Source organism: Plectropomus leopardus, chromosome 10 (genome assembly GCF_026936395.1).
Source record: "Plectropomus leopardus strain MGB_pleo_1.0 chromosome 10, ASM2693639v1, whole genome shotgun sequence".
Classification (NCBI taxonomy): domain Eukaryota; kingdom Metazoa; phylum Chordata; class Actinopteri; order Perciformes; family Serranidae; genus Plectropomus; species Plectropomus leopardus.
The window spans coordinates 14729847-14987782 of NC_142185.1; the positions used below are offsets into that span (position 1 = coordinate 14729847).

At 38.9% G+C, this 257936-nt stretch overlaps 5 protein-coding genes across 8 annotated transcripts; 4 read left to right on the top strand and 1 right to left on the bottom strand.

Moving 5' to 3' along the window:
- Positions 1–2209: 2209 nt before the first annotated feature.
- sh3rf3 (SH3 domain containing ring finger 3) lies at positions 2210–128015 on the top strand. 2 transcript variants are annotated; one of them, XM_042494762.2, is made up of 10 exons: positions 2210–2801; positions 80605–80880; positions 84696–84791; positions 94817–95125; positions 96243–96358; positions 100566–100736; positions 106411–106688; positions 111365–111690; positions 120293–120666; positions 121994–128015. In XM_042494762.2, exons 1-10 carry the CDS (start codon positions 2376–2378, stop codon positions 122160–122162), a joined length of 2541 nt encoding a protein of 846 aa, XP_042350696.2. In that variant the 5' UTR covers positions 2210–2375; the 3' UTR covers positions 122163–128015. The 2 variants fall into 2 exon arrangements, with proteins under 2 accessions (XP_042350696.2, XP_087939231.1); XM_088083105.1 differs by lacking the exon at positions 2210–2801 and adding an exon at positions 55358–55494.
- Positions 128016–148972: 20957 nt separating this feature from the next.
- Positions 148973–162171, bottom strand: septin10 (septin 10). 2 transcript variants are annotated; one of them, XM_088083106.1, is made up of 10 exons: positions 162007–162170; positions 160627–160741; positions 160024–160219; positions 159619–159805; positions 156197–156358; positions 155580–155676; positions 154849–155017; positions 154623–154755; positions 152434–152612; positions 148973–150921 (listed from the first exon to the last, which is right to left on the bottom strand). In XM_088083106.1, exons 1-10 carry the CDS (start codon positions 162034–162036, stop codon positions 150906–150908), a joined length of 1284 nt encoding a protein of 427 aa, XP_087939232.1. In that variant the 5' UTR covers positions 162037–162170; the 3' UTR covers positions 148973–150905. The 2 variants fall into 2 exon arrangements, with proteins under 2 accessions (XP_087939232.1, XP_087939234.1); XM_088083108.1 differs by lacking the exon at positions 148973–150921 and having other exon boundaries at positions 152430–152612; positions 162007–162171.
- A 976-nt stretch (positions 162172–163147) lies between these two features.
- Positions 163148–170881, top strand: sowahca (sosondowah ankyrin repeat domain family Ca). The gene is made up of 4 exons (XM_042494384.2): positions 163148–164145; positions 166252–166634; positions 167408–167797; positions 168212–170881. The coding sequence occupies exons 1-4, from the start codon at positions 163800–163802 to the stop codon at positions 168674–168676; spliced, it is 1584 nt and encodes a 527-aa protein (XP_042350318.2). The 5' UTR covers positions 163148–163799; the 3' UTR covers positions 168677–170881.
- Positions 170882–173335: 2454 nt separating this feature from the next.
- Positions 173336–181128, top strand: akap17a (A-kinase anchoring protein 17A). 2 transcript variants are annotated; one of them, XM_042495357.2, is made up of 7 exons: positions 173336–173476; positions 174204–174549; positions 174667–174885; positions 175418–175630; positions 177182–177330; positions 177533–177773; positions 178082–181128. In XM_042495357.2, exons 2-7 carry the CDS (start codon positions 174223–174225, stop codon positions 178988–178990), a joined length of 2058 nt encoding a protein of 685 aa, XP_042351291.2. In that variant the 5' UTR covers positions 173336–173476; positions 174204–174222; the 3' UTR covers positions 178991–181128. The 2 variants fall into 2 exon arrangements, with proteins under 2 accessions (XP_042351291.2, XP_087939235.1); XM_088083109.1 differs by having other exon boundaries at positions 173342–173545.
- Positions 181129–181729: 601 nt separating this feature from the next.
- asmt (acetylserotonin O-methyltransferase) lies at positions 181730–201944 on the top strand. The gene is made up of 8 exons (XM_042495270.2): positions 181730–181991; positions 183698–183872; positions 184279–184408; positions 185908–185976; positions 189312–189430; positions 197705–197845; positions 199264–199386; positions 201490–201944. Exons 1-8 carry the CDS (start codon positions 181890–181892, stop codon positions 201705–201707), a joined length of 1077 nt encoding a protein of 358 aa, XP_042351204.1. The 5' UTR covers positions 181730–181889; the 3' UTR covers positions 201708–201944.
- The last annotated feature ends 55992 nt before the right edge of the window (positions 201945–257936 follow it).

Here is a 257936-nt window from a genome sequence, read left to right on the forward strand (position 1 = left end):
GACTTTTAACACAACAGCATCGGCCTCTAGCGTGACATAAAACATACGCATCAGCAGCACTTTCTAAACAATAACGATGACCTATTGTCATAACAATCATTTACTGTCTATGTTACATGGCGTCTGATCTAATATAAAATATTTGATCAAATATTTATATACAGAATGAGTATTTGTGTCTAAATATAAAACTATTGTCATTTATGAATAAAATAACAAGACCTCTGCAATACGTGTACTCAGGGACTTTGTCATGAAATGAATTTCAGCCTACAACATTTTCAGGATCTGAGTAATCAATGTACATGCTGTAGGCTGCAGACACACACCCGCCCTCTTTCTCATCGTATGCCTAAACAGTCAACCCACTGCTTTTCATCGTGGGTGGTAAATAGTGGGCCCACCCCTCACCCAGGAAGGCGTCACTGTGTGACACACACACACACACACACACACACACACACACACACACACACACACACACACACAAAAACCCACACAAACATTTGGCTCAATCACTCCCTACGCCTTTAGGGCTGAATGTGAGAGCAGAGCAGGTCTGAACAGGTGGACAGGCAAAGCAAGCCTGCAGTCACGGCTGAGAAACAAAACACACACACACACACACACACACACACACCCTTATCCTTTAAGTGTGTGCATGGTCGTATTTATGCAGAGGTCTTTACCTTTATCTTAGAATAACTAACAGCCCCTTTGGTTAAATTGAAAATTGTCCTGCCTGTCATCTATATATATATTATCTACGCCTACTAATATTGTATGTGTAAACAGGATGTACAGTTTTTTGCAACCCACCACTGAAAGTAATTATTCAATAAAATCCCGAACCCATGTTACACTGTGCCTGATGATACTTTATAATGATACATTTTGTTTAATATGGTCTCACTTGACTCCAGTGATCCTATATAGTAGGGGTGTCCAACATATAGTATGTCCCACGGGAATGTCTTTATTCTTTGATTTTTTGGGGCTGCTGAAAAACAACAAAATCAAAGATAATTCCTGACATAAACTGGTACATTTCAGTTGATGATATCTCTGACTACAAACAGATACAAAAAAAACAAAAAACATTTTTTTGTAAACATTAAAAAAATATATCCCAAAGTAAAATCCTCACATTTATATCCTGAAATGACCTCATATCTAAAAATTCGAGGCACCGTGAAAAAACATTTCTCCATAATTGCTGACAATAACTGAAATATTTGCATTTAGGACATTTCATACTATTTTCAGAATGAAAATCAAGTATTTTACTATATCAAACTATGTTAAACTATAAAATATCTGATGTTTTACTGGTTGGCCCACCTGAATCAAATTGGGCTGTATGTGGCCCCTAAACTACAAGTTTGACATACCTGCGATATAGGAATACTAATTTTGTGCCTTTATGGTTTATATAATAGAAAGAGATAACTTTAATTAAAAATGCAAGACATATTTTTGGAGATTTAAATAGTTCCAAACCAGAAAAACAAAAGGAACAGTTGATGTCCACCAGGCGTCGCCAGAAATCATTTATCCCCCCCCAAGCCTTGTTTTTCAGTTGGATGTAGTTCTTGCGGTAGTGAAAGGGATGCGTAAGCCTGTCAAGTGGGTATCACACGTTAAGACACCACATAAATTCAGTTTAAGACAGTTTTAAGTTTGATATATGTCAATTAAAATCAAGCTACACAACCTTAAACATTTTTGGAAATTATGTCTAAAAATATTAAGCACAATTGTTTCATTTTGTTAAAACTTGGATTACACTGTCAAAAACGGTGTCTTCATATCGTCATATCGTCATTGAAAATACAGCACGCCTTAGCTAAGGATTTCATTAAGTTTATGACTGCAGCTTGTCTTTATGTGCAGGTGAGATGACAGAAAACCCTTCAGTGGCCTCTCAGGATTGTTACAAATGTGCGTTTCTTTTTTAACCAGTTTGTGTAACCTGGCTGGTAACAACCGAGCGGGTGCCTGTCTCTCTCTCCCTCTCGTCCTCTCTCTCTCTTTCTCCAAGTCTATAGTGCGTGAGCGCGCGCCGCAATTCTGATCGGCGCGCGGATGATGATGATGAGAGCGTGACCTCACCGCTTTCTGCACAGCTGCTGAAGAGAGGGGGAGACACAGGGAGAGGAAGCGAGAAACAGAAACACGTTGAGGGAGACAGAGAGAGGAGGTACGGTGAACAGTCACAACACAGAGGTAACTGTTCGGCACGCGGGGGACTCTGTCGCGGGGCGTCCGTTGGCTGCTTCCCGCCGGTCCGCCTCCCAGAATGTTCTGCGCCCCCGGTTCATTTCTACGGTACACGAACCAGTCGCCGCGGCGTCCCCACGGACACTGAAGCCCAGATGCTCACCCTCTCCGCCGACATGGACGAGTCTTCGTCTCTGCTGGATCTGCTGGAGTGCTCGGTGTGCCTGGAGCGCCTGGACACCACGGCCAAGGTGCTGCCGTGCCAGCACACCTTCTGCCGCCGCTGCCTGGAAAACATTGTCAGCTCCCGGAACGAGCTCCGCTGCCCGGAGTGCCGCATCCTGGTGGACTGCGGGGTGGACGACCTGCCGGCTAACATCCTTCTGGTTCGCCTCCTGGACGGCATTAAGCAGCGGCCCCAGCGAGGGAGCGGAGGTGGAGGAGGAGGAGGAGGAGGAGCAGGCGGCAGGCAGTCCCTACCCGGGGGCTCGCTGCAGGGGTACGCAGCCGGGATATCCGCTTCTCCCCCGGGCAGTGCGATCAGAGAGCTGCCAGTAGCCATCAGGAGCTCCCCTGTTAAGGTTGGTTACTCTCCCACCATCCATATGTGTCTGTCTTTTCAGAAACAAGCAAACAATGTGCAGATGTTTCCCTGTTTTATGAATCCTTGTTTATTCACAAAGCACACTTCTTTAAAAAAACGACTTTTGCAAACAGTTAGGATCCCCTTTTTAATTCATCAAACACAACAACTTTAATATTGCTCCCCACTGCACTGCTGCCCTGCTGCCCTGCAACCTATTGGCAGCAAATTTTGGTTGAAGAAGATTTTGGGGACAATTTCCAAATTCCCAAATGTTTATCTCTGATGTTTGCTGAAAATTGGGGACAGTGTGTTCAGCATGCTGCCTGCACAGATATTCAGCTGCACAGATATTCAGCTGCTGTACGGTTATATAGATACAAATCCATACACCATATGCTCTGAATATTCACACAGTGAGATTGATTGTTGCATAGATTGTTTGATAATTGGGGAGCAAACTTGAGAGACCATGTTATGGGACATGGAAATAGAGAATGAGAAAAGCTTTTCCCTAACAGCAGTCGCTGAAGCTGATGGCACTGATATCTATTGACATATTTATATTGTTGTCTATGGATTAGGGATGATAACAATTAATCGATGCTCGATTAATTGGTCTTTAAGATTTTAATCTAACATGTGAAATTTGATTGTTTCATGAATAGTGTTTGCAATGCTGCCAAAGTATATTCAGTACGTTGCTGTGAGCTTTGATTGAGCAATAACACGCATTTGGTATCGTTTGAAATGGAAATAATATTTTTTTCATATGATTAATTGATTAATCTGTTCTTAATTTTACCAACAATCAATTAAGGAAAGCGCTCACATTTTGTAACCCTGCTTTTGATTGTTTTGCTGAGTTATCACCAGTTGTGCCTGTGATATTCCCTGATATGACAATACGTTGGTATCATAATGAGGGTGTCTCTCCTGTGTTGCCACTGAGGTTAAATTAAACTGAGCGGGAGAGGAAGTGAGACAGCCTGAGAGGGTCACCTGTCTATTATACTGTGGCTGCTGTAGTCCTGGTGAAGCCCAGTTGCCCACAGGCTGCAGCAGTGTGAGGTTTCATAACCAGTGTGAGGTTTCATTGGACGGAGAGCTTTGTTTACTTGCTATGCGGTGCATCCTATGCATTGTCGCGTGGCTGTGATGTGAGACATGTTGAAGAATGTGGCTGGCAATTAGAATGAAAATGTGATAGCATCAGCACTGCACTGCGAGAGATGTTGGTTGTCATCTGCCTCCAATTGGAATCTAAGATCTTGCACACAAATCTTGAGAAACGTCAGGCTGTTGTCTTGAGATGGAAATATTTTATTGCAGATTCATTTCCTAGAAGCTTTGGTATTATGATGTGCAAAATTTAGGGCTGCAGTTAACTTTTATTTTGAAATTCTCAGTAAGATTCATTTTCAAATGTGTTTTTTTCAGTGCAATAACCCTTTTTAAACATGACGTGTAATCACATTTCTTGTGCTGCTTTCAGGTGCCTTTCAGAAGTATTTAAACCTTTGAGCCCTGGGTCCATTCTTTGCGAAGGAAAAATGACATTGAGCAACTTGTTAAGAAATGTTCCACAAATTGCAAGAAATTAGTCAATCTACAAAATTATTATTTTTAAAAGCCAGGGAAAAACTATATTATAATTATCATTATTACATAATTAAATTATGTTACACTGCATAGGCCTAGTTTGTCTTGTTTGGTTTTAACTTTCACTTACAAACATTCAGGAAATTTTCTCATACTTTTTGCTAATATTTGGATCTCCTCTTCCGTCGCTCATTGCCTCATTCCAGTGTTTATGTAAGAAATGAAGCCAGTTTGCTCAGGCTGTAATGTTAAACAGGCGTTGCTTATTTTACATCTAGTAGACAGGTGCATAGACAGATGGTTCATAAACATAGAGGGATATTCTGTTAAATGTCAAAATGGTATCTAATAGCAGCTAAGAAATCTCCAAATAATCAATACATAATCACATGAAACAAAAATATAAGCAGCAGTATAGATAAAGAAAAACTGGATTCATATGAAATAGAAAAGAAGAAACATTAGCTATGACTTCACTTCATGGCCTGCTTTTCCTCAAAGAAAGACATTATTTCCAACGTCAGTACTTCATGTTGTAACCTGTTGAAGTGGATATACTTTATTTGTCTAATGTGAGCTTGTGTTGTGTGCCTTCTCATAAACGTAGATCTCTCAGAGTTGGAGTGCACAAGGGTGGTCATAGGCAGGTGTATTCATGCTTGCCCTCAGCAGCTTTTCTCTCTGACTTCAGCGATGTCCCCAACTAGAGGGATGCAATGAACAGTCAGGCTAACAAAGGCTTTGCCGTCAGCTTTCACACACCCCCCTGCTCTGCGCGACAAGAATTATCAGGCAAAGCAAGCCATTGATTGAAGCAGTGGAGCGCTTTGGTGTGATGAAGTGCAGCAGCAGCGAGCAGTCACTCATTCATGGCGATGAACAGGAATCCAAACCCTCAGTGACATTTCCACTAAGACTTAACACTCCATTTCAATTCACTCAATAAACTTTAGCGGTCCCTACAGGGCAGTTTTGTACATGAAGAAAAGAAGCACATATATGAAAAGGACATGCTGCAATATAGGATTTGTCTTATTTTTAGACAAATGCGTATCATAAACGATAGAACAAGATACAAAATTAGCACTGTTCATAAGCCAAATGCTCCTAAAATATGTAAGTTGCTGGTAGATTTTCTCACCTTGCATTGATGTAGCGCTTTTCTAGTCTTGCCACCACTTAAAGAGCTTGACACTCCATGCTACATTCACCCTTTCACACACACATTTTTACACTGATAATTGAGGCTGCCTTGCAACGTACCAATCTGCTCATCAGGATCTAATCTAATTCTCATTCAGACACACATTCACACGCCGATGGCACAGCCTTCAGGAACAATTTGGGGTTCAGTGTCTTGTCCAAGGACACTTTGAAATGCAAACTAAAAGAGCTGAGGACGAACTATCTAGTTTCTGATTCGTAGACGACCCACTGTACCTCCCTGGCAAGCCATTTGACCAGTGGGCAAAAAAGTAAATTTTGCACCTTGCTATAGAACCTTAAACTGTTTTCCCACCTCTGAGTAGTAACCACCCTAACAACAGCCAACCTTTTGGGCGTCCCCCAAAAAGCTATGCATTTTTGAAAGCGTCTGCTGCTGCCAGGGTCCACAGCTGCAATGACAGGCAGGTGCATAGGTGAACAAGTGAAGTGCAAGCTAGCTTCTAGCTGTATGCTGTAGCAAGACAATTTGATTTCCACATAATTAGACAAGTTACCAGTTTAATAGAAACTAGAGCTTTACTGTGCTCAGAATTATGTCAGTCGAATGAGATTCGTCCATTAAATAGGAATATTCAGCGCTTCATTTGTTTTTTTTCTATATCAAATTTTACAGATTGAATGGAGCAGGATGTTCAGTGTGACAGTGGCATTCATGTAATACAGTTAAAAAGCTAATGGCGCTAATGACAGAATGGCAATATGCAACAATTTATTTTGCTGACACTAGATATCATACAAAAGCCAGAGAGTATATCATATTAAGTTGCTGTGAGCTGTAAATTATTCACTTCTAAGCAGAAGAGAAATGATAATGTTATCCTGGAGCCTTAAAGTGCAGAGTGTGTATTCCATATGTGCTGCTACATCGCTCTGGCTGCAGCCTCTAATAAAGAGTAGTGTGACAGTCAAGGGCACTCACTTCACAGCAAAGTCTGGGGACCAACTCGTCCCCAGAAACACACTGCACAGCACACTGACTGGCAAAAACACAGAGCAAAAATAACGACTACTTGACTTGAAGCTATCTCAGTCTACTGCTGTCTCAGACTGATGATTTGAATTTCTGACTCTCAGGGAGCAGCCCTGATAGAAATGTTATCCCAGGCCCAGTTTTTTGCCCTCATGAGTACCGTAATTGGTATTCAGACACCAACATTATCATCTCCTTCATCTTGTCTTCTTTCTGCTCTGTGGCACGCTATTTTATTGGCCAACAACCACCAGAAGTTTAACATGGTGAACTCAGTGCTGCAGAGCAAAATCTGTGCACTTGTACATTTGCAGCAACAATCTTCTGCCACTGTTGGAAACCACTTCTCCTCTGCAGCCATCCTCTCATTGAAATGACTGGAGGCAACAAGTTACCACGTGCCGGTGTGAAAGCAGTCTAAGAAATGTCTTTATTTCGACAAAGGTTCAAAATCCAAAAGGATTTACTTTACAGTGTCATCATGAAACAGAGAAAAGCAACCAGAACAGTTTTGATATTTGAATTTTATATAGCATAATAAAAAAATGAGACATTTCGGAAGTTGTGCGAACAGTGTGACCTGGGAGTTTTAACCTTACAGAGAGGAAATATGCACGTGACCACATGCGCAGTCACACACATACACACAAAATTATACACAGTGCACACTCATGTCTTAGTGGTGGCCAGTCTGTGTTTGTTTTAGGACCCAATGGGGAGACCACTTCACTGTGGACCTAGCCTTTATTGCCAGTGAGCACACACACACTCAAACACACTCACTCACTCAGAAACACACACACCTATAACCCATTACCCTCTGCAATCCCCTGCAGTCACTTTGCCCCAAGTTTCCTTGAGGCTCCCGCGGGACCAAGGCTTGGTGATGAAAGTGTGAATTAATCTCCTCTAACAGTGGGGTATTTGAGTGTGTGTGTGTATATGTGTGTGTGTGTGTGTGCGCACGCGCCTGTGTGTGTGTGCATTTAGAAGTGCATTCCCCTGCACACAAAGAGAAAAGCAGGGGTCTTGCAAAGGGAGTTAAATCTGACTTTGAGTAAGACACTAATGCAGTACAGCCACACACACACACACGCGCACACACACACGCACACGCACACACACACGCACACAAACGCAGAGTTCTTGAAGGAGCCGCACGGGTCAAACAGATGCTCTTCATCTGGTATTAAGGGTTGTAGATGAGAATGAATGTGTTGCTATGGAAATGAAGGAAGGGGCAGACATGCTGAGTCAGCTTTTATCCTTGCTGTTTGCATTCTTTGAGCTTCTGTTTCCGACTTTTTGCTTCAAACAATAAGAGTTAATCAAGGCTGACGGCTCTCCTTTTTTGTCAAGCATTGTGGGAAAGCAACTTCTCAGTAACAGCCATTTTGCTGGTCAAGCAAACTATCTGTCTAGAATGAATTTAACACTGCTTAATAGCTCGCAGGAATATGTCCCTTTAATAGTAATATTATCTGTGCTAAAACAGGCTCTAGGTCAAGTGTTCAAGTGCTTAGTGACTTGTATCATATGGCAGATTTTTTACCCCAAAGGAGAAATGTTGAGACTGTTAGCAGCTGATGACTCTGGCAACCCCTTAACTAGTCCCTCAGCTGCAGTCTCGTACGTCAGCTGTTGCAGAGATGACTCGCCACTTGTTCCCCCCTATTCACAGACAGCAGTGTGAGGACACATACAGTATGCAAACAGAAGAGGTGTTTTAACAATGTAACAGTGTCATGTAAACCGAATAATGGGACTGGAATACATTTGTGAGAACTCTAATGGTTTTCCGGAAATTAGGACAAGACGCTCATCAGAAACCAGTCTCAGTTTAGTCTCTCAATTAGTCAACCAAATGGTGCTGCTTGAACTCATGATGAGGCTCTGTCATGGCATATTTTGGTATAATTATACAGTTGTAATAGTATCTGTTATGATTGCACTGCTGCAGATCACTTCTGTTTTTTATCCAGTTCTCACTCTGATTCACTCAAAGAAAATAAAAGCAAAACACAGAGACTTACAACATTCATGCAGAAACTAAAACACTACTAGTCATTTATTGTACAGGAGAATTAATCAGTTTTTCCTAAAATTAGGTCTTTAGTAACATCACAACAGCTGATACTGCACACCCCCTGTAGCCATGGCTGTTGTTGTTACTGTTGTTGAAGGTTATTTTTTTCAGGTCTTTATCTATTTGTTGTTAGCTCTCCGTTTGCTGTGGTATATCGGTTTCAAGGTATACTGTTCTATGACATTTGACGGTTATCATACAGTGTACTTTTACTTAGCTACTGTATTGAAAAACAAAAAAAAAAACCAACCAAAAAATGCAACAGGACAGAGAATCTCCATTATTTGAGCTATTTTGAAAAGAGAGACTTTTTACACATACTTACATTTTAAAAAAATGGTTTCAGGTTTCAGTTATAGTAATAACTCATTTGTTCAGCAAAAAAAGCCCTTCTGTTTACGTTAATTTAAGGAGCGTCATAACTTATAATAATGAGCCTGTAATACTGTGATATCAGGAAACCGCCATATTTTGTGAGATGATTATTGTACCATGAAAAACTCATACTGTTGGAACCCTAGTTAACATAATATAAAACGTATTTCTCAACTTTGTATGATACATGGATTCTCTATTTTCTCATCAAGTGATGCACCAACATGAAAGACAGAAATGTGGCACATGTATGCCGTGATTGTTTTTCATTTGTTTTTTTCTTCTGCATCCATCCATCTGTTCGATTTAAAAAAAAAACAAAACATTATTGACTTCACAAATTTGGAGGATAATGCAGCCTTGGTAGAAGTAAGTTAGTGTTCTCCAGTGTGCTTATGAAAATAACAAAAGTGAGTGTTTCTGTTTTAATTGGGGCTCTGTCTTTGTGCCATATGTCATCCTGCACATTTCTTGCCAAATCATGGCCTTGGACAAATGGAGCAATACGTTTGTTTTTCTATAGGGGAGTATTGTTCTTGAGAGTGGGGAGTTGCGTATTATGTCATCTCTCTTTTACACCTCCGTGACTAACCCAGGCTCTTGCTTGGTATTCATAAAATGTGCCAATTTATCTATTCATCCATCTGTCAAGTAAAGATTTTTAGAAGTGTCTTGGAAAGGATTCTTTGCTCTGAACTGAAAGTATTAAACATCATATATTTTAAACTATTTAATGTTCAAATGGGAGCAAGAACCTGGAAAAAAATCCCCAGAATTATGTTCTTGTCAGATACAGACCACAATGATCAGACTCAGTTAGCTCTGACATTTAAATGCCACATCAGAATCCATTCTTGTTAGACACCCAATGTAGTACTAATCAATAATCATAACAAACTGCAACATATCATATCAGAAACTTGTGCTATACCCAACTGAGTATTTTGTCTATCAAATCAGATTTGGCTATTCAGTAAAAATATTTGAAGATTTCATTTTTTTTTTGCCAAACAGAGTTTTAAAGTTTGACTCAGATGTTCAGAGTTTAGGGTGGCATTCATGTAATGTAGCAAACAAGCTACTTGAGCTAATGATGTACCGAAAATGTGCAACAACATTTTTTTGCCAACACTAGATATCAAACAAAAGCAAGATACTTTATTGTTTTAAGGTCCCCGTGTTCACCAAAGCTATTTTTCCCAGCTGCAAATGCCAAGCACTCCGCAGGAAACGCCCAGTTGGGAACGTTTGAGAGCACTGTGGAAGTGCAGGGTTTTTGGCTGAGACGATTTGATCACGCCTGGTTGCTACGATACAGAATATCCGCGGAAGTAAACATGTCGGCCCAATGGTAGAATACCTGCTTAGCATAAGGGGAAGGCTGACGCATGCAAAGAGAGAGGACAGACTCGCCGGTCTCTGTGGGTTCATGAGAGGAAACATATATTTTAGAGTAGGCTATATTAACATATTTCTCTACCAGTGATGTTGTTCACAACACTTTTACATGTCAGATGTTATAGTTTGTCTTCAGGGTAGAATGTTTGTCCTTCCTCAACTGTGACTGAATGACTGAAGTTACAGTGACAAGTGCCGTATTTTTATCCAAAACTGAACATTTTTCAACTCTGGGTCCACCGAAAAAATAAAATGCCCAACTGTCAGTGTTTGGCGCATCTACACCCAGTGCCTCATCAGGTTGTGGCATAAATACACTTTATCAGAAGAGAAGATAACGTTATCTTGGAGTAGAGATGCATGATATTGGATATTTGATGATATATAAAAACTAATTTGGCAGATAACCAGTGCCGATATCCATATATTCCACTTTTTCCCCCACCTAATTTCCATTATCAGGCCTTTTCTGTAGTGGAATTAACATCATATTATGCATAATCTTATCATGATGGCGCACCAGCAGATGGAAACATGAATTACAATGCTTTTCAATGTATATAATATCAATTAATTGTGCTAAATAAAACAAAAATCTTCAACTTAGGGTTGATGTTTTGTACATGTTCACTTTGTAAATAAAAGAAAAAATATGGGTTTTTCATGTTAGCAGAAAAAAGCATGTTGGCCGTTTCAATTTAAAGCCAATATTTGCTGATACAGATGATGTGCCAATATTATCGTGCATCCCTATTTCGGAGCCTTATAGTGCAGAGTCTCTCCCCCTCCGTGCCACTGCATTGTATTTGCAGCTGTCTCTACCAAAGAGTAGCTTGTAGCTATCTCAGTTGACTGAGGGTTCTCCCACTGATGATTTCAATCTTCGTCTTTCATTGGGCAGCCCTGTGAGAATGCTGTTATAATTTGCTGTTAGACCCCACCTGTCCAGTTCCCATCAAAGCAGTGTGTCATTATGATCACAACCAGTGATCTTCTCCTTTACCTGTATTTACCTGGGGTTGCTGTGATGACACCTGAGGTTACCACAGCAACTCACAGTAGCAATGACGCCACCTGCTTTCATCTCCAGCGTGAATCGTTGCTTTACCCTGTCATTCCCACTTGTGTGTGTAAGGATTAGGAGGAGGGTTGCAAAAAGGAAATAGTCCTGTAGCAATCCATCTCTGTCTCTGTCTATTGGCCTAAGCGTAAGCTAAACCTAATTCTAACCTCAAGCCTAACAGTGCAGTGGATAACCACAATAATTGTGCACTTTTTGAGAAAAGCTTGACATTTTCAACATCTAAAATCATCTTTTTTACAATTGGAAAGTAATCTATCATGATTTACGGTTGGGTAATGTAAAAATAAAGGTATTATCTGCTATTATCCTTATGAGCCTGCATTATATCACCTGCTCTGTTCCTTTTTACCTCCTTTTACCTCTTGAAATACCTTTGAAGAGCCAATACAACACATAAAACCTGTCAAAAAGTGATTGCAGCTCCTTTCTTGTCACTAAAAGGTTTTTTCTGCCTCAAAATGACCTGATTTCATTCATAGTGATATATCTGACAGATTATAACTCACCCAGTTCTTTTTTACCTGTGTAAATACTTCATAGGGCCAATGCAATGCATAAAATGCGATTTTTTACTTGCCAAGAAGTCATTGCAGCTCCTATCATGCCACTGAAAGGCTGTTTCTGCCTGTGACTTCTGTATGTCTCCTGACCTACACTGTCAGATGGACCACACCATTTGAAAGTGCAGGGGTAGGGTTTCAGATGAAATGTTAAAGTTTAATTTAAAAATATATATAAATTTATCATGTAAATTCGTAAATTGTATTATCAGTGACATAAATCAGTAAACAAATTGCTGTACTTTAGCCTACTTAATGGTTAACCATAGACCTTTCATGCCCCCCTCAGGCTTTCATGGGCCCCTCCTTGGCCTTGGGGCGGAGTCATCTGTATCCTTTGATCCCCCTAACAGCAAGCCTGATGGTAGCCTCGGCAACCTGTGTATGAATATGTGTGTGAATGGGTGTATATGGCATGTAGTGTAAAGGCTCTTTGAGTGGACAGATGGCTAGAAAGTCCATTAAAAATCATCATCATTATTAATATAGTATTAAAATAGACTAGCACCAGGGGTCTGTTCTGTATTATTATCCCTATAGCGTAAAAATGGAAGCAAAGTTTCACAATACTACCTTTGTCCTATGCGGTCTCCAAACTAAAATCAATGTACTAGCAAAAGAATGCCCAAAATGTGTATTTTTTTTTTCACATATTTTGAACTTGAACCTTGACCTAAATGCTTTTTCTTTAATTCTGGTGATCTCAAAAGTGTCACCAAATGAATGGGATTTGACCTCTCACGGTCCTCGGAGGTCAAATCTGACCTCCCTCCACATCTGAAAATAAACATTATGGTACGCCCTGACTATGTGATAAATTTCATGCACAATTTTCACAATTGTAGGAGCTTATCCGCTGTACTATAAAGTCTTTTAAGAACAGTATCCCATTCTTGCTCTAAATTCATTCATAGTTGATATTGATATCTCCCATACCTTTACAGTAACACAGTGCAAGATAGCCTCGTTTTTCTGTGTTTCTCCTCACCCACAAACACACACACGCTCTCACACAGACGTGCATGCACATTCATTCACATTCATTACTGTTATAAACCGACGATCTATGGCGGTAAACAACAAGCTCTCAGTCATTACCTCCACATTACCCCCTCACTTCATAAATACTGAACGAAGGCCTGACACTGTACATGCACACACACACACACACATGCAAACACAATTTATCTTCAAGTCTGTGAATGTCTTTCTGGACACAATTCTCTCTCTTAGCATCTGTGTGTGTGTGTGTGTGTCAATGTGTGTGTAAACACACATGTGCACAAACATCTTTTTCCTCTGTCGCTCTTTACTCATTCTTTCTCATCTTCTGCTCACTTTTTCTCTGATGATCGTGTGGAGAAAACTTAATTTCAGTGTTACCACATAATGAAGCTTCCCTCCACACACACACACACACACACGCACGCGCTGCCATTTAAGGAGTAGTTAAAACTAGACGACTATGCTCTGCGCCTTCTGGGGCGTCTTGGGAATTGTGCTGTTTGTGCTCTTAGTGTGTGTGTGTGTGTGTGTTTGTGTTTGTGTGTGTGTGGATGAGATTGTGTAAACAGACTTATAGTGTGCATTCATCTATTTTCCATGCTTGTATTTTTGTTTACCAGTTACACATTTTCCCAGTAGACACAAGGCACAATTGGATTTTGAACAGTTTGCAATGAAGCTGCCCACAGCCAGTATTCAACATTTTGTAGTTTAATTCATTTCCATTCCAAAAATTTGCGGTGTTAATGTTTCCTCCAATTTTTTACTCTTATCTGCCTGAAAAGTCTGAAAAGAAAAAATAAATGCATTTATTTTCACTCCCCATTGAAATACAGCTGAAAAATTTAATGAATAGGAATAATTAAATAAAATTCTCAATAGATTCACTGGCAGCCGGTGTTTTTTATATAATAAAGAGAGGTAAAAAAAAGCAAAAAAATGTTTTTTCTTTTACTGATTTAAAAATCTGGTAATCTCTGTAGTGTAAATCTTGGACTAATTGGAATATAAAGACTAAAACAGTGCAGACACTTCCTGTTGCCTCTCTGTCAGCTCTGCTAAATTTGTGCTAAATTTAGGCTCTTATGTCAGTTTTGGTGGTGCGTTTTGTGCTTGGACAGTGGTGGCGTGTTGCTGACAGTCAGTTTTTGGGATAAGAAATCAACTCTGCAGTGTGTAAACTGTCCTCCTGCTACTTCTGCTAGCTAGCAAAGTCGAGGTTTTTAAATGTAAACATTGAGGAAAAGATGGAGAAGATGGGCATCAACTGAAAGCGCATCCATCTAACCATCACAACCATCCGTGTCTCATCAGGATATCACTGCAATATACTTTGATTTACTGAAACTTGGCTAAATCCTGGACAGCAGCATTCAGCTAGTTGACTGTTGACAGTGACTCTGGTGAGAGGAGAAGAGATGTGTGCTTCATGGTGAATAAGAACAGGTGTGATGGTGGCAATGAGAGGTGCTGTCCTGCTCCTGCTGTGGTCCAAAGCCGACTTCAGCGTGATGCTGCCTGGATTTGGGGGAGCAAGCATGCAGCCGTCTTTTTGGGGTCAGGATGTGTGATGAGTTTAAATCATTCCATAACCAGAAACCGTGGATTACTAGAACAATACAGAAACATGGACAATTATAAACCAACAGCCAACAATTTAAGAAGACACAAAAAAGGACTAAATTACACTGCACTAGTTAAAGCTGATGGGATCACATTTCACTGGAGCTGCACCTTGTAAATTTCCCTGTGATAGATAAATGACTGATTGACTGGTTGGCCAAGAAAGTTGCTTGCTAATCCTGCAGATCTTCAATCAGAATCAAAAGACAGCTTTGGCTCTCATGTTGATAATATAATGGATGCAGCAAAGCCAAAATAAGCCAAGAATAGCAGCAGATCAAACCTGTTCACTCATGTCAAAATCATACATTCATGATCGGACCAGCTAGTATGTTGCTTTTATGTACTTTTTAAAATGCTTAATTATAATGTAACAACATCACTCTAACTACTTGTGTCCATGTTGTCTTGAAACCGGGTGATGTCAACTCGCATCAGTCTCATCCTTGGCCCTGCTGTCATCCTGCTCGTACAGATCTGGAGATGGAAGGAGGTGGGTCAGATGATGGATTGATGGATGGAGGCAGGGTGGCAGTCGAGGGCAGTTTATAGCTCGAGTGAGGGTGTAATGAGATAGTGTGTGTGTGTTGTTTAGTTTGGGGGGGGTTGATGTGTAATGGGTGTTAAAGCCTAAACAAGCTTTGGAGCTTGACTGCAATTCCCACGGGTGTATGGGTGGAATCCCATCAATCCCATCCCCCAGTTGCACAAATACACACATGGGCACAAACACATTAGGTTAAGGGTTAACCCCCTCAGTCCTGGTGCTATTGTTACTATGGAGATGAGGGTTATATGTCACTTGTCACTGTTAAAGCCAACACATTTCAGACAGAGGAATGGTGGCATATTTTAAGGTTGAAATTGAGATGGCACCATTCAAAACTCAGTTTTGACTTGTGAACTTATTCAGTTAAAATTATAATAACCAAAAACGAACCATGTGTTTTGTTATTTTTCTGCAGTAATAGTGGCCCCTCCATTTATGTTCATTTTGTGTTATACATTTTTGTTACTAACATCGGCATCCAGTGTGGAATACAAACAGCACAATAGGTCTTCCCAAATGTCTAATTTATCCAAATGTGTGATGTTGAAAAAGGGGTAAAAACATCTTTTATCCATATCCATAGATTATAAAGGGCCATGACGTGCTCCACTCGATAACACACCATGGAGACAGCACGCCTCCTAATAATCATCACACAAACTCTGTTGTAGAAACTGCTCTTCTAGAAGACTTATCTCGATTATTCAGAAAAACAGAGCTCCATGCATTACACTTCTGTACAAAATAGCTGGAGTATCATTACGTGTACATTTGCTCACACTGAAGGAGACAAGAATTTAAATTCAAACAAGGCTTCATGTTAAAGAGATTTTATGTACAGCACTCCTCGTTTAAAGCGACTAGTTGAGGCTTAACAGAATTAGCTCCATGTTTAAGGTCACCATTGATACCGGCAAACATGAAATGTTTTTGAATTTGAATTTTTAATTTTTAAGTGCGAAGTTTCTCAGACAACAGAGGAAGCATAGTTTCACATTGTGTAAAGCAACAGCTTCATAATTAGTACCCCATCTAGAGTCCTGTCCGACGTGGGTGGGCGCTCATGTGCCACTTCCTGGTGGGAAAGTCACAGCTTCTGCACTGGCATCACATTACATGTTTTCTGGCTAATGAAACCAGCGCCATTCAGACTAAACCGGAGTTACCCCCTGCTGCCATCTGGGACTGTCAATGTGTAAAATTACCCCAAGCAGCTTTAAACAGCCTCCTACAATGCAGGGAAAGTGTTGCAATTCATAGTTTGGGACTCCAGGTAGTTTTACTTTGGTGCTGAGAGTCTGCTGACTCCTCCAGCAGCATGCAACGTAATGTGAATGTCTGTTGTAATAACAGATGAGGTTCCACTGGTGATGTGCTTGAAGAAGTGGAACGGTTCTCTTGGGGGAATAGATTCGTGGAAACACACACTGTGGTTTCTCCAGGTGTCAGCCAGTGCAGGTGTGTGTGTGTGTGTGTGTGTGTGTGTGTGTGTGTATGCCTGTGTGTTAATATGTTACAGTTCCTTCCTGTCTTGTTGCAGAAATGCCTCTTCAATCCTCCACCTCCACTCCTCCTCCTCATCTTTCTCTGTAATGGAGAGATGTTGAAATGCACCCACCACCCACTTTAGACTTGGCAGGAAACAGAGTCTTGGCTAGAGTAGAGAAGAGAGATCAGTGTACATACACACACACACACTCATAGACATATACACAGATACACACACACATCTGAAGAGAATTTGGAAACATGGCAGCAAATACAGGTCTTCCTCTTCATCGACCTGCTGTTCATTCTCACAGCTCTCAGCTTCAATTCATGACCGGCAGTGTTTATGGATCTTTGTGAAATCATTCTTTTCCTCTCTTTTTTACTTTGCCCATAGGACTAGATGAACTTTCTGAGGTAGTTCAGTCCCTCCTAAAGTTATTTTTTTTGTTTTCCCAATAAACTTAACAATAATTTGCTCTTTGATGTGTGTTAATTGCACTTTTCAGCAGTTTGAATGTCTTGGACTTTAACTACATTTATTAATGTGGAAAAGGGCATCAAAGACTCCATAAACAAAGTCCAAAAGCAAAGCTAGCTAATATTTTTTTTCACACAAAGAGGTATTGAATCATTTAAGTCCGAAGAAAAATAAAACAACTCTTTAAAGATGACAGTGTGTTGCCTATCGGTAGCCTGCAGCTTTACTTTTGAAGCAGAGGAGGTTCAGTCCTGATAGTAGTTAGCTTGCCATCCCCTGGCAGCGAGCCAAAAACTCAGTCGTTTGTAGTTTTACCCTCCAACAACTTTATCCTTCACTCTATAAATCCACTAGCAAGCCGCTCAGCTTTCAGGCTGTCCATCACTGGTAAATGACTGAAGCACACCTGCCAGATAATGAAGCTTTGCTCTGTCTATTATACCCCATTTTCCACCAAAATTAGCATGTGTTTGTGGGTTTTTTAAACGTGGGTAAACCTGCTAAATATGTCTTTTCCCATTGTCAGTAGAGCAGAGTTGTGTATATGGCTCAGTAGACTTAAAGCAAAAAGAAGTGTGTGTGTGTGTGTGTGTGTGTGTTTTCTTTTTTAGTGTGTCACACTTAACATCACAAACAAGCCGGAAAAAGGTGTTGTGTTTTCATTAATGCCGATCAGAGCCGGACATGAAATATACCTGCGGGTATAGAGTCATTTGACCCGGGTGTGAAGGGCGGTTATGACCTTTCCCATTACATTAAAAGGCCAGATGTTAGCAGGTATTTCCGTTGTTTGTTTGTTTGTTTGTTTTTTTTGTGCTGTGGGAAATGGGCTCAAGTCATAAGAGGCATCCCTCAGTTTTGTTTTTGTCGGCTGAATTTTGTGTTAAGTCCAAAAATAAGTAATATTGGCCTACTCCTGTAATGGTACTATAAATTTATATACAGTCTCTTCTATAACAGCTGTTAAATACGTTCTTTAAAAAGATGTTACATTTCAGTTCCAGAGTCTAAACATTCTAAATAATTAGAAGTTCATCCCTCTATGAAAAGTATAATTGTATTATTATGCTATCATATTATCATTACATCAGTGGCATAAAATGGTCGCAAAATAACACTGATATTGTTTATCACCATCATTTCTGATGGTGATAAACCAACAAAAGTAGTAAGCATGACAGACCTAAATGTGACACAACATAAAGATTTCAAAATTATTATATTGCTTCTGCCACAGTCGTTTGCTCAGAGCTGTGTGTATAGCAACAGTCTTTTAATTATAGTGACGTGCTATTCAAAAATAACAGATCTAAGAATGACGTAATTGACCAATCAGAATTCAGTATTCAACAAAGCCATGTAATGAGCATGTATAATATCTATAATACGGGCAGGAGCACGAATATTACAAGAAAGTTGCAGTATTAGCGGACTTCCATGTGGACACCATAAATTCAATAACGAGTATGACTCATAACAAATTGTGACCACAGGAATATTGTTGTGGAGTTATAATGTGTTTTTCCTCCCACTGAGGATAAATGTGATATTCTTTTGAAATGTGTGCTGCATGCATGCACATGAATTTTCGGGGGTCAGATAAGAACATTTCAGTTTATTTCGGGACACAGTCTGATCCACAGTGTTCATGGCTGCAGTACAACTGTGATCAGCTTTCCACTGTGACGTCTGTGTCCAAACATCCACTCCTGGCTCTCTCTCTCGCTCTCTGTGTGTGTGTGTGTGTGTGTGTGTGTGTGTCTGTGTGTATGTATGACTATTTTGCTTATGCATATGTGTGCATATTTTAATTGGCATATAGATGTTAGGGATGGTTTGTATGTGTGCTTAGTAATGAATGTGCTATGTGTTTCTTATATACCATGTGCATATAAATCATTGTGTGTGTTTTTTGGCTGCTGGATGTTTTAAGCAACAATTCTCAACCTTTATAGTTCTGGACTTGAGGTCTGAGAATGAGGTTGCTGTGTGTGTTTAAGGGGTGTGTAGCAGGTCATGGTTGTATGTTCGAAGGAAAGGGAGTGTGCAGAGAAAGTTAGAAGCAAAATGCAAAAGCCTAGAGGCAGTTATGTAGCACATGTTTGGCTTGAGGTCTCGTGTGTGTGTGTGTGTGTGTGTATGTATGTGTGTATAAGAGGGATCTGGCAGTTTTCTCCCTCCAGGACAGGGATTATGTAAGCAGAGCGAAGTGAGGTCAAATACCACCCTCTGTCCATCTGTGTGCTGTTTAGACTGGGAACAATGGAAACACTGGGACAGTCCTCCACTCTTAAGTGTGAAAAGCTAGACTCTGTCCAGAGACACTAAGCACACTGCTGTTTTCTCAGGTACTTGATATTGTACAACCACTAATCTCTGACCTATGACAATTTTTGTCTTGCTAATAAGAGTCACTTTAGGAAACAAAAAGAGAGAAGCAGTGAGGAAGAAAGTGAGAGAGAAGATGATGAGGCATGTCAACAGAGACCTGTTGTCATGGTAACATATACAGACCTGTCTGGAGCTCATATGTACATCATTACTACATCAATCTACTCCTTTTGTTAAAAAAAAAAAAAAAAAGAAAAAGAAAAGGATATAGGGGTTGTTTGGCAAAATGTTTCTGTTGTAGTGAAGCCCCCCTAACACCCTGATATTTCAGGTAATACAACCATGGAATTTGTTAAAATAATGCAGAAATTTTTGAAAAAATTAGTATAAATATAATTAATTAAGTATAGATATGCAGTATATAGTGCGAAGGCTGGTACAGGCTGCCAGTGTCCATCGCTATGGTCTTGTTTGTTTACAGTTATTGCAGTCAGATATCTCACCTGATGTGGTGATTTGAATGTGCTGCACAACAGAAGATTACAGTAGTTAGCAGAAATAACTGTAATCTTGGAAAATTCAACCACACGAACTAGAAGTAATACAAAGAAGGAGCCAAAAGGCAAAGAGGCTAGACATTAAGGTATACTATATAAACAATTTTTGCTTGAAGAAGGAATTCACTCTTGCTATGTAAGCAGCTAGTTTAGCCTGTTTTTTCTATTAAGTCCAGGGATGTTCAGAGACAGCCTGACATACTCCCAGGGAGCCTGTAAGTGCCTCTATATACCAGTATGTGGGAGCTTCTTAATGGCGAACTCTGAAAAGAAGCCCAGTGTGTGGAGAGAGTGTGTTTTGATGGCTGTTAGCATAAGGTGCTTATCACATCCACCTGCTAATAGCACTTCATAGTCAACTACGTTAAGTGTAGGCATTGCACGTACCTGTACAGTACAACTTTTTCCAATGGTGGGAAATGGCAGTATTTATGCAAACACTGTTGGCTGCAGGTGACTCAGTTTTCATCAGCGTGAAACTCTACTTCCAATATGGACTCAGATATGCCACAGAAAGGGACAAAAATTCAATATTATTCTGTCATGAATTTTAGTGAAATTGTCATATTGCTGTGATCATACCCACTTTGCTACCAACATTATTAGACGTTGATATTTGGTTTAAAAATTCAGTGTAAGGACAAAGTTAAATGCCGACAGATGTTGTGTTGTCAAATGCCAACATCACCTTGCAATACTATAACAACATTTAGTTATGATGTATGGAGACCAAACCTAAAGTATTTAAAATAGTGCCAAATTGAATTTCATTTTTACAGAATTTAACGTCTGTCCAACGTGCAAGTCCAATGTCTCTGTGTTGTCCAGTGGCAGACAGAAAATGCAAGATGCAGGATGCAGGATGTCAATACATATTAATTCACATATCAGGACCAAAAACATCAAAAGCAATACAACCACAAAATGAGAATAAATAAAATGTGTCAAATGCAAAAATACCTCATTCACAGTATAAAACAGATAACAGGCAGAGCATTTACAGGAATTTTGGACATTATAAGTGTGCTACCACATGACTAATATCAACAATTTGTTTCTCTTAGGTTGAATTGGTGAGCTGCTGTGGGTGACAAAATAGCCAAACTTTACAATACACTTAGAAAATAACATCTACAGCTTCACAGTTTGTCAGGGTGGGATAATTTGCAGAACCATTTAGTCATTCAACCTGAGGAAATGACTCTAGTAACACTGTTTACACTGCTTAATTATGTACTGTTGGTCAAGTAACTAATTTCAAGTTTGTATAAAGGGTACTGATGGAAATGAAACACAACACACAGCTTCATTAACTAATTTGGGAGCTTTAGTCTGGTAGTGTTTGTTTTTACGGGCTTTTTAGCATGGACTAAGTAGTGACTCATGTTCAGCTTGAGGCAGCTCTGACTAAAATGACCAAAACACATGAAATAACAGTCCTTTCTTATATAATGAGGAATTCTTTTGTTTGGGTTTATCTGTTTATGTGAAAATGTGTGTGTGTGTGTTTGGATTTGTGCGTGCAAATGACTCCATCCTGTGTGAGTCATATGCTTTGTACTAGTCTGTGTGTTTGTGCATGCCTACAGGTGTTTGTGGTGAAAGTTTCAGCCCATCATCATCCACTCCACACCTCATTTCCAGGGAGACAGATAGAGATGTCACAGTTATTATTCTATTGTAAATCCCAACTGGAATCAATCTCACATATTCTTCTCCCCTCTGTCATCTATCTTTCAACTTTTTTACTCTTTTGTCTCATAGCCTGACAACGAGAGGGACATGCCGACCAGAAGGCTGTGCTTAGCAATATCCTCAGTATAATGTATATTATATAGAGAGAGAATGTTATAGAATACTTTCCTCACAATAATGCTACAATACGCCATACAGGCAAGTGATATTGTGATACACAGTATTGCAAAACAGTGATACATCATGGCAAACGTGCAAGTGGAGAGGAAAGCATGTTCATTATATATATATATATATATGTGTGTGTGTGTGTGTGTGTGTGTGTATATATATATATATATGTGTGTGTGTGTGTATGTGTGTATATATATATATATATATATATATATATATATGTGTGTATATATCCTGATTTTAAAAAAAGCGTATCTTATGAACAGTGTGGAATGAGTGTGAATATTTGACACTGCACAAAAACTAATGTATAAAAATCAATGTTGCGAATCATTGATATATACTAGTCTGTGATAATATTTTTTTAAAAAAAATCTACATAGCATGTAGTGTATTGATAGTAATTATTTTTGTGTATGTGTGTGTGTGCTTTTTGGTTTTTTTTTTCATCTAAAAACATAGTAACATCATGACAAAAGCCTTGCATTTAAAGGGTTAAAATTCCAAAAATTAATGAATATTTAGATATTTTTGATTAGGAATGCTGATTAAAAAATAAAAAAAATAAAGTTAAAAAATAATAATGTATAATATATTTTAAAGCTTGATTTTGAAAAGTGTGTTTTTCACAGAGTGTATAAGTGTGTGTAATATTAATGTGGGCCCTGAGGGTTAAGTCACTTTAGCCATTGTTGGCATTAACAGTTGATGACAATGCATTAAGCATAAGAAAACCTGCAACATGCTCACAGATAGAAGTTGGAAAGGACTGTGTCTACAGATGTTTTGTGAGATACAAGTTAGACAGAAATGTTCATGAAAAGTGCATTAAGGTAGTCAGGTAGTGACGTGAATGACTCTTATGCAGATGAGACACTAAGGGAACGATTCAGCAGAAACACCTTGGTTGCACTGTTGTTGATGCGTGGAGCAGCCATATTGGATTTTGAGGTCAGGGTTGGTGAGGTTCCTTCAGCTTTTTGAGTCAGAAATCAAACTTGAGGTTCCAGTTTAAACATCTAACTGGGAACTTGGAACTTATGACTATGACCTGTGCAAATGAAATGCACCATAAGACCTTCCCAGCGAAGTATAAACTCCGGTCTTTCAAATTCCACACCCCCAGTACATAACACAGGCCCTCTACTGCAAGAATGTGATGTCTAAAGCCAATCCAAAATAACCCTGATGTCATCACCATTTTTCAGACTTTAGAAAGATTCTTCAGAACCACATAGATTACTCAACTATTTTTACCGGCTGAATTGTTAATCAAACTGAACTTGATGCATACAGTAAAACCAGTGTAGTGCCCACAGAACAGAAACTGCAAACTAGCACAACACTTTACAAAATAGCAAATTACAGTGTAAAATCTATAGCTGCCTGTATATTTACAATGAATCAACTTATTGAAGTGGCACAAAAAGTTAGTATTTTCTCTGAGTACTAAAGCTCTCAGTGTCTTGCTCTGCTGCTGTGCATCACTGTCATCTCTTTCATGTTTCATTTTCTCCTTTCTCTGCTCCTTCTCTTTCACTACTCTCATCTCTGTCTTTGAGTGATGTTTGTCCTCTTGGAGAGAGACTTCTAGGGAATGATTGTAGCCACTTCTCCACTCTGCTCTCCATTCATTCTCTTCATCTGTGCTCAGACAGCTGGCGGTGGTCCAGACTCATCTCGAGCTTCCTTTGCCCAGTCCTGCCAGCTCTATTAAAACACCATTGGTCATCATGCTGTTGTCTGGCACAAACTGCATATCGCTGCCATCGGGAAACCTCATAGTATGCTCAATATCAGTCTTTTGTCGAAACTGGGAAAAACAGCCTTGTAGCTTGAACATTTTCTATTTCTTAGGTTATGCAGTGGGGTTTGGAAGGTTTTAATATAGGCTTTCACACAGAGACATTGTGTAGTTAGTGATATTATTTTTAGGCCTTGCCATCTGCATCTATGGCAGCATTGTTTGCAAACTATTTACTGTCGTCATCATCTTTCATAATGGCAACGTAAGAAGATTTTGTCACAGCAGGATACATAAATTTCCTATTTTGTCACTATCACGATGACCACACTTACAATACATTCTAGTTCTCATTCTCTAAACATGTTCTTTTGACACTCACTCTCCTCACATTCATGTAAAAATTGTTTTTGTTTTCCAGTCTGCCTGTGCGCAGTTTGTCATGTGGTTTAAGTCTTGGAGTTTTTTCAGTGCCGCTTTTAGAGAAATTAGGAGTGCTTTGTTCGAATCTCCTTACTAAAACGAATATGGCAGAATAGTGTTCATATAAAATGTAGTTTATATACATACAGGTTGTTTTCCAGTACAGTCATGATATTATTATAAAGGAAGTTCCTGGTGTCTTTCTCTTGTATGAAACTTTATCCAAGCAGAGGGTATCTGAGACTGATAAGAAAAATCAATTAGCATCAAATCCCTGTACAGGCACAGATAACAACCAGACATAGAGGATCAGAAATAGTGTGTGTATGTGACTTGGTTGTTAAAATTTCTTTCATCTTGCAGTCAGAATTTTCATACAGCGGGAATTAAAATGCAATACTTAAACATCTGGTTTCCAACCTCATAGCCACATTGTAGTAAGGAAACTTGGGTTGTTAACTTTAAAAAAAAACAAACTGAAATTTGTTTTTTCCAGACTTTGTATCTGTTTGATAGAGGAATGTGACTTTAACTTCAGTTTTCAAGGCCATAGATAACCCCTTGAGCATTTTTACTATTGAAAGACATGTTTGAAATAATAATGCATGTGTTTCCAAATTGCAGTCTTTTTCAGAATGGATTCTATTCGAGTTAAGCTGTATATGCACTTTATAATTTTAGCCCCTTTTAGAAATGCTGTTGTTTATGTTCAACTCCTATACAAATGAAACATCTGTGATCTAAGGCCAAACCTTGTGATTTACGTGCTCACACTGTACAGTCCTATAGTTTTTTGCTAGTGTAGGTCTATAATGCTACATCAGCACTGTTCTCAATAATGCAGTATGTTTCTTAACTTATGTTACGATAGGAGGCGGAGGAAACATCAAAAATGCTCACGTGGTTTTGTCACAGCCTGACCATGCTGGCTTCCATTTTGTCCGTCATCATGACACATTGTGTTGCCGTTGTGCTTTCAGGTCTTCTGTTTTCCACATTGTGCAAGTGCATTGAAAAAAAGGGCAATGATTTTGTGAAATCGACATGTGTTTAAACTTCAATTGTACAAGCGCCTTATGTAGACCAACCAGAATTTCGGGATGAATTTCTGACAGCCAGTTAGAAGCAGCAGATCAATCTGCCTCATCGCTCTGATACATACTGAGCTGCAACAGAGAAAACTCCCATCAAGACAAATAGAAAAACAAAAAAAATCTTTATATTTGGGAGAAAGTATTATCTGCTCTTAAGAACTAATAAAAAATATATATGTTTGACAAAAAATTGATACCTTTGAAAAACATAAAACTTTCATTTTTAATAAACCAACATAAAGTGTAGTGACTTCAGCTTTTAAAAAAACAATTTTGTCCAACCATGAAGTGCATTGGTCACAGACCAACCTGAGCAGCAGTGGGCTGTCATGGCCTACTTCCACCATCACGCCATCATGTCCCAGAAATGTTTGTTTCCGGCAATCAAGACTAAAACTAGGCTAAACCTGATAGCAGTGTTGAACAGAAATTTTATATGGATCATCATAGTCCTTTTTTTACCCCCCTAGTCTTCAAAGAAGCTGGCGATGGTTGTGATGGCAGCATTAATCAACTGGGTGGAAATGTGCTGGAGAGCCACAGGAGATACTGGCACGGTAATAAAACTGGGACAGTGTTAGACCCTGCAGCCATGGCTTTCCCTTTTCCTCTCTGAAAACACATTCTTTCATACATTAACCCCATTTCTCTCTTCATCAACACACTCCGCCTCTCTATCTAGCCCTCCTTCATGCGTCCTCTTTCTCTTTTGTCCCAGTACTCCCAGTACCCCAACTCTGTTCAGTTCTATTGTGCTTCTTGGTAATGCCAAAAAAGTGTGTTGTTTAAGTGTTATATAATATCCAGTAATATTTAAAGCTATCAATCAATCAATACATGACTGTGCCATAACAGGAAAAACAAAGAACTATAACAGCAGAGGGTCATTGTGAAACCAGTTTACACAGTGGAACATAATTAACTATACTAAGTGGATACTGAAAAAACAGAGTATTTAATAAAACTAAAAGTGTCTTACAAAATACATATTTGAACAAATACTTAACAAAATGTAGGATATAATATGATATAATTGTTACAAGTGAGCTGTTATGCTATTGGGGTCTATATTAGTGCCTGAAGCATTTTTTTGATAATTGTTCTAGAGATACAGTGTACTTGTAGACTGAAAGCAAGAATTGCTTAATTAAAGTCCACTATTTTTGTAGCAACTCATGATCAACACAGAGTTGTTTGCATAAGCAGTCATGCAAACATACAAAGAGACTGTTGCTTTTTGTATTTTGGAAATACTGATATAATAATGCATGTAGATGAAGTCGTCATTAATTCTGAATTAATTCAAATAAAAGCTTTTATGTTGTATGACTTATTGTTTCAAATTAAATTGCTGATCATTACTGATGGAAATCATGGCGACCTTTAGTCTGTAAATGTGAGCAAAAAGAGATATCCTTTATCACTGGCAGCACAACTGCACTGCTCTGAGTTTTGCCTTGCAACACTGCACTTCCCGGACAAGTTTCCTCTCAAGAGAAGCTGTTCTCCACTCTCCATTACCAAACTGTCAGTGCATTGTGGTCTGGGAGCACTGCTTTTACAGGGAATGAGATGAGCCAATGTGGTTGTTACCATGATTACTTAACAGCAGCACCATACACACACATTGAGAATGTGTGATAATGCCACTCTGTTCTCACCCTGCACACCTGAACCCTCAATGATACCAGAAGTAGTCATCACCACCTTGCCTTCAGCTGGCATAGTTTCTTACCAAGATGACTGCATCACACCAGCAAACTTCTCAAAGCAATCCTCTGTTTCAGCATACAATAAATTTGACAAAAATAAACCCGGACATGATGCTTGCTTAATTGGCTGTAATGCACTGTTTTGCTTTGAAACTGCAACCCGATTGATGCTGCAAGCTCCTGTAAAAGCATGAAATAGTGTTTGTGAAAACTGTCGGGCCTACACAAACTTCTGGGCAGAAATTCAGCTTTTTTCTGCCTTCTCCAGACACCCCTAATAGATATTCTCAGCAAACACTTTGAAGAGTGACGACTGGGGCAAAGAAAAATGACAGTATTTTAGGGGATTTAACAATAGTACCAGACTCGGGTTCTCGGTACTCTCACACTGTGTTTACATATCTTTGTGAAGCTGGCAAGTTTTTAGTGTCTCACACTCAAGGGAAGAGACACTGCTTTGTCTCTCCGAGGCTTGTTTTTTTTTTTTTTTTTTTTGAGTGCAGGATGTTGTGCTGTGGTGCTCTATATTTAAGTTGTGATGCATCACTGCAGCAAAGTTTAAAGTATATGTGGAAAATATTCTTACCACCCATAGTGGCCAATAGGTTTAACAGCCTCTCTGCCACTCACAAAATATACCAGTAATAAGGTTGTCAAAAGTTTTGGTACTTAGATACATTAGATACCTCTCGGTCAAAATGATACAGTCTCTTATAACTGTACATTTGATGTTACTGAAAGTGCCAAAGCTATAAAAAAGATAAACAATCCCATTTTCAACCCAAGGCTAATGTATTACAAATGTGTTTTTATGTGTTAGGTTACATTTTCTGTACCAGCACTCTGCAAAGTAAGAATATATATATATATATATATATATATATATATATATATATATATATATATATATATATATATATATATATATATATATATATATATATATATATATATATATATATATATATATATATTGTGTGCCCAGGACTTTTTTCTTTTTTTGCCATGGTATTGAAAGGGTTATCAAGTATTGCATTTTTATCAAAGTTTTAAATTCTGGTATTGTGTCAATGTTAACCAGTAATTAGCCAGTGGTCCATGCTAATGACCCATTCTGACTTGAAAATGTAAATTCAGCCTAAGGTGTGGATCTTGGTGTCCAGATTTTCCCTCTAGAATAGGATTTAGACATCTGCGTTGAATTGAGGCCTTACCCATGGCGAAGACTCTGCATAGACCCGTACCCCATAGCATAGCCTGATTTGCACCAATCCAGAAATGTAACTAGACGTCACAGCAACACAGACTTACCATTTAGTTTGGTAAGCTGAAAACCATTTCCCTCAGTGAAAACTAAGCTTTTATTTATGTCTATTCCACAGATAAAACACACTGAATCGTGAAGACAATCAAGCCCCCACACAATGCCATTTTAAGAGCTTGTGTGTGATTTGTTTTGGCTTTTATGAGTAGAGAAAGACTCGCCACTGGGCTATTTTATGCAACATAATATGTCATAGGCCAAGTAATCATGGTAACAACCACATTTGCTTTTCCCATTCCCTGTAAAAGCAGTGATCTACCACCACAATGCACAGGTTGGTAATGGAGAATTTCTAATAATGAAGTTCTAATAAAGAATGTTGTTATTATTAGGAACACGTGTCTAGTATAAGACTGTTGTTTTGTCAGTTAACCTTGTGAGTTGCATTGAGAACATTTTTGTAGAGTTAAATGTTGCTATTGTTTCTGGCTTCATAGAAGAAAACTACAATACAATTTAAAATGCCATAGTATGTGCATGACAAGAAATTGTCCTACAAATAGCACTTGCGGTTGTGTCCCAAACAGGTGTTTTGCCTTGAATAGCTGATGGACAACACCCTTACTTATTGCTTTGACATTGGTGTGCAGTCAGAGGTGCAACATGCTTGAAAGTTTCACTCATTAGAGAGCAGTCCAGCAGCGGTTTTGGTGCTTTTTATGCTTCAGCACTGTGATGCAGGAGTTGAGGCAAACTTCAAGATGACTGCTGGGAGAAAACTAAATAAAAACATACCCTATAAGTGATGAAAAAGTAAACACTCCATACAATAGCAGCTACCCTCTTCAATTGACTAATGTCCACCCTCCAGTTCTGCTGTTGCCCCGTTGTTATATTTCCTCTTTGTTCTCTGCACTCTCTTCCTCCCCTTTTTCTCTCCCTCTGGTTTTGAGTGACACTACAGTGCTTCTTTATATCTGCTGAATTCAGCTGCTGCAGCTTTAGACACACACACACACACACACACACACACACACATTCTCACACACTTTTTAAGACATAAAACAATGTCAGCAGGAAGGCTTTTCCTGGCGGCCTGTTCTTCTGTGCATTGTATGATCTTGGCTGTATTAAAGGAAAACCTCTGCAGTCACACCTATTCAGTCACGCTCCCGCTCTCTCTTCTATCGCCACCAGAAAATTGAATTTCTACCGCTGTTGTTCCCTGTGATGTCCCTGTCCCAGATAAGTCACTCATGTCCCTCTGCGCATGCATATAGACACACACTCATTCGCACACATACACACAGCAGTACCCAGCTGATGTGGGATTTTTAAGGCCAACACTATTGTTGTGTTGACAATTGCTAAAGCTGTAGCTGGTGTTTCTGCTCATGTTTAATGACTTCCAGATTGTCTGTTTCCATGCCAAAATGAGAAGTAGTTAGTGTTTTCCCAGATTTGCATTCTTGTCAGGGTTGAAAACCATCTGAATAAAAGAATTAGATTTCGGGCATAAGACACTGAGAGTGAAATCCAGCATAATACTACCGCTACTACAACTTCTACACTTACAGCTAAATACATTCAAATTCTGACATTTATTTGTGCCATTTATGATTTTTTTTAATGATTGACAGTAGAAACAGAAGGGAAATGAAGGAACAGAGAGGTTTGGGGAATGATATGCAATAACAGTTACTAGCTGCTTTCCAACAGGGGACATTGCCAGTTCATGTCCAACACCTTAAACCCCTCGTTTACACATTCAATTTGACCAATAACAACATATAAAAACCAGCTGATACAAACAGATCGGAATAAACAACAATTTTGAAGATAATTAATGCAATTTTTGATTAGCACAAAGACTCCTTCAGAGCTTCATGACATTTACACCACTTTCTGTAAAAGGAAATCCTTAAACATCACTGAGGACACCAGCCATCCCACTCATGCTTTGCTCTTGCTCCTTACATTGAAAAAATGTTACCGGAGCATCAAATCAAACACTGCCCGTCTCAGTAACAGCTTCTTTCCTCAGGCAGTCAGGTTGCTGAACAGTTGATGCATCCATATGCACAGCTCATTGTTGCTTGTAGACTGTATGTAAAGAATTTTGTGGTTACTGTTTCTTGTTCTTTATTTCTCCTTTTTTCCTCCTTCCGTCTTTGGAAGTGTGCCCTCTGTGGAGGCAGAGTGCCACTGAGCACAAGCATGTCATTTTATTTTTTTTTACACATGACAATAAACTTCAACTTGATTTATCGAGTAAAAATCTAACTTTGAAATCATACAATCTCTCTCTATTTCTGAATATCTTTGCACTTTAGAATGTGACACAAAATAAGCAAATTGTAAACCTTGCTTTGGGCTCACAGAAATTGTGATTAATTGATGGTATTTTGAAGACCAGACTTAAGTGATTCATTTGAAAAACAGTTGATGGAGCTGAAACAATTACTCAGTTAATGAATAAGTCAATCAAGATAATCTACTTTCATAATCACTTGATTATTTCAGCCATTTTTCAGGCAAAAATGTCAAATATTCTCTGATTTGTAACTTTTAATATGCAGATTTGATCCTTTCCCAGCAGACAGTGACATTGTGTCCTTGGCTTAAAATAGGCCCAGACAAATGGCAAAAACGGCAATGTGGTTAAGAGGCAGGCTGTCAGATGGTGACGTTGTTTCCAAGTCCATAAATAGTCTATTCAGATCCTCTCTAGCAATCCAAGAAATAATGATTATATTATTACTATGAAAAAAGCAAATGCATGTAAATTATATTCCTGTCTCATTGTTTTAAGCCTGTGGCGTTTGTTAGAGCCAAAAGTCTTTATCCTAGCTGTCTCTAATTGCACAGTTAGCCTTTAGGTCTTCTTGCCAGAAAGTCAGGTGACTTAGTATCATGAATAATAAACTCCCTAAGATAAAAAGTCATGGTGGATGAACAGGTAAAGCACAGGGCTATCACACAGGAGTGTGGTGTTCAAATTCTGTGTAGATCAATGTAACTTTATCATTTCAATGTTGCCTGGACACTTGACGAGGACATCAAGCTGACGACCAAGTAATGATGCGAATGTCAGCACAACTTTTATGTGGAACTATTTTTTAACAGTTACACAGTGTCTTGATTGGGTGTTTAAACAACGGTCATTTAAGGTCTCAATCTTTGGTGGGTTCCTTTGTCGAATGTAGTGAATCATTGATCAGGTTTAGGTTTTGGACTGCCAGTCAGATAAAATAAGGAATTTTATTGTCAACTTGGGCTCTTGGAAATAATGACAGTGTTTAAGCACTAATATCTGATATATAATGAATAATGAATAAAGTAAACAACAGTGCCACAGCCCTAATTGATAGATTCATCAATAACTTGTGTGTGTTGCAGTCCCAATTCAGTTGTATCAAACAATCTGCATCAGATCTGAATGAGTGGCTGAATGAATCACCTCATGTAACACCATGCTTAAGCCAGCTAAACTGTGAATGATGTAAACGGTAGTACAGTGTGACTTTGCAGTGCCTCTAGCCTTGAGCTCTTAACACTGAGCATAAAGTTATTACATAATCTTGACTAGATGTCATATGTGAAATGTGGCCCGGCAAAAATGTGTCATTGGCCATCACATTCATCAAATAGAGAACAATACTGGATACAGTAACAGAATGGTTGAATGAGTGTGTGGGAAGGTAACACCATGAAGAGGGAGAATACAGATCCAATCGCCGCTGGGTTTTTGTGGATAGAGTTTCCATAGGTTGTGCTCTTGTTTAATGAAAAGTGTTACGACACACGTGCATTTTTTCAATTGGCCTTTTAAAACCTGAGCAGATCAGTTTGATTTCTTTCTAAATCGTGGGGTAGGCAACTACCAACTTAACAAGACATGGCTCAAAAATGAGCCAAAAAAAGTATATATAAAATATAAACAAACATAAAAAAAAGTCCTGATCCTAGAAAAAGTGCTGAAAATTGTATTTTATTTTATTTTATTTTATGAAACAACTTTAAATATAACATTGTTGTAATCATAAATACAGGTTTAAGGAGATTTTTTCCTTTTTTTAGGATAATTTTCTAATAATCCGTCCCTCTTTTTTAAACTAATCTTTAGGTAATTTACATGTCACCTTTTGTCAATTTTTTTCCAAGTTGGTCACTGCCTTTTTTTCCCTGTGTTTTCAAAGGAAATTAAACTTTCAAAGGGTCAAATGTCTTGTCAGAGGGTTAATGAATGACATAGAGATGTGTTGTTGTCATTTTAATACTTTGCTCCAGCTGCTCGTACTGTCAGTTCTGCGTTGCTAAATGAAATTTAGAAAAAAACACATTGATTTATGAGAAAATGACATCCATTATCACTCAGCTCCTTGCAGAGTTGAGATCTTTCCAGGAATCCTCCCATAACTGTCACAGCACATCTATTTTTTAGACAGCCTCTGGTTTAATGTTTCCCTCTTTCTACATACTTTTATATTTCCCCCCCATATGGTGGAGACAGTAATCAGCTTGATTGTGTGTGTTGGTATAGTTCTGCGTCTTCTCACTGTGATAAAGCAAAGAATTTCTGCTGACTGACATTCCTATTCGCAGACAGGCAACATTCCCAGCCACAAGCTGCACATACTCTCAGAAACCACACACTCTCTCTCTCTCTCACACACACACACACACACACACACACACACACACACACAAACATACACACATTCGGGGGACAATGGTTTATGTCTAACGGGAGGATATGTGGCATTCGCAACACACTCACACACACCGGGCTGACTGAGCAGCCTGTAACAACAGATGGCTCTGAAAGCTGCAGATGTTTGTGTGTGTCGCTGCTGTCAATGGTGAATAAAGATTTCTTGTTTCCCATAATTGAATCCTATGACTGGCGTGTGGCTCATGAGGCACACACACATGCAGATGATTGTTTTTGTTTTGATTGGTTTTCCTAATGTCTTATTTCGCTTTGGCACACACCAACAGACAATGTTTCTTTAGCCACTGATGTTCCGTAAGTGGACAGGTGGGGTAGTGTAGTGGTCAGACATCTCTGTGTGTGTGAGAGAGACATTTGGAGCCAGTCTGGTCTGTGCTCGCAGGGCTGAGGCTTCCCTGTATGTGGCATGTGAGCTGCCAGAGTTTAAGTGTGTGTTTGAGAGTGCTTGTGTCTCTTTGGCCGTGTCTGTTTGACCTGCCATCCAAATGAGGTATTTCACAGCACCATCCCAGAAAGAGCACAGTGAAATATAATGAACCAAACCAATTTAACATCAGATAATGATAAGCTCCTATACTGATCCCCGTAGGGAACTTTTTAGTCTTGTGAAGGTCAGGGACTGAGCAGGGATAAAATGCCCTGCACCAGGACACCTTGGTGTGTGTCTTTTTGAAGTTAGGGTTGGGCCATCGTCCATCACCAATGGCTGTCAGTCATCAACCACTGAGCCCAACACTGTGATTTAAAAGCCCCCGCCCCCACGTCCATACCCACACTGGGGCACAGATTAGTGGTGGAAGTAATGGCTTTGATTGCATGCATCAAAAGTAACAGTACTGATTTGTTTACCAGATGAACTGTAGGCTGCCAGATAGGCTAAGTCGTACCCCTTTGGGCGACCAAGTTTGATGTCAGCATCATGAAGATTTGCCACCGTTAATAATCAATAACAACTACTATTTTTTTTTTTATATATTTTTAATTCAGTGTATTGTGATATAAATATCACAAGTTCTGACAGATGGGTCAACAATTGACAGAGCAGCATTTCATATAACTTATTAATACTTACGCCTAAAGAGACATTGCATGCAATAGTTCACCTTACACCCTCTTTCTCTCTCTCTCTCTCTCTCTCTCTCTCTCTCTCTCTCTCTCTCTCTCTCTCTCTTTCTCTCTCTCTCTCTCTCTCTCTCTCTCTCTCTCTCTCTCTCTCTCTCTCTCTCTCTCTTTCTCTCTCACTCCTCAGGCCTGAGGTGCTACTGAACTGTATTTTATGGTTCAGGAGTGAGTTGTCACCTGCTAATTTGGTAGACATTGCCCAACCCTAGCAGAGACACTTCAGGGGAGGTGCCACACCTCTGCTCTAAATACAATGTGGGAAACCCAAAAGTCAATTTAAGTATATTTTCTTTCACGTCACTTCACATCTTCACTTGACCTCACTTTACTTCACTACAGTTTAGCAGACTAAATTTGGCTCGAGTAAAAGAGAACAAATTGGAACAGAAAGGACAGATGTATACTTGAGCTGATATGCCTCTCTTATACTAATTTGTTTCAACTCATTAAAATTCAATTACCAGTAGTTCCACTGAAATGCATGCCAGTGCAATAAAACTGGGCTCAATTCAGTCTTATCTCATTCAATCTACTTACATGCACTGCCATCTTTTCCCACTCGCCCCACTATAGTCTTAACATGTCTAGTATAATCCACTGATCAGTTTTAGACCCTCATGATCCACTTCAGTTTCGTGCAGTTCCATTTTAGTCCAGTATAATCTGGTTCAGACCAGATCAGTTCACATAGTGAGGATGTGAATGTGTTTTTGGTCCCAGTGGGGAGACAGATGCTCTCAGTCTCTTTCTTTCTCTGCATGAACGAGGTTATGATTGACCCGCTAAGTAGACAGATGGAGGAAGGTGTGTGTGTCCCCATGTGTCCGTCTGTAGCAGCAGTAGCTTCCCCTGGCTTTGTGGTTTTGGCCAGGCTACTCTGACACACACACACACACACACACACACACACACACACACCGTTTTCTTAGCTACACTCTTACTAAGATGTCTGGCTACAGTCTCTCCCAGCCGCTCTGTGCACATGTGCATATAGTAAATATACAGCATGTTGTATTATGAGTGTGCGAAAGAAAAAGAGTAAAAAAAAAAGTCACCCTTGTTGGTTGAGTGCACCTCAGACTGACAACCACAATTATGACAACAATCTACTCCCCACGCTGTATTTTTGGCAGCATGTGTGTAAGGCCCAGAGGAAAAAGGCAGCCCTTAACAACTCTACAGGCTTTTTACCTAACTCCAGTTTAAATACTTACAATATATATATATATATATATATATATATATATATATATATATATATATATATGTAGAGAGAGAGAGAGAGAGAGAGAGAGAGATAGTCCCAGGTGGTGGGAGAGAGAGGGGGTTGATGGGTAAAACAAAACTGGACTTAAACAAAACTACACTTTCACCCAAGAAACCACACTTTATTGTCTGTGTGAAACCAGTACTTAGTTGTTTTTTTTTTTTAACATTTAACGTTACCTAACTTGTGTTCAGTTATCATATGCTAACGTCACTCACGTGGTGTAACAAATATAATTTTAACCCAAAACATGATCTTTTTACAAAACCTAACCAAGTAGTTCTGTTCTCTAAACCTTATCGCAACTGTTTCGCAATGTGTATTCACTTCCTTGCATGTTTCAAAATATTTCCTTCGCTCAAGTGTACTTTTTTTATATTTAAATGAACTCCTCCTTTCTAAATATAAAAGATCAGGCTTAACTGATTTTTGTTTGAGTCACATATTCACATATTGCAAGGCCTATTTGAGAGTTTTAAAAAAAGTAATTGGAAAGAAGCACCTGTTCGCTTTAAGAATAAACACACAACATGTGCAATGTATGTGCAATATTTTGCATGTGTAATTAGGATTATGTGCAATTTATTGGGTGATTTGGCACAGCTAGTACTGTTTGTTCATGTGTGGTTGCTTTTATTGTGACTGTAAAGGCATTTATGGGCACAGAATCTGAGTCAAAGACAAAGTTCCCTACAGGGACAATAAAGTTTATCATATCGTATCGCATCGCATCGCATCGCATCGCATCGCATCGCATCGCATCGCATCGCATCGCATCGTATCGTATCGTATCGGACTGTATCATACCATATCGTACCGTATTGGCCATAATTCCTACTCCAGCAGTTAAAGCACTCAAATACTGGCATATTGTGATAAAAATTATATATATATATATATATATATATATATATATATATATATATATATATATATATATATTTTATATATATAATAATTGTATTTATAATATATTATTATTATAATATAATTATATATATAAATATATATATATATATAATGTGTGTGTGTGTGTATGTGTATATATATATATATATATTATATAATTTAAAAAATAAAAATGTGCTTTTTCACTGATGAGTGTGGTGTAACGCATTAAACACAAAGACAGTGAGACACTTCTCTGTAGCCGTATGTTGTCTCAATGGAATTAACAACATGTTTAAGTCTTTTAAAAATAACTTGATAAAATCTAAAACAAAATGAAGAGCCACATTGATGATGTGAATAAAAAAATAATTGAACACACAAGCTAGGAATAAAAGAAAACAAGGCGGTAATTATATAGTGCTCTTAAACACAGTGTCCTAAATAAAAAACATTGCACTCAAGATTACTTTGGCTATTACTGGCTGTTTGTCAACATGATGGTTTATGGTAAGAGTAGGGTGTACTGTTACCCTTTGGCCAGCCTGTAGTGAGGGTATGTGTGTGTGTTTTGATTGTAAGGATTTCTCTGGATTTAGTGTTTGAGGACTCACCCCTATCACCAGGCTGATTGGAAATGCATCCTCCGACCATCTGCCTGCTCCATCTGACATTACTGCCTGCTCCTTCCCTTCCCTTTCCTTTTTATACACTTTATTCCTCACTTGTGTATTTCCCTCCCCACCCTCCCACTCTCTCATCATGAAATCTTTCTCCTCTTTTGCTCCTGCAGAGTTCTCTATAGGATGTCTGCACATTATCCTGCAATTGGAAATACACTATATTAGGGCACTGTGCAATTTTCACTTCATCCCAGAATGAACATATGCTTGGTTTCCCACGGAGGAAAGGAAAAACATTTTCTCATTAGCACATTTTTGACCATTACTGAGGCAATGAAGAATGAAAAAGGTCCTGAACTGCAATGCATTCCCCTGTGTGAAATGGTTCAGTAGATAAACTACATCTACATTACCCACCATTGAAGTTACTGTGGCTCTAATGTGGTTGTTTTGTCTGTTAATATTACATGTTTGTGGAGTTCATTAAGACTCTTTCATAAACCAATGGATTGACTGGTGAATTCAGCATGGAAGTTACCCTCCATAAAGCTCATTACAAAACTTCATCAAAACTGGTGACAACCTCCAAAATCTGTAGTTTGTTTTCAATGTAAAGAAGAGAAAAACTTACACAAAATCCATGTTCATTTGGCCTTAATTAAAATGTTCTTTTGCTTACCAGAAAGGGATGAAACAAAGTTAAGTAAGTGTAGCAGGCAAAATAGATGCAAAAGCTTATTTTGTGTTCACAATATTAATTATTTGAGTTGCAGTATCATAATGAAAATGTGCAAAACTTCACTGAACCCGATTGAGCCATCTCTACTATTTGGTTTAATGTAAAAATCCACAAAATGATGCTTTGTCTTTAAATAATGTCTGCTTACAAAACAAATCACACATGAGAGCCCTGTGTGGTGGGATTTTCATAACTAGCCATGTTTATTTGATATGTTATAGTTTCAGAGGTCTCACTGAACTAAATTAATTTTATGAAATAAAAAGAGGATGAATATTCACTGTTGTTAATACCATATATTTAATGTTGACTCACTATGTTTTTGATGAAAGAAACTATACCTGTATGTTTTCTTTTACCATTTCTGAGATATTTAAGTATATATATATAAGTATTGTACTGGTAAATATCTAAAATATATGTGTTGATATAATACTAGTACTTGCAATGAGACTAATTCCATGGTCACAGTTTGAAATATATTGGCATACTACTAACATATTATAAGCAGTGTAACAGTAAGTTGTTTGTAATTTGGATTATTTATTCTTTTTGACATTAAAATGAATGGCCATTTCAACCTTTATTTTCAAAAATATGGGGCCTGTTATAAAAACAAAACGAAACAAAACAAAAAAAACATAGATTTTTGGTTTTATAGCCCCAGTGGGTAAAAATGCAAAGAAAAAAAAAAATCATGTTTTTGTTTTGTTTTTTATTTAGTTTGTTTTGTAGAAAGTACTTTAAAGGGTTAGGCAAACATCGAAAGAAGACAGCAATTCAGAAATGTTTTAACTCCATTCTCCGTAACGTGCACACATTTGCCATGAAACAAAGCAGTATTAAATTTCCAGATGTTTTAGTTTGCTTTGATCTTCACAGATGCCCTGTGTAGCATTCCCAAGTAACCCGTGGATCACAGCATCACCGCTTTAATCCTCTTGTTCTTTTATCATTCATGAATGCCCCTTATCTGGTTCCTTTTAAATTGTGACTCCCATCATTATTTTTTTCTTCTTTATAACTAATCATGTTCCTTTATTACAAACTCTTATCAAGTTTTTTCATTAACCGTGACTCTTATCAAGTTTCCTAGTCTAGTGGAGTGCTTCCAAGAAAATTGAAAGATACAGTACAGCTCAGATCTGCAGCCTTCAGCCCTTAAAGCTTGAGCCTTGCTATAATGGCCCTTCATGTGTGCTTCAGTCACTGTGTTGTGGCTGCCCTGTATAAAAGAGCACAGGCTGCAGTTGACCAGGAAGTATCCACTGCACCGGCAGACACTTTCACCACTGATAGCTGGACCTCCAGGGCTACTGAGAGCTTCTTAACTGTGTCAAATGTGAAAATAGAGTGAGTCTGGGCTGAGTATGGACATGTTGAACTGAATATGAAAAGCTTGAACTGCACTGCTGGGTCTAAATATCAATAGAAATTAATTACAATGTTTAGCCATGCTGGAAATGTCAGACGGTTGGTCAGTCTGCCACTTCTGTTCAGACTGAAACACTTTGACAGCTATTGGATGGATTGCCATGAATTTTGTAACTCACATCCATATTCCCCATGAGATGAATTATAAGAACCTCAGTGATCCTTCAGCTTTCCATCTCCATCTAGCGCCATCATCAGGTCAGAAAGTTTAGTTTGTCTGATATTTTGTTTTATGACTGTAATAAACCACTAGATTGACTGAGCTACTGGTGCCCCAAGGGAGCATCATTAAACATGAACATACTGATTGGCAAACACAGCCATCAATCATAATGTCAAACCCCTTCTAAAGCATCAAAAAACAAATTAAAACCAAACTTATCAGAGAAAAACAAGACCAAACATCAGGGTGATAAGAACAACCTAGAATGATAGACACCATCTTTGCAAAAAAATTACTTGATGCACTTTGAGTTTATTAGTTTGACCGATGTCCCATTCGCTAATGTGAGGGGGCGGGGTTAAGAGCTATACTGTTGGCAGCCGCCAGGGTACAATCAAAACTTTTGGGGAGTGTTATGTCGTCCATCTTTATAATTGTCCATGCATTAAACTAAGATGATGAACACATTGACATTATAGTTGTTAATCAGTTCATGCTAGCATTGTAATTGTGAGCTTGTTAACGTGCTGGCGTTAGTATTAACCTCAAACAGTTTTGTGCTGGAGCGACCTCGAGCTCACCTGGTAGAGCGTGCGCCTGTTTAGGCTGTTCCCTTGCTGTACCTCTCTCTCAGTCAGAGCTTAATTCTGCCCCATGGCCCTCTATATCATGTTCCCCTCTTGCTTTCCTCATTCCTCTACAACTGTCCTATCAATATAAAGCCCCCCCTCCCCTGGAAAATACCCCAAAAAACAAAACAATGCTGTGTCTTAAGTATAGCCTTTACAAAGTTGACGGCATGGCTGTAAGGCCTGTTTTTTATTGACCGAATACAGTATCAATGTTTGAGCATCTTATTTTTTTAAATTATATGGGCAATGATCCATAGCTTTTTTAAATAAATGAATAGCTTAAGTTTTTCTTTTTTATTCCTTTTTTCTACCTGCTGCACCGTGAACTTATCAAACCATGAATTTTGTGCACCATTACACCCCTAATATACAGTAGGATTTCTTGTTGATGGAGGGGTTGTGTGTTGCTTAGCTGCCATAGACAGACGGAGGGAGAGCTGCTGACAGCTGCATGCCTGACTGCAAGACTCAGTGGCTCCATGAGAGAGAGAGCTTGACACATACAGACAGACAGAAAGACAGAGAGAGAGAGGATCACATTTCTTTCTGTCTCTGTCTCCATCAGTGAAGCCTTATCTGACCCACTGTGGCCTGTTACAACTGTCCTACTTGCTTGCCTCCCTATCTTTCTATCTATGTTCAGTGTCTCTCTTGCTTTCTCTCTCTCTCTCTGTCTTCTTCATTTTCCTCTCTCCTCTACCCAGTAGGCGACTTCCCTCCATCTCTCTCATCTGGCCTGCGTCCCAATCACACAACGATCAGCGCATGTGTGTTGATGCGTGTGTGTGCATGTGTGTGTATGAAAGAAGGATCATTTCTGAGTAAGATGTTTGCCAAAATAAAGGTTTAATCTCCTTTAAAAAGAATTATAACCTATGCGTGCGCGCGCGCGCACACACACACACGCACACACGCACACACACACACACACACACACACACACACACACACACACACGCATACACAGAGTTAATCTTCTTCTTATCGTCACCAAATCCATCTATTTTGGGAGGAATAAATCCGCTATTCATTGGGGCAATTTCAACAGCGGTGGACAAAAAAACATGAACGTGTTATAGAATATTGTGATTATTCACAAAGGTTGTGTGTTTTTTCGGTCTGTTGGATTGGATTGAAATATTGTGTAATACTGTAGGTTCCCATTATTTCGCCCACCCGTCATTCTTGGCTGGAAATCCAGGGAGATCAAACTGATCTTTTTGTCTGACATAAAGTGGGCTTGGATGACAAATGTGTGCATATGTGTGTCTGCGTGTATATAGCAGCTTACAACAGTATAACCCTAGTTGGTAGCTCACTCATCCGCTTTGCACCGGATTTTAATTTGCTGTCAGTCTGCTCAGTGGTTTAAAGCTGTAAAGAGTTAAATATCTCAGGCAATGAACCCAAAATGTTTAGCTAAGACTGAATTCAGCGCTTGATATACACACAACCAAACCAACCAACAGTAATTAGTCTAAAAAGAAAGTCCAATGACACAGAATAAATTCATAAAGAAGGGATGTAAATGACGTGCAGGGATGTAAGTTCAAATGAATTAATGGAGAGAAGAGAAAAAAAGATCAAACTCAATCTCTGTTTTTCACCATCTTGTATTGTATCCCTGTGAAACCAAGATCCCATGTTACTTATCCTTTTTTCTTCCTCTCTGTCACATTGAGCCAATCCAGAGAAAACGTACATCTGGAGTTCTTGAAAAACGCAAATACTGTAAATATTTGATGATTGATATATATATAATTCAAATCCCTATGTGATGAATTATGCATAGTCTGGTGGGATTTGATGAATATTTGTCTTTGTTACTGATAGCTCTGTCTCCCATCTCCAGCCACGCAGTGACATCCTGTTAGTGTATATTTGGAGGGGAATGATAAAAAAAAAAACAAAAAAAACCCTCCAAATACAGACAGAATATGTGAGTTTATGTACTTGGTTCAAAAGTAATAGGATTACTTCCCTAGAGCAGAAATGTGTGCACTACATACACACCAAATATAAACAATACATAGATACACTTCTAATTATAGCAAAGCCATCTGTTTTATCTCCTAAAATCAGGATGTCTGTTTTCTCTCTAGTGGAACATCAGGAAATCAAACAAGTCTGATGTTGTTTTGTCCTTTTACGACAGACAATATTAGCACTGAGAACAAAAGAAAATAACAATGTCAACCGTTTTGCCATTTCTCATCTGTTCTACAGGGATAACAACCTCAGTTTCAGTCGGTTATTTACTGGAGGCGCTGACAAAAGTAATGGCCTCTACAGTGTTTACATCAGATGCTTTGTGCTTTTCCCTCAGAAAAGTGACATGCGATGGGACTGGTTAATTAACAGTTAAATAAAATGCAAGTGACAAAATGCCCTGTGGAGATGTGAAGTGACAGAGGCTCAGATAGAGCTGTGAAGACACTGTAGAGAAGTCAGCGCAGTCAAGCAGCTGAACACTGGGGAGGATTGAATGAGCTGAACAGCTGAGGGTATGAGTGCGCATACACACACACACACACACACACACGCACGCACGCACGCACACACACGTACAGCCTGCTAATGGGTAGGGGTTATAGCCAGGTCAAGATGAGTCAGGAGAAGGTCAGAAAGGAAACCACATTTTTGTTATGCAAGATAATCTGAACAGGCAATGTGTGTGTTCATGTCTGGTTGAATGGCTTGCATGTGTGTCGTCCTTCCTCTGTCAGTTGGTATACATTACTATATATCATATATCTGTGAATATTGTCTGTGTCATTTCTGTGTGTGTGGTTGGGTGTGTGAGATCACAGCAGAATAGTGATCCACCCACCCAATGTGCCACCTGATCCAGCCCACCCCTCGGCCCCTAAAGTCATTACATGCTGCTATCCAATCCTTCCACGACTCCCAGTCAGCTCCCTGGGGTCTCAGATACATGTGAAACACCACACACACACACATGCACGTCAGGAGTTTCTCTAGCCTAAATTAGCTGAAGTACCAGTAGTCTGTTACTAGTATAAGAGTATTAATAATGCTGTGGAGGTCGTAGTTTTTTATCGTTTTAAGAATAAAATTATTGATTATTACTATAAATATTTATGGTTGATCTATGTTCTGTATAGGGCTGTACCTGACTCAGAACTATGCCAGTCCTGTCAGATTTGGTTGTTTAATATGAATATTCAATGATTTGTTTATTGTACGTAAAAAGTTTTACAATTTGAACAGGGCTCAGCGGGACATTGACAGCAGCTTTCACGTGATATAGTAAACAAGCTAACGGGGCTAACAACAAGTTGCAAATGCACAACATTTTTTGCTGACATTAGATATCAAACAAAGACAGAAACTGGGTCATATTAAGTTGCTGTGAACTGTAAATTCACCACCTTTAAGCAGAAGAGAGAAGATTATGTCATTTCTGAGCCTTACAGTGCATTGTCGGCTGCAGCCTCTGCCAAAGAGTAGTGTGACAGTCAAGAGCACTCACTCCACAGCAACGTCTGGGGACCAAAGTATCCTCAGATGCACATTGAACAGCACACAAACTAGCAAGAAAAGCAAAAGGAAAAAAAAAAAAAAACGACTGCGTGACTTAAAGCTAACTCAGTCAACTGAGGGGTCTCCGACTGATGACTCGAATCTTCGACTTTCAGTAGGCAGCCCTAATGTTCTGTAGCTGCAAACTTACTATCTTTCAGGAAAATTAGGTGTTTTAAATGAAAAAAAAATGAGTAATGTAGATCTGAAGAGTTCTGTATTTGGATGAGTCTGCTTGACCTACACTGGACTTCACTGCTGCTTGATGTGTTCTTGACAAACAAAATTCAGTGTATTTTTTTGAGATACTCATTTCGTGTGAGGTGTTTCATCTTTGTAGGTGTTAAATATAATCTGATCAGGGTTTTACTTACCAAAAGATCAAGTACAGACAGCATTTCTCACACTTCACACTTCATTAGCTGCTTGCCATTTCGTGTCTAGTTTCTGAAACAAAGCAAACAAACACAGATTAGCTGAGATGTCTCTTCTGACAGGCTGTAATTATTAGAGTCATTTTTTTGTTTTGATGGAACTATTTCATTGCGCTCATTAAAACATCCCACTTTATTTTGCTACTTCACTGTTGGTGTAACCCATTGTTCATTGCGGCACACATGCTCCTGCCATATCTTTTCAAATTTTGACTGCTACCTTGGAAGTGGTGTACACATTTTTCAAACCTCCCTCTTTGTGCACATGCAGTGTTTTCAAATGAGCTCCCAGATGTATAATGTAGCAATTCTCATTGTTTGGAGCCCACATTTAGACTCATTACTTCAGTGCTGTTGCATTGCATTTCCCAAAGATCACTTGGCAATCAAATTTCATTTTGGCATTCGCACTATTTTTTGCCCCCAAGGACACACATTCTGTAGATAAACCACCATGTTTTCCCAAGTGCTACATCTATCCTTCCTCCCTTCTTTTGCTATTCACTGTCATCTCCTGTAGAGCTCTCCCTTCATCCGGCTGCAAAGAGAGATCCCTAACACACACACATATACACACACCCACACACAGTCTTGAATAGACAAGAAACCAAAAGTATACATAAAAAGTAATCCTGAACATAGTGAAGGAAGAATAGAAGTCACAGTGAGAGACAAAAAAACAGCATACCATCTACTGGTAATGGTTTAACCCTTAACAATAATTTAAACATTGAACCCAGAGAATATTGGTGGGATTGCTAATGGGTAGGGGTTATAGCTCCTACCATTGAACATTGAAACATTGAACCCAGAGAAAATTGGTGGGATTTCTTCTTAAAACAGGGGCAATGGGCAACTTGGTAATAAATATATTATAAATGCAAGTTATTTTAAAAAAATCTGTCTAAGATTAAAGATTAAAATGTCTAAGGAATAAAGATAGGGAAAAACTAAATTTGTTACTATTCTAATTATATATTTGATTATTTTGCACTTTTCCAGGTAATTTCCATGTTTTTGTTTTAACTGTGTCATTTGTGGATTGTTTTTACTTATTTTCAGGTAATTTTAAAGTTTCATATAAAATCTGAGCTAAATGCAGTTATTACACCTATCACTGCTTTATATTGCAGGTCCTAACTGGTCCCCCGCTCACTGCCCCGTTGCTTTCCAAAGGTCAATCTCCGCCCCTTGCAAAATGTGAAAGCACCAATCAGAGCAGTTTGTGTCGCATGATTAATGAACCCTACATAGGTCGTGACCTTTTCATAAGTAACTGCAGAGATAAAAGCAGTGTGGGTGTGTATGTGTGAGATGTATAGATGTAATAGCCTGGGAGGCGGCAGAGTGCATGACTTGATATATGAAGAGTAATGGCTAGTAGAGCGCTCGCCTTCCTAGGACATCAAGATAGATATGGAGCATTGCGTGACTCTGTGTTTGTACCTGTGTGTGTGTGTGTGTGTGTGTGTGTGTGTGTGTGTGTGTGTCTGTCTGTCTCTGTTAAAGAGAAAGAGAGAGAGAGGCTGTTTCCCAGAGATTATTCTGTGTGTGTGTGTGTGTGTGTGTGTGTGTGTGTGTGTGTGTGTGTGTGTGTGTGTGTGTGTGTGCATGTGTGTCTGCATGCATGTGTGCGTGTGACAAATGAGAGCAAATGGGACAGATGAGAGCTGAAGATGTCATTCAGTCAAGAGCAATGCTATACAAACCAGTCAGACTCTACCGCACATGCTCTCTCTCTTTCTCTCTCTCTCTTACACACACACATGTACACACACACACCCAGCAAGCATGAACCACAGCCATCATTAGCATTTCAAAGTAACAAGGTGCAAGGAGGCACAAAATTATGCATTTTGTGCACTTTGAAATGGAGATTTGCTTAAAGACTGGAAAAATACTGTTTACTTTTCCACAAGAGAGAGGATTTGAAATGGCCCCAATCATTCCCACTCTATCATCAATGCTGACAAACTCATGTGCTCACTCACTCACCCTCATTCACTCACTCTCTGTCAACGTCACTGGAGTCATTTGCTAATACACAATAGTTTTACTTCGTCATACACTAGTGTTTTGACTCTTTAGGCCCAAATTCACCGAACAAACCACTGCGATGAAGGCCAACTGTTGCGTTGTATTTGTCATGAAAAAAGGTACACCGGAAAACTGACAGGACAAATTTAAGACAATAGTCAGCCAGTTAGCAAATTAATAACATAACCTAGTGTTGAAAGAACAAAGCTTATTGACTGTGCACTCATGAACAGTAATACAACAATTACAAACTGAGTTTCTGCTCAGTCTCGATGGCTAAAAAAATAACATCTAACCTAATGTAACAAGTTTCTTTCTGTTGTTCCTCACTTCCATTTGTTCTCTTTGTGCACTGAGCTGAACTATCAATCAGAGTGATTTCATTCACCGATGGGCTCTGATGGCTCTGATGCAGAGTCAACATGCTGAATCAGCTGACAAAAGCCGTAAAGGACTGACAAGGGCCAGAGATGCAGAGAACATAAAATCTAAGACGACAGACATCCCAACATTGACTGACAGCTGACCATCAGCCTAGTGTGTCAGTGCCTTAATACCAAAACTGCCCAAGCTCAATCACCATCTTCCCAGGTTTTATATGAGTCTTGATTATCAAGTGTCTATTAAGTCAAAAAAACTGGAGAAAAAAAACAGATTTGGCTGTAAAATGGGGACAGATTCCATGTTGGTGGTGATCCAAGTTTTCTGTTTGATCATTTTTTATTTTTAGCCATAACTCATGTTGCATTAATTATTATTGTTGGAGGAGTACAACACCCAGGACTTCCGAGTCAGCTGCAAAACAGTCTCACACTCACATGCTACTTTGACAGAAATCAGGCCAGGAAAACAAACAAATAAATATAAACCGTTGCTGAGGCTGCAGCTGTTTGATTTGGAGAACTGCTTGTTATTGGTGGAAGTTGTCCTTCTTACAGACTGCTCTGTGAAAGAAGACACACTTCTCTCAGTTGTGTTTAGATGTGCTCACATTTGGCTTACTGGTGCTTTTGAAAGTCTGCATAATTAGCTCTAAGCAGTTCCTGTTTGCAGTGTGTCCATGGATTGACAACTATTTGCCAGATTGCCATATTCTTAACTCTGAGATACCAATAAAAGAGTGCACACACACACACACACACACACACACACACACACACACACACACACACACACACACACACACACAAAAGAAGATTTCAGTGTAAGTTTTGCCATTGAACTTATTTTCCCTTTCTCTGTCGCAGTCTTGTTACATTTGCCCTTCATTCTTTTGCTTTTCAGGAACTATGGGAATATTCAGAGAAAAAATGTTAGAACAGGTTTCATAATCACCTATTATAGAATGAGACTATTATGAAAGCGTCACCAAAGCCTGAACAAAACCAGCCTCTTCAAAAGTTCTTTGACGCAAGTAGTGTATTGTAATCTCAGTGACAGTACTTGTCCTTTCTAATATGAAAAAAATATATATAACAAAGAACTATTCTGGTTCTTAAAAGCTAACTTTATGCCGTTCAGTTTTCCATACATGAAGAAAGGTTTTGGCTCTATGGTAAGTTCAAATGACTCATTTGAGCATGATAGCAACAGCTTGTAAGTGGCTTCTCTTCTGTATTGCACAAAAAAAGAATCCACTGTGATCGTAAGAAAGAAAGATTTGTTGAGACATTTTCTCTCAGATATGACTCTCTGATGCACTCTCTTTCAACTATTTGCCTGGAACTAAAACTTGGTTAGTTTGTTTCTGTTTTGTTGTGGTTTTCTCTGTTTTTTGTTGTTTTTTTTGTGGATGGCGTCTTGGATTGCAATTTTTATTTTGATGTGGTCATTTAAAAAAATCCATCTCCTGAATTCATGCTATTAAATGCTCCTGCATAGTATCATTATAGGTGATGTGTGTAAGACTTAGTTGGATTTAATGGCGTTTAGCTGTGAGAATTGCAGATTGCAGCCAGTTAAAATTCCCTCCAGTTAGAATTCCCTCATTGTCTGTTGTTCAGCAGGTTTTCACTGGGAGCTGATTTATCTACAGAGGCCTCTCGATTTTTTTTTTTTTGGGGGGGGGGGCATTTTTTTCCTTTATTTATAGGACAGTTTGAAAGAGACAGGAAAGGTAGGAGAGAGAAGGGGAATGACATGCAGCAAAGGACAACAGGTCGGACTCGAACCTGATCTGCTGCAAAAGAGCACACTGTACCCGGTGTGCTCAAGGTCGCCCCTCCCTCACCAAATTAGAATGGACCTGGAGATTTAAACTGGTAAAACCACTGAATAAAGGAGTTTCACATCACAAATTAGTCTTTTTTCCAACGCTGATCATTGAAGATGAGCTACAGTTGCCAATGCAAAAATGTAAATGGCCCTCTCTGGAGCCAGTGTTTGGTTTTCCCACTCTGGGCTGCTGTAGAAACATTGCTGTGCAATATAGGGATCTCCATAAATGAGGACCCACTGTCTATGGCTCATTCTTTCAGTGATACTCAACTTACAGCCCACTGGTCAAATCTGGCTCCCGATAGGGTACGAGGTGGCCTCTCAACCATTTTCCATTTCACAATAAAAATTAATTGATTAACACTGGAAACTGTTTTTGTACTTTTAGTATACATTAGGTATAGTATACATAACAGCAAAATAGGGCTTGTTAATTAAAAAAAGCAGAGGATCCCCCACACCCCTGACAGAATTCCTAACTAAGCCTCTAATGTCCTTAAACCCCAGAAACATCCTAAAATCTGATAACTGTCCTAAAATTTTAGAAATGTCCTACAATCCGAAAAACCTGTATGGGTCTGCTGTGACTGCCCCCTTGCCTTTTGTCGTTTTTCAAAGGGGTCCCCCAGCAAAGCAAGTTCAGTATCCCTTCTGAGTTATTGAAGGCATTACAATTCTTAGATTCAAATGATTATATACCAAAGAAGACACACTTGATATATTTTATTACAGTTCTGCCAAAATATTCCCCTAAATCCTACACACTGGACCTTTAAACTCTGCCGCTATACAATAATGTGCAGTGCAATGCAACTAAACATTGTGCAAACAGTTCTATTTTAAAAAATCTCCTGGCATCAGTGCATCCACTTATATATCAGAGAAAAAAACTTACAAGGAAGCTACAAGGAAGGACTGTATTAATATCAACAAGATGTTCACATTACAAAAGAGATTACCAACAGCACAGATCAGTAGGCCATTGCATTTGAGTGACACCAGCATGCCTAAGTACCTCAGCTAGGAGTCTGTCTCTCTGCTCCATAAATGTTTTTCCACAGACCAATATCAGGGAATCTCTATATTATGTTAAGCTTTGCTTTCTAAAACACTTTACATCTCTGTTTTCATAGAAAAAAAATGGCGATAAAGCATTCCCATTGGCTGCATTAATTACCAGATTCTCTCAGCTGAGAGTTTTTCCCTGTAGTTCTAACGAGCTGTAATGAAGTGTTAAATTAATGACTTCAGGCAACCTATAAAGTACAAGTTATCAATTAATCACATATATAGTACATGGGAGGTGTTTCTCTTTGTGAGATGGAGAGAAATAGACCTTTCATGTGGCAGACATTTTGACTTGCAGGAGCAGCACAACTGCAGTTACATTAATAATGGCTCTGTTCCATGTAGGTGCCCCATATGCCGAGCCAGCGAGCCAGCATGCACGATAACAGGACCCTGCAACAGCTCTTTTTCACAGCAGGGATTTTAACTTGTCATTGTAGGAAAAGCACAGGTGGTACTAATTACATTACCAATGTTATTCTTCTGTTTGCACACCTAAATCAAATGCATTCATTAAACTAATTTCATTAGTTAAGCACGTGTTTGACAAATCAAAATTGTTCATAGAGGGGAAGTGAGGGCCACAAAAATCATGCTTTTGTTCTGATATGTGTTTTGTATGCAAGTGTATAGCAGCAAATAATGAACATGAATAATGTTAATAATAATAATAATAATACTGATTTTTTGTGGAACATTTGTCTGTGCGTTAAACTAAACCTCATAGAATCAGTCTTGTTAACTACTTTTAAAGTGTTATATCAGGATTTTTTTTTTTTTAACCAGTGGTGGCAACTTGTGGTCACATTCATTTTCGTAATACATATCCCAGAGTTTTCATTACAAATTAAATTTCTTGTTTGGATTTGGGGAGCAGCAATGTGTCTTGCAGCATTTGGGCTGCTGCTACTTTGTTGGAAGAACAAGCCAGCATGGTCTAATCATAGATGTGTAATAGTAACTAGATACCAGATGTCAAGATTGTGTCTATTCAGTCCTATGGAACTGCTTGTCTGGCACATATGCCAAAAAAGTTTATAGCCTCTGGGTTTATTTCCGGGGTATGCTGCCCATGACCCACTGAACATGCGCAGTGGCATTTATCTTGTTTTTTGTTTTGGCCTGAGGAAGGTTTTACAAATATTAAACCTCCATAAATTAAAAATTCACGATAGAAAGAGTCATAATTTACCTAGTTTGCAGTTCAAGGTGTTTTATCAACAGATTTTGAGGTGCTTATTAGGAAAATGCTTTTTGGGCTGCAGGGGATTTAGACACATTTTTAGATTTTAGACACATCAAATGTATAAAAACAACTGAAGAGAAAATGCCAAGTGTTATTTTCAAAGGTGGTATTTTTCAGATAAGTGAGATGGAGATGTTCCTGTCAGATTTGGCAGCGGATCATGAGTTGTGGGCTCTGGGAACAGTGGTTAGTTTGTGAGTGTTGCTGAGGATTCTTTCTCATTTCTAGATTTAAGAATGAGTGATGCATGAAATGCAGTTTTGATTGTCAGCTACAATTATCTGTTAGGATTGTTGGATTGGACTGTTGGATTATTCAGTTTAGAATTGTTGTGATATACCAGCACGAACAATAATAGTGATATTTAAAAATGAAATACTGACAGTAATATAGTGCAAGTAATCTTGAGCCTCTTAAATCATTTTCCTTTCTTTTCTTTCTCACCTTGTGTCCCTCCCCCAATGCCATTTAGCTGCCTTTTTACTATCCATTGAGTGTAGCTGCTCTTTCTTTAGAATTTTGTGCAGTTATGGTTACAGACACTCATCTGCAACCATATACACTCTTATCTTGAGTGTTATTTGCCTGAAAAAGAGACAAAACTGACAGTTAAAAAATAAAGTTAAAGGTGACTTTCACTGATTGTTTTTAATACAGGGTTCCTATAGTAATGAAAAATATGGAAACTCATGGAATTTCAAAAACATATTTTTTTTGAGGCCTGGAAAAGTAATGGAATTTTGTTGTATGTAATGACATTGCAACCTTCACTGGATAACCTTCTGCATATGTAACATAACAGCAAATTTATTTTCTGAAACTTCAGATGTAACTTAGCACCACTATGTGTCTTTGTTTGCCATCACATACATTTATTCAGTTTTTCCACACATTCTCTCCCTTCATGGATGTTGAAATCATGTTTGAATATAGTTTTAATCTGATTTATAAAAAAAAAAATCCCTGGGCAAGTAGGGCAGGAAAAAATATCATTATTTTGGGTCCTTGGAAAGTTATGGAAGTTTTGAAATTTTGTCCATGAAAATGTGTGGAAACCCTGCTATTATTATTATTATTTTAAATGTTCTATATATTAATGTTATTATTGTGAACTCTTTTGGCCATTATAATCATGTAGTAAAAACCTGACATGCCAGCCGTGATTCAATCCTATGTTGCTCATACCTTTGGGCCGTCCATGTGCGTGTCAATCTAGAGTTGTTTTCCTGAGGCATATGAGTAAGTGCATGGCGCTGAGTGAGGTTACGTTGTGGCACACATTTACATAAATGATCTCTTCCTTAGTGCATTTGACTGTATAACTGGGGTTTTCCCTAACCATAGTGTATTTAACTCACACAGTTACATAAGTTAGTGAGGTAATTACAGGTTTAAAAGTTTAAAGAGGTCTGGAAAACAAATGTGAAGAATCTGAGGTGAAATTACTGTAGAGGAGGAGTGTGTACACTGTACAGTAATGATACCAGGGGAGAAGTGAAACAAATTGTTACTCAGTGTCAAGCGTGTTTTAGGTCTCTCTTTTGTGTGTCTCTCTCTCTCTCTCTCCCTCTCTCTTGCTCGCTCGCTTGCTCTCCGTCTCTCTTGCTCTCTTCGCTGTGTTCAAGGTGATGTAAGACTCCCAAGTCTACAGTTAAATCTCAGTAAATGTCTGCCTCTGTGCTGCTGGGGTAAATTTACACCCCCCTGCATGGCCTTTCAGCACTTCACGACAACTAATCAGGCATGTTAGGGAGTTAAGTTTGAAAAAAACAAAAAGCAAAAAAACTTAGTTTAGCTTCACTTTCAGTAATTGGTCATTTATTCTAACACACCTGTTCTCATATGTAATCTGCTGTTAAGAGGAAGCAGACAGCTATTTCAAAAGTAAAAATTTTAGTACTCTATGGACTTGTTTGTACTTTGATCAGAAATTGCAGCCTGAGGGCTTTTCCGTGGCCAGCCAGTGTAGCACCGATTTGTTATAGAGTAACATAAAATGCATCGTATTAAAGGTTTTAATGACAAGCAATATACTGTATCAGTCATTACTGTATGATTATTATTTGAGCCAACATTAGTAGGTGGTGATTCTGGCTATACATTTGTTGCCATCCCAGTGGCCAGAACGACTGTTAGCAATGTACATTTTTGCAAACCAGGGCGAAACAAAAGGATATAAATATTTGTTTGAAAGTATATGTTGAAACATCATGTTTCTTTACATTTCAGTTTTCAATTTTACGTTGTGACAGCACTGTGGTTAACGTGTGGTTAGGTTTTGGCAAAAGAGTTAGGAAAATGTGATGTTTTAGCTTAAAATACCTCATTTTTTGTCTTTAAACACAGCTGAAAATGTCTCAAGCCCTCGTTAAAAAAACGTGTTGAATTGTGGTCAGCTGCTGTCTGCTTCTTGGCAGCCGTCTCGCCTCAGTGTCATACCATCCAATCAACTCAGCTCAAATACATGTAATCTGAACTCAGTCACTTTAAAAATGTCGACATAACACGTATGAAACACACAAATGTTACAAATTCGTGGTTCTCAGAAACCTGCAATTTCAACTTTTTATTCTGGTGACTGGCAGTTGATACATTTGCTGTCTTCATACATGCCTTTGTTTTGTTTCTGATTAAACAGGATTAAAATGAAGGGAAACTGAAGAAATTGAGAAACAACCAGAGAAAAAAACACCCCGGAGCAACAGGATGAGACAGAGCAGGAACGAAGGAAGATAGGCAGAGGAAGACAGAGAGAGGGACAGGAAGAGGAAGAGATGTGACTTGTGATACAGAGGGGAACATGCCAGGTGGAGTTGGAAGGAGGTGGTAGATGTAAAGATAGAGACATGCAGGGAGGAGGTGTTGGGGAGAGAAAAGAAGATAGACGAGATAGACACAGCCGTCATCACATGTCACTGTAAGCTGATTGGTCATGGTCAACAGCTTTCCTCCAATCATCTTTGTTGTCAATGTAAGTGTGTGTGTATGTGTGTGTGGGTGTGGGTGTACCACTGGGTGTACTGCAGCACTGACATCATGGTGGAGGAATCTCCTTTTCAACAAGTACTCAGTGGAGAGCCTCGGGGAAGAACCTCAGTTTGTGTTTCCTTTGATAACAGGGCTCATGCATGTGTGCGCATGCTTTTGAGTCTGTGTGTGTGTGTGTGTGTGTGTGCAGTGTGAGCCTCATGTTTAACGTCTTTCTCTCCGCAATACTGATCAGAGTAGAGTGGTGTAGAGGGTTAGAGTTTTACATTGTAGATTTCAGTATTCAGGATCAGGCCGCACTCATCTGTTCTGTCTGTCTGCGCACTTTTATTTTAAACCATCTCTGTCAGATGTCCAGACCGTTCTGCAGACAGAGAGTTCAATCCACTTTAACCTTATCTGAACGGTCGGAAATGTCACTATCACTTATGTCTCACTTTCCCTCCAGCCTAGCTCTGAGTTTTGGGGAAAGATAGTATCAGAAAGAGAGAAATTGCAGACGGGCTGCATACACACCCAATTCATGAGCAGGGTACAATATTCATAACATCCACATTCCAGCGCAGTGTATTTAGTTCACTCTGCATGAGTTAAAAGGTCAGAACATCATGGGTTTTAAGATTGCCTCAAGTCAAGTTGCAGTTACACATTACATCAATTTCTGTTCAGACTCTTATGTAGCCGTGACAGTTAACAGTGCTTCAGATATTGCTGAAAAGCTAGAAATTCTGCTTCACGCATATCTTCAAACTAATAGCACATAAGATCTATAAACTCTGCAAAGTGGACAAGGTGGACATCCAAGATTAGTGTCACCAATTCAGTTTCTGATCAAATGTCTCCCCTTCTGTTTTGACGCTAAGTAATGGCCCAGAAAGTGTTTTTGCACAGTGAAGTTGAACTTTGACCTTTTGGATATGTTATATCATCACTTCATTTTATCCTATTACACATTTGTCTGAAATGTTGTCATAAATAGCATAGAAATTATTGAGTTATGGCAAAAAACATGTTTTGTGAGGTCATAGCGGCCTTGACCTAATTCTAATCATTTCATCCTTGAGTTCAAGTGGACATTTGTGGCAAGTTTGAAAAAATTCCCTCAAGGTGTTCTTGAAATATTATGCTCACAAGAATGGGACAGACGGGCAGACGGACAACTCGAAAACATAAAGATACCCAGTAACAACTTACATTAATAATCCACAAAAATAATTTTCTAAGCTCATTTGAAGAATTGTAACAGTATCTAATGTACATTTGATGAATACTTCTTAATTTTAACTTGATCATCAGTAAATGTGTTTACTTTCCATTCTTTGAAAACACATTCGTTTATGGTGGATGCCGTCTCTCAGAAGCAAAAGAACCAAATACAAAAAATATTTAAAAGAATATCTCATTCTGTTATTATTTCAAAATACTGAAAAAAAGCAGCAGCTCATGTTGTTACTGTTTAACGGAGCGCTTGCCTCTCGACAGGAAGAATTAAACAAAAGTGTAATTAGTGCTCAGTTGCTAAATTATTCATTATTTATGCAGATCATGTTTAGGGTTGCAGGGTGCTGGAGCCAACCCAGCATGCACTAAGAAAGGTTGCACATGAGACAACTTCTTATGAAACGAGTTATTATATGAAACTTGCAAGGGACACAAATACCCTCTAATGAATCCCTTTTGCAGAGCATGTGATTTTTCTTTTTTTAGTTTCTCAAAAGCTGCAGAGTATTATCTAATGTATTTAGGTCTATATTCTAGCCTTAAACCCACTGTTTCTTTTGGTCATGTGTATACTGTAACCCAGGTCAAAGTCACAAAGAGTCACTATGTGCCTTTACCATGGATATATTACAGCGAAATCGGTCTTTACCTGTCTGATCTCGTGCGAAGAATATCGCGAGACTAGGGCGACCAATCAGAGCAGCCGCAGGGTTTAAACCGGCAGTAGCAAAAGCAGACTAGTGGACTTCCTTATAATACATCATGTAGTGGACGCCAGGCTGTGTCCAGATTTGTAATAGATCCATGGTGGACGCACGGACCGACTTTACTATAATACGTGGACGCGAAAGCAGCGAGAGCAGCGAGAGCAGCGCAGTGCGACTGTTACCGGTAAATAGTGAACCGTTTACCGACATTACTCACACTGGGTGCTTTCAAACATGCAATGCATAGGTTGTCTCTGGTTACCGATCTGTAGATGTGTCCCTGAACGTGGTGCCAATGCACAGAGAGAGCGAGAGAAAACCGAATCCTTTAAGCTCTTTATATCTGTGACTGTGATTGACACATTTATTGCTCTTAACAACCGCCGACACGCCTCAGCAACCATCTGTCACTCAAGGCCCCCTGTCGCCACAGTAACAGGGGTCTGAGGAGGGGAGGGGACCAATGGAAAGGGCACATCCATGACAACCTGTCACCCTTAGCAACTTCACCTGCCCCCTGCATCTCTTTCGCTCTCTCTCTCCTTATAGCTGTTTCTTCTCTATTACTCTTTCACAAGTGCCGAATTCACCTTGTTAGAAATCTAGAGACCTTGAGTCCTGTAGTATAGGCCTTCAGAAACTCATGCCTTTAAAGTTTCTAGCTGTGAATAATTGAGTCACTTCTCATGCACTGGCAGTATGTGGGCTGCGGTTACTTAAATCACAGCAAGAGGTTTCAGAAAAGTGAGGCCTCATGAAAGCACAGTTGGAGCCCTCGATGGTAATGACAGAGGAGGCTAACAAGGTTTCCTGCCACACCTCTGACCCTGAGAACTGAACACTGTTGTGTTGAACTGTCAGAGTTTGGCAGCAGCAGAGAGGACAAGGCGACATGTCAGGGACAAGAGGTGGAAGAACAAATAAATGAAATGTGATTGTCTGAGTTTACCACTGCCCCAAGTGTCTTGTTTTAAAGGGACTATCAGGCATAATCAGCAGCTTATTTTTAAACTCCCATCCCCATTTTTGCCTTCACTTTCTCTGAAGCCCCGTTAGATACAATGCGATGCTCCGAGAATGAGTCCTAGAAACCAGAAATGAGTTAGCATTTTTGCACTCCTCCCTTGTCTTAGTCAGTAGTTTTTTGTTTTTTTTTTTTGGTTAGATGCCTGAAAAAAGTCTATGGTTAACACAAGCTTAAGAGACTGTAGTGTAGTTTGTTTATAGCCTAACATTAGCTTTTTACTTAGAACAGTTGCATATCAGTTTCAGAAATCATGGATGCGTTGTTCCATATTAAGATTATCTTTTTGAACAAAAATTTGTAAGCATCATAAATGTTTTTTTGTTTGTTAGTTTGATTGTTTTGTTTTGCCACACAGCTTATTTTCTGCAATAATAAAATCAAATTCAAAAAACCTTTATGATTCTTGACAACTTCCATGTTGGCCTACAAAAAAAAAATAATGTAATTCCTGCAGCACTCTATGACGGGCCACCGCTAAGTACCTTCCATCGCTGTCCAAGCAGTGCTTGATTAATGTTTATAATTTAGTTGGCACCAAGTTTGAGAGAAAGACCTAATAAGTAAATACTAAAAAAAAAAAAAGAAGCCATAACAACTGCCATAACATTTTCACTGACGTCCCTCCAAAACAGACAAACAAACAAACAAAACAGATGGGCATACTTGTTGCACATGGATCTGGTCTACTGGCAATGAGAAAGAAGTCTATTGCCTAATTTTTAAGTGTTTTTCGATGCTTGTAAAAAACTGTATTTGATGAAGTGTATTCTGAGCAGTGCTTGTCACAACATGAACATTAGAACAAAGCAGCATTTGGATGTGAGAGGACATCCAAAAGGCATCAAGCTGCAGATTTAAGTTATAAACACAACATTCACACAAGTGCAAGCAAAAGTTTGTAACAGTATGATATCAGCACCAAGATGGAAAATATCAAACATTAAAACAACAAATCTCTTCAGCCTCTGAGGTCCCAAAAGCAGGGCTGTAACTGAGTTGGAGACATTATTCAAATATAAACAGTTAGTGTGCTGTGAGCATATACTGTATGAACAGAATGGGTTTTTTTTTTTTTGCATTTGTTTATGCTCAATAACTTCTCAAGTAACTGTCACCAAATACACTAACAGCCTGACAGTTACTGTAAATATAAACATTTTTGACGGCGCTGTTGGGGAAATATGTACAATGGAAAATAATTAGATGTTTTTCCAGGATACTATGATACTATTTTGATATATACAATTTGTATATGGTGCAAATTTGGCACTCATTGTTGCAGTAACATTTTTTGACTTATTTGTATTTGATGCTTCCTTCAGTATGTAGGTCGCAATGATGCCATAAGCAATGTGTAATTCTAACATGATTATTTCATCGATGTCATCATTATGTCACAACTGTCACGCTATCGAATCAGGTAGTCTCTGTTCGGAAGAGACACCTGAGCGCATAAAGATTCATCCAAATTACAATTGTTGTTTCACATAAAATGCAAATGAGTTAATGTAAATCATTACGTGTCACTGCATATCAGATGAAGATAAGCCCGACGATAACCCATCAGGTGGCATGACATGTTTCATGCTGATTATTGCGTCATTTAGTCAGCTGCCGGATTTGTTTAATGATGTAATCGTGTCATTATCAGATATTGAATATTATCTCTCTGTATAATTGTCTGCAAGAGTTCTCTAAGTGTGGAACTTAATATTACAAGCAGTTTTTTTTCAGTTCTTGTAATGTATGCAGTTACAGTATTATGTGTTTGATTATGCAGTTGTAAAAACCAGCTCCTTATTACAGTTAATACTTTATACGTCACATTCAATTTTAGGACTTATAAGGGATTAATTTTGTCAGTAAATAGTGATATTAATACTCCTCTTCTGTTCTTCCTCCCTGTCGTCCTTGATGCCTCCTGCTTTGACACCTTGGATACTCAATCAGGTAAGACATCCATCCTTTTCACAACTCCACTGGCACTGAACAGCTTGCATATTTAACAAGCTCTGCTGAATGTGTATTTTTATTTTTTTACATAGCCACGCATCTTCTCACAGCTCAGATGGAAATGAGTCTTATGAATATGCATGCGATCCCTGAGCTTTCTGTACTGAAGCTTGCTGTCGTTACTCCTTCCCATCTTGCACCCTGTTTCTCTCTTTCTGTCATTGTCATTTTCTCCATCGCTCACTCAGTCAAATACCCTCGATGCAGGGAGCCTGACGTGAAGTCATGAAAGTACATCATGAATGATACTCACAAAGAATATTCAATGTGAAGATGAAAGTTTATATGACATTGTACAAACGTCTAAGGGCAGATTAAAGATAGCTGTGTTTGCGTGTGTGCATGTGCATGAACAATTATAATTCAGTTTGACAGGTTGTTTCAGCTCTCTGGGGGTGCCGCAGTTATTCTGTGTTCCTTCGTGGTTCTTTTGTAGTATCATATGCGCGTTTTCAAAACTCAAAACTACCCTGTTATGTAATATGTAGGCTATGTGCCAATCTGTAATTTGCTAGACTTGTGTGTATCCATGAAAAGGATTTTTGTAAATTTGAATTAGATGAACACTGCAGTGTATACACAGTATAGGAGCGATAGGCCTGCTGTACGGTATAATGTTGCAAATTACAGTGTAAAGACTGATTTATGGTCAGGCGTGCGACAAATTTGAAGAGTGTTGCTCAGCAAAATTTAAAGATCAGTGCGACATTTTCAATTTATCCTTTGGCGACAGGTTTCAGTTGTCTCCATATGTAACAAGAGGTTATCCTTCGATGGCTTGTGTAGTTACTACGGTATTTATCAACCCGATCAGTGTGTATTTTTTCTTTCTGGCAGCTGTTTGTTTTGTATCTACTTATTTGCTACTTGGTGTCCTTTCACATAATGGAGGGCTTTGATGAAATCAGTGATGTAATTAAAGAGGAAGAGATTTAAACTTGTAATGAGAAAATAACAGGAGAACATGAAAAGGAGGTGGTCAGTGCATCCATAGATCCAAACAATGCAGCCACAGGGTGACTGTTTTGGTACAGCAAAGACATAGACAAGGAGATGGACTTTCATTACTGTCGGATGTCTGCTAAATGTTTTGATGATCTGGTCAGCGAGATCCGGCCCTGTGTTGATCACACATGGACACAAAAGCTGGACCTCTTATAGCAATGGTGTCAAAGTACAGTAAATAAAAATGTGGTTCATTGATTTTTGGGGGAAATGTAAGAATTGATTAATATCTTCAGTAATAATAATACATTTTTAAAATAAAATTATTCCTGTGGGAGCCCAGGGATACAGGAGGTATTAATAGGATTAGTATAGTAATTATTACAGTGTAGTAATGATCATAATAGACTTGCACGTTCCTATGAACGGTGTTGTGAGTGCAGATCTGATTTTGTGTCATGCATTTGAATAAGAGGACTGACCTTCAGTACCCACAAGCTTTAACCCTCTATGGTACCGTGTTGCTTCAAGGTAATACACCAATTTTTGGCTTTATATACTCACACAATACATCCTCAACTATGTTGCAATACTTAGGGCCGGGGCCCTAAAGAAACCAATAGCACAGTTTATATTGTAGCATGACTTTCTGGAGGCCATGTTGAGTCCCTTTTTCAGGGCCTTCCTCACACAGTTCAACTCCAACTCTCCATAAAAATGGTCTGTAGACATCTTTTTCTGTCATTTCACAATCTGGGGAGGATTTGATTCACAACTGAAGTAACACCGCGCATTAAAAGAAGCCGTTCTTAAATAGAAACCTACCCTACCATTTTTCTACCATTTTCTATTTTATTTTGTTCTCCTATTTTATTTGGCATTTTCAAAATAAAGATCTCACCAACTAACTTATTCTATTTTAAGAGGACTTACTGGCACCATTATGTGTACCATATGTGTACCATAGAGGGTTAATACTCATTGCTGAGGTTTAGAATTTACAAGAGGAAGTATCATAATACATTTGCATGTTGTTCATGTAATCCAACACTACCGCAGTATATATAACATACACATCATCACATATGAATAAATGAAGCTGGCCCTCACTGAAACTTCCCAACTGTGAGCAAGAGCAACAACACACACATGATCTACTCTGATTTCTGTGTTCAGTGTTCACGCTGCTTCACTAAGCCAGTAATTTCAATGAAACAAACACTGGTACTAAAAAAAGTGTGTGTGTCAAACTGGGTGTGATTTTTAAAGAATAGCAGATATGCTGTTGTTGACTGTGGCTCTGAAGTAGAAAGTAATCCCTGCTTAAGTAACTAAAGTAACTAATTAATGGTGTTTTCCTAAAAACAATGTACACACTTATACAGTTGTAATCCCCATCAATCATCACTTATGACCCAGCAGAAGTGTGGCGATGTATATCTGCAGAGACTCTAACCTCTGATGGTGGGAGTCATCAGGACCTACTTTACAATATTTTCACAATACTTAAGTTGTGATACCATATGATTTCAGTTTTAAATGTTTTGCGATATGCTGCATGTTGCCATTAAATACACTGCAGTATGTTATGACTTTTTTTCTTTTTTTTAAATTCCAAATTATGTTCCCAAAGGGGAACTTCATCAACATCCGTTTTGTCTAAAAAGATAAAGTTTGAAGACTTAACATCTAACTTCATTCATTTTACTGCAGCAAAATGTATCTGGTGGACTGAAAAAGCAATTCAGTTTTTATTCTAGGAAACTACCAAAAGTATAATTTTGTATTTGATATTTAAATAATTCATAAAATATAAAAACAATACATGCATTTGTTTTGCAAATCATGTTTCCACGCAGAAATATTGCAATACAGTGCTGTATTGATTTTTTTTTCCCACATTCCCATGTTTGGGATGTTTCTGGGCAAAGCACGCAGGTGAGTGTGACCTTTTATTATGGTAGCAACCTGGTGCTTGACCACCAAGAAGCGCACATCCAAAAGCAATCTAGAACGAAGTGCCAAAAATATCAAATATAGTGAGACAAAACACCAAGCAAACAAATCTGTCTTTGTCTCTTACCTTCACTGGCAATACTGTTTACAAACAGTAGCTGACAATTCCTGCATAGTATACCTTTTTTTACAATAATAGCTATAACTAAAAGTGCGTTTAGGCATTATGTCAAGTTGCTTAACACAGTATTTTGGTCAGACCTTTATTAAATATCTTACTTTTTTTTCAGTTTCTTTCCTACTATATTATATTTGATAGTTACTGCTAGAGGAAAAGCTGAAGTTGGTTTACATCTGCCATCTGTTTGCTCCAGAGTTATCTCTGTAACTTATGGGTAAATTGCAAAAAAATTGGTTTTATCTCCAGAGGATGAGTCCGTCTTTAAATATCGACATCTAAAAGTCAGATTTATGTGATATTTTACCGTGCGCCATCTCAGCAGATGAACCTGTTGTTATTTTGGACACTACAAGAGCTTTCCTTTAGATTAAGAAAAGGAAGGGGGGGGTAGGGGAGTGTGGCACCCTACCTAAGTTGGAGTGATGTGCTGAGAGAGTGAAGACAGAGAGGAGACATGGTGGAGGAGGAACGAGGGAGTGATGGAGAGGTGAAGACAAGGTTGAGATGAATGAACTCCTGGTAGCTGCCGGCTAGACTTGTGTATGCGCGTACCGGTGTGTGTGTGTCTAAGTTTATACATGGTGATTGGTGTTGTGTTTCTCGTCTTCCTACTTCTCAGAAACTGTGTCAATGCGCGCGCGTGTGTGTGTGTGTGTGCGTGCGTGCGTGTGTGCGTGCGTGCACGCGTGTCTGTGTGTGTGAGTGTGCATGTGTTTGTGTGTATGTGTCTCCACTTCACCTGAGGTGTGTGTTGTATCATGAATTATAGATGGAAAGTGAATCAATAGTGCACTGAATTACTGCCAGACAGTGTTGAGTGTGTGTGTGTGTGCGTGTGTGTGTGTGTAGACAGGCATGTATGTGGATACGCTGATTTTGCATGAGTACGGCATAATTTGTCGTTTTATATTTTGTATGTTCAGATGAAAACAGCTTAGTATTATTTACTGACACTACCACAGCAGCTTTGACATGTGCGTGTCTGATCTTTTTTTAGATTTTTACTTAAATTATTCAGTAAAATGTCACCACATTATCACCATCCTAACATACAGGTAATACCTTTCTATCTGCATGAATGTGTGTGTGTGTGTGTGTGTGTGTGTGTGTGTGTGTGTGTGTGTGTGAGAGAGAGTGAGTGAGTGCGTGTTTGTCTTGTACTTGAGTGTCTGCTCCAATAAAACAGCACAGCAAGATCGAATGCTGCTCTCACAGCAGAGTTGAAAAAGACCTCTGCAGATTTACTATGCTATTACCACACACACATACACAAACTCTCTCTCACACGCTCTCCTCGAGGAAAAAAGTTGTAATGGCCCAGTGCCCCTCCAAGGACGGGTGAGCAAGAGAAGAGCAAGCAGAGTAATCACAGTTAAAGAGAGAGAGTGTGTGTGTGTGTCTGTGTGGAGGTGAATAGATGGACTACAGGGGACAGAAAATGGTTTGGTGCTGGAAAAATGGATGGGGATATGAGCAGAGTGGAACATCCTGTCCTATCCACCATTCTTCACACACACACACACACAAAAACACACACACGCACACACACACACACACACACACACACACGCGCGCGCTGGCTTGCCGTGGGAATGTTAGTGTTGCTGAGCAATAGAGTTGACAGATGAGTGAATCCAGGATACAGAACGTGTTCCAGTACTCCAAACAAGACCATTTAGTCTCTTTAATTCCTTCAATTTCCTTCAAACCTCACTTAACCTGAAGCTCCTCTACACCGTATGTAAATGTTGGCTTTGAAGTGAAACCTCAAAACTTGAGTCTCCGTTCTCAACAGAGAGTACACACATTACTGTAATACCCATGTAGTGTATTGGAATTAAAATTTCCCCTGCTGTTTTATGTATTTAAATTTTATTCAACTTTTTTTTAATGCTGTTATTGAAAATAATAAGAATGTCAAGACAATACTCTTCTTAACACCTCTTTACAGGTGTGTGGTGCTGCAGCACTTTCCAATCCCAAATTGTCAAATATTGATGCTTTGTCAGTGGACTTTTGAGTCTACATTTGGCGCAATACGTACTGTCCGTTGTTGACATTCTCAGGACGGCATGTCAACTTTCACTTGTCACATGCACAGTCTCTGCTTTTTCAAAAGACTTTTGACAAAAGACAGTTTAAACTAATCTGTTCCATTGCAATAAAAGCACATGGTTAGGTTTAAAAACACGTTCACACGGGAAGCAAACAGCAGGCTCCCAGTTGAAAGTCCGGAGTAAGTTGGGATCATCCACCTTTCATCCCGCCCTAAAGGGACTTTATAGCTCTTTTTATGACATAGTTGCTGGTGGTATTACAAACTGACAGTGCCTGGTTCGTAAAATACCGCCACAAAAGGTGCATTTTTATGTCTGTGGCTGCCGCCAACATCACTGACAATGCAGCAGAATTTGAAGATTCGGGAATGAGAATGAGAATTCTAGATTTATATTAGTTTAGTTGTTTTTTGTTTGACTTTTGTTAAAAAAAAAAAAAATCTACATACTAATGAACTGCTGTGTTAGTGTGTGATATCTGTGTAGACAGATGATGGAGCCTCGGAGACGTCAGCTCTGTGAAAGTTAACATATTGGGCTCCTTTTTGTGTAAAGTATAAAATGGCATTTTCCTGAGAATCACTGAGGTTCTTTGTCCATCTGCTAGTTTAGCATTTGAGTAACTTGCCCTGTGCCACACTCCAAAACACAAGACCACATATTTTACTCATACTTTCATTTTTATTTATGGCACTACAGTGGTAGTGAAGTTTTTAATGAGATTTTCTTGCCTCTGGTACAGAACCCGGAAGATCCGCTTTCACTTCAGCTCTCTGTAGAATTGATGCCTAAAATTATGTCAGCTTGCAAAACACAAGTGAAACTTAAGCAATTACGTGGTTTGTGTAAGCAGATGGGCTGATTCAATAGAAACCTTTATGTTGGCAAAACAGAGAGATAATCGAAACGTTTTTATAGTAAAGTATCTTCTTGGAATCACATCCAAGGCTTAAAAAAATAGTTGTGTTTTAATTTTCTTATTAGAAAAGCTGTATGGAAACGGCAAGATTGGATAAAACTTCCTTAATTCGGCAAAAGCATTTTTGCGCTCGCTTGGGTTGTTTTTTTGCCTTTGTTGAAAAGAGTTAATGTGATAAACTGGATATGGAAACACCTTTAACAAATAAGTTGTAACATAGCGCACATTTAACCCACATACGTTTTCAGGTGTTTCTGCTGTCAGTGTCTTCCTGTACAATAGAATCGATACTATATATATCTATCTATATCTATATCTATATCTATATATATATATATACATATGTGTGTGTGTGTGTGTGTGTGTGTGTATGTATGTATGTATACAATTGAAAAAGATTCTTGAAGACTTATCTCTTTTTTTTTCTTTCATAGATAACTTAGTTGACTTGTTTTCTTTACATTCTTTCTTTACATAGCTTAAACCAGCTTCTGATGAAATTGCACTATGCCCTGCTGAGTTTATTCATTTTAAACCAGCTGATGAAAATTTGCTTAATGTGCACTTCTGTTTTTGTGATTTTTCAAAAGTTGGCTTAAAATTCTCCTGACAGTTTTAAGAAAACACAGCAAATGTGTGATTAAGAAGCTATGTAGGAAACAATCAATGCTGTATGTGCAATATGGTGCACGCTTCGCACCCAAAGAACAGCCCGTTTTTCTGGTTCACTGCAGCAGTGTCATCCACCATCAGTTCTGTGACTCCTTCCCTCTGAGGAGTGACACCACCGATGATGCAGTTTCCAGTTATGGAAGTGAGACGCTTGTTAAGGGCAGGAAGCTCCAGTGACTCCAGACCCCACCAGAGGAAACCACAGCACAGCCTGCCAGTGTAAAGCATCACGCTTCATACTGTCCGTTTTAATTTGAAAACTGCATCATCCAGATTTCCAGAATCTCTCAACTATTCCGTTTTTTTGCAAATTGTTTTTAAGAATATCAAGAGAATATAAATAAATAAAAAATGACTCAGCAGAGATAAAGAGACTAAATACAAAGAGACAGACAAAGGACAAAAGAAAGGGTATGGTCTCTGGGTCATGAGTATTTACTGCGACTGGGATGTGCTGCCACTCAACAAATTTTCTCTTATTGGTCACACCACTGTTATGGCCACCAAGCAATAAAGCCTCAATCTCGTCCAATATAGCCTCAACTTCAACAGCAGCCACCTCCATTTCACACTCCATGAAGTTTCTCCTTTTGATTCACAGTGTTCTCCATTCTTCCACACAAATAAATAGATTTACACATATAAATAGATTTATATACTTATCTGTGTTCACAGCAGCCGTTTTATTAACCATGTATTGTTGTAATAGGTCAGTGTGCAGGCTGTTTATAAAGCAGCTTTAATATAAGCAGATTTCACTTTTTAATGCTCAAACTGCCTGTGAGAATCTGTGAATCTCTGTCTTTTATGACTGTAACCTCGGGTGCTGACACTTGCTGTTGTGACCTTTGGAGGAGTTAGAGTGACACTGCCTGAAGGCAACGGGATGTCAGGTGCTTTGTGGAAATGAGTGGAGGTCAAGGAAAATGCTTGTAGGAGATTCTAGTGGTCATTGTTCATATCTGCTGGTTGTATGTTTGATGGAACGGCTCTCTTTTGCGTTACAGCGACCGTGTCAGAGTTCATAGCCTTTCTCTTAAATGACAATAAGCAGAACATGGAATTGACATCATTTAAAAAAAAAAAAAAACCCAAAAAACCTGCTTGTTCCGATTTCCTTGTTTGTTATTGTTTTTTACTTTCCTTTTTTGTGCTTTCTTCTGTTTTTACTTATATGTTGCAATTTATTTTGGATAAATTCTTCCTTTAAGTTGCCTTCTTTCCATTTTTGAAAGAAACTAAACCAGTTTGCTCAGGTTTCAAAGGGTTAAAATGCTATGACTTGGTCAAACTTTCAGTTATTTTTACTTATTCCATGACTTTTCCAGACCTGGAAAACATGATTATGAAATGTTTCCATGTTTTTCATGCCTGTGGGAACCTTGCATAAGTGTTAATTTTTCTGATATGTTTGGCTGCAGTAATACTTTGATGCTATAAAAAGCGGCTGTGACGTCATGATTGACAGCTGTGTGTCAGTTGTGAGCACGATAAATGGTGCTGTTTGCCTTTGCGTCTGGCTTCATTTTTGTGCAATGGGAGGAAGTGCAGACATGTAATCCATCTTAATATCTAAATAAGCTGTCAACCAATCTGGTCTAGAGGGTGAGTTTTAACAAAGAGACTTTTTTTGTTTTCCACTTATGATATGAGCATCATGTGTCCTCATGTCAGCCATGTACAGGTACATACAGTAGTTTTAAGGATATTTTATTTATTTATTCCAATACCCAGTTACGTGTCTCCAGTTTATATCAAACAGCATCAGCATCACCCTGCTTACAGTTATATGTTCTAACAAGACTGAGGATTGAAAGTTTTGCTAGCTATCCTCTGAGGTTGTACTTAGGATTGCCAAAATCAGCAGGATTTATCCTCTGGGTGCCTCGGATATTTGCTTCGAATTTCATGGCAATTCTTCCAATAGTTTGTTGAGATCTGTCAGTCTGGACCAAAGTGGAGGACCAACTGAAAGGCTGAGTGACTGCTAGTGAGGCTAAAAATATCAGCTTGTTAGCTTTTGATGCCAGATTACTCTCTGTATCTGTCTCTCTCTATCTCAAACACACACACACACACACACACACACGCACGCACGCACAAATCGGTGCAGGCACAATAGCTACAGCACATTTGTTGCCTAAATGAACCAGCATTATTCAAGCATCTATGTTTTATAACCTGCAACTAACTTTTTAAAATTTTTTTCTTTCATTATTGATTAATCTATCAATTATTTTCTTGATTGGTCCCTTAAATGTCAGAAAACGGTGAAATATGTTGATCACTGTTTCCTAAAGCCCAACATGGTGTCCCCAAATGTCTTGTTTTGTCCACAACCCGATGATGTTTACTTTACTATCACAGAGAACTAAAGACACCAGAAAATGTTCACATTTAAGAGGCTGCAATCAGACAATTTTGAAGATATTTACCCAAACTGATAATGTAATTATTGTATAAATTAGTTAATACTTGAATAGTCGAATTGATTCGTCATTGTAGCTCTAGTTGTTATGTACAGTAATTATTTCTTACTGTGGAAGACACGTATTAACATATTATGGAGTATGACTTTGAAATATTGTCTCTAAAATAATGTAAGTTAAATGCAGTCCATGCATCACAGCTTTTGTCTCTAAAGTGGCGTCCACAGGGGAAATGCAGTCGCTGCAAAAAGATTGCGGCTCTCCCGGGTGACATTATTAACTCTCCCGAAAGTGCAGTGCAGCACCAGTAATTGTCTCAGCTGAGGAGGGTGTTGTCAAGTTAACTTAATATCTCTGTTAACCACAAAGCTTTATTATTAAATATACATACACTTATTGAGGTTAATTTATTCAGACGGAGACTCATTATTTGAAAGAATCCTCAAGAGAACCTAAATATGGAGATTAAGTTTTATGCTTTACTCTGCTGAAGATGACATGGCATTTAGCAACAGAAAAAAAATATTTATATATCTTCTGTGGAATTAAAAAAATTAAAATATTGACACAAGAGAGGGTCGGCCGCTGTTCACTGTAAAATGCTGTTTAAAATGTAACTGCTTCATTCAAAAGAAATGAGTCTACTTCATACCCGCTACCTTCTATTAGACAGGAAGTGGCTTATATTAATATTATAAAACATTGTTTTGGCTAGTTTTGGAATTTCAGTTTGTTAATTCAGTATCTTAAAGTGGCTTTCATCTGACTGTAGTGGTGATACAAAAACAAACGGACTATAAAGGGGGAGTGTGGGGAACTTTTTGCATCATATTTCACTTTTTTGCACTCATCTGTGTGAGTGTTTTTGACATTTTGACTTTTTATAAAAACAATAATCTGTTTTTCACCTCACCCTTTTCAGCACAGTGTCAATATATCACCCAAACTACTTGAAAAACTGCTTCAGTTTTGAACGGTCAGAGTCTGAACTGTGTGTATTAGAGGCTTTCCTATAAAAAAATGTAAACCGTTTAGTCTGAAATGGTGTCAGTATTGGCCTCAAGGAACTTATTCTGCACCAGTACTCGTGACATCCGTTTGAATGTCAGCACCAGTAATACAAATGTACTCTTCTTGGTTTTCTTGTTTGCTCTGAAAATATAAAAGATGAATATACAAAGTAAGTGGTGTCACAGTAGATCGACAAGGATAAGAGTGGTGCATGTTTCAGCGTATTGTTCCAGCAGGCTCACGTACACACAGCTGAGGGTGGCTGTTAATTATTGATTTAATAAGCCCAGCGTGAGTGTGAGTGTGTGGCATACAGACTCTAATCCTATTATGAAAGTGTGTGAGTGTGTGTGTTGCATCTCTGAAAAGGGGGGATGATAATTGCGAGAGTGAAAGTGATGTTTTCTCAGCAAGAACCTTACCCTAATCCTTTCACAAAAATACAATTAAACAATTTACAAAAAAAAACAGAGAGCACACACACCCCTTTTCAGTTACAAAATGCACAGTATTTAAATCCTACTTTATCAATAAACAAAATATGCTAAGCTAAACTGCATGAGAACATATTATGCAAATAACAGTGCAAAATATACCACAATATGTGTGTATTTGAGTTCACAGTTGGCAGAAAATGGTGGTGACACTCAGTTTGGCTACGGCTACAAAGCGGGGACACTCTCACACATGCATTACTAAATTCTACGACATCAAACTCTTATTTCCTCAAATTGTCACATTTTACTCTACCGAAAACTCTGAAAATGTTATATGTTAACTCTATTTTCCAATGACAACATACAGGAAAATGTGGGGAAAATAGCCATGAGAGTGAAAGTGATTTTTCCGCAGCAAGAATTTTACTCTGGTATGTAGGTGAAGACAGAGACAATTGATGTCAGGATCTTAAGACCACCTTACCTTTTACATATGAAAGTAATAAATGACAAATTAAGTCAAAAATATGATATAAATAATATGAAATCTAATATAAATGGTGTATATATAATATAAACTGTATGTTTTTAACCTTATTACTATATTTAGCATTACAAATCAGTAATGTCTTTTTATAAACAGGCAATGAGGTTTTGTTTTTGTTTTTTTACATTTTCAACTATGCTTATGTGCCTGAACTGTCTTATTTTGATACTTGTTCATAAAAAAAAACATATGAGCTCAGATCTCATTTAGACCTGTATGAACAGTCATACCATAACAGTAAATCAGACTGTGATAGACAGCGACATGGTGGTAAGACACATACTGGCTGACATCCAGAGGAAGATCTTTAGATAAATGTCAGAGTCTCCTCTGGCTCATAGTGGATATTTGATAAGGACATACATGACAACTGATATCTCTACTGCACTTTATCGCACAGCACTTTATAATACTACGTAAGCACTTTATTATCTAGCACTTTGAGTATATGTGTTTGCATTTATGCACTGAAATTTCTGCATTTTAAATCATAATTTGATAAATTCAATATCTTTGTTTTTTAAGAAGGAAATTCAGATATTGTCAGATATTAAGTCATTGTGGTGTACCGTGTCTTTAACACTTTTGTCTAAGCGTAAGAAAAACACCTGTGCTAAATGCTTCCACCTTAAATGACAGACATCTCACAGTTTGTTAATAACATCTCACACACACTCATTAATTGTACAAAGATAAGTGAGAAACCTTAAAGGTGCTGGTGTTTAAGATAAGGAGAGGATGTTTGGGAGAACAGTGTGGCAATGCAAGTGGCAGTCTTGTAGCTCAAGATATAATAAAAGGTGAGACTATACTGTTAATACTTTTTTATTTCTGCTTCAGTGCTGATACGATTGTAGACAGAGGTCCTTGATAAATGATGGTTGTGCCATCAGTGTGCAAGCATAATGTCAACTTAAAGATAGAAAAATAAAGGGCTCCGTTTGTGACCTTCAGACCATTATTGCTGTGAACTATTATTTCATATGTAAACATATAGGGGAGTGATGGCATCCTGAATAGAAAATGAAATCATACCTGTGTGTGAGCTAGAGATAAGCTGGCTAACTCATTGTCGCTGCTTTGCTCTGCACTCATAACTGCTGATGCCGGGACGTCGTCGTCACTGAAGCATAGCTCCTTCTGTCTGGTTTCCCAGATTAACACAGTTCGCTCTGTCAGCATTATTGACGTTGTTAAGTGCCGTTTATGGAGTTAGCACCATTAACTACTAGCCACCAATTCAGACACCTCTGTGTCGAGAACCGTGTCACGACAATTCAAACACTCTGAATTTCATGTTGGACCCATTTAATAATGAATTAATTTAGTGTCAGAAATGAAAAATGTACTTAAGGTTGGTATTGAACGCTTGGTCAGGTGTACAGTGCTTTTTATCTTATCAAAGTTCTTCTGTGGCTTCCCGTAGTTAACACGCAGGATGAAATATATGAAAAAGACAAGATTTGGTAGAAAAACCTCTTCATATTTCTCAGGGTATTCAAAAAGTATCCTTTTTTTGGAATCAGTTCACTCAGGTGTTCACCCAGTCATTCTAAAACGTCCACAGCAACCAGTTCATCGATCCATCAGCCACACATGGTCAACGCTTGGGTGTGTGTGTGTTTGTGTTTGCGCGTGTGTGTGTGTGTTTGTGTGTGTCATCGGGGCTGTGTTGAATGGAGCAGTCAGTCCCATGTTGGACAAGTCACCTCCCTGTACCTTATGGCTACAGCACACACACACACACACACACACAACCACACACACACACACACACACACACACACACACAAACACACTGAGAAACTTGAACAGATGGGACTCTCAGTAGTGGTTGATGGAGGGACTCGTGTGTTTGGGTGTATGTCCCTAAGGGCAGGGGACAAACACACACGCACACACACACACACACACACACTGTCCATTACAGAAATCCACAAACACTAATTACTGCACCACAGGGGTGAGAGAGCACCCTAAATAAAAAGTGTGTGTGTGTGTGTGTGTGTGTGTGTGTGTGTGTGTGTGTGTGTGTTTTAGTTTAGTGGATGATAATATGGTGCCTCTGTAAGGTTCAACACTTCACACATGAAGGATACAATAAGTCTGGCTTGGTTTTTGCCGCTCACACAGTTCCACTAGTTTCACACATGAAATGACTGCTTTGGTTAGATTCATTTGTCTTCTCACTGTGGTGGCAGCATAGTGGGAGGACTTTGGTGAGTTTGAAAGTAATGACACCAACAAAGAAGAGTGTTATCTCACAGCCTGCTTCAGTGATGAACTTAAAACTTGCAGGCAAATGGCTGATTATTGCCTCAGCACCTCAGCTAGATATCAAATCTGTGTCTGCACAATGCAAGGATTAATTGTCTCCTCAATTTCATCATTAATTTACCATAGAATTACGTTGCCTGTTTGACACAGCCTGACAGAGGGCACCACAGATAACATTAAGACATATACTAGATAAGGTTTGGTTTTCATTTTAATGCCGAATAAACTTGCATGCTGTTGATTTCAGAGGTAAAGCATTTTTTCTGGATTGTCATGCAGCACAAAGTGAGATAAAAGCTGAAAACTTTGATTGTGTTGTGTGTGTAGAAGCAATTGTCAATTTCCAAGAAGATTTTGTTTACCCTGCTCTGCAATAGAAAGAAAAATATCAAGGACAAGAAAGTTTAAAAGATATTTTCTTCTACAAGATTGCAGCTGGAATTGGTTTATCAACAGTCTGTCATTTATATAATGGTCTGTTTAAAGGAAATTATTTCCCTGTGTATTAAATTCCTATTAAATATTGAATGCATTACACTGCTGTTTTAAGAAGACTAGGGATACACAATGATATCAGTATGTCACTGGTATCGACCACAGTTGGCTTTAAAATGAAATATTGGTTATTGGCCAACATGCTGATTTTTGCCGACAAGACGATATTTTTGTTGAATTATTTCAGTTGACAAAGTGACCACACACAAAACACAACCCCTTAGTATTTTTCTTATTTTGTACAATGAATTGATATAACAGTGAAAAGTATTGTATTTTTATATCTCCATCTGCTGGTGGGCCATCGTGATAAGAGTATGCATAATATGATATTAAAACCACGGCAGAAGAGACTCCATGATCACTACAATGGGGATATGTCTGTCTATCGGTTATTGGCCAAATTAGTTGTTATACATCAGCAAAGGCTGCAATATTGTGCATCCCTAAAGAAGATGGCACAAAATGCATAACTATATTTATACAATATATGATTTTATAAATATATACTCAGATGTTTACATGTGTAGAACATTTCAGCCTTGCTTTTGCAAGAGTTAATATTCAGGGTTCAACTTAAATGTTTTTTTTTATTTTTTTATATTTTTCTTTCAGAAATCTTTTTGGATAAAAAGACAGTTTTTGCCCGAGGCTATACAAATAGTATTTTCTATTAGTGGTTATCAAATAACAGTAAAAACTAGGGCAAAGCCCCAGTAGAGGGGTTTTCAGCAGCCCTTAAGCTGCCATGCAAGCAAAGTGCTGTCAGCTCTTGTTATGGCTCTCCAGTGACATTTTTCGGGAATTTGCTGTGCCTTTAAAAATGACCTTTATACTTGCAGTACTTTTAAACTTGTGGCATACTGTGTAATGCATAGTTGATGTTTTATGCACGTCCTCTCACACCACCAAACTAAATCCTGTTTCCAGTGCCTGATTGGTACTGCGCATGTGTAACGCTATATGAGGATGAGAAGTAAAGATGGCTCACTCCTTAGCTCTTTTTATTATCAGCACTGGAAAAAAAAACATGTTTAATAATTTTTTGCCAATTGCTGGATCAGGCAAGTGAGCTGCTAGATTTACCAGCCCCACATAGCATTTTACCTGCATTGGGTGATAGGACAATAACTCTTCTTTTTAGGAATAAAAGAAGAGTTACAGAAATCTTACCTGGCAAATTTTGACAAAAAAAAAAAAAAAAGATTGTATAGGGTCGGTGCTAGAATGGATGGCCCAGATGGCTGGAGTGTAAAATGATGCTCATCCAATTATAGTGAGCAAACATTTAAAGAGCACCGGCACAAAACCGTCGTAATAATGAAAATGTCCTCAGCTTCACATTCAGGGGTGTGTGGATGCAGAGGAAAGACAGCGGGCCCTCGGCTGTTGGTGTGACCTATCGCCCTCCCTCTGGTTGTCTGGCAGAGCAGCAGAGCACAGTCAGGGTCAGTGGGGCTTGTTGAAGGATACTCAGGGGCTACAGAAAAGAGCCAGGTGGCTAAAAGTCAAGCCAGGGCCCGCAGAGCAAGCTGGATGCTTTACCGGGACTTGAGAAGCAGTCAAAGCAGCTGAGAGGAGAGACAGGCTCCTCAAAGCATTTTGGGGAACCAGAGAGAGGGCAGTAGCTTTGCTGGGTCTGTGCCCACGGCCGAATCTGTCGGTTGTCCTCCAGTGTTCATGCACCACTGGATGTGGAGCCTCAAGCATGCTCCCCGGGCCCTGGATTAACTCTCAGCCACCTGGCTCTTTCCCACAGCCCCTAAGCAGTCTCCAGCAGGCCCCACTAACCCAGGCTGTAGTCTGCTCCTCTGCCAGAGAACCAGAGCGAGGGCGGGAGGTCAACGGGGTCCGTGCCACAGCTAAGGGTCCTCTGTCAGCTCTCTTCCAGTGTCCACATACCCCTGGATGTGGAGCTTTGGACTTGTGATAGTGGGAGAAAAGCTTCATGTCTGTGTTTAAAGGCAACACTCCTGCACTGCCTCACATGTTACGTCATCAGCTGCATCAGCGAAAACAACCGATTACAGCAGCATAGAGCTTGGGATAGTCCCTCTGAACCATCCATTCAAGCATCAACCATTTTACAGTGACTCCGGGTCCTTTTTGAACATGATGTCAACACGTACTGTAAACTTGCCAGAATGTTTATGGAGCAAAGTGCACGTGTTAAAAAGCCTTTTAAAATGCCATAAAGACACCAAGCAAAGCACCAACAGTGCTGCAGTCACTCAAGTAGCTCAGCTGCTTGAATAAAAGAGAACAAATAGAAAAGACTGAGGGTGAAGAGAAAAGAAAGTGGAAGGGTGAATTCTTCAAATCTAACACATCTTTGAAGTCTGAAAAAAGTCTGAAAATTCAAGGTCTAATAGTGTCTTGTTATACTTTATCTAAAAAGCCGACATGCTGCTGAGGTGACAGTGTATCTGATGTAGGAATAATTCACATTTTAACCTGAAAGAAGAATGTTTCCATCTGCAGCTTGAAAGCTGAAGGCATCTAACGATTGTCATGAAGTACTTGTACGTGAATGTTTGAGTGAGGAGAAATACCAGTGGATGTGTTTTTTTCTCCTGTTGTAAAAAGAAATGAGAGTTAGATGAGAACTTGTTTGCAGTGACATTGTGGTGTATTTCAGATGCTTTGAATGACACATCTCTTTGTATCCTCAGGAATAACATCAAACAACAGAATTGCTCCATTGTTTAGATTCAGGTGGGATCCTTTCCTTTTAAAAAATACAGGCCTCGTTCATGCAGCTTGACCCTCCCGCCCCAGGCTCAGTGAGGAGAGAGACAGCAGTCTGCCCCTAGTTTTAGCTGATGCCTCTCGGCAGCGAGAGCTCAGTGACCTCCTCCCCTCGACGTTGAGCGGCAAACCCAGCAGTTACCTGATGAGGCCCTCCAGCAGCCTCGAGGAGGTCACCCCAGTCTGTTGGCTGAGGGGAAGAGCAACAAAGGGTGGGATAAAAGTGAGAGGAAAGACAAGCAGCTATCCGTCCCAAAACCCTCCCATCCACCTCTGTGTGGTACAAAAATGTAGCACTTTCTTCACTCACCAAAAATGGTGCCTGTGAACATAATCCAAGCAGCAGTTACATTTCTCACCACAATGTAACTGGAATAACATATCCAAGTATATAAACATAATTTTTATGACACAGGGATGGACCGCAAGACCATACAGTCACAAACTTACTTCTCTCCTGTCTCACTACCTCTCCTCTGCTCATATTTTCTTATTCTCTACACCACTACTTCTGTTTTTCCTTCTAATTTATTTTTTTTTAATGTTGCAGGCTTTCTCTCTCTCTCTCTGACACACACACACACACACACACACACACACACACACACACACACACACACAGCGTTGCACTCAGTCTCAACTAGCTGCCAAATAAGCCTTTAATATAAATGTGTTAACATTAAAATGTTGTCTTCATGTATATAATGTATAGTTTTATGTAAGAATACAAGAATATATTTATTATACACTGTATACTATATAGCCAAAAGTATCTGGACACACCTGTTTACATATTACTGTGTATTTTTACGTGTCTTCATATTAACATGCTAAGTAGTAAGTTAAAACAGTATGTGAGATTGTTTAGTATGTCCAAAACCTCAGTATGAAAATAATGTAATATGAATTGCATACTTATTCTGTTGAAAGAACACTGTATGCAAACACTGGACACTCTGTACATCAGTAATGCTTTAACGTAAGTGTAAGTATGTAAGAATTGTAAAATTTCACACCTTCGTCATCACTAAAAACATTACTATGCTGCCATTTGCCATGGCAACATTGTAATTGCCAAAGCTGGAGTGAAATGAAGAAGGCAACAAAACTGCTACAAAATGGATTGTTTTATTGTCAATTTTATTTTGTAAGTCAGATTTAATTTTGATGAATAGTTGGAAGAGGATGAGAAGAATATTTTGTGAGCAAATTACAGATACCCATGATAGTCTGTCGTATTACTGTTTACTGAACATTGAATTAAAGCATGATGATTTCTAAGCTTTACCAATGACAAGAGCACTTTGGTCTTGACCTCATCACACAAATGATGTGAAGCACACCTCTCATGTAATATTGCTTAATTCTAGCCAGATGTCAAAAAGATTTAAAAAAGAAAAAGTCTCTCTATTTAAGACACATACATAAGCTTGACTTCTCTCAAGTGTGTCAGGAAGTAGTCTGAGGAAAGACCACTGATGAGAGAGCACTGATCTGCTTGTGTGAGGGAGAAGTTAGAGCCGGTAAAGACGATAAAACCTTTGTCCTGCTCATAGTCAATATTTGCGAGTCTTTAATGGGTTTGCGTTAGTTTATGGATAATTGTGAGCTTGTTAGCTTTTATTGTTAACTGTTAATTGTTGTGACATCACTGCTGAAGTGCACCACTTGGCAGCGACTAAACAGCTACATGACCACCACCCGCTGGGCTGGTGGAAGGCTGATGTGCACGTAGTCTGCGAAAACATCAATGGGTTACAATAACACTTATGATATGGTCAATGCCGGTACACATGTGGCTTAGTGCATTAAAATACTTAAAGACAAGTGTGAATGGGGCCAAACACCTGCATGTGTGAAATATTTTGGCACCCACAGACTTTTGGTCATGTAGTGGTAATCTGCAGCGTACTTTCAGGTGGCAGTAGCTGTAATAATGGTAGCAGTTGATCGTAGCATTGATAGTAGTCACAGCAGCATTAGTACTGTGTTTTTTTGTTGTTTGTGTGTGTAAGTGTGTGTCTGTTTCCTTACATTGCGTCACCACTGATCTCAGCACAGTCAGGCAGAGGAGCCCGGGGCTGTTCTCTTCAGCTTAGCGTCTGGGGAGAATGTAAGTGAGTCTTTATAAAAAAAAAAAAAAAAAAAGAGTGTGTGTGTGTGTGTGTGTGTGTGTGTGTGTGTGTGTATAGTGTTATTGTAAACACCTTCTCTGGGAAGAAAAGAAGTTGCTTTTCTTTCATGCATTCTTCTGTTACATGCTGTTGTTTGTTTACCTGGATCGTCTTTAAGATAAACTCCCTTTAAATACCTGTCTCCTTCAAGAACATGTTCAGTATATTAAGTGTGCGCTAAACGCCGCAGTGTTTGTCGTTGTGTGTGTGTGTGTGTGTGTGTGTGTGTGTGGGGAATGTGAATTTAGGTGTGATGATGAATGTCGGTGTGTCAGTTGTTGTATAAAAATGTAGCTTTTGTGTCACCTGCAGGTTTAAAACTATATTAGCTTGCAGCTTTGGACCTTTTATTAGAAAACTCAACATTGCATTACACTTAAAAGGATGAACTTGATCCAGTTTAGCTCTTAATTGATGCCCCCTCAGTTACTGTTGCTACGCCTGTCAAGCTTTCATTTTTAGCACGACACACTGCTTGAGTGTAAACTTCCCTAAATCCAATGAAAACCAGGACAGAGCTGCTAACGTCTGCCTAAACTCTGATTCAGGTTTAGGGCTGCACAATGCATTGTTTTTTTATAACCGGGCAAATACAGCTATCATCCTTTTTAGATTGGTGTTTTTTGTGTTCAGTTCTTTCAATAAAAGATTGGAAATAATTTCTTCATTTAAAAAAAGATTCAACAAGCAATTTGTTATATTATTATTGTTGTTATGAAGGTGTTCTGCAACAGAAAGGCATCTGTTTTTTCCCTTTAGTAATATACAGTGTTTTTCTACAGAATTAGACTCTATTACCCCTTTTCCACCAAAATTAGCATGTGCACACAGATTTTTTAAACACAGGTAAACCCACTTAAAATAGGCCAGAGACTGCTTTGTGTAAAGAGCTCCTGATATAATAGAAACAGGGCAGGCAGTCACATAAAGGATGCCTAGAAACCAGACAAGGGCCCTCACATGAAAAAGCAACAGAAATGAACTTCACACCCTGAATTTGTATCCTCCTTTTATTCCACAGTCTATGTCCAAAAACTTTCACAAAAAAGCACAAAAGCATATTTGCGACAACAAGACCACAACAAAACGCCCATGGCCTGCCAGTCATATTTTAATTGGTCATCTTACCCCAAAGATGAGCCTGACCCTGACCTTTAAAACCCCTCTGGATACTGACTCTTGATATTTAGTGGGAGGATATTCCATATGTGCTCTGTATTAAAAAAGAGCTCCAGGCTTGGGCTTAATGTTAGGTAGTTTATGTTGTGCCTAGTTATAGTCCCTCAGGTTTTCAGGGAGGAGTTTGATGAAGGTTTAACTGAAAATGTAACATTACTGCACCTTTTGTTGTTAATAGAGCTTTAACATGAATGAAGTTCAGTGCAACTTCATTTTCTACACATCATGCAAAAGTGTTGTGCAGGTTAAATGGGTCAGTGTGTGTCTGTCCTCAACATGTGAGACACCGCAGACCTGATTTTGATGAAACTCCAGAGAGTGATGCATCACGCTGCTCTGGCATTTTCAAAATTACTGTGTTTGGCCCAAGGTGGGAGCAGCAATTACCTGGCAAACATTTTAATAACCAGTCATATCTCACATACTGCTGGGGGGAATAAAATGAAACTTGGAGCACATACCCAACTATCCATGCTCTACAAATTTGTCTCCAGGGCCAACAGTTTGCAACATATTGGATTTTCCGTTGTTTTGAGTTTTCTTCAAAACTGGTTTGCCCCAGGCTTTTTCTTTCTCCCTCTTCTCCAAATTAATTTACCGATCACTGCAGGAGTCACGGCCTCATTTGTACCTTCTCTCTAATCTGAGGCACCACAAACGTGAAAGAATGAAAAATAAAGAGAACAATGCAAATAAACCATTACAACATATTTTTTATTGTGACATAACAGACTTGAAACTGATTTGTTCCAGACATAGCACAAAGGGAACACTTTACAGCTCCTTAATAGGAGGAATATAATGAAACTGCAGTAAATTCAGGGAAATTGTCAACCCCAAGGTTTGCGAGGTGCAGTTATCTGGCAACATTTCAACACAGTGGCACCAATACTTGACAGCAATGCTTTTAATCCTCTGCAGAGGCTTCAAAATGCTCTTAATGCTCCTCTGTGCAAGATTTTTTATGTAGAAATACACCTGTCACCTAACCTTTTATGTTAATCACTATGTGGGGGTGCACAACAGAAGAACATCTTATTCTCACTGAGACTCTGTTTTCTGGTATAGGGTAAGATAACTGGCAGGTATTCTGCTCATCTGCTCTGCCCAGAGGAAACAAGTTGAAGCTTAGGAAAAAAAACATGAGAGTCTGAAACAGCATGGTGTGAGCGTGCTGACTGAGCGGTTCCTAACCTTTTTGGCTTGTTTTGTGACCCCTAATCAAGCTTGTTATGGTGGATTTGAGCCACGGGTTACGGTCTTACTGCAAATATGAAAATGATGTTTTTCATGTCCTTTAAAACCTGAGCAAATTGGTTTTATTTCTATCAAAAACACTGGGCAACAAGCAACTAAACAAGACATGGCCCAAAAATCTGAAAAAAATAAAAAATAAAAAAATAGACATAGTCAAAAAGTTACAAAAAAAGTAATAAAGTGGCCTAGAAAAGGTACATATGAAAATATATTTATTTGATATATTATCAAATTGTCAGAATTATAAATATAGTTTTCTGGACATTTTCCCTAATTTTTTGATAATTTTCGAATAACCCACCCTGCTTTATTATGACATATTTTATGGTAGTGTGCTTTTCACCTTTTTTCATTTCTTGCGGTTTGTATGACATTTGTTGCCCAATTAGTTGATGCCTTTTCGCCCCCATGTTTTCAAAAAAGAAATCAAACAAATTCTCTCCGGTTTCAAGGGGTCACATAGCTTGTGAAAGGCGTCTAAATGAGTACAAGACTGATATTGATTCAGGTTTCAAGGGGTTAAGAGGCCTGAAAAGAAAGGCACTTACAGTACATTTTTCTTTTTATTTGTTTATTTGTTCTGTAGCGGTAAATTCTGGCAAATGCCAATAGAAGCACTAGACGAGGCAGTTACTTAAAAAAAAAACAAACATATTTATATAAAAGTAACAAACTACAGCTTTAAAGACATTACTTCTTGTATTTTAGTTAAATCAGACTAATCTAAATTCAGCCCGAAATCTCACTGTCACTTTAGGTCAGATAAAAAAGAAGTTGCACTATATAATAGAATAGAATAGAATAGAATATGTCTTTATTTTCATTGCACAAGTACAACAAAATTGAAATGGAACAACTTGTCGCTCCCCACCATCATAAGGAACATAATCACATTTTGACTGTCTTGTTTTGGTTCCTGTTAAATACTTGCTTTGTATGATAAGTGTATGTTTGTAATTTGTTTTTTCAGAATATACCAGCGCTGCCTTGCGGTAAAGCCCTCTACTCCTACGAAGGAAAAGAACCAGGCGATCTCCAATTTTCCAAGGGTGACATCATCATCCTGCGACGCAAGGTGGATGACAACTGGTACCACGGTGAGCTGAATGGTTGCCATGGTTTCCTGCCCGCCAGTTACATCCAGTTGCTACGTCCCCTGAGCCAAACACCACCCCAGGGCAAAGCGCTGTACGACTTTGAGGTCAAAGATAAAGACCAGGATAAAGACTGTCTGGCCTTCAGCAAGGTAAACACACACACACACACACATACACACAAACACATGCTGCACACACACACTCACCTGAGGACATTGTTTTTATATCAGAGCAAATAATGTGTAATACGGACAGGCTGAATGGATGAATCAACGGAGGGAGATTAGAGGGCTGGCTCAGTTTACGACAGCATAAATAACAGAGTAGAGAAAAACACTTATCTGTGTGTTAAACCACGGTGGTTCTTTGCAGGACACAAATAATTTATCAGTGCGTACTCTACGTTTCAGACTGGCCCTCAGAATGAAAACCAAAGCAGCTTCAAACTGGATGAAAAAGTTCATGTCCTGCATGGTGCCTTCCCAAGAGATCTGCCCTTTTTACCTTCTCCTTCATATATTGCTTGTACTCCATTTATTCTACTTTGTAAATAATGCAATAATGTGATCAGCATTTATATCCAAAGCAGTCAAAGTTCCCGGCTAAACCGATCAAATCTGTGAGATGCTGCTGTTAAAAAACTACTTTTGAAGTGCTACCTTTCACTGACATGGCCATTTGTGTGGTTGTTTGACATAATGCATGTGTTATTGACTCCCATTCTCGTGAACACGATATCTCAAAAACACCTTGAGGAAAATTCCTTGAAATTTGGCACAAACATTCGCATTCAATGATGAACTGATCAGATAATGGTGGTAAAAGGTCAAATCTCAAGGTCAGTGACCTGGTCCATCTCATTCTAGTGAATGCAATATCTTAACAACACCTTGAGGGAAGTTCTTCAGATTCGGCACAGATGACTGTGACCTTGCAAAACATGTTTTTGGCTATAACTCATGTCAGTCATGACAGAATTTTACACAAATGTCTGACAGGACAAAATGTAAAATGATGACATTTTATATCCAAAATGGTTAAGGTTGGTCAGATACTGAATCAGTGACACTTATCTTGGGTGTCCACTTTGAAAGTGTACAGATTGTATAGATCATTTGTACCACTGTGGGGAATTTTGTGAAGCATCCATGTTTCCAAATTTGTAGTGTCTTTGCAGCAACATCCATATTTGAGGCATTTTCTACAGTCATTTTTGTAAATGTGTCTGGACAGACGTTGATGTAAACTGTAAGTCAAACTTAAGTGATTTGCAGAGGCATACAACCATAAGGTGGTAAGTCTAGTTTTGTCGTGCAGTAACATTTCTTCATATGAAATTATCTGGCAATGGGAGAAACTCTAAAAATCTGTTGCATAGTGTTAGGAAGAGGAATTTTTTAATGAGTTTAGTTTTGCCTTTATTGTGATCATTTTAACAACACAGTGTGTGTTGGTAAGACGAGAGGGATTTCAGTGGCTGATATCAGTCGTCAGCTCTGTAAGTCAGTGGGTCTGATTTGAGGTATTTCAAGGGTGGAAACAACATACAGTAGCAGCTGCTTCCTGCAAAGGTTTTCCGATCACTACCAGTGTGCTCTGACCATGAAGATTTGACTGAAGACATTTTTAAAAGCCGACAGTAATATTTTGGGAATGAAGATGCTGGCAGCTAATATTTTGTGCTCGCATCCAAATTCTTTCATATTTTTTGCCAAGGAGCTGGAGGAAAATAACAAGCTTTTTATAGATGCAAAAGTCCCTAAAACGGCATTTATTAACACCACCATGAACCTCAAAAACTTTACAGATCAATGCTATTATCATTTTTAATGTGGAGTGCAGCTCCTAAACACAGGGTGAGAAACCTTTGAGAATATTGATTCCTCACACTGGATTGATACATGCATCTCTTTGCTGTCCATCTAGATGACTATGTATTGTGTCTGTCTATATTTTGTGCTGCAAATTCCACTGACTCTGGTCACCTTTCTGACCTTTCACGAGGACCAATGTCAATAGGGTTCCCGCACCCTTCAGTGCTAAAACTCAGAAGTTGTTGTAATGTAATTAGATGTAATTATATTCAGTGTAATTGAGTAGGACGGGGTCTTGTAGGGTTGTGGGTCTCAGACTTGTATGTATATTTGTCAAATACTAGAGGGGATGTGATTGAAGTGTAGTTATTCATCTTCAGCTGGATAGATAGATAGATTTTTTTTGGCAGGAGATGTTAGCTGTGAACTGGGAAGTCCAAGAAAGATAAAATGTTTCTGCTCTTTATTACTGCTTGTTTATTGAAGATTCAAGCTCCAGCCAGTACTGGTGTCTCTTTATTTGGATCTGTTAAAGTCGATGGCATTTAGGATTTTAGCATTTTGGACTAATTATCCTCGAGTCTGGCTGTTGTCAGGTCCCCTCCAGACTGGGTCTCTCTCTGTTATTAAAAATTAATTTATACAAGTGGCATTTGTGAAGGATTTCAATGAGTCATTTCAGGGTGAGTCAAAGTAGAGCAAAAAATTGATTCTCAGCTGCATTATGAATCTTTCTTGAAAGATTATGTCTTGATGCATAAATGTCAATAAACAAAAATGTATAACCCAATCCTTGAGTTACAATTGTATGTAACATTTTTTTCATTGCATTCTGTTAACGTTCCTTCCATTCCTTCCACGTGTTACTGCTATTGTATCAATGAAAGATCCAAAATCATCCAAGTCCAAAATCATCCCCATTTGTCATAGTGTCACTTAAAATGACACTATGAAAGGGACGGAGACGGAGATACAAGGCTGAGAGAAGACACTCAGACCTTGAGGTTGGATTTGGTGTAAACAGTCATTTGTATTCCGTGTGCTGCTCTGTTCCTCAAAGCTTATCATTTTCTGTTCCTGCTGTTACACAGACTCATTTGTGTGAGGACTGAACGCTCGACATATCCACTCTGTCTCTGCACTCTAATTGTGTGTCTGCGGAGAGAGAAAGATTATTAAATTACAGTGTACTGTACACTTGACTGTAGGTGTTTTCGGACTGATCCCAGCAATGCAAAGCAGAGTCATGATATGGATACCTTTTCTCAAACACAGTGTGCTCTACATCCAGATTAACAGATAATGATGAGTCACTCAGAGTTAACATTATTTAGCGTTGAAGGGCTAAAGAAATCAACAGGTTAATGACTGAAGATTATACAAAGTCACACACTAATGCAGAGGTGCGTGCCCCTGTGGTGAGCCCTATTCGTGTTGTCATGTAGAAACCAGTGTGTGTGATATTGTTCTCTCATGTGAGAGATAATTACTCCGTATGACTAACACACAGCAGTCATCTACCAGCATTATCACTACCATCCCTAATGGTCTAAGCAAGACCTTCGTATTCATGTGAAGAGAGGAGCAAAAGAGAAGCACTTTAATGATGAAGTCTGTGGGTGTGTGTGTGGGGAACAAGCAACATAATATGTTTCAATGTGTGTCGGATATAGTATTACTGAGAGTATTGCATAAACAAAATGAAGGCAACGGAAATTATTTGAAACCAGTAGCTGCCCATCAATCTATAAACATGGATATCTTGGAAAAGCACAGTATGCTTGATATTTGCACAAATGCCACTTTTTACTTACATTAAGCATCACTCTCTGCTCTGGCAATCCAACAAAAGCACATAAAAATGATGAGGAAAGTTTAAGCACATTTTTTTAAGGATTAAGTAAACCACTTTAGGAGAGATCTGTAGATTCAGGTACCTCAACAAAGCAGAAAAAAACGTCTTGGATCCCAGTCATCCACTTGTTAAGTGGCTAAGGTGCTTTGTTTTAGACCAAATCCTTGTGGTTTTTATCTTTTCCTTTGTTTTCAAAATCACACAATGATACAAAAATAACTAAAAAGCTATTATTTGACCACAGGAGGTGTACACACACAGTCTGTGGAGTCTCACTCATTTCCTCTCTCCCCAGGATGAGGTACTGACAGTAATCAGGCGAGTGGACGAGAACTGGGCAGAGGGCATGCTGGGAGACAAGATTGGCATCTTCCCCATCCTCTATGTGGAGGTAAACCCACAGACGTTATACACAAAACACTCACGTGTCAAGTTACTACAGAGATAGCTGTAAAAACATCAACGATATTACAGCAGAAAATCTGTACAGTATTTTACTGCTACTTTTCAGAGAAGAGACAGAAGACATTTTCTCTTTTTGACAAGAAATAACGTAAAGGTGGAAACATTCCTAGTACTTTGATGATAGAAAATATGACAAATATTTGGGATATCAGTGCTTTTTCAACGTTCAAAAGTGGGAACTGGGTAATTTTTTTTTGTTTGTTTTAGAAAAAGTTGAATGAATCAAAAAAGTTTCATTTTGAATACAATACGGCCAAATAATCAATTATAAACACACTAAATCATATTTTGAACTAATTTTACAAGTTATGTTGTTACCAAAATTACTGCTCCTGTTATAAATCGATGACATTTCTCTTGATGGTAAAAACAGCTCTTGGCAGTGGTAACTAGGAATGTTTTATTAATGTTTGTTGGTAATAGCCTCTATGTCACCTGTGCTTTTAAGAGAAACACAGAGCCTCATTCAGAGTTCAGGATGTTACAGAGGAGGTGGTTTAATGGTCAGATCATTTTAAATCGCAGTGTGTTCAAGTCCTTCAGTGTCAGCAGAAGTATGTCAGACCAGTAAGCTATCAAAGCTGCTTCTTCTCACCTGAGTTGAGTAGAATTTGAACTGACTCTTGTATGAAAGAGTTGACACACAAATAATGTAAGACATTGTAACTGCACTCAAATTGCAGGAATACTTTGTGTCCACCATTCTTTTTCAAACATGGTGCTTGTATGTTCAGGCGCATTTATTTTTCCTTTACAGACAAAAACAGATAAGTCAGTTTCAAACTTTGTTACCATCACTGCCCTCATATTTCCAAGTGTCCTCTATGATAGCGTAAATACAGCCAGGGTTCCCACAGTCATTAAACTTGGAAAAGTTAACAAATAAGAAAAACTGAAATCGACAAGTTTTAAATATATATTGTTTTGAATAGGGATGCACAGTGATATTGGTATCGGCAGATATTTGCTTTAAAATGAAATATTGGAATTGTCCAACATTCTGACACTATAAATCATCAATTTATTTAATTCATTTATTTTTCATTATTATTGACAAAGTGATCAGGGACAAAACATCAACCCTAAGTTGAAGTATTTTACCTATTTTGCATAGTAAATTAATATTACATACATAGACAAGCTTTGCGTTACATGTCTCCATCTGCTGGTGGGCCATCACATTAAGAATTAGGTTATTGGCCAATGACTTATTATATGTCGACATATTAGATATCAGCAAAAAATTCAATATGGTGCATCCCTAGTTTTGGCTGTTGTTTAACGAGCGCTTATTAAAATTTCTAAACATGTCCAATAGTACATGGTGTTGGGAATGTAATAACGTAGCAATCGAGTAAGGTTCGCAAGTGCTAGCATTTGCTTATCTACAAATGCCTTGGAAGTGCATGTTAAACAATGTATGGTTTTATTGCTATAAGCCTACGCTTTTTTAAACTACAGGTACTTAACAAAAGTCATGGAAAAGGGGTAAAATATTTTGGAAAAGTTATGGAAGATGTTCTAAAATGAATTGGTAAAAATGTGTGGAAACCCTGTACAACCAATAGAAGGCACTAGAGGGCACTGTCAAACAAGGAAACGGTGGAGGAGGTTGTAATAATTAACCTTTACACGAGGTAGAGTTGTAGATAGTGGTGGTCTTTGAGGCCATTAAAGACCCAAAATGTTGACAAAGAATGTTTTTCAATTTATTACTGATTTGTTCCATTCCCCCAATTTTTAAATGTCTTTGCCATTTCCTGCGGCCGTATCTTGGCAAAATTACCATTTTGTTGGTATGCATGAGCTTTCAAGAAATGTGCACAAATACAGACAAAATGAATTTAGAATAGAGTCAGAAGGGTCAATCCGTGTCCGTAGGCGAATCTATTGCTCAGCATAAATGAGCCCTCGATCTGCAATAAGGTTCTACATGATGTTTCTATATCAGGATTATGGCCTCAATGTTTGACCACTTATCTGCAGGAATGCACAACCAAAACATTTAAATTGCCCCAGAAAAAAAAACTACATTATCAATGCTGTTTGAAACTTTGCAGAGGTGGAGTTTTCTTTAAGGGATTTCCTCTCAGTAAAAGGATAAAACTCCAAACATTTTACCGTCTTTCACAGTGCCATGCCTGTCAGGAGTGAAATATAGTTTACTTTAATCCTTGTGCAACTGAAAAAAAGCATGCACAATTTGCTCTGCATCACATTTAAGGCTTTTAAGCCATGGTGAAAAGCTGCTGCTTGAAAACTGGAAGGATGTGTGTTTCCCTCTTTTTTTTGCTGTTGTTAAGGCCTCTCTTCTCTTTCCATCACCACAAATTTGTGGACACGCTGATTCTCATGCAGCTCTGTCAAAAACAGATGATGAACGTTTCAAAATTGACAGGAGGTTCACCCAAACTGGGAAGTACTGGAAGGGGAGCCACGTATGCATGTTTGATCCAATATGCATGTGTAGTACACTGTGTATTCATGTACATAGCATATAGAAATTCATTAAAGTGGAGATTAGAGGGACTAAAAGGGTGACTACTCCTTCATGCTGCTTTTAAACATCTTATGCTGCCTCTTCTCATTTATTAAGTGTTTGGATTGTCCGTCCATATGTCTGTCCTTCCATCCATCTCAGCACAAATGTTCAATTGGACTCGATGATGAGCTTATTAGATTTTGGTGGTCAAAGGTCAATTATACAACCTCACAAAACATGTTTTTGACCATAACTTAAGAGTTCATACGGACATCATGACAAAATTTCAAAACAAATGTTAAATAGGGTGCTATTAAGCTGACAAAGTGATGACATTTTATGTCCAAAAAGTCAAAGGTCAACTTCACTGCAACTTCATGATGTTCTGCAAATACATACCTCTGGCCATTATTCAACGTCATTACTCAGGAACAAACAGGGAGACATATGGTCAAATACTGTATAATATAAGTGGTGACACTAATTTTGGGTGTCCACCTTGAAACTGTGCTGACTGTCCTCTTCTGTGCTGCTGGGTATAAAATATGTGTAAAGCATCCATGTTATTACAGACATGGATGTAAACTTGACTTGTGCTTGGACGCATACAACCGTGATGCCCTCTCAAAACACACTATCTCTCTCTGGGCACAGGCTTGGACTCTGGGCTACCCAATCCTGTCCCTGAAATTAGCTGTTTGACCAAACGACTCTCTTTGGTGATGAAGATTAAGCTGTAGGCCGAGAGAAGCCGGGGCATACACACACAGACTCACAGGGGTTGCTATTAGATAGAGATGCATCAATAATTTAGAGCTCTCCATCACTCTGACACAGCGGGGGTACAGGAGCATGTCGAGTGTGTGTGTAGGGTGTGTGTGTCTGCAGTGGGAGCTTAATGAGGATGGCCCAGCTGGACTTCTGCTGATCTGTGTGTGTGTGTGTGTGTGTGTGTGTGTGTGTGTGTGTGTGTGTGTGTGTGTGTGTGTGTGTGTGTGTGTGTGTGTGTGTGTGTGTGTGTGTGTTTTTTCTGGAATTAAAGTACCTCAGCTGTTGTCTGTAAAGTGAAGACTGCTTGTGTTAATATTGTGCAGTGTGAATACATAGATTGGTGAGGAGGGGTTTGCAGATGATACGGATGTCACCTGCATGGGAGTTCTGCAAAGTTATTGGCAGTTGCAGTTTAGAATAGGTGCTTCTATGTTTCTCTGCTGACTGAAAAAAATGAGATTCACGAGGCTCTGTTGGTGGGTACATGTTAAAGATAGTGGTGAGAGTATGAAATACAAACCAGGGAGTCCAGTTTGAGTGATGCATCTGTGAGTTTGAAGTCTTATCAGAGCCCAAAACACTGCACAGAGGTTTCTAACACTACAAAGAAGATTTTACACCTCTGAACAGTTATTAACTAACATTACTTACTTACAGAGTCCATTTCTGGATGAGTTATCTTCCAGAAATGTGCATTGACACATATATGATTGTCCAGCACCATGCAATACTGGGTTGTGGACGTCGGGACACCTTGCTGTCCTGTCACAGTCGTCTCACTGAAGTGAAAGGCTGTGGCGTTTCACACGATGCTGATGTCTTAGAGGCTGTCCTGGCCAACTTCAACAGGGAGTTCGCTGCAAAGAGGATGGTTGTCAGCTGATTAGGCTCACCTGGGTCCTCAGGCCATAAGGACCCTGACACAACAAGCCAATGGTCAGCCGTCAGTCAATGTCTTGCCATCAGTGTGCATCAGTTGCCCTAGTTTTAATGGTGAATCCCATAGTGTTGGCTCTGGTCGGCCTTTGTGGGCTGTTTTTTGGCCTATTCAGCATGCTGAAGCAGCATCAAACTTGGCAGAGCCTGTCGGTGAGTGAAATCACTCTGATTGGCAGTTCAGCTCAGTACACGAGAAGAGAAACAGAAGTGAGGAAAGCAAAAAAGGGCTTAAGTCAAGAGGGCCTGAGATCAAAACAAAGTTGATATATTAAGTGAGATTGTTTGCTTTCACCATTCAACTTTTTTTTTGCAGAAGTGGTTTGTAATTTTTTGTGTATTGTTCACTAGCCCAAAGTAAATCTAATTGTTCTTTCAGCATACGGTTGTGTTGTTAATGTGCTAACAGGCTAACTAGCATTGTGGATCTGTTCTGTCAGTCTTTTGGTTTACCCTTTTTTTGGGCATTTTTTCCCTTTATTGATAGGACAGTAATATAGAGTGGAAAAAAGTGAGACAGAGAGGGACGTCATGCAGCAGAGGGCAATAGATCGGACTTGAACCAAGGCCGCTGCAAAGGCCTCAGTTTATATGTGGCTCACACTCTCACCCCCATCTCTCTTTTATATGAGGAATAAACTACTAATGAGGAATAAACTAATAAGAAACTACTTTACTACTAATAAACTACCTCCGCCTGCTGATATGGAGAGGTATTACCTCGCAGAACGGTGCAGAACATGCATGGTGGTTGGCCATTAGCTGTAGTCTCTACGGTGTTTATTTATAATAAATGCATTCTGATGCGCTTGCCAAAATAATACATTAATTAGATGAAATCCTTTAATGAATACAAAAAGACATTTCCTTTTTTTTTGGAATTAGACAAAAAAAAAATCAAACACAGTATAAATATCCATACTGTACCCAAATAAATGGCAGTTATTTGGCCGACTGGAGCAAAAGATTTGCATCAGCAAGTCTCTACTTTTGGTGGTTATGTTTACTATCAAAAACATCATTGAACTGTCAGTAATAAATTACAATTGCTAATTGTAAATAGTGTGTATTGAGTGTGAGTTTAGTTAGATTTTACACTCCTGTGTAGATTTAATGGGTGTGGGCGTGCTTGGACTCAGTTTCTTTGGGTTCTGTGGATGTGAGTGTATTTGTATTTTGATGAGAAAAGGTTTGGGTGCTTTGTTGAGTTCACCTGCACCTGGAGTGGATTTATATTGTTATAAATATACTACACCAGACTTCGGGTGGGCGTGCTGAGTGGGTGGGATTGTGTTGTGTAAGAAGCGCTGGTGTGGGTTCAGGTGGATGTGATATCAGCTCAGAGTTTGAATTGAGTGTGGATGGGTTTTGGCAGATCTAAAGTTGCTTCATGCAAATTGCTGAAACAGGTGGACATGATTAAAATGAAGGGGTCAAACAATACAATCCATGTCAAGGACACTTCTGTCTCTTTCTTTTTCCTTGTTTCACTTTATGCAGTAGGAGGGAGTTGGCACACAGCACCTGCCACTGTGTGTGTGTGTTTAAGCGTGTGTGCATGAGCATGCATGTATCTTGCTGGCTTACCCTTTTCGCAGTGCAGATATCAGCTTATCAGCTTGAGTCTCAGTGTTACCTGGAAAGAGCACCCACACTCCAAAAGACACAGAGTACAGAGTGTACCGTTAGCTCGACACATAATAGATGACCTTGGAGATTTCATTCAGCCAAAAGCACGGAGTGAAGAATTGTCTCTATCAACAGCATCTTTCTCTCCCTCTCTCTCTCTCTTACACACACATGCACACTACAGATGTACACATCAGAGGTGGGAGATACACACACACGTGCACACACAATGCCTTATCCCCTTCACTGCAGTATGACTGGGCACTATAGCAGGGGTAATCAAAGAATAACTGATAAGGCAGACGCTCTTGTGCGTGTTACTGGCATCTGTATGTGTAGAGGCACAAACTTGGATGCATGGGTAAAAGTTGAGTGCACAAGTGTGTTGCCTTACTGACCTGTGTGTGTGTGTGGGTGTGTGTGTGTGTGTCCTTTAGTCTGCCTCATGAGAGCAAACTGAGTTGTATCTGCAGCATCAATCCATCATGCTTATTAGCATATGATTTAGCTTTGATTAGCATATCTATTAATATGGAAATGCGACATCGCCAACACTGAGCCCAGACGGGTCGGTCCTGTACACACTCTCTCTCCCTCTCTCACACACACACACACAAATAGAGAGAGAGAAACGCTCAACTTTGTCTCCAGGGATTGTTCCGGAGTTTGAGGTTACGCTAAGCAGACATGATTGCGATGTAAATTCGTTACAGGGCTGAACGCTGAATATGTTGTCTGTTAATGTTTTTTTGTGTCCCTGTTTTCACACTGGCCTCTATCCGTGCACATGCGTTTGCGTGTGTGTGTGTGTGCGCGCACGCACGCCTGTTCAGAGGACCTAGTTTTAGAGACCATGTCCTTAATAGGTGCAGTGTGTAGGGCGATATACATGCAGAAATGGAGTCTATGTTCTAAATAGTTTATAATCACCTGAAACTAAGCATCACTGTGTTTTTTCATTACCTGAGAATGAGCCCTTCACATAGAGCGTATCCTTTACCACAGAGCCCACCATGTTCAGTCCGTCAAGGACGTCCCGGACGTCCCGGACTGTTCTTATGATTATTGCTGCCTGAAATGCTTTATATCATTGCAGGTTTTCTAGAAAGTTGCGATGCATTTTGCAATGTTTATAGGCATTTTTTTGCAATGAAATTGTGTGGGCAAGTTGTAATTGCAAAATAGTGTGATACTGTCACGGATAATGAGCTTATTCATTTTGGAGGGCAATATCGCCGGCTCCACTCTATCAATAAACCTGTTACAACTGGATGACATCAGTCATGTGTTGCCAGCAGTTAGCCCTGTCACTCTGTGTGTGTATGACTCTCTCTCAGGCATATAGCTGTGGTCTCCCAGTAGCAGTCTCGTGATTAAGAGAGAGAGATTGAGAGGGGATGAGTAAAACACAACACTGCATGTAGCTCTACAACAAAATGAGATTTTACCCATTTAAACAGGAAAATTGGCTGAATTTGCAATAACTGCCATGTTTTGGACTAACTTTGCAGCAATATACTGATTTTAAGGTATACTATGATATGAAAGCTGATGATTATCATACAGTGTACATTTGCTTATCTATGATATTGGGGGAAAATGCAACTGTGTAGAATCTCACTTTTATCTTACGTATGTTTAAAAGGGAGACTTTATACATACATACATGCCAAGTTTCAAGTATAGTAATAAAATGTTTTTTCAACCAAAATTAACCCTTCCTTTTTTATTCCTTTCAGAGTCATTCTGACTGAAAGATTCTGTGATACTGCAATATTTTCTGAGACGGTTATTGTTACAAGAAAATCTAATATTGTTGCAACCCTATTTTGGACATAGCAAATGTTGTTGGCTCTAGAGAGGGCCTGTCACTTTTTAACATTACCTGAAGGCCACTGTAGGTTCACCGTAGGGAGGTTTGAGGGAAGGGGTACTGATATGGTTGCAGTTTGCAACCTCACTGCCTCATCCCACTAAATCCTACACAGTGGTCCTTTAAGTCGACACACTCATGCCATTTCTTTTACCAGTGCCTATAAATTTGGTGGTGTCTCTCTATTCTGAATCAAATCTGAGCAAGCTTTACATGGACTATTCCTGAGCTCATAAACCCCTCAGCAGAGTCTGAGATACACAGCACAGATGAACATGAGCTCATAAAAGAAAAAAATGAAACCACACCAAATGGCACTGCTTTAAAAGGCAAGGGAGGTGAAGGGAGTTAAATTGCAAGCAGCAGGTAGTTCAGGAACATTGAGAATCAGTGTGAGTGTTGGAGTGAGCAGAATTAATGAGCGCCAGCCTGTTTCTGTGCCTTCCTAAAGTACTGGGAAGCTCTATAATTGTCAAACACACCGACTGTTTTCCCATTTACAACCGAGATGTGCTCACAGCCACAGGCCAGAAAACACTTTAATGTTGTGATAGCTCATATATGAACTTTTTTGGCATTTATAAAATATTGCAACATGCTGCCTAACTAAATGCGGATTGAACACTCATCCTCACATTTCCACAACTTCTTTCATGCCTCTCTGTTAAGCCAGTGTCTGCATCAGCGAGCCAATGTGACACATGGAATAAGGCAGCTAGTAACAGTAAACTGACATGGACTACATTAAAAATACATTTTAATTTGATTAGTAAAATGATTAATCTGATGCTGGTGAGCACAAAAAGACACTGACCAAATGTCTGACTAGCGCTCTTTTGTGTGTTTCACTCCTAACTCAAAAATAAAACAAACAGATGCATTTTCTGCTCTACTACCTTTATCAAAAAACTCAAATAATTGTACACTAAAACTCTAAATGGGAAGACATACACTTATATTGCTCAGCAAAGCTTTGTTATAAGGCCTGACAAACTTTGCACTTCTTGTTAAAAACAGCCAAGAAGAAGTAGTAAACAGAGTGAGTAGTGGTACTTAAAACCGGGTGTTTATTCCTCAGCCGTCTCTGGTTAAAAAACAAAGATCCACCACATTATTAAAATCCAGAGCTATAACCAAACCATACAGCTTATTATTTACTCTGTGCTACAAGGAATCTTTGCTTCTCACATTTATTTGGTAAGACTTCAAGTAAAAACAAGACTGCGATCATCCGGTCCTGACATGCAATTAAGATTGTTGAGGATTAAAAAAACAAGGAAGCTTAAAGCGTATTCCTATTGTGGTCCTCATTAGAAAAAGGCAAGGTAGCAGATCTTCATTTCACTTTTCTGTTACTTTTGTCAGATGTGCACAAATCATCATGTTGCTCTCTTCTTAAAGCTGTAGTTTGTAACTTTTCTAAAAAAAAAAAAAAAAGATTTTGTCATATTTGATGAAATGGTGACCATCTTGACAGTAGTATGAGATAGATAATCCTCCTCGTAGTGCTCCTAATGGCATTTGCAAGAAAAAAAAACAAAAGAAAAAACAATCAGAACAGAGACGTCTCTAACACAGCTGTCAATCATGTCAGTCACAACTCATGAACTGCTATCAGACTGTCAAAATAGGCAGCGCTGATCAAATCAAAATAAAGTTTCTGTTATTGCATTGCCTATTTCTCACATCAGATGTCTTTCAAAAACATATTTTAAATTGTGGATTTTAAACCGGGGCAATTTAAAGTGTATAAATTACTTCCATCCTCAAATTCCTACGGTTAAACCCATGTATAGTACTATCAAATACTTCTCTGTGTTGATGTATGAAAAAAAATTGACTTGAGTTATTTCATATCTTAATTAAATAACTGAATCAGAATCAGATTTTACCCAAGAATGACGGGAAAGGAAGCCAGAGTGAGGAGAGAAAGAACAATCCTGGCGAGCCAAAGGGATGCTCACGTTTGAGTTATCTTATGTGTGGGAGTGTGTGTATTTGACGAAGACAGAAAATGAGAGTGTGTGTTACACAAAGGCGGTCTCACTGGACCAGCTGTTGTAAGTGATGATAGTTATGCTGCTGGTTTTTGAAAAGCTGCCAACAAGAACAAGTGAAGAAAGGCCACACAAATACACTTCTTGTGTGTGCTGGAGATCTTTTTGTGGATGTGAACCACTGAAGACTGAAATCTAACACTCAAACTCTCCTCTCTCTTGTTCTGTCAAACACCTGCTCCTCCTCCTCTTTCTCCTCTCAGTTAAATGAAACAGCCAAGCAGTTGATGGAGATTGACAAGCCCACACCAACTAACGCTCCAGGTCCGAGCTCTGAGCCAGCCCCACTGGGGCCCTGCTCTCCTGGCCCCTCCCCCAGCGCCTCACCATCCAATGGAAATGGCTCTGGCCATCGGAGAGGTGAAGGGAAGAAAAACGCCAAGAAGAGGCATTCGTTTTCAGCGCTGTCTGTCAGTCAGAGGGCTGCCCAGCTCAACAACAGACACAGTATGGAGATCTCCCACCCGGTCCTCATCAGCTCCTCTGACCCCAGAGCTGCTGCACGCATCCAGGTACACACACACACACACACACACACACACACACACACTTATATATACACACACCGTCATTAGAATGATATGTGGCAGTGGTGGTTTTCAGATCCTTTAGTTGAGTAAAAATAGATACATCAGAGTAAAATTACAGTAAAAGTTCTGCATTCAAACTTTACTTTTACCAAATACAGAAGTATTACGTAGGTAATATGGGTAGGTAAGTATTATGAAGGATGGCTCTTGTAATAACATTATTTGGTTAATGCTGCCAAAAACATTTTAACATTGTTCAGTGGTAATGTCTGAATCTCAGAATCAAATATTTGGTTTCAATCAGCTCATAGCAAGTCGCATATCAAAGATATGCACACATATGAGGTAAAAATATCTCATATTGAAGACATGTAATAAACACAATGTGATGTGATATGATCTGAAAATTTTAAAGTTGCACTGTTAGAGACTTAGACGAATCAGAACACATGTTGAGCCAAAATCTTATGATCCTAAATATACTGTTGTCTTTTGGCACAAGTGAAACTAGATGAGAACAAAAAGTGAATATTTATATCAAATAGAAACATTCGAAACAGGCAGCGAAAGTATTTATATTGATGGAGCTGAAAAAAACACTATTGCCATCACCCAGAGCCACCGTTATTAGATTCTTAAAATTTACGGGCCTGGAAATGTGCTGAAGTTTCTTGTTACACACCAGCCAACATACTGCTGATACACTTAAACTAAATTCAGCCCAGGTGGTTTCTCGGCAGGGCTCTAAACATACATATATGCAGTACATATGCATGCACATTTCAGAAGCTGTAGTTCACTTCGGTCATGCCTCTCCACTTGAGATTTTATTAACTTATTCCCCAATCACCCACTCTGACACTTCCATGTGACTAACATCATACCTCTTTTTGATAGCTGGAGACTTGAGACACATTGCTTTTACATTTATTGCCTCTGGTTACATTCACACCTGGTTTAAATGTGTTTTTGAATAATACCCAGGACGCGCACTTGAAAAGCTGGAAATGCTGCTGGCACATACTGCATTGAGAGTAATGTTTTATTTTAAATGGAAACCACTCAATGTATATATGCAATTCCTTCTGTGTGTCTGCAGGATGCATCCCACCCAGGTCCCTCTCCTTCCTCGGCAGGGGTACTGGTGCCCCCAAAAGTGGCATCCATAACCTCTGAGCTGCTGGCCCACGCCAAGGTGCAGCTTCCACTCAACATGTGAGTACACATCACGGTGCTGTCAGCTCACCAGGTTTTTTAGTCCCTCCTTCTTGTGTCCGACCATTCTGTCCTCCAACAGAGAGCGGATATGTGCCTGATATTCAAGCAGGATTTCAGATCCCACCTCCTGGCAGCAGTAAAAATATTCCCTCTTTTGTGCCCAGAGTTATTGGCCATGTTCCACCACCTCTGCAACCACATTTACTCCTCCACTGGTCAAGGATCAAATCCCCCTCAGAAAGGAAAAATACAGTCACACACCATTTCCTCAGTCCCTCAGATGCTTACATCAGTGTTTCATAACAAGGCTTTCAACAGCACAGCCATCACTTACACTATGCATTTATTGTACAGCCTCTTTATGTGCTTCTAGAAAGATGAGCACTGGGAAAACTAAGTTCATCACCTGAACAATAAGGTGCATAGTCTTTACTAACAAACACAGGTGAGATATTTGGATATTTCTTTAGTTTAGAAAATGTCGTGCAGACAGGCTTTCATGTTTCAGCTTTTTAGGGATTTGGGGGGATTTTTGCTTTATTTGATACTGGACAGAGAGTTGACAGGAAATGAGAGACGGGGATGGCATGTAAAAAACTTGTGGATGTTGTGATTACATGGTCGGCATCTTAAACCCCCCGGGCTTCCCAGGAGCTCTGGCAGGAAGCATTTTTTTAACTTATCGGTCCAAACACTACATTCAAATATTACAAGTTGTCACTCAGTATGATTACTGATAAACAAAGTAGGCTTAAGCCTTTTTAATACATGGTTACTGGTATATAACTGGGATAACCATTCACACATAGCTAATGATTTTCACTCTTCACACATGCACCACATTCAGGAACATATATGTCTGGTACCTTTCACACATGCAGTGGTTACGCTGGAATAAACAGGCCAGCAGATGGTGGTTGTGCAACACTTTTGGATGCCAACCGCTAGTGATGCACGGGTCAGGTGGTTTTTAAAACCCGTACCAACCCAGCTTGTTATAGGGGAGCAAATCTGCTGCCCAACCCATAAACACATGCGTTAATCAATGACCTGAACCTGACCCTCAAATTCAGAAAAAGTAGCTGGAAGTTTCTGGTAGTGACCATTTCCAGTGACAACCTACTTGCTGTTGGCTATATTGTCTGTCATTTCCAGTATATATCACAATATAAAATGTGTGTTTTCTGTTTTGAAACAAACAAACATAGAAAGATATCAAGTGCCCACCCATTTTTATGTGGTTATGTCTTAAGTAAAATTTCAAGCACACAGTGGTTTGTTTACATGACATCACAAAAGTTCATATTTAACAGATTCAGTGTGGACAGAGAGGCACTTCTTTGCTGTTAGGACACTGTGTTAGGCCTACGTATTTGCAGAGGGAAATGTTTTTGCTGGTAATTATGACTGGAATTATTTAAATATGTTGAATTTTTCTTTTAGTGTCTGCAACCAAGAACTTGTATTGCTTGTTGGTTATCAGATCACCGGCAAAAGCACTGGTTTCATGCTAAACGGTGAACAAGTAATGGATTTAACCCTTGGAAACCTGAGCAAAGTGACTTGATTTCTTTTAAAAACGAGGGAAGAAGGTAATGAGCAGTGAAAGAAGAAATTAAATTAGCAAGAAATTAGTAAAAAGTACAAGAAAATAACCTGAAAATGTCTTGAATATAATGTAAACAAAAAAAAAGAATATTATAATTATTAAGAATATAATTATTTATCCTTGCTCCCATTCACACAAAACTCCAGACTCCATGGTTAAAAGGGGCGTCATATAGGCTGCAGTGGGAAGTTTTGCTATTGACTTCAATTAGTTTACAGGTTTATAATTTCATGAGTGGATGAAGAGCGCAAAAACACCTGACACACACTTGCAAACACAATTAAATTCTTGTGGAAATGTAACCTCACTAGTCACATCCAGATGGCTGGTGAGGCGCCAACGCTGAGCAAGACTCTTCTATAATTTTCCTTGTAATTAATCTACCAGGTAACTGCCAGTGAGATACGGGTACCTTCAAGGTGAGTGTGTGTTTATGCTTGTGGACTTCTATTTTTGTGAGGACCGGTTTGAGTTGTAGACCTTGAGAGTGAGGTCATTTTGGATATTTTTGGAAAGAGAGGACAGTGAGGGTCCTCACAATTATAGATGTACAAGTGTGTGTGCATGTGCACGTTCGTGTGTGTGTGTGTGTGTGTGTGTGTGTGCGTGCGTGCGTGCGTGCGTGTGTGTGTCTGTGTGTGTGTGCTGTTTACTATTAACTGGTGTCCTGGCTGCAGGATGTGAGTCAGATATCACCTTCCAAGTAGCGCTAGGTACACACACACGAACACACGCACACACATACTCTTAACACACACACACACGCATACGTCCGGAGTGGGTTTGCTCTACTGATGAGGTTGGACATTTCCATCTTGACCTGGCAACTAGTCCTGTTGCCATGGGGAGACAGGAGACGGTCCCCACATCTGTTACCATGGCAACGGGGAAGGCGGCGCATATAGGACTTGTTTACTCTGTGGTCTTATCGTTTTCTGTCTGAGTCTGGCACTACATACTACAAATGTCTCCCAGCGACAGGACTAGAAACTTATTTATATGTTAACGCAGATGCAATACGCATGAGTAAATGCATAAACATGGTCACACATAGTAAGAGGCTAAGTACTACATTTATCAGCGTACCTGTTAGTAGGCAGGTAAACAAGCACATATTGATTATCCATTCACAGGAGTAGCATACCATTTGGGAGGGGAAAATCATTCAGTCAGCCTCTGCTGGTCACATTACTACCTCAGAGATAAATGAATGGAATGTTCCTAAAGAATTTAATAAATCCAAAGGTTACACTGCAACATTGAAGCAGTCTTACATTTTGGATTTGATGAGTCAACTTCTTTTGATTCTGATCATCTATTTTTGTAACACTTTATTTGTTCAAGTTCACAATTTATTGCAAGATATCCCCCAAAACCGTTGATTCTGGTTACATGGTAATATGCCAATACAAGTATGTATACTTTTTTTAAATTATGAATGAAGACTGGTCACAAGAATTGTAGTATTTTAATATCCCCAAAAGACTCATTCTAGTTTATAAATATCAGTCAGTACTGTACACAAGAATGTATTCTTAACTTGCCTGGTAAATATGGGGGTGGGGGGGTTAAGTAGTTAAGTAGTCTTGCTGAAGAAATCTCATCTCAACTATATCTTAAAATTTATAGTTCACTGTCATCAGCAGTAAAACTCACTGCTGGAATTCAAAAATGATCAAATGCAGGTTTTGGAGAAGTTTTGAACTTTGTTATTTGGGTCAATACTTTAAAGATATTAAGTAACAATACCCTGCCCAAGATAAAATAGTTGAGGGCCACTCCTGATTTACTCAAATAAGAAAGAAAAAACAAAACAAAAAAAACCCCATCAAATCAGCATTTTGTTGTTGCTTTGACTATAAGTATTTTGAGATTCTATAAAGGGGACCAATTACTGATATCTTACAAGCACTCATATTTACAGTTGCTGCTTACAGTTTCTTTGGCACTCTGGGGAAATGGCTTGTATATGGTGGGAGCACCAACCTCAGTTCCTCTCTTTGAGCTGAAAAAGATCCTATTGTAGTTTAAAATGTGGTTTGATGGTCTAATAAAGGAGTTGGTGGAGCATCAACTGTGTGCAGACCGCTATCCTTTTGTCTTCTCTGCACTATACATCTCAGTGAAACAGCTAAAAATAAGATGTGTAAAACATACACGTCTAAAGAGTCTTATTCATTTTGTTAAGAAATAAATGGTGAAAATATTCAAATCCCATAAGATAAGTTCAACTTGTTTCTGACAACTAAAAAGGGAAAGTGTCATGAATATTCTTGAGTAATTTTCTTGATACCAGAGGAGTTATTTACAAAGAGAATTGAAATTTGGTTTTCTCCCCCCCTTCTCAACACACTGACAGAATTTTCTACTTGTTTTTTAAAGGATGGATTTGCTAATGTACAGTCATTTGTTTATTCATTTATTTGTTTGCATTTGTAATAGCTTTGCTTTTACTTTGCATAATACATATTAGGAGTAATCCACATGGGAGATAATTGTTATTTGGTGAACATTTTCGCGAGATTTCCCGCTGACTTGTAATGACTTCACAATTTGACTCACTTTTACATTTTGTCTGTTGCCTTTGTTCCACAGATATCTGGCTTTATACGCCTACAAACCCCAGAAGGCTGATGAGCTGGAGCTTAGGAAAGGGGAGATGTACCGGGTGACGGAGAAGTGTCAAGACGGGTGGTTCAAAGGAACCTCGCTGAGAACTGCTGCCTCCGGTGTCTTCCCGGGAAACTACGTCACCCCCGTGTCCAGGTCAGTGAGCTCAGGCTTGAGCATGGGGAGGGTGGAGGGTGTTGTGGTGATACAGCTTTCCAAGGAACTGTGTCATCCCAGCATCCAGATAAGTTATATTGATGGTGTTCAGTTATAGCACAACATCTCTGCCAACATCTCAACATCTTTGCCAAAGATGGAAAAGGGAACTTCTTCTTTTTTTACATTGAATCCAGGGATATTTTAAGCATCATTTTCACATTACATTTAAACCTTTACTCCATTTGTCATTCAGTTCCTCTAGTTTGGTCACGTGAACCAGGCAGTCTTCACAACACAATCAGACTAAGGCCCCTAATTTTGTCCTCAAGTAAAGGCAGTGATAGCACAGTTGTCGTAATTTGCATCATAATTTTTTGTGGTAATTTCCTGCTCCGACTGGACCCGAATACAGATAAGGTTTAGCAGTGCAGTTTTGCCACTTGTTACTGCATGTAATTGTACTTGTTGTTCCACATATATAGACTGCCTCTTGTCACAAAGGCACGCCTAAAAAATGATTTTTTTTTGGCAGAGGTGCATTTAGCAGATACTGTATTCCTTGTACTGGTCATGTATTCTTCCGGCTTCAGCTGCTGCTCCACACTGCACTGTCAGGATTGAGCATTTACCCCTGGCTACCAAATCTACCAAATGATTTGGTCACATCAGCGAAAACATATTCTGAGAAGTACTTACCAGGAAGGGGCTGTAAACTGCTGTGAACAGTGTACTTTTTCAGCAGGAAACAAAACAATATTGTAGAAGATGATAGTGCCTTGCAGAAGAATTCACCCCCTGGGTTTTCTTATTCTGTTTTGTTTTGTTACATTACAGCCAGCAATTTAAATTGATTTTTATTGTGTTTTCTTTGTAATGGACCTACATAAATAAGTACACAAAACTGGTGAAATGAAATGATAAATGCCCAATTGCAAGGTGGTGCTACAGAATCCGAGGCTCTTCAGAACAGGTGTATGTAGACTGAGATCATGTGCTACACATGTATTAAACAAAAGTGGACTTTATTCCACAAGATATATAACTTTTTAAGGTAAATGGTTGCAACAAGTATTATTTAGGGGCTTCATAGCAAAGGCGGGGGAATGCATGGACAACTTTTTAATTTATTCAATTGTTTTCCATTTTTAAAAATATTTTTAAATTTTTATTTCACTTTAATTTGACTGTATGGTGTAGGTCCTTTACAAAAAATCCAAATAAAAATCTATTCCACTTCCAGGTTATAATGCATCAAAATAGAAAAAACACCAAGGCGGTGAATAATTTTGAAAGGCACTGTAATCTAGTGGAAAATCATTTGAAAATCTGTTTAAACTACTTGAAGATATAAAGAAAATCAAGTGTTTTTGACTATATATCTTGATACTAATATTGAGACAATATTGTTAGGTTGACTAACACATTTACACCACATTCCCTTCATTCAGCCTTTAAAACCAGGAAAAGACGACACAATATTGCAATATCCAAAATCGAAGACGATTTCAAGTCTAATGTCACGATATTGATATAATATCAATATATTGCCCAGCCCAAATTAACCAGAGCAAATTGGCTTTATTTCTTTCTAAAGCATGGGAAGAAGGCAATGAGCAACAAAAGGAAGAAATGACCATAGAATTAATAAGAAATTAGTAAAAAAAAAAAAAATCCAAGAAAGTTAGTAAGGAAATTAGTAAAAAAAAAAAAAAAAAATGAATAAAATAAAAAGAATAAAATCAAAACAAAACAACAAGGACATGAATTTTTTAAGTGCTTAAAATAGAAGAATTCTGTAACATCATTTTAAATGATTAATTATGAGAATTTTCACAAGAGATTTTTTAAAATATTTTTCTTAATCAACTAGTTTCTTTCAATTTGTGGAACATTCTTTACGGAGTTTCTCATTGTCTCTCCCCATGTTTTTTAGAGAAATTGCAATAATTAACTTAGGGTTTGAAGGTTTAAATAACTTCCTAAAGGCATCTGAAAGAAAACTAGTGTGTTCCTTTGTTGTTGTTGTTTTTGTTTTTTGAAAATCTGTCTTCATTGATTTGATTAGAAATTAGACTTTGGAAAAACAATTGACATTGTAGAACATTGAGATATTTCTTAGTTGATTCAGGCTCTATCTATCTAATGTTTTTCTATGTTATTACATACTCCGTCTGAAACATTTTCATCAATATGACCATCATTATTGTTGTTATTATCATTGTTACATTTGGCATCCTAAACAGTCTTACTCAGAGCTGTTAAAACCAAATAAAACTGAAAAACGAGTATGCCGAGGTCATATTTGCCAATTTAATTACCTTCATTATTCCTATATGCAACATCCACAGTGGCTGTTCATCTAATCTGTATTCTGCTCCATGATGCAGTCAAAGAAAAGGGAGAGGGGAAGAAAATGAAAGCAAAGGTGAATAAGAATAATAGAAAAAATGAAAAAAAAAATAGAAAAAAATGAAGCAGAGGAAGATAATGAGAAGATGAAAAGAATGATGTGGTACTGTAGGGTAGACAGAGAGGATGAGCGGAGGGAAGGGCTGAAACACCGAATGGGGCTGGAGACAGGAAAAGGTGAGGACGGTAGAACGAGGGAGGAAAAGAAATTGAAATAGAAGGCAGTTGAAAGCAACAGAGTGAGGAGGAGAAAGAGAAAGAAAGTGAAAATAATATAAAGAGATGAAACGGCTTCAAAAACAGCAGGTGTCCCTCTCCATTGGATATGAATGGCTGCCTCACATTCTGCAGTTATGCAATCTGAGAGAAAGAGAGAGAGAGAGAGAGAGTGAGAGAAAGAGGCAGGACAGGCGAGTAATCAAATGAGAGGCAATTTGTTATTTTTACGCAAGCATACTCTCTCCGTCTCCCTCTTTCCCTCCCTTCCTCCTTACCTCTCCCTGCTCCTTTGTCTGCAGTGCAGCTCAGAAATTTCTCAATATGATAATGAGAGGCTGCCAAAGATGCCCGCACACACACGCACACACACACACACACATATATATTGTCGAGCTAGACCATTACAGCTAACAAAGTAGCTTGTCATTCTCTCTAAAAATGCAGTTTGAATATTTACATATTTGATGCGTAATTTATTATCATGATTGATACAAACATACAGTATTTGATTCCATATAAGATTTCATGAATGTGTTTTGACTATTTTCATCCTGGATTCATTTGAGATGTTTAACGTTGCAAAACGGCATACATGCTGCTTCATTAGGGTTTTCCACTCTTGTAAGAATGCAGTTTTGGGTCTTAAGGATGATTATCTTTGTTTAACCCTTTGAAACCTGGACGGCCATCAGTTTTTCTTGCATTCAGACGGCTTTCACAAGTATTTAAACCTTTGAAACCCAAGGAAAAGGTTTAATTCTCTTCATTAATATGAGGGGAAAAAAGGCAATAAGCAAATTGAAAGAAATTGGTTAAAGATGACAAGAAAACAACCTGGAAATGAATGTTTAAAAAAGGAGGGACGGAGAGAGGCAGAGAGAGTGAGACATTTACGATCTATCTATTTATCTATCCAAAAAATAGGGATAAATGTCAAGAAACTATATTTCTGATAATTAGAATTATGTGTTCAAAATATTTTACAGAATATATAATACTTTTTTCAGGTAATTTTACTTGTTTGTTTTTTATTCTTTTCCCCCCTTTTTTAAATCAATTTACAGGTAATTTCTTGTACCTTTTTACTTTTTTGTTGCCAAATTTTGGGTTATTTCTTATGTAGTTGCCCATTGTGCTTTCCCATGTTTTTGAACAAAATAAAGCCATTTTCTCAGGTTTCAGGTGTTTAAGTCTTCAAAGTTACCGATAGCAGCCTCAAAAATATCTGTATGGACCGTTAAACCTAACACACAGAATAAGCAGCGTGTGTTGTCGATGTAGGGTGTCAAAAAATTCTGTAAAATAACTTTGCTGTTTCTGTTGATACATACATGCAGTACACACAAACACATACACACACAGAAAGCCATAAATCTGGATGTGTGTGACGGGAAGTCGATGGGTGGCCGTAAGAGTGTGAATACCGCCGAGTCAATAATATTCAGCTCACTGTTCTGCCATTCAGCACTCTGCAGACAGAAACTTGAGCAGTCTGCAGCTCCATATATGTTACAGTGGGACATTAAGTCATGCTGATCCACCGGTCAGATGATAGCAATGAAATCACTCACTTTTACGGAGAATAATAGTCCTGTTTGTACCTCCTGCTGTTCTATGGACACACGACTGGCTATTAACATTTTGTAATAAACAAGAGTCTGCGGGCTTGCTAGTGGCTCTGTGAGACTGTACTCAGGCACAGCTTTGATTTTGATCTTGATGCTAACTTCAGCATGCTAACACCACAAGCAGGTATAATGGATAACATGCTCAGAAACATAACTTGGCTATTAGCGTGCTAATATTTGTTAATAAGAACAAGGTATGTTCATTTGACATATGACATTTAAATGGAAGTTTAAAGTAAGACTGGTCAACTAACAGTAAGAATGCCCTTCAGAAGACAGTCAAAATTGAGCACAGGTGAAATATTGTCCCAAAAAATATTGTAAATAAGAGCCATTTGAAATTGTTAATCACATTTTTCAGTAACCAAATCATAATATAAATGCATATAAATGAATTTGTGCATTATCCCGCAAAACATGACAACAACACAATAAGTAGTAGATAGCAAAAAAAGAAAAAAAAATATATATATATATATATATATATATATATATATATATATATATATATATATATATATATATATGTATATATATATATATATATATATATATATATATAATCACAACAACATTCCTTAGGAAAATAAATCTTAGGGAATCACACCTGGTTACGAGAACAGCAATTATGGGGTGAATTCAATATCAGAGCAAACAGCCTGTCCTGTAGTTTAAAAAATAGTCATCACTATGTGTATTTAAATGTAATTTATGTGTGTTCATTATAAAATAATAATATTTTTGTGCTGTCAAACAAATATTTTTTCTAAATCACAAGTAATCACAGTATTTCACTAGTTAATTGTGATTAATCACAAAATACTTAAGTGTTTTGATTACAATTAAAAAAGAAAAAATGCATTATGTTCAGACCTTAATTGCACTGTGATAAATGCTGATTGCCCTCATTTTAAAAGTATGTTTGGTGTTGACTAGAGGAGGTAGCAACGTTTGACTAGTCAACTAATTGCACACATCCCTAATTAGCACTAAGCACAAAGTGAAGCTGAGGCTGATGAGAATGTCATTAGTGGTCAAAGTATTTACTTGTACACAAAAGTTTGGGAGAAATTCTAAATTTGAACTGATGATGATGCTAGATAAAATTTCAAGGGTTCAACAAAGTTAGTCCAATTTAGCCCGATGGCCACATGAGTGCACCAAATTTGATGGCAATACAGTGAACAGGTTTTGAGATATTTCACTTTGGACCAACAATGGCACATATTGTGATTCGTAGAGCCACTCCAGTTTTCATTTATATCACAGAAACGCCCTTGTTTCTAAAACACCACACTTTTATTAATGTATGACTAACACTGACAAAAGCAACCCCCCCCCCAAAAAAAAACAAACATCACTTTAAACAGTTGAAACATACGAACCAATATCTCTCTCCCATCTCTCCTCTTTAGGGCTCCATTTGGAGCAGGTGCTTCTCGAGGCTCGTGTCTGTCCAGTCCAGTCGGTGGAGGAGGAGGAGGAAGTGGGTGTAGTAAAATCTCCGACCCTTCATCACCAGGTTCCCCGGGGCCCTCTTCATCCCGTCCCTCCACCCCACTGGTAAACTCAACCAACTCTGTTAACCCTGCCAGTCCGGCCTCCACTCCGCAAACTGCCGCCGCCCAGCTGAAGAACTGCCTGCGCTCCAGTCAGCACACGGTTAACCAGGCACGCACCTCAATGCAGCTGGGTAAGCAGAAACACACACACACACACACACACACACACACACACACACAATGTTAGAAATAAACATAATGGGTTTGAATCATTAAGCACTGGATTCATCGAACATTCAGAAGCATCTGTTTTCAGTTTTGATCTCAATCACATGTTGACTGATTATCATGAATTTACATAATGGCACAGCTTCACTATACCACAGTAAATAAACAATTTATAATCTTCTTGTCCAAAGTGGCACTCAAGATAGAAATAATTAAGAACTCAGTGATTCACAACACTTGTGGAAAAACAAACAGACTGCTATTTTGCAAAAGAAGCAGCCACATTAAAGCCTCACAGCAAGACACCATCAGAAAAGAGAGGTGAATCTTGTTGGATCCCTCCAGAGAAATGTTAAGCAAGCGCAAAGAAAGTCTTTAATCACATGGAGAAGTGTCTGTCTCTTGTATTTTCCCAACGTCATGCTCTGCAGCATCACCCCATGCGGTAAGACTGCTCATCAGCCTACGGGCTTACAGGAGCAGAGTGCAGATCATTTGGGTCCTTGCCGCATTTTATCCCTTTAGTCTCTGATTACAGAATAATAGAATATTGATCAGTCATTAATTCAAGTAGCCTCTGCACCGTGTAAAAATTTGCAAGCATATGCTCACAGCAGCCTCTTTAACCTCCAGTTTCGTCAATGCTTTAAGTCATGTGGAAAAAAAAATCAGAGCTGCTGAAAGTTGGGTGAATGCCCAAATTAATGATTCGGATGAGATCCAGTTAGTGCAGCACATGGCCAAAAGTTTGTGGAGATTTGAGCATTAAAATCATACCAGATGAAAAGCATCTAAGTGAAGTCAACACATTCTCAAAACCAAACCCATCAAATACAGAGGCTGGCCCACATGTCAAACTGTGATGATCTACATACGCCTTTAGCATTAGTTTTAGACTCTCAGGGAAGTCATGTCAGTTTCTTCTTGTCACGTGCATACAGGTTATTTTAAAAAACAAACTTCCAACTTAGTTTTACTTAATTTTTAGTGTTTGTTATTAGGTTTATGCAGCAAAGGTACTTGGTTAAAGCCAGAAAAACGATAAATTATTTATGTCTAAATAAGTATGTTTGTTCTTAACATACCAAACCATGTGTCGTGAAATATGGACTACATTACGTAATTAAAATGACTTAAAATTGACTTGGTTTTGCACGGGACACAAACAGCAGCCTCCTGGGTGAAAGTCCTGTGTTTTACTGACTCTTCCACCCCAATCTCCCGATGCAGACTTTTATGGCCTCATACTACATCACTTCCTCTCTATTGACAACGTGGCTCATCTGGAACAGTGTGGAGCCCATCAAGCTGCTCAGGTTCCAGTCTGTGCCCCAGCCCTTTGCTGCATGTCATCCACCTTTCTCCCTTTCCTATCTATCTGCAGCTGTCCTATCAATAAAAGCACAAAAATGCCCAAAATAAAATGTTAGAAAAATAAATAAATAATGATGTGGTCCTGTGCATCTAAAGCAGACACTAAAGGGTGTGTCAGTATCAGACCATGAGGACCACTGACTGTATTTGACGAGTCAGGAGTTACAGTTAAAATGAAAAAAAGTGGCCTTCCGTTAATACATGCCTAATAACACTGCAGCTGAATCTATTCTCGCCTGGGCTCCTCCTTGTCTCTCCCAGCACTCTGCTGCTTCTCTCCGCCAGCAGCTCCTTACGTTTCTTGAGATTGAGCAGCAATATTGTCAGACCTGATAAATTTATTATTTTTATTTATCAGGATAATGCTTTACACCAACACTCATCGCACTGGAGGAAATATACTGGAGGTTTAATGGAGTGTAGGAAGTGCTAAAGTTTATTTTCTTCTTCTCCTTCCATTCTTTGTGAACATAGTCAAGCACTGCGACAGTGCCGGATGGACAACTACAGTCATTGCATTTTTTAAAAAATTGATAAAGATGTTGAGTGATTATATTGCGTTAGTTCTTGTCGACAAAAATCTTGGAGGCCTGGAAATCAGCGGCGGTCGCCACCAAAATATGCAGCAAAAACCCTGATCGATATATTCAATACATGTATCTATACTGATGCAGAGTCATATGCACCATATCTCTTTTGATTACAGACATATCTGACTCTTAACCATTTGTCAAGTTTCTACAAATATCGCAAAATTTTACAGGAAATGTTGTGTCCACACTTTACCTAACCTTGTGATGCATTTATTTCAACAAGGCAACTTTGCCTTCATGAGACAGGAGAAACATTACAAAGGTAATATGAAATGAGGGGAAAGAGCTGAGGGGTGACATGCAACTCAAACAGGGGACATTGCAATTATATTGTCAGCATCTAAATCCTTAAAGGCCCCCAGAGTGGACCCACACTGCATGTCTTTTCATTGTTGGAATAAAGAGAAAATAGAGACGAGCATGTAAACTCTACACAGAGAGAACCTGAGGGGGGAGGGCGGCTGTGAGGTGACAGATTCAACAACAAAAATATCTTACTTGGAACAATTTTGTATATGTGAACCCCTAAGATACTGTAAACAGAGCAAACATCATGCACCGTCCTCACTCTACCTTTCCTCTGCACTGTATGATCGCACTGAATCATCTCTGAACATGAGCCACAACACACAGCTACAAGAACATACTGTAACTCACAATAAAATTATTCAGCACAGTTGCAGTGACATGCACTCAAACGATGCACATATTCTCTGCACACAGCACAAAGACGTCACTAAGAGCTCTGATCATGCAGTGGTACTGTTTGTGCCTGCCGCACACACAAACACGCGCGCACACCTGTGTCTGTACAAGGTCTAGATCATATCAGCCTTGTTCTCCACTCAAAGTCTATTCATCTCCACAGAACCCCTCTTTCTCCTTCCCTTTGTATGTTTTTTTTTCTCTCTCTGAGAAAATAATGGTGACCGTTTCTTTTGGGAGTCTGTAGAGTACACACTGTGAGAACACTTCCAAAAATAACACACACACACACAGACATGTGCACTCCCACGTACATACACACACAAGTGAACAAACACGCAGACCCTGAAACACACAGCTGAATGACATCACCGTGCTTTTTGTTTTATGGAGGCGTAATGACAGAGCTCCATGCCTCTCTCCGTCCACCTCTTTTCTTTTCTCCCTCTGTTTTTCTCTCACTCTCACATACACACAAACACACTCACATCTGGTCTCCATTACAAAATAAAGTATGTGCATAGTTCTGGCATTTAGTGGCTTTATCACATGACCAGTGCGCCTCTATGGATTTCTGCCTCAGTACTGCAGTGTGGAAGAGCAGGTGGCTTGCAAACACTGTGTGTGTGTGTGTGTGTGTGTGTGTGTGTGTGTGTGTGTGTGTGTGTGTGTGTGTGTGTGTGTGTGTGTGTGTGTGCGTGTGTGTGCATGCATCAGTGTTTATGTGGGTGTATATTTTTTGTACTTTTATCCTCATGAGCACCAAATGACCTCATAAATTTAAGGCTGAGAAAAGTGCTCCAAAAGGTCTGTATCCCTAAAAGTTCAGAATAATGGCCTCGGGCTCACCTTAAATTATTCACAGTATGTTACATACATTCTCTTTTAACCCTTTGAAAAATGGATCGATTTCTCTTTTCTTGTTCTTCTCTCACACGCCTTTCTCAAGTATTTAAACCTGTGAACTCAGAGCATGTTGGTTTAATTTCTTTCAGAAACAAGAGAAAGAAGGAAATGAGCAACCCGGACAGAAATGTCCCTCAAATTGCATTAATGGATTTAGAAAACTATAAAAAAAGTAGAGAAAATGTCCAACAAAACTATGCTCATAATTATCATAGTTATATCCTGAGAATTACAAAACATAATTATTTTTAAGCACTTTTTTCAAGTTATTTCTTTGTTTTGTTTTGTTTTATTTTCCTTTTCCAATTTCTTTTTCTTTTTTTGTGAAAATTTCAGGTAATCTTCTTGTGCTTTTTACTGTTTTCTTGCTGAATTTGGTGTCATTTCTTCTCAAGTTGCTTCTTGCTTTCTTCCCATGTTCTTGAAAGAAATCAAGCAAAAACTGTAGGTTTCGAAGGGTTAAGCAAGGTGTTTTGTGTATTGAACCTCATGCTCTCAGTTTGGCCTTTGCTGTCTGAGATTGTTCGACCAAAAATGAGCAGCTGAGGTGAATCAAAGACTCTTACAAGACCCCACACTTTTATATAAGTAATTCATAAATAATTGCGTCCGTCTCTTGTATCTCAGGTTTCTCTGCTGTCCCAGAGCATATGAGGAAAGACCTCAGCGGCCTTTACCAACTTTTACTGATGTTCTGCTTAAGCCTTTAAGACTTAAGCAGAATAGTGTGTCAAGTAATTGCATTTTGCATTACCCTGCATACCTTACTGTAATCTAAAGTTGACACGAAATCATCCAATAGTGTGGCTGCATCTTGCAGGAAACAGGGATTACTTCTTTGAAAGTGTATTTGTTTTTATTAAATTGCTAAAATTGAACAGTCCTGGACAAACTGTGTGTTCGTGCAGCAGCAGGAGGAGCAGACAGACCTGAATATTTTGATATCATATCTCTCCTCGGATATTGAATGTTCCCAAAACATTGCCACATTTCCTCTCAGGAACTGTGATGACTGTACTTATTAAAAGTTTCCCACAATTGTGTGTTTGTGTCTGTTTTAGTCCACAGTCCTCCCGCTGGAAGCCCAGAGCGCCCCACGGTGGCTCTCTCCCCCCTGCGTCCTCAGAGTTCCTCCCCTTCACGTTGCACCGGCCAGTCGGGTCGTCCCCTCTCCATGGTGTCTCCAGGACCCAGCTTAGGACCGTCACCGCTCTCCTCCCCTGCCTCGAGGCCCCTCCTGCCCCTCTCTTCACCTCTGTCCTGCCTCACACCTCCTAACGTGTCAGCGGTACTCCTCAATGGGGATCCAGCCAGTCCCCTGCAGCCGCCATCGCCAGGCCCCTCCCACGCCTCCACCCAGGGCGTCCTCGCACCCAAAGCAGAGAAGGTGAGCCTCATCCTCACAAATAACTACGAAAGCACATTTTCAATCAGAATTTATTATCACTGGTTTGTTTTAGGAAAGCCATTTTGCACTAATATTAAACAGTTACACTGTGAAAAATCTTCTACGGGAACAGATACTGAAGTTGTCTCAATTAACCCGATTTGCATGCAAAAGATTTATTGTGTTTTGAGAAATGAGAGCATTTTTTCTCTAATAGAATAATTGGATGTCTTGCTCTTACAATGCAACTTGTTTTCTCCACATGCATAATCAAGAGCTGAATGTAAGAACTTCACACTTGTTTTCCAGAGGGAATTATAAGCCCGAGTGCATTAGGACAGGACAGATTGTAAGAAAACGCCTCCGCAAGAATGAAAACAACATCATTTGATCAAAAAATAAGTCTTTGAATGATAATTGGTTCAACATATTTTAATTAATGTTAATTTCAGTGAAATGAGAGCACAGCCTCCTGACTGAGGCTGCAATTAAGACTTTTTTTTTGTCATGGGTTAGGGTTAGGGTTTTCTTGAGTTTGTCATTCAGTCTAGTCTAGAATGTAAGAAAATAATGAAAAATGCTCATTACAGTTTTCCAAAACCCAACCTGATGCTGTTATAGCTTATTTTGTCTGATCAGCGCTTCAAAACCTCAAAAGTATTGATTTTCTACCACAAAACACAACACAACTGAGAGGCTTAAACTATGGAAAGTTTTGTATTTTTGCTTAAAATGTCATTTAAGCAGGTAATCGATTATCACAACTGTTGCAGGCTAATTTTCTCTCAAATGACTGATTGATTAGCCAAATTATTGTTTCAGCTCTAATAAATCCTTTTGTTGAAAAATATCCGGAGTCAGGAAGCTGCTTTGTGAGAGAAGGCAAATCAATATGGCAAAACAAATACTGAGTCTGTGTGAGTTCACACCTCTTTACACAACACTAAGCTATACTGGGTCACATGTAAGTGTTAAAGAAAAACTTCCACTTCCAGTCCAGGTGTTATAGTCATTCTGTAAATAAAACTTGTCACACATATTTTATTTGACTTCAACACCACATCAGGTGATGAAAAGGTGTTTTGTCTTCCAGCTTTCAGATGACTTAATGTATGTGAAACCTGTTTAGTATGTGTGTGTGTGGGTGTGTGTGTGTGTGTGTGTGTGTGTGTGTGTGTGTGTGTGTGTGTGTTTTTGTGTGATATGACAGTGGTCCTTTCCTACCTCAGTAAGTGTCATTCACGGAGGCAGCTGGCACAAACGCCATCCTATATATTTGTGAGATCTGCGGCGTTAAAGCTGTGGATGTTAAATCGGGCTGCGCTGACAGTGAGGGATGGCACCGAAAGCTCGCATCTGTCTCAGCTCCATTTGTTTCACTGTTGGCTCCACTGTCTGGGACAGCTAATCTATGGCTAGCTGACAAACAGCTCATTGACTATGGAACAGCGGGCAGCGGCCTTGTTTACATCGTCACATATAAAGAAGGCTTGAACCGGATTCAGGATAATTACTCATACACTGAATATATCTCAGAAAAGTTGGAACATGGAAGTCAAAGTGCTGTATACTGTATGCTAAAAGGGTTATTTGTAAAGTTGTCATCATTGTGATGTCAAGGAATTTTTTGAACTTATCCCAAGTTCAAAAAAATGTCTTTCTCAAAACTCCAGTTTGTTTTGGAAAGATTTTTCTCAGCTGTCCATAAATCCTAAATGACGACCGGCCTCACCCAGCCTAAATGAGTTGTTCCTTTACCCCAAACAACCTCTCACTATGCATTTGGCTGTAGCTGTAGCTTCCAATTAAAATCTAAGTGCTGTTTCTGAAGCTTTTAAGGCCTGACAAGATTAAAATGCAGGCAGAATAACAGACTACTTGCCAGTTTTGGGGGGCAGGGATGCTCAATAGATCAAATTTAAAGATATTTTCATAAAATAAACAACTGTTGTCAGCCTCAGTGCCAAAATATTATATCATCATGTATTCCTTTATAAAATTGTTCAGTCTAACCCTTGTTCACAGCTCTTACCTTTACTGCTTTGAGCTTGGCAGAGCCGAAGCATCAGGTTTGAAATCAGGGCAGCGAAGATGCCGCACAGAGTCAGTCTTTGTTACAGAGGAAATGATGAAGCAGCCATGATAACTGTCTGGCAGACACAGTTAGGATAATCTCTGCTCGACACACTGTCACACTGTCTAGAGCGCAGCCAGCATTACAGACACATATCACGTTGGACACTGAGATGTGTCTGTAGACCGTACCAAGAAGTCTGTGCACGCAGGGCAGCTGCCAACTCAAAGGCTGTCAGAAGTGCCTGCAGGATTTCAGAGGGACCCGAAAAATCGAAAAAGATCTTGAAAAACAATGTTTACTATTTAAACAAGAGAATTTAAAGCCTTAAGATTGGATAACAGTCCTTTAATTTTTACCTTACTGTGTGCTATTTTTGCATTTATTCTTTGCAAATAAAGTCTCACATTTTACTGCTAACTGGCATTAAAGGTCCAGTGTGTAGGATTTAGCCCACATCGTACAAGCTAAACACTGACTCTCGATAGGGCCATTTGCATTTTTGAAAACTGCAGACAATTCAGCTACAATTCAGCTACAATTGCTACCTCCTCAACATATGGATCTTAACATTTCAAAGAAAAAAGGTCAGCAAACAGCACATTAACAGGTGCTGGGCGAGCCGTCCGTCTGACATATCAAACAGCATTTAAGAAACACTATTTTGTAATGTGAAACTGCTTTATTCAGTGTTTTTACTGTTTTTTATCTCCTGGACTGTTTGTTTTGGAGAGAAAGAGACCTCTGTGGACGATCAGCTGCCAGTAGAGACATCCTTAGCAATAAACACTGAAGGAATTCTTACCTGGATATGTTTCAGCTGGTTGCATTCCTCAACACTAGATGCCACTAAATACCTCCAACACACTGGACCTTTAAAAATGTTGATACCCTGTCCTCTCAGACATGGAGTTTAATCTCATGCTTCCAACTTGAGACACTCCTTCAGTCAGACCACCAAATTGACAGCTGTGAGCAGGAAAACAAGTACATCAAGTTAAGTATGGAGTTAACATGACAATTTTATTTGTTAAGTGTGGGCGAGGAAATAACTGAATTAGCGGTGGGCAAAAACCGGCATCCAGCGGATCAGTCCTCTCAACCCTCTGAGCGATCTTTACATAGCTGCATGTATTCTGAGCTTAAATTCAACACCTGCATTTGTCCATGAACTTAGCAGCACTGGATTCCCCCTTGATGCAGTTGTTATAATTGACTGTGTGTTATTCTTATCATTGGAATAAAAGAAAGGTGCACACACAAGTATAAAAACTATATATTCATATAGCAGTATGTAAAAGAAACAGAGCGAGTAAGAAAACCCAGTTTCAGCATCCTGCCAGTGTGCTGCAGAGCAAGGCACTCCTCCTCTGCTAAATTACACCTTAAGTGTGTGACAGATTAAATTGTGAGTGTGTGCTGCCATCTGGTGTTTTGCTGTGGTACAACAGCAGCAGTTTGACTCAAGCACACACAGGCGAGCACACACACTCACATGAGGCAGATTAAGTCTTTAAGCCTGCACATGAAAGAGGAGAGGGAGTAATTATTCACTTTATCTGTTGCTTTTCTGTCCTTCTTTCTGTCCTCCCTTCTACCTGTCCCCTCACTGAGTCCCTCCTTCCCTCTGTATCTCACCACTTTCTACCCTTCTCTTTACCTTTATTTTCCTCTCCATCTTCATCTCTTTTTCCAAAATTAAAATTCAAACAAGCTTTATTTGCATGACATGAAAGAAATCTGTGCGGGCAAAGTGGTGGAACATTACGTGTACAATCAGAGAGAGAGAGAGCGCATTATTAGATTTATGTCAAAGGTATTTATGTTTGGGGGGTGTTAAACATTCATAATCTTGTGAGAAATGATCAAGACTTGGTATTTAGGAAAATGCATATCTGTAAAGCAGAGGTATATGGAGTGCAGGAGCAAAGAATGCTGTTTGTTTTCTATTGAGGGTCTGCTGAGTCAAAGTGTTATTCGGCCTCTCTTGCTTTGTAAGCACTTTTTTTCTGTGCTGTCCCATCTCCATAGTAAGACTGGTCAAAAGGACTATGAACTGTTATCGTTTTCCTACTAAATTATTGGATTTTGATTAGGTATAGCAGTACAGTTTTTGTCACTTATACCAAATATTTAGTAACTGTGTACTTGTCCGTGTAGATGTATGAGATTAGTTGCAATGATTGAATTTAGGTCTGATATTCAGTGTGATTTGTGGGTCATAATATCTCTACCAAATTGCTTAAAGTCCTGTGAATTCAACATACATCAAAGTTAAAAGCTCTGCTTTTTTGGCCTTATTTCATTTGTTTATTTATTTATTTATTTAAGATTATAAAGTAGGCCCTGGGTTTGCTGCCATAAAAGACATTTCACACAGTGGTGCAATCAAGTGATTGTTTGACATTTAACACATAATTCCTTTTAAATATGGAAAAAAAAAATGTTGGACCAACTTAATTTTTACTAGTCATCAACTTAAAAACAAATGTTCATAAATATGTACTTCAAATAACCATATTTATGAACACACGTTTCAAGTCAATTACTCATAAAAATAAAGTTTTTCTAGCATTTTTTTTTCACACTCACATTAATTTTAAAGCGTCAATAAGGTCAAATGTCATATCTTTGCTGGTTTAAGCCTCAAACATGAGGACATGCTGCTCTTCTCTCTTTTCTACCATTGTTAATGAATTACGTTTAGGCTGTTAGTCCAACAAAACAAGCAATTTTGCAATGATATAGCGTTCATATCATATTTATGATGGCCATTTTCACTAGTTTTTACAATTATTAATTGATCAAAAAATAATAAATGGATTAATACATTGTTAGTTGCAACTTTAGCCAAAGGTATACTGGGTCATTACTTTTTGATTTTTTTTCTTTTTCTTTTTTTTTTTTCTTCTTTTGTTCAGAAGTCAGGTTTGCTTTTCGTAAGCTTGTCTCAGTATGGAGCCAACTGCAAAGACTTGCAAATTTGGTGTGACAGCTGGGCGGAATAAATAACTGATTAAAAAAACAAAAGCAACGCAGATATATCTGATATATTAACCGTTTGGATGCATCATTTGTAATGTGATTAAAAGTCATGATTATCCCAAGATAAGCTCTCAGTTGTAACAGACTGAAGAGTATTCAGGACATCAAATGAAGTGCAGCATGTTTATCACCTGATATTTAGAGAAATAATTCAGACCATAGATTCAAACTGGAAAAAAAACAAGATGAAAGGAAATGCTTGAGGTGTTTGTGTGTGAAGACAAAAGAAAGAAGTCATGAATCATTAATAATCAAGGTCACAAGGGTTGCACTTACAATGTGAGCCATTGGGATTCACAGGTTCAGGTGTTGGTAGCTGAGAGCACGCATACACATAAACAAATATCAAACACCAAAACCTGACAACACCAAATCTGTGAAGATTCTATTTGCTTCTGAGGTTCCTGATGTTAAAAAGAATTAGAAATATTATGGTTTAGTAATGTGGCACCTGGCACTGATGCATGTGTTGAACTGAAACAGCTAATTATTGAGTTTTTAGATCTTGGTGCCGAGTTTATCATTTGTGTTCCAGACTCTGTAGCACAGGTACACACTAAACTATTTTCATTCTCTGCTTTTGCTTTTGCTGTTGCTGTTTCGGTGATGACGCTTTGGTTCAATGTACTATTCAGTTTCAATTACATGCAAGTTGCCTGAGCAGCTATTCGTGCAGCATATGGACACAGCTGCAGCGTCAGTATTTTGGTTTCTGTCCCACTTATGTTCTCTGAAATGTTTATTCATCAGCTACACACACAGAAAAGAGAACACTCAACACATTTTTAAAAATATTGACAAGATGTGCATTGTGGGAAAGCAATCTAAAGTCTGCATATACTGTGGTTGCAGATGCTTTTCATGCTGCAGCAGATCAAATGTATTATGTTTGCTGTAGTTTGGATATCATTAAGTTACACATTTCAGCTATAAATCAGATATTTTTTTGTCCGGTCTCTTGGAAGCAGAGACTCTAATTTCTTTTTCTCTTGCTAAAGAGAAGGAGGCTGGTGTGGTCAACAGGTCACTAGCTCTCTGCATGCTCTGGTTTCTCTCTGTCACTCTTTTGCTCTGTGTTTATTAACAGCCACTTGTTTTAGAAGCATCTTCCTCTCTGCTGCTGTCCTGACTCTATTTTGTCCTGATTTAAACATGAAATCACATGTAAGTTTTTTTTATTACAAATAAGAACTGTACAGTGGGAATGTTGAGTTTTCCATTTTGTTTTTTTAGCTTTCATGCTTGCAACTCTATGCCGTTGCCATGACAACTGTCGATCATGGCATTGCAAAGACAGTGTTTGACGGAAACTGAATGTTAAAAAAAAGTAAAACGAAAAAGATGCTGGATCCAGCAGCCCATGTATAAAAGAAACAGATGGCTGAGGCAGAGACAGAGCTGATACAAAAAACATGTAATTATGCTCAGGCATGCTCAGTATTGATCCATGCCGTCATGACTGAGACTGTAAAATCAGGCCAAGCAGTAAAAGGCACAAAGCTGTTTTGTCCTCCTGATATCACACAGGGTTTGACTGAATGGACAGTGTTGTGCAGCCTTTCCATAATCAAGCATGAACGAAATACAAATGGAAAAACGTGACTTTGCCTTTAAAGGTGACATTAAGAAACACATCAGCTATAATCAGTTTAGTTTATTCTCGAGAACACCACAGTAGATTCACATGTATTCAACTTGGAAGATCGTTAGCTGATCACCTGTCTGTTCACAATACACATTGTGGCTGAGCAGGTGAGAATTATTACCATTATCTTAATTACAATTCTTTTCAACTCACATCAGCATTGTTACCTTCTCTCTGAGCTGCGAGGGAAGGTCAGAAGACAGAAGAAAAGGAGAATTAGGCTGTCTGATTTCGATGTGATGGTTGATGCTACCTGTTTTGTTCATGAAAAATAGCTCACATTAAATTGCTATGTGAGGAAAGATTTTTTTACATCTTAAAGATGCACCCATAGACTGTAAAAATAATGGACACAGCTACTATAATGTCACCCATTGGTTTGTGGACATTTGACAAGTTTGTCATTTCGACCATCACCATCTTGGTTTTTAATGTCAGAAGTGAGCATATTTTGGCGAGAGGCTGGAGCTGTGGAGGAGTGAGGGGTGGATCTGACTGAGAAGCCAAGGACACTATTGGCACACAATCAGACAGCAGCCCATATTTAATAATGCTTAACTTTTGGCCTCAATGAAATGTCAGCAAATGACTTATGAAAAAAAATTATCTATGTACAGTTGTCATGAATGTTGAAATTAGCTATAGAGACCGAAACTTTTTTTTTTCGTTGTTTGTTTGGTTGGGTTTTTTTACCAGCCTGTAAATATGTAACATGGGGGTCAATAGGGACTGACTCTGTTTTGGAGCCAACCAACTCTGTCAGATGCCAAACTGCAGTTTTTGGCACTTGTTAATTTGCTTCATTTTTCTGCCCTGGAGGGCTGGGTTATATATTTAATAATATTTTACAGGATAAATACTATTATTAACCTTTTTTCAGGTTATTCCCTTGTTTGTTTGTCTATTTTCTTTCTTTTTTTCAAATATTCAGGTAATTTTTCACATTCTTCTCACTTTTTTAGGCAGTTTTTTTTGGAGGTAATTTCTTCTTAAATTGCTTATTGCCTTCTCCCCGTCCTTTTAAAAGAAATCAAGCCAATTTGCTCAGATTTCACTGGATTAATATGACGTAGGCTATCTATGCATACACAAACAGAAATATGAAAACGACAATTTGTGGTTTTACAGGAAGTCACTTGATGTAATAATTTAATACCAAACAATAGGATCATTGATGTAAAAGAATCTTAACAAAGACATATAACATATTTTAAAGACTTAAGGCTAAGGTCAGTTAATCATGTTATAGCTCCAGTTCTATGACATGAGATGGGAATAGACCGTCTAACTCTGGGAAAGAAAGTTAATGTTAATTCTTCCCAGAATTTTGAACTATACTGAGAGAGAGCAAAATAAATGAGTTGAACATGTGCAGGGGTGTGTCCCAAGTGTCCTTCTTACATAAACAGTAGTGAAACAGCACAAATAAGACATTTAATGTCATTCAGAGTTCCTGAAACTTTTTATCATATAAATATTGACAGGAGAAAAGCTCACCTCGCTTTGCTGTCTGCCCGCTTATAAAACAAATGTGCTTTTATTGCCTGTTAAATTCTTTATGTCTGATGGAGTCAGCAGGAAAACATTTTTTTTATTTGTTTCATAAATGTGCTTTTTGATTAATGTGTAGAGGGTGTGTTTGTGCCCTGTGGTTTCTGGTTTCTCTATGTGGGAGGAAGAAAAAACAAATGTTCTGTAGAGGTATTGTTTACAGAAACAGCATTTCTATTACCATCTTGTCACTTTTCAAGATAGCCTTTATGGAACAAGTATACCAATATATCTCACCAGCACCTCCCTCTCTCTCTACCTTCATCCTCTCTGTCTTCACTCCTCAGAAGGAGAGGAAAGCAGGAGGTTTATTAAAGCTCTTGTCGGGGGCAGCAGCCAAGAAGAAACCTCGCTCACCTCCCTCCTCCCCACCCACCCATGACCCCTCATTGGCCGGTCAAGGCGCCGTGGCCACCGACCCGGCCCACCATCCTCACCACCATCACCACCATGCCCGCTCAGGTTCCTGTCCCATGGCGTCACAAGGGCGAGCTGGCTCCTGTCCAATTGAAAGTGAGATGGCAGGTGCCATTGGGCTAGAGCCTCTGCACAGGAAGTCCGGATCTCTGGATACCAACTTCCCCTTGTCACCCCCGGCAACACGTGCCGGCAATGCTTTGATGGTGCTCCGGCCTGAACCCAAACCCCTGTCCAGAGAGAGGTACATATATGCACGCACACACACACACACACAAACACATTGTAAATGACAGTGTTCAGTGTGAAGCCTGTCGGCTCCCATTCATGTCCTTGTTGTTGCTGCATCATCTGGGATTTAATATCAACACACAATCTGTGAGCAGACATCCCTCAGTGCTGACCAGGAGCAACACCTGATGCTGCTGTGATTGATCAGTAAATCATCATTTTAATCCCAAGACCTAAGCGCTGTTCTCACACACACACACACACACACACACACACACACACACACACACACACACACACACATACACACACACTTCATGCCCTTCAGCAGAAACTTGTTAAATTAGGAACACACACTTATAGATATTTAAGATGTGTCACAGGACAAGCAAGAGGAATGAATAATTTAATGGTAGGTACTGGGAGTCATCACACCAAACAATGCTGCTGCTACTTTTGTCTGCATAAAGGTGTGTGTGTGTGTGTGTGTGTGTGTGTGTGTGTGTGTGAGAGAGAGAGAGAGAGAGAGAGAGTCAGGGGGAAAGCTGTTATTACAAAACATAAAATATCAATGCTTTTCAACAGCACCATTCCGAGGGGCTCGTCAAGAGGCATTCTGGGAAATTCAGGAACCTACTAGAGCTGTACTAAATAGTTTGAGGCTTCAAAGCTAGTCCATTCAAAAGATTGATATGTCTTCCATGTGTGTTCATTATTTATTAAATGTCTGCACGATTGCAGATAAAGATAAGGCTACACTAATATTATATTAGTATTATGCTCTTTGTTGAATTAGATTCCAGTTAGGTATAATGGGTTCCTTGACACATATATGCAAAAGGCTCCACCACCAATATATGAGCAGGATACACAGACTTTGTGATCGTTTCATGTCTCTTTGTACTCATGTTTTGTCCCTTTGCAGTTGTGTAGCATTTCTTTGTCATCTTTTTTTGTCTCTTTGTGGTTACTTTGAGTCTTTATCTTGTTGGTACATGTTATATTCAGTGAAATTTTGCATGTGAGGACCAAGGCCTCATTTGAAAACCTCAGTAGAAGTTTGGAATGTAAAAAAGGGCATATGTTACAACCCTTGAAAATAATAAATAAAGTAAGGGAGGCAGGTCGAGAAAACAATTGACTCCGAGAATCCATTAAACACATGGATATCAAGGTCTATCTGTTGCCTTTTACCCCAAATTCCACTGCTGTGTGTACCTGGGAACATACTGATACTCTCAACGTTTACCTGTGCTGATTAATTGCTTCAGGTGGGCTATATCAGCATGTGATGTTGCCCGCTGTGTTGTGTGTGTTATAATAGTCTCTGTGTGTGGCAGGTATCGTGTGGTGGTGCCCTACCCACCCCAGAGCGAGGCAGAGATCGAGCTGCGGGAAGGAGACGTGGTGTTTGTCCACAAGAAGAGGGAGGACGGCTGGTACAAAGGCACCCTGCAGAGGACGGGACAGACCGGCCTGTTTCCCAGCAGCTTCGTCGAGAGCTTCTGAGCCAGAGAGAAGTAGGAAAAATAACAAAACACTGTTCCTGTTTCTGAGTCACAAAAATACACACAAGCTTCACAGCTATACATACACAAAAGGATGGACCGACATTGGTTTCTAAGAACACTTTTGGATAGAAAAAGCAAATTATTATTCTGGATTTCAATGGAATTGTGTAGTTTTACATAATGGTCAAAATGCAATTCTTTAACACTGAAATAATCACACAAAAAGTTATTAAATACTGGCACAAAAAACATCATCATCATTAATAGTAACTGTCGTCAGAAACCCAAATCGGTCCAGCTAACTCACACACATACACACACACACACACACACACACACAGAGACACATACTGGAAAGCTCGTCCCAGCTTCAACCAGCCACACAGGAAGCAGGGCAGCTTTTCCCGTCACTCTCCCGGGGACAGTGTTGGGTCAGAGGGCCTCCATCGGACTCTTTGTCCGGACCTGTGATGTTGACTACTGAAGGCACATAGACTCAAAGAGCACAGAAAGACAAACCTGCCTCCCAGTTCTCCTCCTTGGCATCATCCACCAGCAAACATTAGCACAAAAAGCATTAGCTCTGCTTTCCACTGAGACCTCAGAACTTGAATTTGGGTGCTTTCTCTGTTTGAAACATGAAGATATATGGCCAGGTGATGAGGGAAGTGTGTGAGCCTATAGGATCATTGTAAGCACATCTCCGTGTCTAGTTTGTGACAACAAGCACATGTTTCTTACCAACTCTTACCAATATATGTTAATAACAATGCATGTAGCATTATTATGTTTTTTTTATATGTTGAAATAGATGTTTGTGTTGTCTCAAACTAGTCATGCTGTGATGATCTGTCACAAAGCAAAAGGTGCAAAAAGTAAAATAGGTGATTCATTTCTTCTATTTATATATAAACATACATTTTTACAGCCATCTTCTGTCGTTACAACTGGGTTAAACTGATTTAACTGGCTTGCTGAATGTAGGAAGAAACGAGTTACGCCATAACTCTTTCAAAGGTTGAATTTGTACTGATAAAGGTGGGGTTTTTTTATCTTTTATGAGGAATTATAGTGACAAAGAATGCACTTGGTAATATTTCATACGACATGCCAATATATATATATATATATATATATATATATATATATATGCATACATATACATATACAGTATTTTACACACTCAGTCATTATTTATTTGACAAACGGGATTTCTGTTGCAACTTGTCACAAACAGTTTTCTTTAAGCAGGCACAAACCTCTTTGGTAGGACTAAAATCTTAAACAGCCTTTTTAGTTTAAAATGTAAAAATTTCTAAACAAACCAACAAAAAGATGAAGTGCGGTTGGTTCAAGGAAATTTAATGCATCGTTGCTAACAGTAAAACAGTTAGCCTTTTCTTTATATACCGTTGAGAGTTTTTGGCTGTTTTATTTTGCGTACTAACATACTACGTACTCAATCTGTATGTACTGCCTACTAAATTAATGATTAGGTATGCCATTATTCACAAACCGTTCAAATTGAAGTATACTAAGACAATATGTTGTCTCTGCTTTACATGACTGTGCTGATCTTATCTTGAATTTTTTCTCAAACCCTTTGCAAGTACTGTAAGAGGAATCTGCAAAGGGAGAGTAGGGAGGGTCCTGAATTCACCCTCCTAGCAGAAAAAATAAAAAGCTCCCCTCACCCCTCCCTTGTTGCAGAACCTACAGTGGTCTTCAGGTGCCACCACCAAATACAAGCTGCCACTTCAATGTAAAAATGCTAATGGCCCTATCTAGAGCCAGTTTTTGGTTTGTTTAATCTGGACAGGCAAGCTCTGTGAAAGAGGAACAGCTCCCTATGTAAATATAAAAAACTCATTAAGAGCTCATGAAAACACTACAATTCTTATTTTCAGGTGATTATATTTAGAGGAAAAATAACACAATTATGAATATTGTATCCAATTTCTGCCAATAGATTCCCCTAAAAGAACTACAAATCATCTGAGGGCAGTTGAGTGTGTCAAGTAAGCTCAAATCATACTCAAGAATTTTTATAAATCTAACAAACATTGGGCATTTCTTGCGTACATAAAATCCACAGCTAAGCCATTGGAAAGCACTACATCCTTGTTTTTACATCATACTTAGTATGAATAGTATGTTAGTATGCAATGTCAAACACAGCCTTTTTCTGACTACAGTATTGTGAAACCAAATGTCCATGGATTTTGCTTACAGAAGAATGCGGGGGTCGAGGGTAAAACACCTGTAGGCAGAGACCAAGACTCTTATCACACAACTGCCAACCTTTTACAACAACTTTTCCTCTAGTCTTTTCAAATTGTAACAAGTTTTTTTTTTTTGTTTTTTGTTTTTTGTATGGCTTCAGCGAGTGTACAGTCGGTCTGCTTTGTGAATTTCTACGTCCTAAGTGTGCAGGCTTGTCTAGTTTACATCCAGCCACAACCATCTACCTTGTTTTCCTATTTCTGGAGATAGAAGCACAGTGAAACTCAGAGCTTGTCTCGCTAAATCTGTGTGTGTGTGTGTGTGTGTGTGTGTGTGTGTGTGTGTGTGTGTGTGTGTGTGTGTGTGTGTGTGTGAGAGAGAGAGAGAGAGATTGAGAGAGAGAGAAAGAGTGCGTGTGTGTGCATGTGTGAGGGTAATACTGGCTATGTATCGTCTAAGACTATAGTTCATGAATGGTTTTCTTCACCTGCAGTTTTTAAAAACTGAGCCAGAATTAAGCACAAACAACTACTGGCAATGTGCACACAGGTGAAGCTCAATCATTGGCCAAGTACATAAATGACTAATTAGGTAATAACCAGAAGAGAGTCTGTCATTTGCTAAGCACACTTGAAGCCCCTTGGTGAACTTGTCATATTGGAAAGATGACAAAATTCTAGGTGGAGAAAACAGTTGACTTGTTGCATCGCCTCAGTAAAAAACTTCCCAGAGTCATCAAAATGCTGCTGCGTCAAAAAAGTTTGGAGACTTCTGTTGTTTCTCATTCCTATCCAGACGTATGACTTTGTTACAAGCTCTCGACAGACTCACAGAAAACAAGCACAATGCAGAAATGATACTGCAGACAAAAAAATGCAGTTCAGTGCCACAGGTTTTCTCTCACCAACCTTTTCCCAGATTAAAAGGAGATTTTTTTTTAAGTAGGGTTGTATGGCGTACATGTCCATGGTCAGTGTATTACAAAAAGTAGATTTGAGTCAGCACGCCCCCAGTTTAGAGAAGCAAGCTGGAGTCTGATACAGAGGCAATGTACTACTGTGAAACAGAACACACACAACATATTGTAGCCAATCTAAAAAAAAACCTTTCACCTACAAAATTCAATATCAGCTTAAGTGTATGATCTGCTGTGAGTACTTTCACCGTTTTATCTTTCCATCAGACTGCTCCCTCTGTCAATAATGGCTCCAATTTCCCATCTATGTTCTCTTCAAAGCCACCATATTGACAAAAACTATTGACAAAAACATTTTCGCTCGCTGCACAGGACAAATGCTTGGCTACTGCTGCTTTGATCAGTTAGTTTTTTTGTGTTATTTTGTGACTTGGTGAATCCAAACTAATCCTCTTGAGCAGCAAATACATGAAATACCACAAACAAAATAACTGATTGAGGCACTGGTAGGCCAGCAGCTCCTGTGTTCAGCAATGTTAAATCACTGTTTTTCTCAATGGAGTTCGTCTTTAAAGAGAGCGATATAACAGTTTCATTTTCCATTTGGAAATCACTGTCTGACATTAAGGTAAAGCAGAGAAATATAGTTCTAAATATAGAATTAACTTAAACTGTTTTTTTTAGGTGGGCCTTTAATAGGCAGCTAAAATAGGTTGTGTTGCTAACCCAACCACAGCAGCAGATTACTTAGCCTCCATGTCAGACTCCAGCCTGCTTATCCTCACAGGGGGTATGCCAACTGTAATCTATTGTATATAATGTTCTGACTGTGAATAAGCACCGCATACAACCCAACCTCAAAAAATCTGAACTATCCATTCAATGGTCTAATAATGTTGTCTAATGATAGAATTGTTTACTACTAAATGAAACTAAAGAGCAGCAAGCATCTTTGACTTTGTGTTTTTTATGTTTTCGTGTTCTCCTTGAACTTAAAGTAGAGGCAGTGTGTCATTGAGGAGACAAAGCACAAGCATTTTGTACTTGTGTCGTTTTTTTTGTTCTGTTTTTGGGCTTTTTAATCCCCACGGTTACATTTTGGAGAAAATAACTTGACCCAGATCCCTTAAACTGTGAAGGAAAGTGAACAAGACGGGAAATTTACTTTACAAAGTGATTACAGCATGCTCTGCAATCAACTTGTGGTGGCTGACAGTGCATTATGGGTAGTCCTGTGCATCTGAAACAGCAGATGAAGCCAGAAACACTCTCAATCTATATCAAGATTTTTCTCAGTCACATACTCACAGTACACACATGCAGTAAGAGACTAGGGTTGCTCTGACAGATATTTCAGTTAGAATCATATGAAAAAGTTTGATTCTTCATATTTAATGTTTAACTGACCAATTTTGTCCATTGATTTTTAATTGTATTTCACATAAGTGTACCAGACTATGATTTTTGTGGGGCTTTTAATTGAGTGTTTCAGTTCAGCCAAGTAAAAATGCCAGTTGATTTGCCATGAAAAGGGTCAAAACTAAATGTCAAATTTCTACAGAAGACATAGGTTATTGAAAGCTTCAATCCAAAAAAATATCTGCACTGGCCTTCAAAAACTGTCAGTCAAATCCTAGTGCCTACAAATGCCACCACACACACATACACACACATTAACAAAACACACAAAGCTATTTACATCAGGCAGGCCAGTCCATCTTTTGTCTCTCTCTCTCTAACTTCTTATCAGTACAATAAGCCTGCTGCTTGTTTATTCTCGCAGCTCTGCTTCTGCTTTTGACTCAGAAACCAGCAGGTCCCAGAACAGCTCTGCACAAACCCCCTGAGCAAGGTTTCCCTTATTATGTTTGTACGCCCGCTGATCAGAGGACTCTAATTTCTACTGAGTCAAACTTAAGCACAAGTCCTCATGTGTGTCAACGGACCTCAGCGGTGTTATTTTGTTTTCCCGGGGTTGATGCTGTGAGGAGGAGAAGAGTTTACAACAGTCGAAACATCAGGAATTAAAAACCACAGTGGTCACTTTACACAGACTATTTTGAACTGCTGGTTACGCAAATGTTTTCACGTCGTTTGTGTTTTATTTACGTGACGTAAGCTTGTCCTTGGCCTCAAGCTTCCTGGTTGTAATTACCACTTGGGAACTAGTGGTGACAGCTTGAAAAATTGTGGACAAGCCATCAGCAGCAGTGGTAACTTCCATTGGACATGAACACAAAACATTGCACATAGAAATTTTTATTGGACTTGATGTCAAATTTCTTCATTTTTTTGTCCTTCCAGGAAGCCTGAGCACTCACCCTGCCATCTTGAATTAGATGTCGGCCATATTTGTTCCTATGGATACTTGTGTGTTTGAGTGTATGTGTGGGTGCGTGCATTGGGAGGGGGCCTCTGTATGTAGCTCTTTACATTAAAAAGGAACTTTATGATAAAGTGTGGTGTGGTGCTCACACCTCAACAGTTGGGTTTAAAACAGCGGTACAGTGAGGAAAAAGTATATATATTATTCTATATTGTGCAGAATATTTATAGGCCTTTTGTGCCATCAAAGTCATGCTCTGCGCTGGCCACGCCCAGCGCTCTCTACCATGTGATCATTATACATCGTCTTGTACCGATGACCCGTGGTTGATTTGATTGTTTTTTCATGTCAAGTGCATTTTTCGCAATAAATGCCTTTGTTTTAAATCTGATGTTCAACGTCTTTTCTTCGCATCTGCCTACAGCTTCATAACAGAGAAAACACAGGCAGCAGGAGGAAGCAATACACACTTGTGCATAACAAACACATTACCTGTACAGCCCATTAGGATTTTACAGTTGCCCTTTGGAGGATTCATCCTGAGAATCATATTACATTCTCCTCTAATTGTAATTATCTGCACTCACAATGTGCTCATTATGAAGACGTATGAGCAGCACTCCAGGTACAGCTGTATGACGGGGAGCATTACTGTCTTTATCGTTACAGACATGCCAGTAAAGGATGTTTAGAAATACAGCTGACACTCTTTCTGTCTTTTCGTCGTCTCCCTTCCTTCTCTCCTTCTGTCTGTCTTGTGTTGTCACGCCAACACTGGCATGGACGGGGTGTGTAATTGGTAATTTCAGAGTGTCGCCAGCACACCCCTTAAATGACAACCTCATCTCTCCAGCAGCCGGGCCTGTCTCCAATGATCACCTCCATTTGCATTTAGAGTGACTAGCAAAAGGTGACAAGGGTGTGTGTGTGTGTGAGCGCAGGGGTATGACAGCTATCATGGATGAAAGTGCAAACAGGAAAACTTGACAGAGGCACATATTCAAACTGTTATATTTAAGGCTAGCAGGAGGCAGGCAGCAAATTTCGTTAGATTTCTACAAAGATAGAAGTAGGAGAAGTGGGAATAATCACTTCCCACCCAGAGGGCAGCTATAGGTGTTTGTATACACACTTTCTCCACATTTTGGTGAAATCTCCTTAGGGCATCCTATTCCCAACCTACCAGCGAGGTGCTGCAGGTTCCTGCAGGGAATCGATCAGCATTCCTCTGCTTTACGCCAGACCTGTCTCTCTACCTGTCTGTGTACCAGCGGTGAGTCACATGAAGGGCGGAAGGTAAGACACTGCAGGGAACAAGACCTCTACCAGGCAGTACAGGGCCGTCCCTTTGTGTGTGTTCAGATATAGCCAAGTTGTGGGCAGGGAAGATGTTAAGCTACTGCTGCAAAGGCAGCTTTTGATCATCCTCTATCCTCTTACCTTAAGAAAAAAGGGGAAGAAATGTAACTGTGTCTACAGTAGACTTCTTTTATGATGAATTAGAGGAGTGGAGAGGAATTAATTTAGGAGTCTGTGGGCTTTACATCTGTCTGAAAATGCCTTAAAAGATACACTTGTATTCCTTTGGTTTGCTGCAATATTGGAAATAGAAGGTTAATTTTTCAGAGCTGATTGTGCTAACACTAAAATTGTGCTCCTGTTTGCAGACAGAGCTCCAAAAAGTCTTGTGTTCACAAAACTGGGCCTGGAACTACTTCAAAATTCTCCTGGTCAGACACATGTAAGTATGACTTCGTCACTGAGAGTGATATTGTTTTTCTTTAAGGAGATGAAAAATTCAAATATCATGACTAAGACAGTTTTCAGATATTTTAAATAGAACAAAATTTCTCACACTGTCGAAAACTAATTGGACAACTGTTGTACCTTCATAGACACATGCCGTTTGCACTTCCCAAAATTGCAGCTGCTTTTACATTGTCCTTTGCTTCCATCTTTGGCTAACACCAGGTGACCAACTCCATTTTTTCCTTTTACGTGACCTCATAATGCAGAATCTGTTTTTTGCACTTATGATCTAAATTTTGTCTAACCAAGTTTTTGATATGATTTTGTGAGAGATATTTAATAATAATAATAATAATAATAATAATAATAATAATAATAATAATAATAATAATAATAATTTACTATGTCATGTTAAGAGAACCAGATCAAAACCCAAAAGATGAAAGCTTTGAAGGAATACTTCACAAAATTACTATTTTAATATAATTTTTCCATGCTGTGGTCCCTTGAATTTGGCAGAAATTCATTGACTGGGGACCATGTTTAACAGCAACATCTGTTCCTAAACTCTCACAGTAGTATAATCCAAGTCTCATTTATACAGTCATATACTTAGTACTTCCCTAACACATGGCATTATTGTTAAAACCTTGATATTTAAAACTATCTTGCAAGAATGCATGTGTTTTCAAAGTACTTAGCATTTGACTGGATAAGAAAGACTTGGATTAAACTGCACAAGTTGTGTGAGTATGTGTGTGTTGTTGTTTTTTTTATTGTGTTTTAAAAGAAAGTTTTGTAATAAAATTTGTTAAAAATGTTTGCTTACCTGGAACCACATCTCCTACCTCTCTCTTAAGTATAACAGACCAGAGTGCATTAGTAATTTTGGTACTGTCATATTTTATATTTCCTGGGGTAAAATTCCCCACAGTGGCATTGTCAGTCATCAACCTTTTCCAAAATTTCCCACCCTCTGTTTTTTTTTGCCTATCACCAAACCTGGATTGCCAAAGAACACCTGGCGAGCTGAAAGAAATTTAACTTGTGTGGGGGAGTCTCAGAAGATGTCATACTATAGTACATTGTCCAAAATCACACCAAAAAGTCATAGTGTAATACAGTGTCCAAAAAGTCATACTATAGTATGACGTCCTAAATTGCACCAAAAGGTCATAATATAGTACGTTGTCCAAAGTTGCACCAAAAAGTGACGTTTTCGACATTTTTAGCGGTTTTATGAACATGCTATACCATGATGTGTCTTGACAAGCTATAATGCGCTTTTTTTTTAGCTGTTTTTTGACATGTCCATATTTTGCCATTTTTCGACATACTATACTATGTTGTTTTCAGTCATTTTTTCGAAATGCTATATTACCACATTTTTGGCTGTTTTTTCATTTGGAGTAATTTTTTTCAACATGCTGTTTTATGATGTTTTTGGCCATTATTTGAACATGCTATACAGTACATTAAGGTGTCAACAAGCTGTAGTAAGTCATTTTCAGCTGTTTTTTAAAATTTTATATTTTTCAACATACGATTACCATGTCATTTCTAGCCATTTTTTCGACATGCTATATAGTTTTGTTTATGGCCTTTTTTGGAACATGCTACACTGTGATGTGTCTCAAGAACCTATAATATGTCATTTTCAGGCATTTTTAGATGTAAAAATTTAACATTTTTCAACATACATATATTGTATATATTATGTTGTTTCCAGCCATCTCTTCAACAAGGCTTTTGGCCTTTTTTTCGACATAGCATAGCTGTATTATGACCTGGCTCGACATGCTATACTGTGTTGTTTGCAGCCATTTTCTAACATCTCAAAATTTTACCTTTTTCAACATACTGTACTATGATGTTTCTAGCCATTTTTCCGACATGCTATTTAATGATGTTTTTGGTCATTTTTTGAACATGTTATACCAAAAAGTGTCTCAATGAGCTATGTCATTTTAAGCCGTCTTTTCCACACTACAAAATTTGTTGACAAACTATACCTCCTTCCCAGCCAGACATGCTATATTATTTTTTTTTTTTGCCTGCAACATGCTATACTGTGATGTGTCGCGAAAAGATATAATATGTCATTTTCAGCATTTTTTTCCACATAACAAAATCTGACAATTTTTGACAAACTATACTTTCTCATTTCCAGCCATATTTTGCAACTTTCTTTGCTAAAGCGTGTCTCGACAGACTATTGTTTACTACTGTTTACAAATGTTTTAAGCAGTTTTTGGGACATGTCAAATTTTGACATATTTGGCCTTACTATAGTCTTGCATTTTTGGTCATTTTTTGGACATGCTAAATTCTCATGTTTTTGGCCCTTTTTGCAACTTTCTTTGCTATGCCATGTCTTGGCAGGCTATTCTAACCTTTGTTCAACAGTTTTCAGCAGTTTTTGAGATATGTCAAATTTTGACATTTTTGGCCTTACTATAGTCTTACATTTTTGGTCATTTTTTCACCATGCCATTTTTTCACCATGCCAAATTTTTGGCCCTTTTTGCAACTTTCTTTGCTATGGCGTTTCTTGGCAGGCTATTCTGAGGTGTTTCCAGCTTTTTTCAGCAGTTTTTTGGGATGTGTCAAATTTTGACATTTTTGGTCTTACTATAGTCTTGCATTTTTGGAAATTTTTTCGACATGCCAAATTACGATGGCTTTGGCCCTTTTTGCAACTTTCTTTGCTATGCCGTGTCTTGGCAAGCTATTCTAAGCTGTTTTCAACAGTTTTAAGCCATTTTTGGGATGTGTCAAACTTTGACATCTTTGGACTTACTATAGTCTTGCATTTTTGGTCATTTGGTCGACATGTCAACTTATGAGGTTTTTAGCCCTTTTTGCAACTTTCTTTGCTATGGCATGTCTTGGCAGGCTATTCTAAGCTGTTTCAATGATTTTTCAGCAGTTTTTTGGACATGTCAAATTTTGACATTTTTGGCCATCAAGTGATTTTTTCGACATGCCAAATTGTGATGTCATTGGCCCTTTTTGCAACTTTCTCTACTATGGCATGTCTTGGCAGGCTATTCTGAGCTGTTTCCAAGTGTTTTCAGCCGTTTTAGGGATATGTCAAATTTTGACATTTTTCGTCTTGCATTTTTGGTCATTTCTCCGATATGCCAAATTCTGATATTTTTGGCCCTTTTTGCAACTTTCTTTGCTATGGCGTGTCTTGGCAGGCTATTCTACGATGTTTTCAACAGTTTTAAGCTGTTTTTGGGATGTGTCAAATTTTGACTTTTTTTGGCTTACTATAGTCTTGCGTTTTTGGTATTTTTTTTGACATACCAAATTATGATATTCTTGACCCTTTTTGCAACTTTCTTTGTGATGGTGTGTCTTGGCAGGCTATTCTAAGCTGTTTCCAGCTGTTTTCACTGGTTTTTGGGACATGTCAAATTTTAACATTTTGGCCTTTGGTCTTGCATTTTTGGTCATTTTTTTGACATGCCAAATTGTGGCATTTTTGTCCCTTTTTGCAACTTTCTTTGCTATGACATGTATTGGCAGGCTGTTCTCAGCTGTTTTCAACTGTTTTCAGCAGTTTTTGGGATGTGTCAAATTTTGAAATTTTTGGCCTTACTATAGTCTTGCATTTTTGGTCATTTTTTCGACATGCCAAATTCTGATGTTTTTGGCCCTTTTGGCAACTTTCTTTGCTATGGCATGTCTTGACAGGCTATTATAAGCTGTTTACAAATGTTGTAAGCTGTTTTTGGGATGTGTCAAATTTTGATGTTATTGGCCTTACTATAGTCTTGCATTTTTTGTCATTTTTTGTACATACCAAATTCTGATGTTTTTGGCCCTTTTTGCAACTTTCTTTGCTATGGCGTGTCTTGACAGGCTATTATAAGCTCGTCACAACTGTTTTAAGCCGTTTTTTCGACATGCCAAATTGTGGCATTTTTGTCCCTTTTTGCATCTTTCTTTGCTATGACATGTATTGGCAGGCTGTTCTCAGCTGTTTTCAACTGTTTTCAGCCATTTTTGGTCATTCTCTTCTCCTCTGCTCTCAGGTGACATCAACCTGACTGGCCTGTGCATGGGTAGTGTGGGCACTCCTAGACTGGCCAGTCACACTCAGGGCTCTTGCCTGCAGTGATAGAGTCTCTGCCTGTTGGACCTGCCACGTGTTGTGTTGAATTCTGCTGCTCAACTCGAGTTTCCTTAGTGAACAAGGTTGGTGGAGTGAGGGTGTGGATATGGGGTACGTAGGTCACATTGTCTAAAAACACTAGGTTTTAGGGTTGGTGCCACCTCTGTATTTATTTTTGGTTAAGCTTCTTTTTAGATAAGAGAGTCACTTTTGTGTTTGTTTTCTTGAGTTTGTTTTCAAGACCAAATTCAGTTTAGGCCCTGTTTTATTGTAGTTTTTTTTTTAATTTTTGGCACAACCTCTCATCCCACCCTCTTCCTCCACAATTGTAAATTTTTGTTAGTAGTAGCTTCCAATAAATCATGTTCTTTTAGACACACATACTCTGACTCCATCTTTTCTTTTGATTCATGTGTTGATGTCTCCTTTCCACCCATCCAATGTAGAACATGTAACAATAACCTGCCAAGACACGCCATAGCAAAAAAAGCTACACAAAGAGCCAAAAACATTATAATTTGGTATGTTGGGAAATGACCAAAAATGCAACACTGTAGTAAGGCCAAAACTATCAAAATTTGACACGTCCCTAAAACATCTTAAAACAGTTGTAAACAGCTCATAATAGCCTGTCAAGACATGCCATAGCAAAGAAAGTTGCCAAAAGAGCCAAAAACATCAGAATTTGGCATGTCCAAAAAATGACCAAAAATGCAAGACTATAGTAAGGCCAAAAATGTCAAAATTTTACATATCCCAAAAATGGCTTAAAACAGTTGTAAACAGCTCATAATATCCTGTCAAGACATGCCATAGCAAAGAAAGTTGCAAAAGGGGCCAAAAACATCAGAATTTGGCATGTCCAAAAAATGACCAAAAATGCAAGACTATAGTAAGGCCGAAAATGTCAAAATTTGACACATTCCAAAAACAGCTTAAAACAGTTGTAAAGAGTTTATGATAGCCTGTCATGACACGCCATAGCAAAGAAAGTTGCAAAAAGGGTCAAAAACATCAGAATTTGGCATGTCCAAAAAATGACCAAAAATGCAAGACTATAGTAAGGCCAAAAATGTCAAAATTTGACACATCCCAAAAACGGCTTAAAACAGTTGTAAACAGCTCATAATAGCCTGTCAAGACACGCCATAGCAAAGAAAGTTGCCAAAAGAGCCAAAAACATCAGAATTTGGCATGTCCAAAAAATGACCAAAAATGCAAGACTATAGTAAGGCCAAAAATGTCAAAATTTGACACATCCCAAAAACGGCTTAAAACAGTTGTAAAGAGCGTATAATATCCTGTCAAGACACGCCATAGCAAAGAAAGTTACCAAAAGAGCATAAAACATCAGAATTTGGCATGTCCAAAAAATGACCAAAAATGCAAGACTATAGTAAGGCCAAAAATGTCAAAATTTGACACATTCCAAAAACTGCTGAAAACAGTTGTAAACAGCTTATAATATTCTGTCAAGACATGCCATAGCAAAGAAAGTTGCCAAAAGAGCATAAAACATCAGAATTTGGCATGTCCAAAAAATGACCAAAAATGCAAGACTATAGTAAGGCTGAAAATGTCAAAATTTGACACATCCCAAAAACAGCTTAAAACAGTTGTAAACAGCTCATAATATCCTGTCAAGACATGCCATAGCAAAGAAACTTGCAAAGAGGGCCAAAAACATCAGAATTTGGCATGTCCAAAAAATGACCAAAAATGCAAGACTATAGTAAGGCCAAAAATGTCAAAATTTGACACATCCCAAAAACAGCTTAAAACAGTTGTAAAGAGCGTATAATATCCTGTCAAGACACGCCATAGCAAAGAAAGTTGCAAAAGGGGCCAAAAACATCAGACTTTTGCATGTCCAAAAAATGACCAAAAATGCAAGACTATAGTAAGGCCAAAAATGTCAAAATTTGGCACATCCCAAAAACGGCTTAAAACAGTTGTAAACAGCTCATAATAGCCTGTCAAGACATGCCATAGCAAAGAAAGTTGCCAAAAGAGCCAAAAACATCAGAATTTGGCATGTCCAAAAAATGACCAAAAATGCAAGACTATAGTAAGGCCAAAAATGTCAAAATTTGACACATCCCAAAAACGGCTTAAAGCAGTTGTAAACAGCGTATAATATCCTGTCAAGACATGCCATAGCAAAGAAAGTTGCAAAAGGGGCCAAAAACATCAGAATTTGGCATGTCCAAAAAATGACCAAAAATGCAAGACTATAGTAAGGCCAAAAATGTCAAAATTTGACACATCCCAAAAACGGCTTAAAACAGTTGTAAACAGCTCATAATAGCCTGTCAAGACATGCCATAGCAAAGAAAGTTGCCAAAAGAGCCAAAAACATCAGAATTTGGCATGTCCAAAAAATGACCAAAAATGCAAGACTATAGTAAGGCCAAAAATGTCAAAATTTGACACATCCCAAAAACGGCTTAAAACAGTTGTAAAGAGCGTATAATATCCTGTCAAGACACGCCATAGCAAAGAAAGTTACCAAAAGAGCATAAAACATCAGAATTTGGCATGTCAAAAAATGACCAAAAATGCAAGACTATAGTAAGGCCAAAAATGTCAAAATTTGGCACATCCCAAAAACGGCTTAAAACAGTTGTAAACAGCTCATAATAGCCTGTCAAGACATGCCATAGCAAAGAAAGTTGCCAAAAGAGCCAAAAACATCAGAATTTGGCATGTCCAAAAAATGACCAAAAATGCAAGACTATAGTAAGGCCAAAAATGTCAAAATTTGACACATCCCAAAAACAGCTTAAAACAGTTGTAAAGAGCGTATAATATCCTGTCAAGACACGCCATAGCAAAGAAAGTTACCAAAAGAGCATAAAACATCAGAATTTGGCATGTCCAAAAAATGACCAAAAATGCAAGACTATAGTAAGGCCAAAAATGTCAAAATTTGACACATCCCAAAAACGGCTTAAAACAGTTGTAAACAGCTCATAATAGCCTGTCAAGACATGCCATAGCAAAGAAAGTTGCCAAAAGAGCATAAAACATCAGAATTTGGCATGTCCAAAAAATGACCAAAAATGCAAGACTATAGTAAGGCCAAAAATGTCAAAATTTGACACATTCCAAAAACTGCTGAAAACAGTTGTAAACAGCTTATAATATTCTGTCAAGACATGCCATAGCAAAGAAAGTTGCCAAAAGAGCATAAAACATCAGAATTTGGCATGTCCAAAAAATGACCAAAAATGCAAGACTATAGTAAGGCCAAAAATGTCAAAATTTGACACATCCCAAAAACGGCTTAAAGCAGTTGTAAACAGCTCATAATATCCTGTCAAGACACGCCATAGCAAAGAAAGTTGCAAAAGGGGCCAAAAACATCAGAATTTGGCATGTCCAAAAAATGACCAAAAATGCAAGACTATAGTAAGGCCAAAAATTTCAAAATTTGACACATCCCAAAAACGGCTTACAACATTTGTAAACAGCTTATAATAGCCTGTCAAGACACGCCATAGCAAAGAAAGTTGCCAAAAGAGCCAAAAACATCAGAATTTGGCATGTCCAAAAAATGACCAAAAATGCAAGACTATAGTAAGGCCAAAAATGTCAAAATTTGACACATCCCAAAAACGGCTTAAAACAGTTGTAAAGAGCGTATAATATCCTGTCAAGACACGCCATAGCAAAGAAAGTTACCAAAAGAGCATAAAACATCAGAATTTGGCATGTCCAAAAAATGACCAAAAATGCAAGACTATAGTAAGGCCAAAAATGTCAAAATTTGACACATTCCAAAAACTGCTGAAAACAGTTGTAAACAGCTTATAATATTCTGTCAAGACATGCCATAGCAAAGAAAGTTGCCAAAAGAGCATAAAACATCAGAATTTGGCATGTCCAAAAAATGACCAAAAATGCAAGACTATAGTAAGGCCGAAAATGTCAAAATTTGACACATCCCAAAAACGGCTTAAAACAGTTGTAAACAGCTCATAATAGCCTGTCAAGACATGCCACAGCAAAGAAACTTGCAAAGAGGGCCAAAAACATCAGAATTTGGCATGTCGAAAAAATGACCAAAAATGCAAGACTATAGTAAGGCTGAAAATGTCAAAATTTTACACATCCCAAAAACAGCTTAAAACAGTTGTAAACAGCTCATAATAGCCTGTCAAGACATGCCATAGCAAAGAAACTTGCAAAGAGGGCCAAAAACATCAGAATTTGGCATGTCCAAAAAATGACCAAAAATGCAAGACTATAGTAAGGCCAAAAATGTCAAAATTTTACATATCCCAAAAACAGCTTACAACAGTTGTAAAGAGCGTATAATATCCTGTCAAGACACGCCATAGCAAAGAAAGTTGCCAAAAGAGCCAAAAACATCAGAATTTGGCATGTCCAAAAAATGACCAAAAATGCAAGACTATAGTAAGGCCAAAAATGTCAAAATTTTACATATCCCAAAAACGGCTTACAACATTTGTAAACAGCTTATAATAGCCTGTCAAGACACGCCATAGCAAAGAAAGTTGCCAAAAGAGCCAAAAACATCAGAATTTGGCATGTCCAAAAAATGACCAAAAATGCAAGACTATAGCAAGGCCAAAAATGTCAAAATTTGACACATCCCAAAAACGGCTTAAAACAGTTGTAAAGAGCGTATAATATCCTGTCAAGACACGCCATAGCAAAGAAAGTTACCAAAAGAGCATAAAACATCAGAATTTGGCATGTCCAAAAAATGACCAAAAATGCAAGACTATAGTAAGGCCAAAAATGTCAAAATTTGACACATTCCAAAAACTGCTGAAAATAGTTGTAAACAGCTTATAATATTCTGTCAAGACATGCCATAGCAAAGAAAGTTGCCAAAAGAGCATAAAACATCAGAATTTGGCATGTCCAAAAAATGACCAAAAATGCAAGACTATAGTAAGGCCAAAAATGTCAAAATTTGACACATCCCAAAAACGGCTTACAACATTTGTAAACAGCTTATAATAGCCTGTCAAGACACGCCATAGCAAAGAAAGTTGCCAAAAGAGCCAAAAACATCAGAATTTGGCATGTCCAAAAAATGACCAAAAATGCAAGACTATAGTAAGGCTGAAAATGTCAAAATTTGACACATCCCAAAAACGGCTTAAAACAGTTGTAAACAGCTCATAATAGCCTGTCAAGACATGCCATAGCAAAGAAACTTGCAAAGAGGGCCAAAAACATCAGAATTTGGCATGTCGAAAAAATGACCAAAAATGCAAGACTATAGTAAGGCTGAAAATGTCAAAATTTTACACATCCCAAAAACAGCTTAAAACAGTTGTAAACAGCTCATAATAGCCTGTCAAGACATGCCATAGCAAAGAAACTTGCAAAGAGGGCCAAAAACATCAGAATTTGGCATGTCCAAAAAATGACCAAAAATGCAAGACTATAGTAAGGCCAAAAATGTCAAAATTTTACATATCCCAAAAACGGCTTACAACAGTTGTAAAGAGCGTATAATATCCTGTCAAGACACGCCATAGCAAAGAAAGTTACCAAAAGAGCATAAAACATCAGAATTTGGCATGTCGAAAAAATGACCAAAAATGCAAGACTATAGTAAGGCCAAAAATGTCAAAATTTTACATATCCCAAAAACGGCTTACAACAGTTGTAAAGAGCGTATAATATCCTGTCAAGACACGCCATAGCAAAGAAAGTTACCAAAAGAGCATAAAACATCAGAATTTGGCATGTCCAAAAAATGACCAAAAATGCAAGACTATAGTAAGGCCAAAAATGTCAAAATTTGACACATTCCAAAAACTGCTGAAAACAGTTGTAAACAGCTTATAATATTCTGTCAAGACATGCCATAGCAAAGAAAGTTGCCAAAAGAGCATAAAACATCAGAATTTGGCATGTCCAAAAAATGACCAAAAATGCAAGACTATAGTAAGGCCAAAAATGTCAAAATTTGACACATCCCAAAAACGGCTTAAAGCAGTTGTAAACAGCGTATAATATCCTGTCAAGACATGCCATAGCAAAGAAAATTGCAAAAGGGTCCAAAAATATCAGAATTTGGCATGTCCAAAAAATGACCAAAAATGCAAGACTATAGTAAGGCCAAAAATGTCAAAATTTGACACATCCCAAAAACGGCTTAAAGCAGTTGTAAACAGCGTATAATATCCTGTCAAGACATGCCATAGCAAAGAAAATTGCAAAAGGGGCCAAAAACATCCGAATTTGGCATGTCCAAAAAATGACCAAAAATGCAAGACTATAGTAAGGCCAAAAATGTCAAAATTTGACACATCCCAAAAACAGCTTACAACAGTTGTAAAGAGCGTATAATATCCTGTCAAGACACGCCATAGCAAAGAAAGTTACCAAAAGAGCATAAAACATCAGAATTTGGCATGTCCAAAAAATGACCAAAAATGCAAGACTATAGTAAGGCCAAAAATGTCAAAATTTTACATATCCCAAAAACGGCTTACAACATTTGTAAACAGCTTATAATAGCCTGTCAAGACACGCCATAGCAAAGAAAGTTGCCAAAAGAGCCAAAAACATCAGAATTTGGCATGTCCAAAAAATGACCAAAAATGCAAGACTATAGTAAGGCTGAAAATGTCAAAATTTTACACATCCCAAAAACAGCTTAAAACAGTTGTAAACAGCTCATAATAGCCTGTCAAGACATGCCATAGCAAAGAAACTTGCAAAGAGGGCCAAAAACATCAGAATTTGGCATGTCCAAAAAATGACCAAAAATGCAAGACTATAGTAAGGCTGAAAATGTCAAAATTTTACACATCCCAAAAACAGCTTAAAACAGTTGTAAACAGCTCATAATAGCCTGTCAAGACATGCCATAGCAAAGAAACTTGCAAAGAGGGCCAAAAACATCAGAATTTGGCATGTCCAAAAAATGACCAAAAATGCAAGACTATAGTAAGGCCAAAAATGTCAAAATTTTACATATCCCAAAAACGGCTTACAACAGTTGTAAAGAGCGTATAATATCCTGTCAAGACACGCCATAGCAAAGAAAGTTACCAAAAGAGCATAAAACATCAGAATTTGGCATGTCCAAAAAATGACCAAAAATGCAAGACTATAGTAAGGCCAAAAATGTCAAAATTTTACATATCCCAAAAACGGCTTACAACATTTGTAAACAGCTTATAATAGCCTGTCAAGACACGCCATAGCAAAGAAAGTTGCCAAAAGAGCCAAAAACATCAGAATTTGGCATGTCCAAAAAATGACCAAAAATGCAAGACTATAGTAAGGCCAAAAATGTCAAAATTTGACACATCCCAAAAACAGCTTAAAACAGTTGTAAAGAGCGTATAATATCCTGTCAAGACACGCCATAGCAAAGAAAGTTACCAAAAGAGCATAAAACATCAGAATTTGGCATGTCCAAAAAATGACCAAAAATGCAAGACTATAGTAAGGCCAAAAATGTCAAAATTTGACACATTCCAAAAACTGCTGAAAATAGTTGTAAACAGCTTATAATATTCTGTCAAGACATGCCATAGCAAAGAAAGTTGCCAAAAGAGCATAAAACATCAGAATTTGGCATGTCCAAAAAATGACCAAAAATGCAAGACTATAGTAAGGCCAAAAATGTCAAAATTTTACATATCCCAAAAACGGCTTACAACATTTGTAAACAGCTTATAATAGCCTGTCAAGACACGCCATAGCAAAGAAAGTTGCCAAAAGAGCCAAAAACATCAGAATTTGGCATGTCCAAAAAATGACCAAAAATGCAAGACTATAGTAAGGCTGAAAATGTCAAAATTTGACACATCCTAAAAACGGCTTAAAACATTTGTAAACAGCTCATAATAGCCTGTCAAGACATGCCATAGCAAATAAACATGCAAAGAGGGCCAAAAACATCAGAATTTGGCATGTCCAAAAAATGACCAAAAATGCAAGACTATAGTAAGGCCAAAAATGTCAAAATTTTACATATCCCAAAAACGGCTTACAACAGTTGTAAAGAGCGTATAATATCCTGTCAAGACACGCCATAGCAAAGAAAGTTACCAAAAGAGCATAAAACATCAGAATTTGGCATGTCCAAAAAATGACCAAAAATGCAAGACTATAGTAAGGCCAAAAATGTCAAAATTTGACACATTCCAAAAACTGCTGAAAACAGTTGTAAACAGCTTATAATATTCTGTCAAGACATGCCATAGCAAAGAAAGTTGCCAAAAGAGCATAAAACATCCGAATTTGGCATGTCCAAAAAATGACCAAAAATGCAAGACTATAGTAAGGCCAAAAATGTCAAAATTTGACACATCCCAAAAACGGCTTAAAGCAGTTGTAAACAGCGTATAATATCCTGTCAAGACATGCCATAGCAAAGAAAATTGCAAAAGGGTCCAAAAATATCAGAATTTGGCATGTCCAAAAAATGACCAAAAATGCAAGACTATAGTAAGGCCAAAAATGTCAAAATTTGACACATCCCAAAAACGGCTTAAAGCAGTTGTAAACAGCTCATAATATCCTGTCAAGACATGCCATAGCAAAGAAAATTGCAAAAGGGGCCAAAAACATCAGAATTTGGCATGTCCAAAAAATGACCAAAAATGCAAGACTATAGTAAGGCCAAAAATGTCAAAATTTGACACATCCCAAAAACAGCTTACAACAGTTGTAAAGAGCGTATAATATCCTGTCAAGACACGCCATAGCAAAGAAAGTTACCAAAAGAGCATAAAACATCAGAATTTGGCATGTCCAAAAAATGACCAAAAATGCAAGACTATAGTAAGGCCAAAAATGTCAAAATTTGACACATTCCAAAAACTGCTGAAAACAGTTGTAAACAGCTTATAATATTCTGTCAAGACATGCCATAGCAAAGAAAGTTGCCAAAAGAGCATAAAACATCAGAATTTGGCATGTCCAAAAAATGACCAAAAATGCAAGACTATAGTAAGGCCAAAAATGTCAAAATTTGACACATCCCAAAAACGGCTTAAAGCAGTTGTAAACAGCGTATAATATCCTGTCAAGACATGCCATAGCAAAGAAAATTGCAAAAGGGTCCAAAAATATCAGAATTTGGCATGTCCAAAAAATGACCAAAAATGCAAGACTATAGTAAGGCCAAAAATTTCAAAATTTGACACATCCCAAAAACGGCTTACAACATTTGTAAACAGCTTATAATAGCCTGTCAAGACACGCCATAGCAAAGAAAGTTGCCAAAAGAGCCAAAAACATCAGAATTTGGCATGTCCAAAAAATGACCAAAAATGCAAGACTATAGTAAGGCCAAAAATGTCAAAATTTGACACATCCCAAAAACGGCTTAAAACAGTTGTAAAGAGCGTATAATATCCTGTCAAGACACGCCATAGCAAAGAAAGTTACCAAAAGAGCATAAAACATCAGAATTTGGCATGTCCAAAAAATGACCAAAAATGCAAGACTATAGTAAGGCCAAAAATGTCAAAATTTGACACATTCCAAAAACTGCTGAAAACAGTTGTAAACAGCTTATAATATCCTGTCAAGACATGCCATAGCAAAGAAAGTTGCCAAAAGAGCCAAAAACATCAGAATTTGGCATGTCCAAAAAATGACCAAAAATGCAAGACTATAGTAAGGCTAAAAATGTCAAAATTTGACACATTCCAAAACCTGCTGAAAACAGTTGTAAATAGCTTATAATGTCCTGTCAAGACATGCCATAACAAAGAAAGTTGCCAAAAGGGCCAGAAACATCAGAATTTGGCATGTCGAAAAAATGACCAAAAATGCAAGACTATAGTAAGGCCAAAAATGTCAAAATTTGACACATCCCAAAAACAGCTTAAAACAGTTGTAAAGAGCTTATAATATCCTGTCAAGACATGCCATAGCAAAGAAAGTTACCAAAAGGTCATAAAACATCAGAATTTGGCATGTCCAAAAAATGAACAAAAAATGCAAGACTATAGTAAGGCCAAAAATGTCAAAATTTGACACATCCCAAAAACGGCTTAAAACAGTTGTAAAAAGCTCATAATATCCTGTCAAGACATGCCATAGCAAAGAAACTTGCAAAGAGGGCATAAAACATCAGAATTTGGCATGTCCAAAAAATGACCAAAAATGCAAGACTATAGTAAGGCCAAAAATGTCAAAATTTTACACATCCAAAAAAACACTGAAAACACTTGGAAACAGCTCAGAATAGCCTGCCATGACACGCCATAGGAAAGAAAGTTGCAAAAAGTGCAAAAAACTTCAGAATTTGGCATGTCGAAAAAATGACCAAAAATGCAAGACTATAGTAAGGCCAAAAATGTCAAAATTTTACATATCCCAAAAACGGCTTAAAGCAGTTGTAAACAGCGTATAATATCCTGTCAAGACATGCCATAGCAAAGAAAGTTGCAAAAGGGGCCAAAAACATCAGAATTTGACATGTCCAAAAAATGAACAAAAAATGCAAGACTATAGTAAGGCCAAAAATGTCAAAATTTGACACATCCCAAAAACGGCTTACAACATTTGTAAAGAGCGTATAATATCCTGTCAAGACACGCCATAGCAAAGAAAGTTGCCAAAAGACCCAAAAATATCAGAATTCGGCATGTCCAAAAAATGACCAAAAATGCAAGACTATAGTAAGGCCAAAAATGTCAAAATTTGACACATTCCAAAAACGGCTGAAAACAGCTGGAAAAAGCTCAGAATAGCCTGCCATGACACACCATAGGAAAGAAAGTTGCAAAAAGTGCTAAAAACATCAGAATTTGGCATGTCCAAAAAATGACCAAAAAATGCAAGACTATAGTAAGGCCAAAAATGTCAAAATTTGACACATCCCAAAAATGGCTTACAACATTTGTAAACAGCTTATAATAGCCTGTCAAGACACGCCATAGCAAAGAAAGTTGTCAAAAGAGCCAAAAATATCAGAATTTGGCATGTCCAAAAAATGACCAAAAATGCAAGACTATAGTAAGGCCAAAAATGTCAAAATTTGACATATCCCAAAAACAGCTTAAAACCGTTGTAAACAGCTTATAATATCCTTTCAAGACACGCCATAGCATAGAAAGTTGCCAAAAGGGCCAAAAACATCAGAATTTGGCATGTCCAAAAAATGACCAAAAATGCAAGACTATAGTAAGGCCGAAATTCAAAATTTGACACATTCCAAAAACGGCTTAAAACAGTTGTAAGCAGCTTATAATAGCCTGTCAAGACACGCCATAGCAAAGAAAGTTGCCAAAAGGGCTAAAAACATTAGAATTTGGCATGTCGAAAAAATGACCAAAAATGCAAGACTATAGTAAGGCCAAAAATGTCAAAATTTTACACATTCCAAAAACTGCTGAAAACAGTTGTAAACAGCTTATAATATCCTGTCAAGACATGCCATAGTAAAGAAAGTTGCCAAAAGGGCTAAAAATATTAGAATTTGGCATATCCAAAAAATGACCAAAAATGCAAGGCCAAAAATGGCTGAAAACAGTTGGAAACAGCTTAGAATAGCCTACCAAGACACGCCACAGGAAGGAAAGTTGCAGAAAGGGCCAAAGACATCATAATTTGGCATTTCAAAACAATGGTAATAATTTCAACAGTATGGTACGTCAAAAAATGTCAAATTCATCAAAATCGCTAAAAATTACATATTATTGCTTGTAGAGACACGTCATAGTATACAAAGTGGAAAAAAATCCAAAAAAGGTCAAAAACAACTATTATAGGTTGTAGAGATGTAGCTGTCTGTTGAAACGATTTTTTCAACAGATAATGCATCATGAGTATCGCCACGGCGTCCTCAACCAAGCATGGTAAATCTAGACTCTCCTCAGACTACACGCAACTCCATTCAAAATCACTTCCTAGTATTGGTATATCTCCATCCACATCCCCGAAACCGCCCTGCTGCACAAAGGTAAGCGATATACTTATCTCCATTTGAAATAAACTCTCCGGACTCGATGCCAGAATTGCACTTGCTTAACACCAAGAATTCTAGTCACTGCGCCATGGCCTCGAATACAACCAAGAACAGAGTCACTCTCCAAGGAAAATAAAACACTAAAACACACCGTCAAGTCCATCACCAGCCTATTTACCTCTGTCTCATCCGAACTCACCTCCATCACCGCCGGAAACAAAACTATGAAAGAGACTATTTTGTACTTCAAAGCTTGAAGTATGAGAGACAACTTAGTTTTCTCCGGCATCCCTGAATGCACCACAGACGACCCCGAAAGAGCACTTAATGATTTCATAAAAAACAACTCAAACTACCCACAGACACCGTCAACAGCATTACTTTTCAGCACGTTCACTGACCCCCTCCAATTAACGCAAAAGTCGGGTACTATAAACAGAAGGAACTGTCTCAACGTCAAGGCAAACAGCTGAAAGGAATGGACTACGGACTAAATGATCAAAACCCAAAAGAAATCATGGACAGACAGAAACAGCTCCTCGCAGTCCAAAAACAAATGATCCAAGAAGGAAAAAAAGGAATAATCTCAGTGGACAAACTTGACATTGATGGACAATTATACCAAAATAGGACATTACCCCACAAAGTCATCACCAACCCTCTTATGGGAAACAGGGAAAGCTGTTTTAAGAGGAATAATCATCTCATACACTGTTCACACAAAAAAGAAAGAAAAGAAAACCATCAAGAATCTGAACCAGAACAAAAAAAAATCAAACACCTTGAAATAATTAACATTAGTTACCCATCAGAGGACACCCAGAACAAATTGAGACAATATAAACTCTGAATAAGAAATGTCAATTTTTGATCAATAAACTCTGTCAAGAAAATTTCCACCACAACAAATCAAGCAAGCACCGGGCAAATCAAATCAAAGGAAACAAGGAAAAATCAATCATCTCCTCCATCAAAGACGTAGCAAGAAAGCCAATGAACTCACCAGATGAATAAATAAAATTTGTTTCATTTCAGTTTATTTCAAAGACTTTTATGCCAACCGATACTCCTCTGAATAGAAAAGATCATTCCATCCATAATCCACCCAGACAACACATGCATGCTGTTTAAATTAATGCACTTGCAATGTACTCAGCCTCACAACACCAAAAATCAACCTTAGCCACCTTAGATGCAGAAAAAGCCTTTGACAGAGTAAACTGGTTATTCCTTATAAACACACTACACAGATTTGGCTTTGGGGAGTCATTTATTAACTGCATCAAAACACTATACACCTCACCTGCAGCCACAGTTATCACCAACGGACTAAACTCACAACCTTTCACACTGCACAGGGGGATTTGGCAAGGATGCCCACTTTTTCCCGCTCTGTTCACCATTTTCACTGAACTCCTAACTGCAGCCATCTGTCAAAACCCCCACAATATAGGGATTCAAACCCCAAACATGCACCATAAAATAAGTCTCTATGCAGATATATCACTCTTTATACAACACCCTCAGTCATCACTTCAAAAAGAAATTGCACTTGATTCACTTTCCTCTATCTCTGACTACTCCCTTAATTGGAACAAATCCTCCATACTCCCACTGTACAGTAATAGCTCGGATGTGGCAGCCCTCACAACACCCATCCCTTTTTTCATAAGTCACGTCACTTATTTAGGTAACAATGTTTCCCCTAGGCTGTCAGAACTAATCATTTTCAACTTCACCCCACTACTCAAAACAATAACTGAGTATCTCCTTCCACTATCCATTTTAGGCAGAATAGCTACCGTTAAAATGACAATGCTCCCCAAGATCAATTGTCTACATGATCTTGACTCACTCATCTCTCACCTGGTTTAAAGACTGGTTTAGACTCCCAAAACGCAAGGTGGACTTGAAGCTCCAAATTTCTACCACTACTCCCTTGCAAATCAGCTACAGTACATGTACAAATGGATACATCCTTATCAGTCAGATGATAGATATAGAACAAGCTTAGTAAAGACATCCTCATCTCAGACTTAACATTTCTCAGCCAGGCAATAAAACATCACCCATTTCCAAAACTTAACAATATCAACAACTCTGACAGCCAAAAATTCCACAAAATCACTAACTCCAATCTGGCACCCTCTTATTTCACCCCAATCTGGCAAAACCCGGGCTTTCTTAGCAAAAGAAAACCACTGTATTAACACACATGGAGCAAAAAAGGCATCACCCATCTCAGACACATCTTCCACAACAACTATTATTTCCCATCCTGGTCCAGAAGTTTGGCATTGGGAGCAAACAATTCCTAGAATACCTGCAAGTTAAATCATCTGTTCAAACAAAACTTAAAATTTAACCTGTTAATCTAGACCCCCCCTCCATCAACCTCAGCATTAGTAAATATTGCCTCCTCCAAAAAGCTCTTATTCAGAAGCAAAACAAAATATTATCCCACACTGACAAAACTCTATCCATTCCTTCAGATAATTGGGAAACGGAACTCTCCATTGCTCCCAAAGCCAACCGAAATTTGCAAAAACATCTATTTCGTGATAAAAGATGCTAATTTACAACTGATACAATAAAAAATCCTTCACAGAACTCATCTCACTGGGCATAAAATGTTTAAAATGGGATTCTCATCAGAAATCTGTTCACACTACACACAAAACTGCACAAATAACTACGTAGGGACCTGGAAATTCCACGTTTCCACATGTTTATGCCCTCAGGATCACACATTGCGTGCAATCCTGATGCCACAGGGGGATGTAGGGACCTGGGAATTCCACATATGAGTCGTTCATTTGGACACTTGACATGTCACATGTCCTGTGAGTTCCTTCTTCAAAATGGCTACTGTTGTCTTCTTTGCTCCTCAAACAAAGAACAGCCATTTGAACTCATCGTCCCACAGTGCCTCATGTTCTGACACCTAAGTGTTAGATTCTCCAACGGATCCATTTTCAGATAATTATTGGTCAACCATAGTGAACCCCTAGGATGTCACACTGCCAAGAAGAGACGCATCTGCTGACCTTCTGGCTCTCCCTCCCAAACCTCCTCCGAGGAAGGTTGCAGGTCTGGGAGACCTGCGCTGCCGTTCCCCCTTCCACACCGAAGCCTCGTCTCAGCTCTACTGTCCCAGCCTCAAGAGACTTTACAGACATTAGAAAGCCACAGCTAACTTCTCAAGCCAAAAGGAGAACAGAAATGAACTTTACCTGTCACTAGGCTTAAAATTTTAATTTTAAATTTTAATTTTGGTTCTTATACCACCACAGACAACTGGTATTTGTGTGTCTGAATAATTGAGGAATACTGCATTAAAATGTTATTTTATTGAGCAGTACGGCTGCTTAATATATCAGCTAATGTATAAATATTGTTATAAAGTAGTATCAGAACCAAAAACCAAAATTATGATCATGGCTAAAATACAAACTGGAACATAAGCTGCTTAAAAATAAATGAAGATTTAGTAGCTAACATAAGCCACGATATTGTAGGATGAAAGCAAACAGACAGACAGAGTGTATCATGACAAAAATACAAATTTTTATTTAGGAAGGAGGAAAAAAGCTTCCAAGTAACACTGTTTATTCCTTAAATACAGGTGTAACACAAATGTGTCTTTGACAAGCTTTACTCCATTAGGCATCACTGTGTTTCCCTGGATGTACAAGTGGCTAGTGTATTTCTAAGTAAGCTTTACACAGATAAAGCACTAGCACATATTAAGCACTTATGTAAATATATAGTGGCAGTGTTTGTGAGTAGATGTTGGTTACACATTGCTGTAAAAAGATTGGAGGTGTGAAACCTTGTCTCGTCCTGATTCCAGACACAGTTGAATAAAGAAATAATTAAAACACAGTCACATTTTCCCTCTCTCCCTGTCCACCCTTCAACAAACACTGGCTTGACATTATGCATTTTTTCAATGAGTCAGCTCTTTTTAGACAGACTGCATTCATTCTGCAAACTTCAACCGTTTGTGTCAGTGAAAAAAATACGGGTGAGTCAATATATACATACATATACATACATACACACATGCACTATATATATATGTATGTATACTGTAACATGCAACCAACTCATCACCAAGGCCCAGCTTCACCCTCCTACAAAACTGAACAAGAGAAGCCCCTTTGGAACAGCAACAGAAGAGCCGATGCTGCTTCTGCAGGTTTTTGTAATGCTGGTGTGGTCATAATTAAAGTTTCTCACATCAAGGAGGTTTCGAGAAAAATCAGACATAACACAGATAAGGGAATTATAATGCCCTCTGACCCTGATTATGAAAACTCTTGATGATGACCGCATTAAATCGACCTTCAGAAAACATCACCTAAGTCTCAGACATGGATTCTGTTACATTGCTGGATCTACAAATCTGTTAAATATCAAAAGGTCTCAGTGGAGTAATTATTCTGTAATGGCTCCTATTAAACATGACAGGTCTGTTTCACAGAGAGCTGCAACGCTATCACTATATTTCCTCTCACTGCAGGGAACAGCTGTGAGCTGAAAAAATAATAAAGTGATTGTTTATCTCTTTATTAATGACATGCTGGCATTTGCTTCTCACTGTGCTACAGAACATAAAAATCTGATAAATGCCAAAATGTGATTTTACAAAAAGCTAGTGGTGCTGCTAATAGTATTCTTAGAAATGAAAATTCAAAATGCTTTTTCTACAGTTGGCATGGTAGAAAGATGAAAATGACTGAGTGTTTACATTATTTTGTGTGTAATTAAACTGATATTTTTATTTTGTAAACTGAAGACTACCGACGCTTTTACATTAATTTTGCTTTAAGTTCCAACACAGATGGCCATCAAAACGTTTATGAAAAGGAATCTCTATCAGTTATTTAAACATTGCGACTAAAAAAAAAATCAATCTCTTCATGAGGCGAAAGTCTGATATGGGCTTTCTAATAAATAATAAGCAGGATACAGATATTTTCTGATTAGCAAAGTCTTGAAAATGCATTGTAAAAAATTTATAGTGCTCTTATGACACACTAAAGATATGGCAGACAGATAAAATGTAAGTGCAGAAGTCCCATCAGTGTAGTGTTTGTACCTATCCAATTTATTTGATCAATGTACAGTATCAAGTGAGGGGGCCAAGTGAGGGTCAATTTTAAAAAAAGGAAGAGGGGGATTACATAGAAAATCAAGGTCTTATATAAAAATGAAAGGATAAATATAAAATATTACACAGAGGTATAAAGCCCACAGAGAGGATTAAAACATACCATTTAGAAAAGTGTACACAGGATTCATGGGTACAATCATTAAACTTTGGCAAAACTCACACTGGCACATACCGCTGGTTCGTGTGTTGTTTTCCTGGTTAGTGTTTGAGACTTGACCACGAAATGGCTGGAAAGAATGCGGCCAGAATGTCACTGGTTATGCTGGTTATAATGGAGTGTACTTCAGATCCCAATGTCTTCACATGAAGCCAGAACTGGGAGAGAGAGTAAGAGGAATCAATTTCATAGCAAACTTCAAATACTGACATATCTAACAACACATTTAGTCCCTGCTCAAATTTTGAGATGTTGCAATCACAACAATTAATACAAATTTCCCTGTGAATTCTGTGTAATTTTGTCCAATCACTGCAACTTCAACCAAAAATTTGACATATTTAAAAACAGGTTTAACACATTATAGTAGAGCTGCACACAACTATGTCACAAGTGCAGCAGCAGGCTCATGATGAACAGAGTCATACACTTACTGACAGGAATAACTGTTGGTATCACACTACTAATGTTACCCGGCGTATATCTATGGACTTAACACCAGATTCTAACTGTTTCGCTTTCGGTGTTTAACTGTTGGAACTGTTAAACGACTCAGTCTCCAATGTTCGACTGCTGTTGTGCTAGCTCATGCTGGAAAGAATGAGCAGGAGAAAAGTGGCACGCAGAGACGGTCCTTCAATGCTGTTTCAGAACAGCAGTAACAGTTGATCATTGGCTTTCAGCTGTCACATGCTCCATTGCTTTGATTAGTTTTCAGCTTATCCAGTTGTGTTCAGAGGCATTTTGGTCCGTTGATAATACCTCTTGGAAACTGAAAATGAGAGGTTCCAGACTAGCTTTCATTTGCAAATTGGTCTATGGGGGTCAGGATATTCATACAGACAAATCCGAAATGCACTAGATAGTCATCAGAATTGTTGCCCCACATTAATTTTACTAGCAGATGGCAACATTTCCCGTATTATTATTTTGAAATTCTGATCTGACTGATCACCACATTGTCAGCAAGCATTACAAAGCTTCAACTTCACTCACTGCTATGACGACAGCAGCGCATGTAGATGCAGCAGCCTGTAGCTCCTCAAATCCTTGCTAGGTTTTTGCTATATTTTTTATTTTTTCGACACCATGGCCTCTTCTGCTGAAGCCCGACTTTTCGACGATAGAGAAGCATTTATTAACCTCGGGGGAAAGTGACTGGAAAGTGGACAGAATGCAGCAGCCCGCGAGAGGATCCCCACCAATGGCATTTGCTGAGCAGCCAGTCAGACCAGACGGGAGTAGCGAAACCGAAAGTGGCGAATGAAGAGAGGGAGCAGAGCCAGCATCAGGGGGAGGCTGACCCGACTTGGACCAAGAGCTGTTCCTCTACTAATGCTTTCTCTGGTAAAAGTCCGCTTGCAGAAGAATAAAGTGGATGAGATACGATTGAGACTCACTCAGCAACGGGAAATCAGAGACTGCTCTGCGCACATCTTCACAGAGACATGGTTAACCCCTAACATCCCGGATCAAGCTATTGCACTGGATGGGCGGGCCTTGTTGGCCGAAAAGATACAAGACTCTGATGCAAATTCAAAAAATGCACTGCATGAATTGGATGAATTGGAATTGGATCTTCCACCTTCTTCTGCATACAGATGCGTGAATCTATGAATCCCGAAATTTTCCATAAAACATCAGCTAAAGCATGACGAAAGGCCACCTACTTCTTACGGTCCTTGTCCTTCTTGCCATTGGCAGTGAGGCTCTGGGCCTGCAGGAGTTGAGCAGCAGCTCGTCTCTTGCCAAACGAACTCTGGTCATCATCCAGGAGCCTCTTCTTCTCCTCCAAAGCTGCCTTCTCATCTGCATGGAGACGCTTCAGCTGCTCAAAACGACTTTGCAGCTGAAACACAGACAGAACAACAGAGGAGAGTTAAGGAGAGATGAACAAGGCAAAACATTAGATATCTGCCTAAATGTAGAAATTTTAAATCATTAAGAAACACATTATTTTCCTCACACTATAAACAAATTAGATGTGAAATTATAAAAAGATTGACTTTTGTTGGAAGACAAAAAAAAGCTTGTTCCTTGATTTTAAGAAGAAAGAAGAAATGAAATTAAAGTTGATCCTAAATCCTGCTGCATCTTTTAGCGTCGAAGGAGGAGTTGAGGAGTCTCACAGCCTGAAGAAAGAAGCTGCTCTGTAGTCTGGTGGTTCGGCAGCAGATACTTCTGTATCTTTTTCCAGATGGCAGCAGGGTGAACAAACTGTGGTTGGGGGGGCTGCTGTCTTTCAGTATCCTTTGTGCAGACACCTCACTTCTCTAAGGTCGCTGATGCTCTGTAGATGGGAACCAGTGATGTTCTGGGCAGTTTTAATCACCCACTACAGAGCCTTCCTGTCCTGGGTCGTGCACTGACCATGCCAGTTCATGATGTTTCCAGTCAGTATGCTTTCTTTTGCTCCTCTGTAGAAGTTAACCAGGATCTTGCTCGGGAATTTAGCCTTCCTAAGTTTCCATAGGAAGTAGAGCCTTTTTGTGCTTTTTTAAACTGGGTTGTGATATGTGATAACCAAGATAGGCTCTCAGTGACAGTAATTCCAAGGAACCTATAGCTGTTCACCTGCTCCACCTCAGCCCCACTGATGTAGACAAGGGTGTGTGTCTTTGCCTCCTTCTTTGTAAAATCAACAATCAGCTCCTTGCTTTTACTAACGTTGAGCAGTAGGTTGTTCTCTGTGCACCACTCTGCAACACTTGATTTCCTCCGGGTATGAACTCTCATCGTTGTTTGTAATAAGACCGATGATGGTGGTGACGTCCACATACTTCACGAGTTCTCCTGATGTCTGGGAGTGCAGGTATGGGTGTACAGTGTGAACAGGAGGGGGCTAAGCACACAGCCCTGGGGGGCTCTGGTGTTGGGCACTAATGTAGGGGAGGTGGGACTGTGAGGGAATGTGAGGGAGTCCAGTATCCAGTTGCAAAGCGTTGTAATTACGCCCAGAGTGATTAGTTTTAAGTGTTAGTGTTAAGTCAATCAGCTTCATGGGAGAGATTGTGTTGAATGCTGAGCTGAAGTCAACAAACAGCATCCTGATATAGTTGTTCCTATTCTCCAGGTGAGTGAGTACTGAGTGGAGAGCAGTAGATACGGCACCCTCTGTGGATCTGTTGGTTCTGAAAGCGTACTGGTGAGGGTCCAGGCTGGCAGGGATGTTATCTTTGATGTGCTGGAGAACCAGTTTCTCAAACCACTTCATCAGGATGGACATAACATGAATAATCGCTTTGCAGTTGCCTCTGCAAAGCAGTCAAGTTGCAGTTACAGTTTACATCCATGTAACTGGTTTTAAAAAAGTCATAGTATGGTGTATCATTGAAAAGAGGTTAAAGTCTAAATATTATGTCATAAAAATGTGATTTCAAAAGTTATAGTATAGTATTTAATCAAAATGTAATAAAAAAGTCACTGTATCGTATGTCATCAAAATGTGATTTTAAAAAGTCATATTATAGTATGTCACTGACATGTGATGAAAAAAGTCTTTAAAAAGGCATAAGAAAGTCAGTGTGTCATAACAATATAAAAAGTCATTGTGTGGTATGTCATTTAATGGCATAAAACACTGACAGTGTAGTATGTCATTTAAATGTCATAAAAAAACATAGTATTTCATAAGAAGCCAGAACTGGGAGAGAGTATTTCATAAGTCATAGAAGGGTATGTAAAAAGGTCACGGTATATATGTCATTAAAATGTCTTGAGAAAGTCGTAAAAAAGTCATAGTATAGTTTGTCATACAAATGTCATTAAAAAAGTCATGGTATAGTATGCCACAATAAAATAAAAATCACTGATGCAGCTATTGAAGAGTTTAGTGTGAATGGATTAGCAGTCTACATACCTCTCTCTCGGCCTCCTTCAGCTCAGACTCCTTCTCCTTCACCCTCTGCACAAACATCTGCCTCATCTCGTCTTCCCTCTTCTGCAGCTCGACCAGGAACTCCTGACGCTTGGCCTCATAAGTCTGCTGCAAGCTGCACACATGTACATGCACACACACAGTCCGTTTGTCAGTCATGTCAGCTGTACATTTTTCTTTGTGTTCACACAGGTGTTTATGAGCTCACCTGACAGGTTTGCACTCTGGGTCTGTGTCTTTGAATCCCATTTCCTCAAGTTTGCAGCGTCTGTACAGCTCGTAGTGGCGAGTGTGTGTCTGCTCTCTGAGGTCCTCCATGTTTACGCAGATCAGCATCTCTCTCAGTTTCACAAAGTCACAGTGACTCTCGTTCTCCACTGACACATGCATCAATAGACATGAGACCAACGAAACAGTTAGCCATGAAACCCTTCACTGACAGCATCAATAATATTTCTTTACTGTAAGCTGGCTGGAGGCTAATATTAACTCCACTGAGCAGGAATGTGCTTATTTCAAAATTACTGTAGTCAGCCAAATGTTGAAGCCAAATTTCAACATGGGAGAAGATGGACAATTCCTGTCAAACAAACAACTGCCTCATTTTCACTACATGGTGCATCACTGCCTCAACTAAACAGAAACCATTTTTTCTGGTTTTCCACCACCACGTCAAGGTTCAAAGCAAGCTGAGCTGATACTTTAAGGTGGAGTTAAATTCTACAGACCACTGAGTGGTCAGAGAGAAGCGTCACTTGTGCATCACAGGACATCCTGCACAAACCCACCGTTGTTAAACAGCCAAGCTACCACCAACAGCAACTGCATTTTTTCTTTGATAAGCTAAGAATCCTGCCAATATTTAGGTGGTGAAAAATCAAAATCGAGAAAAGTATTTTGAAACATAAGCGAGTTGCGTCGGCAAATGATCCATCTTACCTTGTACTACACCCCAGGGATACTGACGAGCCTTCACCATCTTATTGCCGACGCAGACCTCCTCTGTGCTGCCTACTACAGCGAACGGCAAATGACCCTAAAACAGAAACAGTTTATTTTAATATACGTTTAAAATGAACTGAAAGTAAATATATAAAATGGCTGGGATCCACAATACTGCTACTTAAACTGAACTATTTTAAGTTATATGAAATTAAGTTGGGTAAAAAAAAAGTATATAAAAAGGAAATGTGCATACATATACTTAAGTCTCTGCAGTACACCCACACACACACACACACACACACACACACACACACACACACACAGAGTATCTGCAAGTTTAAGTTATATTTTGAAAAACCTGCTGATGCTACAAAAAATCCATTTCAATTCTTAAAATAAAACAGCCTCAGACCTATGAGAACACACTGTAACTCTGTCAGATTGTGATGACTGACAGGAATCCAAAATCCAGGAAAACTACAAAACCTATAAAAGAGCTTTTGACTCAAAATACCATCACCATATTTTGACCCAGTTCTTTTCTAGCTTAACCTGACTTTAAGCGAGCACTCTAGTCCATGGTGGTGTAACGTGTGTGTAGGTTTCCTTACATTCATTGTAGTGTTGACCTTAGCAACAGTCTCATCATCCAGAGGGAACTGATAGATCTGGACGCCGTTGCTGACCAGCTCGCTCATGATTTTGATCTTGAACTTGTGTAGCTCGCTTTTACTGATGGTGTCAGCTTTGGCAATCACTGGGATGATGTTTACCTGCAGCAAGCAATATAATGTAAATGTTATTATCTGCAGACTTGATCTGTAACAATAAAAAACATACATACATTTATAATAAAGTGAGAAAATAAATAACTACTTGAACAACAAATGAGCAGTGCGAGATAAAAACAGGAAGGTAAAAGCACCCAAAGAGGGCACCAAGATAATCACATTTCAAAATCTATAGGTAGAAGCATTAGCTAGCAGTAGGTCAGTCTAAATTAAAAATATTTTGAACAGCAAGGGGCAAGACAAGGACACAACTGGGTCTCCTCCTCATAAATTAAAGGAAATTTTCAGTTAAATATAACTTAGGTTGGAAAAAAACAAAACGTTTTTGGTCTCTACAGTTCATTTCAACATTCTTGACAACTGCTGCAAACACATGCTACACATATCTAAGGGCGGGGCTGCTTGAATGACAGGCTGCGCAAGGCGTCACTGCCATCTGAGTCACAACCACCTCTTGCTCCTCCACAACTCCAACCTCTCTACAGATGTCGTTGCTTTTAGCTCCAAAAAACCAAGATGGCGACAGGAGAAATGTAAAATTCAAGGCATCACAACAGCAGTTCACAAACTAGTGGGTGATGTCATGGTAGCTACGTCCATTATTTTATACAGCGTAAGTTTAATTCACGTAGTTCACGTTCATATAGTGAAGTGAGTCCAATGTGAGTAAGAGTCATAAGAGCGACTACTGTGATCACAGGTTTCACTTCCTCCATGGTTATCTCAACTGTAGTGGACAACTATAGAATTTCTTCCGAATCATATCAAACAACCAAAATCTTTTCAGATGGAGGTCCCTGAAACAAACTCTTTTTAAATGGGCCATATGCATCAATTTAAGGGTCCTTGACAAAAAAAAAGTTAAGAGCCAGTGGTTTAGAGCATAATTTCTATTGATTATGATCATTTACATTCACGAATTCATTAACTAACACCAAAAAATAGATAATATAAAGGTTTAATCCACTTTGCCTGAAGGCAGTGTGGTGTGGTGGCAATTACAATTATCTTTCATTTTAATGTAGTCTTGAATTTAAAAAAAAAAAAAGTCTGTAATTGGAGCAGAGCTGCTCCCCGTGTCATAGACATATAGTAACTAAGCATAAAAAAGCTCATCTCACTGATCAGCAGAGCATGAAACTACATGCAGACACATTAAAAATGGCTCAATTAGTTTGATTCTGTCAAAGTTAAAACAACAGAACAATTTAAGAAAAACTATTCCAGCAGTTTATTTATATTACTTTATCTAAGATACTTTTGAAAACTGATTACAGATAAGCATTATATAAAGCAGGTTTACTGATGTTATTTCTGGCCCAGCAGCCCTCTCTGCTGTCCAAGTCATCCCACATTCCTCTCCTGCCTGTCTGTCCGTCCGTCCGTCCGTCGGCTTGTCGTACCAAAGAGGGGCTTGGAATGAGTTGTTGTCACTAGACAAGCTTCTGGGCCAGACCACACACCCATACACACACACTGATCCCAGCAGAGAAAACAAAACAATGCTAGGAGATCTGTTCCAACAGCTGTCTGAGTGAGTGAGTGACTGTCTTTCTGTCAGTGCTGCAGACTCAACAAATGGCTCTTTCTGCGCGTATCTGTACAGTGGCACAAAAGGACAACTCGAGTGTGTATGTGTGAGGTGATTACAGCATTCCACTGCTTTTTCTCCTCCATTCACACGCAAATCCAGGGTTACTGACACTCCGGAACAGTGAAATCACACAAACGCACAAGAAACACAACGTCAGTACACACAGAGAGCATGGGAAAGTTTCTGACCACTTCAAGAGTAAAGGGAGGGGTTTAGTCATTTGGATAGCAAACCTCTCCCAACAGTAAGACCTAAAAGCACTTGGAGGAAAGTCTAAACAACTGCGAGAAGGCCTCGAATACAGTGCTCCTATCACATACACAGTTTGCATCTGATTCTTCAGTAGCTAGACATTATGTTCTTAATGATAAAAAAATACTAAATAACATCAAGCATATTGACATCTCTTCTACAGAATATGCAAGCCAGGACGCTATGGCAGCCCAAAGAATTGACAGATCCATCTTAAAATATCGATGTCAACAGAAGTCAGTCCAAGTAATGCTAGCATAATTTAGATCAATGCACCACCATCTCTCCAGAGAGAAACACATTTCTGCATTTAACTGAAATTTTTCATGCACCACCAAAATTCTTTTTTTCCCTTTACCAATTTGCTAAACAATTCTGGTTATGTCATTGTATGGCAAGTTAACTGAGACTTTTTAGAGCTTTGTCAAAGTGCTCTTCTCCTAAAAGGGGTTAATAAAATCTGAACCACACTGAGCAAAAAAATCTTTGGAATGCCTTATGCTACACAGTGGAAACCTCTTACAGTAACCTTTTCTGTCCAGATCAAATTGATCCCTTGAAGCAGATGGTTATTTTAAACCTTTTTTTTGTTTTTCATGCAAGAAATTGACATTTGTAAATATATTACACAAATATAAAGCAAATTAACAAACAGCTTCACTAATACTGAATTTTATTCACTGTTTCAAAATACCGTACAGCTGTTTCATTATTTGACAGGGCATTATCAATCCACATGACAGGGGCGGCTTCATCCACTGCTGCTTACCCCAAGCGCATTCTTTTTCTGTCTCAATCACCATACGCAGCTGCATCTCAATGGTTTATTTCGGCAGTTTGCCATAAACTTTGAGGATACTACATTTTCAATTAATGAGAAAATTACTTTTCTCTTCTCAAGATTTCAATATGCATGAAGCACTGGCCTCCGCTAGCCAGCTGGAAGTAGACAGGTTACTGCAGGACAAAGTATCATGTACATTTTTTTAAAAATGGAATAACTGGATTTTTGTTTTGTTTTGTTCCATATGTTGTCAAGTATGAAAACCACTTAATTACTAAATTATTTAAACAACATTTGTCTATGAATGATTCTGACCCAAGCTTTTGATGACTGACTGTGATCACAATGAGCAGTTTCCACTGTAGTTGAAGAACAAGTAAACATCACCATTTAATACAATTACTTTGTGATGCAACTTATATTATTCCAGCAAAATTAACCACTTCTTTTAACTATCTGATATTCCCCTGAAAATTCCAAATACTTCCTGTATATCAAGTACTTTCTAATATTCTATAGTATTTCAGAATTGTCATATCAAACCGAACACTGAAAAGCCTTATAATGTAATGACACATCACACACAAATACACACACTTATTTTTCTCCTACCTTGCTGTCTAGTTTCTTCATAGTGACGAGGTCCAGGGATTTGAGTGAATGACCTGAGGGGGAGATGAAGTAAAGGCAGGCGTGGACTCGTGAGTCGTGGTAGTTGTGAAGAGAGCGCTTGATTTTTAGCTCCTCCTGTAGATAACTCTCAAACTGCCTGTCTATGTAGTCCACCACTGGTTGATAGCTGCAGGAAAGACATTTTAGGTCGATCAGAAATTTGGCTTTTATGACTGGTTAGCACAGATGAGTTCACATAGGCAGTATATATGAAATAGGATACAAACTAAACATTCATTCTTTATCACATTGGCTCTCTCGTCATCATAACTCAAACTGTCTTGTTGAAACTGTAACTCTTCTTCTCTGTCGATAACACACTCGCAGACACTCCTTTCCTCCCACCTTTCTTGTTTGTTCATTTGGTCTCCAAAGCCCACTGTGTTGACCACGGTAAGGCGTAGTCGGACGTTACTCTCCTGTAGGTCATAGGTTTGAGCCCGCAATTTCACCTGAGGCTCAAAGTGGGATGACTCAAAATTCTCAAAGTTGGTATTGAACAAAGTGTCCATCAGGGTAGATTTGCCGATACCGGTTTCACCTAGAGCCAAACAGAGATGAAATACAATTTTTAGTAACTTTAGTAACTGAACTTCATGGTCGAGACCCATTTTAGTGGTGTGAACATCAGACGCTAGCCCTTTAACACCAAAATAAATTGCTTTAAATGAAATTTTCTGTCTGTCTGTCTGTCAAGGGAGAGGGATCCCTCCTCAGTTACTCTTCCTGAGATTTCTAACATCTTTTACCAGTTTAAGGGATTTTTTTGGGAGGAGGGTATCTTATCCACTGTGAAAGTCCAAGGACTCGCTAAAAAAGAGCAATGATGGAATCAGTGCGTTGCTCAAGAACACAGAAAAGGCAGTTGTCAAGGAAGAAAATATATTGCTCATTCATTACTCATGCTTTAAGGGTGTGCGTGTTGTTTATACGTGCGTGACAACGTACCGATGCAGAGAATATTGAAGCAGAAGCCCTGGCAGATGGACTTGTTGACAAGCTGATCTGGAAGGCTGTCAAAGCCCACATGTCCTGCAAGAGACAGGGGCCGGACTCCTTTATCCTGCAGAAGACATTGCACAGACAGATCATCCTCAATATGCTGCAGCAATTTTCTCCCCAAATAAGAAAAAGGGGTGTTTGTTTCAGAAGGAAATGTAAAATGTCACCCTCTAGGTAATGTTCAAACAGAAGCCACAACTCTATAGCTTTATACATTTAAGTTTTGTTGCAGGGATGTGCAATAATGAAGATTGAACATAAGTAATACCTGATGAAGGGGAACACCACCTAAACTAGGAATTCCAATGTTATCTATATGGCCCAAGAAAGTTCAATCAATATTTGTGAACATGAGCGACTCTCTCAAAGCCAGAAACCAGAAAAGTAAGTCTCAAACTTGTAATGTCATAAAATATAAAGTCTGGAGCTTCTCAATAGAAATGAAAAGGGGAGGACTCACAAAATGTTTTCTTTTTAATACCCATGTGAGCTTCATTCTATTGCAATGTTCTCATTTCTGACACAGAAAATGTACCCATATACTCAAACATTTCCCTGACTGCTTTCCTGTTGTCCTCCTCTGACCTGCCCCCGTCTGAACTCCAAAATCCAGAGTGTCACTATTTGTTAAGCAAAGGGCTATCATTGACCTAGTTATGGTCTGGAACAAATTGCTGACGTTAAAGACATTCCCCATAATAGACCTCCATTTTTTATGACTGTAAACTGTGTTGTCTGTGTGGGAAACACTACACGTCTACACAAGTTTTGACCAAGTGTTTATGTTTTGGCCAGGTGTCAGTTACTGATTGAAATTACAACATAGACGCCAAATTTAATTCATAAATGTGGTGATTTAGTACAGCGACATAGCTAGCGTACTCTACATAACTCACCAGTAAAACATGAACTTACACCTTTACAACTTTCTTATTATTAGTACTTTTTGTACAAGGTGTTTAACCGTGCAACACTAAACTCTTTTCATAAACTTTTGATTCCTGGGTGGCTAGCACAGTGTTAGCATATAGCGCCCTCCGCGGTGTATTTTGGTGAAAGATGCCACACGGAATTCCTTTGGAAAAGTTAGAAACTTAAGTTGAAAAGCCTATCATGTTATTCTAGATATATTTCGACAAGAAAGGCCGGTGTGTTTTTACGCTCTACATTGGGTTTCATTTTCTTTGAACCGCCGTGTTTTCAAAAACTTTTACAGAAAGTAGTTATCAGGCTAACAGTAGCTAACTTAATGATAGCTTCGGACACTCCCTGCTCAACTCTCATGAACACGGTCATTTATCAACCAAAAAGAGGAAAAATACTAACCGGCTGCCGAGCAACATCCGAAGAAGCCATAGTTTTAGGCAGGAGCGAATAACACAGATAAATTCAGAAACAATACAGTAAAACTAAATAAAGACCGACTTCTTTTTACAGAGCATTGGTTAGGGACCGCCTCACTGTTTGCCGTCGACAACTAGGCAGACTAGACCACTGAAAGCAACATAGGAATTAGGTTAAATCGACAGTTGTATATCTGTTTTAAAACTACACTTCTATAAACTAGGACAAGCTGTCACTGAAATATAAATATCCAAGACTTTTCGGAAATAAAATGGACGATATTTGTAAAAAAAAAATATGGCCAGACAAAGTTAATTCAGTTAATTCACAGTGAATAATACACCCACACCCCTTTTTTTGTATAATGGTACAGCGCAACTTGATTTTCCCAGTCGCTGCTATGGGTATGTTGCGGACTGTCAGAAAAATCGTAAAGTCGATCCTACCGCAACATTTAAAAGCTACTTTAGTCTGATGTTGATGCTGCCTGATTCAGATGAGCTTTGACCTTGGAGACTTTATAAAAAACGAAGAGAATTTTGAGTTAATTGGCCTGATTAATTTGTTTAGAAGACCACACTGTCGTTCACTTAGGTTTTAGAGTAAAAGAGATGTAGGCTATTTCAAAAGGCTGATTGGTATCATGAGCAGCCATATAAAAAAAGACCACACAACAGTAATTTTTAACATGCACAAGTAACATAAAAGGAAAATTCACAAATATTTATATATATATATATATATATATATATATATATATATATATATATATATATATATATATATATATATATATAATAAATATGTGTCAGCCCTGCAAAAGCCTGGCGACCTGTCCAGGGTGTATCTCGCCTCTCGCCCAATGACAGCTGGCATAGGCTCCAGTCCCCCTGCGACCCTTATGAGGTCAAGCGGTTATGGACAATGAATGAATCAATGAATGAATAAATCATATATATATATATATATATATATATATATATATATATATATATATATATATATATATATATATATATATATATATATCAGTTCATACTTTGCTTATTGAGACAAAAAGCAAAAGTTAATTATTGAAATCTAATGTTTTTTTAATATATTGCAATCATCCCTGCATCATGTTGCAACTGTCCCAGGGGTTTGCGGTCAGTTGCATCATCTGATGTCTTCCATTCAAATAGAATATTGTCAACAATGTCATTTTTTTTTTTCAGTTGTATGGGTAATTAGCAGACAGATGTTAGTTTTACATTTAAAAATTTGGTTGGTTTAGTCGAAATAGTCTCTGAGTAACCGAGAGACATGAAGAAAGTGTTGCAAACATCCCCAGTCTCCCCTAACATGCAATCTAGTTAAAATCACCAGGTTTTAGTCGGCTATTACAGATCTGGACAGCATTAGTCATACAATACAGGCTATAATTATGTTTCCACTTCTTTCTCACACCATCACAACTCAATCAACCTAAAATAAAACCGCATTGTTACAAATCCCACTGCCTTCATGGCATGGTCGATTTTTACTAATAATCGGACAAACTCCAGTTTTTCGAGGAGCTGCGAACGCAGCATGATGAACTCGTTTGCATGGTTGCTTCAGCTCCGTGCGACCCCTATCTGCAAGAGCTCGACACTCCCAATGGAGGAGAGGAGAATAGGGAGAAGAAGATGCTGTCATCCGTCGTCACCGACCTAATCGAACAAGCGTGACACATGGAGTAATTTTGAAACATCCTTGTGTAACTTATTATTTGCGCTCTGTTCGGGTCGTTCAGGATGATGATGGCGTCCCAGTGCACGGAGCAAGCTGTGCAGGAGTTCCTGATGGAGAGAGGAGGGAGGGTCCAACAGATGGAGCTGATCGATCATTTCCTATCGGGGCAAAATGAGCAGTCGAAGGAAGGGGTGGGTCGAGAGGTGCTACAACGCATCGTGGACAACGTGGGTTTCGTCAAGGTGGAGGACGGCGTGAAATTTGTTTGTTTGAAAAGTGAAGGCAGCACAGAGTCGGTGATGCGTGCGGACACAGGCGACCACGATCACGCGGAGTGCAATGGCAATATCCTGGAGTCACTGGACAACAACTGTGTCAACGGCATCCCTGACAACAGAGACCAAACAGGTAAGGGATACACACACCTTGTGTTGACGTTATTCTTACCTATGGGATTGTTTTCGTCCATTGTTTATTATGCAAAATCATGTTCCTTTAGCTTAGATATATAAGTATTATTGTGTAACCACTAATGTTATGTCTGCTGATTTATTTATTTATTTGCATAGAAGGAACTGTCTTGCATTGGCCCTCTAAATAACCACAATCAGGGGCGTCGTAGTGGGCGGGGTGGACTGATTACCCAAGGTCCCAATGTGAGAGGGGGCTCTCCAAAAGCCTTGCAAGGAAAGTTTGGAGGTTATTTTTCAGGTTGTTTATTTATTTATTTATAAGTAATTACTGCCACAATTTAATAATTAAATTGAGTGGAACAAGCTCTTGCATTAATTTTTATTTTGGAGAGACTTTATATCAGACTGTAAAAAACACAGATAACCAGTTAAGACTGGGCTATTTTTTGTTGGGGAATAATGCCCTGCAGTGTATGACAAGTTTTAAAATGTTATTTTCAGTAAATTTGTTGTTCTATTTATTGAGTAATAAAAATAATTGTTAGGTGCAGCCCTACAGAATAGTTTAAGTGTGAAGTGGGGGGGGCAAAGGGCCACAAGTTGGAGTCGAACCAACGGCCACCGTGGCAAGGACATAGCCTCTATATATGGGATGCCTGTTAAAAAAAAAACAGAGCAAGCTCTCAAAGGCCCCTCTCACCCCTAAAAGGTGAGAAATGGTTGAGACGGCCCCTGCAATAGGATTTGTCTATAAACGTGGCTACAGCCAGGTGAGTCACTGCTTATCCTGCTGTAGCACCTTAATATACTGCCATATCTTTCCTCAAATATGAGAAATTGGAGTTTGAAGAAAGAGAAAGAAGGCAAACTGACTTTTAAAATATAAATGAATAAAAGGTGCGTGAGAGGCAAGAATCAAGAGAGGAAAGGCTGGGGCCTTACAGAGACCACTTCTGCAAAGGGCCCAGAATAGGGCTGGGCGATAAAGCGATCTCGAAATGGGATAATGTAAGTGTGTAAATTCACATATGTTTATGTCCGTGGTAAGAGCATAGGTATGTCTTTGTGAAACGTAATGTTTCTTGAAACTCAATTTTCACGTTTGCGATTTATAGTTTGATCAGGCATGCCATTTACACAATTATAGATAACATTGTTGTTCCCATTGTTTGTATGTGTTTAATATGTCTAAAATCTTGTTTATTTGGAAAGTAGTCTGTCATACTTTACGGATGGGCAATTTAAAAATAAAGGTATTATCTGCTATTATCCGCATTATATTACCTGCTGTGTGCCCAACATTCTAACCACTCCAGTCCCTTTTTACCACCCTTTACTTGTTGAAATATCTTTGAATATACAACACATAAAAACCTGCCAAAAAGTGATTGCAGCTCCTATCTTGCCACTAAAAGGGGGTTTCTGTCTCAAAATAACTTGATTTCATTCATAGTGATTATATTTGATAGATTATAGCTCACCCAGTCCCTTTTTACCTGTGTAAATATCTTTAAAAGACCAATGCAACAAATAAAATGCAATTTTCAACTTGCCAAAAAGTGATTAAAGCCGCTATCTTGTTAGTGAAAGGTTGTTTCAGCCTCAAAATGGCTAGATTTAATTCTTGGGGGTTGTATTTGACTAATTGTAATCACTCCAGTCATTTGTAGCTGTGTAAATACCTTTAAAGGGCCAATGCAATGCATGAAATGCAATTTCTTACTTGCCAAAAAGTGATTGCAGCTCAGTGGGAAGATAGGAGCTGCAATCACTTTTTGGAAAGTTGTAAATAGCATTTTATTTGCTACATTTTTCTTTTAAATGTATTTAAAAATATAAAAGGGACTGAGTATGCTTTAATCTGTCAAATATGATAACTGAATGAAATCCAGTCATTTTGAGGTAGAAACAGCCTTTCAGTGGCAAGATAGGAGCTGCAATCACCTTTTGGCAAGTAAGAAATTGCATTTATGCATTGCATTTGACTTTTAAAGGTATTTGAACAGGTAAAAGAGGACTGCAAAGATAGTGCCTCATGAACTCCATCATTCAGTGTCAGATCTAGTTAACAATAACAAAAACATGTTCAATGTTTCCACAGGACCATGCAGCTTGCCGGCTGTGAGTCTGGACAATGACAAACAGTCAAATGGCAATGGGGAACCTGCAGCCCCCTCCCAGAATGATAAGACCAACACAGGGACTCCTACCTCAGGTGGAGGAGGGGAGGTGAAGCTGAGGGAGAGGAGAAGACGAGAGTCTGCTCCAGTCATTGGGATTGCAGATCTGGACCACTCTGCAGGGTCCCATAGTCAACAGGTGAGAGGTGCGCGCAGGGTGTCCAAAGGATCCCAGCGGGCCATGCTGACAAGCTGCCTATCTGAAGACAGCGCCTTGGAAGGGCTGGAGACTCTCGGAGATATCAACACGCCCAAGGGAAGTCGCAGGAACTTCATAGAGCTGATGATGAGTAGCTCTCCTCAGGTAGGATTCTGTGTTTCTCTGGCATGAAAAAGAATTTCAAAAGAGATTATTATTATAACACATAATTTTATTTGTATGAAAGCTTAACAAAATAGATAGAAAAATGCTGCTTGTTTGCATTCATTGTCATTGTTTCAAACTTTGGTGCATGTTATAAGTTTGGCCACACCTAAAGCAGTTATGTAAGGTGATTCATCTTGGGTGTGCTCCAAAACCTGAATGGCACAAAGCTGTCCATTGATTAAATTAAACTAGTTATTCTTCCTTTGTCGATGTGTAACTACTAGCCAAGAGTGTGGCATTTGGAGTGTTACCAGAGAAATGCAATATGACTCCGCAGCAGCTGTTTTCTGTCTTATGTAACTGAGAAACAAAGTGATGTAATCTAGCTTGCCTTAACTCATTGGCATATGAGACCCATGACTTCCTATTGGGCATCATCACAAAGCAATAGGCAACAAAATGGACTATTCAATATGGATTTGTTTACTGTCAAAAATATCTTTACACAGTAAATATGATAGTCTGTTGTGATGAACAATGGGGCTCACTACCCTAGAATCTGTTTAGCTGGTATTCCACAAATAAAGTGTGCATAAGGTTCCTTAAATATGGAACATTTTTTACAGTGCTGTTAAGCAAAAACAAAAACAAACTAAAAACCATCTCCCTATAAAACATTCTGCAGTAAGCTAAACAAATGCTGTATTTAAAGGTGACAAGAAGATGTATGTGTATGCACCTCTTTCATTCCTATGCTCATCCCTTTACAGGTTCGGAGGTCTTTGATCAACCGCGGCTCGCGCCTCCGGGACTCAGTGAGGAGCGATGGGGACTCTGCATCGCTCCTCTCCTCAGCCACTGATGAGGACTGTGCCTCGGTGACCCTGGACCCACTGGAGCATGAGTGGATGCTGTGTGCCTCGGACGGCCTGTGGGAAAGCCTGCAGCCCCTGCTCGCTGTTGAACCCAGCCTAGTGGCCAAGAGAGACTTTGTGACCGGCTTCACCTGCCTCCACTGGGCGGCTAAGCAGGGCAAAGCTGAGCTGCTCTCCCAGCTGCTGGCCTTTGCCAAGGAGAACACTGTACCTGTGAATGTAAACGTGAGATCAAGTGCTGGATACACACCACTACACCTGGCAGCCATGCATGGACACACACAGGTGGGTTGTGTAGATGGTGGTGGGTTGTGTTACACCTGCTCAGTGAGGCAGCAGGCAATTGTGTCTGCTCTCTCTGCCCTTCCTAGATCTTTTATTAATCTCTTGATGTTTATGGAAAACCTTTTTCTAGCACAAAGGGCCTTTAACTCTCTATTAATTTCAAAAACACTATCTATTGAAAGTGTTTCTAAAGATGACAGGGGCAATCCAACAACTTGAAATTTTTCTCTACCTGCCCAGAAATAGCTTCCTAAATGTTCTTCAAGGAAAATGTGCAGGCTTTGCTCTGGTCAAAGGAAGACAATAGATGTGGCCAAAGATAAAACCTTTTCCTGAAATGTTACAGTATACAAAATCTAAGAGGAGCAAGATTTCTGTTTGTGAATTTTTACCTGTACTTCCATATACTGACAGGTGGTCCGTGTGCTACTGTCCGACTGGGAGGCGGACCCTGAGGCTCGTGACTACAGCGGAAGACGAGCCATCCAGTACCTTTCCCCACCTCTGGCCGCTGACCTGCAGGAGGAGGGCGTGGTCACCTCACCTGGAGCTGAGTCAGACAACGAGAACACCAACAGCAGCAGTGGTGGTGGGCGCAGCTGGCGATTTCCCAGAGTCCTCCAGGGCAATCTAAACCCATTGCGGCTCTTGAACCCACCCGTCGAGGCAGCAGAGGAGGGAGTCGTGACTGGAAGGACCAAGGGGGGAATACAGAGGAAGTCATCTCTGAGCCGGTTGAACGCCCGGCTGCACCGAGGACGACACCGAGCCCAGATCATCCACAGCGCCTCCTTCAGGGACACAGGGGAGGTGGGGAGAGGAGAGGAGCTCCCCAGCAGCCCTCTCCGAACCCGGCCACTGTCCAACCTGTTTGGATGAAGTTACTCTGACATATAAAGCAGTGTGATGTGTGTTGATTTACAAAATACAGTTTACTCACCTTTATAAGCTGACAGGTCAGACAACTACATGACTAAAAGTAACTGCACACAGCCTAATATAGAGCTGATTTTTTAAGTTTTATTATTATAGGATTTGATAACCACAAAAGTACATTTCTCTAAAATCTCACTTATTTTCATTCCTTTTGCAGTTGTTAGGCGTATTTTAATGGCTGAAGACAGGTCACAGTTCATGTAGCATTTTATTTGCCAGAAAAATTCACTGGGTTAAACTAAACCACTGCTCTGTGAATCACTTTGGGCTTTTTTTTAAGTTGTTTTTTATTTACTTTATTGAGCTCTGTTTTAGAGGAGGTTGCTAACATTACACCATTTTTTAAAAATGTAATTCTTTACACTCGTTACATGAATGCAAAAGCACCAGGCAGGATTGTATCAGGTTTTCACTTTAGCTTTGAGTCACAATGGTGAGGGATTTGAGAATAGCACTTAGGTTTAATTCTACACAATTCTTCACAATCTTATTTTTGTTTGCAGAGTAAAGTAATATATTCATACAACAAATTTTCTATATTTCAACCTCCTTTGATTGGATGGTGCTGTTTTTTAAATACATTTCTGTAATGTGAATTATTATTTTAAAGTACCAGATTTTAGTATTCAAACTGTTGTAACCACAGAAGTCTTGTATGTCCAAACAACCATGTACAATTGTTATATTTGCACTTGTCACTTTGAAGATAGTTTGATTATGGGAAGAAACTGCTCCAACTAAAACCATGCCAGCTGTTATTTGTCCCATTAAATACCAACAAGTTAAGTTTCCTCTTACCTGTTGTGCTGTTGAACAGTCTACCCCGTTTTGGTGTGAGTTGCCGATGGGTGAAGATATTGTCTATAGAGGTGTCTACCTTTTCTCCAATATAATGAAATTAGATGGCACTCGGCTTGTGGTGCTCAAAGCACAAAAAAAAAACATTTGAAAAACTCAACAGCAGTGTCTTTTTTCAGAAATCATGAGCCTGAAAGGAGGCATGCATCTACTTATCAGGCACCCAGGAGTATAGCTCAGCCTTGCTGCAAATTTCTTCCAGTGGCCACTTGTGGTATTGCAGTGAAAAAAATCCTCCAATATATAGCACAATAGGTAAAAGGTAAAAATATACATTTTTGATTTTTAGGTTAATACTGTATACACGATGTATGAGGGTGATACATCTTTGGATGTATAATGCAATGTATATATATACATATGAATGAGGCCATAGGATTTTCCCCTATAACTTTTTCTTCAGTTGCTGAGATAACACCAGAATAAGACTGCCGTGGCTTTAGTTAGATCCAAGTACAATAAAGACACCAATCTATTACACAGTTGGACTGTTTCACAGGGTGGAAGCACAGGGAGAACTGTAGTTTTTCTACTGACTATGATGTACCTCAAATGCTCTGAGTGTAGTTCACTCATTGTGGGCCTCCAATAGTAGATTGCCGTGTTTTGTGCAAATCTTGATTTCCTAAATGTATTGTATTATCATTTGTATCAGATTTTTTTTCTTTCTTAAATATCAGAAAGATTCACGTTTTCTTGCAGATTTGACTCATGTCAAACTGATTCAGATCCACCTTATCACTCTGTACCAGATTTTATATTTAATAATTTGCCTGTATCTGCCTCCTGTATTGCTCTAACCTTGCATGTACACAATCATTTGTTAATCAATCATCTTCATCATCTGTGAATAGTAAAGAGTCTAGACCAAGATAAGCTGTATGTTTAACCGAGAGCACATTGTCTCTGTGACTGTTTTCCCAAATATGTGAACCTTGCTTTTATGTAATTATTGGGTCAAAGACACATCCAAGATTTCATGAATGTTCCCTTAGTGTTTTGTAGCATTTGTACACAGATCATAGGGCTTCATGTAATTGTACGGTTTACTCTTTCGATGTAGAAATGCATTGTACAAACCTACTTTGATGTCATTTTTTTCAGAAGCATGAATAGGGTAAATGTAAATTTTGTGCACTGTTGATGTTTTTGTCTGTAAGTCAATGTCTGTCCTCTTTGTGAAATACTGTGAAATTATTATGTGATGTGAATGCATTGTTACTGAGCCATTGTAACCCCTGTCTTTATATCTCATCCTTGAAATAAAGCAATAATGGTTTGCATAAAGTCTGTGTTCTGTTACAGTATGCTAACCGATGTTCCAAGCAAACAAATATACTGAATTTATCCAGGAACATAGAATCAGTAAGGAGGATTTGACAAATGATGGTCAGAGTTGTCATATTCAATCATGAATACTCTCATCAGAATAGACCAAAGCTCTGAATTAAGCAAGCTACTTTGTTCGCCAGCCCTGCTGACTCCAAGTTATTGTCCTTGTCTGGTGGTGCTGAATAATTGATGATCTGATGACCCCCTGTGCCACCATTTACAGTACATCCACGGCTTCCTGTCCACAAACTGCCCATGTAACTCTGCACCCAATGTATTCACAGCCAGTTCTCATTCTGCACCTGTTGTGTGTGTATTCATTTGTGTACTTCTATTGTTAGACCTCACAAGATTAATGTCAATTTTAGTGATCTGATCTGACCTCTAGTTTGGGCCTTTTTTTCTTTTTTTTAAAATAAATATTAAAAATGCACATTGCAGATGTAGGTTTTTCCTCACTCTATCAGTATATTATACATTAGGGTAGAGTAGCTTTTACTTGTTTTTTGTTAGTCGTGTAGTTGAGCATGTTGTCCCCAGCTTCTCAGTGGAGATAAGAGGCAAGAGTTAAATCATATTCATAAGTCATCGTCATATGTGTGAGAGGGATATGGCACATTTGGGGTCAATGTACTCTGCACCTGGGAATGGACAGATTACCACTGCTCTGACAGCCATCTTCTCACACTAAGCTTCTTCTGGCTCTCATCTCTCCTCGACTTCATGTTGACCAGAATAAATCGGCCGTAGAAAAGCAGGATTGCATTTATACAGTCATTACAATTAAACTTGTGTGAGTGTAAACGCTCTTGATTCAGCTCTTTTGATTTATTTTTTCAGATCTCTGTTACTGCCCTCATTGACTTGTCACACAAGATTTATAGAGGTCACGGAGGGGCTGAGCTTTTCCCTGGGTCAGTAGATGCCAGGGTCTAGTTGCCTTAGGCAGCCTATCTGTTAGATGACTGCTGATCAGGATGGAAGCAGAGAGGCTGTCTGACTGCTGCTACTGACCTACATACAAAGTGAGGGGAGTAATGCCTATTATGTAAATTCCTCTGCCATCTTTTCAGGGAAGCTGTGCCAACTTTTCTGCCCGGGGCCTCTGCTGCTGAACTAATCCATGTCTAATCTATCTCCATCTCTCACTCTCTCCACCAAACAGTCAGCAGAGCGATGATGACGTTCATACAAAGCCTAAATTGTGACTAGCTCACAGTGCCAATCCAGAGTCATCCACTTAGTAACAAATGTGCACTGTCAGCCAGATGTTCTGTCGTCTCATGGCATACAGAGCCTATACCCTTTTCCTGCTGTACTGTTTTACTGTACCAACACTGAATTAATGTGGCTTTGTATGGCGCTAATCATTAGAATAGAGAAAAGCCTTGTAACCCACCTGGAGAGACATTACTTTTCTTGTTCTGCATTCAGATGCCTTTTACTTGCATGTAAACCTCTGAAAGCTGGGGAAATTAGTTTGATTTCTTACAAAAAACGTTGGCACGTTGGCAACAAATCTGCAAACTGCAAAAAAAAAGAAAATAGTAAGAGGTGACACGGTAATGATCTGAAAATTAGCTGGGGGCAATTATCAGATATTATCAAAAAATTGTGGTAAGATGTCAAGAAAACTGTATAAAATGTCCAGAAAACTACATTTATAATTCGCCTAATTAGTGTGTTATCCATTTCTTTATTCTAATTTTACCACTTTTTTTTCTGGCTTGCTACTTCTTCTGCATACTTTCAGTTGTTGAAACCATTCAACTACCATAGCATTCAGCGTTTTCAGGACATGGGAGCTGTAACTTTTCATGTTTCTACTATTTATACTTTTTATATTATTCAGCTTCTTTCAACTTTTTTCCCCATCTAAACAAATTGAGAAAATCTTCAAATCCTCTTCAACCCACTCCACTTTGAAATGTAACTGCTTTGGCATACTTTCAGCTAGAGACTTCATTTAAATTTTTAACTGGCCACAAGACCTTGAACTCTTCAGCTGTGATTCAGCTTTTTGATATCTTTTGATATATTTCGTAAATTTAGGTTTCATGCAGTTTTCAGACGTTTTCTGCGTCTATAATGTGTTCTCATGGAGAAGGAATGTTCAGAAATCACCCAATTTAGATATTTCTGCCTCTGTCCTTTCAAAAAAATCTTACTAAATCCCCTGTGGTGCCTACAATTTTAGGTGGAAATACACATACAGATACACACACACCTACACACACACACACACACACACACACACACACACACACACACACACACACACACACACACACACACACACACACACACGGAGGACACGTCCCTATTTTCCTGTCTTTCCTACACACCTATTCCACATCGTGTCGCTGTTCAAATGTGACGCCACCATGTTGGTGCTACACGTTGTCTCTTCTTGGGGTCAAAGTTTACTGAATACGGAAGTGGCGTGTAGTTAGGGTTTTCTTTCTATGATATTTTTGTTCCAGTGTTTGGCTCTCCGTAAAACAATAAAATAAGTTAGTGGGGTTTTTTTGCCAGGAGGCTTACTGATGTTAGGTAGGTGGCTGTGAAATATACGTTGATAACGACGATAGTTTATAAAAGCGATCGGACGTTGTTTAAAAGGTAACGTTTTTTAGACGTTTGAACGATATTGTTACAAAACACTTCAAGCTAACTGGCTTATAACTAACGTCAACCGGAAACAACACCAATGTTAGCTGTTTTTATTAACCATTAAAGTTATCACATAACATTAGCTTACGTTTTGTTGAAGACTTACAAGCTAACTTCGGTCATTTGTTTAATGAAACAGCCCTTGAGTTTGTCTCGGATAACGTTACAATAGCTAACAGCTTTACACGTTAGCATAAAACTAACGTTTGGTAGCTTTTAGTCACATTTGGTTAACATAAACAAACAACAATCTTATCAAATCTTAACCTTATCTTGAAATTTGCTAGCGTTAGCTTTCCTAAATAGCGTTGTTGATAACTAGCCTTTGTAACGCAGCAACGTCAACGCTAGTTAGGTCGAGCTAGCTAGCTGTTTGAGGCTTTACAATTGTTGAGACAAACTATAAACAATAGTCATAAGCAAACCTCGCGATGGCTGTCTTACCTTTTAAAGATGTCGACGTCCATACAAATGCAGATAATCAGTGAGCCAAACGCCACTTCAAAAGGGTGCAGTGAAAGCTCTACAATAGTTCACCTCTCGGGATTTTTTCCAGAACAGCTAACCTGTGCTAACACTCCTCCCGGTTTCTCCAACCTTTCTGCAGCTTCCGCACGTCCGCCACAATGACCACCATTGTCCATGACACTACAGAGGCAGTGTGCCTCTCCTCTGAGTACAACCTGTACCTCAAGCCCATTGCCAAAATGACCATCAGTGTGGCTCTGCCCCAGCTCAAGCTGCCAGGCAAAAGCATCTCCAACTGGGAGGTAATGGAGAGGGTGAAGGCCATGGTGGCTCCAGAGCAGTTTTCAGCCCTGAGAATCTCAAAGAGCACCATGGACTTCATCCGCTTTGAAGGCGAGGTGGAAAACAAGACAGTGGTAAAGAGCCTGCTGGGCCGTCTGGATGGGAAGAGCATCAAACTTAGTGGATTTACTGATGTCCTGAAGGTAAGAATGGCCTGAGAGTGGACCACAAGTTTGTGGTAAAACAGATTCCACAAAAACAGCACCTAATAAACTGGCAGTTGATTGTATATCAACCCCTCTCTTCCCCTTTTCCCTCAGGTCCGTGCGGTAGAGAACAAAGTGGACTTCCCTACGCGTCATGACTGGGACTCCTTCTTCCGTGATGCTAAGGACATGAATGAGACTCTTCCAGGAGAGAGGCCGGACACCATTCACCTGGAGGGACTTCCTTGCCGCTGGTTCAGCCAGAAGGACAGCCCATACCCAGACCGGCCCTCTGAAGAGGTCCTCATTGCGGTCTTCCAGACATTTGGCAAGGTGGGACAGTGTGTCTGTTTTTATATTTAAAAGGAAATTAACCTTAACACAGACTTCACATTATAATGTTTGTTAGTATGAAATAAGGTTGAAATAGTGTTCCTCTAGGTTGTAAGATAAAACTATTGTTATGTGGCCTTCACTGCAAACATAAAATACTATGCAGGACCTATTCCTAATTTTGGGGCCTGTTGATATCACATCATACCTGTACTATCTAAATTATTACTATGTTTTATTTGAAGCATTGATCCTTACTGTTAGTTACTTACTAAGAGGGGTGGAAGGGAGCTGCTGTGTAGCACTGTCGTCTCCCCTCAAACTGGTTGATTCTGGCTGCACTGACAATAATTATTAGCTGAAGATTATAAACTGAATTTCACTAATACAATGTAACTCAAAGAGATAGCTGTGATTGCAAAAAATCACCAAAAGTCATGTATAGCCTTTTGTCACATCACTGATATTATGAAAATTAACCCAAAATAATGTTGTATTTAATTTTGTCAATATGCTACCTTTTCTGCTGTAGGTACGAAATGTTGACATCCCCATGCTGGACCCATACAGGGAGGAGATGATGGACAAGAACTTCAACACATTCAGTTTTGGGGGTCATCTGAACTTTGAGGCTTATGTCCAGTACCAGGAGTACTGCGGCTTCACCAAGGCAATGGATACTCTGCGCAGCATGAAACTGATGCTGAAAGGAGACGATGGAAAGGCAGTGGCCTGCAACATCAAGGTACTTCAGGCTGTCATGGCTGTTAAGCACTAGCCTAGTTAGTGGTATGACTCTACTGGAACACAGTAAGGGGTAGTTATTTATTTTCCCAAGTACATATCTAAACCATTGAAATATTTCGTCCTAGAAATCAGGCACTTTGGGGTTAGCTGATATCCGTTTCCTAAAAGCTTTCCAAGCTTATAATCTTCATGACCTGGTGTTTATAATTAAGCTTGCATAAGTCACTTGCATAAGTCATTTCAATTCCTAATTATACACAGATCAAGAAATAAAAATTTATCAGCGCAAAAAATTTTTAAAATGGTATAGAGACTTCTTTTCCCAATAAGGCAAAAAGTGAAAAATACAAGGTCACGTGTTGGCCAGTCAAACCCACAAACATACATGGTAATTCAGGATTAACGTTTTAACATGAACAATGTGTTTCTACTTTTTAAATGACAATTGTGAAGTTCTTTTAACACATTGCTATTTTTGGTCTGATTGACCACAAAGGGCATATCAAAGATCTGCACACCAAAGTTTTGTGTGTGAGGCCACAAGTGAATTGTAGCTGCTGTAGTGATATTGCACAGATTGCAGATTTTAGCAATTAGGTTGTGCTGTTCAGAGACACACTGCAGCTTTAAGACCTTTTAGTGGAATGAGAATTAAAGCTGCATCATCATTATTTCCAAGGTAACGAGAGTAAGGAGAGCCTGGTCTCTTAATTCACCTGAATAAAGCCTCACTGTGAAATCTAAATTAGGAGGGCAAAGGAGGGTCTGTAGAAAAGAAATTACAAACAAAGGAAGGTATAGTAAAGTGGTTCTGCACTTAAAGACAAACTATGCATGGTTTTCCTAAAAAACAGCATATAGACACATACAAAAGTAATCCCTCTCAGTTGTCTCTTAATGATCCACTAGAAGTGTTTAGCAGTGCATTTTTCTAAAGAGACCCTGTTCTCCGCTTTTATTTTCTTATTTTCTGTGCTCATTAGATCAAAAGATACTACTGTTGTCAAAAATATAAAGATATATATAAGTATATATATATATGTGTGTGTGTGTGTGTGTGTGTGTGTGTATATATATTCTAAATATTTCAAACAATTTCAATACTTCTACAGTATGGATACACTGGTACCAGCTTCATTTTCTTGCTCTCTCTTATTCTTAACATTTATTACATTCATTTTGTTTTTTTCTGCTACTAACCAAGAACAGTCGTCATTGTCATGTTATAGCCTTATTATTTTTACTTAAAAAACTCAAATTGTATGCCATCAATTTCAAATTTTCATGTGGTATTAAAACTGGCATCGAACCTCAATATTTTTCAAGGTGTTGTATCAACATTAGAAATTTCAATATCGTGACAACACTAAAAGATACTTCAGATTCAGGAAAACTGCACTAAAACATGCTCAAACAATAGACTAGTTTTTGAGAAAAAGATTCTTACAAGAAAGATTTAAAGATTTAGATTGTTGTTGTACTTAATACCATGTATAATACAAAGTCTCTTTTTGAAAGCCTTGTATCTGTATGTATGTGTTATCCTCAGGTAACCTTTGATACCAGCAAGCACCTGAGTGAGCTGGCTCTGAAGAGGAGGAGTATGGAGAGGATGAAGTTACAGGAGCTGGAGAGACAGAGAGAGGAACAGAAACGACGGGAGAAGGAAGAAGAGGAGCGGCGTAAGGAGGAGGAGAGGTATGATGGAAAGCAATAAAGAAATAAAAAGCTAGTTCATGAGAAAAAAGGTATCCAGAAAATTCCTTTAACTGTGCGTTAGGGCAGGGAACTGAGGCATGTTCTACTGGCTCTACTGTTCTACTGTTCTACTGTTCTACTTTATACCAAAAAGCTACTACTTATAACATATGTTCACAGAGGACAATTAACATTTTTTCAGGAAACAGAAGGAGCAGGAAGAGGAGGAGAAGGAGAGGAGGAAGGAGGAGAGGTTACGAAAGCGAGAGCAGAAGCTGCGGGAGAGGGAAGAGAGGAGGAACCTGAAGAGGGTGAGGAGACAGCAGGAAGAGGAGCAGAAGAAGCTGCAGATGAAGATTGCCATGGAGGAGAGGAGACTGCTGCTGGCTCAGCGCAACCTGGAGTCAATACGGCTCATCGCTGAGCTACTGGCCAGGGCCAAGGTATGGCATGTACATGAAGATACACAGTACACCTCTGAATGTATATACACACATATGATACTTATTATACAAATACTGAGGTTAATATCTACAGATTTGATTTTGTATGGATGTTTGGCAAGTGGGGCAAAATATACATATCATGGGTCCTTGAAAAGTCATGGAAGCCACTTGTATGACAGTGTAGTGTTTTCTATTGGCCGGGAGTAGGTTAGAGCTGCGTCTCATCCAGACGTTTTTTATTTGTTTTTATTTTTTTAATTTGTAATTGTTTGTCTTACCTACATTTTCTTCCTCTTCCTCTCCAGGCGCTGAAACAACAGCAGCAGGAGAAAGAGAGGGCCGAACGGGAGGAACAAGAAAGGCAGGAGCAGGCTCGAAAGAAAGAGGAACTAGCTCGTCTTCAGCAGCTGGAGGCTTGCCGACGCAAGCAGGAGGAGGAGCTCCGGCGGGTGGAAGTGGAGAAGGAGCGAGCACTGGAGCTCCAGCGCCGTGAGAAGGAACTAAGGGAGAGACTGCTTTGCAATCTGATGAAGAAGAGCAGTAATAAAACCTCAAGACCTCCAGGCACGCAGGACCAGGTTGGCCCTGTGATGAGTGAGGAGGCCTCTGCTCCTGGTGGCAATGACGTGATGTTGGGGGTCCTGGGCCGGGTGTACGGAGTGAAGGCAAGCGAGAGCAAGGAGAGGCAGGTGTCCAAATCCAGTTTGCATTCCCAAAGTTTGGGCAAAAACAGAGCGGCAGAGGAGCGGAGAGGAGGGGAGGACAGGAAGAAAGACCGGGAAGGAAGGAGGGAGGAGATGGTAAGGAGCCGGCACAGCAGGGAGCAAACAAGGGGCCGCTCCCATAGAGAGAGGAGCTCCCACAGCAGGGGGAGGAGAAGGCGCTCACATAGCTACAGCAGGAGGAGAAGGAGTTCCAGCTACCGTAGAAGGAGCTCCAGTCGTCACAGGAGGAGCCTTAGTCACCGTGACAGCAGGAGGCACAGCCACAGCCATTGCAGTAGGAGCACAAGCTCCAGCCGGGACAGGAGCCGGAGCAGCAGTGGGAGGAGTTACAGCAGAGGGAGGAGCCGCAGGCATAGCCACCATAGATACAGTAGAGGCAGCTCCAGGACCAGCAATAAAAGTAGAGACAGGAGGAGTAACAGCCATTACAGTCGAGGATACAGGAGACACAGCTACAGTAGAGACAGGAGCCACTCCAGACGGCGGTAATCTCCTCAAGTTTATCGATCAATATAATCCCCATTTCTGGGCTTACTCCTAAAGTTCAAGCTTCAAAAGAATAGATGTGTTTGGCCCCTAAATAAAGTAATGAGGCAATGTACCAAACAGCTTTCTCCAGAACAGAGCAGCTGGACAAAAACAAGAAAGTAGTTATAGAAAAGACATCCCATTTGAAAGTAAAAGTCAGTTTTACAAAATCAGATGAAACAATATATGTAAGTGTACTGTGTGTGTAAGGCATGCAAATTGTTGCAGTTTCTATTTTCACATATCATGCTGTTATCTTAAAGCTGTTGACAACTGTTAATTCATCAAAATGTTTACATTTAACAGTTTCATGGCATAAAGCACCACATTTAGTATTTTGTTTCCAGGATATTCTTTTCCATGTGTAGAATATGTATGTATCAAAGTTTTGGTTGAAGTACACTTAAACTCTTAACAGGAATTAACATCAGAAGGTTTCAAAATTGGAGTCAAAATTACTTATCCATTATATAATAACTGATATTCATTACTTTGCATGTTAAGAACATTGACTGATGAATCATTGGATTAAAGGCTACTGTAATAGGCTGGCTTTATTTGTAAATTTTTAAAATCCAACTGTGAACCCAAAAGCTCGTTAATGACCTCCATTTTCTGCAAGCAAATTGTCTTTGTGCATGAATAATGGTGACTTTTTGAAAGTTGCAAATACAGAGTACAATTTTTTTGATGTGGCATCAGCCTGTTCTTCCACAGCCTGGCTACAGTAGATAAATCACAAACTCCTGACTGTAATGTGATTAGCATGAAGTTTCACACGTTCAGACCCTATGGCTGCAAAAGTTGTGGAAGACTTTTAAGTGAACCACTGGCTGCTGCTCCATTACAAATGTGAAATATACACAGACTTATATACACAGACTAGAAAACATACCTCTATGTTTAGGCTGATCTGCAAACTGACTGATTTCACAGTACTGTTTTAGCTGCCTGGAATATTTTTTGGAATACTGCTTCAGTATTGGCTGCCTTGCTGATAAGCAGCTCAGGAAAAAAAATACTCAACTGAATTCTACAACAGTCTTGTTAAGGTCAACCAAGCATAACCACTTTCAAAGATCATAAAGTTTCAGCAGACAAAGACTGATTTAATTTAGTTTAATCTGAATTTCTGAATGTTCGGATGTTTGTTTGAAAAGGGAATGTGTTTTGTGTGAACTTGATGTTGAAAGTCATGATAGCTTAATGAAACATTGGACTCAACTTTGTAAGCAGCGATCCTCCTTTCCTCTGTAATGTGTGAGCCTTGAAAACAAGCGATGACTTTAAGATCTGTCCAGTTTCTTGTTTTGATTAGTCTTGCTTTGTAGTGCTTCTAATGGCATTACCACACATGAACGCAAAACAACCAATCAGAGCCAAAGGAGTCTTTAACACAGCTGTCAATCATATAAGTAACTGCTTGTGAACTGTGGTTAAAATAGGCAGCGCTGATTAAATATAAACCAATATTCTGTTACTGAGTTGCCTATTTCTGTCTCAGTAGTTTTCAGAAACTTATTTCAGTGCACTGTTTAGCTGTAACATGAGGATATGGCATGACATTATTGACAACTCTGTAAGAGACTACTTGGCTCTGATTCATTGAAATTAGTGGGTTGTGGTAGATTCTAGCAAATGCCATAAAAGGGATGGACAGACTATCTTTCTCATGTACTTCTTTCAGAATAATAGTGACAGTTTCAGCAAGTATGTAGTTATTTTCCAAGTCACCAACTGTAGCTGTTGTCATTGTATTATTAAACCTTCTGCAATTCAAGTCAAACCAGCATACAAAAAGTAAATATGAGATGTTAGAATGTAACTCCTGCTTTCATGTTCACAATGTGGTGCTGGAGTGCTGGACACATTATTTTAACCTTACTAGTAACTGTACAGACTGTTCTCTGCTGTATTCCAGCTTTTAGGAAGCCTGTCAGGTCCAGTGGTTTTGTCACACTGCTACATCAACATTGTAACTTCTCATGGCAAAGCCCCTTTGTTCTGTGTACTGTATGCTCATGATCTATGAGAGCATGTCTCGCATACACGTTGTTGAAATAAAAACTCAAGCTGAGAACTTTGTTCTGCTACCTCAACTTTCTGCATTAACACTGTCTCATTCTATACTGTGATCAACATTTAAATTCGGTGTCAAAACTACTTATTGTCAGTTTTTGGAAATTTTATCTTCAGTCAAACTAACTTCCTCAAAACCTTGTGTAAGGGAATCAAGGTCACAACATACTCAACTCCAGCTGTTGTATCTGTGTGCTGTCCGCACACCACTGGTTTAATGAACTGTGCCGATGAATAATTAATAGTCTTACTGATTAGTGTCTGTGTAATCTAATCAAGGCATGTGACATGACCGTCGGTGTCATTAGGTCTGATGCTACCATTAGTCTCTCAGTGTAAGTGCAATCAGGCCATATGGAGAGGAGAAAGGGTGCACATCTTTCATAAAACACACTCAGATGTTTGGTATTTCAGGAGCGTAAATCACATTTTGGCGGTCACGAAAACAGTGGAAAACCAGTCTGGTATGAGAATGCACCGAGTGAAAGTCTCCATCCGAGTGTGAGTGATAATGAACAAGGCAGCAGTGTATTTTCAGAGAGTTGTTTCTTTGTCCAAAGCAGACTGAGCCCCTGCTCTAATCTGGGTTATCTGGCTGTAATCAGCTTAGCCCACTGCGACTCTCACTGCTGCTGCTGCTGCTGGGTGGGCACTTTCTGTAGCTTTAGTCAGGTTCTGTCTTCACTGCCATGCACACATACACTTGTTGAATCAGGGGCAGAACAAACTATCAAGGAAGTTCACTTTGTATACATACAGAAGAGCTGTCTTAACTGTGGCCATGGCTGAATGTCGGGAGGTGGCTTCATCTGAGAGGACATCTGCTGCAGATACATACCCCAAAAAGATACTGGAGTATATGGAAGGATTTCTCATCTCGAAGGTAACATGCACACGTACCTTCAGAGGTAAAAAGGGATGCAGCCCATTTTTACTAAGTTATTGACACAATAGTTTCCCCTTCTCAGCTATGAGGTTCATAGCATTCCTGATAGTTGCTGTTGCAATAGCATGATAATTGAATGATTGTAATTATTCCTGTAAAATTTCCAAGTTCCAGATTTTTAGTCTTGCTGCAGTAAAAATTATTTTCTGTTAAATATTTGGGGTTTTGGATGATTTAAAAAAATAAATGCCTTTTTAGGACATCACCTTGGGCTCTGGAATATTGTGATGTACACTTTTCACATCAGACATCTTATAGATCGATAAAATAAATGAGAGATTATTTACTTAGTACAGCCCAAAGTCACCTCATAGAAAAATACATAAAATACTCATATCATTGTAAGAATAAATAATATTTATGGTTCTATTTGTGGCCCTTGTCACCAACCACAGGTCAGTTTACAGCACTTTTTTTACATATACACCACGAGCATCATCATTATCCACACACTATAGACACTGGATAATGAAGCTTTAATTAATTGCATAAATCCAATAAACAAATCCTTGCAAGAGTAAATGGCAAAAGGTGACAGACAATAAGATTAGGGTGAATAAATTAGAAGGTGGAGAGGGGACATTTAATGTAAGCGATGCAGGATGAGCAGAATATTAGCCTTTTAGTGAATATATTATTATATATACATCCACAAATACACTTAGCACCAAACACTGGGCCCTTTGCTTGTCTCTGTCTGCACCTATTGATTTTTTTTTCTTTCTGTATTTGGTAACTTGAGCCAACAACTGAACCCAAGCATGAGGCATATTCAACTGATGTTAGCATCTTAGCCTGGTTACAACCTATCATACAAAAAACCCAAAAATAAACAAAAACCAAAAAAAAATAGCTATGATGCTTTTGTTATACAATGCATGTATGCTCCAAGTCAAATTCTTGGCTGTCAGGCTGCCTTCAGTCTAAACAACTGCTTGGGGAAAAACATGATATGTATGTTGATGCTCTGCATAAGCAGACAATCGCTCAGCTCTGTCTGTGTCAAAGGACAAATCCTGGTGCAGGGGCGGACCAAAGAATTTGGCACCTTTAGTAAAGGGTGACAAGGGCCTCAGAGGATCTCTGCTATGTTTTCTAATGCAAAGTTCAGCCTCATAACTCTTTTTTGTTCAGTAAACTTTAATTCAGTTATGGCGCTTATTACTTAGAAATTAAAAATTGTAAACAAAACCAAACCTTTCATGACAGGTCCCCCTCTCATTGGGGCCTCAAGTAATCAGTGCCACGTTTCCCCCCACTGCAATGCCCAGGCAAATACAATAACAAAATACCTTAACTATGCTCCACAGGTCCAGCTAATATGACAGTTTGAATGGCTCTTTACAGTTAATTACTGTGCATGATAGTGACCTGCAGGGCAAAGTGTAATGGAGTGTGAAGCACAACAACAAATGAACCACAATGGACACTGATACTTTTGACCTTTCTGTTAAAATAACTTTAAAGCATCATTATACTGCTATCCTAGTGTACTACAATCTTCCTGATAAGATCTTGTAATTCTGCAGACAGAGCACTGCATTCTATTGTACTCTGCTACATGAATGAATCATACTCTACTCTGCTGTATTTCATCTACTCTGTTTCCTCTCTCTCTCTCGCCCTCTCTCTCTCTGATCCAGACTGTTTTCTCTTCCTGTGAGCTGGGTGTGTTTGATGTGTTGCTGGCTGCAGAGCGCCCCCTGTCAGCAGAGGAGATCAGTCAGGCGGTTGGAGCCAGTCTGGATGGCACTCAGAGACTGCTGGCTGCCTGCGCCGGCCTGCAGCTCCTCAACACACACCAGGACAATGGACAAGGTCAGCACACACACACACACACACACACACACACACGCACACACAATTGAAAGTAATGTAGGGACTCATTAATTGTCTAACTTTTCTAGTATTACTTATGATAATTCTCATTTGTTTATAACTGTCACATTGATACAAAATAATGTGTAGTGTAAAACTAAAATAAAATTTCACAAAAAGCCTTTTTTAATAACCAATATTTCATTTTCATTTTTGTCCATTTTGTCATCTTATCAGACATCCATTACATCCATTTGTGTACCACCTACGGGCAAACCTTCCAGTCTGTCTCTGTCTCCCACGTAGACATAAAAGGTCAAATTTTGTCTAAACACCTGCAGTGATTCATTCATAGTCACCTCCTCCTCTGTCTTTCTTCCTCCACCTCTCCCAACACCTGTTTCAGTGTTTTACAGTAACACAGAGCAGGCCAGTATCTACCTGACCCGCTCCAGTCCTGTTTCCCTCTACCAGTCCATCCAGTACAGCTCCAGAACCATCTACCTCTGCTGGCACTACCTGACTGACGCTGTCAGGTCAGTATACATGTCCCTGTCTGCAGTTTGGACACAGGTCATCATTTTGAGAATCTGTAACAAATGAGGTTTTGTTTTCTTCCTTTCTTTCTTTTTTATGTTCAATGTGTTTGATGCCATCACAATTATGTTGTCCCATTATCTGTGTAGATGATGTCTGATGTTATCTTTTTCTTCCAAAATATATTAATTTGCAGGTTTCAATTAAAAGTTCAGTTGTGTTGGGGTGACCTGTAATGCAATTGGTTGAGTGTGTGCCCCATATAGGCTTTATATTGCCCTGTGCTCGATTACAACCTGTGGCCGTTTGCTGCATGTCATTACACCTCTCTCTCCCAATTTTCCTGCATATCTAGCTGTACTACCAATAAAGGCAAAAATGAAAAAAAAAAAACCGGTACTCTGTCAGACATCACTGCTGTCTGTCATTTAAACCTCAGTTTCCAAGAAGATACACACACACACACACACACATATATATATATATATATACCACTTAATAGCAAGAGTATTGTCAAAAGTGTATTCCTTCAAATTTTCTACATATATTACCTTTTGTTAAACTCTGAGTGACTATGTTGTTGCAATTTGATAGATTTTGTTAGTCCCTTGTGTGGTAAATTGATTTTGCCCCCTGTCTTGCTATTTGTGCAAGACCACACAGTTTTTGTTCTTTCCTTTTAATATGGCTGTAAGAATTGAAGATATTTTTGCAAAAAAACATTGTTAATGACCAAAATATAATTTACAAAATGCTACAGGGGGAGTCAAACAAAAAGAGGGAGCAGCAATAAACAAAGACATTGGTGCCATAGTGCTTAGTACCAAATATTGAAGACAAAGCTATTGCAAATAATGCACAAGTTGGTCATTATTCAATTAAATGAGCAATCTGACACTGAGTCCTAATTGGATGTGACACTCGCCATTAGGACACAGTGTGAGGGTAAAATAATACACAGGTGGGCTATTAGGGCTTATGAAAACGGCAGGTTTGATCTGTAGCATAAGGATGTGGATTCCAGTCCCCCTTTTCTGTTTGAACAGTGACTCAAGATGGATTTTAGTCTCATTGTTATGTCTGAGGGAGGAGAGCCAGCAGCTCTCAGACAGCGTGACTGGATTCACTGCAGCTGACGAGTGAAGTGAGAAACACTGAGAACAGATAGAAGTGAAGATGATTATCTGAAGGGAAAAGGCACCTTGATCTAAATGACTAATTATTTTGTGTGGGTGTGCGCAACAGAAACATGCAAATTTACCTGAAATAGTCAATAGTCAATAATCATGAGTCCTCATCAACACATTTCATCTACGTAAGCTGTGATGATGAGATGAAGCTGAAGGTATTTTTATGCAGCGATATGATCAATACCTAGATCCCACATTTTGTACATTCACATAGCAAATGTGTATATGAAAATTCATCAAATAATTCAAATACATATGTGGTCATCATATCATCATATGTGAATATTTCTGCCTTTGCCTTGTTCTAGAGAGGGAAGAAACCAGTATGAAAAGGCTTTTGGAGTCAGCTCAAGCGACCTGTTTCAAGCTCTCTACAGGTGAGAAGATGTCATTGTTGAACACACACAGACTATACACACACACAGACACAGACACACACAGAAACAGATGAAACACACGTCCTTGCTCATTTACATTCCACCCCTGTCTCTCATCTTAAGCCTGTCTGTCATCGCCCCCCCCCTCCCCCCAAAGAAACGACTCGTGGGATTTATTAGGAGGCAGGGGATGTGTGAGGGAGAGAGGGGTGTGCGCAGTGATGTGAGCAAGCTTGAAGCAAAAAAGAGAGAATATATCTGCCATTGTCCTTGAGGTCTCGTGTGTTTATGTTATCTGGTGCCCAGAGTTTTAACGCTTGACTGATCTGCTGGTCAGCACTTTTCAGGGGTCACACGCTCAAAGTTTCACACTTTGTTCACTAATAGGTTTTGATCGGCCTGCCTGAGGCGCTGTGCTGTAGAACACCGCCACTCCCACAGCAACAGAGAGCATCAAAACTGAAACACAGTGGAATAACTTGCTAGAACATCCTCCCTTCTTGTACTTATCATTGTAGCATGATTTGCACAACCATTGTGCTTTGATGAAAGGGAAATGTGATGTATCGATGCCAATGTACGGATGTATAAATTACTTACACACCACTTCAGAAGAAGGAGAAAGTACAAACTGTTAAATCTGACATATGTCTTGGCATGTGAATGCATATTTTGTTTTCTTTGTATTTTTATTTATCATGCATTTTGTGTTTTGCATGTTGCTGGTTGTTGGGGTTTGTGCATTAGTTGGATTTTCTCTGTATTTGCCTTTTCAATTTATTTGTTTTTGCACCCTTTTGAAAAGCAGCTGATAATCTGACAAAAACTGCCTCATTAAAAAAGATGCATGCAAAATGAGAATATTCAAAATATGAACCGTGCACACATAATGTAATACACCCTTGTGCAGGCAAATTTGCAATTCAGTTTTAATTGATTGAAAATGAAAATCCCCTACAAGAAAAATTTCAACACCTGCGCACAATTGATTTGATGTGGAGTAGCAGTTGTTTGTCCCCGCTGATTTCCCCTGTGAATACAGTGGGCAAATTAGCAAGGGGAAACAACCACTGAAGTCATTCGCTGTGTTCTTAGAGCGCCGTAGAAGGAGCAGGATGATTCAAAGCTGGCTGGGTGACTCAGACTCCTGTTTACTCATCGTCATTTAACCAGCCATGTACTGCACCTGAATAATTTACAGCCAAGTCTCGTCTCCAGCTTGAGTTCTCCTACTTGAGAAAGCAGAAAAGATTTGGAGTGAAGACTGGCAAGAGGACGTGGAGTTAGAGAGCTTTTGGGATTTCAAAAATATACAAGATATTGCATAGGAAGACGTTTTACACATGAGTACTTACTATTTTGTCCAAACAAGGAAAATGTGTCTGATTGTATTTCAAACATCTACTAAAATAATTCTAAATAGTGCATAAAATAAAAATAGCGACATTGTGTGAAAAATGTAATATGTTGACTGATAAATGGACCAGGTTTATAACCTGATATTAAAGGGACAGTTCACCTCAAAATCAAAAATAGCTACGGAGTATTAGAGATATCGGCCATAGAGATGTCTGCCTTCTCTCCAATATAATGGCAATAGATAGACCACTTTGCTTGTGGTGCTTTAAACATCCAAAAAAAATGAGCGTTTACTGTCCCTTTGAATGTAGTGGGTTTTTTTATGTATTGTGCAACAACAAGTTTTATTTACAATGTGTGCATTTAGTCATTGTCTTGGATACAGTGAGTATGCACACTTGTTCCCCATTAATGATTGAATTCTTTAGGTTTACATGTTTGAATGCTGGTTACAAACCTGGTTAAACCTTTAAACTGGTCATGAAACCAGGATCATCCAAGTGCTAAGAAATGCACACTGTGCACTTATCTTTGTATTATTTTGGTAATTAGTATACCATAAATGACAAATAAAAAATGTGAACCGACAGAAGTGCATCAAACTGCAACTCTGGAAAGCTACTGCCTATTTCAGATACAGAAATTTAAGCCCCAGTGCTTAGAATTTAAAAATGTCCTGCTTTGCCATCCTCTGTGGTATAGTGCCAAAGAAGAAATCCAAGGACACTGGGATGAATAGACAGGAAGAACACATGAGCTGCATCAGTTTTCAACAGGATTGTCGGTTTTTCTTCAACAAATAAATAGCAACAAATAGAAAGCAATTTGTAACCAAGACTTAATACATTACTTTCTGACATATCTAGGGAGCTGTGAGTAGCTTCTGCATTGAATGTTGGTACTATAGCACCCATCAACAACATATTGAAAAATCAAACAAATTAGTCATGTAATGATCTCCATTTTGGTAGAGGTGAAAGCATGTCACTAGTCAAAGTGGATCATACTTTAAATGATACATGCCAGTCTTTCCTTTTATTATCGTTGATGATAATGGAGAAGCTAAAGCATCAAGACAGCTATAAAACACACAGCAGTGATCAGGCAGCCATGAGCCAGAACTCAGTCAGTACGGATATGACAGAGACCTGCGGGGATGTTGAGGAGCACAAAGCATGTCTCTGCAGAGAGCAGACAGATCAGAAACTATGTTATAATGATGTATGTAAGGACAGAGATGAACCAAGCTGAACTTTTTTTTCCCTCAACATGATTGGAGGCAGGATGAGATCGTGTGCATGTAAATGAGCTCAATCAGGGACAAAGAGGGCTGCAGATGTTATCGTTGGGGGGCATTCAATAACGTCCAAAATGTTCTCAAATTAAAGCTGACAGTCTGCTGTTTGGCCTCACAGTCATTTCATCTTTTCACATCCGATGTAATCAGAGTCTGAGGCCGCAACAATGAGTCACTTTCAAAGTTCCTCTGGAGGTCACCGTGTCGTCCAAAGTTGGATCAGATAGCTGATCACATTGCTGTATTGAAGTTTGGACAAGTTAAATTCTAGTGTTACAGAACAGAGGATACTCCGTATGTGTGTGTGTGTGTGCACAGCCCCATGGCAGGGCAGCGTGCTGGTTGATGAGGTGGAGATTCCTCAGAGCAGCAGCAGTCACCACAGGCTCTTCTATTCTGCTGCACCCTGTCTCACTCTCACACACACTGTGTCGCCACAGGGAGGAACTTTGTAGATGAGGAGAGGCACTGTGTGTGTGTGCGTGTGCATGTGTGTGTCTGTGATGGTTTATTGTGGACATGGCGCAAGTAGAACTTTAAGTGACAGCTTACAGAAAATGATAACGTAGGTTTTGCCTCAATTAACAAATGTAAATGATAGAGAGACTGTAGTGAAATGACCAACTGTTGGGTGTGTGTGTGTGTGTGTGTGTGTGTGTGTGTGTGTGTGTGTGTGTAGGTCTGACGAGGAGATGGTGAAGTTTATGCAGTTAATGAACTCCATTTGGAACATCTGTGGTAAAGACGTGGTCATGGCCTTCGACCTTTCGCCTTTCAAGATCATCTGCGACCTTGGAGGTAAGTTTGTGCTTGTGTGTGCTTGTGTGTGTGTGTGTTTATGGAGTCACCATATCAAATTTCCATAAGGCTGTGGGTTCACAGTCATTAACATTTAAAATGGTTGCCGTCATGTGTTAACTAAGAGACAGCTGGCTCAGCCACACACATATTAATACAGTACAGCATGTGTGTGAGCTCAAAAATGCACAACACATGCACTCAACTGTGACCTTTATTATACCCCCCTCCAGCCTCTCTAAGTTAATGACTCTTAGTAAATCAGTCAACCTTCTCAACACACACACACACACACACACACACACACACACACACACCTCAATGTCACCTCCACCTGGAGTTTCCCTTTTCATGTCAGAGATTCATTGTTTCACCATTGCCAAGCAATACATTTTTATTGTGTTTGTCACAAAAATATGTTACAATCATGTTTTTTTCCTCACAGCTGAACAAACAAAACAAAAACCAACAAATGCAGTGTACAAACACATAAATGTTAGACATCACTCAATCAGTGTCAATAACTCCCGATATGTGAATTAAAGGGACATTATATGCCAAAAAAACAAAACAAAACAAAAAACACATATTTCTTTTTACCTATAGTGGTATTTATCAATCTAGATTGTTTTGGTGTTCAAGAACCAGAGTTAATTCAGTGAAAAAAAAGACAAGAATGGGCAAACTTAACAAAGCCAGCATTGCAAAGCCTGAAATTGACCATCAGCTCTCAGGTTTTGTCACTGACCTATTTTTTCTGTAATTTGATTAACTATAATAATGGCCCATATTGGTTAACATGTAAGATATATGAGTTTTATTAGTATTATATGCCCATGCATTTGTTTCAAAGCTGAAACAAAAACTCTTGATCTGTTGTTCTCTTCTACAGTGAAAACAAAAAAAGTGTTCACAGAGAGTTGGACGCAACAGAGCAGTCTAACCTGCTGAGAGACAAGTGAAGTATCCAGCCATGTCTGTCACAACAGTCTATTTATTTCACCCCTCTTCTTACCCGGTAATAATTGTAATACATTTTGTAGTCTGACAACCAGAGAATTTTTTTTTTCTGTTGTTGCAGCATTCAGTTCATTAATTTAACAATCTGAAAAAAGCGTTTTCTTGTAGAGCTGCATTAATGTGGACATGGCCCTCTATGTATTACTAATTAGTTTAGTGTGCTCAGGCACATAGGGATGTTAATACTGTATCACCAGATTTTTGTGAGCATAAAAGAAGTATTCACATGCCAATACATAAGAAGGGAAAACATATAATTTTAATTTGCTGCAGACACATGTAGCTTCCATCCAGTATTTAACAAAAGACAACTGCTTGAATTGATCAGCTCAGTGTAAAATGTGTGAATGTGAAGTAGGATGTTGCAGCCGAGTCAGTTTTCTTTGAATACCTAACGGTAAAAAGGTAGCTTCATTGACTGATCTCCTCTGTGTGTTCTTCTCTGTCCCATCGGATTTATTTATGAAGTGCCTTTGAACAGAAGATGTCTTACAAAATGGTTTACACAGAGAGCAAAGGGCAGAAGGATAAAAAAAGAGAAGATCAAATGTGACTGAACAAACACGACACAAACTCCACAATGTGAGTTCAAAGAAATGCAGAAAAACAAGACAGGATCAAAAAGAAAAATGAATAAAGTAAAAATGAATCTTGCATTGTCGCAGGAGTTTTCATCTCCTGCTGAAAACGTCATGGTATGAATAATAGGGAAAAAAAAAATTTTTGTCAGAGATGTTGCCAGTTTTTTTTTTTTTCATTTTGTTTCTGAACTGAGAGCTGAACGTTGTCTCCACTCATGCACTTCTCCATCAGTCAAAAATAGCAGATGATGGATAATAATGTTGCAGTGATGGCATAGAAAAAAAGTTGTTTCTTAGAATAAATGTTGAGTGTGTTGCTCTGTCCACATACGAGACTATACTCATGTATGAGTCTCTATAATACAATCCAGAATCCCGACTGAATCACAGAATCTCCTTTAACCAAGTTAGAGGTTAAGATACAAGCATCAGCATAGCTGACAACGTTTTCAATCTTCTCTGTCAGCTCTGCTAAAAAGGAGCTAAATTTGTGCTCTTACAGCTGTTTTGCAAGTGTTGATGTTGGTTATTGTGGCTGGCTTTGGACAGTGGTATTGTGGCCACGGGTCACTCATCAGAACATGAAAATCAACTTCTGCTGACTTCTGCTAGCTAGCCAGGTTGAGGTTTTCAAATGTAAACATCAGTACATATGGAGGAAAAGATGGGCAACAGCTGAACTAGCATCCTTCTCAGCCATTGTGCAGGCTTTGGAAAATAAACTGTATGACCTCTGTGCCACATTAGTGTCCAACGGGGTATCAGGAAGTGTAATATTGTTTTATTCACCAAAACTCGGCTAAATCCTTGACAGCGCCATTCAATTAGCTGATCTGACAGAGCAGAGAACTTGGGTGAGAGAAAAGAAAGGAGTGTGCACAGTGAGTCGATGCGAATGTGAGGTGCTGTCCTGTTCCTGCTGTGGATCATGCTGCACAGAGGTGGCTGCAGAACGCCCATGCACCCGCCTTTTTGGGGTAAGGAGGTTTGGACAGTTTAATCATTCCACAACCAGAAACCATAGATTACCAGACCCATTCAGAAACGTAGACAACTATAAAGCAGCAGCCAACAATGTAAGAAGACACAAAAAAGGACTAAATTACAGTGCAAAAGTTAAAGGAGCTGATGGGATCACATTTCTCTGGAGTTGTACCTTGCATCATTCCATTTGACAAATAAATGATTGATTATCCGGACACTCTAGCCCAGACTGAATGTCCATCAGTTCAGCATTAAAATAGAAAAGTGCCTCAACATTAATCAAGAAAAGGTAAGCCATACCTTATCAGGTATTTTACATTCAAAAGTAACTCTCAATCTTCCTCTATTGTAATGATTTAAAAACTGCAACATTTGGGCTCAGTCAGGGAAAAATAGGGCAAGCGGCTCATCATACCAACGCAATTTGACAGCTGTGGGTGGCCACCTCCTGTGTGTGACACCTCAGCTGACCACACAGGGGAGCTGTGAAGCCACTAAAAGCACATTCTCATACACACACATGCAAACACACACATCGAGGGCAGTCCTCCTCCTGTCTTTTCTTTGCTCTCCTCCGTGACTTTCTCAGCATGAGGTTTTGTGTGTTCATGTTTATGTATTAAGGTGCATCACCAGAAGGAGTGTGCATGTGGACAGCAGGAGTGTGAAGGGAGTGACTGCAGCGTCCCATTAAGACTTTGTCTCTCACGCAGCATCTGTTGTGTCTGCACGCACCTGCTGCTCAGGTGCCCTGCCTGCCTACCTGTCTGTCTGTCTGTCTGTCTGTCCCACTTTCTGCCAACTTGCTGACTTTGATCCAAATTAGAGTCCACATTCAAAGTCTTTATCATTTACATGGCAACAATAGTTTGTGGCTGTGGGACACGGCTTTATTTTAATTTGACATTTAACAGGAATTTTAATGGTATGTTTTGTCTAAAAATAAATAATCAACTTAAAGGTTACTGCAGCGCTAAGGTAAAAAAAACTATCTGCCTCACATTGCTAAACAGTGATAGAGACAAGTAATCACCACAGCTTCGACAGAAAAATGCATGTTACCACAATGGAAAAATATTCCCAATGTATGCATTCAAACTTTAATCACAGTTAGAGTAAACAAGCATTAGTCAAATGTACTCAAGCGTCGCATTCCCTGATGAGGCTCAGGGGATGAGGGGAGTACCAATAAAAATAAAACTGGGGGAAAAGGCAAGCGGAAATGGGTGTATAAACAGAAGTTGTGATTTAGTAAAAAACAGAGCAATAGAAGTGTACCAAAGAAGGGTCTTCAAAAATGTTCACAAAATCACTAAACAGAGAGTTCACAACACTCACTTCAAAACAGAAATAAAGATCCCACATTCTGATGCACTACAACTACTTTCTTTAGTCTGCAATCTGACACACAGCACCAACACTGACCCACTGGCCCCAACTTCTTCAGTCCTTATATACTGCATGTTCCTCATCAGCAGATAAAGTACAGGTGTGCTCAACCAGGTAAGGCAGGGTGGCACCTGGGGAAGCACACACTAAAAAGAAAAGGAAATCAGGCACAAAAAAGGACACACCCACATTTCACCCATATTACAGAATATATAATAAGTCAATAAAGAGCACAGCTAAGATAAGATAGTCTCTCTGTAAAAATATTAACACCTTAATAAATGAGAGGCTCAAAGGGTCAGACCATTTCATTACATTGATAGGCAATAATAGCAATTGTCATTATTTGTATTTGCAGGTAAGGTCTTAATTATAAGTTTTAACTATACACTGAAAAAGGAGAATTTTTGACAAACTTAAAATAATGATTTCAATTGGTAACACATACATGAATTGAGTTTCTTCAAATGAAGTTCCCAATTCTGATTAACAAAACTGCTTGGAAATTGAGTTGAAAAAACCTAATTAATTTATATGTTACCATTTGAAGTGCACTGTAAAGTGTGAAGTCTAATATTTAGAAAGAAATAGGTGATTTTGCTTTTCATTTTGAAGTTGCAATAATTTCACAAAATTGAGTAAATAAAGCTAAATTAAACAATTAGATAGAAGTTAGATATATTAAGTTTATTTTCTGACGCTTTTAAAATGTCTTTACATCACTCATGTTTCCAATTATGATACTTTACTCATGAGCATTGTCATTAGACCCCCTCCGTATATGTCCACGTTTTTAAAACTTTCGAGTTTTTGCACATATGACAGACACAAGTAAAGCCACTAGTCCTCCCCTGCGACCCCCTTGTTCCCTCCTCTTCTCACCTCCCTATCCACCAAACCAGTCGTGACTTATACACATACAGACAGGGATGGTAATAGACAGACAGATGGTCAGTCAGGCAGACACATTGGCAGATGGACGGAGAGAAAGCTAGACAGACAGACTAATAATTAGACATACAGATAGACAGGTGAACAGTCAGGCAGATGGAGCAAAAGATGTACAGAGTCAGATATAGAGAAAATGAATGTAGGGAAAATAATTAAATAATAGGAATTGATTAAAAAAAAGTGAAGTCTCTAGCCCAAGGTGGGATAACCCTGATAACATCAGTGGAGTTCCCCCTCTATCGTTCCTCCACATAGTTGAATGACAGGCGGCAGAAGTCATCACCAGTTAGGGCTGTGCCATATCATACCATCTATGGTGATATTGGTATAGTTTTTAATATGATAGGAAAAATTTAAATCATTATTAACAGCCCCAGACTTTCAAGACTGCTTTTGTGACTTATCGCTCACGGCAAACTGTCAGCGACTCAGGGCATAATTTGTGATTGGTTTTATTTTGTTGTAATATTTCTATTTTATACAGCATCTGAGTCTCACTATGAGTTACATATGAGTTTACAAACTACAGAGGTGAGAGATGATTTTTGCTTCGTTTTTACTGAATATCTGAGGGCGAACTACATTTATATAGACATATACAACTATAACACTTATTTTGTTGCAATTGTATGTTCCTGAGATTAATAATAAAAAACAATAAGAAAAAACTAGTGGCGGAGAAGATCAACTATTGAAATTGAAATGAACATACCATAAAGACAGCCAACAGCCAACTAGCACGTACAGTCTGCACCTGCATGTGAGGAAATTACTCTCCGTAGTAGTAGGTGGTGGTAGTCTGTATTCATTATTCAACAAGAGAAGCCAGAAGACTAACAGGACAGGTTCAACATGCTAGTTACCCAGTTAACACAATAAAAACACAACCTTATGATGAAAGAACAAATGACATTTATCGTGCACCAGTGAACAAATAACACAAACAATTACAACCATTTCTGCTGAAATACTTTGTGATTAGAAAAATATCTCATAACTTACATACATATACATATAACAAATTTGTTTCAATCCTCTGCCCTCTTCATTATAGCTGTTTCAGCTCAGCTCCGCCAGCAATTCAATATGCAGAAATAGCTGAAAAACAAGCAACGACAGCTGACTAGGGCTGACCACAGACTGTATAAAGATTGATGACATATGTAGCAGCTCCCCAAGGTCGTACACCCCGACCATGTTAGCAGATGGGACATGGGCCAAACTAAAAAAGTACATGCAGAAAAAAAAATTCCCAAAATAATTTCTATCATTTTAAATAGATCTTACCACCCTGATGTATATTTAAGTGTTTTTTTTTCTGATAGGTTTTTAATTAGTTTTCTGATGCTTTAAAAGGGGGGTTTGACGACATAATGGACATCTGTGTTTGCCAATCGGTGTGCTCACTTTCAATGATGGTGCTCATGATTAGTCGGCCAGGTGTATGGGTGGGAACTTGATACTTCAGAGATCGCTGTCACTCAGACTCTGGCTCTAAATGACAACACTAGCACAAGACGCCAATGGCCATATCCAGAATATCTGAGTGGTGATTGATGTGTCAAGACTGTATATAAATAACACTAATGACACTCAGAAATACCAGCGCATACTGTGGTGCAGTACACTGTGCTTATTTAATGAAATGGTCATACATATACGCACAAATAAATGTGCTGTATACCAGATAACACGCAGATAAAGTTAACAAACAAGAGAGAGAAAAACACAACAATATCCAGCGAATATAACAGACTATAAAAATCCCAAACGCCCATCAAAGGATTCCATTAATAAACTGAGGCAGCCAGGTTAGCTTGGGGGTCTTGTTCAGCGTGTTGTGTTTGCTTTCCTCCTCTTCGCTGTTCTTTGATTCTTCTCCTCTGCTAACCCCTGTTTGATGTGAGAGCCAAAGAGTATCTGTCTGTCTGTGTTTGTGTGTGTGTCTGTGTGTGTGTGTGTGTGTGTGTGCGTGTGTGTGTGTGTGTGTGAAAAAGAAAAAGTCTTGTAAAAATATAGACTGATACAGTAGCAGCAGGTCACATTAGAAGTAAGGCACCACGGAGCTTGACTGTTTACCCTGCACACACACACACACACACACACACACACACACACACACACACACACACACACACACACACAAAGGTCTGGTTGGCTTTGTAGGTTTGTCAAAGTGAGATCCTTTGATCCTGTATCCCACCTTACTGCCCTTCTATAACTTTGTCCCATTCATACATTCTTCATGTATCTCTCTCCATCTCGTACACTTTCTCACTGTCTCTCTGTTTTAAATTCAGTTTGCTTGGACATTTTCTTGGTAGGGCCAAGTTACAATAGCCCTGGTTCCCGTCACAGAAAGCCAATGGGATTTTCCCATTGGATTTTATTTTATTATAGAAAATAAGGTCTGTGGCGAACAAAAGTTTATGATGCTAACACGTTTTCATCATCAAGATAGTATATAGTATATATATAGTATATATATATAAGCAATCACTAGCAGTAAAAAGCTAATGTTATGCTATAAACTAACTAAACTGCGGTCACATGACTTAAACATCACCATCACAAGGTAAACATCACCACCAAAACATTATAAAAGGCAACATTTGGTGTGATGACCTTTAATAAACTCGTCTACAGCTGCAGTCTCATTAAGCAACTTGCTAGCAACCATCTTTTTAAAGATGCATAAAAGTTTCAGAGATTACAAATTGGGTATTTACTGACTTATTATATATATATATATATATATATATATATATATATATATATATATATATATATATATATATATATATATACAATCTATATACAATCTAACCAAAAACCCATTTAAAACACCCTTTGACTTCTAGACGAGAGAACACACCAACTCACATCAGGTTTTAGGACTCATGTCATCATGCAGCTACGATGGCTAAAAACACTTTCAAATGCATTCAGATGTAAAGGCTCATATACAAATGCACATGAAATCAGTTTTAGCCAGAAAACAATCAAATCAAGTTGTGTATGTTGCTTTTCCTTAGATTAGATTCCTTAGTAGGATAGCTAGACAGTTTGCTCTGCCCTGTTTCTGTATTAAGCATCTGCCTCTCAGTCACTCTGTATTCAGTTCAATTCAGTCTGCTTTATTGGCATGAATGTTAGATGAACCATTTCCCAAAGCTGCCACATACATCAGAATAAATGTCGAGCAAATAAATAATGGGTACATACCTGAAAGCATGTGATCTTCTCGTGTGACTCAGTTTGCTGTGTGTGTGAGTGGTGCACTACCATGTTAATGAAGGCTGTTTGTATTCATTCAACTAAATATAACTCTCTATCTTTCTGTCTCCAGGCTGCAGTGGAGCATTAGCCAAGCAGTGCACGTCAACCTACCCAGAATGCTCTGTGACAATCTTTGACCTCCCCAAGGTGGTGCATACATCGAGGGAATATTTTGTCACTGAGGCCGATCAGAGGATAAGCTTCCATGAAGGTAACACCGTCGCAACTGGACAAAACCCGTCAACATTTATTGCCATGTACAGCCAGTCCAAAAGCAGTGCTTTAGACTCTAAATCATAGAAATAATGCTACATTCCAGACAACTTGGAAGTCGAGATATTCCGACCTCCTGAGTGAAAAAAGTACAATGGAACACAACTCAAAGTCGGAGTTCTTACTTGTGAGCACAGGAAGTCGGAAATTTCAAGCTCCATCGCAGAGTCTAATACTATATGGCTGTGCCCATTGACTTCCATGCAATTGTTTCAGATTTTCTTACTTTTTAGACTGGTTGTGTGGATTTTAAGCTATGGTTACACCTACACACTGTGCCTGGGGGACGTTTAGTAATGATAGGCCTACATGTTAAGGTTGGAAGGAGATAGGCTACGTTCAACATCATATGTTGTTAATACATTAGCAGTTATGCCAGCCACTGGAGGGAGACTGAATGTATAAACATGCTGCTTTTTCTGTGTGCTAAGACAGACCTACTCAGCTTTACAGGAACAGTGTTGTTCCCACAGTCATTGGTTGGTTACCCATTAATATATATTATATTAGAGATATTTTAGCTTATTTATCTTATGTCTTCCACCAGTCTTTTTTCCTTCTAAGATCATAAAGAAAAGACAGTAAACATCTTTTGAAGATAATTTCTTTCATTTAAGCTATATTATAATGCCAAAGGAACTGAGTTGTTTGAAGTTTCACACTGAAGTGGTTTGAGGGAACAGTGTCAGTGTTTGTAGGTCTGTCAGCCCAGTATTCAGTTAATATACAGTACAGTACATACAAGTACAACTCTGATCTGAAAATAAATGTAGACAAAGACACTGTTTCTGCTGTCACTTGTGTTTCCACGCTCCCGCTGAACTGCTGCTATTGGACTAAAAATATTGTGTCAATATACACCTCACACTTTGTTGTGTCGGCTCTCCAACAAAGAAAGTAACATGGAAATAAAAAGTTCACAGCAGCCTGCGATCATAAAAACCCAAAGCCAAAATCAATTCCTGCTTCTCCTGCTGCTCTCATAGCGATGATTGTGTTAAACACGACGGGGAGCTGTAACATGGAAAACACCAAAAATGAAATGTACTGATCACGTCTCTGTTTTTCTGCTGTGAGTTTTATTTTAAACTAACTTAAAATATAGTTTTCTATCATTTATAATGTATTCCCAGGTCTTATACTTTTGACATCAACAGACATCATCCCTTTGTATTACTTACATTTGACTATGTAGCATATTAATTTAATCATAGTCTTATTACTGCAAGGGTTGTCGACTGAATCAATAATTACGTGAAATAATTAGCAGTGTCATAGAAAGTCAGTGGATTTGAATTGTGCATATTGATGGGTGTTGTGTGTGTTGTGTGTGCATGTGTGTGTGTGTGTGTTTAGGGGACTTCTTCAAAGACCCCCTGCCAGAGGCTGACCTCTACATCCTCGCCAGAATCCTCCATGACTGGACAGACGAACGCTGCATTGAGTTACTCAGTAAAGTCTACAAAGCCTGCAAACCAGGTGTGTGTGCGTGCGTGTGTGTGTGTGTGTGTGTGTGTGCGTGCGTGTGTGTGTGTTTGAGTGTGAAAGGGATGAGTACTTTTTTTTTCCCCAGCTTGAAATGAGATGGCAGATTGTATCCCACAATGCAGCTGATCCCAGAAAAATCTGTCCTTGTGACTTTGATCAAAGACAGACGCGTACACACACAAAGCAGCAGGCGCTATCAAGAGACAGAAAACCCTCTCATGTGTTTTAGGAATGATGTGCATCTCTGTGTGTGTGTGTGTACATAAGAGAGAGAAAGAAAAACAAAGAAGTAAACAAAGTGGGAAAGCCTAGTTTTACTGGACAGGGAATACAACCTGTCGCAGTGTGAAGTTTTTCAGACAGTAGTCCTTTTCAGCAGCAGACTTTTGACTTGTTATTGCAGTAAAAGCACCGGTGATACTATTAACATTAATTGCATCTTTGTTTCAGCAATGCAATGCAGCAATAAATTGGTAAGTTTGGTATTTTTCAACTGGGACTCTATGTTATCAGGTTTTTGTGTCTAAGCGACTAATGGGAACAACATTTTTTGAAACTGGTCCAGTACTGAGTGAGAGAGCTGCAGCCAGGCTGCAGTGTAACTGTAACCATAGTTACGGAACACATTATGTGTTTGGGTTATTTGAATGACTGAAGTCAACATACTAGTTTATGTGTTAAAAGATACTGTGGACAGATGTTTATTTTTACAGCAATGATTCCACATTATTTTGGACTTTGAGTAAATTTATATTACTGCATACAGTAATTATTCCTTTATCATTAACAGCACTTGAGCTATTATTTTATTAATATATTTTCATGTGTACCTTTAAATTGCTATTTAATGTCACCTTAGCCTAAAGCAGGATTAACATTAGTTCCTACCTGACACTGATTGTGGGAACAGGTGTGACTGGAGAATGCTAATGAACAAGAAAGAAGGGTTACAGTAACCACTCTTCAATTAATTTATTGTTCCACCTATCTGCCCAGGGACTACAGGCAGAAAATAGCAATTTTGCTAAAAACCTGTTACAATGCATCTCTCCATGTTTTAAATAAGGTTTATGTTTTATTGTGCACTTTCCATCGAAATAAAATTACATTACACTACTCAGGGCATACGCACACTGTCAATTCAAGTCCACTTAAAGTGCTTGTTTTGCTGCTGACAGACTTTACCAGTAACAGCCCCAAAATCGCCATATCCAAGCTTACCTGACTCCATTTAAATAAACGATAATTTTGTCACATTAAGCACACATTATTTAAAGTCGACAGAGTCAAAATAAAATTGTCTTGGTTCGTCTTTTAACAATCACTAACTTTTGTTTGGTTGAAACAAACCTTAATTCACCCACTTAGATGTAAAAACATGCTGGCTATATGCAGGCTTAAATAACTGTTAAATTATTGTTATTAAATGAAGTCTGGTGTGATTTGCGATTTTGACGCTGTTTCTGGTTAAAGAAAAAAGATCTCACTCTTTAACAAAAGGTCTATCTCTATGTAGGGATTCTTTAATAATATAGTCAAACACTTATAACTACAATCTGAGCCTGTCAGTGGCAAAACAAGCGCCTTTAGCGGATGTAAATAACAGTTCACAATTGCCTCCAGTTGTTACATTACATCTGTTTTGTAGCTGCCAGCTGAAGTTCTTTTGCTTGATACTGGTTTCAAATTTAAAAAAAAAAAAATGTTTTCATAAGTCAAATGAAAAAATATGGTGCAGGTTGAAAAATACCAAAGTTTCCTTTGACAATGATATTTGTTGCACACGTGTCTGATAAGTCAAGATGTCTGCAATGATAAAGGTCTATGAAAAACATTATCAATTCTGCTAAACAGTAAAGTCATAAAGGTGAAAAAGTAACAAGGAATATACCTATTTATCGTTAGCTAAATGAGCGATAAAATGTTATTGTTTGTCCTGCTAACTAGTTGATCATTAAAAGTACTAACTGCCATATGTGTACTGTGCATACTCTGTAATCATCAAACAGCTAAGCTTCGCCTGGACACTTGTCGAATCAGTCAGAGAAGGAGAGAAACAAACAAACAAAGGTGACCTTTTGTTCCATCCTGCAGGAGGCGCTGTGTTGCTGGTGGAGGCGTTGCTCCATGAGGACGGCTCTGGACCGGTGACGGTGCAGCTCTACTCCCTGAACATGCTAGTACAGACGGAGGGCAGAGAGAGGACAGCTGCTCAGTACGCTGTCCTGCTGGCTGCTGCCGGCTTCACTGACATCCAGCACCGCCTCACTAGGAAGATCTATGATGCTGTACTGGGACACAAAGAGACATGAGACTGACAGAAAAGCTACTCGTGCCAGGACTGAAAAGTCACACCAACTCTGAAAAAAATAACTACTTCTACCATGATCCTATTTTTTTTTTTTTATGTCTTTTTAAAAGTCACCTTAAGTTCCTTCAAGTAAAAACAAAAGTTTCTCACACTGTAGGCATATATGCATTTGTAATACCATGTTATGTATCTGATTTTTTTTTTAAACTGAATCTGAATAAACTATGAAATAGTAAGACCCGTTTTTTATGGTATTCTGAATTATTGTGCATCATTTTAAAAACATTTCCTGTGAAGCACATTTGGTATCTTTGGGAACTGAAATAAAATGATCTGACATTGCTTATCCTCAAACCATCAGTTTTATGTTTCGGAAATGGTGGAGATGACTGATGACTAACCAGTTAGTATATTTACTGGCCTATTAGAAACCTTAAATAAATGTGGTCATTAAATAGACGGTGACACAATGAGAGGAAACCTGCTACATCAGTTAATAATATTTTAGTTTCAGCTAGCAAGGTGAGCAAATTCCAAACTTGTCAAATAGCTCCGCTCTGTCAGTGCTTTTGCCTAAAGTGCACTACACCAAAAGGAACTTTGTACGTGTGTATGGAAAGCTGCCAGACGGTGAGAACGCAGCTGGACACAACCAGTTGTGGTGTTGTTATATACTGGCGAGACAGCGTCAAGTTGAAGCACTGCTGCTTTTCGTGTGCTGCTATTTCCTTAATACAACCATTTGCAGCATCATCCCATCGCGGCAGCAGCATCCTGAAGCACAAACGACAGACACAGAAGGATACTTAACTTGTGATATTAGATGTGGAAGTCCACTGACAAAGCTGCAACATGTGACAAGATGAGATGAGAACGTTTTGCACATTTCAAGGATCAAAAGAATACTCATATGCAGTACACCAGGCAGGCAGGTTTGAAACAACAAAAGGCAAGCTTTAGTGATATACAAAAAAGACAAAAATGAACAGACAGCAAAACTAAGGGATAGGCTGAAGTGAACAAAAACCAAACTAAAAAGAAACAGGGAATTGAGGGACAGGAATGGAATCCAAAAATGAGCACAGAGAACAACACACAGATCAATGCAGATTTGCATATTTTTGAAAAAAAAAAAGTTTTAATTGGGGGAATGTTCTGGGACTTTGACCTGCAGGATCACTTTCTGAATGCCAAAAAGCTTGGCGAACATGACATCTGACATGCAGGGCTATTACTGTTATGTTGCACCTAATGACAGCTTGCCTATTGGTTAAATGGTGTTATATTAGACAGAGGAGAAAAGGCTTAAGTTTGCCTTATACTTATACTTAAAAGGCCAATGGCAAAGACAGCTTAGATATGATGCAAAAATATAACATTTCTTTGATAATACAGCAAAATAAAGACAGTGTGGGAGCCTGATGATGATCTGAAGATGGCTGAAAGCTGTTTAGAGCTGCAAAGTGGTGTGCTGATTCTTGTTGGGCTCAGTGCCATTGGGTGGGCCCATTGGCAACCCTTTCACACAGTAGAACAGAAGAATAACCATCATGTGTTCCATGATGTAATGTGCAGCTCCTCTGGGTTAAAAAAAAGAAAGAAAAACAATTTATTTTATTTCTAATACATCTAAATCTCTAAATATCTAAATCTGAGTGAGCAGCTATTGCCTTTCATACTTTGATATACCTTATTATTCCACTGTTGATGCTTAATACATATGTTTTGTCATTGCAGAGTTAAAATCTCTCTCACACACACACACACAAACACACACACACACACACACACACACACACATCCTGTAATCACACACATACTAAATTTTCTGCTTTGGAATGAACTCTACTGAAAATGGAACCTGCTGCCTGCTTCTTCTTGCTTGAATGTCATCTAAGTCAACACCAGTGCTTCTTAAAACAATGGGACTCATTCACAAAATGTTAGTAAATCTGTGGGTAAATTTGCACATAAAACACCTTGATATTAAAAACCTACACCAAATTCATGAACGGTACAGGAAACTTAGATTTGATTGTAGGCACATGTGTATGTTCACGAATGCCAATCAAATAAATGAATTAACAGCACGCTCCTGCTAGTAAGCAATAGTATACATCCTTGCCCTTCAATAGCTGGTGACCAACATAAGGAGGTGATAATCACTATGGATAGTTGCATCCTGTCCACCTGTAAACATGGCACAAACAAAGAAAGACAGAGACAAAGAAAAACTTTTTCAATGCTGAGATTTAAGTTATTTGCAGTGAAGTGGAGTTGAAAACATTTTTTTATAATCTTCTGTTAGAACTGGTGTGATGGGTTTGGACTGTAATTTCTCACTATTCTGGAAAGCGATTGAAAGAGGGCTACAAGGCGACTTGGTTGGAAGTCTTTACTTCTGCCTCCCCAGCAGTGGGAGAGATGTGTCTAACATGCAGCAGAGAGCGATAATCATCACCTGCACTGTGCATCGCCATGGATCGCAATGTGTTACAGACGCAGCAAGGGGCACAAGCCTGCTTTGCCGAACCTGTCGTGAACGAGATTACTAACAAAGGAAGAGAACAAGTAGATGTGGTGCAAGGAAACATGCCAGCCCTTGGCTTGTAATAAACGTTTTAATATTGAAAAATATATATAATTTATAGTATATAAAATGTAATATAATATAGGCCTATTTTTTCAGTACAAATTCTGTTTTTAATTTAGCTTAGACTCACAAATGAACATAGCTGAGCACAATATGAATTTAAATTGTAATTTCTAATAATGAGAGGCTGTATTAATGTGCATTCCTTATTTACACAAGCACTACGAGCAGTCAGAGACAGCTGAAGATTTTGTCAGTACCAACCAAAAGATCGGAACTACTAACATATTGATGAATGCTGGAACACGTGCATTTTCTTCAGTGAACAAACAAATTTGTTCTGCTCACATTTCATGAATGAGACCCACGGATGGTGAGCTAACCTTCCAGTCTTCTCCCCTTATGCTGGAGGCTGACTTGGACCCTTATCTGTAGTATGGATGCAACCGTGTGCGTGTTTGTGTGACTGCAGCTGTTTGCAGTTGTTCAGTGTGAAAAGTATGTCCGAGCCTTGATCTTAATAATATAACTTGTGTCAACAAGGTTGGCAGCTGTAGTTGGATTTGTTAAAAATGTCAGATTACAATTTAATGGTACGTCATTCTCTTGAGGTAGTAAATCATTTATGGACACTCTATTGATCTTGAAATGAACATACACATTACCATTCATGTCCCGTATTCTGTCACGCTCCAGTGTTGGGTTTTAAATGCAGATTTTGAAATTGCGATGGTTGCGTGTTAAAGCTACAATAGGTTTCCATTGCTCTTTAAATGAACACCCTGTATGAGCATACTGACATAAAATACCAAAACCTTCTTAGCTATCATTTTTTATCTGTGCCTGTTCCAAATCTACATAATCAAGTAAGAGACTTATCCCAGCGCAGTCTGATTCTGCTGTAAATGATTAGCCTACACTGCTAAGGTCAGCCTCTATTAGATGGTGGTGCAGTGTGGGTTTCCAGTCTCATCCTTAAGAAGATGAACTTCCTTACATATCTGTTCTCATCACTCAATCCTAAGCCCCGTATCTGAACCCCTCGCCCCTCACTGTTCTCAGCAGCCTAGTAAAGCTGTCTTTGCACCGCGTTCTTCGTAATGATGGACGTGACTTAATAAATCTTCTTCACAATGGCCCGGCCCATATTTTATTTCACCCCCATCCTCTTCTGTGCACAGAAGTACTGAAAATGCAGATATCAGGCTTTTATTAAAGCTTAGGCTGTCATTGTGCTCCTCCTCTGATGTTTGAACTCATCAACACAACACTGGTTGTCAGGGAGAGACTTCCACTCAAGTATTTGTGAATACATTTTCTATTCACTAACATCAATAGTAACTGCAATTAATTAAGCATCAAATATGCATGTCAAAAGAAGATTGCACCAAATATCAGTTGTCTGACTCCTCAACTGAAAAAGATCACAATCTGCCTTCAGACACCAATATTGTCTGCTCTGTATTCAGGAGACTGTACCGCCACTGTTCACTTCTCTGTCTCACATCTCTTTCTATACACCCACTGAGTTTCACTGCCTTCTCTATCCTCGTCTTTTTTTTTCTCACAGTAATTGTGAATTAATCAGACTTCAAAGTGCAACAAATTAGAATTGATGTCAAATCCTTGTGGACAGCTTTACAGAGAGTCAGCCTAATGAAGGGAAATGAAGTGCTGAGGCTGAAGACAGCTTGACCTGTGCAGAGACCGTGGAAGTGCCCAGACGCGGTGAAGTTATATTACCAATGTCATGCTGGTGAACTAGTGCTGCATACCTCTCGGTGCTGATGTTTTTGAGAAATGTATCTTTTGTTATGGGTAAAACACTATTTCAGGAGAGACAGGGACTGTCTCTTATTTATATGAGAGGGGTGAGTGGTGAAAAATGGCAGTGCAGATATTAGCACTGGAGAGGGAATTATGTTTTCTGATTTGGCGTAGGAGAGGGACATTTAACTTTAAATGGTCAAGTTTTCTATTTATTTTAAATATTCCGAGAACCCCAAAACCTGCAAGTGGGGTTGAAAGACATGTTCAGTCACTCAAATCTCACCATTTACAAGGCACAAGGTACAAGGTGGATTTTTTTTAACGTGGTTTAAGAAAAAATAAAATTAAAGTTGACCCTAATCATTGCCAGTAACTGATAAATATGGTATATATATGGTGGAAGGCTCAAGGAAAAATGTTTGTAGCTCCATATATATGTATAAAAATAAAGTTGTTTAAAATTGTAGAAAGAAGACAATGAGCAACAAAAGAAGAAATAACCCCCAGATTAGCAAAAAAATGTGTGAAAAGTATAAGAATGCTACCTGAAAATCAGTTGTTAAAAAAGGAATGGAAAGAAAAAGAGGGTAAAAAAATAAACAAACATACCAAACAATACTTGGCAAAAAGTGCTTAAAAATTCTGTCATTTCATAACATAATTTTAAATACATAATTATGTATATATAATTATATATAATTACAAATATAGTTTTTCTAGCTTTTTTTTCTTTTTTCCCTCGACATTTTTCCATAGCTTTCTTAAAAACAATTTTCTAAATCTACTTATTTTTTGCAATTTGTGGAACATTTCTCATCAGGTTGTCTTTGTTGCCGTATTTCAGAAAATATTCACAGTAATTTGCTCAGGGTTCAAAGGTTTAAAAGACTTGCGAAAGGCAGCAAAAGAAAAATGATGTCACTCCAGAGTTCAACAGGTTAAATATGAGATAAAATTCATATGAATCTAAATCTGCAATCATTCATTTAACCTGATTTAACACTACCTAACTTATTAATCATACCCTCACACTAGCATCGGATTATAAGAGTGAGGTTTGAAAGTTACATCTTTGATGAAAAGGTAAAAAAAAGACAGTTAACTTTCTCTGAATGAAAGTTTCTCACTGCTTTTTATTTAGTAAAAGGAACCACTGGAAATCAACACTGTTGGATTTTACTGATTATTCATATGAAAAGAAAATGTTTTCTCTTTGTGTAAAAGAAAAGCAGCTCAGAACATGAAAGTGAAGAGAATATTGAAAAAAAAAACAGTGTGAAGAATTACAGCAGGGAGTATCATTTAAAACTCAAGGGGAACTGCTCACCAGTCAGAACATGGGACAACAATTTGGTTGCATTTAAACAAACTTTGCTGATTTTTTTCCCCCAGTAGATTTGAGTATCTCTTCAAGTGCTTTCCCTCTCGCTTTTCGTCAATGATTTAGACTGGGGTTAATGTTTTCCACTTCAGCAGAGAAAGGTGCATACATTTCTCCTCTCTGCTTTTCGGTTCCATTTACTGCTCCATCTCATGAGGCTATTATTGTGCCGGCCACAGGTTCAACCTGAGTGGGTTTTATGGATGGTTCTAGAAAGTTGGAGCTATAAAAATAGGGAACTGTGATGGAGAAGAGGGTGGATAGGTGAGCTGAGGACGTCCAGCCACTTCTACTCTCCCTACCATATGACGCAAGTCTGACCAGAGAAAACACAGAATCCCAAAATAAGGGTAAGACAGGGGCATGTACTTGTAGGCCTAGTGGTGTATGATGCATGTCATGTAGCAGTAATGTCCCAGGTTTGATTCCAGCAAGCAACCATGTTTCATATAAAATTAAGGTAAAATAAAGAACTATAACTATGCAAAAACAGCATTATATATGGATTGTGTGTGTGTGTGTGTGTGTGTGTGTGTGTGTATGTGTTATCTGTTTCCTACACATTTATTATCTTGTATGGAAACACACTCTCCTCTGGGAAATAGATGTAAAGTAAGTAATAAAAACAACAAGTCTCCTGAGTATCTCTTAATCATGGCACAGTATAAAAAATGACTTACAGCCATTTGTGTATGTCAGTGTGTGCTTTATGAAGTTTGAGTGCTGGTGCATGTCTCTACCAACGTGTGTGTGAAATTACATATGGGAACTCGTGTGTGTGTTCACCTTTGTGTCTATTGTGTGGTTGTGCTCTGAACTACATTCTTTGGGGACTCTCTAAATTTGCTCCACAAGTCACGCACCCTTCCACCCTCGAGCTCCAGGATGCCACTTTAAGATAACAACTTCAGGGCATTTCAGGAAACACACTCAGTTTACACCCAGAGACTGTGTGTGTGTGAGTGTGAGGATGTGTGTATGTGTGTGGTGCTTATTAGGGCTCCTGGCTCTTTTTTTGTGATGTAGTTATGATTTCATTACAAAGTTTTTACAGCAAACTGAAAGTTTAAGACCTGTTTTCCTTTTTTGGAGCAGCAGTCGGAGTAGAGAATCACATCACAAACAGGAATCTCCTAGAAAACCTCGGTGTGATCAGACGAACAGGGAAGAGCCATCTTCCACTTTGGGATTTTTTTAATTAAATATAGATCTGAACTGTTTTTCCTTCCTCAAAACTACTCAGCACTGTGGTCTAAAAATGAAGCAATAAATTAATCTGACAACTGTGGGGTTTTTTTACTAAGAAGATGCATGGTGTGTCAAATCATATTTAACGTTTTTTTTATATTGGTACACCACAACACTGGGTTTGGCTTTATGAACATTAGCTATACACAGTAAAGAGTCTAATGTTAAAAAAGAAAAGTTTATTACTTTCCCAATGAATTACAAAAACATACGTGTGAAAAAATATGCATATCTTAGAACGCCACCAACATTTTTCTAGCCCCAAAGGTAAAATTAATTTTTTCATACAATTTAGAAATGCCTATTTTATTCTTTTGTAATGCAATTCTTAATGATAGAGAAATGTTATGTTTGCATAATTTGTTTTTTTTCGTATCAGGTTATCCATGTTTCCCTCTGAATATTTATGTGCCTGTGTTGCTATAGTAACCCGATATGGCACAATTTCACTGTAGAAAAGAAACAAACTGCCCAAAAAACTGACAGTTTACCTTATGTGACATGACCTACTTATTTAGTATTTCAGTCACGTGGTGTCAAACAGGCAACAGGACCCAGATATGCACAGCAGAGAAATGTTCAAAACAGGAAAAAATTGTAAAGTAGCAAAGTACAAAACCAGTTTGCCACCAGTTTAGAGGAGAATAAACTGGGCTGAAATGTGGCGGAGATATATATCACCAGGACGACTGTGCCTTGCTCCCCGCTGACAGTGAGGAGACCTTGTTCAAACTACTATTTGTCTTGTTGCAGCTCAGCTGAATGTTGGGAAAAGGGAGAAAAGAAAGAGTTGCAATGTCAGTGTTGCCTTTACAACAAGGATGTCCATTGTCCATTATTAGGGGCTGTTCTAACCTAAAAAAAAAAATAAATAAATTATTATTGGTAATGCCAATTACCAATAAGTTGGTAATTGGCATTATTACCAATCATTGGTAATTTAACAAGCCCCAAATTATTTTTAAATTGTAAATTGTTTTACAAAGATAAATGAAATTGAAAAATGAAATAATATAAGATAACTTCATGCTGTTAGTTCACGTAAAGAGTCAAGTTAGCCCTTGTGTGTTGAGTTTGCATGTTCTCTTGTCAGCAGGGTTTTCTGCAGGTTCTTTGGCTTCCTCCCACAGTCCAAAAGTTAAGTGAAATGGTGACTCAAAAATTAAGCGTATAGGTCTGATTTACCAGTCCATCTGTGTTCAGACCCTCACCTATGGTGTTATGGTCTAGCAGTTTTTAGGACCTACAATGCAGACGCGGGACACAGGTGGTAATATATACTGTTTCATGTTCAGATGGAGAAGATAATAAATAGGTGGCAACAGGGTCTTTTCGTCTGAGTGTGAGAGTCCAGAGAATCCAGGTGGGTGCTCGACGAGGTTGGATTGGGTTGGACGCTGGATGCTAGACAACACTGGATGCTAGATGCTGGATGAGGCTGGACGTTGGATGCTGGATGAGGCTGGTAGGGGGTGGCAGGTTTTGTGAATCTTGAGACAAGGAAAACACAGGTTCAGCAGGATTCCCAAATATAAGGCAAAAATATCTACAATCTTCAAACAGGATGGACTGATCAGGGGCCAAAGTGTTACCACAGAGAGGTTTCACAATGAACTGGTGAAGAATGGTGAGGAGAGCCGAGTTTTTATCAGGCTGCTTGGAATCAGGGTGGATGAGTAGCAGGTGTGTGATGAGCTGCAGGTGAGTGAGGAGTTCAGCTTGAGCAGAGCGTAGATCAACCACGCCCAGCCTAAGACACACAGACAAAGGAAACAATGTGGGGACAAACATTCAACTAGAAGGGATGGGAAACACTGGAGAAACAAGGTGAAAAAGGACAAGAGCCACAGATCCCAACATATGGTTATGAGCTTTGGGTAATGACCAATAGAATGAGATTGCATATATAAGCCACCAAAATTAGTTTCCTCCGGAGGGTGGCTGGGCTAATTTTTGGGTCATTTGGTGTCACGACACGGGACATTTGGCATTCATTTGTGTCAATTCTGTTCTGTTTATGTTTGTTTTTTAAATTTGCTCTAAATTTAACAATTATGGGCTACTCCTATTTCTCTTTAGCAAGTACCCGTGTAGATCTTTGCATCTCTGCTCAACAGACAGAAAAGAGGAAAAGCAGGGATGAGTGGAGACAGAGGTGTCTTTTCATCCCAACCATGGTAAAAACACACAAAATTACACACAAATACACACACGCACGCATGCACACACCCATCACATCTCACAACTCAATAAAAATGTCTCTTGGCTGTAAGCCGTGCTTTGTCGCTTCCAAACACTTCCATAATTCATGGGCCGCTGACAGCAGTATTGAACTGAGGACAAAGATGTCTGCCCTGTAGTCGACACACACATACATACGCACACACACATACACAGAGGTGGTCATAGATTTTCATGAGTTACAAATACAGAGAAACAGAGAATGTATGCTGGTGGAGACCTTTGGAGAGGTGATGAGGCTCGACTGTGTGTGTGTGTGTGTGTGTGTGTGTGTGTGTTTGTGTGTGGATATTACACTTCTCCACTTGATAATGACTAATCCCTCCATGTTTTGCCCTTCCTCCTCTCTGTCACTTACTGTTGCTTCTGTTTTTTGTATCTTTGTCCTGCCCCTTAGCATGACTAAATACAGTCTGTCTCACACATACACTCACACGCACACACACATTCTGGCAGACATATTTCAGCCACAAGGTTGTCACTTCTGCTCCTGGCAACATGTCACCCCCCCACCCCCACCCCCAAAAAAAAGGACCAGGGACAGAAATACATCCATATCCCTGTTTTGACGTCATCTGATCCTCATGGCCAAACTGAGGAACACACACACACCTAACCCGCTGTTTGTCTTCATCAAAGTGATTTTTCACAGCATTGATGCTCATCCTGTCAGAGTGGAGAGTGAGAGTGGAAGGCATGACACTTGTCATCGCTGCATTTGTACCAGTGACACTGAAGGTGGCATCTAAATTTGTTTACTAAGAGCCCTGAAATGACTTCTGAAATGGCACCGGGAAAACAAGACATCACACTGCACTCACATCACATAAATAAAAAAAGAAGAAGGTCGACATTTTGTTGTTATAACTTAAGGACCTACAAGGTGACAGCTGAAATGTCATGTGGCATAATTTACATGTTTATTTTTAAACTAATTAATTTGTAGTGGGTGTAAATGTCAACTATGCAGTATGTGGTTGCAAAAAAAGGGTTTCAGGGAGTCTTTGAAGTGGATCCAGGTGATTTTTATGAAAATGAAAAAAACATTAACAATTGAGAAAAAATTGCCCCTACTACAACTCCAGCCAAACTATTTGACCTTTAACTCTCCGTTACAGACCCCGAGGTCCTCAAATACTGCTCTCCCGATGGTTCCTAAATCCAGACTTAAAGACAAAGGTGACAGAGGAATGTTTGCCATCAGGGCTTTGAAAAAACCTTCAAGAGGAGATGGCTAAGTTTATTTCTTCCTTTAAAGCTGTAGTTGGTAAGTGTTATAAAAACAAGTCATTTTTGATGAAACTGTCACAAATATCCAAACAGCAGCACGTGAGACAGTCTTTGGAAAAAAATCATGTTCCTCTTTTCCCTTTTAGTGCTCTAATATAATTATGGCACATGACCAAAACAAACGATAAGAACCGAGGAGTCTCTAATGCATCACGTCAGTAACTGCTTGTGAAGTCATCAAACAGGCACAGCAGATCAAATATAAATCAAGATTATGTTACTGCATTGCCTACTTCTATCATAATAGTTTTCAGAAACATATTTGATGCAGAAAAATCCAGGACAATACAATTCATGAGACTGTGTCGTTTGGATGACAAATGAAGGGTTCTAAAATCTGACATAGGAACAGAGCTGGGTCAGAGAAAAATATTAATAGGAGCGAGCTTAAAGTTCTCCCTTTTACTGCCACTGTTGATACTCCTGACTCTCCTTCACCTGATCTCGAACACTTTTTGCTAAGCAGAGGAGAATGACCTAGATATACCCGAACATGAAAGCGACACGGGCAGTGTGATAATGTTCAACATGCAGCTCCTAAACTCTGAAAACTTTCAACCACCAGCCACACCTCACAACTTACTACCTGAAAACCAACCAGCTATAATCAGTTACACTGCCTGGCAGACCCACCACACGATGAGCCTTTTATCACCTCCCCTGTTCCTGTGAGACGTTCCCAAAGGACTACAGACAGACACCATGCAAACCCTTTTAATCTGCCTCAATCTGTCTACAGGCCAGTTGAAAAGAGCAGAATAAACAATAACATTCCTCAGGCACAAAAGCACTAAGTTTATGCAGTGTTAAGACCTAGAGGTTTGAATATTAAGCAGCTACGTTTTTTTGCCATGAGGACAGCACCTTTTGAAGTGGGGGTAGATGTGAAGGTAACAGACAATCTAGCGCAAGGACTCAAGCAAGGAGAAGAGTCTATAAAAACGGGTAAGAAGCTCACCTGGTAGGTCAGTCAGTTCTGTCTGCCATAATTAAACTACTATTTACCTCCACTGTGCCAGCCTGTACTTGAGAATTTGTAAAATAGCATCGCTTTGTCCATGCTTTTAGTGCAAGTGCACAAGGCCAAAAGGCACATTTCAAGTGTGCATGGTATGCTGCTGGACATCGTCAGCTGATAACGTGCCCAAACAGAACTGGTCATGTTGTTATTATACACTGGCAGACAGCCTAACCAGCCTGCCTATTCCATATGATATGCGGTCTGGTGGCATCACTTAAGAATGAGGCCAGATGAACCTGTCATGTGCATATGAAATTATGGCAGAATGGTGTTAGGTTGAAATGCTGCCACTAACAACGTGATATAAGGAGTGCAGGGTGCATATAAGGCAGGCCAGAGGAGTGGTGGATGGGTTGAACAAGCGCGCACTTTGATGCAGGAGTCCGGGGTTTTCTTACTGTTTGAATGTGATTTTTTTTTTTACTCCTTCCCATGTCCTTCCTTGCCCTGAATCTAACCATGTGTGACTTTGTTGCTTAAACTCAGCATCCATGTTAACATGTGCGTTTGTTGACGTGCTGGCATTGGTTACGATGTGCATTTGTTGACATCTCGGTAGCGGTATCCCAGAACATAAACTATAGACACAGAAAGCTACTTAACTCATAATATTTAGATGCTTAAGTCCATTGACAAAGGTACAACATGAGACAAGTTGGGATGCTTTGTGTTAGTTAGTCGGTTGTCTGTTGATGACACATGCTAGATTACAATGATTCTGATTAAAACTGGTGGAAACACGAGCTGGTGCCCTGAACAGACTCGGTAAGAGAAGCAGAGCTAAGTTGGTGGAAAAAGAGTTTGATTTGATTCTTGCTTGGTGAAGAACAAAATCTTGGATTGTCAAGGTGCACATTTTGTCCAACATATTTAAACATTGTATTTTTTAGCACTCAACTAACCTCACTAAAGATAGACTGTAGTTTGTATCGTCAGCAGTAATTTCCAACTTAAGTTCAGAGTACAGACAAATTATATAAGCTCAATGCATTTATTACACAATTCTGTCTCAGCCTGGAGAGCTGTTGACCTTGGGTTGCAACTTGGCAAAACATTTTTCCTCCATGTACCTTTCATTCTGTCGTGTTATCTCCCCAGACAACAGAGCATTGTTAAAGGCTTATTGTTTGTCTTCACTTTTGTCTTCACAGAATAGGACTATAAGCCATCTATTGTTTTAGGACAGAGCAAATATAGCAGGCCATGAAGACATATTGCACAAGCAAAGGATGTCAACATCACCCTCGAATAATAGTTGACTGTGTACATACTGTGTAAAGAAAGCAGATGTGATTCGACAGGGTTCAGTGGATGCCAAGATTTACATAGTGATTTCCATTACAGTCTGAAGATAATCATTCATTTGTGCATGTAGAGCTAATGTGCACAGATTTATTCACTTGTTGATATTAGTTTTCTTTTTATCATTTTTACAGTATATTTGAATTTTTATCCATTTTTCCCTATGCGGTATATTGCTCACTTTGACTTTATTTCTTTTAAAATTGCTTGCTTCAATAGTTAAGGATCATGCTCTTTAATAACTGTGACAACAAACAGAGTGGGTAGTGTTTTTATTCATTTTCTTTTTTTCCTCATGGGGGGATTAGTTTCATCATTTTCTACAAGCTGTACAAGATTTTAAGCACACAAACATATTTATATTCTAATGCAGATGAGTATGACATCCACATTGCATGCATTCCTGCCATACAGTGCATGTACCTTGCTTTGTATTTTTGTGTAATTAGTCATATTAGATCTGTACCAGCCTGAGTAATTCCTTCCCTCGCAGCCATTATCAGCCCAGTTCCAGAAGCTGTACTGGATACACAGTTCAGCTCATTTCATCATCCGTTCTGGTTTACCAAGATTAGTCCACCGTGTATAAGTGATCATTTTGCATTGTTAAACAGAGTCAATGCCATTTGGTAATGATGTCCTCACTAGCTTTGTGATGACTGATACATTTCCTCCATGGGTGTTACCTGTAAATGTTAGCCTGGCGATTTCTTTTTTTAACAAAACATATTAAATAAATAAATAAATAATAGTAACTGTTACATACAGACCATTTCAAACATGACAACATAAGCAATCTTAATGGGCCACAGCGTATTTCCTGTTGGAATGTTTGTTAATGCAGAAACTGACAGGAGGTAAACACGGACCAAACTGTCGCCATAGCGACAAAATAGCTATAAAATGGTCTAATGAAGAAATTTTACTAAATTTATATCACTTTCAATTTATAAGATGTAATTTACCAATAACTAATACATTTAAGTCAGAGGATACATTTGGCCAGCACAGGACACAACAAACAAACAAATACACACATACAGGCACGCATTAGCACATATGAGTGTGCATCCATGTGCATACACAAAGACATGAACACATCAGTACATGATCATACATTATCATACATGATGAGAGACATTGAAAATATTGCGTGCTGTATATGTTATTTAATTTCTCCATATTTCTTTAAAGATACAGATCATTTCTGCTAAAAAAAAACAAAACAGATATCAATCCCTCTAATGCTGCACAGTGTTAAGTAAAGTAAAGTAAATCACATGCGTGGGTCAAATACTGAGCCATAATGGTTAAATGGATTCAGTTGCCATAGGTGATTTACACACAGGAGCATTTGGCCTTTTTGAAAGAGCACAGTTTGTTTCAGCCTTGCAGATTAACATATTTCTCATGATTGTTTTCATTAGTGTGTAAATGCCAGGGTCGCCCTCGTCCCCATCCCCGAGGGAATCAGAAAAGGCGAAGCACGCTGCTTGTTTGATGGGAGAAAGGTTGGAGGGGTAGGGCTTAGTAATATTCATAAGGCATAGGTATATCTGTAAGCCTAACCCTCACATGCAAAAACACGCACCCACTCTTCTACACGATATCGCTCTACAGAGTGCCACTAATCTGTATTATGCTGTCAAGTTAGAGCATCCACAAGGGGAAATGACTCCCATTCATTTAATTCCACGGATTATTAGCTGCCTCCACTCATGTTGATTCAGTGCGTTGGTTGGAGCAGCGGGTATAGGGGTTAGGCTAGGCTCTGCTGCAGAACTCTTTCAACTCCGTCTCCTTTCATACACTTTCAACAGAAGCAAGGAATGGTTTTCAGGTTTTTGCAGAAATACCGAGCCAGTTTAAACTCAGTAGACTACCAGCTGAGCTCTCACCGGCTGCAGGCATAAGGAATGAGATAGCAGCAAGCTGTACGTCTGACAATGACACAGCAGGGGGAATGACATTGTGGGCTTTTTGCAACTGTTCATCTGAGAGGGAAAAACCTTTCTTGCATGCAATCCCACAAGCGCCTGTCAACACGCTGTGATACTAAAAATTTATTCATAGCTGCCTCAGATGTAAGATGAAATGAAGCTCTGAATGTTGCTTCCTATAGCAGCCTGTTGGTCTTCCTCGAAATGTTGATAGCTATATTTTACTTTCTATTTGAATGCAAAATTGCTTATCCACATATTTAACCCTTACAGTAGCATCAAAATGAAACTTAAACACAAGTTACAGAGAAGAAATTTAGGGTTATATGAATGCCATTTTTCATGAAAAAAAAGTGCTATGGGACCACCTTCTTTCTGGCACTTTCTATGCAATGTGCAATACTGACTTGGAGTCCTCTAACTTTTTTTTTTAGTTTGCCTTTGTTCATTTTTATTGCTAAAATTGAAGCAAAACTTGTTTTGAGTAGCTTCTTTGTTTGTAGTTGGCGGAAAATGCTACTCCTGGCTGATTTGTTTTAAAATAAGACCTCTGTCAGATTGTCATTAATATATAACTTTGTGGCTAAAAAGACTGAAGGTGAAGCTTCATGTATCAGTAAAGAAGTCCTCACCAGATGATGATACAAATAAAGGAGCAGCACACCGTCCTCATACTGCAGGATAGAGCTAGTGAGCCATATTAACAGCGCAGTAAAATCATTTTATTCTACTGTAATCCCTGTTTGGATGCTTACTATAGAAAAACATAGCCTACTTGGACAAGCATCACTGGTTAGGTTTATGCTTTATTTGTTTGTATTTCAAAACAAATTTTCATTTCACAAGAAATAAGAATAGGATTTACGGATTAAGACTAATCTTTTGGCAAATGTAATGCTATCTTGGGTGAGGAGTTTGGCTGGGGAAGTGTGAACTTCCCCAAATCCAATAAAGAGCAGCACAGAGTTGCAAATGTTACTCAAAAATATGATAGCACGCAGGCTGACTCCCATGTAGTGGGGGAAAACAACTGAGTGGAGGTGTCAGTCCTGAATGGCACTAGTACACCAGTGATCCAAAATATTAGAGTTAGCACTACCTACTATAAAAGACTTGGTCTTGGAAGTAACATTAAACTATGTAAAAGTTAATATTGTTGGTAGCAGGGCTGCCAACTTTTCAAGTTAGTTGAAAATTAGATACTGAATGTACTTTAGATTTAATATGATTTTAATATTACAGCAAACCTCAGAAAACATTTTTTCTTTTAATTCATGAGACTTTAGTAATCAGGACTGATTCAATGTGTTTTGAACTGACCTAAGTAATGTACAGTGAAACTACTTATTGGCAAAACCAGGGACATTTTGAGCATAAATGTATTGGAATTTTGACAGCCTAAATACATGGAGCACACGTGCAGCGCAACACATCTGCCATGGTATGTCCACAGGAGAGCACATCCATTATAATCAGCTGAAGCTGCAACACTGACCCAAGGACTCTGAGCGTAATATTGCTTTGTATCATTAGGACAGAACACATGCGAAGTAAAATTTGGTCTACGCTTGCCAAAAGGCTCAATAGCTGATGCACTATCAGAGAACATGGGCATGATTGATTCGTTTCACTGAAGTGTCTGCAGTCTGCCCAGGGTCAAAATATATTTACAAAGATATGGGTAAGTATTTCAATTCTGCATTTATTGGAAAGATCCTTGATAAAAGACAACAAACAAATGTTTTATATCTGAAAATGTTCTAATGTATATCAGCTGCCATCCATTCGAGCAAACCGAAAAAGTTCTGTCAGGCTGAGCACACTCCAGGAAGCAAAAAAAAAAAAGGCATGTCCAACACACCATCCCAAACACCAGCAGACACCATCTCCTTATTTCTAGTGCCATCAATCACAGCTCCAGGTGCACTGTGCATTAGTCATATCCCATTGCTCCCATGGGGTTAAACAGCATGTCCCAGCCCCCTCTAAACAGCTTTGCACTGACCACGGAAGCTGCGGATAGCTGTGCAGGCATTGCGTAGCTCTTTTCTAGTTTTAAGCGACTGGTCTATTTATTTTTCTTCCAACAGATAAAACCAGTTAGAGGCCCAAAAAAAACAAAACAGTCTGTTTGAAAATGCTAAAAATGAATATCTCATTCTACCAGGAAAAAAAGTAGCACAGCAGCACATTAAAATCAATCAAAGGAATGCATCCTACAATTAAAGGACTTTGTTAATTCAGCACCAGTTCATACAGCCTATGCTTCCAAACCCCGCATAACGAACTGCATTTTCACTTAGCAAACCTCAGTAGCTAACACCAAGAGAAGCAAGCTGCAACCACATGCTACAAATGTGTAGTCAATGTAACAGGTGGAAACCTGCTCCGCCAGGTTTATCAAGGTCTTTATCATCCTTTTTGGCTGATACAAGTACCAGTGCCATAACAACCCAAATATTTCCATCAAAATCAAGCTGGCTTCTGGTTTTCCAAAACATGGCTAAATTGACCGCAGTGTATTGGTGCTGCTGTTGCACTGTCCTGCTCCAGCGCATTCTCATTCCAAAATTTTAAAATAGTGTCGCTCTGTCAGTGTTTTCAGTGTGAGTAGGCAATGCCAAAGGGCTCCTTTCATGTGTAGATGGAATACTGCTGGACAGCCTCAGCTGAGAGCGAGGCCAGAGAGAACCAGTGATGATGTTGTTATACGCCCACGAATGTCGAAACAGCACCTGGTGTGTCCACATGAAATGCGTACAGGAGGCATGACTTAAGATCAAATTTCGCTTGGAACCTGTCGCATGCACCTAACTACACAACGTCAGGTTAAAACGCTGCCGCTACGTTGCTGTTAGCAACGTAATCCAAGAAGCATGAGGGCGCGTATAGGGCGGGGTGGAGAATGGGTCAAACAAACCCAGACTTTGATAGAGCTCTGTGTTTGGTTCCCATTTGAATGTCATTGGTTTTTTTCTATACATTAGCATGTGCATCCTTACCCCTAATCCTAATCCATCAGTGACTCTGTTGCCTAAATCTAACCCTATGTTGCCTAAACATAAGCATGTGCAGCATCATGCCACCATGAGCATTTGTTAAAATCATAGTGGTGGCATCCCAGAATGTGAATAGAGGACGCAGAAGGTTACCACCTAACTCATAATATTTAGACACGGAAGATCACTTACAGATCTCTGTCTCTCTGTTTTCATGCCACAACATTATCAGCTATAAATTAGATTTTCATTGCTTGAAAAAAATAGACATTTTGCATGAGAGAATGTAAAAAGTGTCAACTGTGTGAGTCTCACGATCAATGTGTGAAAGTTGGCAGCTCTTATTTGTAGTGAGCTAGTCAACCAGACATGCTAACACTTGAAGACAAGCACATTCTATCCATCCTTTGAACCTTTACTCTTTTGTGTGTGATTTTTGGAAAGGCTACAAGATAAGACACCACCCGCCAAACTTTTACCGGACATTGCTTTAAATAGAGTTCCATGTGTACCTCTTCAGTAGGTGGAGAAATTGTGCGGGGGAGTCACCAACAGTCAGCTCGGGCTTACAAGGACACAGTTTTTCAAGCTTTCTGCAATATGCAAATAATGATGCTGTCACTGACATTAAGGTAATTTGAAGGGGTGACCATCATGATGGACCACTAATGAAAACAAATGGCAGCTGCACGCTGTGGTGCACACATAAAGGCAGAGTTTTACGTGGGCAGCGGGCATGCATGCAGTGTGTCCTCATCAGGATGCAGACAAAGGTCGCAGGGAAATTCCGTCTCCCTCGCCCCCTCTCTACTCTCTGCTTTCATGTTCCCGCTCTTATCATCCATCCATCCATCTTCCTGCAGTTATCCAGAGCAGCAGTTGCATATAGCTGCATCATCCCCTCCCCCCCCGTCTCTAACACTAAAATGACCTTCACCAGCTCAACACGCCGGAAGATGGGAAGGATAGAGGCAGAAAAAGGTTGCAAAGAAGGGGAGGGAGGAGAAGTGGTGAATGAAGAAACGGGTGTAAAGATGGTAAATATGGTGGAGGTGTATTAAGGAGGAGGAGATGGTAGGAGGAGGATGAGAGAGAAAAATTATATGAGAGCGAGAGTGAGAGAACAAAAACAGGAGAGTAAGATGGGAAGGAAAAAGAGGCTCAGGGATGAAGAATGAGGAACAGATGAGTGAGATAGTGTGTGTGGAATGATAGCACACTTAAGAAAATAAATCCTCCTTCTGCACATCTGGTGTCTGGCAGAGCTATCTATCACCTCAATTTTACCCCCATAAAGCATTTTAAGGTAAAACCTCCTCTGACCACATGACCACGGATGTGAACCGGTGATGCAGAAGATACAGTATATTCCATGAACAAAGATAATTGAGCGTCTCTTGGACGAGCACTGTCTCATGTGGCTGGAATGACAGGAGGAAGATTAACTGTGTCCATGTGTATTTGACCTTCCCTTTAACCTTGTTTAGCCCTCTTTCACTGCACTGGAGATGAACACACATGATGAAGAGAGAGAGAGAGAGAAAGAGAAAAAAGGAGAAAAAAGTAAGAGGAGCCTTCTCACAGTGCTGCAGGCTTTACCGTCTAAACTCTGACTCTCTCTTTTTCTCTTCCCCTCTCTGACTCATCGCAAAGTCATGAAATACTAAAGCCGTTAAAGAGAGATTATTTAAAAACTATCTTATACATTCAGATGGGAAACTGTGACTGTCAGCGCCGGCAAAAGACCCAACGAGATACGATGAATCTCTCCGCTCTGTCTTACTGTCTCTGTCTCACTCTTTCTCTATCTTGCTTTTCCACTCTGTGTATAATCGTCATTAGCATTTCAAAAATCATATCTTTATGAGTCATGCATTGCAGGCGCTCTGGTGAGTTTGTCATTACTTGGTTATGAAACCGGGGCAACTCAGCCTCCCCATGCAGGACCCAGTTCAGGGTTGTCGCAAGACATTTTGCATCCCACAAATACAGAAAGCACACTGTCACAGTCATGCAAAGGAACGAATGTAGCAGGAAGGAATGTAGACATCAAAGATGAGATGAAAATTTACTGATCTCTTCGAGAAATTGGGTCATTGCAGCAGAAGACATGAGCACAAAATAATGACATTAATAAAATGAAACAGATGGGGGAGGTTTAAAGTGACAGCACCGACATGTGAGGAACCAACAGGTATGAATTTAGATGCAAGTGTGCAGAATGTGTTTTTTAAGATTCTTTTTTGAATTTCAAGAAAACAAAAACGTACATTTTATTTGACCTTTTTAAAATCATTGTAAATTCAGGTCCAGTTTGTCTACTATAAACTGCATCCAATAAAACATTTTTCCTTCATATCCTACTTTATAGCCAAATTTAAACTAAAAGTCACATAACACAGCTTCACAATCAAAAGTAAGGAGAAGAGACGGTCGACTGCGGCTGTAATGCATTTTATATATGCTGCTATTTTCTAATGTTGTAGTCACTGCATTTGACAGAAGACAATGTTAAATCTGTATGTTTCATACCTATAATTAACATTTCTACAGTGAAATTGTTAAAATTACATGTATATGAGTTTGTCATCAGAAGGTGGATGGGGAAGGGGATGATGGATGGCATGAAACCTAGGCAAGACAGCAAAAAGGCATTTCTACATTTAAGCCAAAACATAATCTCTCCCTAACCATAGCAAAATTGTTTATGTACCTAAATAAAACCACATGTTAACCACAGCCCAGTTTACATGTAAAGCAATGTACATTTTTAACATGTCTTATTAATAATTATGAACAAATGTTACATTTCTGTGGTTGGCAGAAATGTACAATGCAAATATTTATTGTGGTGGTTGAGTCTTTTAGTGACAACTAACAACTGATGAAAAGTAAAACCCCAACCAGACTGATACAATCACTATAATCCAACTGATTGGTACCACTTAAGGTAAGATAAGGAAAGTAAAGTAGATTTATTGGTCATTTTTACTTTTAAAAAACAAAAAATGGTTTATCATTAAAGTTAATAATGTGCAGAATCACTGAAATTTATTTCTCTGGACTGATCTGAATATTACCAATAAGAGAAACAAGCAATGCAGAATATCTGCCTTTGTTAACGTATACTCCGATGCAGTGATAAATAATGGGATCCTCTGGCTCTGACATCGTCGCCTGAGATCAGATGCAACATTTGCCAGAGCCACAGATCTGAACACACTGACACGATAAAACAATTCACCATCTGTCTTTTTTTCCTGAAATATAACAATAATCTTGTTGTTTATGAAATTGAAAAGAAAAAAGGGTCAAATGTTTTTTTGGAGATAATTAACTCAAGATTTCAACATAATGGGATTTTTTTAAAACAACAAACAAAGAAAGTTGTCCATTCGCTGTGATTACAGGACAGTACATTTTTTTCGGATCCATATAGATCTGTATTATTTATTGTGTGTTGTATTATGATAATGTGCGTCTTTACATTTGTTTGTCATGTGTTTAATGTTTCTATGGCATGTGTTTTTATTATTTAAGAATGTAGAATGCCTTTTTTACTCTCACAATTAATAAAACTAACAAAGACTCTCCAGTTTTACAGAATACATTTAATATTACATAACCAACCACACACACACACACACACACAGAGAGAGAGAGAGAGAGAGAGAGAGAGAGAGAGAGACAGTTCAGCACTGTAGAGTACGTGTACATAAAGTACATCCATACAATGATAATGTGCACTGCATGCTACATATAAATACACTAAAGAGGGTGAAGGTGAAAAGGAGTTTATTTCTGTGAAGGACCAAAGTTTATTTTTCTCCCCTATCTGTCTTTTGTGAAAACATTTTCATCCCTGACATTTGAAAACAAAAAAAGAACATAGAGGGAGGCATTGCGGCTCATCATCGCAGCAGCCTGAAGAAAACACAGAGAAGAGATCTGTCGCTGCTCGTCTCGTACACTGAGAGACAGAGAGAAAACAATGAGACAGATAGCAGACTGCATCAGCACAGTGACAGGGAATAGCTTTTGTTTTTTTGCCATAATGCAGTGAGGAGTGGCCTTTGAGAGAAGTACATTTACTTGTTGAGCACAATTTTGGTTTAAGACTCAGGAATGACAACAAATCAGGCAATGTGAGACAAAATGTGACACACTTAAACTGTCAAAAAACAGCATTTTGCATACTCCTCTTATCAATCACAGTTAGAAGATGTGATGTGACCCTGATGCATTTCCAGTGCAGTTTATGTGCAGTTTGATCAAAGACAACTGTTCTGTTGACACCGAAATGTGATATTGGTGTCGCATTTTGTTGTGTAGAGGTTTCTTTCAACACTGCAGTGACTACCTCAGTGAAGCCACTTCTCTGCTGTACTCTTCTGAGTACAGGTGTCAGCTAATGAAAATCATGATGCCGATTAAGTGTATGATAATTACAACCTGTGCTACAGTAATAGCATGTTTGTTGTAAGATGAGAGGACTGAATGTCAGAGTACAGCAAAGCAATACAACTTTTCATAAGTAGAAGTTTGTAGTTTCAGAAAAGAGTTTCAAGAAAAGAAAGGAAAACAAAATGACTGATGAAAAGATACCTTTCCTCAGAAAGGCAGAGTCGCCACAACAAAATGCTGGCTTTGTATATTTTATATTTATATTTCATATTTTTATACAAATCACAAATACATTAAAATTTGCACATTTCGTACATATTATATAAACATTTCTACCACTGTTCAAGACTGTTCTTCCAAAGGCTTTTTTAGGTTACAAACATTGGTGTTTTGTAGCGGTCTGTCAGCGGGGATAGTGCCATGAAAAGCATTTGTTTTTGTGCCAAGACTTCACTGCTTTTTCTGCTAGAATTGTACCCCCAGAACTGTGCATATTCAGCCAAATTATGACCTTTTGCTTACCATAACCATGTTATTTTTGTGCCTAAACCAGAGGCATCATTTTGCCTGGGTGTCCAAGGCTTTAGCACCAAATGTTTTATAAGTAGCCCCAGATCTTAATATATATGCAGTATTCATTTTTCAAAAATAAGAATAGGCCTAATAAGAATAATAAGCTCCAAATCTAATAATAATCTTATTCAGTTCATACTTATACTTGATTACATACATACATACATACATACATTTAACTATTTTTCCAACTCTAGTAAGAACATTTTTAATGATAGCATTTGTAAAACAGAATTATGTACTCAATACCAATTACTAACAACTACTAGGCCTGATATTTTTCTCATCACAGTTCATTATGATTTAGAAAAAACTTGTACTCTTGTCGATCTTCATTTTGATGAATAATAAAATGAACTTTATGAGTCAGGGTTGATCTTACAGAAGTTGTCCTTAAGAAATTTTTGGTCTGTCTTTAACCATGTACGTGCTGTGGAAAGAGCTTCCTCAATCTATTATGCGTTTTCATTAAACCTATATACAGTATACATGTAAGATCAACAGTGGCTCATCAAGTTTATTTTATCATTTATCAAAATGAAGATTGAAGAGACAGAAGTGATTGTACAAGTAGAAGTTACAGAAAAACAGTTTGTCAGAGTAAATAAGATGCCAGAGTGCATTAAAAGCATCAAAATAGAGCTTTTGTATCAAAACAATTCCCGGGGAAGGATCCCCCTTGGACCTCTCACCTTCAGGCTAAGCCCCCAAAGTTGTTAAAAAAATAACTTTTAATCTAAGGTTTCACTGTATTTGCTACATAATACCATGTGATGTATTGGTGGTTTGCAGAAACATACCATGCAAACGTTTTTTTTCTGGCAAATATGTTGCTCTGAAAGAATGGACAACAATATGTTTTTAAAGCATGTAAATGTGTGATAATTTAATAGAGGTCACCAAAGTGACAAAAGGAGCAGCACAACAACAAAAAAGATTTGATTTAGAGTAGGATGTAGGGCAGAAGATCAACCAAAAACACAGCCTTGTCCCATGTGTCAAAGATATCCCAGGGTATCAGTCCTGCTGTCCAACTCTTTGTTCCTGTACTCATCGGCTGATGCAGAACATGAACAGAGAGGCCAAATAAGCCGTGACAAATGTGAAGTTTAATTAGTGAACACGAACTGAAACAGAACATTTCTGTTGTTGAGGTAAGGTTGCAAATGTGACTGTCAAATTCCATCTGCGCCTGAAAGAATGGCCCATAAGTATTTCAACATGTTCAAACATTACAAGATCATTGTCTACTTCAGGATTAGAAAGCATGCCAAACAGAGTGATCATGGCATAGCACTCTGTACTTGCTAAAGCAATTTATTCAACAAATTCTGTATTTCACTTTGCACTTTATATCAAACCTGAGTAAGATTTAAGCTCCTTTACTGCCTGAAGAGCTGATCTGGTGAGGGCTTTGATCTGAGATTTACAAGACAATCATCTTCTGATGTTCAGTGTGGAAAATCATAATAGCCGTGAAAAAAGCAATGCCTGCCCACTAACTGAAATGTATTTAATGGACAATATTTCGATCCCAGACAGATCCTAATCAGGCTGATTTATGCTGTCTTTATGCTGTGATATGAGGGACAGTTGTGTGATGAAAGGGCAAACAACAACCATGTTGCCAGGTTACTTCACGCAACTCCCTCTAAGGTCACAAAATCATTCTTTTCTCTTCTTGTTTGTATACTGATTAAACAATACAACATGTTAATGAGTGAGCTTTGGAGGTGTTTGTGTGTGTTTTATGCTAAATTAAGATAATCACCCCCTGGCTTTAGCTTCCTTCTTATCACACAGACATGTAACGGTGGTATCACTCCCCTCATCTAACTAGTAAATAAGCATATTGAACCAACACTCGACTTTGCACAGCAACTGACTTGTACTGTCATTAGTATGCAAACTCTATCTGGCTCTATCTGGCTATCTAATGCAGCTCATGGCTGTAATGTCACACACTTAATGGGATGAGGGTCAGGTTCTCCATTATGTGGAACAAATATTTGAAACAAACTTTGAGAAAGCTTTGAAAATCCTCTGGATGGGTGTGTTCTCTGTCAAATACACAAATTGTGGGTGATTACAGTGACAATCTCAGTCAAAAGCCCTTGTTAAAACAGTGACTGAAAACCTTTTTTCAGGCCCAATTGTGAGGGACAAACACAATGAATGATGCTCATGTATTGTGTTTAACAGCCACTAAGGTCAGCTTTGCAATCAGTTTATTACAACCCATACTTGTGTTTATCGTGAGGTGGTGCCCTCTAGTGGCTGGAGTAATTATTAAGGGCCACACAGTTGGTGTAATGTTTGTGTTAAGACTGAAGAAGTCCCTATTTGGAGGGGGGATGGGTCATAAAAAGCACAAAACTTTCACCCAGGAGACTGGTTTTTGTGCCCCAAAGTCAACATTATCTTCTATCAATAACAATATAGTGAGACATGCTAGTATGTGTAACATACTATGCTAGTAATGTGTATGATATACGTCACATTGCACTTATGGCAAAAGCATCCTGCAGCCATTTCATAAAGTCAAGGTTGTGTTTATACTGCACTGCAATCATTAGGAAGGTCGCATAGGCTAGGAAGTTTGGGAAGTTAAAATCAACCTATTCTGTTGCATAGCCATGGGAGAGTGTTGAGTGTGAATGCACAACACTGGTTATATGTTAGTCTTGTGTTTACAGGTTGCTGAGATGCCCTCAAGTGTCCTAAAGCTCAGTCAGTGAAGGTTTGAACATCATTATTATCAATAACTGAGACAGGTTATCTACCAAGCACTCTCTGGTAATTTCTTTGCTTTCAAAAACCTGATGGAGAACAATGCTGCGGGACAGAGCCATTATTAGTGCAATTTATTGAGATGTCAGTGAAATGGAGGGATTTGCAGAATAAATGATGTGACACTGTCCTTCAAATAATGATTGGAATATGAAAGAAATATTCTTGCTATAATATGGTAGCTGTAATTTACAGATTTCTAAAGGAATGCCTTTCTCTCTGTACACAGTGGAAAGTGGCCCAGCCCTGAACTCTGATCTGTGTTAGTATGCACTGAGATGTAAAGCAGGCATCGTTTTAATCACCACCCAAGTGCTGTGTGTTTATGTTGGGTTGATAATACAGCAGCTTATCATTTAGTTTTTGGCAGAAATATGTGTCTCTGTACAATATAAACGGTCTGGTTATGTCCTCCTCCACAACACCTCACTGATGTTTTCTTGGTACAAAATTAAGGTAATCCAACAGAGCAGCATATCACCCTCCTCCTCATGTACACTACTGCAATCATGACATTCGCCTGAGGCTTCATCGCAAATGATGAAAAAGAAGCAATCGCCTTTGAACTTACATTTCAAACCTGCAGAATCTTGCACGAAAATGTGCAAATTGCATATGCCAAATTGACTTTCAAATGTCTCCGCAGTTAATGTCCTTTAAACACGTCTCCTTGAAATTTACCGTGACATGTTCTTGATGTTTGGAAGTTTGAGAACCTAAGTTCAATTAGAAATACATTTTCTGTATGTAAGAACAAAGCTTTTCTAATGATGGTCATACTGGAGGGAGGGGGGAGAGGTAAAACTAGTTTTTCTGTTCTTCTCAGATTTTTTTTTTTTTAGAGATCATTTGCATAAAACAGTAATGATCAAATGAGAAGTTAAAAAAAATATATGACTTTATAAAAAGGAGGACACTTGAATATGTTGACGTCAGTCTGCATGACCATACAAACCCTGCTGGTAAGCTTTAGCTCTGTTGGGTAAAGGATTAAACTGTCACTTTTTCTGGTTATCCTTTTTGCTGTCGCTTTCATCATCATTCTTTACACCTACATGTCAAACCCAAAGCTAAATGTGACATGTTCAAAGGCTTTAAAATGAGGGAATAATGCATAGAAATTACTGCCTCTTACTTGCTGATATCACTATGTCTCTTCAATAACAAAGACTATGTCAGATGTATGGTATAAAAGTTTGGTTTTTTTTGGATTTAATGGAAGATAAGTGGTGATGGAGAAAGGGTCTAGTTCAATGGGATGATGGGGGTCAAGGGAAGGAGAGGGAAAAAGAGGTTATTTGCCAGGGGGACGAATTGGACATGCAGGTTGGTTGGGATGGGGGTCAAGGAAAGTGATGAAAGGGATTGAGTAAGTGGGGATGGTGGGGGCCAAACTGAGTGATGTTGAGACTCAGTGTGCTTCATCATCCCCGAGGGTTTATATGCAGGACCATCTATGTTGTGAGCCATGTGAGGAGAGGCAAACAGGGGAGGCAGGGTTAGACACACCTATTGAGTTTGCAGCAGGTGATTAAATCAATGAGGCACAGGTGATTGGCAAGGTGCAGCTGATTTTACTTAGTGGAACAGAGAAGCACAGTCTTGCTCCTAAACCTAAAGCCTCCTAGAGACTGTGCAATTTCAGCAATTTTATCGGTTTAGTGCAACCTACACTGTGCAACATGGATCCTAATTAACTTACAACATCAACTTTGATTTTGCAGACTGTGCAATGACAACAACTACTTAATCGCAATATGCAAAAACAAAATTTTGTCAGCGTGCATCATCCATCTACGCTGCTGTAGTGGTAAGAGAAAAATGAAAACAAACATGAATAGAGCCCTCGCTATAGTAATTTATATGTGTCCAAAAAAATCTGAAGAATATGAGGAGGAGGAGAATGTGGATGTGGTCATGGTTGGGGAAAAGAAGACAACTTGGCTTACCTGTTTTGCAACCATACGCAGCTTGAGATATTTATTACGATCCACTAGCATTTAGCAATGTCGCACTGATCGGTGCATCACTTCATGCTGCATTTCTATCGCCGGGTAAGTAAACATAGGTTGCAACAGCAATCACACAGTGAGATGGTCATCCCAAATTTATGACACTGTCAGAATTTTATACCAGGCTCTTTGATCACATGACCGCAACAATAACCATCCTTGAACCTCCCTCTCTGTGTGACGTGGGACCGCTGTTTAAAAGCCATGACCAAAGATATCCCCAAATTTTCTTCACTATGGTCATCTTTCATCAGGAACAGCCCAAAACTGCACAGTGTATGCCGAGCTTTAGTTACAATAACTTTATTTATATATATATATATATATATATATATATATATATATATATATATATATATTTTACATTTTAAAAAAAGCTTTTAATGCTCAGTGCATTAGAGATGTTTCACAAATCCTAATATATTGCATGTCTTCCATAATGTATTGTCGATGTTCATATAGCATTTTCATCTTTTTATATCTGTAAAGCACTAGCTCTGAATTAATACCACAGAGAATTGTTTTTTGTCTTTCTTTGTTCCCTGTCTTATGTAAATGTAATGTACCCTACATTCCCATTATGTGTAAATAAACAAAGGTCAGTGAAGCATGTCGGGGTAAAACACTAAATCAGTGCTTTGAACATCACAGCTGTGATTATCTGCATCTTTTTTTAACCATATTCAAAATTGTGTCGAAAATGAATACAATTAAAACAAATGTTTTAGTTTAATAAAACTGACAATAACACAGGAATTAATAATGTAAATCGGCCCATTACACTTGGTGTAAAAAAGAAGCTTTATGAACTTATAATGAAAAGACTGCATCATTTTTGCCTCTGGTGCAGCTGATATCAACCTTCATTATATTGTTGTGAGATGATTGAATTCACTCACTGGAATATTGCTGGATAGCATCACTCAGGCATTTTATCTGCTTTCTACTAAAAATAATTTGGTGGCTACATGGCGGTATTCTGCCTGCAGGTTTTCATGGGTCATGAAGAGCAATGAGTTTGTGAATTTGAGGGTAAACAAAGAGCTTGCTTTGAGAGTTGTTGAAAATGAGCAAAGGTCCTTGAAAGTGATTGACTTCATTAAATATGTCTAGTTTCATCAATAAACCTTTATCCAAGAATCAACATAGCATATCCCAGGGAGAAAACATGAAATGCAGATTAGTTTTGATAAAGCAGCAGATTTTAAATCATCTTTCTCAGGTTTTCAGGTTTATCCTGTTTTTGACAGGATAATATGTAAAAATGATGAGTTTAAGAATGTCATCTTTTTGCTCTTAACAAGACGATTTGGAGGCGTAGAAAGTAAACAAGATGTCCTTGACTGTGTGCATGTGAGAATTGTTTGTACATCACCTACATACCTGTCATCATTATCTTCTGATTGAACTGCATCTTTTGACACCTCCAGTGTGTCTGTCACTGTCAGAAAATGTAATCATAACCATTTTTCTTGCAAGTAGGAGTTGGTGTGTTTTCTGCAATTCCTTTATAATGTGAAAATGAAGTCAAAAGAAGAAATGAGGTAGACTATACACATAATATGAAGAACCCAAAACTTTTTTGGACAGAGACAAGGCAACATTTTGACCCTTTTCTTTAGGTGAACTGCCAAAATAACACTCAAAAAAGTCCTCTAAATTTCTTCTAAAATATCTGACCTTAATTGACTTGTGTTTGTGTAAAGTTTGTCCATAGAGAGATGCTTTCACATTCCTCTACTGAAAGGGGCATATATGTCCCAGCAGTTTCCTGAAATCTGAGATTTGAATGTATGTCAGATAAGCTTGATTAGGTTCGTCACTAATACAAAAGCTAATCGCTGTCTAATATGGGAAAACACTTATGAACTTAGCATAGCTTTTAACATACTTTAAAACAGGAACTTTCATTTTACCATTATATATGTTTAAGGTCCAGTATGTCACATTTAACGGGATATATTGGCAGAAATTAAACATAATATAATAAGTATGACTTCTGTCACAACCAGCCATAGCTGACTCCTGTGTGTCTGTGTGACTGTGATTTTTGTTTATTTTTTTCAGTCACTTTTTTTGTGTTTGGTGTGCTTTTTTAGTTTTAGTCTCTCCTTTGTTGTCCCCCCCTACCCCTTGCCTGCACTCCTCCACTCTACACACCTGATGGCACTCATCAATCTACACACCTGCCTGCAATCAAGCCTGTTTCTACAAGAGAGCCAGCTTGACAATAATTCCATGCCAGATTGTTGCAGAACACAGTTTGTTGCAAGCCAAGTTTGTGGTTTTTTGCTAAGACCTCTTTGTGATCTCTGCCAGGATTCCCAGCTGGCCATCATGTCCATACCTCCAGCTGAAGATACCACAAGAACAAGAATCACCCCTCATCCAAACCATCATTTCCCTGCAAATGTCACTATTGTAATAAAGAGCACTTTTTTCCTAAATCCATTTTGTCCATCTGCTTTTTGGGTCGTCAGTCCCGAGCGTGACAGTTTTCATAAGTTTATAATCACCTGAAAATAAGATATCTACACAGACCAAAAACTGACTCTAGATGAGGTCATAAGGGCTATTTTGTTTGTTTGTTGTTTAGCATCAGCCACTGTAGTTATCTTTTTAGTGTTTTTACCTCTACTCTCTGTGGGTGAGAATGACAGAGAGAGAGCAGTTTCTGTCAAACAACCAGACTTTTAGAATGACATCTGGATTTACTGAGGAGAGTCAATCTGATGTAATACATCAGACACAGACTCTGAGATTAATGGTTCATTTTCCAATAGCTAAGCAATAAATACTAAATGACACCTGCAACCATGGTAACGCAACAAAGATGGAAACAGCTGTAGCACCACAACATCAAAAATATGAGTGGAGTAGAATAGCAGAAAATGTCTTGAGTATTTAACAAAATTAAATAACTACAATTTGACCGAGACAAAAATTTTCATCAAAAGACTAAAATCAAAGACATGTTTCAAAATCAAAATTACAAAACACGAGGTATAGGCACAAAATTGACTAGATCCTTTTGACGTTATAGACGTTGTCACTGATGAATTGTGTGCTTTTACACAGTACACTTTGTCTTTTGTCATGTGTCCATTTTTTTCTTTTTTCAGTACAATAAGGTTTTTGAGGCTTTAAGCCCGTGTGCACCTCGCCTTGCTTCCTTTTTTGAATCTGTCATCCTGAATCCTGCCTAAATATAGGACAGGATGTTCACATCACAACCTCCCTGCCAGCTCCCAAAATGGACCTGAACTTCAATGTCATCCCTGAGCATTTCCAACACATTTGATGAAACACATTATGTGATGTCGTGAGGCTCACAGGCAACACATGAATCCATCCTGCAAAGTGGCTGCGGAGATGAAACAGGACGAAGACGGAGCAGTGACCTTGGAAACAGGACTGTCATCACATCTCTCTCTTATGTGCACTTCCTGTCACTGACTCCAGCTTCTTTTATAATCCTGATTTATGTCCAGAGTGTTCAATGGATGTTTTTGATGAGCAAAGCCAAGTAGCTTTCCGAGAATTTCCCACCATAAAGGTTTAATACAACCACCGAAGGTGAGACATGAAACTCTGCCCTCTGCTTTCTGCAGCTGGCTGTCCCTCTCTCTCTCTCTTTTCCCACAAACACACATGTGTGGACATGAACACACCCACACACGCGGAGTGATGTGTGAGAAATATGAAAAGCTTATTCCAGGGAAACCCATCTGATATCTGTTTCAGTCATTACCATAATAATTGGCACTCCACTGCACAGAGTAAGAGCCGGGCAGACTTGGATTGAATAATAACTAGAGAAGAGAAAGGAGGGGGCACACTGCAAAAAATATCAATCATAACAACTCTTACATTCAGTCAAGCAATCTTATTTTCCCCCAAAACTAGAGAACATTTATGCCCAGTAACTTCTCTTCATTTCAATACAGTTTGATTTGTCTCAAAGTTTCTCAAAAAAATAAGTCATTATTTTAGAGCGATGCATGATAAAAGCAAATGAGTTTAGAAATAAATACACTTGATCAAATAAAACTCTTGAAATAAACAATTCAGAAGATTTCTCTTCCTCATTTGAATAAAAATTAGCATTCACAGCTTAAAGGTGGTTTAAGATCTTTCTATTTTTTGCAGCATGACAGCAAGATAAGCAGGTAATACCAATGAGCATCTGTTGAGCACAGTCCATGACGCTCTGTTTCACGCTATATGTGCTTCTGCTTCTCTGGCTGACAGCCATATGAATGAATCTCAGCTCCTCTGAGATTTGTCAGCCGGCATGTCTTATGAAACATTTCAGTACAGTCAACCATGTGTTCTTTATGTCGCCTCCGCAATGCACAAAAAAAGGCTTTGCTCGGTCTCTTTATTTTTTTGTTTCGCAATTGATTTTGCGCCAAGCTTGCATCTCCCAGTGGTGATAAATGGTTTCATCTTGATGTAAATGCTGCACCATACAGACTGATCTGCATTCAAGACAACTGAGATTCATGTTCTTTTTGAGATTTCTACAGTTGTACAAATCCAAAGGTCAATATAGTGATCACTGAGCTTCAACTTTTAAGAAGGGAACAAGATGTAAATTTAGGGATTAAGAAAGTAACAATGTGGGAACCTCAAAAAAATGTATACTGTAGGTAGTTCTTTAAAGAATAAAGAAACCTCAGAGTATTGTGTGCGTCTCGATATAGAAGTTCAAAAAATGCCTTTAGAACATGAAAAAAGCATCAAAATGGTCGTCTCATGCACTGTTTTGTATGTATTTCTACGGAAAAAAGTGCAGCAGAATTTGTGTACAATCTACGTAATGATCAAGCAGCAATGAAAAATAAAGCCAGAAATGCAGAAGTGCCAGAAACTGTAATTAATCGAATGGCCACTTTAGCCTTGCCCCAAAACAATGTAAATCCCCATAGACCTCCGTGTTAAAATGCCCAACTTTAAAGCAGTAATAAACATGTTTACAGCCTGGTACAAAAAAAACAGTTTTAGTCTAGATAATTTCAGACTTAAAAAGACTTAAAATTGTGTTATAACATCTTTTCATGATGTATTTTTCACAATAACTGGCCATGAAGTCTGGGTCCAAATCTTGGACCTGGAGACGTTGCTGCTGTCTGTTAAGCTGCATAATTATTTTACTTGCCCCCACAGAATCAGCGCCTGACCTCTTTGTTACAGGAACAAAGGTGAACACTCAGCTAGGCCACAGGGAGGTTGGTTTGCATTAATCACATGGATTGCTCTGTTACAACCTCCCTGACAGTGAGTGAAGCACGCTGATTTATCAGTAAGACACCAGGCAGCAGAATGACAGAATCTGCCATGTATTCAGCAGCTGTAAGGAGACTGCTAATGCTGCAAAGGCTGAGTTACAAATCATTTCATCAGGTCTGAAGAAATCCCTCAGATGGAATTCCAGTTGTGCGGCGAGAAAACTTGAGAGGACTTTATCAAGTAACACCATAATTTAACCACACTGAAGGTCAGCTGAACTCTGAGCGTATTTACATCCCGTCGATGATTCATGTAGTTCCACATGATCTTTTAGTTGTGGTCAGTGAAGCAGCTGGAGGGTCAACAGAAAAGTACAGCTGCTGCTGTTCCCCTCTATGACAGATTAAAATGAAGAAAGACAGTAAGATGGGCTGTCGGCTGGATTCACTGGCACACAGTTTCCTTCAAGGTCAGCAATGAGGCGGTGTGTGACTCATTGAATTAGTTCATAAATCATTAAGTAGTTGAAGAAATAAAAAGTCATGATCTGAAAGCAGGTTTGTGACTGTTCAAATGCTACAGCAGCGACCTCCTACAAATACACACAACCAAAATGTGTATATCAATTATTAACGCCCTGTTGCTTTGAATTGGTGAAGAAAACCTTTTTCTTGCATGCGTCAATGGTGAACAAAGAATCCAAAAATGAATACAATTCTTAATGAATTGAAGTCATAGGTGACCGTCTTTAACAACAGCAAAATTATATTAATAAATCAGTTTACACAACTCGTACACTATAATCCAAGTCTCATTTACCCAGTCAGTGCTGTCTTCAAAGCCAGACTCCATTAAAAAATGTGTAATTTTACCTTGCTGAACACAGGAGCTGCTTGTCTACTGTTATTGTATGACTTTGGTGTTTTCAAGGGTTGGTTTGGATTCAACGCAGTCACAAAATAACACAAACAATCTAACTGATCATGGTAGTGGTAGGCCAGCAGCTCCTATATTCAGCAAGAAGCCAGAAGTTTGGCTTTGAAGAGAGCGTAGATAAGTTACACTTTTAGCTCAGTTCCTATTGACTCACTGAATAAATCAGACTTGCGTTATACTGCATAAGTTTTGTGGCACTGTGAATGGATGTTGTGTAAAATGCAATTGCCTGTGACTTTAATTCATCAAAAATGTTCTCTGTTTTTGCATTCGTTGTTTACAAGACACAGTGACAAACACAAAATTTGCTATACAATTCTGATGTAACACAGGCCGAGTAACTGTTATACAAAATGTCAGTTGAGGGGTGAGGTATTCCTTTCAGAAAAAATTGCAGTTTTGGTTCTTTACCGAATATGTTAACTTATCCCATCAAATGACAATATTTAACCAAGACCACAATATCTCCTTATTCATTAGCAAGTGCAATAACTAAAACATTAATCCAGGAAGACTGAAATGCAATAGCTTTAATATAAACTTTTCTTCTTCATGTGAAAAAGTTATTACATATCTTACAAAACATATGTGCTGAGGCTAATTATTTGTTTCTGAGAAGACGGGGTTGGCAGGAGAAATGTGTCCGGCTGAAGGCTGCTGGTCCAGTCTGTGAGGAATGTTGGCCAGGAAGGCTGGAAAACAGCCAGTATGCCTTTGATTAAGTCATTCAAATGACTCTGACAGCTGTGCACGCTTTGTGTCGTCAGGTTCACGTAACATGATAATAATTAGCTGTGTCTTCTAATGATGCCTCTCCACCTCACATCTCCTGCTAGGCTTTCTCCATCTTTGACTTTTTTCTCCTTATCGGGTCATTACGGGACGATATCTGCCTGCTAATTTAACGCAGGTTTATTCTGATTCGTCATTAGAGGCTCACAGTCGCACAAGTCACGCCTTCCCTTCTTCCTCAGTGCCTCAATTTAGCGTGACCTTCGCAAGGCTCTGTCTAGCCAATATGTCTCATTACTGCACCATGGGGGGGCTGAGGGCTGAGACACACACACACACACACACACACACACACACAACAGATCACAGATAATTAAAGAAAGCACAAGAATACTGACAGGCACACACAAACCAAATGCATGAAAAGAAGTAATACACAGCTCTGCCACTTCTTCGTTGTCACACACACATACATACACACACACACACGCAAACACACACCCACACACACACGCACACACTGCAGAGAATCAGTGACTGACAGAAAAACTCTCTAGAGAGAAAAAGAAATAGGTCCAAGAAGTGATACAGAATAAAAGCCTGAAAGATTTATGCACACACACGCAAACACTCAGGACAGGCAACCTGCTGAAAAATAAGAGAATAAAGTTGAATAAACAGACGATAGTGGCATAAATAGAGTATTATTTGAATTTATTTTATTTTATTATTATTTAAGGAGAGGAGGGTGTCTGTGTGTGTGAGGCCATAAACCTTCTACATGTTTGCCATCCACAGTCATGAGGTGATGTCACTTTTTCAGCCCAGCTACAAACACTGAGATGATTGGGGTCTTAAAATCAGTTGTTCATTTAAGCAGAAAAAGCAACTTCAGAAAAAACAAGAGCACTGAAATTTGTGTTTGCTATTTAAATAATATTTGTTGCTATGTGTAGATATTGGAAAAAATAATTTGAAAAATTAAAAAAACGAAATACTAAAAACATGATTGCTCTGTTTCTCTCAGAATGTATTTCACTAATAAGAATATATATTTAAAATACTTAAGATGTAATGCACATAACGTTATTTGAAGGTGGCTTTTATATTCAATACAAACGCATTTTGTTGTTGAGCAAAGAATAGTTTGTCTTTTTTTTACAGTGTTGTTAGAGTTGTATTTGCTGTTGAAAAGCTATTCCATGCAGGATTGTCAGTTACTGTTTTGTAAACATGCTCGCAAGCCAAAGTGAAAGCTAAAGCCAACCCCAGATTCATTCATTTGGCATTTCGCATTGCTACATTTGCATTTTTTTGTCACTGTTTCTCTTGGATGCCTGTTGCCTACGGTCTGGCACCTGGTCGCAACCTTTTTATAAAGCCTTGATCTCACCTGAGTGTTGTGGGTATGTTTACCCATAAACATCCCCAGTTAGAAAATAATAAAATACAGGCAGAGGGCAGAGTCTCTGCAGAAAAAAATCTGCCACAAACCTTTAAATGTGATTAAGAGGTGAGTAAAATCCTGCATATTATAAATTTAAGTCATTGTTAACACAGTGTTCTGCTGCTGCTGCTGCTGCTGCAGGTGAAAAAAAAAAACAAAAGATATTTCCATCAAGATCTTACCTTCTCCAAAATCTGTGTTAAACAGTCCCAAGAGAAACTTTGCACTGTGATTACAGATTTTATCTCCATTTGTCATCTTTGACACATTTTCCACACAATCTCCAGTTGGTATACTGGGTGAGAGATTTTTATTCCCTGAATAAGTACGCACTCTTTGACATTTGTGGACTTGAGGGCCACCACTCATTTGAAGACATCCAGAAACATATAATTTACAGGCCACTTCTACAAATGCACACTGCAATGCACACTTGTGTTGTACCACATAACACACCTCTTTTTACCATTTCATGCAACACTGACCAGGCCCAGGGGCAGTATTTTACATTTTATTTTCCTCCATGGGCTGTGGAAGGTGGACCTATCTCTGAGACCAATGGGGATGTAATATCGTTTTTTTTTTAAAAAAAATGTTCAGTCTTCCTTTTCAGACTTTGCATGGTTTAATAAAATAGGGCTCATCCATTTGTCGCTTCTCTCAAAAACACAAGTTCTTTAAGGTTTACTCAAGTTCACACATTATCACACTAATTTCTACTGTTTTTAGAGGAGATGTGAAGCAGACACGCTCATAAGTCACTCCACACGTTCCCAAGCCCCTACTTTCCAGGGAGCAATAGCTGCACCCTAAGACAGCCAAAGTTCAACCTTTGGAACGCATGTCATGTGATAAGAAACAGCCAATCATAACCAGCAGATATCTCTTCTTTCTTCTGTAAATATCAGGAGGACAAGTTGATCATTTTAATGCAGGGATAATATGAGCTTTACATTTGTCCCACAGATAATATTTTAGGCCCAATACACACTTAAGAAACAGCTGGAAGACGATTAGCTCTCGCTTGGGATTTCTGGTAAGAAGGCTATAATACGGTGCTGGTTATGGTTGCGTAGCAAACTCAGATGCAACCTGCTTCCGTGCTCATGAAAGTTGGCACAGAGTGGACACGAGCATCACCCAGCACCTCGCGTTTTCCTGGTGGCTAAAGACACCACATGTGTATGACCCCTAAAGGTATACTTCAGACCCTAAGTGATATTTGTTATATATAATTTGGGCAGAATAGTGTTTTTTCTGTCATGCCTCCATATTGAACAAAAACTCCAAAAAGGCAAAAATTCTATATAAATTGATATCATAGTGTTGAAGTGTTAAACAACAGCAACACTACATCAACATATTTGTTTACAAGTTGTAAAGTATAATCCAAGTCTCATTTATCCAATCATATGCTCAGTGCTTCACATGTACTTTCACTGAAACCATAACATTTAAAACACATCCACGTCAACCGTCTCATGCACAGACCAGTAGTACCCCTGTGCTGTTTATGTGGAAGTGCTATAAAAATTTTAGCCATTTGGGGATTTTTCGTTTATTGTGGATTCATGTAAGAAAAACAAAGTTTTCTTTTCAAATTAAATGTAATACAAATGTAATAGACATACAAATAATCATTTGTAGTAAAGTAAACCTTTAAGCCAGAGTTTACCAAACCTTTCCTCGAGTACCACTTGTCCTGCATGTTTTAGTCAGTTTTATTTATATAGCCCATTATCACAAAACATGGTTTGCCTCAGAGGGCTTTACAGTGTACGACATCCCTCTGCCCTTAGACCCTCACATCACCCAAGGAAAAACTCCCCAAAAAGAACCCCTGTAACGGGGAAAAAAAAAGAGGAAGAAACCTCAGGAAGAGCGGTAGAGGATAGTGAGGGATCCCTCTTCCAGGACGGACAGACGAGCAATAGATGTCGTAAATAGCAAGTGAAATACAAGTTTTTTCTCCCAGCTCTAAAAAGCTGCTTATTAACAAGCTGATCATTTGAGTCAGCTGTGTTGCAGCAGGGCGAGATCTATAGTACTTGAGGAGAAGTTTGGGAAATGCTGCTCTAAGCCATGGAGCCCATCACTATTTGTTTTGTTACAAAAAAAGAATTTATTACATTATATACCATTGCTATAAAAATTACAACAGAAATTAATGAAAAGTGGTTGACACAACTAGATATGGACATTTTTTGTGCTTTTTTTATTTCAGGGAGAAATAACATAACCTTATACAACGGCTCATATGATGTCCAATGAAAATGCATGCACAACAGTTAGTATGATGACCTGTGCATTAGTGGCCCATGAATGACGTTACGTCTTTAAAGCAAAGAGTTAAATAAATAACCTAAAGTTGCAGAAGGTAAGGTCTAGGGAACTAAAGTTACTGGGGTAAGGTTTAGGAAAAGAATCATGGTGAGGATGCACCTTAAAATGACTCAGAGTTCACATGGTTCCCTACACTGGCCACCCAGGGGAAACCCATCCACCACCCCAATTTGTCTCCTAACTGGACTGCTCAGGACCACATACTTTTTTAATCCTGTCATTAGTCATATGATCGTAACATTCCAAAATATGTGGGTTATGGATGAATTACAGGCTCATTTTGGTGCATTACTTTTAGGAAAAGGTATGAACAGTGCATGAGAACAGCCTGGGAGTAATGGTACAAGGAGAAACAGCTTCAGGCGACAGGCTTAGACGTCATCAAGGAAGATTTATCGTGCACTCATATAAGCACTCCCGCAATGTGCGTGTATCATAAGGTCTGATATCGGTTACCCAGTGTATGACTCGACATGGGTATCCCAGCCATTCGTCTGTTATCTGGAATCACAGTTAGCTCTGTTTGTTCACTATCCAGCTGGTGGTTCTCTTACAAGATTTGTTCAGATATTTGACTTACATGCTATGTAGTTTCCTTTGTAATCCAACTTCTAGCATAAGAAGACGGCTGTTCATCTGTTCCATCGTGTCAGAGTCCAGACACTTTATAGATGCAGCTTGGGTGCCTGTAAGTGACACAGGGAAGATATGAAAGCACAGGGACAGCTAATCGAATGTTATCCTTATCATGGACATACAGAGCTGAAGATGAAAAATGGCAGAATACAGAATGAAAGAATATATGCTTTGATGTGAGCGTATTGGGAACTGAAGCCCTCTGGGTTTGTGTGTGTGTGTGTGTGTGTGTGTGTGTGTGTGTGTGTGTGTGTGTGTGTAGGTGAGCGTGTGCATGCGTGTGGGTGTGTGTGTGTGAGTGTGTGTGTGTTCCTGTCAAAGGTAAAGCTCAAGCTCACGATGACAAATTGTCTCTCTAGCAGACTGCCTGTTCATGCTGTGTCACTCATTTGTCTCCTGTACACTGCTCGTGCGCACACACACACACAGACACACCCAGACACACACACACACACACACACACACACAGTGAGGTCTCTGGCCAGCCTTGACAATGTTTGTGTGTGCCTGTGCCACTATAATGTAATGGCTTTATTGACCTGAGGCCCAAGGACACCAAAGCACTCCCCACCTTAATGGACGACTCTCCTCTTCCTCCTCGTTTCATCCACAGTTTTCCTTTGTCTCCTTAACTCCTCCCACCCGTGATCTCCTGCCATCGCATAGACTCCTTCTCCTCCTGATCCTGCCTCCTCTTCTTAATCTCCTCAATCTTACTATAATCTCCCACTCTTCTCAAAGTCCTACGTAAGTGAGCAGGAAAGAGGAGAGGAATGAAAGTCGAGGAACTGTGAGGCGTTTTTAACTCCCCAAAGCACACACTCCCAGACATTCACACACACACTTCACACACTCCATTTAAAGTGAAATTGAGTGTCTGGTGAAAGCCGCCCTTCATTTATCTGTCAGATAAAATGAGAGGAAGCTTGGATATGTGTGTATGTGTGAACCCTACACTGTATAAGAGCTGTGTTATATGCAAGTATGTGCAGTGGGGGAGGAAGTATTTAGTTCTGTAACCTAAGTAAAAGTACCAATACTACACTGTGAAAATACATTACTTTAAGTTAAAGTTACACTGAGAAAATATTACTTAAAGTAAGTATGCATAATCAGGCCTTACTTTAAGTATGAAGTAAAAGTACTCACTGCAGAAAAATCTAAATACTATTTTTTCAATGCCCAAAATAAAAAATAAAATAAAAAAACAGAAACCGAAAATGACTTCAGTGTTGATCAAAAGTAGTTGCCAATCGATAATCTGTCCATTGACTAATTTATTAATTGACTTATCATTTCAGAATTTATAACAAAACATCATATTATGCTAACTCTTTAAGCTGTCAGATAAATGTAGTGAAGTAAAAAGTACAAGCCCCTCTCAAAAAAAAAGTAAAAGTATAAAGTGGCTTGAAAAGAAAATATTTAAGTAAAGTGCAAGTTCCTAAACTTTGTACTTTAGTACCACTTGGTATATGCAAATGCATGAATATATTTATGTGTTCATATTTATTATTTTATTTAATGAAACCCAAGAGAATCTTGTTTTATACATTACAGCTCTGTTACACATGTAGTCATGGATATGGGCACAGGTGCGTAAAATGCTCCCCAGTATTTTCTCGCAGATCATGGTCCTCTGAGCACCTTGGTCAGTGGGCCCAGCTGTTTCTGTTTGGCTTTATCTCAGACTAAAGGCATCAGTATTCCTCACATGAAGTCATTGCTGAATTGTCAAACAGTGTCTCCCCACACCTTCCAATTTTGGCATCAGGGAACTGCGTCTGACAGTTTTTGTAACTTTATGAAAGTTCAGTTTGATAAGCATGCTCCCTTTATACACCAACAGGTGTGTAAAGGGTTCGATCCAGTTGGGTTTGTAGTTTGTTTAATGTTTTGTTTTATCTCCTTAAGTGTTATTTCTTGTTTTACATTGCCTTCACGTGCTCTTCGGAAATATCACGTTTACTATATTTACAAATTATGAGCACTTGTGCAGCCCTCCAGTCGTAATTGTCAGTGGGAAATTGGAAAATTTAGTTGACACCCGAGTTGCTGAGTTGTGACTGTGCATTACGTTTTGGGGCAGCAAAAAAAGTGGAAACCTTTGATGTGTTAGTCTCGTTTGGTCTACCCTCGTGTTTTTACCTGCACTGGCTTCCTCCATTGTAGCCAGCCATTGTGTTTATCTCCTTATTCCAGTGTCCACCTTCTCCAGCTGTGTCTTGATCTTGTGATTAGTTTTATACCTGTGTTTTCCTTTGTTCCTTGTCAGGTCACGGTCAGTGTACCCTGGTGTTGCAGTTCTTGTTTTTGGTTCTCATTTGGGCTCCTCTGGTTTCAAGCCATTCCATTCTGTTTTACCTTTGTCTAACTGTTCCCACAATCTGGTACATATATAATTATTTTCCTCAAGCTCCTGTTGCCCACCTGTTGTGTCTGCATTTGGTCCACCTGCCTGCATAACCATGTCAAGTTAAGAACTGAACAGAGGTGTGAACGTACAATATGCACGATTTAAACTTTTCTCTCAGTGAAACACAACAACTGCAAGATGCTGTCCAAAAGGTTTTTTTTATCCCCATTTGTATGATTCATTGAATTGCAGTTCAAAACAGCAGAAAACACTTTGAACAACACCCCGTACCAGCAAGTGTGTTTCAATCATACCGACACCTTGAGGGTCAGGTTATGCTTGATCGCAACTGGTTCGTAAGAGTTTCGTTCTTCAAGGTCATCGAAAATCAAGTGTTTGTTGTGTAGTTATTCCCTTGGTTAGTCTCTCCTGGAAGAGAGAGAAAAAGAAAGCTACATAGAGAAGTTCAAGCCCTGGCTTCTCTTTCACTTTGGCATAGCTAACCAATCACAGTGTTAAGTACAACTGAATGTCAGATTTTTTTTTTTTTTTTTAGTTAGTTACAAAAATACTACAGAAATGTAACCCAACATTAGAAAAGTGCTGGGATAGGAGTTTTATGAAGCAGTATGACATAGAATATGAACAGAATGACAGCTACTGGCCCCTAAAGAGTCTGCAGCAATGCTAGCTGCTTTGTGGGGCTGTACAACAGTGTCATGAGCTTAATGTGAATGTAAACACACGTTTTCAGCAACATTGTTAACATGTTACTTTTTTACAAGTGTAATGTTTGCATGTTCACCATTTTTGTCAGCATGTTAGCTTTACTTGCTAATTATGCTAACCACAAAGTAACCTACAGCTGAGGCTCATGATAATTGAATTGGTTTTGCAGGTATTTAGAGTATTGGGAAACATGATATGTGGACCTGATGAATTCATTTGCTGAAAAATCAAATGATCACCAATATGTTAAAAATGTGTCCTGAGGGAGGCGCGAACGTCATCATGGCAATCCATTTTTCTATCTGGACCATAAATATCACATCTTTAGAAAACATTGTGAAGAAAAGACATTTTCTTGTCTACATAAATTACTACTTTAGGCATGTGTGTTGGTGTGTGCGAGGCTATACTGCACATATGCGTGTATATCTGTGTATGCGTGTGTTGCCACCGTACAAATGGGTATACTAATGAGATCGCTTCAGTTTTATCAGTCACCGGCAGGAAATCACTGTAGTCCTCTCAGTGTCTAGATACTGTACCACCAGGGGAAAATGTCATCTGCTGTCTTCACAGGTTGTTAATTAATTTCAGGATGGGGTCTAATCACTTCAGTCTTCTGTGTAAATTCTTTACTCTTTTGCAATTTCAGTCACAGCCACTGTACCTTTTCAATACGCACCAGGACACACACATCACTGAACTATGACAGTTAATCAGGTTTTGTTTTTTTCTGATATGTTCATCTGGACCTTATGATGATTTACAAGATGACAGCCCGAAACAAAAACTGTAGGGTACAAAGTGTTCTGATAAATAACTTTTTCAGACAATAACTTACAAGAAAACTACAAAATTGTTTTGTCAAAAATCCATCACGGACAAGCAAGAACAGAATTGTTTTTAATGGATTTTATTTAGCAGGCTCCTTCATGAGCAGACTTTAAATCGAGTAAGAGGAACAGCTTAAATAGCTCAAGCATAGATTCCTGTCTATCAGTTAAAGAATGGTTAAACCCACTGTGGAGCAGCTGCATCATCTGCTCTTGTTAATTAACGGTGACAAGACTCAAATAAACATGGCTGCACTTACAGGCCGGACAGGTGACAGTTGTGGAAATAAGGAAGTGCCTGTGGTAAACTTGAGCTCCTCGAAAGCAAAAACTGTGTTCATATCAGTGAGCTTTACTTAACTGCCGTTTGTCAGTCAGCTAATGTTTGGCTCATCTTTATTTTAGATGCTTGTGAATCTGTTTAACTGCAGCTGTCCATTAGATTTAGTCAGAGACCATGTATGCAGTACTGTGTGAGTGGCACTGTGAAAAAAGGATGGAACAACAGGTAGCATCACCACAACTACTAGACTACTTATAGGTATCATATCCCTGATACAGAACAGAGTCAAGTAGCAGTTTAATGTCCCCAAGGGCCAGTTTGTCTCATAAGAGATAATTAATACAAAAACGGTAATGCCACTGTCATGGTCATAACTGCCACTAACACTATATAGAGAAAGCTTTTATAAAAAAGAAACGAGGGAACTGTACTGCACATCCATGGCGGTTAACGGGCCAAATTACATTCAGTTTAAAACGCCAGTAGCTGATGGAATAAATGACTTCATATACCTGTAAGTGTCACTTTTAAGGAGGTATAATCTCCCTCCTAATGAAAGCAAATTAAACTTATTGTGTAGAGCACGCTGGGAGTCAAGTACCTGCACTGTTTGCATGGCTCTCACTTAATATAGGATCTGCAAGTTGCATGCATGCCTTTGCAAACAGTATCTTTGGCTATTCTTTCATTTTATTACATTATATTCATTTAGCTGACACTTTTATCCAAAGTGGCTTACAATAAGTGCATTCAACTGTGTACCAGAGTCTTGAATTGAATTTAAGGAGCCAGTGGAAGCCAGTGCAGGGTGAGGGGTAGCTGGTTAGTGTTCACAACCTGTCGCCTTTATATTTAATTAGGACACCATATTGTGTTTAAATTTTAGATATTGACCAGTGCTTTATTGTAAGAGCCAGTCTTAAACACCAAAAGTGGTTGGGTCCCAAAAACATACTGGTGCCGTGTAGCTAAATAAAAGTGTATTTCCTCTCTATTTATGCACAGCTAAAAGATGTATGGAAAGAGTGCAATCTATGGTCGGCTCTATCAGTGGGTCTCTTATGTGCTGGACAAAGCTGGAGTGGACTTAAGAGTATATTATGCATAAGAAGAAAAAAGCAAACCTTAAATTCAGCAAAAATGTTCACTTGGACACATCAATGAACTGATCAGATTTTGATGGTCAAAGGTCAAGGTTACTGTCACCTTGCATCCGTATCATGCTCATGAATGCAATTTTTTAAGAGGCTCTTGAGGGAGTTTCCTCAAATTTGGCACAGCCATCCACCTTGACTTAATAATGAAGGGATGAAGATTTGATGGTCAAAGTCCAATGTGACCTCACAAAACATGTTTTAGGCCATAACTCAAGAATTCATACTTAAATTAAAACAAAATTTCACCATTTTTTTTAATATGATAAAATGATGAATTGATGACATTTTATATCCAAAAGGTCAACTCCATTGTGGCTTCATTATGTTCTGAAAAACCACATTTCTGGCCATTATTCAAGGCCATATCTCAGGAACAGAGAGGGAGAGACATTTGATCAGATACTAAATTGGTGAATCTAATCTCAGGTGCCCACCTTAAAACTGTGCTGACTGTATAAATCATCTGCACGGTCAGGGAGGAAGATATCTGAAGCATCCATGTTTTCACAGACATTAATGTAAACTGTAAATGCAACTTCAATGGTTTGTGAAGGCATACAACCACCTAATTTCAGTTCTTGTATAGCATTAAGTGGCTACAACTGAATAAACCTTAAATCTTAATTGGTCTTCTTACCAGCACTCTTAAGGCACATCTGCAAATGATAGGTCTTGCGGATATTAACCATGTAACTGCAACAATAGGAAACAGGATATGTTAATAATTTTTTGTTTTTACTGTTGATGGAGCCACTTTTGTCTGCTTCCAATCATAGTGCTAACATCCTGACCTAATATAGGTTTAATTAATATTGATTCTCATCAGACTGTGGGATTGACATCCAACTGTTTTTCCAAAATGTCACATGCTTGCTTCAAGGACACGTGTCACATACAAATGACTCCAAATGTTGCTGCCCATTAACCCGCCGATGACAATTTAGACATTGCACTTACAGGCTTTAAGAAAACTCGCCAAATAGTCACCATTAACAAGGCCATTGTTAAGCATTGCTTCAACACTGTGGTAGCAGATGACTGTGAATTACACCAGGTGAACCTTGACTGTATTCAATCTGTGTTTCACGTTGAGCATTGATTCCACTGTAATAGTTTATCGACTGCGATGACGTGGTATTGGCTTGGCATACAAGCTACGGGAACTCATATTGTCTAAGAAAAGATGGATTGCCAGGTGTGAAATCACACCGGCGCAGCGAGCCCAGTGTATCATGAGTTTCAAGGACATTGTAGGGCAAGCAAAGCAAAGTGTTTTCTTCCAAGAAAAGAAAGAATAGGAAGGAGGGATGAGCCAGCCACCTGAGAGAGGAGAGGAGATTGTCATTCAGCAGGCGTCGGATGGCTGTCAGGCAGTTCTCCTCCACTGCAGATGTGACGCAAACATACACTCCTCTTTCTCTTTTCTCCGCTGTGTCATCCACCTCCCCCCATCCTTTCCACTTTCCTTACCTTCATCTTTCCTTTCCTTGTCTCGCCTGCTGTTTTCTCTCTCTAGCACACTCTCTCTACTTTTTTTCTTTCTTTTTTTTATTACAGCTCTTTGCCCTCCCACCTCTTTATTTTTCCCCCCTCTTTCTTCTTCACTCAATCGTCTCAGCGGAGATGAGTGGGTGGAGTGAAGCATTGTGCCCTGGAGATTGTTGTGCCATCCGCTTTTCAGTCGGCCCAAATCTTGTGTGCGTGCCGTGTCCGTGTATGTGTGTGTGTGTACTGGCAGAGCCCCTAACGCAACAAGAAAAATGGACATTCCCTTTTTACTCTGGCTTAAATAAATGATCTGAGTTATTGGTTCATCGTTATTGTCCTACAAATATATAAATCTCACTTAGAAAATGACAGCTTATTTTCTGTTTCTCCGGCTTCCCTTACATTTCTATATTTTGCGTTTGGCCATTTCTCTCCGTTTTTATTTTTCTTTCGGATTTTCCCTTCCTCATTTCTCTCTCCCTTGTGACTTGTCCTCTTCTCCCCTTATTCCTTTCCATGTCAGCTCAGAGAGAAATACATCCCCCTCTTCGCTGGCTACATTTCCACATATCTTCTCACTTACCCTGCCTTCGTCTCCTCCCCTCCTCCTCTTCCTTCTCCTCCTCCTCTTTGGCCATTTTTAGACAGTAAATCCCATCCTTTCCTACAGTATGTCTCTGTGAGTGTCTAAGTGTGTATGAAAGTGTGTGTATGGAAGTGTGTGTGTGTTTTAAGAGATAGTATGGGATGCACACACAGAGACACAAAATCTGAGCAATATGCTACCACTCACCTACTCAGCCCTCATACTGTAAATTCTTAAACACACAGACTGTGTCCAGATATGATACTTTCACCAACGACCCACTGTTAACCACCAAATGCTATTTTGCAACATATAATCCCATTTGCATTTGCGGAAGAGGGAGAGGGAAGGCAGTGATACCAATTCTCCACTAGAATAATTGGTTTTACACAGTGCTGGGCTGGAATGAAAAAATGATGCATCACTGGACAAATCAAGGCGGTTCCTGAATGATTACTTAACAGCAGTGTGGTGAAAGTCATTTGCTTTGTTTTGGCAACTTTTTAAAACCAAATGAAACGCAGTTGCTGCACTGTTATTCAGGTCATTGGGTTTGTTTATTGGGGTTGAGATAGGAGGTGAGAGTGTTTGTTTCTTTTCTTTTCTTTAACTCTCTGCAAGGTGAGCTGCTGTGTTTGGTTTGAACAACTGTGGGTTACTGAAGGCCAATAACAGTATTATTCGTGCTGAAACTACAAATGATTTTCTTGTCCTTTTTCAGTGTCTTCAAAATTGGAGGTAGTATGTTTGCTCCATTTTTTTCCCCTTGTGAAGGTGAATAACCCTTTTAAAGTGGTATTTCACTGCTAGAAAGATGGTCTTTTCATAAAACTGGGCTGTCTGTGCAGTAGAAAGACACAAATGCTTTTGAAATTGGTGCAACAGAGACCAGTAAAAACAGAGGAAAAGGACAGCAGTGTTTGCTTTTGCTTAAGAGGTAGAAAACTTACAACTACCAGAAATGCTCCCGATGGTGGTTGACATAATGCAGGTTGGTTGTTTTGACACAGGGAACAAAATGGTAGCCAGCTGGTAACAAACAATCATGATTTACAGTAAACAGTGAATAGCTGACGCAGAAGGACACCTAAAACGTCATGAGTAGGTGAGGAGGGTCACTTACAAAGTAGCACTATGTGAGGAGTTGGGGTAAGAACATGTTGGAAACAAAGATGGTTGAAAATCAGTATCCCTTTAAGTATTTGATCATAATTGGTCACTAAAGGATGAAATTTGGGGAAATTATTATATCAAGACATATCATACCTTATTTCTATACATCTGTGGTCAGGTTACTTTGATCAAACAACATGACCTAATATCTGATTTAAAACCCAACAATCAGGCTGGATGAATTTTCAGGTTGACCAAGTTACATTGGCTTTTTATGTATGAAGAGCAACTACCAAAAAAACAGGACATGATGCATTTTATTTTCCATAGTTCTTTGTTATCACTACCGCAATTTCTGCTACTGGGGATAGTAACTTTACACTGAGACCTTACACTGATATTCTTTGGTCAATGATGATAGCAACTGAAAGCTATCACAGAAAACAAAAGCACTACCCTCTCCCTGTTTTGGTTGCACAGTGGTTGGCACACCTACTTCGTGCCATAAATCAAGCCTTGACTTTTGCTGAAGAACATACCCTCAGATGGTGCCATTATCTAAACTCCAATAGTGCCATTATTCTATAGCAATTACATTGTGCAATCAACATCTACCTCATAAAAAGCACAAAACGTTCCACTTTAACCACACTGCTTGTGTCGGTTTGTTCTGAAGCATCGTATAAAATATGTTTGAATAAATCCATGTAAACCAATATTTAATTATACTCAGCACCATGTGGAAATCACAGATTGAGTCATCAAATTAAGACTTTTAATAATTAATGAGAGCCGTGAGTTACAATTGCATAACAAAGAGTTTTGCTTTTTAATTTTAAGCAATTTTACCTGACATGTGCCTCCTGTCAGCTGTTTCATTGTAGTGAGATGAAAAAATGGTGGTATTCTGTCAGTCAGTTTAACTTACAGCACAAGAGGAAACCCACTGATGTATAATTGGCATTACCGTCATCTGAAATAAGCTTTGGAGTGATGAGCATTAAAGCTACAGGCTCTTTGCAGTTTCAGCATGTTAATAGAAAAGCTAAAAGTTAATAGATTTGATGATGAACAATGAATATTTTTCAATAAAGCAAAAACACATGAACAGTGCGAATATATTGACCGGATTTCTGCTTCCTCTTTGCAAAGAACCCCACTTAATACCTTTACCTCCACCAGGCACAGATGCAGAACAGAGTCGCTACAGTGGTTTTCAAAGTGGAGCCCAGCAGGTAAGAGAGACTTGTGTCATATATGAGTAATTATCCTCCTAAAATATTGCATGGGTAGCATTATTTAAGCTTTTAGTGCTACTAATGGTATAAGGCATTGTACATTTATATTCATCAGGGAGAAATATTGTTTCATTACACCAAAAATACTTAAGAGAATCATACAATTTATAGCAAAAATATGTATAATACACAACACAGCAGTGATGCACAAAAACAGTATTTTAATTGAAATATAGAGATCTCCATCTGTACCACTGCTGGGCTGACTCCAACTGCTGCCTACCATAAACCAGAGCCCAAACCAATCTGGCCACACAATTAGAGAGCACAGAATGGTCCCTAATTAGAAAGAGATTAACTGAGATGCATCGCAAACAAACTAGGATTTCGCAGAATGACAAACTGTGCAATGAGAGCTCTGATAACTATGTGTTTTTATTGGCACTGGACTCTGTATGGAAACCTGGTCCAGATTCTGAGGCAGAGCTTGACCTCTGTGTCAAGAACAAGCAGCAGGTGACTGAAGATGTTTATTACTGTAGTTGTTAGACAGAAAAGGTTATTTCTTTGAGGAAGCATCACTATCTAAATGTTTGTTGCTGTATGTCACAGTCCTGGAATTTTGTTTGTTGGCGGTCTGTTATCTTGGGGGATTTTTCTGGGTTTTCAGCTTTCTGCTGTGTTTTTCCTGTTTAATTTTAGTCATTCATGTTTAGTCTGTTTCCTGTTTTATATTGTAGGTTCAGTTGTAAGGTTTGTCATGTGTTTTACTTCCTGCCCTTGTGGGTTTTCCTACCTCAGTGATTGCCTGTCCCACCCTGATTTGTTTCACCTTTTCCCTATCAACCTTGCTGTCACCTGTCCTTCGTTATCTCCCTGCTCTCCATGTGTATTTATTCTGTGCTCCTCTTTGGTCTTTGGTCAGTCTCTCTGCATTGGTCCTTGCATTGGTCTCTGTGCTCCTTGTTGTTGGGGTTCTTTTTCTTTGTGCTTTGTTTTACTTGCTGCCTGTTTCTTATTTTTCTTTTGCTATGAGCTTTATCCCATTAAAGCTGACTTTTTTGTTGTTTCTAATGTTACATGCCTGCCTGATGTTCTGCATTTAAGTCCTCTTTATCTGTGAAATGTCATACTGTATACCATACCAAACAAACAAAAGCACCATTATCAGTTTCAGGATTCTTATCATGAAAGAATGAATACATTTTTGACAGTCACCAGTTTTGCAAAAAGACATCCAAGACATATATTTCTGCTTTCACATGCTTATAAAGACACATACACCAGCAGAAATTTCAGGGGGGTCCCAGAGGACATGTCCTCCTCAATATTTAGACCAGTGGTTCCCAACTGGTAAAGCCATGGGGTCCAGATTTCTCCTTAGTCAGTTTAAGGTCCACACATTAGGTAAAGTACCACACATTAAATTTCTTTTCACAAAATGTAAACAAGTTGGCTTAAAACATAAAAAGACATTAAACATTTTTTTTTGCAAGAATAAATCAAAATAGGGCGGCACAGTGGCTTCGTGATTAGCACTGTTGCCTCACGGCAAGAGGGTCTCTGGTTCGAAACCCAGTTGGAACGGGGTTTTGGAACGGAGTTTGCATGTTCTCCCGTGTCTGCGTGGGCTCTCTCTGGGGTCTCCGGCTTCCTCCCACAGTCCAAAGACATGCAGGTCAGGTTTATTGGTGACTCTAAATTGCCCTTAGTTGTCTGTCTATATGTGTCATTCCTGCGATAGTCTGGCAACCTGTCCAGTGTGTACTCTGCCTTCTGCCTGATGACAGCTGGGATTGGCTCCAGCCCCCCCGCGACCCTTATAAGGACAACCGGTGATGGAAAATGAATGAATGAATAAATCAAAATGGCACTTCAAAATAACAGCTCTGTGCCTGAAATTCATTGTACCTCAAAATATTTTTTTTTGTTTCTTTTTTGCCCCCAAGTCTCTGCAGTCTGTTCAGAATGGACCTGCCACCTACCTTTGGACCATAACCCACCAGTTAGGAACCACTGATTTAGATGCATCCTCCCCAATGTTGAATGAAACCTACACTCTTGCTGAGATAATTCTTTGAGCCGAGTGGTTACAGTGTATTCAATATAAATGCAACATCTGGGATATGATTCCAGCCTTGGGACTTTAGTTGTACATCATACACATATATCTGTTTCGCTCTTCCATTTCTTGTCAAATAAAATGTTAAAAAAATAATCATTTGAAAAAAGATAATGGGAATTCCTAATATTCCTAATATGAGTGGTTTTCATTTATAGGCATGGTGGATTCAGCAAAGAACATTTTACATTAGATTTATTTTAATTTATTTGAATGCAACACTGAAGGACAATATCATAGAATAGGAAGTAAGAATTATTTTCCCCACTGCTTTGTAGATGTTTATAAAGTAACATTAAAAGTCCAACTGTTTCTGCAGGAATCTCAGCACTGATTTATACCAAGTCTCACCTCTCTTACCTTTCAGGCCAGGTGCGGTGGATGTGTATGTGTATCCATCCCTCCTGATGGAGGGATGGATTGCTGGACACCAATCCATCCCTCCATCAGGAGTCTTGACAAGGTACATGTATCACTTAGACCTGGGCTGTCTGGCCTTTCCCACAAGCCACTACTGCCTGGAAGATTAATGACCGTCTTAATCTCACACTTAGAGACTGTTAATAGGTGGACCTGCAGATACACAGACCTGTCTTGCAAGCTGCAGGAAAAGAGATTTTCATTTGTTTTGATCTGTTTTGTTTTGCCATTTTTTCATCTACCTTTATAAAATGCAGCATGTTTTAGGTTTCCTTTCAAGCCATCACATCAGATTTACTTCCTTCTCTTACATGCAGGCAGGTATTTTTGTCATGGTATTTTCAGCCTCAGGTGTTTTGCACACTTTTATAACCCTGTTACTCAGTAGTTTTGAGTTCAGTTCCTCTAAGTTTTCTGTTGTAAGAAGGTCAAAGAAAAGGTCAGTCTGTTATTAGACATCTGTTGGACACATCTGTTTAGCAGACTGACCTCAGATCAGGAGGAAAAAATGAATTAAATTGTGTTTAATAAATTATAAGCAAAACTAGTGAACATGTTGGCTTGCAATTAGAGGCTCACTGGTTTCAATCATTGAATTGCATTTAGGAAATAAGTGAACATGTTAGAAGTAACATAGAAAGATAATGTTACTGTATTTTTTTTTAAATACATCAAAAATTATATTTATCAACAAAAAACAAGCTTCTACTCTTGTTTTTTAGCTCTGATATAGAGTACTTTATGTTAACATGTACACACAGTGGTTAACTGACAATCTTGAACCTTTCTTTAATGTCCATACAGTGGAGAGATTACAGGGAAGGAGAGGAGAGAGCGTAGTAAAACTCATGGTCAGCACCTTATCCCTTTGGCCACCAGGGTGCCCCACCTTATTGTTACCCTTATTAGTACACAGAGTTTGGTAACATCACTTAGTCTCCAGCATAACTCCACTCAATTTGCTACTTGACTTTATGACCACAGGTCTAATCAAACAAGATAATTGAAAAAACCTGTGTGGGTGTGCAAGGCATCTTCCTTGCAAAGTAACTACACTAGTGAAATAAATGTAGCGAAGTCAAAAGTGCAATATTTCTCTCTGAAATGTAGTTAAGTCTAAGTATTAAGTTGCTTAAGGACATCTTCAGGTAAAAAAGAACAAGTGCGTAAAAATGTAAAGTACAGTAATGTACAAGTACAGTACTAGAATAACTGGTCATAAACCTCCTAAATGAGGCTAGTTTCGATGATAAATAAATTAAAAGCAAACTTTTTCATGAGTTTAGGAACTCTGTTTGCTTTTTTGATCATTTACAGAGACACATACCAACTCTCTGAGATTTGCCCTTCTGAAACCTCAAGCTCAGCATTTGGCTGACACAATCTTGTTTGTTGTTGGTTTTGGTTTTGTTTGGGATTTTTTGAGCCATATTTGGACAAGATGCTGGCACTGTGGAGTAGCGAAGGGTGGATCTGACTCGCAAAATCCCCTTTCCAACTGCACAAAACACGCAATTAACACTTGCCAACGCCTGACTTTTATATGTAATAGGAGAGGTAACAATCAGTATTCACACCCAAGTCAAATGACTCTGCAGTAGTCACTATTTATCGGCTCTAGCTTTGATTGGCAGTGATGGAAATACAGCCATAAAGCCATATAGCCATTTTACTGGCCAGATGCAATAACAAGCCAGCACAAAATACCAACCCTCTCTGCCCACACAGCACTCAAACATTGTTCAGATATTCTGCACTCTGTTTAAAAAAGAGACTCAATAAGTCAGAGATATATATTTTTTTTAAAAAAAGCATAAGTAACCACCGTAACATTTTCACTGGCCTCCATGCTGCTTTCAACTGTTTACTGTTTTCGAGCCTGTCTGTGACTTTGAACATGTAGCGTCAGTAAAAAACACAGAAGGGAATGCTCATCTGATGCAGAGCTGTGTACACAGTTTTAATCCACTGGCAATGGGAAGAAGGTCTATAGCCTGTTTTTAGCAGGTTTTTGCATGTTTAAAAAACCTGAGCACACACGCTAATTTCGGTGGGGAAGGGGTAAAACTGTAGTGACACCTTGCAGACAGCCTGTCACTTTAGTGGCCACGTTCTTAAATATACATGATACTCTGGGCTTTAATAAAAAGTAACTGGTGAGTTATAAAATATTCACCCCACTGTGGTCAGTTGTCATGAATGTTGAAATTTGCTATAGAGACCAAAATTGTTTTTTGTACCAGGCAGTAATGATATTTCTGCTGAAAAGTTGGGCGTTTTAACATGAGGGCTAGTGGTGATTTTCTCAGCCTCAAAGTGGCCATTCAAAGAACTGCAGTTTCTTGCACTTCAACATTGGTTTCATATTTCAGTCTCGGAGGTTACCGCTCTGTGAAGCATTACATAAGACCTCACTTGCTCACAGAATTATGGAAAAAGGCTTATTGTTGTCTGACATCTTTATTAAAGTGGCAAGAATAGTTTTTTCTACCTCAGAAATCTTGTGACCTGTATTATTAAACCACATTTGCTGTTATCACCAGAAACTTTTGGTGTCACCAAATCCACAAGAACTGAAATCTTCAAGACTGCAACTTTAAGTATGACCCCTTTGGATAATTACAGTAACATAGTTACTTGTTAGATACGGAGGAACCAGGCTTCAGAGATGCGCAGCAGTGAATGGACTATGAGAATGTTAGTGCAGGTAAAAGAGGTGATTTGTTGTGAACAAGCAACCAGGTCCCTCTTGAATATTGCTGTGAATAATAATGTCCTCATAGTCATTTGGTGGCAATTAGGTAAATGAATGCTTATTAGCCACTTCCTGTTTTATGAGTGTGCATGCAATGTCTTCATTAAATCTCCCAGAAGGAATTTATGGAGGAAGAGCTGCCACTTAATGGTTGAATAAGGGCCTATTAAGTGTGTTTATAATGCTTTGAGGATTATACACATTGTTATAAACCATAATCTGTCCTGACTATATGAGCATCAATTACCAGGACATGAATGAGGATGATCATTCTGTCATTTCAGGTTGCTCTTTCTTTCCCTCTCTCTGTTTTCTGCCCGAGTGAGCGCAGACGACAGCCAATTAAGTGCAGACACGCTGTATTGTATGTGTCCTCATGTTACAAAGAGCCAAGGAGACAGCACCTCATTCTCCTCATTGTGTCAGATATTCATTCTAACAACTTGGCATATACATGATGTACCTCAGCACGCCTGCCATTCAAATGCACCTTGATGAGCTGTCTTACTTTTCTATTCCTGCGTTTTGATTTTCTGCTGTGATTCTTTGGCTTTGCAGTCATGTTGGTTCAGCTGCCTAATCATGTGTCTCAATGGCACTTTTCTTTAAGACAAGATGACAGTGACTCTTATCTGCTTATTCTCATAGAAAATCATTTGTCACATATGCAGAAAGAGAGATGTCTGATTTATTCATTGCACTTTGGGTCAAAGGTTTATGTGCATATTTAATAGGGAGCAAAGAAGAAGGGTTCTCTGTTTTGCTTCTCATATTCCTGTTTTCTTTTCCAAAATACAAACCTCAGTTTAAGTCTCTGCGGTTATGTGGTTATGTTATCCTCCTGCCTCTACGAGTTAGGATAAAAGAAAAAAAGAGAAAACAACAGAAAAACACATCCTTCATCTGTGGTTCTTCAAGTTTAACAGAATATAGCACTACAGCACACAGCCGCAGAGGAATAGAAACATTTAAAAAATACACTAATTTAAAAACATCTTTAACTGTGATATCCAACTATTTATGTTTCTTTGTGTTGTTTTTTTAAAGTGGTTTAGACATCATTTTTTTCTCATTTCTGATATGTCTTCAGTGTTGACATGAGTAACATCTGGTCGATTATTATTTGTTGGACTGCTGGTCCAGATGTTAGGAAAATAAATGTAATGTAATAACACACTAGGATTTAGAGTGGTGTTGGATACTGTTCACTCTTCACTCTTTTTTTTTGTTCCAGTGCTGTGTCTCATAGATGCCTGCTGCTTACAGTCTGGCACCTGGTTGCTACCTTTGGATTAAACCCCAGCCTCACCTTACTGTGAGGGAGTACACGCCCATAAACGTCCAAAACACAGAAAATTAAGGACAATAAGAAAATACAGGCAGAGGGCAGAGTCTCACACCGAGAGTGGGTTATGGTGCAAGTGGCAACCTCCAGGGTCGAAAAGTGAAGCCAACATGGAAGTGCCAAATACTGCAGTTCATTGAATGGCCACCTGAGGCTGGCTCCTGAAACTGGTCAATCCCTAAACAGATCCTAAACCACTCTATGGTTAAATGCCCCAACATTACAGCAGATACATAGTTTACAGGCTGGTACAAAAACCAGCTTTGGTTGCTATAGCTATTTAACATTCATGACAACTGTGTGGGGGTGAATTTTACATAACTCACCCCTTCACATTTTATTAAGGCTTAAAGTTAAGCATAATTAAGGGCGGAAATTTTTGAGTGACGGGCTGTCAGCTGACAGTGTCTTGGGCTTCTCATTCAGATCCACCACTCACTCCTACACAGGGCCGGTGTCTCGCCTAAATCACTTATGGCTCCAAAAAACCAAGATGTTGATGGCTGTTATCCCAGACTCAATGCTTTAAAATGGAGTGCACAAACTAATCTGTGACTCTACAGTTGCTACGTCCATTATTTTTATGGTCTCTGATCGTAAGTGATAATTGAGAGGGATTACCTCCATATGAGTCTATACATTGTTTTAGGAAAGTCCCGCATTGTGTATTTTTAAATTTAGGACCATCAGTGGTAAATAGTGGTCAGAATCTGATATCTCAAATAGGACAAACTCAATTGTGACCTGATAGTAAATGTGTGTATGTGTCTGTGTATTACCCACATCGTGGGGACACAACACTGTTTTCAGAATCACAATGTGGGGACTCACCTTCCCTTTGGGGGCCAAATGCACCTCCCTATGATGTACATCATTATCTTTTAAAGTGAAGACTTGAGCTGAGGTAAAGTTTAG

Excerpts from the sequence above, each read along its gene's own strand:
- sh3rf3 (XM_042494762.2), top strand. The coding sequence starts at position 2,376 with ATGCTCACCCTCTCCGCCGACATGGACGAGTCTTCGTCTCTGCTGGAT. Across the intron at positions 2,802-80,604 it reads TCAGGAGCTCCCCTGTTAAG|AATATACCAGCGCTGCCTTG; the intron begins GTTGGTTACTCT and ends TTGTTTTTTCAG. Across the intron at positions 96,359-100,565 it reads GTGCAGCTTCCACTCAACAT|ATATCTGGCTTTATACGCCT; the intron begins GTGAGTACACAT and ends TTTGTTCCACAG.
- septin10 (XM_088083106.1), bottom strand. The coding sequence starts at position 162,036 with ATGGCTTCTTCGGATGTTGCTCGGCAGCCG. Across the intron at positions 160,742-162,006 it reads CGGATGTTGCTCGGCAGCCG|GATAAAGGAGTCCGGCCCCT; the intron begins GTTAGTATTTTT and ends TGTCTTCTGCAG. Across the intron at positions 152,613-154,622 it reads TGAAGGAGGCCGAGAGAGAG|CTGCAAAGTCGTTTTGAGCA; the intron begins GTATGTAGACTG and ends TCTGTGTTTCAG.
- sowahca (XM_042494384.2), top strand. The coding sequence starts at position 163,800 with ATGATGATGGCGTCCCAGTGCACGGAGCAAGCTGTGCAGGAGTTCCTG. Across the intron at positions 166,635-167,407 it reads TGATGAGTAGCTCTCCTCAG|GTTCGGAGGTCTTTGATCAA; the intron begins GTAGGATTCTGT and ends ATCCCTTTACAG. Across the intron at positions 167,798-168,211 it reads CCATGCATGGACACACACAG|GTGGTCCGTGTGCTACTGTC; the intron begins GTGGGTTGTGTA and ends ATATACTGACAG.
- akap17a (XM_042495357.2), top strand. The coding sequence starts at position 174,223 with ATGACCACCATTGTCCATGACACTACAGAGGCAGTGTGCCTCTCCTCT. Across the intron at positions 174,550-174,666 it reads GATTTACTGATGTCCTGAAG|GTCCGTGCGGTAGAGAACAA; the intron begins GTAAGAATGGCC and ends CTTTTCCCTCAG. Across the intron at positions 177,774-178,081 it reads AGCTACTGGCCAGGGCCAAG|GCGCTGAAACAACAGCAGCA; the intron begins GTATGGCATGTA and ends CTTCCTCTCCAG.
- asmt (XM_042495270.2), top strand. The coding sequence starts at position 181,890 with ATGGCTGAATGTCGGGAGGTGGCTTCATCTGAGAGGACATCTGCTGCA. Across the intron at positions 183,873-184,278 it reads ACACCAGGACAATGGACAAG|TGTTTTACAGTAACACAGAG; the intron begins GTCAGCACACAC and ends CACCTGTTTCAG. Across the intron at positions 185,977-189,311 it reads CTGTTTCAAGCTCTCTACAG|GTCTGACGAGGAGATGGTGA; the intron begins GTGAGAAGATGT and ends GTGTGTGTGTAG.